At 34.2% G+C, this 288,358-nt stretch overlaps 1 non-coding gene across 1 annotated transcript; it reads right to left on the reverse strand.

Annotated features, from left to right (window-relative positions):
* Positions 1-227,068: 227,068 nt before the first annotated feature.
* On the reverse strand, positions 227,069-227,175 carry LOC132354560 (U6 spliceosomal RNA). The gene has a single exon (XR_009499337.1). It is a non-coding gene; the product is annotated as a U6 spliceosomal RNA (small nuclear RNA).
* Positions 227,176-288,358: the final 61,183 nt, after the last annotated feature.

A 288,358-nucleotide genomic window follows, 5' to 3' on the forward strand; every position in this document is an offset into this window, starting at 1 on the left:
TCATTATGTAGTGGCCTTCTTTGTCTCTTGTAATAGTCTTTATTTTAAAGTCTATTTTGTCTGATATGAGAATTGCTACTCCAGCTTTCTTTTGATTTCCATTTGCATGGAGTATCTTTTTCCATCCCCTCACTTTCAGTCTGTATGTGTCCCTAGGTCTAAAGTGGGTCTTTTGTAGACAGCATATATATGCATCTTGTTTTTGTATTCATTCAGCCAGTCTATGTCTTTTGGTTGGAGCATTTAATCTGTTTACATTTAAGGTAATTATTGATATGTATGTTCCTATTACCATTTTCTTAATTGTTTTGCATTTGTTTTTGTAGGTCTTTTCCTTCTCTTTTGTTTCCTGCCTAGAGAAGTTCCTTTAGCATTTTTTTTAAAGTTGGTTTGGTGGTGCTGAATTCTCTTCATTTTTGCTTGTCTGTAAAAGTTTTAATTTCTCTGTCAAAACTGAATGAGATCCTTGCTGGGTAGACTAATATTGGTTGCAGGTATTTCCTTTTCATCACTTTAAATATGTCCTGCCACTCCCTTCCGGCTTGCAGAGTTTCTGCTGAAAGATCAGCTGTTAACCTTACTAGTATTCCCTTGTATATTATTTGTTACATTTCCCTTGCTGCTTTTAATATTTCTTCCTTGTACTTAATTTTTGATAGTTTGATTAATATGTGTCTTGGCATATTTCTTCTTGGATTTAATGTGTATGGGAGTCTCTGCACTTCCTGGAGTTGATTGACTATTGCCTTTCCCATGTTAGGGAAGTTTATGACTATAATCTCTTCAAATATTTTCTCTGAGCCTTTCGTTTTCTCTACTTCTTCTGGGACCCCTATAATTTGAATGTTGGTGCATTTAATGTTGTCCCAGAAGTCTCTGAGACTGTCCTCAATTCTTTTCATTCTTTTTTCTTTCTTCCGCTCTGCAGCAGTTATTTCCACTATTCTATCTTCCAGGTCACATATCTGTTCTTCTGCCTCAGTTATTCTGCTATTGATTCCTTCTAGAGTATTTTTAGTTTCATTTATTGCATTGTTCATTATTGTTTATTTGCACTTTAGTCCCTCTAGGTCCTTGTTAAATGTTTCTTTATTTTCTCCATTCTATTTCCAAGATTTTGGATCATCTTTACTCTGAATTCTTTTTCAGGTAGACTGCCTATTTCCTCTTCATTTGTTTGGTCTGGTGAGTTTTTAACTTGCTCCTTCATCTCCTGCGTATTTCTCTGTCTTCTCATTTTGTTTAACTTACTGTGTTTGGGGTCTCCTTTTCTCAGGCTGCAGGTTCATAGTTCCTCTTATTTTTGGTGTCTGCCCCCAGTGGGTGATGTTGGTTTAGTGGCTTGTGTAGGTTTCCTGGTGGAGGGGACTGGTACCTGTCTTCTGGTGGGTGGGGTTGGATCTTGTCCTTCTGGTGGGCAGGGCCTTATCCAGTGGTGTGTTTTGGGTGTCTGTGAACTTATTATGACTTTAGGCAGCCTCTCCGCTAATGGTTGGAATCGTGTTCTTGTCTTGCTAGTTGTTTGGCATGGGTGTGCAGCACTGAAGTTTGCAGGTTGTTGGGTGGACCTGTGTTTTAGTGTTGAGATAGAGGTCTTTGGGACAGCTTTCGCCAATTAATATTGCATGGGACCGGGAGGCCTGTGGTTGTCCAATGTTCTCTACTCAGCTCTCCCACCCCGGAAGCTCAGGTCCGACAACCGGCTGGAGCACCAGGACCCTGTCAGCCAAATGGCACTGAAGAAAAAAAAAGAAAACAAAGAGACAGAACCCCAATACAAATGGTAAAAGCAAAACTAAACAGACAAAATCACACAAAGAAAAACACACACAAACACACACACTCATAAAAAGAGAAAAACAGAACAAAACAAAACAATACAGAAAAAACAAAAAAACAGACAGAACCCTGAGGCAAATGTTAAAGGCAAAACTAAACAAACAAAATCACACAAAGAAACCTACACGCACACACACACACAAAAAGAGAAAAAAAGACTCCCTCTTGTGAGAATACCAGAATCACAACTAACAGCTGAACAGTCATCAACAGGAAGACACTGCAACTCACCAAAAAAATACGCTACATCCAAAGACAAAGGAGAAGCTGCAATGAGACTGTAGAAGGAGTGCAATCACAAAATCATATCCCATAACCTCTGGGTGGGTAAATCACATACTGGAGAACAATTATACCACCCTAGTCCACCCACTGGAGTGAAGGTTCTAAGCCTCACATCAGGCTTCCTAACCTGGGGGTCTGGCAACAGGAGGAGGAATTCCCAGGGGGTCAGACTTTGAAGGCTAGTGAGATTTGATTGCAGGACTTCAACAAGACTGGGGGAAAGAGAGACTCTACTCTTGGAGGGTACACACAAAGTAGTGTGCATATCAGAACCCAGAAGAAAGGAGCAGTGACCACATAGGATACTGAACCAGACCTACCTGCTAGTGTTGGAGGGTCTCTTGCAGAGGCAGGGGGTGGCTGTGGCTCACTGTGAGGACAAGGACGCTGTCAGTAGAAGTTGTGGGAAGTACTCCTTGGCATGAGTCCTCCTGGAGTTCACCATTAGCCCCACCAAAGGGCCTGTAGCCTCCAGTGCTGGGTCACTTCAGGCCAAACAACAAACAGGGAGTGAAATCAGCCCCACCCTTCAGCATACAAGCAGATTAAAGTTTTACTGAGCTCTGCCCACCAGAGCAACACCCAGCTCTACCCACCAGCAGTCCCTCCCATCAGGAGGCTAACACAAGCCTCTTAGATAGCCTCATCCACCAAAGAGCAGACAGCAGAAGGAAGAAGAGCTACAGTCCTGCAGCCTGTGGAACGAAAACCACATTCATAGAAAGATAGACAAAAGGAAATAGTAGAGGAATATATATCAGATGAAGGAACAAGATATAAACCCAGCAAGTCAATTAAATGAAGTGGAGATAGGCAACCTTCCAAAAAAATAATTCAGAATAATGATAGTGAAGATGATCCAGGACCTAGGAAAAGGAATGGAGGCAAAGATCGAGAAGATGCAAGAAATGTTTAACAAAGATCTAGAAGAATTAAAGAATAAACAAATGGAGATGAACAATACAATAACTGAAATGAAAAATACACTAGAAGGAATCAATAGCAGAATAACTGAGGCAGAAGAACAGATAAGTGACCTGGAAGACAGAATGGTGGAATTCACTGCCACGGAACAGAGTAAAGAAAAAAGAATGAAAAGAAATGAACCCAGCCTAAGAGACCTCTGGGACAACATTAAACACACCAACATTTGAACTATAGGGGTCCCAGAAGAAGAAGAGAAAAAGAAAGGGACTGAGAAAATATTTGAAGAGATTATAGTTGAAAACTTCCCTAATATGGGAAAGCAAATAGTCAGTCAACTCCAGGAAGTGCAGAGAGTCCCGTACAGGATAAATCCAAGTAGAAACATGCCAAGACACATATTAATCAAACTATCAAAAATCACATACAAAGAAAAAATATTAAAAGCAGCAAGGGAAAAGCAACAAATAACGTATAAGGGAATCCCCATAAGGTTAACAGCTGATCTTTCAGCAGAAACTCTGAAAGCCAGAAGGGTGTGGCTGGACATATTTAAAGTGATGAAAGGGAAAAAGCTACAACCAAGATTAACCAGCAAAGATCTCATTCAGATTTGACAGAGAAAATAAAACCTTTACAGACAAGCAAAAGCTAAGAGAATTCAGCACTACCAAGCCAGCTTTACAACAAATGTTAAAGGAACTTCTCTAGGCAGAAAACACAAGAGAAGGAAAAGACCTAGAATAACAAATCCAAAAAATTAAGAAAATGGTAATAGGTACATACATATCAAAAATTACCTTAAATGTGAATGGATTAAATGCTCCAACCAAAAGAAACAGGCTCACTGCATGGATACAAACACAAGACCCATATACATGTTGTTTACAAGAGGGCCACTTCAGGCCTAAGGACACATACAGACTTAAAGTTAGGGGATGGAAAAAGATATTTCATGCTAATTTAAATCAAAAGAAAGCTGGAGTAACAATACTCATATCTGATAAAATAGATGTAAAATAAAGAATGTTACAAGAAAGAAGGAAGGACACTACATAATGATTAAGTGATCAATCCAAGAAGAAGATATAACAATTAAAATTATATATGCACCCAACATAGGAGCACCACAATATATAAGACAAATGTTAACAGCTATAAAAGAGGAAATCAACAATAACACAATAATAGTAGGGGAATTTAACACCTCACTTACACCAATGGACAGATCATCCAGACAGAAAATTGATAAGGAAATACAAGCTTAATATGACACAATAGACCAGATAGATTTAATTGATGTTTATAGGATATTCCATCCAAGAACAGCAGATTACACTTTCTTCTCAAGTGCACACAGAACATTCTCCAGGATAGATCGTATGTTGGGTCACAAATCAAGCCTCAGAAAATTTAAGAAAATTGAAATCATATCAAGCATCTTTTCCGACCACAACACTATGAGATTAGAAATCAATTACAGGGAATAAAGCATAAAAAACAAAAACACATGGATGCTAAACAATATGGTACTAAATAACCAAGAGATCACTAAAGATATAAAAGAGGAAATCAAAAACTGACCAGAGACAAATAACAAGGAAATACAACCATCCAAAACCTATAGGATGCAGCAAAACAGTTCTAAAAGGGAAGTTTATAGCAATAAAATCCTAACTCAAGAAACAAGAAAAATCTCAAATAAACAATCTAATCTTATACCTAAAGGAACTAGAGAAAGAAAAACAAACAAAATCCAAAGTTAGTAGAAGGAAAGGAATCATAAAGATCAGAGCAGAAATAAATGAAATAGAAACAAAGAAAACAATAGCAAAAATCAATAAAACTAAAAACTGTTTCTTTGAAAAGATAAACAAAATTAATAACCTTTTAGCCAGACTCATCAAGAAAAAGAGGGAGAGGCTCAAATCAATAAAATTAGAAATGAAAAAGGAGAAGTTACAGCAGACGCTGCAGAAATACAAAGCATCACAAGAGACTACTACAAGCAACTCTATACCAATAAAATGGACAACCTGGAAGAAATGGACAAATTCTTAGAAAGGTATAACCTTCCAAGACTGAACCAGGAAGAAATAGAAAATATGAACAGACCAAATACAAGCACTGAGATTGAAACTGTGATTAAAAATCTTCCAACAAAAAAAAGTCCAGGGCCAGACGGCTTCACAGGCGAATTCTATCAAACATTTAGAAGAGCACTAACACCCATCTTTCTCAAACTCTTCCAAAAAATTGCAGAGGAACTAACACTCCTAAACTCATTCTATGAGGCCACCATTACCCTGAAACCAAAACCAGACAGAGATGCTACAAAAAAAGAATATTACAGACCAATATCACTGATGAATATAGATGCAAAAATCCTCAAAAAAGTACTAGCAAACAGAATCCAACAACATATTAAAAGGAACATACACCATTATCAAGTGGATTTATCCCAGTGATGCAAGGATTCTTCAATATACGCAAATCAATCAATGTGATACACCATGCTGACAAATTGAGGAATAAAAACCATGTGATCATCTCAATAGATGCAGAAAAAGTTTTGACAAAATTCAACACCCATTTATGATAAAAACTCTCCAGAAAGTGGGCATAGGGGGAACCTACTTCAACATAATAAAGAACATGTATGACAAACCCACAGCCAACATCATTCTCAATGAGGAAACCTGAAAGCATTCCCTCTAAGATCAGGATCAAGACAAGGATGTCCAGTCTCGCCACTATTATTCAGTATAGTTTTGGAAGTCCTAGCCATGGCAATCAGAGAAGGAAAAGAAATAAAAGGAATAGAAATTGGAAAAGAAGAAGTAAAACTGTCACTGTTTGCAGATGACATGATAATATACATAGAGAATCCTAAAGATGCCCCCAGAAAACTCCTAGAGCTAATCAATGAATTTGGTAAAGTTGAAGGATACAAAATTAATGCACAGAAATGTTTTGCATTCCTATACACTAACAATGAAAGATCAGAAAGAGAAATTAAGGAAACCATCCCATTCACCATTGCAACAAAAAGAATAAAATACCTAGGAATAAACCTACCTAAAGAGGTAAAAGACCTGTACTCAGAAAACTATAAAACACTGATGAAAGACATCAAAGATGACACAAACTGATGGAGATGTATACCATCTTCTTGTATTGGAAGAATTGACATTGTGAAAATGACTATACTACCCAAAGCAATCAACTCATTCAATGCAATCCCTATCAAATTACCAATGGAAGTTTTACAGAACTAGAACAAAAAGTCTTAAAATTTGTATGGATGCACAAAAGACTCTGAATAGCCAAATCAATCTTGAGGGAAATAAAACGGAGATGGGGGAATCAGACTATACTACAAAACTACTGTAATCAAAACAATATGGTACTGGCACAGAAACAGAAATATAGCTCAATAGAACAGGATAGAAAACCCAGAGATAAACCCATGCACCTATGGTCACCTAATCTAAGACAAAGGAAGCAAGGATATAAAATGGAAAAAAGACAGTCTCTTCAATAAGTGGTGCTGAGATAATTGGACAGCTACATGTAAAAGAATGAAATTAGAACACTCCCTAACAGCATACAAAGAAATAAACTCAAAATGGATCAAAGACCTAAATGTAAGACTGGACACTATAAAACTCTTAGAGGAAAACATAGGAAGAACACTCTTTGACATAAATCACAGCAAGATCTTTTTTGACCTACCTTCTAGACTAATGGAAATAAATACAAAAATAAACAAAAGGGACCTAATGAAACTTAAAAGCTTTTGCACAGCAAAGAAAACTATAAACAAGGTGAAAAGAGAACCATCAGAATGGGAGAAAATATTTGCAAATGAATCAATGGACAAAGGATTTTTCTCCAAAATATATAAACCACTCATGCAGCTCAATATTAAAAAATCAAACAACCCAATCAAAAAATGGGTTGAAGACCTAAATAGACATTTCTCCAAAGAAGACATAAAGATGGCCAAGGGGCACATGAAAAGCTGCTCAACATCACTAATTATTAGAGAAGTGCAAATCAAAACTACAATGAGGTATCACCTCACACTGGTTAGAATGGGCATCATTAGAAAATCTACAAACAAATGTTGCAGAGGTTGTGGAGAAAAGGGAACCCTCTTGCACTGTTGGTGGGAATGTAAATTGATACTGCCACTATGGAGAATGCTATGGAGATTCTTTAAAAAACTAAAAATAGAACTACCATATGACCCAGCACTCCTACTACTGGGCATATACCCAGAGAAAACCGTAATTCAAAAAGACACATGCATCCCAATATTCATTTGTTGTCTATTCAGGTACTTCACAGATGCAGGGTTTATCAAAATGTTTCAAATTTTTAAAAGGCTAAGATTCTCAATTTAAAATCGTACCTTAAAAGCAAACTAGATTTGGACAATTGCTGTTAATATATTTTATTTTCCTAGAGAACTACCCAAGAACAATTTAAGAGCACTTTGGGAAAGATGGTGATATGATCTGAAACAGATGACCCTTCTCCACCTCCAGATTTCCTAATGAAAGTGTCAAGAGAATATGCACAATTAATAATAATAATAATAATGTGAAATTTTTCTATAACTTGATGGAATAGAAATGTAGAAAGCCCTTGAGGCCTGCAAACACAGTATTCTTTCCATGAAAAAGCAATATATTCAGGCACGAGCAGATAAAGTTTCTTGCTTATTCACTTATAGAGACAACGCAAAGGGATGAGGATTGGAAGTTGGAGTTGGTAGGGCATCTGTCAGGAGATATGTCTTTTGGTCACCTCACTGCTGAAGTGTTGAAATTCATGAAAAACAATGGTGAGACCAAACCCTGTGTGTCTGTGTGCACATGTTCCCATACACATCTGTGTTGAGGGTTTGTCAGAGTGTGTTATGGGACAGAATAGGTGCATAACCTAAATCTGGACATGGGTGTAGAGATGTTTCCCTTATCAATAGGACAGGGAATTGGATTTACATCTGATTTCAGACTCTACCATCACCAAAACATGCCACCAGTTGGCCAAGTCTCAGGTTGGTAATCTATCACAGAGCCTTACAATTTGTCGTTTAAATGAAAATACCTACATATCCACTGACATACAAATATACACACGTGAACACTGACCCACAAATACACACACTCACACAGACACATATACATAAGTACAGAGGATAGTATATCTAGCATTAATGAATATAAACAATTTAATATCTGCCTCAGTCATGTTTTACGTATAAACATAATACAGATATGGTAAATACTCCTTGCATTCTCATTCTTGCATTCTGAATCTTGTCAGAGGCAACCAAACTGCTAATATGAATTTGACATGCCTGTCTCCTGCTCATGTTCTAATAGTAACCTTTAATGATTTTGTTTTAGAATTTCACTCAAATACTAGCACAGAGAGTGCATCATTTTTCAATTGCTTTAAATTTTTTGCAATGTATTTAGCTATATAACTAGGTCAATATTTAATCACCTCTGAGATTATAACCTAGAATGTTCCATGTTTTATTTATCTTTTTCACTATACATGGGTAATTTGGGATTTTTTTTTTAATATTAAAAGGCCCTACATGGTCTAACCCACTAGTACTTCTTGAATCACATTGGCTACAATTCTCCCTCTTCCTTATTTGGCTCTAGCATTATTGACCTCCCTGAAGTTCCTCAAAAACATGATGAGAGATGATTGTTTTAAGCCACTAAATTTTAGGATAGCTCATTATTTGGTAATAAATTCTTTGGTTAAAGAATTAGCTCCTTAAAAATATTTACCATCTTTGTTTACATCAGAACTTTAGATTTCGTTGCTATTGTGGATGGACTCATCACTAATCTGTTCTTGCACATGTACAGATTTTTTATGTTAGTCTTGTATCAGGTAATCTTACTAAATTCTCTAGTCCCAGGACTGTCTGAATAGTTTCATGTGGAACAATGAACAGCAGACAAGGGTGTTTCTAATGCAGATTTCATAGACAGGACAGGAGTTTTTATGGCTCCTGATTTTATGCAGAGAACTTGGTTCCATATCTGCGTTTAATCTTAGATGACTTCAATACCTCCTAACTGGTCTCCCTGTTTCTACTGGTACCCTTACCTTTTCTCTGCGGGGCAGAAAATTTAGTTTCTAAAACAATAAATCAGATAATACCACACCTTTATTAAATCCTCTAATGGAATCTTACCTCACTTAAAGTAAAATTCAAACCTCTTAACAGGAGCCACAGTGCATCCTACATTCTCTGATGCCCACAAAGCACTCCAAGGTCAAATTTGTTTGCTGTGCTCTGGGCTCTTAACTTTTCTTTGCCTAAAAAACATAAAATTAGTTATATCTAGGGGCATTTGAACTTGTCCTTTTCTCTCCTTGGAATGTTTCACCCCGACTTTTTGTATGGGGGGCTACTTTTCTACATTTTGATCTCAGATTTCTATCAAGTCATTTTGTTTAATTTCTTTCATTCCACTCATGGACATTACCTTGTTTATTTACTATCTCTCTGAAATAGAACATAAATTTCTGAAGAGGAAAGACTTCTTCTGTATACTTCTGTATCCCCACAACTAGAGTAGTGCCTTAAATATAGTGAACACATAACTACTCATTAAACAAATTCTATTAAAATTGGAAGTAACCTCAATGCTGAGTAAAGAGTAAAATTATTTAAGAGTGCTAAATAGATGAATTATTTTCATCAATTTAAATGTCTTAATAATGTGAAAAAATGTACTAGTTATGATTTTTATTGAACATCATAGAATACCAAATTAAAAATTATGAAATATGGTGCAATCACATTTATGAAAATCATCCATTTTTAAAATGAAGTACATGAGAATGACGACAGTAGTTTATTATGTGTGAGAAGATTCAAGTTATAGATAATTTTATTTATTGTCTTTTTAATTCTCATGTTTTTTCCAACTTTTAATAAAAATATGTATTTGGTAATAAAATTAAACAATAAATGCATTGAACAAAAAGTTGTTTTTTTAATTAACTCTCATTGATTTCTCTTCTGCCATTGATTCCATATGTAGGAAAACAGCAGAAGACCTTCACAATTGTTTATAAGAGTTGATAGAATAACTGTTGACCAAATATTCATAAATCAGATAAAACTATACATTTATTATTTATGATAATTTGTTGTATAGCTTTTATACATCAAACATAATGTAAATACAGAACTGAGAGCTTTGCTTAAAACACATACGGTCCAGACTTCCATGGAAATTACGATATGAGTAGTAGACAAGTATTAAACAAGTAATTGTTAGGTGAGTGTTATGGTAAGGAAAATAGGCTGAAAGTAAGGGAATAAATATAGGCTGAGAATTAGACTATAGCTAATTAAATGTTAGCCAAATTAGAAATTAATTTAGCATAGATATTCAGTGAGTTGGATAAAGCTTGTCCAGTTATAGCCAATAGGGGGAAATGCATATATTTCTATGTCTATTATCTAATTTTTAATAGCTAAAATTAGGTTGAGTCATCTCAATCTTTGAAAAGAATAAGAGAACACACGGTTTGGGAAAATTTGAAGATACTGCAATTTTTTATGTGACCTATGATTCTCTTTTTATAACAACTCAAAATTTCAATTGTTTAGCACCATTTGGAAGTTCTTCACTCAAGTAGAGGTTGCTATCATTTAAATAGGCACATTTCATTTTTAAGCACCTATAACAATTAAATTCTTTCTCATATTGAGGTGAAATATTCTTTACCTACCTTCAATTTAACTCAATCTTCTGAAGTTACATAGGATAAACCTAATCTCTCGACTAAATGCTAGTTTAGCAAGTATCAGAGACAGCTATCAAAAATAGCCATCAAAAGCTCTTAAATAGTGTCTTTTCTAGTCTAAATGCGTTATTTTTAAATATATCGCTGTTTCCAGATATAACTACGCTAGTCACTCTCCTAGACTCCCTAAAATTGTGTTGTCAGAATGAAATTCAGTGATGTATGCATACTTTGACCAGTAAAGAGTAGCAAAGGATTATATCGATCTTTAATAATATAACTGTAATAATGTATCTTAAGTTGCATTATTTATTTTGGTAATCATATAACATTATTGATTCTTATATAACATAACATCTATTAATTGCTTTTGCTAAGGTCACCAATAATTTTTATATTAGTAAACCCAGGGAAACAAATTAGACCTTTTCTTTGTTGACCCCTGGTATGGGTTGAATTGTGTCACTCAAAAATATATGTTGAAGTCCTAATCCTAGTAACTGTGAATGTGACCTTATTTGGAAATAGTTACTGCAGATGTAATCAAGTTAAAGACATAATGAATTAGGGTGGGCCTTAATCCAATATGACAGGTGTTCTTATCAGAAGAGTAGAAGAGACACAGACACATGCAGACAGAGAACATCACTTGATGATGGAGCCAGAGGCTGGAGTGGTGCAGCCCCAAGCTGAGGCACACTGAGTATTGAGAGCAACACTGGAAGCTAAAAGAATGGCGTGTAACAGAGCTTCCCCTTGAGCCTTTAGAGAGACTAGAGCTCTGCCTACACCTTGACTTTAGGCTTGGGACTCTAGAAATTTTAAATTAAACATTTCTGTTGTTTTAAGCCACGTGCCTTGTGTTAATTTGCTATGCAAGCCATAGGAAACTAACATAGATTTGGATACCAGGAACTGGGGTACTGCTGTAACAAATATCTACAAATGTGCAAGTGGCTTTGGAATGGGGTAATGGATAGAGGCTGGCAAATCTTTGAGGTACATGATAGAAAAAGTCTAGATTGCCTTGAAAAGATTGTTGGTAGAAATATGAAAGCTGAAGATTCTTCTGCTGAGGATCTCAGATGGAATGAGGAATGTGATTTTGGAAATAACTTTGGAAAAGTGATCCTCATTATAAATTGGCAGAAAACTTAGCTGAGTTTTGTTCTATTGTTAGATGGAAAGTAGAACTTGTAGGTGATGAATGTGTATATTTAGCTTAATGGATTTCCAAGCAAAGTGTGGAAGGCAAAGCATAGTTAACATTGTGCTGCTTATAGTAAAATACAAAGGGAAAAAAGAAATTAAGGAAGAAACTATAAAACAAATAGGGACTAAAATTTGAGGATCTGAAAAATTTTCAGCCTATATATATATATATATATATATATATATATATATATATATATATATATATATATATATATATCGGAAAAAATGATAAAGCATGCTCTGGAGAGAACACCACCAGTGTGACTGGACCAATTTTGCTGGAGAGATTAGACATGTGATTCATAGATCCAATCAACCAAATCAGCAGAAATGTTGTCAGTTTGAACTGAAGGGGACAGAGATGAGAAGAAATGACAAAAGGTTGTTGAATATCTGGGATCTGTAAGCAGAAAATGGCTGACAGGGCTATTTGGCCACAAACCTGTGTTAGCCTTCAAGAAAATAGAAAAATGATTCTGAAAGGATCTCAGAGGCCAGAGGGGCTGTAGAGGGTGTGCTTATACTTTGATTTTGGACTTCTAGTCTCTAGAAATGTGACTTTAAAATTTCTGTTCTTTCAAGCCATTTCATTTGTGATAATTTGTTACAGCATTCCTAGGAAACTAGTACAATCTTTCAGCAGCTTTTGAGAGTGCTTAATGCCATCTCTAAAATTTCCCTCTCCATAACTTCTATTTCACCAAGGCTTTTAGCTGATCTCACTACATCTGTTATTGCCCACTTCCAAGGCATTTTCCATCTTGCAGCTGGAGTGTTCCTTGAATTAATTGTTCATTAGTCTGGTCCTGGTGATTCCTGTCACATGAAATTCTTGTGTGGCTGTCTTTAAAGTGACAATTCAAAGAACCCTATTGAGAAATGCATGGAGAGAGAATAATGAGTGAGAAAGGGGGATCATGTATTGGAGACCTTTATGACTTGACCTAGAAGTGGTGCACATGTGTCCCCTCACATTCCATTGATTAGCATCCAGTGACATCACCACACCTAGCTACAGTAAAGCCTGGAAAATCAAATCTAATGGTATGGGCTGGAAGAAGGTAAGAATCTTGTGACACTTATATGCTGCAGTCCACCTTATTTTTCATTAAATAAGCATTTTACCCATTCTCACTCACTTAAAATACTTATTGCTTCCCTAAGGGAGACAATATAAAGTATTTCCAGTTACAATATCCAATTCAAGGTTCAGATGATCAGTCATCCAGATGATGAGCTATCCTCTCCATCAGAATCAGTAATGGATTCTCCAGGTACAGGAACCTGTGTGCAAAAAGGGCAAGTTATTCCCATATCCAACATACACACTCATTACTATACACTGAAGCTGGGACACAATAACACCAGTAACCACTTCTGTGTGAAATGGAAGAATGGGAGATATTCTGATAGACTTCATTAAGACCTCTTATGCTAAGTGTAAAGAAATATTTTAATTAGATAACTATTCTCTTATTTGCGAAGAACTTTTCCCATTGTTGTTGTGGATCTATTTTCTGGAAGGTTCTTTCCTGTCCATTACTCTTCATATCTATATCACCAGTATGTGTTAGGAAAACATCTTCCCTGAGTCTGAAGAGATTTTGTATAGTGTCTCCAATGGTAAAAAATTTGGCGGTTTAAAGTGATAGGTTAAGGCTAGAACAAAATTTTTAAGTACAAGCTTATAATTTCTTTGGCAATATAATTCTCTTAAAAATTTAGTTGCCCTCTAATGTATTTATTTCTACTCAGATCCACATACCAGTAACTATGTCCCAGATTTTCCTAAACATAGTTCCCAACCCTGATTCACTTCTTTGTTTCTATTATCACTTTACATCTTCTCTCAAATTAATGCTGGCTATGTTGATAATGCATGAGATAATTGATTTTGTTGTGAAGATAAAAGCCTCACTATGACATTTGCTATTAGGTTTGGCTAATTTGTCTAATGAAGTCTTGCTGGACCTTTGTTCGTGATGACTTTTCTAGTCTTTTCCTTCACTACCCGAGTTTTGAAACAATTAGCTTTCCCAACACTTCAAGGCCCATCATTTCTGAATTTTCTGCATTCTCTTTAATTTATGCCTGAAACCAATCTATTCTTGACTGAATTCATCTCTTCTTTGTAACACTTTGTCAATGAAGCAAGTAGTATTTGTTACCAAGTCTAAGCTCATACTGCTTGTTGCACAACAGACCAATAAATTGAGAGATGGGTTGTTGGGGCCAGGAATAGTGACTTTATTCATAAAGCCAGCAGACCAAGAAGATGGTGGACTAGTGTACCAAAGAACCATCTTACCTGAGTTAGAATTCAGGCTTCTTTTATACTAAAAGGGGAGGGGGTGTGATTGGTTGTTGCAAACTTCTTGGTATCAGAATCCTTTGTTTTTGCAGCTGTCCATGTAGGTCAGGTAGCTACGTTTCTGTAAACCTCAAACAAGACATATGTTATCCTCTGTTCTGCAACTTTTTTCCTCTATATGAATGGAAAAGTGTTTGTACCTTTAAAGGTCAGAGACTTGAGAATGACCTATCCTGTATATTTCAGGCAATAAGCAACATTCTTAACTTGTAGTGAAAACATTAGAATACAAAGGTTAAAGTAAGAGAAACAGATCTAATAGGGAGTCAGATTTATTTTTTCCTATTACATATTCAGTACACACTATAATTCTAACTCCTTCAAACTACTTTCCATAGAGCTACAGACTTAGTAAGCATGTGATTCTGCCATCACCGTTATTGAAGGTGACTCTTTCACCACACGTTTTTCCACAGAATAGCAGAATTCTCCATTCCTTCAGCCTACTATGTTTAATTTCTCATTGTGTTACTCTATACACCTAAGCCAATGCTATGTGTATTAAATTTTATTTTATTTTTACAGCTTGCACTCTCCCCCTCCATTTCTTATACCAAATACTATATCAATCAGAATTTAGTTAGGAGAACACAAATGGATTTTATTTAAGGATTTGTGTAATTAAACAGCTCTCTATGAAATTAAAGTCAGCGAAGACTCTACATAAATCAAAAGTCTACTAGATTTTAGGGAATCAGGAAGTTGCAGGAAGCACAGGAAACTGCCAGCACTAATCATAGTTATTCCCACTGTCAAAATGGGTGGGTGGGAGGGAAATCCACAAGCCACTATGAATTCTCACCTCTGACAAAATCCACAAGTCTGCCAGAAGGAAAAATAATAATGGCTTCTGTTTCTCTTCCATCTTTCAAAACTTATATAATTGTTACTCAATGGTGAATCTGATCCAGATCCTTGCTGTAAGGATCCTGAGAAATATAATGCTCAGATCTCCAGTCCCTGAAATAAAGGAATAAAGTAGTAGGGGGAAATGGTGCTAAGTTGCCAACATTCTGCATTTTAGGTGCCAATGTGTTCTGAAATCTTAAACCTGTGCTCAAGATTCTCTGAGATCTGGCTCTGCCAACTTCTCACACTTCCACCATTTTAGATTTCTCACCTGAAACATGCCATGTTCTACTTCAAATATAGACTTTGCACATGTTATTTTCTTCCTGAAACATTCTCTCTTATTCACTCTTTTATTTCCCTGCTAACTCCTACTCATTCTTCAAATCTCACATTAAACATTACTTCTTCAGTCTTCTTTTTGGTGCTTTGGAACCACTTAGAGGGGTGGGATAAGGAGGGAGGGAGGGAGACACAAGAGGGAGGAGATATGGGGATATATGTATATGTATACCTGATTCACTTTGTTATAAAGCAGAAATTGACACACCATTGTAAAGCAATTATACTCCAATAAAGATGTTTAAAAAAAACTCCTGCAATATCTGTTAAGGACAATAAAGCAAAATACAATAAATGAAAAAAATAAAAAAATAAATCCATAATATAGCTTAAATAATATCATTATATGTTTTTACTGCACTATGTATTTTGTATTTTTGTAGAAGTTCTCCAGCAAAGAAATGGACAACTGAGTCAGATTAAATAGCATTTATTGAATGTATACCACTGTAAGTTATCTTTATTGTTGTAGAAAAGGCAAAGAAAACAAAAAAACAAAATCTCTTTTTTCAAAGACTTGAAATTTAGTTCATAAATGCATGGAAGTAGTCTCCAAAGTAAGAAAATACACAAATAACTGTAATATTGAACAACCTCATGTATTGTCATTTAATCCAGGTACCATTTAGAATTGATTTTGTAAGAGATTTACTTTGTCTAATGCATCATATTAAAATTTATATGTTTTGCATAAACCTTCTTTTTTGTGGACAAGACAGTATTTTTGGGGGGTTGGAGGCATAAGTCAGCTAATCAAAGATTAGGGTCCCACCTTCAATTAACAAAACAAATATTAGGACTTCAGATCCTCTAAATTGACAGCAGTGCAGTTTTTGCCAAAGGTTCATTTGAAACATCCAATACTTGAAAGAAGTTATCTTTGGGACAGGTTAATTATCTCTTCCTCCAGATTCACTAGGCTCTATCTGTTTCAACTTAGGTTTTCAGGACACAGAATATGTGGACCTCATTATCTCAGTGCCCCATAGAAAGGTCTTCATTCAGTTACTTCTAATGTTAAACCTGTGGCTTTTATAGCGAACAATGTCTATGTTTTTCATAAAAATGTGTGAAGACATCATCCGTTATGTTTTTCAATGTCCCTAAACATAAAATACCACATGGTAAAGACTCCCATCAATTTTGAGCCAAGAAAATGTTTGTGTCTGAAGACAACCTTGGGAGAACCACATTTTTCCTTTTTGCCTTGGCTGCCAAGATGAACAGACATAAATTCAGTGTTTATCTGCAGTGATTGACTCATCACAGGTGCCTGATAATAGCAATTCTTCTGTTCCATTAAAGTGTTTTTTTTTTTTTTGGCAGGCTCTGGAAGGAATGTTTAGCAGAACTGCTTTATACTGTATTGAAGCTGATACAAATTCTTTAAAAAAACAACAAAACAGAAACACTAGGTATAAATACTAAATAATCAAATAAACATGGTAATTACATAATCATGCTATCCAATGCATAATGCACTAATTATCAGTAAAAGATTGCCTTACTTTTAATAATACAAAGGCAGTTACTTCATTTCATATGTTCCTCTCATTATGACAAGAAAAAAATACTCATGTGAAATGATGTTCTATACAACCTTCTCTTTTTTCCTTCAAGAAACACATTGATTGATCCTTTCAAATGTCTTTACATATCTATTCATCTATTCAAACACTTAGTATTTTGAACAGTTATGCACTAGTTAGTACATTAGATATTACTTATAATATGAATTTCAGCATTAATTCTAGAGATAAAATATCAGAAATGTTTATGCAAATAGGAATTAATACACTTACTCTTATATCCACCAGAGACAAATTTTTTCAGAAAATTATGAATTAAATGGTAATTGAACAACAACATATTATTATATTAATAGTTATGGAATAAACATAAAATTTGAGAGATTAACATGTAAGACTACATTCTAAAAAAAAAAGAAAGACTACATTCCTATAAAACAGTAAATTTACTGTGTCCGGCATGGACAAATCTGCAGAGCTGTGTATGGCACTTTGACCACACATAATAAGCCCATAATGATTCATTTAGATGCACATAAAAATTTTCTTTTTACTTTGTGAAAAACATTAGAATTTTGATCATTTTAAAATAATTTTTAGGTAATATGAGAATCTATGGAAAATTTTTGAAATTAGCAAATCTAAAAACAATAAAAATGATTATTAGAGGTTAGAGTATTGTATTGATGCAAAATATCAGACCACATTATTTTAATTACTGGTCATTTTGAAAAAAAATTGCTTTCTATAGAATAGGAAGTGACATTTATGAAGCTTTTCATTTGGTGTTTTGTTTGCTTGTTTTGGTATAATAGCACAGCGTGTAACAAACTGTCCTAATAAATCATTTTCTGGTCTTCCTTAAAGTAATAGAAGAATAAACAAGAGAGAGTTTTTGTTAACATTTTCCATTCATTTAAATTCCTACGCAGTTTGAACCATCTTGCTAATTCCCATATAAGTAAGACTGGCTGTTTTGCTTATCGAAGAAAAGGAAAAGATGCATCAAGTATAGCCCCGATCATTTCAAAAATGATAGTTTCTCTTTTACTAATTCCAGATATCTAACATTCCTCTCACTGTTGAGTTAGACTTTATTAATGTAAATCTCTTTATATACAATTTAACACCGGAGAGCCTAGGTGTTACCAGGTGAAATGCAGAATGACCAAGCAAACAGTGGTCATTCAAAATTTTTATACAACTTAGTTTCCAGTATATGTCCACTTTATATATACATATATAAATATTTTTTTTCCCAGCTAGGGATGTAACATTGGTAAAAATATATATCATACAAACATAAATTTTAAAATGCATTAACAGATATAGCAATACTAGATAAAGCAAACTTTATTGCAAATAGAATCACCAGAACAGAAAGATATTACATATGATGAAAGGGTCAATACACTAAGAAAACATAACAATCCTAAATGTTTATAGACCCAACAACAAAAATACATAAAATATTTAAAACTGTAAAATATGTGAAATAAAACTGATAAAACTAAAGTGAGAAATACACAAATCCACAATTAGAGTTGAGTACACCAACACCCCTTTCTCAATTGGTAGAATACTTTGACAGAAAATTGTCAAGAGTATAAAGGAACCCAATAACACCTTCAACCAACAGGATCTAATTACATTTATAGAACCTTCCATCCAGCAGTAGAGGAAATATGCATCCTTTTCAAAAGCACATGAAATGTATACTAAGATAGCCATATCCTGGGCCATAAAACAAACCTTGAAAAATTGAATTAATTAAGTCGTATAGAATGTTCTCTGACCAAAATAAAATCAAACAAGAAATTAGTGCTAGAAAGATAACAGAAAAATCCCCAAACATTTGGAAACTAACAACATACTTCTAAATAACCTATGTGTGAAACTGGTATTCTCAAGAGAAATTAAAAAATACTTGAACTGAATGAAAATGAAAATACTATACTTCAAAATCTATGGACACAGTAACTATTGAAAGAGAAGTGCATAGCACTATATGCATACATAGGAAAGAGAAAGGTTTCATATGACTAATTTGAATTCCCTACCTCAAGAACCTAGAAAAAGAAGAATAAAATAAACACAGCAAGCAGAAAAAAGGAAATAATAAAGATAACAGCAGAACATTAATGAGACTGAATAAAGGAAACAATAGAGAAAATTCAATAAAACAAAGAGCTGTTTTTTTAGAAAGATCAATAAAATTGACAAACCTCTTTATAGACTGACAAAGAGAAAAAGAAGACACATTATAAATATCAGATATGAAACAGAGGATATCATTACAGATTCACCAGATTTCAAAAGGATAAAAAGAAATACTATGAATAACTCTAAATACAAAATTTTAACAACTTAGATAAATGGATAAATTCCTTGAAGTGTACAACTACCACAACTCACCAGAAATGAAATAGATAATTTGAATAGTCCTCTAACTATTAAGGGAATTGAATTTGCAATTTAAAAACTCCTCAAAAAGGAAATCTCCAGGCCAAGACAGTTTCACTAGAGAATTCTACCAAATTTTTAAAGAAAAATTAACACTAATTCTACACAATTTCTTCTAAAAATAGAAGAGGGAATGATTCCCAATTAATTTATAAATCTAGTATTACCCTAATACCAAAACCAGACACTGAGACCATAAGAAGATTATAGAGCAATGGCTGCCATGAATATAGACACAAATATCCTTACAAATATATTTTCAAAGAGAATGCAGCATCTATAAAAAGAATTATACTCCATGACCAAGGAAAATTTATTTCAGAGATGTAAAGATGGTTTAAGATTCCAAATTAAATCAATTTAATACACCATATCAATGCGTTAAAGAAGAAAAATCACATGATCATATTAATCATACATAGAATACATTTGATAAAAACTTCCAGAACAAAAGGATTGAGAGGAACTTCTTCAAGAACATCTCCAAAAATCTTAAAGCTGATATTTTACTCATTTGTGAAGTACTGAATGCCTTCTTCTTATGATTAGGACCACGGCAAGGATATACTCTCTCACAATTCTTGCTCAATAGACCAGAGTTCTGGAGGTTCTAGCCAATGCAATAGGCAAGAAAAGAAAAGAAAAGCATACAGATTGGAAAGAAAGGAATTAAAACAATATTTCTATTTGTAGAGGAAATGTTTGTCAACATAGCAAAACATAAGGAATCTACAAAAACCTTCCTAGAACTACCAGTAACTTCAGCAAGATTCCAGCAATGAATGTGCAGACATCAAATTAAAATCCTTTAAAATAATTCAAAATAAGAAATAAATACTTAGGTGTAAATCTGACAAAACTTGTACAGTATGTGTAAGTTGAAAATTACAAAACTATGATGAAAAAAGCCAAAGACGCTCTAAATAGAGAGACACATTATGCTCATGGATTGGAAGACTCAATAAATGTCAATTGTTCTGAAATCGATATACTGCTTTAATACCATTGTTATTAAAATCCTAGCAAGATTTTTGTTCATATATATATGCATATGCACACACATGCACACACACACACACAAAGTACTCTATATGGAGAGGCAAAGGAACCAAAATAGCTGGAAAATAATTGAAAATAAAGAATAAAGTGGAATGAACCAGTCCACCTGAAATCAAATCTTATTATGTCACTACAGAGCTATAATAATCAGAAAGTAAACACAAAGAGCAATGGAAAAGAATAGAAACCTAGAATTAGACCCACAAAATCATGCTCAACTGATTCTTGAGAAAGTTGTAATAGCAATTTATTAGAGAAAAGTTAATAATTTCAGGGCTTCCCTGGTGGCGCAGTGGTTGAGAATCTGCTTGCTAATGCAGGGGACACGGGTTCGAACCCTGGTCTGGGAAGATCCCACATGCCGCGGAGCAACTAGGCCCATGAGCCACAATTACTGAGCCTGCACATCTGGAGCCTGTGCTCCACAACAAGAGAGGCCGCGATAGTGAGAGGCCCGCGCACCACTATGAAGAGTGGCCCCCACTTCCCACAACTAGAGAAAGCCCTCACACAGAAACGAAGACCAAACACAGCCAAATAAATAAATAAATAAAATATTAAAAAATACATTCACTTCCGTTAAAAAAAAAAGGCAATTCAATAAACCCAGTAATAAATATAAATGTAAGGAAAAGAAGGATTTCCTTACCAAAGATTAAAAAAAAAAAAAAAAAAAGATAATAATTTCAATAAATGCTGCTATAGTCATTGGTCATCCATAAGCAAAAAGTAAATAAATACATTAAATAAATAAATAAACAAACTAACTTTGACCTAAGTCTCTTGCTTTATATAAAAAGTAATCCACACAGATTAGAGATGGCCAAAAAAAAAAAAAGTAATCCAAATTACCATGAAATTAAAAGTAAAACATAAAAATAAAACTTTTAGTAAAATGCATAAACAAAATCATTGGTATCTAGGACTAGACAAAGAGTTCTTATAATTGACACCAAAAGCAAAATCAATAAAAAGAAAAAATTGACAAACTTCTCAAAATTAATCAAAATTAGAACCATTTTCTCTACGTGATACATAGCTAAAATAATATAAATACAATCTACAGATTGAGAGAAAATATTTTCTAATCACATATCTGACAAAGGACTAGTACTAGAACATATAAAAAACTTTCAAATGCAACAGAAAATAAATTTCCATTAGAATAATGGGAAAATACATGAAGGAACTTTCCATTGAAAAGGATATCAGATGGCAAATAAGCACATGAAAAGATCTTCAACATTATTAGTTACTAAAGAAAAGTAAATTAAAACAGCAGTGATATATTACTATATACCTATCAGAAAGGTTAAAATAAAATACTGTGACAACACCAATTGCTACTGAGTATGTGGAGAAGGCTTTCACTCATATATTAATGCTGGTTTTGTTAAATGGTATAACCACTCTGGAAAACGTTGTTTAAAATTTAAACATGCAGCTACTGTTCAAGACAGCAATTGTGTTCCAAGTGAAATAAGAACTATGTTCAAAAATATACCTGAAAGTTTATAGCAGCATAATTTGTGACAGTCCAAAACTGGAAACAACCCTGATGTCCTTCAATGAGTGAAAGGTTAAACAAACTGTGATATATGTCTACCATGGATTAGTACTCAATAACAGAAAGCAAAAAACTACTGATACTTGTAAAAACTGCATGAATCTCAAGATAATTATGCTGAATGAAAACCAATGCCAAAAGATTACATACTGTACTATTCCACTTATATAACATTCTTGAAATGATAAAACTATAGAAATGGAGAACAGATTAGTGGTTGCCATGGGTTCAGGTGGGAGTGAGAGTGGGAGGCAAGTGAACAGGTATGGCTATAAAAGGGTTACATGAGGGATTCTCATTGTGTGGAAATATTCTGCATCTTAACAGGATCAATATGAATATCCTGGCTAGGATATTGTATTATAGTTTTATAAGATCTTACCAGTGTAGGAAAATGGGAAAAGGGTATATTGGACCTTTTCATATAATTTCTTGTAAATGCATGTGAAAGCACAATTATCTAAAAAATGTTATATTAAAAAAAGCTGATGTTAAAAAAAAAAATTAAACATACTTGAAAACATCTTTAGTGAACAGAATATAAATTATAAGAAAATATTCAAATGTAACATATATAGACAAACAATGAAAAATATATAAAACACAAGAGATACTAGGTATAAAGTGGAAAATTGCAAACACAGGAGAGAATGCATTGAGCAGAAGCAATATTTGAAGCAATATTAAAATAAATTTTCCAAAATTAATGAAAAACTCCAAGCCACAAATTCAAGAAACACCAAAACTTTTCTATGTAGAACAAATACAAAGAAATTACACTTATATCCTTTACAGTAAAATTGTTAAAAATTACATTTAAAAAGTCTTAGTAGCTTGCAGGGGTTGGGGGAAACCCCAACACATTACCTTAAAAGAAGTAACAATAAATCTGACTTCTCAGCACAAAGGAAGCTATAAGATATATTCAAATGATATATTCAAAGTGCTGAATAAAAGTAACACGCAAAATATTTTATCCTGCAAAAAGTATCATTCAAAAATTGAGAGGAATTTTACTTATGAGTAGAATTGAATTTGTGGCAGGTTAAAGCTCTAGTGATGAATATCTAGGGGGGAAACAACATAGGAAAAGAGCAGAAATGATCTGGAGTAGTGAAATTAAGATTCCACAGAGTGAAGACATGTGGAAAGGTGAACTGATTTTCTATAGCTATTTTGGGAAATATTGTTGTTGAATTTGGATGCAGGCAAGAGGCTGAGGATTCGCTATTGTCCTGATCAGGAGCCATAGTGGGGGACCACGAAAACAGTAGGGCATTTGCAGTCATCACAAAGCTAGAGTGACCTTATTGGAGATGTGAGGAGCCTCAATCAGAGGGCTATTTCCCACTTAAGCATTTTTTTTTTTCATGTCATTCTTTTATTTAATTTTTGGTTAGAATTAGTTGAAAATTTACAGCATATTGCAAAAATAAAAATAATACAAAAACATACATACATCTCCTGTGATTCTTTTCTCAATACTCTCCTTCCTCTGAAAACTCACAGCACTGATTTGTACCTTTACCCACTTAACTAGAGGAAATAATATTACCATTACTTTTCAACTACCAGACATTGCGCTAGGAATGCAAATATGAATTAGAAAAGGACCCAGCCGTTGAAAACTGTGTAATGGTCAATTGATAAATGTTAAATAACAAATGACTAATCTGTTTTGAAGCCTCATATTAAGCTTTGATTACATATGTTCTTCATAATCATACACATTACAAAGGATGAAATGTGGCCTGTGTACATCTAATTCAACAGGATTTCTTTACTACCTCCTATGTGTTTGGTACTGTGTTTCACACATGAGCCTTCCATCCTACATTCACACGTTTATTTTTAATTTTTAATTTTTTTAAACATCGTTATTGGAGTATAATTGCTTTACAATGGTGTGTTAGTTTCTGCTGAATAACAAAGTGAATCAGCTATACATAAATATATACTCCATATCCCCTACCTCTTGCGCTGCCCTCACACCCTCCCCATCCCACCTCTCTGGGTAGACACAAACCAGTGAGCTGATCTGCCTGTGCTATGTGGCTACTTCCCACTAGCTATTTTAAATTTGGTAGTGTATATATATCCATGCCACTCTCTCACTTTGTCCCAGCTTATCATTTCCCCTGTCCGTGTCCTCAAGTCCATTCTGTATGTCTGTGTCTTTATTCCTGTCCTGCCCCTAGGCTCTTCAGAACCGTTTTTTTTTTTGTTGTTGTTGTTGTTGTTTTTATATTTAATATATATGTGTTAGCATATGGTATTTGTTTTTCTCTTTCTGATTTACTGCACTCTGTATGACAGACTCTAGGTCCAACCACCTCACTACAAATAACTCAGTTTCGTTCCTTTTTGTGGCTGAGTAATATTCCATTGTATATATGGGCCACATCTTCTTTATCCATTCATCTGTTGATGGACACTTAGGTTGCTTCCATGTCCTGGCTATTGTAAACAAAGCAGCAATGAACATTGTGGTACATGACTCTTTTTGAATTATGGTTTTCTCAGGGTATATGCCCAGTAGTGGGATTGCTGAGTCGTATGGTAGTTCTATTTTTAGTTTTTTGAGGAACCTCATACTGTTCTCCATAGTGGCTGTATCAATTTACATTCCCACCAACAGTGCAAGAGGGTTCCTGTTTCTCCACACCCTCTCCAGCATTTATTGTTTGTAGATTTTTTGATGATGGCCATTCTGACCGGTGAGAGATGATATCTCATTGTAGTTTTGATTTGCATTTCTCTAATGATTAGTGATGTTGAGCATCCTATCATGTGTTTGTTGGCAATCTGTATATCTTTTTTGGAGAAATGTCTATTTAGGTCTTCCACCCATTTTTGGATTGGGTTGTTTGTTTTTTTGATATTGAGCTGCATGAGCTGCTTGTAAATTTTGGAGAAGATTGATCCTTTGTCATGTGCTTCGTTTGCAAATATTTTCTCCCATTCTGAGGGTTGTCTTTTCATCTTGTATATGGTTTTCTTTGCTGTGCAAAAGCTTTTAAGTTTCATTAGGTCCCATTTGTTTATTTTTGCTTTTATTTCCATTTCCCTAGGAGGTGGGTAAAAAATGGTCTTGCTGTGATGTATGTGATAGAGTGTTCTGCCTATGTTTTCCTCTAAGAGCTTTATAGTGTCTGGCCTTACATTTAGGCCTTTAATCCATTTTGAGTCTATTTTTGTATATGGTGTTAGGGAGTGTTCTAATTTCATTCTTTTACATGTAGCTGTCCAGTTTCCCCAGCACCACTTATTAAAGAGGCTGTCTTTTCTCCATTGTATATTCTTGCCTCCTTTATCAAAGATAAGGTGACCATATGTGTGTGGGTTTATCTCTGGGCTTTCTATCCTGTTCCATTGATCTATATTTCTGCTTTTCTGTTTTTGTGCCAGTACTGTACTGTATTGATTACTGTAGCTTTGTAGTATAGTCTGAAGTCAGGGAGCCTGATTCCTCCAGCTCCGTTTATCTTTCTCAAGATTGCTTTTGTCATTCGGGGTCTTTTGTGTTTCCATACAAATTGTGAAATATCTTGTTCTGAAATGTGAAAAATGCCATTAGTAGTTTGATAGTGATTGCACTGAATCTGTAGATTGCTTTGGATAGTATAGTCATTTTCACAGTGTTGATTCTTCTAATCCAATATCATGGTATATCTTTCCATCTCGTTGTATCATCTTTAGTTTCTTTCTTCAGTGTCTTATGGTTTTCTGCATACAGGTCTTTTGTCTCCTTAGGTAGGTTTATTCCTAGGTATTTTATTCTTTTCATTGCAATGGTAAATGGGAATGTTTCCTCAATTTCTCTTTCATATTTTTCATCATTAGTGTATAGGAATGTAAGAGATTTCTGTGCATTAATTCTGTATCCTGCTACTTAACCACATTCATTGATTACCTCTAGTAGTTTTCTGGTAACATCTTTAGGATTCTCTATTTATAGTATCATGCCATCTGCAAACAATGACAGTTTTACTTCTTCTTTTCTGATTTGGATTCCTTTTATTTCCTTTTCTTCTCTGATTTCTGTGGCTAAAACTTCCAAAACTATCTTGAATAATAGTGATGAGAGTGAGTAACCTTGTCTTTTTCCTGATTTTAGTGGAAATGGTTTCAGTTTTTCACCATTGAGAACAATGTTGGCTGTTTGTTTGTCATATATGGCCTTTATTATGTTGAGGTCAGTTCCCTCTATGCGTACTTTCTAGAGAGTTTTTATCATAAATGGGTGTTGAATTTTGTCAAAAGCTTTTTCTGCATCCATTGAGATGGTCATATGGTTTTTCTCCTTCAATTTGTTAATATGGTGTATCATATTGATTGATTTGCATATATTGAAGAATCCTTGCATTCCTGGGATAAACCCCACTTGATCATGGTGTATGATCCTTCTAATGTGCTGTTGGATTCTGTTTGCTAGTATTTTGTTGAGGATTTTTGCATCTATGTTCATCAGTGATATTGGCCGGTAGTTTTCTTTTTTTGTGACATCTTTGTCTGGTTTTCGTATCAAGGTGATGGTGGCCTCATAGAATGAGTTGGGGAGTGTTCCTCTCTCTGCTAGATTTTGGAAGAGTTTGAGAAGGATAGGTGTTAGCTCTTCTCTAAATGTTTGATTGAATTCGCCTGTGAAGCCATCTGGTCCTGGGCTTTTGTCTTTTGGAAGACTTTTAATCACAGTTTCAATTTCAGTGCTTGTGATTGATCTGTTTATATTTTCTATTTCTTTCTGGTTCAGTCTCAGGAGGTTGTGCTTTTCTAAGAATTTGGCCATTTCTTCCAGGTTGTCCATTTTATTGGCATATAGTTGCTTGTAGTAATCTCTCATTATCCTTTGTATTTCTGCAGTGTCAGTTGTTACTTCTCCTTTTTCATTTCTAATTCTATTGATTTGACTCTTCTCCCTTTTTTCTTGATGAGTCTGGCTAGTGTTTTATCAATTTTGTTTATCTTCTCAAAGAACCAGCTTTTAGTTTTATTGATCTTAGCTATTGTTTTCTTCATTTCTTTTTTCATTTATTTCTGATCTGATCTTTATGATTTCTTTCCTTCTGTTAACTTTGGGGTTTTTTTGTTCTTGTTTCTCTAATTGCTTTAGGTGTAATGTTACGTTTCTTATTTGAGATGTTTCTTGTTTCTTGAGGTAAGATTTTACTGCTATCAACTTCCCTCTTAGAACTGCTTTTGCTGTATCCCATAGGTTTTGGGTGTCGTGTTTTCATTGTCATTTGTATCTAGGTATTTTTTGTTTTCCTCATTGATTTCTTCAGTGATCTCTTGGTTATTAAGTAGTGTATTGTTTAGCCTTCATGTGTTTGTATTTTTTACAGATTTTTTCCTGTAATTGATATCTAATCTCATAGCATTGTTGTCGGAAAAGATACTTGATACGATTTCAGTTTTCTTAAATTTACCAAGGCTTGATTTGTGACCCAAGATATGATCTATCCTGGAGAATGTTCCATGAGTACTTGAGAAGAAAGTGTGCTCTGTTGTTTTTGGATAGAATGTCCTATAAGTATCAATTAAGTCCATCTTGTTTAATGTATCATTTAAAGACAGGTTCTCATTTAAAAATCCTGGACGGATTTACTCTAGGGACAGGTGTAAATCAGATATACACTGAGTATCACCTAAGCAGTAAACTTTTCTCTATTTAGCTCACCACTGTATGAAACTTAAGACATATCTGAAGAAAGAAAACAGCATTTGAATTCTTAACCAGTTTATTACAATGTCCAGAACTTTCAATCATTCAGTCATTGGGCATGACAGTGAGAAGAAACATTTGGACCAAAAAAAAAAAAAAAGAGAGAGAGAAATAGAGAGAATTTGAAATTAGAAAGACACTGATAAGTTACACAGAATGGGAGTTTTCAGATTAATAGTTTAATAATTGTTGTTAATATGTTCCATAAAATAGAGGGAATCATGGAAAATTATAGATGAAATGGAGACATTCATAAGAAAAATAAAATCTATGGAAAAGATCAAGTAGAAACCTACAATGGTAAAATTCAGAGCCTGAAATTATGAACTCACTAAATGATTTTAAGAGGTGATTAGACATTACAGAAAAATTACCGTAATGAATTGAAAGACAGGACAACAGAAATATACCTAAAGTGAAGTAGAAAGAGCAAAAGTATCTGAAAATAAAGCAAAGAGCATATGGACTGTACAGTGTGAAAAGTTATAATATATGTCTAACTGGAGTACCAGATGGAAAGAGGGAGAAAGAATAGGAAAGAAGAGAAAATTGAAGAGATATGGCTAAGAATTTTACAAACTGATAAATGACATCTCCTCACAGTTCCAAGAAACTCAGAAAACCTGTAAGTACATAGCTTACATTCCATAAAATACAAAGAAAGAAAGCAAAGTTTATTAGGCACACCGTAGTCAAACTCTGAAAAGAGAAATAGCTTGAAAACAGCTCCTTCAGAAGAACAGTAAGACTTAGAGCTGACTTACCAAAAAACACAGAAGCCAGAAGAAAATGGAGTGTCATATTTAGAGTGGTGAGAATTTGACTTCTACGTCTATTGAAAATATCCTTCAAAAATGAAAGAACAGAAATGTCGTTTCCAGATAAGTAGGAAACTTGCAAAAATGAAATTCTAAATGAAAAAAAATGTATAAATAATTATCGATGGTATGAACTATTAAAATGTAATTTATAATCACTACAAATTTTGAACGTAAGACATATCTAACTCTGCAGGTTACAGAGTCTGTGTTAATGGCTGTTTAATGTGGTGTAGGGTGCTTGTTTGTTTAGATGGAAACAAATGAAGAAAGTAAACATCATTTATTAATATAAATATAAAATTAAGACCATATATAAAGTCACATAAAAAAATAAAGTCACATGAATTATAAATAATGAGAAGCAAGGAGTTTATTTACTGAAATCTGCTATTCTTTTATCTCACATAGCATTCTGTCGTTTTATTAATAAAAATCCACTACCAAATTATAGAAGGTTTGAAAATTTAAAACCAAAACAAAGTAAGCAGTAAATATTCTCTGAAGGTATTCTTTAGAGATGTAAATATGATGATTCCGTCAGTGCAATTCTAATTAATGCCATATTATCAGTTCATCAAACTGAAAAAAATGAAAATGCACAAATATCAAAAGGCATATAGAGGTATCTGAAGGTTTGACTTGGAAAGTGAGTTGAAAGTCAACCAGGGCTCAGTCTAGTGACATTTAGCATTCCCATCACCCATAAATTATATGCGCTATAATTATTATCAGCATTTACCCTGGAAACAGTTAATCCATTACTTAATATGTATTTGGAATTGAGTCAAGGAAAATATCATAGAAAGAAGTTCTTTGGTGATTTGCAGTCTTTGTAAGTAACTCATGCTTGTAAACCCAGCTGTATGATTGCCTCCATTTAGTCTGTCTTTTTCATTTTTAAAAAGCTACCAGTTATCTTGGAAAAAAAAAAATAAACCTCTTTTTCAAAGATGGAAAATTGTATCTTAGTGTAGAGGTACATAATGCACTGATGCTGATAACAAAATGGAATAAAGTAAAATTAGAGACATTTAGAGCCTGGCTCTTACAAGATGCATTCATGTTCCTTTAACTGACGTTATATAAATGAACACAAAAGAAATACCCTCCAAAAGGCAAGGAAAGAATACAGCAGGAGGGCTGAGCTTGGAAGAAATGTGGAAGAGGGTAAGTAGTGCTGGACCAAAGACAGGAATGCCATAAGCTGGCAAGAGAGATCAGAACAAAGTGAACATATACAGAAGGAGCTGTGGGACTCTGGCATAGTACACAATCTCAGATGCTGTATTTTATACTTAGGTTACGTTCAGTTAGCTGTTTGTGGATTTTCAAAATTAGGAGAACATGCAAAGTTCCCACCAGGATGAATACGTGAGAGGTGAGAAACAGATTTTTAGGCTCCTAGCCCACATTTTTCCTTAAAATTCACTACGCACAAATTACAAGAAAGAGGGAGAAACATGTGGCATGGTCATGTTTGCCAGGGCCCCCAGAATTGTGTTCCTTTACAAATTCTCCCTTCAGTGATACAATAAGATTCAGACATGTGTCATTTTCCAAAAGTTTGTCTTATGGTGAAATCAAGGCTTTTTTCTTACATTATGATAATCTACATGGAAAATCAGGATCATTTTTAAAAGTTGTGTTAAAAGTACATTTTCCCTCAAGATCATTATGTTTCTTTACTCGCTTTTATACAAATGTACACAAAAGAAATAAAACATTCCAAAAGGCAAGAAATACTAGAGCAGGAGATCTGATATGGTGCTAGACACGGAGTCATGCCTTACAAAGAGGATCATGTTACTTTCCTGCTAAAAACCAGAGGAGCATAAATAATAATATAATAAAAACAACTAACTTTTATTGAGTGCTACCTATATGACTATATGCCAAGAACTCCTCTAGTATTGTACATATTAACTCATTTAATTCTCAAACCACACTTTGAGATAGGTATCATTATTATTCCTACTTTATAGGAGCGTAAATTGACACACAGAGTTGTTAAGTAATTTATCCAGATTTTATATTCCTCATAAAGAGCAGAGCTAGAACCTAATCCCAAGCTCTCTACAATTCCCAAGTGTGGATGTTTTCTCTAACCTCTGAGGCTTGAAAATGGAACACCCATCTAGATGTTCCTATCTTCAGCTTACTCCCATTATATAAGTTAATTGCATCTTTTTATTTTTTCCTGCTATTAGTCTTTCCACTAGAATGTAACTTTTTATAGAATATGACTCTTGCCATGTATCTTGTTTATCACTGTATTCCCAGCATCAAAATAGTGCTTGGTCCATGTTTGAAGCTTAATAATTGTCAAATGAATAAAGGGTACTCATACTGATTATCTAATTCATGCTACATATAATGAAAGATGTGTCCTGATTGTCTCAGTGAGTGATGCTGAAGAAATTAATAAATGCGTGAGAACTCAACTGAATGGTCAGGTCACTTGTGAATGTGGTATGACTGTAAATGAGCTAACGCCACAAATTCCTGCTGCTTTTTGATAATGCTTAAATTTTCCACCATGAGATTAATTTCTTTATGTTGGAGAGAGTTTCCACGGATAACTCACTTGGGGTACCGGATCAACTTTTTAACATTCCTTGTTTCATTATTTGGCTTCTTTCTCTCTCCCTCATCTCTCCGCCCCAGCAGCCACGGTGCACAGCCACATGGCCTCTGCTGCCAGAGCTGGAGACATCCTTCCATATTAAGTCAAAGTGTATTACCTGAACACAGAGTTACAGCCCTGTTTACTGCTTTTACAGATTACTTAAACATAAGGTCTGTATTCAGTGCTTTCTGATAGTTCACCTATCAGGAGGTAAGTGTGTTTTTGAAATGAAATTCAGATTATAGGCTGTTTTCAAGGCTGGTAAATCCAGGATGATGCATGTCTGGAAACACTGGATCGACAGAGGAAAAGATGAAGCTACTTAAGACATTGAAGTGAAAGAGAGAATACCTCTACTGGAGGGGGACCAAAAGGTCCCAATTAAAACTCTTTGCCATGTGTGATAGAATCAGATTTGGGAGAAATTCCTCAGTATATCAGAGTTGCCATTTTTCAACCCACAATCACTTTGTAATTGCTTTAAGTAGAGTTCATGAGATCTGGGCGAACACAGTTTATAAATACTGATGATTATATATTAATTCAGGGTTATTATAAATCAGTAGGAGGAGAAAAAGAGACTTATCTAAAAATGCAAAGCATGATGGGGAGCAGAAGCAGTGTCGGGGCAACATGTGAAACACGAATGGAAAATCACCCGAAAGGCAGGGCTTCTGGAGTGCAGAGATGAGGGTGGGGGACCTACCCAGAACGATCAGGAGAAGCTTCACCACCACACTGCTCCCCAGAAGGCTCTGGGCAGGAGGTTCCTGACAATCTTTTGATTTGCCAAACTGCATCTAAGTGAGGGGATCAAATGTCGAATGTCTCTCTAACAGGAAGAGCTTCACTCCCAGCTCCTGGGAATTTTCTAATGAGCCCACCTATTATCTGCTTTTCTGCCTGTGAAGACTGAGAACTGAATTAACTGGTGAACATCTCCATCCTTCCAGCCAAGAACTGGCAAACCAAGGGTCCTCTGCTTTTCTGTCCATCCTGATCTGGAGCCTATTTACTGATTCAGTCTCTCTGGTCATATGTATTGACTTGTACTTTTAAACAGGTCATGCACTTTCATCTTTCTCTACCTTTTTTAAATTTCACCCTCTCCTTAAAAATGCCCTTCTCCCCTGGTCAATTTGCTCAATACTTGACCACTTATCAAGTTTTAGCTTTAACGTTATTTTCTCTTTGAGGTCCATTTATATCACTTTCATAAAGTAGAAGTGCTTACTCCCTCTTTTATGCCCCCATCAAAATTAAATATCTTGTTCCTTAATTTAAGCATATATAATATCTCATTGTGTTTTTGTGTTTACTTGTCAAACTCCCCTTCCTACCATATACTATAAACACCTTGAGGAGTTTAGCAAGTTAGCAAATAGTAGGAGCTTAAAGATATATTTGTCTTATTAATGTGTTAATTAATCATATAAAAATAATATTTTCTGGCTTTGCAATTTTCCCTTAGGTCAGCTCATAATCAGCACATCTGGTGCACACAAAGGACTCGATATTCCATAATGTGTTGAAGTAGTCTTCTACTGAAAAATAAGGGAGAAACCTTGGATATATCGCTGCAGTGATCACTCCAAGACTAATTATTTCTGTTACTTGGGACAAATTATTTCAATTTTTGAAGCAGCAAAAACCTCATAAATGAAATGAGTATAAATAATAGCATCTTATCTCTTAATGGAAATGATGCGAATTAAGGAATATTTATTTCTTATTATTTACTCTGTGAATTTCTTTTTCCAATATGACAAGTTTTCTTTGTGTGGTATTCTTATTATTGAGATTAACACTGGCTAATATTTAGAGGAAAAAATAAACTCCACAGACTCAGATTGTAAAAACATGATAAGAAGTGCATTGCCAAGAGAAAAGAGGAAACCATAGTTTATTAACATATCAAAATTTCAGGCCCTCTTTTATACTTGTGTTAACCCAAGATCCCTTCTGAGATTTACCTTGTTATCAGAAAAGGAAGAGCAGTCTCCGGACAGGGAGGTGGGAAGGTTAGATCTGATACTCAGCAGGAAAGAGGAAAGTGAAGCTTGTATTCTTAAGTTATTTCAAGAGTACTGATAACATATATTTGAAAGAGGACAAATCACCTACCTAGACAAATAATTAAGATCATAGAAAGGTTACAAGATTTGTCCACGATAATAAATCTTTAAGATCTACAAACAGATCATGGTGTTTGACAGGGGTGGGAGGTGTGTACTGGGCTGGGGGGCATGAGGAGGGAAGGGTTCTTTAAAACATTAACTGCTCTTTGTGTTAGTTGAGATGTTTAACTTATACTCTTTGACATAAAATTCTGTTGATTGTCCCTAGGTTAACATCATTGTCATTGAATAACAACAAACAACAACAACAAAATAACAGTGTCTTAGTCGAGACAAAATGTTTATTTCCCTCTCTTGTATAAGAAATCTAGATTGAGACCCCAGTGAGCCACACAGAGGATGCTCAGATTAGATGGGAGCAAAGTCTTATCACAGGGAGATTCCATAAATAAATTCTTTAAGACTATTTTTTTCTACATGTAAATTGATTTCCAGAGGGTCATATTTATTTTCTCTTTTATAAATTGTCTACACATAGTAACTGTTAAGTTCTTCATGGCAGTTTTAGTGTGAATTTATTTTCATACGCTTTATAATAAAGAACACCAAAATTTGGTGGATTCTATTTGGGAATAATATTTTCCCAGTTTAGTTCTTATTTTATTTGGTATATTTATTTTGGAGGGGTGTACTGAATGTTTTCATAATATAGAAAAATACATATGGTTATATTTGAAATTTTAATAATGTTTTAAATTTCATTTTTAGCTTCTAATCCAAGATTATGATAAGGTTACCTGTGCTTCTGATTTTTTCTTCTTTTCCCTTATAGGTGACTTTTCTTTCCTGAGTTTAGTTTTTCCTAAACAATTATCTTCATGCAATTTAAAAATAATTATTTCTCCACTTACTTAAAAAAAATTTGGATAGACAGGAATAAATTAATTATCATTTTCTTTCATTATAATAATTATTTGCATAAAGTAGATGTTTTATCTTGCATAGTTACCACCTCATTTGGGGGATTCACTTTTTCCACCAGCCTCTGAGAATATGAACATGTAGGAGGGAGCCACCTCTCACTTTATCTAGAATGTGCTTCACCAACTTTCATCATACCAAATAGACAATGAAACCAAATGGATTTTCAGCCAGTTCTTTACTGAATGTAAGCAATCATTTCAAGTTTTTCAAGTTGATAAATAGTGTGCATTGGTGTGTAGGTGGCTGTGATACTTGGGTCTTGGCCTATTTAAATATTTTCCCTGTTCAGACGGGAGTGGTACCTCACTCCCTAGAATTTTTGAGGTGTTCCATATGATGACCTCTGTGCTCTCCAGGAATCTCAAATATACCATCTCCCATCTAGAATGATCTCTTCCCTTGCCCAATTCCCAGAACCCAGTGCCCCTTTGTTCCTGTTCTCCCTTTTTTCCTGGGAAAAGCTTATTACATTTTTTAATTATACCTACCCAATTCCTTCTTCCACATCACTCACTCATATCTCAGGATATTCTGTTACAAAGACTTTTAGTGTTGGTTTCACAATATCAGCTTGGCTATTTTTTTTTTTTTTGGATATTATTTACAACGTGCCTTAACCAACTCAGACTAACTGACTAGTTTCATTAAAAATGGATTAGCATTCACTAATGTCAGGAAAGAGCTTAAAGTAAGATAAATATACTCTAAAGCACAAAACAGTTAATTCTGCAACATGGGAAAATGTTTGACAAAGCACAGCATACTATTTGAGCATTTTCAATAGTGTAAAAATACAAATTAAGAAATTGCTTTTGAACTGTCTTATAATGGTCGAATTAGCTCAGGAAGAGCACTTTGCTATTAGCTGCAGTGGTTTTTGACCTCAATACCCTGCTCTTTTAATAAAGGACCATGTACGCCAATGTTACAAGTGAATTTAAGACTTAGGGTTTCACAGATGTATAAACTTATGCAAGTGTTTTTTTGTTTTTTGTTTTATGCCAGTGGTTTTAAACCCTGATGCATGCTTGACTCTCCTGGGCTGAAGCCCAACACAGGGAGATTCTATTCAATTGGTTTGGGGCATCTAAACTACTCTGGTAATTCTAATATGCAGATGGGATTAGGTACACTGGTTTTGGTGAACATACGTAGGGAATCCACGTTTACTAGTGACAGTAATATCATCTTTAGACTAGAGAGAGTAGAACCTCTGAGTCAATAAACGATGGGCTTATCAGGTATGTGCAACCTTATTTTATATTTCTTCCATTAAGGCATACAAGAAGGTTTTGTGGTGATACATTGCTGAATAGTGTATCATTATCCTTCAGGATTAAATTATTTTTAGTTGGAAACATATCACTTTCTTGCCAAAAGAGGGGGGACCTGAATTCAAAGAGTATGTAGTTTTCAATAAATCAGTTCCTTCTATAAATAATATTTGCTTAGCATTGGGTAGGCATGGTTGTAGACACTAATCTAAAAAAGGAATGTAGTGGTGAGCATCTCCAATAAAAACCCTATTATTGTGAACCTGGAATCATAATTAATAGTATATATAGCATTATCCTCCAAAAAATTAAACATTTTTTCTTTGTGCTTTTCTTAGAGCACAAACAAATGTTTACTGTGTTTGAATCTAAAATGTATTGCTTTGTTTTTGGGGTCACTGAGCAAAACATTCCAATACATTCAGTACTTTGAAAAGACAAAAAAGAAATAATAGGTGAGATTAATAAAATAAACATAAAGAAGAACACAAAGATTATTTGAAATGAAAAAGGAGACCTAACCCTATAGATGCTAAATATAATAGATAATAATAAAAGAAGACTGTGAGCAATGTTTCTAATAAATTTGACAATGTAATAAATTGAAGGGATTCTTAGTAAAATGGAAATCACCAGACTTATTAAAAATAAATTATAAATTTGAATAGTCTGAAGCCACTGAAGAAATTAAATTCTTAATCAGAAATATCTTCCAAACAAACACTAAATACCAATCAAACAAAAGCAAAAAACCACCATTCCCATTTCATTCTAAAAGTAAATTAAGACAAGGTGTTCATGAGAATGGCAAAATTACAGGGTAATCTCACTTATTAACATGGACATAAAAATGTTAAATATTAGGACATGTAATCCACCAATGTATAAAAGTGGCTATATATAATGATGAAGGTAGGCTTACATCAAGAATGTTAGTATAATCTAAGATTTGGTAATTTACCTACGTTATTCTTTACATTAAGAGACTAAAAGTGAATACAATTACAGTAATAAGTGCAACAAAAAAGCATCTAATAAGTCCAAATATTCATATATGCTAAAAATCTCTTATGACACTATGAATATAAGTGAATATACAAAAACTGGAAAAATCACTCAAAATAATGTACATGGAAAACATATAACTATTATCACTTCTCGTCAATATTGTACTGGAGTTTCTAGTCAGAACGTAAGACAAATGATAGAAACAAAAACCATCAAGATTAAAATAAAAAGAAAACTGGCATGTGATATAATTGTCTACATTAAAATCTCAAAAATAATCTATATAAATTACTAGATTTATCAGAGAATATATCAAAATTGCTGAGTAAAATGCCCAAACTTAAAGACAACTGTACTTATGTACATCAAAAAAAAAAATTTAATTCAAAAAAGATGATAGCTATCAGAGAATAAAAACAACAATGGTAGATCTAATAGTGTGCTTGACACTTATGGAGAAAATTATAAAACTCTACAGTAAGACATTGAGAAAGACTTACATTAATAAAAAAGATATGCCACACTTATGTATAAAATATCAGTATCATATATATGTCAGTTCTTCCCAACATTATCTGTATGCTCCATGTTCTACTAAATAAAATCTCTTATGTTTGTGTGTGTGCGTGCACGTATGTGTGTATGCATGTGCGTGCATATGTGTGTATGCATGTACGTGGTCATGAGTCATCAAGAAGCTCCTAATGAAAAGAAGATGATGGAGTAATATGAGTTACAGTATTATGACTTATTATAAAGTTTAAATCAGCAGGAGACTGTAGTAGAGATTGAAGTATTAAGTATTAATACTAGTATTACCTGGTAAGTTTGAAGGTATAGGAACTATGGCTCAGCAATGATTTTTTCCAGATACATCCTGTATAGCAGTGGTTTTTGCAGTTGAGTGCACATCAGATTCATCTGGACAGATTGTTTAAAGACTACTGGACTTCACTGCCCCCAGAGTATCTGAGTCAGCAGGTCTGGGGTATGGCTGGAGAATTTGCATTTCTACCAAGTTCCCAGGAGACTCTGATGGTCAGGAGAACACACTTTGAGAACCATTACAATAAAAACTACACTTGTATTTGTACAACTAGAGTCATACTCAAAACTGGAAACAAATATTTTCAACAGGAGAAGAATGGTTAAATAAAATACAATGGAATGTAATACTATAGTGACTATGTAACAGCTACAGCTATGAAACAACATGGATGAATCTCTGAGCTAAAAAAGCAAGTTGAAGAAGAATATATACAAAAATCCATTTGTATAGATGTAAAAGCATGCAAAACACAGCACACACAAACACCAAGAGAGCTACAGAGAGGATTTTTTTTTTTTTTTTGGTAAAGCTCTACATAAAACGAAGGCAAAGGTACGTATATAATTAAGAATACTCATTAACTCTGCTGGGGAATAAAGGTTGTAATTAGAGCAGGGCAGGCAGGGATTTAAATGTATGTCTTAAGATGGATAGTAGGAAAGTGGTTATTCCTGGGTTTTGTTTTCTTTCTTTTCTTTCTTTCTTTTCTTCTTTCTTTCTTTCTTTCTTTCTTTCTTTCTTTCTTTCTTTCTTTCTTTCTTTCTTTCTTTCTTCTTTCTTTCTTTCTTCTTTCTTTCTTTCTTTCTTTCTTTCTTTCATTCTTTCTTTCTTTTCTTTCTTTCTTCTTTCTTTCTTTCTTTCTTTCTTTCTTTCTTTCTTTCTTTCTTTCTTTCTTTCTTTCTTTCTTCTTTTCTTTCGTTTGGTAAGTCTTTTTAACTCTCCTACATATTATAAACTCTTGAATATATTAAGTAGTCTATAATGAGAAAAACAATCCCTAACTATTACTAACCTTAATTCAAGCTGCTAATCTCTACCTTCATTGTCCTTCATAGATGTTTTTTTTAAAAGTGGTATTTCCTGAAGAAATTTCTTGAAAGAGAGGTTTCTTTCTTAGCTCATAAACCTTTGAAAAGCCTGAGTTTCTCAGTCTTTAGGTCTACATTTCATTATGTGAATGATCACAAGTTCTTACTGCCAGCTAGACAGGACATTCCTCTGTGATCTTGTGATCTTGGTTTTCTTGTGATCTGCCTTAAAACTACCCTTCCAAATAGATACAGGTATCTCTCACTTTTCAAAAGTTCTCTTTTGCAGCTCCATTTTTACCAAAGATGACTACCTTAGTAACTGTTTTCGATAACCTAACGAAATCCAAAGAGGATTTTTGCTTTTACCAAAAAAAAAAAAAAAAAAAAAAAAGTGAAGAGTAAAAATCGTGTCAGAGTTTGTTTTGCTTCGAGTACTGTAGAGGCAGCAGGCATCCGGAGAAGCCAGAGTGGTACCGCCAATTTCCTTCCCCTGGAACTACACTCAGCATCAAGCTTCTACAGCTTTGAACTGTGTCTGTGAGTGTATATGCTTTAAACCTGATGTATTTTGTATCTGTTAGCAACATGTGTCCTGAGGCAATTGATTCTTCTCTTTACACCATTTCGGCCTATGAAAAGCTTCATAGGAATGCTCTACTTTTGGATAGTGGGGAAAACCTGTACTTCTAATAACCTGCTTTCTTATTAATCAATATTTTTTTAGAAATCCAAAGCAGTAATATTTTGAACTGGGATTCAAAATTCTCTAGTCTAACCATATACTTGTTGATATGGTTTTCTCTTGTAATGACTCTAAAAGATGTCATTATTGAACCATATTGAATCTCACATTGAATCATATCACCGTATAAAATTCAACAATTAATGAAACCATTAAAATATACATAATTTGAAAACCAAAATTAAAAGTACACTATACAGGAGAGAAGTTTCTGACAGTAAATCACTGCCTTCTAAACCCCAAATACAAGTTCTGGATTTAACTTTTGGAAGTGCATAAAATAAGTCTAAACTCAAAATTTTGTGAAAGTCTTTCAAGTATTTAAGGTAGTTTTCATTTTTCTGAAAGGTATTTAATCCAAATTTTATCATGTTATCTGCTAGTTTATTATGAAAACTTTTAGGTGCAGTATATCTATAAAATCTTCTTTATTTACCAATCTGGGGATCCTATTAAAAATGTAAATGAAGATAGTTTGATATGTCTCATTTTCATTTCAGTGAACATCCAATGACTTCTGTTAATTATTTGTAAAATTTTTTCTAATGCCCACAAAACACATGTATGCTAATATGTATAAAAATCTTGTATGATATCAGAACAACCTTATATGTTTTTAGTGTACAGAATCCTTCTTTTTCTATAGATGACTGATTTCTGTTGTCTTTGACCCAGTACTTCTTTCATAATTTTTCTGGTAATAGAGTCTAATTTTTTTTCATGATGGAATTCATATCATGTGCTTTGGATAAAATTTTCTCAAGAATGCTTGGTGGGCTCTAAAATGGGTACACCACCAAAGCTGAGTGGTACCTAGGGCTTTTTAAAGTGAAACTATTATTTCTTTATTTTGAGGTTACTGAGGTGAAGGAAAACATGTTTCTTAATTGCTTGGGATCACAAATTTGAGAGTGATAGTGGTTGTCTTTTTCATGAGGTGGAGATTGGCTATAGTCAGAGGATAATACCCAGAGATAAGCAGAACTGAGAGATGGAGAATCAGATCTCTGACGACACTGTTTTTGTTCAGAGAGTTCTCAAGTCAGCTGCATACTTATGTTTCCTAGTGATAGGAGGCCGGGAATTCTGAGAGTCTGATCCTATGTTCTTGAATCTATCCAAAATCTTTGGGTACCTATGATGACTGGTGGAGTCCTTCCTTACAGATAAATACATCATTGTTTTGGAAAATCAAAGCATTTATTTACTTACCTCCTGAATGTATAGGCAACTTTTCTGATTTCTAATAGCTCTTCTGTTTTTCATGCTGGCTCAAAGGAGAAAGTCGCCATTTGACAAATTTAATTTTGTAAGTGGATATTTCACTCCTTTCATACTTATTAGTGTGCTACAACTGTCTTTGTCTTCTTCGTTGTTCTGCTTTTTCTTTTCTTTGCATTCACAACAATTTACTTATGAATTTTAGGGTATATTTGGTGATAATTTACTTTGAATTCCCTGGGTTTTTTTTGATAACCTTATCAAAAGCACTATTTAAAATACTATTTGCATTTTTAAAATAAACTATCTATAATCAAAACCACAGTGAGATACCACCTCACACCTATCAGAATGGCTATTATCAAAAAGACAACAAGTAACAAGTGTTGGTGAGGATGCACAGATTAGGGAACCCCTGTGCACTATTGGTGGAAATGTAACTTGGTACAGCCACTATGGAAAGCAGTATGGAGGTTCCTCACAAAACTAAAAATAGAACTACCATATGATCCAGCAATTCCACTTCTGGATATTTTTTCCAAAGAAAACAAGAACACAAATTTGAAAAGATAGTGCACGCCAATGTTTATTGCAGCATTATTCACAATAGCCAGGATATGGAAGCAACCTAAGTGCCCATCAATAAATGGATAAAGAAGATGAACTATTACTCAGCCATAAAAAGTTAATGAAATTTTGTCATTTCTGACAACACGGATTGACCTAGAGTGTATTATGTTAAGCAAAACATGACAGACAGAGAAAGACAAATATCACACGATCTCTAAAATATGTGGAATCTAAAAAACACAACAAATGGACAAACATAACAAAAAAGAAACAGAGTCACAGGCAGAGAACAGACAGGTTGTTGCCAGAGGGGAGGCTGAGAGGAAGGGATGACTGAAATGCCTGAGAGAAATTAAGAGGTACAAACTTCCAGTTACAAAATAAATAAGTCACAGGGATGAAGTGTACTGTGTGGGGAATATTCTCAAATAATATAATATCTTTGGATGATGATGAAGGTGGTCAAAGGGTACAAACTTCCAGTCGTAAGATACTAGGGATGTAATGTACAACATGATTAATATAATTAACATTGTTGTAAGTTATATATGAAAGTTGTTAAGAAAGTAAATCCTAAAAGTTCTCATAACAAGAAAAAAATTTTCTTGTTCTTTTATTTTGTATCTGTCTGAGATGACAGCTGTTCAATAAACTTATTATGTTAATCATTGCATGATGTATGTTAGTCAAGTCATTATGTGGTACACCTTAAGCTCATACAGTGCTGTATGTCAATTATGTCTTAATAAACTGGAAAAGAAAAAAAAATATACTAATACTCATAAAAACAGTTATATACCAGTCTATTTTTTCTACTACTGTACAAAGGTATTAAAATAAAATTGGCTTGTTAGTTTTTGCATATGTAACCTCATACCATATTTCATGCCCTTTTATTATTATAAGTTTTTTTTCATAAAGCATGTCAAGCCTTTGGATTAAACTGTTTGAATAGAGCAGTACTTGCTTTCTTTTTATTATTTTATGTTTTTTAACTTGTATTCATGAAAATTAATCTCTGAACTTTCACATTCACTCTGCTAAATATTTAATGTTATCAATTACAAGGATTTGTTTGTGTTATATGGTCATTTGATGTGTCTTTTTCATGCAAACACTGAGAAAACACACTACAATTTGAAGGTGTAAGGTCTTCCTTTAAACTTTGTTCAATTGAGCCTGCTTTCTATAGTACCCAAGATCTTTTTTTTTTTTTTCCTTTCAATGAGCTTCTAGGCATTCTAAGTGAGAAAACTTTTTGAAAAATAAACCAATGAACTGCTGCAATTTAGAGGGTATCATAAGTCTGTGACAATGACACTAGGAGAGGTACAAAGTTCCCACATTAATCTCAGTGGACTAATTATGGTCACTTAAGTGTCAGTGTTGTTAACTTTTTTCACTGCAATGGAAAGAGCTAATTACTGTGCTTTTCTAGGCCAGCTGAACACCCACCATGGCAGGAGGTAGCATTCATTTGAAATAATGTGCTATATGGGGAGTCTTTATGAACTAATGTGCAGAAACTATATTATTTTGATTCATTGGTTAATTGAAGTGCTGTTACTACTGCCTTTAAAATTAGAATGAAAGTAATGGTTATGGTGTTGTCAGCTAAAACGTGGTTGGACTCCAGCCATGAAGTTTATAGGATTCTGTATTTTTTCTATAAAGTAACATCCACCGGCAGGAAAGACAGTTTACCTTAATAAGGTAATAAATATTTTTGAAAAAAACATCCCTTTATCTTATAATACTAATCCCAAAGAAGGCTCAAATAAAGCATCGAACAGGGATAAATCCCCACTCCCTTTCAAAGGATATTTGCAAATCACATGTTTTAAATAGTGTACATCACCATCTTCTCTGTCGGCTGATGCTAGCCTATGGAGTACAATAATAAAAAAAACTAAAGTGCCACCAATAATTAGGACAAAAACGCGTTCTGAAACTAACAAAAAACACTGTACTGCCCTTATTCTGTTGAACATTTCTTTCTTCATGCAAATACAATAAGGATCATTATCAGTTGGGTTATACGTTGTAATATGTTATATGTTGTAGTTAAAACATGTTTTGTTTATAAAGCATATGTGTTGTATACGTTATATATGTATGTGTATCTATATTATATATTATAATTACATGTATATTATATATTGTAATTAAGAGATAACGGAATATTGACAAAATTAATTTGGTGACACGATGCAATCTTTTTAGAGTTAAAAATAAAAAGAAAGAAAACTTTATCTCAAAAAACAAATTTCCTTTTGACTTCAAGTTTACAAGCGTCACCTACCAAAAACCTGTAATCAAACTACATATTTACACTGATATATAGCAAAGAAAGACACTGTATAAATCATATTTGGTAATGTACATCCTGCATGCAAATTTGTTCTTATACTTTTGTGTAAAATAACATTACTTTTTTCAAAAGCATACTCAATAAAGTATTTATGCTTTAGTATTCTGTTAAACAGAACACTTTATTCCCAATTATTATTTTTAAAAACAATTTTAATTAAATAAAGGAGGAATATGGGACCACAGAACAATCTTTGCTTTGTTACTTTAAATTACTGCCTCAGAGTTTTCTAATTTAAAAATAGATTAGAAAAATCTGAATTCAATAGATTGTCTTTTGAATCATTCATCATTCATGAGTATAATGGAACAAATGTCTGTAATTATAATCAGTTAAGCCATTAAAATCCTAAATTCTGATATCAAAAAAACAACACTTTAAGGGGAGTTTTTAATTTATACAAAAACTGAAAGAGTCCTTTTGACGACCAGGCATGATGAAGCTAATGAGTTAGTTTTTTCTCCAAATTTCAATACAGAGAATAGAGAGGAGGTTGATAGGTTTTAGAGCTACAGTCAGCAACTAATACAACTACTGTCAAATCAATCAATCATAACTCTGTGAATGAAATCTAATAAATGTATTCAGTAATAATACAGTAAATCTAAAAATTGTATGGAGACATATGCATATATAATATATATATATATATTCTGGATATTAACACCTTATCATATATATGGTTTATGAATATTTTTTCCCATTCTTAGGTGGCCATTTTACTCTTTTCATTGTTTCCTTTACTATGCAGAGGTATTTGAGCTTGATATAGTCCCACAGGTCTATTTTTGCTTTTGTCATCTGTGCTTCTGATATCATATCCAAGAAATCATTGACAAATCCAATGTCATGAAATGTTTCCCCTATGTTTTCTTCTAGGAGTTTTATGATTTCTGGTCTTACATTTAAGTATTTAATTCATTTATAATTAATTTTTATATGGTGTTAAAGTAGGGACCCAATTTTATACTTTAGCGTGTTAGATATTGTTTTCCCAATACCATCTGTTGAAGAGACTCAGATTTTTATAGTCTTCAGATTCTTGTCAAAGACCAGTTGAGAACAAATGCAAGAGTTTATTTCTGAGCTCTCTATTCTCTTCCATTGTTCTATACATCTGTCTTTGTACCAATACTATACTATTTTGATTACTATAGCTTTGTAATATGTATTGAAATCAGTAAGTTTGAGGCCTCTAGCTTTTTTTTTTTTTTTTCTCAAGATTGTTTTGGCCACTTGGGGTTCTTGGAGACTCCACAAATTTTAGGAGTTTTTTCCCTGTTTCTGCAAAAATCACCCCTGGGATTTTGATAAATATTGCATTAAATCTATAGATAGCTTTGGGTAGTATAGACATTTTAACAATATTAAGTTTGCAATCCTTGAATATTGGATGTGTTTCTGTTTATGTGACCCTTTTACTTCCTTTCAGTAATGTTTTATAGTTTTCAATGTACAGGTCTTTCATCTCTTTGGTTCAGTTTACTTGCAAGTATTTTATTCTTTTTGATGCTATTGCAAATGGAGTTGTTTTCTTAATTTCCTTTTCAGTTTGTTCTTTGTTAGCCTGTAGAAACACAACTGATTTGGGGGTGTAGATTTTGTGTCCTGCAACACTGCTGAATTTATTACTTTGAACAGTGTGTGTGTGTGTGTGTGTGTGTGTGTGTGTGTGTGTTTAATCTTTAGGGTTTTCTACTTGTAAAATCATGTTGTCTGCAAACAGACATAAGTTTATTTCTTCCTTTCCAATTTGGATGCTTTTTATTTCTTTTTCTTCTCCAATTGCTCTGACTGGGAATTCCAGTACAATGTTCCATAGAAGTGATGAGAGTAGACATCCTTGCCTTCTTCCTGATCGTGTAGGAAAAAATTTCAGTTATTCAACCTGAATATGATGTTAGCTGTGGGTTTTTCATATATGGCTTTTATTATTTTGAAGTAATTTTCTTCAATTCCTTGTTTGTTGAGTGTTTTTATCATGAAAAACTTGAATTTCCTCAGTGCTTTTTCTGCATCTGTTGAGATCATCATATATTTTTGCTATTCTTTCTGTTAATTTGTCATATTGATTGATTTTTCTATGTTAAAACATCCATGCATTCCAGGACTAAATCCCACTTGGTCATGGTGTGTAATCTAATTTCATGTGCTTTTGAATTGAATTTGCTAGTATTTTTTTTCTGAGGATTTCTACATCAGGGATTATCAGGGATACTGGGTTGTCGTTTTCTTTTCTTGCAGTATCTTTGTTTGATTTTTATGTCAGGGAAATGTTGCCCTCATAAAATGAGTTTGGAAGTGCTCCTTTCTCTTCAGTTTTCTAGAACAGTTTGAGGATTCGTATTAATTCTTCTTTAAACATTTGGTAGAATTCTCCAGTGAAGTCATCTTGTCCTGGGCCTTTCTTTGTTGGGAGGTTTTTGATTACTTATTTAATCTCTTTACAGGTTATAGGTTTGTTCAGATTTCTTTATTTCTTTATGATTCAATCTTTGTAAGTTGTATGTTTCTAGAAATTTACCCATTTCTTCTAGGTTATCCAATTTGTTGGATATAGGAGCTCTCTTGTACATAGTGAGTAACTTTTCTCTTGAATTTTTCAAGCATTTCTCTTTAACTTTTGACAGTTTTATTATAATGCATACTGGTGTAGAACTCTTCAGAGTCATCTTAGTTGGAGTATTTTGAGTTTCTTGAATTTGGATGCCCATTTTCTTCCTTAGATTCAGAAAGTTTTCAGTCATTATTTTTCCAAATAAGCTTCCTGCCCTTTTCTTTCTTTTACTTCTGGGATTCCTATCATGTGTATATTCATCTCCTGGTTTCTTTTTTTTTTCACCACAAGTCCCTTAGGCTTTCTTTATTTTTTTGGCCTTTTTGATCCTCTTACTTACTAGCTTCAAATTACTTATCTTCAAGTTTGTTGATTCTTTCTTCTGTTTTATCAAGTCTGATATCAAATCCCTCTAGTGAATTATTAAATTCAGTTATAGTATTATTTAGCTCCAGAATTTCTGTTTTTATTTCTTTTTCATAGTTTCTATTTCTTTATTGATATCCTCATTTTGTTCATACATTGTTTTCCAGATTGTGTTTAGTTGTCTATCTGTGTTTTCTTTTATTTATTTAGCTCCTTTAAGATAATCATTTTGAAATTTTTGTCAGGTAATTCATAGATTTCCTTTTATTTAGGGTCAGTTTCTGGAGATTTATTTTTTTCCTTTGATTGGGCCATGTTTTCATGTTTCTTCGTATGCCTTGTTACTTTTTGCTGAGATTTGGACATTTGAAAAAACAGCCACCTACCCCAACTTTAGGTACTAGCTTTGCATAGGGAAAGAAGTTCACAAATCAGCCTGGCTAGAGATACTTGGGGTATTTCCAAACATTTCTGGGATGTGTCTTCTCTGGGTTTGTGCATGTAAATTTCCAGTTAAAGAGGTTTGCCAGTTTCTTTATTAGGAGCTTATAATCTCTTGCTCCAGTTGGTGTCTGTCTGTGGTACTGCATGTTCTCTGGTGCTGAAACAAGCTGCTTAGATTTGTTCCTAATAGTTTCCAGGGATTCAGAGTATACAATTCCCTGTCAGCTCTCCAAGTCAGGTGAGACAGAAACCAGTCTTTTGGGCAACCCCCAACTAAAAGCTGGAACATTGGATGCATGTTCCATGCTTTCCCCCCAAGTCAGAAGTAATGAGTAGAGTGCTTTCTCTTGATTACACTGAGTTGGGAAGGCTTAGGGGAAAAAAGGCTGTTACACATTAAATGCAATGTTTTTTCCTACTCCTTTTGAGGCAGCTGTTCTTAGCTTTGCACTTGCCTGGGGTATTGTGACTTCTTAACTGGCTTCTGAAGGTTTCATAAAGGCTTTTTGGACCATACATTACTATTAAGTCAGTGTCTCTGTGGGGAAATGAAGTCTGGGGCTTCCTATTCTGTAATCCTGCTGACATCACTCCAGAATATGCATTGTTTTAAATAATATATAGATTACTAACAGAAAACTTATTATGCATCATCACAAAATAAAGTTTCTATAGATTTCAAAAAATCTGCAAATGGACTGAGTTCTCAGATATTAATATGAATATATGCATATATAATAAATAAAATATATACAATGTATATTATATATTATATTATATATAATATAATATGCATTATATATAATATGTTGTATTATAATTATATGTGTAGTATAATAATAATGATATTAAAATAAATAAATAAATAAAACAGAATGATAGAGTAAAAAATAACTTACAAAATCTCAGTTTTCAAGAAATTAAAAAACATTCTACCAAATAACCTTTGGTTTGCAGAGAAAAATTTTAAGGAAATTTGAAAATACTCAGAGCTAAATGAAAATGAAAGTGCTTCTTATCAAAATTTGTGGGACCATCTAAGGTAGTCATTAGGAAATACTTTTAGTACAAAAAAACACAATAATGTCTAAATGTAGGCCTGGTATGTGTCAACTCAAGTAGTTAGAAAATAACAACCTGATTAAAACCAAATACAGACCTAAGAAAGAACTAGTAAAGAGAAGGGCAGAACTTAATGAAATATAAAACAATTTTAAAATGTGGAAGAGAATCAATGTAATAAATCAGAGTCAATATAACAGGAAGGGAGACTCGATATAATTATAAAAACAGAGACAATTAGCTTAACATAAGCAATTTTGAAACTCTTGCTGTTGTCACCAGAACACTAGGAATAATGTGGTGAACCTGGGATAGGATTCAGGCATTCTTTCTCCACAGCTTGCACTTGAAACACTATGCTGTATACTTTGATTTTAGTTTTGCCATTTACTAGCTTGTTAGCTACACAAGTTAATTTATCTGTGGCTCCATTTCCTCATCTGTAAAATGCTGTGTATATATGTGTGTGTGTGTGTGTGTGTGTGTGTGTGTGAGAGAGAGAGAGAGAGACAGAGGGAACGAGTTTTGATTTAATATCCAAAAGTGTTTATGACTAATCATCAAATACAGGTGCACAATACATGTTGAGTCTTATTTTCTTGGTCTGGTGAAAGAAATGATATTTTTCTAGTCAGATGAATGTGTTTGGACCTCAGATTAGCTACCTTTAAATTGTGCAATTTAGGCAAGTCTGGGAGACTTCCTTTTAAAATCCATAAAATGGCAATAATATTACCTACATCATAAAGTTGAGATATTGTATGAAGAAATGCTTAATAAGAAATTACAATTTCATAATCAAATTTAGTGACTTATCTGCTTTAATTTTCCTTTAAGAAACATTCCTCACACTCATTGTATGTAAATATAATAAAATGTTTTTTCTAATAAGTCTTTGCTTTTCGGAGAGTGTGTAAATATTAACATTATAAAAACTAATGCTAGACAAGAAAAATAACTTAGCCAGGAAGATAAATTCTTTAGCATGATTTGTTTCATTATGATTTGTGATGTTATTTCCTTCTACTTAGAAACATTACTCAAAAATAAAAATATAATATTATAACTAAAGCTGGATTATTAAAAAGAATGAAACAAGCCTAATTCAGAGTAGTGTTTGTGACATAATTTTCTGAAATGTTAACTATAATAATATCAAATATATTGAGTTGTTGTCCCTAATCCAGTTATACAGGTAACAATCTGTATCTTTGGAAACTGAGTTTTGCTTGCAAATAAAATAAGAGTAAGGGAATAAAAATTTGATGTTGCTGTATAGATTAGATTGAACTTTTCATATACTTTAAAAATACAAAAGGATTAGAAATACAATTTGTTTATATGGCACAACTTCAGAATACAAAACATATATTGCTCTGGAGATTAGAGATTTCATTGATTCAATATTAAAAATGTCACTAAAGAAATCCTAACCCAGAGATTTCAGTTTTTTAAGAATCAAAACAATAAGAGTAAAATGTTTGAGCTTGTTGTATAGGAACATATTTTAATTTTACCTGGGAGTTGAGTATATAAGTTGAGAAGTGGTGAATATTTTAGGGAAGAAGAAATTTACACCAGTAAGTCTCCGTTTCTCTCTGGTGAACTCCATTTACCTGAATCAAACTGTCTTAAGGCATTCAGCTGTGGGTGCCTTTAATCATCTGAAATTCTCTGGGTGTATTATGTGGAAACCAGAGTAAAGACTATTTTTCTTTTATGGCACTGTATATTTTAATGATTTGAATGTGTAATTGGAGTTTCCATTTGTATTACTAGATAAGAGAAAGTCAGTAAACAATATACCTTAAAACTGTTAAGTATTTTATATTTCAAGTTCTGTACATTTAGTAAAACTAATTACACTAACCATATTGACTCAGTTTGAGTAATGAAATCTGTAGTAGAATGCACACTTCTTGTTTATATCTAGGTTAGAGTTTAGTACCTTGTAACCTGAAATTTATTTTAACCCAGAAAGCAATAGCAGAAATGTCTTGATCAATTTATCTTACTCCCAATGAATGATGGCTATGTTGCTCCTGAATTATAGAAGCAAGTTAACTGATTGTTCAAAAGTACAAAAAAACAATTTTTAGAGATGCTTTAGTGCATAGTACTATTAGAAATCTATTACACAATTGTGGTAATTTTTTATAATCTCTCAAATTTTATTTCAAAAAGACTTTCAAAATAAAATATCCATATTTCTGAATAAAAATTGAAGCATAACTTCACCAAAAAACACATAGCCCAGTAAAACAAGCCAGGGTTTCAGCTTCAAGGTCAGTGATTTTTCTACCTCATTATGATTTTGTTTGGGTCAAGCAATGTAGGTCTCCTTTAAAAGTCATCCTTCTCATTCATCATGAAAAAAAAAAAAAAATCCAAAACAACCAACCAAACCAAAACCCCTGCTAATCTTATTTGATTAAAGTGCTTACTCTTCATTTACACAGTTTCCAGTGGTTGTTGCACTTGTGAATATGCCACTTTTTAAAATCCCTACTCATAAATAAAGCAACAGATTTTCAGATCATACAATTTAAATACTCTTCTTTATTCAGCATTGTACTATAAGTCATGGTCATGTTTTCTACTTAGGCAATTGGTTTTCCTTAAGAAAAAGTATAACTTGTGAGAGTCATTACTGAAGTTATCGTTAGTTCTTTTGCAGGAATTAACTTCTCAGATTACCCAACGAGGCAGCATTGAATCCTGGATAGTCTTCAGAGGCAAGAAGAGCTGACTTCATAGCTTAAGTATGGCAAACACCAGCTCTGTGGCTTTGGCTGTTCACTTGACCAAGGAGTTTTAATCTCAGCATCTATAATATAATAAGGGAGGAAATTGTACCTACCCTCCAGGATTGTTTTAAGGATTGGGTAAGCTATGTAAACTGCCATGTTTGATGCTCAATAAATGGCAGCTCTAATTAAATATTCACTTAAATTTTGTCTGTTTGCTAGAATTCAGGAGAGGTCCTGGACGTATAAGGTTTTGCACAAAAGTAATAACATGGGTCTGGGTGGAATAAAGTAGATGACTTCTAAATGTACTCTTTCCAAGGAGGAGAAGACTGACTGAGGCAGACAGGAAACATGAAAAAAAAAACCAGTGTAGATTTAAGTTTTATCATAATCAGACTTGACACAGAGATAACCTTTGTCAATTGTGCTAAATTTCTATAGCATATGCCTATCTTGGTTCCTGCTGAAATTCACAAAATCAAAGATTTTGCTAATCTCAACTCTAGATCCCAAAGTCTGCCTGACCAGGAAGCAAAAAACAAAAAAGCAAACACAAACCGGAAGCAATATCAAGTTGATGGAAATGAGTGAAAATATTTTTAGCAAGTGACCTTGTTGCTGTATGAGTTATACTTCAGAACATTGAGCTTCAAGAAGATTTACACAAAGCGTCTCTTTTTCAGAATGTTTATTCTTGTAGGCGCACATTTTCATATTGCAGAACATTAACATTCAATTTCATTAGTTTATTACAAACTTGTTCATATAAACTTTTATAGACCTGCATAGTTTAGCAAAGTAATAAAGTGTGACTGCTCATTCAAATAGGGACAGTTAGGCAGCCTATATAAGACCTTTATTTATTTGGGAATCCATAATTAAACTTTTTTCCCACTAATTAGAGTTATTAAGGGAAATTATATACCTCATCTCACCCTAAAAATGTAGAAAATAGATTACTAGACTGTAATATATCTACAGATTACTAGCTATAATGTATCTCAATAATTCTGTTTAAAATGTTTTTCTACTATAATTTAAAGTAGTCAATTTAGTAATCATTTTTAGATGTTTCATAGTTAATGCACACATAGCTATAATGGAATTCTTAATTTTCTTCAGAAATGTGGTTTAAAAAATACCCTCTTTCTCTGTATGTATGTGTATATACATATGTGTATATATATACATATACTTGTAAATATATGTATTCATAAAGTTAATAACCTAAGAATTTTTGGTTATCCAGACATATTTGAACAAGGTAGTATGCTCCAGATGATTATATCATCTTCCTATTTGTTCTGTCAACATTTATTAGACATTAACTGTACGCCAAACAATGAATTAAGCAGTACATTATCATTTAACTCTCAAAAATCTATGATCTACGGTATAGATTCCATTATAACTTTCACTTTATAGGTATGGAAAGTGAAGCTGAGAGAGATCAAATGACTCACTGATGATTTTATAGCTAGTTATCATTGGTGCCCATGTAGCTTTCTTCTAGAGCTCATATTCCTAAACATTATCCTATGTACCCTCTCTGGCACTACGTCTACAGTATCCATCATACACACCTAGAGAACAGGGGGATCATGTGTGGTCCGCCCAATATCCACAATTGTATTGAGAATATATTTTCTCATGGAAATTAATACTGTTACAGGCAATTAGTTGCTAGGCGAACCACACAAACACGAACTATATAGCTTGATGAACAGAAGGATTCCGAGCAAACATAGGTCAATAATAAGAGATTTTCTTGAATTTGTTTTGTAAAGAATGTTTAATGATGTATTATATACTGAGAGTACACAAATATGCACTCATAAAATACCTAGTTTGAGAAGATGTATAAGATAGGAAAAATAAACATGGATTAAATTGTCAAAATATGATTTTGATCTTTTACATTTTTATAACAATGAAAAATAGTACTTTAAATAAATTAAAAGTTATTTTATTAAGAACAAAACAAAATGTCAAAATATAACCAAACAAAAACAGATTATTGTCAAATAATCAATGTACTTTTAAATGATGATTATTAGATAAAATATGAATGTTAATTTATACCCAGATTTTGAATCTTATATAGTCATGAATTAAGAATTACGCATTATGCCATACCTGGTTTTCACAGTTATGATGATTTTTTTCATAAACAACTGTATTTTTCTTACCTACATTTAAAGAAAAAATTATACAATATAGAACACTAACTTTTTATTAACACCTATTAAAATTTCCAGAAATATTTGACTGTCCAGCAGTAAGGATTGGAAAATAAACAGATTAGATAAGTTAACATAAAGAAGCATAAATTACTAACTCAAGAGCTACATAGAGTTTTGAGCTGTCTAAGACTGAACCAACACATACACAATTGTCACTCTAAGGAAATATACTCTACTTCATTTCAAGCTCATTATCTGTAAAATAAGTTATCTTATTATACTTATTTTGCAGGTTTTTAGTATTATAGGAAGTCATATATACCATTTAGCAAAGTTTCAAGTAATATTAATTTCCCTAGGAATACTTATTTTTATTATTTATTTATAAAAGCCTGTCTATAAGTTGGAAACACCTTATTACCTGTGCATTGGGCATAAATCATAGAGATATTCAGCTAATTGCACATATGTAAAATCAGCATACTTATTAAATATAATTCTTACCACAGTAAGAAAGAAATAGAAGCATTTCCTTTTGAGGTCACTTTATATTTTAAATTGCGTATTTGTAACAACTATGTAAGATATTGAATGGGTGCAGATATAAGGAGTTGTGTAGAAGCATTGTGAGTTAATGCTTATAGATCAAAGTTTGATATTTCTTGAATATATGAGAATATGTTTTACATTTATCTATATATCTGTAATCTACATAAGGATTTTAAAGCAACCTCTATTCTGTGAACACAAAAAGTTCTAAAATGATTTCAGCAAAACACCATTTATAGGACTATGAGAACTGTTGCAACCATATTTTTATGTTCAGACATTAGAAAAGATATACTTCAAGTATTTCATGCTGCCTCAGATTTTTACCTTCTATGATATTGTTCCCATTAGCATCAAAATTTCCTAATTTTGACCATCTTAAATAAACAAAATCCCATAAGCAAACCCCCTCTTGACCTCTTAATCCCCTCCAGTCATCTGCTTATATTTATTTTCCCCTTATAGCTAAGCTCCAAGATAATTACATTTATTGTATTTGAGTCACATTGATTATAACATGCAGTTAGTATAAGTACAACTAAGAAAGGAAAAACTCTAATTAAGCTATGATCAAAGTTTTCATATCACTTTGAATGTTTATTTTATACATATTGAAAGAGCTTTTGAGTTTTATTTGTATGTAGCAGAAAATTTAAACAGCTATGACAAAGTTCATGAATAAGCAAGCAATGACAGCTGCATCAGAACAGCTGCCTAGGTAGTAACAAGCACAAAATGATATTAATTTCAATATATATCCCAATTTCAGAGATTTAAAATATGAAAGAGCATGTCTTAGAACTGATGAAATTTGGTAGGTGTTTATACTCTCTGTTTCTGTGCCCTGTCTTTCTATTCTCTCTTGAACCTTTTCTAGTTAGGCTTTCATCTATGCAACTCCATTTGAAAATCCTTTCATCAGCTTCACCAGTTATCATGTGATGACAAATCCAATGAGAAATTTTTGGTTCTCATGTCACTTGTTCTATCAGCAATATTTGACACATGAGATTACTCCCTTCTTGAAATGTATTCTCTTGGCTTCTAGAATGCAGATTCCCTCCATTTCTCCAAACTCTCTTATTGTCCTTAGTTTTCTTTGGTAATTCCTTTCTCTTCATCTCTAAATATCTCAGCACCAGGGTTCAGTTCTTGGACCTCTTATCTGCACTCACATTTTTGGTGATCTAAAAGTGTTCTGGCTTAAAAAATATTAATTCTAACCAGCAATTTCCACATTTTTATTTTTCATTCAGGTCTCTTCTCCAGATTCCAGAATATCCAATTATATGTTATTTCCACGTCATAATAACATTTCAAAGTCAAAATAACCATCATTCCTCTAAACCCAGCTTCTCCATATTTGTTCCCATGTCAGGAAAGATCTGTTTTATGCTTACAGTAGCACAGGTCAACAAAGCCTTCATTTCACACTTGACTTCTTTCTTCTGTACTCACCATCTAATGTGTAAGAAATTCTTATTCAATCTACTTAAAAATGTATTCAGTGTCTGATTACTTTTCAACACCTTCACCACTACCACACTGGCTCAAGCTGCAGTCTTGAGCCTAGGTTTATCACATTAGCCACTAGCTGGTGTTTTTGTTGCCACTCTTGTTCCTGTGTAGTCTTCTATTAACACAAAAGCCAGAGTCATCTTTTGGACAGGAAGTCATATAGTTCTGTTCTTCTTAAAACCCTCAAATGGCTTTCTATAGCATTCTGAATAAAACACTAGAGTTGTCTCCAAGGTCCGTTACAATTGATGCACCAACACCACCATGATGTATCTCCTGCCCAATTCACGCCATTACCCTTATCTTTATATGCTTGTGTATATCCTCTTGAATCTCATCAAACACATCAAATAAGTTCTGGCTTCTGGTCCATTAAAGCTAAGTTTCTTTCTGCTTGCAACACTCCTGCCCCAGGTATCCATATGGCTACACTTTCTCATCTCCTTTAAGTCTTTATTCAAGACCCAGCTTCTCAGTGAAGAGCTCTCTGACCACCCTATTTTAAAATGCAAACTGCCACCGAGATGGACTTTTCAAGTGTTCTTAACTTGCATTATTTTCCTCCATTGAATTTATCACTGTCTCAGGAACAAAGTATGCTATTTATTTCACAGGTATTTCTTCCTATTGGATTGAGAAGGTCCTTTGAATGAATGAATTAATTAATTAATTAATTTTGGTCTCTTCTTTATTATAGTCTCCTAGTGCCAAGAAGAGTAATTGACATATGGTAGAAGCTCAATAAATATTCTTTAAAAATGAATGAAATATTTTAGTATAAGCTTAGAAATTTTAGAAAAAGGTAGTCTTACTATTTAAAAACAATGTAGTTCAATGATCCCAGTAAAGAGAATAGATAGTAAGTAGAAACAATTTTATTACTCTGGAAGCATATATTTAACCTAAAGTTTATATCCAGACTAATTGGAGCTGGCATTTGGAATCATAGCCAACACTTTTGAGGTTCATCAATCAAAAGCAATGATAACTTGCATCTCATTTTCTTTACTTGAGTGCACCAAGATGACAGCAATTACTAGCAAACCAGTAGATTAGGATAAAAATATTTCCCTAATTTATTACTCGTACATAATTACCTGACACTGCAGAGTGCTAAATCATCCTAACTAATCAACACTCGGTCTCATTGTTTCTGATAAGCTATGATTCTGATTATATTGAAAATATATTTATTTGCTATTTATTGAAGCACAGTTTTAATACAGTTTGGGGGGTACAAAATGAAGTTAAATTTTAAAGGAGAACAATCCATTTAAAGTACACATTTAGAAGATACAAACACTCAGAATATCTCTGCTTCATACGTTAAAAAACCAAAGTGGTATGAGAAGAAAGGGAAAATAAGTCTTATTTAATCAGTACCATCACAGAGTATACTTTGGTAGAATAATGACATTGTTCATATTAATGAAATGTATCTTGATTTAGTAATTCAGAGTACAATTTTCTTAAGTAAATTCTACAAATGAAAATTCTCTATGCGTTGAGATTTAAAGTTAAATTCCTCTTTTCGTCTTGTTTATGGTTTCCTTTGCTGTGCAAAAGCTTTTAAGTTTCATTAGGTCCCATTTGTTTATTTTTATGTCCATTTCTCTAGGAGGTGGGTCAAAAGGATTTTGCTGTGATTTATGTCATAGAGTGTTCTGCCTATGTTTTCCTCTAAGAGTTTGATGGTGTCTGGCCTTACAATTAGCTCTTTAATACATTTTGAGTTTATTTTTGTGTATGGTGTTAGGGAGTGTTCTAATTTCATTCTTTTACATGTAGCTGTCCAGTTTTCCCAGCACCAATTATTGAAGAGGCTGTCTTTTCTCCATTGTATATTCTTGTCTCCTTTATCAAAGATAAGGTGACCATATGTGTGTGGGTTTATCTCTAGGCTCTCTATCCTGTTCCATTGATCTATATTTCTGTTTTTGTGCCAGTACCATACTGTCTTGATTACTGTAGCTTTGTAGTATAGTCTGAAGTCAGGGGGCCTGATTGTTCCAGCTCCATTTTTCTTTCTCAAGAATGCTTTGACTATTCGGGGTCTTTTGTGTTTCCATACAGATTGTGAAATTTTTTGTCCTAGTTCTGTGAAAAATTCCATTGGGTGTTTGATACAGAATGCATTGAATCTGTAGATTGCTTTGGGTAGTATAGTTATTTTCACAGTGTTGATTCTTCCAATCCAAGAACATGGTATATCTCTCCAACTATTTGTATCATCTTTAATTTCTTTCATCAGTGTCCTATAATTTTCTGCATACAGTTCTTTTGTCTCCTTAGGTAGGTTTATTCCTAGATATTTTATTCTTTTTGTTGCAATGGTAAATGGGAGTGTTTTCTTAATTTCACTTTCAGATTTTTCATCATTAGTGTATAGGAATGCAAGAGATTTTGACACATTAATTTTGTATCCTGCTACTTTACCAAATTCATTGATTAGCTCTAGGAGTTTTCTGGTAGCATCTTTAGGATTTTCTATGTATAGTATCATGTCATCTGCAAACAGTGACAGCTTTACTTCTTCTTTCCTGATTTGGATTCCTTTTATTTCTTTTTTTTCTCTGATTGCTGTGGCTAAAACTTCCAAAACTATCTTGAATAATAGTGGTGAGAGTGGGCAACCTTGTCTTGTTCCTGATGTTAGTGGGAATGGTTTCAGTTTTTCACCATTGAGGATGATGTTGGCTGTGTGTTTGTCATATATGGCCTTTATTATGTTGAGGAAAGTTCCCTCTATGCCTACCTTTTGGAGGGTTTTTATCATAAATGGGTGTTGAATTTTGTCAAAAGTTTTTTCTGCATCTATTGAGATGATCATATGGTTTTTCTCCTTCAATTTGTTATTATGGTGTATCACATTGCTTGATTTGTGTATATTGAAGAATCCTTGCATTCCTGGGATAAACTGTACTTGATCATAGTGTATGATCCTCTTAATGTGCTGTTGGATTCTGTTTGCTAGTATTTTGTTGAGGATTTTTGCATCTGTGTTTTTCAGTGATATTGACCTGTAGTTTTCTTTCTTTGTGACATCTTTGCCTGGTTTTGGTATCAGAGTGATGGTGGCCTCACAGAATGAGTTTGGGAGTGTTCCTCCCTCTGCGATATTTTGGAAGAGTTTGAGAAGGATAGGTGTTAGCTCTTCTCTAAATGTCTGACAGAATTCACCTGTGAAGCCATCTGGTCCTGGGCTTTTGTTTGTTGGAAGATTTTTAATCACAGTTTCAATTTCAGTGCTTGTGATTGGTCTGTTCATATTTTCTATTTCTCTCTGGTTCAGTCTCAGAAGGTTGTGCATTTCTAAGACAACCTTCAGAATGGAGAAAATATTTGCAAATGAAGCAACTGACAAAGGATTAACCTCCAAAATTTACAAGCAGTTCATGCAGCTCAACATTGAAAAAACAAACAACCCAATCCAAAAATAGGCAGAAGAGCTAAGTAGACATTTCTCCAAAGAAGATATACAGATTGCCAACAGACACATGAAAGAATGCTCAACATCATTAATCATTAGAGAAATGCAAACCAAAACTACAATGAGATATCATCTCTCACCGGTCAGAATGGCCATCATCAAAAAATCTACAAACAATAAATGCTGGAGAGGGTGTGGAGAAACGGGAACCCTCTTGCACTGTTGGTGGGAATGTAAATTGATACAGCCACTATGGAGAGCAGTATGAACGTTCCTTAAAAAACTAAAAATAGAGCTACCATACGATCCAGCAATCCCACTACTGGGCATATACCCTGAGAAAACCATAATTCAAAAAGAGTCATGTACCAAAATGTTCATTGCAGCTCTATTTACAATAGCCAGGACATGGAAGCAACTGAAGTGTTCATCAACTGATGAATGGATAAAGAAGATGTGGCACATATATACAATGGAATATCACTCAGCCATAAAAAGGAACGAAACTGAGTTATTTGTAGTGAGGTGGATGGACCTAGAGACTGTCATACAGAGTGAAGTAAGTCAGAAAGAGAAAAACAAATACCGTATGCTAACACATATATATGGAATCTAAAAAAAAAGAAAATGGTGAGAAAAACCTAGGTGCAAGACGGGAATAAAGATGCAGACCTACTAGAGAATGGACTTGAGGATACGGGGGAAGGGTAAGCTGGGACAAAGTGAGAGAGTGGCATGGACATATATACACTACCAAACGTAAAGTAGATAGCTGGTGGGAAGCAGCCGCATAGCACAAGGAGATCAGCTTGGTGCTTTGTGACCACCTGGAGTGGTGGGATAGGGAGGGTGGGAGGGAGGGAGATGCAGGGGGGAAGATATATGGGGACATATGTATATGTATAACTGATTCACTTTATTATAAAGCAGAAACTGACACACCATTGTAAAGCAGTTATACTCTAATAAAGATGTTAAAAAAATAATAATATAAAATAAATTAAAATGAAAATAAAAAATAAAAAAATAAATAATAATAAAGTTAAATTCCTCAAACTTCATCATTCTGAGTGAAACTATCTTGACTTTTGCTGTTACTCTGAACTTTTGGTGTTTCTGTAATTACATTTTAGGTATAGTTTTACCTGTTTTAGCTAAGATAAATCAAGAGATAAACAAATGTCCTAAAAATACATTTAATTTCATGTTCCATACAATTTTAATCACACAAATAAATACCAGATAATGCATGGGTAATACATCATTTTTCTTGTTTTAAATGTAAAATGTTTGATTTTGGAACTCCTTTGGTGAATAGAACTGAACTATGAGCACCATTTTTTTCCTGAAGAACACAGAAATGCATAAAAAGACACTTGAAAGTAATTGTTGATAGTAATTATTTTCCCTAAATGACCCTTATCATTACATCTTAATCTTTTAATAACAATAATAAAACTAGAGAAATAGCTGGGAGTCCAACATCAACTATTCAGTGGATGCTGTATGGACGTTATCTCAAACACTCCAACGAATAGTAGCTAAGTAGCCCTCAAGGGGCTACATGCTATATTATACTAATATATTATATTATATTATATTATATTATATTATATTATATTATTATATTTTAATAATATTATATATACAACAAATAGACTTTAAGGATCTACTATTGTGTTCATTTTATAAGTGAAGAAACTGAGTCTCACACCAAATAGTAGATTGCATTTTGTACAATACTTTAGTCCTACCTGCATCTATGAACTTTGCCTTGTGGCAGTTTCTTTAAACAAATTGGTGGAGTGTATTTCTTCATTCTTTGACTGTGAATGACTTGCTTTGAAAAATAGAATGTGCAAATTTTGAGTCTAGGTTTTACAAAGACTGAGGTATTCCCACTTACTTTTTGCACCATTGCCATTGCAATATGAAGTACACCCCTAACTTGCCTGCTAATTCAAAATAATAAGATAAAATTGGGGCAAAGCTGCCCCATCTGATACACAAACCTGAAGTGAGAAGAGCCGCTCAGCTATTGCAGGCTGAAAGAGGACTTTCCAGCTAAACCCAGTCTAAATCAGCTGAACTCTAGCTAAACACCAGCTAGCCTGAAGATGCGTAAGTAACAATAAATGATTATAGTTTTAAGACACTAAGTTTTGTGCAAATCTGTTAAGCAAGAATAGCAAACCAATACAAGGAGTTTAATAGTTTGCTCAAAGTTTCACAGCTAGTATGTGGTGAAACTAGAGTCTCAACTTTAAGCATTATGATTCTTCTCTTACTCCCAACCCTTCAAACCATTAAGAGTTGATAATGACAAATATGAATCCACTTCAGGATCATAATCCAAGCCACAATCAATGATTAACAGTGATCATATACTCAGGTCTACCTGATACAGATCCATTTTTCTTGTTTTCCTAGAATAACATTAACAGTGCTTCCTTTTACTCTGAAAAGTTCCAGTTATTATATGGTTACCCTAGTGAACACTAACAAATCTAGTGACAAATCACTGTTTATTGTCTTCATCTTGACAAAGAACTAAAGATTAAGAAGCTAGTTGGAAAAAAAATATGATTTCATGTCAGTGATGAACAAAGTGGAGACTAGAGGCAATATGACCTTCGAAGTCATCTTTCCACTAACTGTGATAGAAAATTGAATTGAGGAAAGATGATCACTTTTATACCTGCTAATTTTGTGGTCCCCGAGGGGGTTGGGTCATTCACATAAAGATGTTTTAATTTTGAATAGATATTCAATTTTGAAAAAAATATATTAATCTCCAGTAGGTTTTAGTAGGAAGAGAACACATTTGAGAATCTGGAGACTGAAGTGGGATTGAATCTCAGCCTTGGATTAATAAACTGTATCATTTTGGACACTTCATCCAGTCTCTGTAAGCCTCCATTAACCTTCCATAAAACCAGGAAGTCATTATCTTAAGAGTAAACTTCTTCTTTCTTTTACATTATTTGTACAATCAGTTTCTTGGAGGTAAAGTAGAGAAGTGATGACACTTAATATCAATTAAGTTTGGGCAAAGATATGCAAACATTAATTTGTTTGGGCAGTAAAAGTATTCTTTAAAATGCTTGATTTCTAAACAAACTGTTATTTTTTATTGCTTGCAACAGAAAATAATATAACAATCCTGGTAGATTTTAAAGACAGTTAAAATAATGATAATTCTTACAAATGGGCATTTTTAGTTTTAACCATGAGACTATACATGATGGAGAAAAGTAATTCAGATAATTTAAAAAGATATGACAAACAACATGTTACTGTTCAGATTAGAGAGGATCTAAATTCAGTTTGCATTAAAACTGTCTAGCTTCTAAGAGAAAATAAAGATTTATTTTTGCTCAGTCCAAGGGGAAAACTTAAATGATATTAGTAGCGCAGTGGTTGGCAGTCTGGGACTAGCCAGGGAAATGGAATTGTGTGACAGTGATACCATGTCATGAACCTCATGGCCATCTATTGCTTCCTGTCTAGCTTACTTTCTAGAAATGAACATGACTTAAAAGTAAAATATAAAGTCTTTGTAACATATATTCTTCTGTTTGTAACACCTGCAAAAACAAAAGAGATCAAAATATATTTAGACATTAAGACAATATCTTAATCATGGATTACATCACCTTTGTTGCAGCCATTTATTATTTATATAAAATGTTATATTTCATTAAAAACATGCTCTCGATTAAAAAAAAAACAACTCTACCAATTTTCTTTCTTTAGTCATTTTCCCCCCTTACCCTCCCTCTTTTGAGACAATTTCTAACTCCAGCTACAGCCCACTTTTCTATCACCATTTAGAGCAAAATTCCACACAGACCTATTCATTTTCTCTAGCACATCACCGAATATGCTCTTGTTAAACACAGAATGACCTTGATTTTGACAGAGCCAATGACCAATTCCCAATCCTCCTCTTATTTGATCAATTAATACTATTTAACTTATTAGATCATTTCCTCCTTTTTGAACACTTTTTTCCACTAGGGTTCCAGGACACTAAATTCTTCTGATATTTTAAAAAATTTTTCTCATGGATTGTCGTCTTTTGATCTGGTACCTCTTCTTTCTACATCAGAATCACATGCTGAAGATTTCTGGGATAAATCATTTGACCTGTTTTCTTTTCTACCTATACTCATAACTTAGAGAAGTTACCCTATAACTTAGATAACTTAGAGATGTTATCCTATTTAGCCTCAAGGCTTAAAACAACTTCTCTATCTCAGTCATGACAGCCCCAGCTTTTTATCCTTGCTTTCTCTTTTTTCTCTTAGCTACTACATTTAATCAATCAGTAAATCCTGAGTACGCCACATTCAATATGTATCTATAATCTGACCACTTTTCCCATTTCCACTGCCACCAAACTAGTATTAGTCCATGAGACATCTTGATTACAATAGTTTTTGTAATTCTTTGCTCTTCTTTCACAATTCAGTTCTATTCATAACACAATAGCTGCAGTCATCGGATGTGTCTGACTTCTCTGCTCAATTTCCTCTGTAGGCTTTCCATCTGAATAAGTGCAAAAGCCAAAATCCTTGCATTGGCTTATAATCTGGTCTTCCATTATCTTTCTTAACTCTCTCTAATTTCTCTACTTCACTTGCTGTACACTCTGCCTCAATCTTTTTTTTTTTCCAGATATCCCTGTGACTAACTTCCTCACCATCTTAAGGTTTTCTATCAAATTTCGTATTTAGAGTGAGGACTTCCCCCTGACTAACCTACCTGAAAGTAAACCTCTAAGCACTACTCCAGCACCTACTCCCTATTCCCCTAACCCCTTCCTTGCTTCATTTTTATCCATAATATTTTTTATTACATCAACATGCCTTGTGCTTTTTCTTTTGGTTTTCTTTTTTTTTTTTTCAGCTGTGCCATGCAACTTGTGGGATTTTAGTTCCTGGACCAGGGATTGAACCTGAGACCACAGCAGTGAAAGCGCTGAGTCCTAACCACTGGACTGCCAGGGAATTCTCACTTTTGGTTTACCTTATTGTATGTTTTCCATTCTAGAATGTACACTTAATGATGATGGGTATTTTTTGGTACATTTTGTCCTCTGTGGTTAAACCATGACTCACACATGGCTGGAATTTAATAAGTATTTGTTTAAGAATAGAAGTGGGGTAATATGATATAATTTATGCATTTTCATAGAAAAGATACATTTGCATGTGTATAAAGAAAAATTAAAAATAAAAATCAATGCCTAAACAGAATCTTCTATAATTTCAATATACTTAAAAATTAAATCTATTGATCTAAGGAAACTATGTTATAATAGTTTAATATATATAAATTATATAATAATAACTATACATAAGAAAATAGATTAATTTGAAAAATTTTGAGAGGTTTTGCATATATGAAGAAATTATTGTTATCTAACATTTTAAAAGATTATGGAGTTTTAAAGTTTTAAAAAGGCTATATATAAAATAATTTTAGTATACTTTTGATATTTTAAGATTTGCTTTTAAATATCCATCAGCATATTCTCCATGTTCTATACTCCTGGTAGAAGTAAGTAAAAGTTTTTTCATCTATTATAAAAGTTTGAAGTAATCATCATAAATTAAACTAATAATAGAAACTCCATTTTTATGGATATTAAAATATAGTATAAAACATCCTCAAAACACACTTTTTTTATTATGTATTGGAAGCTTTTCTATGTGAAACATAATTTTTTGGTTTACTTTTCAAATAGAGAGCACTAAAATTTTTAATTTAAAATGATCAATAAGTAATAGGACTATTACCCAGGGCTTTCATTTCTTAAACTGACACTCAGAATTTTTTATGATTTGTAATAAGTATGAGAACAAAAAAGAGGATTAAACATTGATTCCCAATAAATTGAAAGGATTAGTATTTTCTCTGGCATAGAAACTTGCTGAGAAACTCTAAAGCTAGACTGGTACATTTTAAAATGGTAATTGATGTCTTAAAAACACACAATGTTATAGGTTTAGAAATGAAAGCTTGTAGATGAAAAAAAATGACAAAATAGCTCCTCTCTAATACTATCTTTCAAATAGCTGAATAAGTAATACACATTTTTTCAATGAAAATTGCTGATGTAGTGACAGTATAGTTTCTACTAAAATGAACTATTTACTTACTCTATTTAAGATAACTTGATTCATTGCAAAGCATTTGAAGCTTCTTCAGAATGAAAGACTGTGGCAGCTGTAAGATTTTTATCCACATACAAATGCATAATTTAGGAAGAAATCACCTGCCTTCACAAGGGCTTTACTTTCATTTTTTGGTATTGTTAAGTCTTGGTAAATATTATTTTGACTTATTCTATTTGGATGATCAAATCATAGTCAGTTCTACAGGTGACTTAATAAATTAATGGATTCTTATAGTGAGGTCTATTTAATAGGTGGGTATTATGACATGGCTTTATTAACTTTCTCTTAGGGAAAAGGACAAGAATCCATTATAGAGTTCCTGGTTATCAAGGATGAGAATTTTGGGGAAAAAAATGTGACTTGATAGATTTTCAGAAGACTAAGGAGATATACATACTTTATAGAAGATGAAGGCCTTGATTTGAATCACAGCTTCGCCAATCCACATATGTGTGATCTTGGACAAATCATTTATCATGTCTCAGTGTCAGGTTTCTAATATGAATAACAAAGATAACAATGCCTAATTCAAAGAATCTTGAGAAAATGCAAGTGAAAACTCAATGGAAAAAGCAAAGTGTTTATAGTAATATGCATTATTATCATAAAGAAAGGTACTTAGACATATTTAAGACCATTCAATAAAATATTCACAAAGTAAAGATATGAGTAAGGAGTTCAGAGTAATGGTCCATGTGCCCTTATTTTACATGTGATAGGTATCACTGAGAATTTAAAGGATCTTTTTAGAGATTAGAAGAGGTACAATTGGTTTTTTGGGTTTAGAGTTCCAAGGCTATTTTCTAGACTATGTCAAGCACTCAGATGAAAAAAGATAGTTTTTTTTTTTCTTCGTGGTTTGGGGCATTTAAAGGATTCTACAAACTTCAGTCACTTCTTCAACTAGTGCCAGTCAACCATTTCAAGTGAATTTTTCACTCAGACTGGTTGATTTTCTGGCCCATTAAGACAGCTGATTCAATTCAACTGAGTCTATATAGCTTAATCCCCCCATGCATGTTGATTGTCCTACCAAGTGGCAGCAGGCCTCAGTTACAGGTAATCTTTCATGTAACTCTCTTACCTCCATTTGATATTTCTTTGACTTTTAATATGGGGTTGGGACTGAGATTGTTTTGGGGCCTGAAGTCCTTGGAATTGCATCATTGATTCAGATGCTGAAAAAGATAGCTAGAAAGCTAACAAACTTAATTCTTTCCTTTTCATGAAGGCATGTCTCTGTTAACGGAGAGCTGGTTTGAGTTCCACTGTTAGGCTCTGTTTCAAGGAAGTTAAGATATAAGCCTGCACCACTTGCCTTTAAAGTGCTTTGGATTTTGAAAAAAGTTATCTTTTTTAAGTTTATTGAATTTAAGAAGACGATAAAGGACTTTAGGTCAATTGACTCACATTGAATGGGTAAATATGTTTAGTGATTTATTTATACTTTATTAAGTATGCCCAGAAAAATCTGACAAGGACAAAACTATCTACAGGATTATCAACTATCTTTGTATGGCTTTATAGATCGTAATAAGGACTTTGGATTTTACGCTAAGTACAATAGGAAATCATAAGCAAGAAGATTTCTCTGGCTACTTTGTGGAGGATGGGCTGTAAAGAGATATGAATGGAAATAGGAGATTATTAAAGAGGCTATTGCACTAATATAAATGAGAGATTAGGGTGGCTTTGGTTGAGGTTGAGAGCAATGGAGAAGGTGAAAATGTTTATATTTTATATATACTTTGGAAGTGGAGCTGAAATGTGATGTGAACAGATTGGTTGTAGAGGGTCAAGAGCAAAGAATTAGGGTTGAGTTGTAGGCTTTTTGAGATGAAGAGAATAAGAGATGGAAAAAACTGTACAACCAAAGTAGGTTTGAGGATAAATAAATAAATTGTTCTCTTCAGAACAAGCTAATTTTAGAACTAATTATATTTGTGACGACTAAGTGGAGATGTTGGGTGGCTGGTTGAAAATATGAGTTTGGATTTCAAGGAAGAGTCTAGGCTTCAGATAAGAATTTGCAAACTGGATATTTTAAGCCATGAGGTTGATTAAAATTACAGAGAGAGAGAAAGAACAGATATACAAGGAAAGAAGGCCATGGATCTGGCCCAGAAATTGTCCAGCATTTAAGGTTTGGGCAGAGGAAGAGTTAACAAAGGAGATTAAGAAGGTACCAAAGAGATAGTTAAGTTTGTTGTTATGGAGGTCAAGAAGAGAAAATGCTAATATAAAGGGATAAATGGAGGGGTCCAGTAACTCAAACATGGTTAAGAAGTTCTTAAGGGATGGAAAGAGAAATGATTCTGGATTTGTTACTATAAATTCCTTGTGAATTCACAAACATCAATGGAGTGGTAATAACAAAATCTTATTGGAATGTGATGAAGATAGAATATGAAGTAAAGAAGTAGAGACTAAAAGAATAAACCTTTCTTATGAATTCTGATGGACTTCCTGTCAAATATAGGGACACAAAAAAATAAGAAAAATTAAAATTCTTTAGAATATTATGAAATAAAATATCATTAAGATAATATTTAATTGAGTTATTTTATGAGGGGAATTATAATTTGTTTTTAATTATTTACTCCATTCCTAGTAATTGGTAGACACTTTGCTATGCTTGTGGTTATTAGAGTCTGAACTCCACAAGGGGTAAGGGAGAAAAAGGAAAAATTCTGGGTAGGGATATGTGTGGGACAAGAAACATGTTAAAGGGGGTCAGTGATGTTTGAAACTATGATGGGGATGGTATAAAATCTTTGTCTCTCACAACAAAAATGAGTAAAATTGACTTTTCTCAATAATGTGGTAATGAGCGAATTTTCTTTTGGTGATATAACAGCCTTTGGGCTTATTTGCCTTCAGGTCTATTTTTTGCCTTTCTTTATCTCCACCTGGCATCAGAGCTGATCTCTGCAGGTTACCTTTCACAGGCTTCTATATTAACTAGATTCTGCTGCCTTTTGTAAATGGGAAGTACTGACAGAGATGGGGAAAAAGGGTAAGGATATGCTGTATATCACTGTCTCACCAACCTCTTTTTGGGGTGTGTCCAGCAGTGGCTGAATCTCCTCCATGGGTTTGGCTTTGACCACGTAGACTCCACTTGTTTCTGAATTGGGTCCTCTTCTCTTTGTCCTTCTAGCCTAAGAGTGGTAGCACCTACTCTCTTCTTTGAGTTCACAGCTTTGTAAATTAATTGGATTAAATTCCATCTGTTTGAAGTAGTTAGAATAGTTTATTTTTGTCTGCTTGGACCCTCATTGAAAGGGAATATATATCATATATATATGATGTAATATATCTATACTTACAACTGACAATTTTGTTAATGCAGGACATTTAATTATCATTCTTAATGAAGAACTGTTTTACTATAATTTCTGTACAACTATGAGCTATCAAATATACTGGAATCAGAACTCATAATCTTTTTGTCTTCTCACTGATCTTTTTAATGTAATTCTTTCTTTCATAGATGCAAGTTTCATGTTACTTATGATGATTTAATGGTAATACAAAAGTTCGGCACTATTGTTCTACACTTATTAGATATTTCCCCTAGAATTCTTAATAATACTCTGTTACCCTTTTCTGAGCTCCTCTCCTTCAGAAAACATCTGTAGAGTTTCCTTTCACCATCTAGGCTAGAACTTAGTTGCTTTTTTTTTTCTCCCCATAGATCTTTCTCTCTGAACTTACAAAACTTTACTACCTTGATAATCTTCCTTTTCCAGGAACTTTTTCTCTTTTCTAGTTCACATTTATCTGGGCACTATAGCAACTAATGTTTATTCCATATTTGTGGTTAACTCAACCTTGCTCCTCTCTTCAGATTAACACCGAAATATATTTTCAAATTTCTACACCTCAAACATTTGCTCCTAGCTTGAGAAGTTTTGCTGAGAGAACTTTAAACAGGAATATAGCCTTTTATTGTTTGTAAACTTTAAGAACTTTTTTTTAAACTGTGGTTCTTGAACAAATGTTATAGTGTTTATTTAATATGAATGGTGTAGTGAATAATCTCTTCCAGTGTAGAACTAGAACTTATTATTAGAAACAACAGAAAATAAATTCCAGCTTAAGAATAAAACTGTCCAAAGATAAAACGAACTGTCTGTAGATAGAGGTAGTGAGTTCTGCAAATCTGCAGGATGGGACAAAATCAGTAGGATAACTGCTTGGCCCACATACTGTAGATGAGAATTAACTCTCAGGGGAAGGGCAGTAGAAAATTACGATTAAGACCATAGGTTTGGCAGAGAGGAGGGTGGGAGAGAGAGACCTATAATTAAATTCAAGGTAAGATATTTAACAGCTATGTGACTCTGTGCAAGATACTTGACATCTTTAAGCCTCAAATTCTTCAACTGAAAAATGAGATTAATGACATTGATGGGTGTTGAAAGGATTAAATGAAATTCAGTGAGAGACTGTAAAATAATTATCACAGTGACTAACTGATAGAGAGCTCTAAAAAAACAGATGCTGTCATTACTACTAGTGGGCCAAATTGGTTGATTTTATAGACCTTACTACTATAAGGGTCTGTAATTATATAATTTTACTAAAACAGAAACTTTCTTGAGGCTCAAAATTATATTTTAGGACGCAGCAAAAATAAATGCAAATCATTATTTAACCAGCAGAAGTAGAGTTATGAGAGACATTAATGTCTCTCTCTGTGATTTACATAAAGATGCAACTCTAATTCTGTATGCATATCCAGATTTAGGTCTACTTAAGTGGAACATAAATACCCCTTAACAGTTTACATATCAATATGTAAAACTAAGGAGGAAGAAAAAATCTTTTTTTCATGATGTTAAACCTTAGATTTATTAAATAAACATTAGAAATTTGAATGTATAGGTTAAATTCACTTTTCTATAGAATAATATCAAAAGGCAGACCATAAACATTAGTGAAGTTAACACTATTTAATTTACTTGTCTTAAGTATAAGGTAACTAAGAACTTAAACTCTGTATGGTTGATCCTCTTAACCATATTAGAAATGCATATCATCCTCATTTTTACAGATGAAGAAACAGGTTTAAGACAGCTTGTCAAGTTCCCAATGTCAAAAGCTTTAATAAATGAATGTGTTCAAATGAATTCAGATCTCAGCTTTTAATGTCTAGGCTTGTTCTTAATCCCTTCATAGTTGTACACAAAAGAGGTGTTCCAAATTTGTAGAGTCTATATTTTTATAGATAAAACGTCAATTCAAGAAGATGAAAAGTCAAATTATGTTTTGTTTTGTTTTGTTTTGTTTTTACTGTGTTTTACAATTTAGAAGTTGATGCTATTCCTGGCTTTCAGATCACATCTTGTAGTTTACCCTCGCAAAGGTTTAAAGTGAACAAAAGGTGAAGCAGGTGACCTAGTGTTGATTTCTTGCAATGAGCCTTTCCCCGACATTGCATTCTACCCCTGTCAACTACCCTTCACTACACACACAGCCCTGTTCACTTTCTCTTGTACATGTTTTGGGCTGGCTACAGGATGAAGATGCTTGAAAAGCACAGGGATTCCAAACTTACTGCAAGCATCTCTGTAAATTGTCTTATTTTTTTTAATAAACATTTTATTTCAGAATAGTGTTAGAGTTACAGAAAGGTGGCCAAGATAATGCAGAGAATTCCCATGTATCTCTCACCCAGTTTCGCTCATTATTAATATCTTACATTAATATGGTGCAGTAGTCATAACTAACAGGTCAAGAGTAATAAATTATTATTAACTGAATTCTATACCTTATTCAGATTTATTCAGTTTTTGCATAATGTCCTTTCTCTGTTCCAGAATCCCATCCAGGGTACCGTGTTACATTTAGTTGTCATATTGCCTTAGGCTCTTCTGGATTGTAACAGTTTGTTATACTTTCCTTGTTTGTGATGACCTGGACTGTTGTGAGGAATACTGGCCAAATGTATTGTAGAATGTTCCTCAACTGGGGTTTGTCTAATGCTTTTATTCATGGTCACACTGTGTTATCGGTCTTGAGGAGAAAGCCCACAGAGGTATAGTACAAGTTTCATCACATTAAATTGAGTTCAGGCTGTCAACATTACTTCTCATTGTGATATTAACCACGATCACCTGGTTGAGGTGGTGTTTGCAAAGTTTCTCCATTAAAAAATTATTCTTTTTCACTCTTTCTATAATTTGCTCTTTAGAAGGAAGTCACTGTGAGCAGCCCACACTTAAAGGGTTCTTCTAAATAGAAGATTTCTCTATTGTCTCTAACTACTTTTGAGTTTTAACAGCAACATTTCAGAGCAGATACATATCTTTCAATACCATATTTTTGACCCATGAGTGTACAGAGATATTTACAACCAAAACTCTCACATTTTAAACAAAAGGATGTGCAGGATAAGTCTCAAATTACATTACAAATGCGATTGTAGAATGTCATGATTGTATGGCCATGTTATGAGAAGTGCTAAGTGCTAAGACTCCACAGTGTCATGCTTTGTTTGACAGAGCTGTTCTCTGTCAGTGTGTACTTTTCTGGAACACATTTTCTTAGTGTATTTAATGTTTAGCTCTTGACTCTTCCTGGTTTTGTACAAATAGTTCAAAATATTTGGAAAGCAATTGCAGAAAGTAGTGGGGAATGAAACAAACTGAATAAGAAAAGTCATTGTAATGGAAAAAAATATATCGGGGCATAAAAGTCAATAATTTGTTAACAACCATATTATTTGTTTGGTAATCAGTGATTGTTCTAAGTACTTTATACTATGATGATGTATTTATACATATAGGTATCCATGACAGATTACTTTCATATTTAAGAACTTCAATGGAGATTTGTGATTGACATAAACATTAGAGTAATAAGACACTTTTTAAAAAAAGGAAACTGACTTCCTGGTAGCATATTTTCACAGAACATTTGATTTTCAGGATTGGATTACCAAAGTAAGTGGTATATGTTTTGAGTATAATGTCGATCTCTACTGGTCTTCTAGAAGAGAATATATAGCCATGCAAAAATAGTACTCTGGAAAATACTAAAGGAGTTATTGGCAAAGTTGTTCAATGAGAGGAATTCCCTGACACCTGTTATACGTACTGGTCTCCCACTCTGGACATGCTGATTCTGAAAGTCAATCTGTGGTACAGGGTTCCCCAGATGAATATTATTCAAGTTTAGAAAACTTCAGTAATTATTTCCCAACTGACCCCCAGGCTAACACCAGACTAAGGGCCTAAGAAAAATACATACTCAACAAAATTTTTTTGGCATTTTTTTTGGAGGGTAGAACAACAAACTTTTAAAACATGGGCATTAACATTGTTTTAATTAATGTGTTTGGTTTTTAATGATTTCATATGACTCCAGTCCTTCCAAATTAGTTGTTTTATAAGAAAATAAACATAGTTTTAAAGTCTTGTATTGTAAGAACCTGTATACTGATGTATGCAGTTCTCCAAAACCTGCCACACGTGATTTCTGTGTTTTTTCTCAGACTGTTTTCCCTGACCTGAATACCCTTTTCTCTCTTGACAAAAAGATCTCCTGTCTTTCAGCTTTCATTTCACAAATTACTTTTTCTCTGAAATCTTCTAATGCCCTCTTTGAAAGTAAGTTTGGCTAGCCCACTTGCTATGTTCAAACTCTGTATATATTGTATCGCTGTACCTATAACATAAGCATGTACCTATTTTAAATATCCTGCTTATACTCCACTTTATGATTTGCAGGGTCTGGGGTCTTATTTATCCTGTGTACTTAGTAACTTCTGTACTTCCTGGAACAAAGTAAATGCTTAATACATATTTATTAAATGAATGAACCATAACAATAATACAAACACAATTTTAACATTTATATTTATTTTTCTTTTAAGATTTATTTTGATGTGGACCGTTTTTAAAGTCTTTGTCGAGTTTGTTAAAATATTGCTTCTGTTTTATGGTTTGGTTTTTTGGCCGTGAGGCTTGTGGGATCTTAGCTCCCCGACCAGGGATTGAACCTGCACCCCCTGCACTGGAGGGGAAGTCCCAACCACTGAACCACCAGGGAAGTCTCAGTTTAGTTATTTTTTGATTAAATTTTTCTATGATCCCTATAACTGAGTAGTACCTGCATCAACAATGTTATGCCTTATATACATCACTGCATACTTTTAAAAATATAAATTCATATAGAATGACACTAAAATAGTTTTCTTTAAAATAAATAATATAATGACCAATTGTTATATTCTTTTTCCGGTCACTTATGAAGTGTATTATCAAACTAGGAAAAACAAATCTTCCCTGAGCCTCTTATATTACTTCTCTGCACACTGGAGCAAAAGGATTGATAAAAGCTGTGGCATCTGAATCTGGTGTAGATAATATAGCTGCAAATGTTATTCATAGTCAGATAAATATCTAATCCCTGTGATTCTTGCTGAACTACTTGACTCGATGATTTACTTCACCAGTGAATTACAGATTGATTTTGAGTCATATTAAAGGTATTTCTGTTAAAATGTAGATTTTACTTCCTCCAATGTCATCTTATCCTCATATTTTAGTACTTATTGAAAAAGAATGTCCAAAGAAGATTTTGCTGAACCACTCATTATTTTTGAACCTACTAAATCTGTCTTGCCGCAATTGTATTCCTAAACAAATACACAATCTATTTGTCCATTTTTAATTTAACAATTGAACACACTGCCAATTATCCCTTAGTGTTTTCTGATAAAGTACCTAAAATAAGTATAGCCAAGTATGAGAATTCCATTGATTTATGTAATTTCATGTTAATAGTTTTCATATTATTCCACACGCTCAAATTAATACCTACAAGTGTTCTATTGGCTTCTTTAAAGGCTCTTGCACACTGAGCAGCTTTCTCATTGAACTATCCATAATGACTTCTAAATGCTTTCCCTAAGAGGTTCAGACTAATTCAGAACCCATCAGTGTGCATGGAAAGTTTAAATTATGTTTCCCAATATGCTTTACCTTGCACTTATCTGCACTAAATTTAATCTGTCATCACATTGCCCAATCACCCAGTTTAATTGGATCCTTCTGGATTTCCTCATAATCCTGCCTGTTTTTTCACTAACCTAAATAATTTTTGGTAATCAGCAGAAATTTAACACCTCACTATCTGCTGCATCCTCCAGATCACTCATATTATTTAATAGCCCTCCTCCTGCTATCAGAATCTTGAGCACCGTGCTCTGAAGTTGCTGCCTGTGGAGAAATATGCACTCTTCATTTCAAATAGCTTAATCCATACTTACCCATAAAAAAGCATACACTTCTAATTTTACCAGTTTTATGTAAGCTGTCAATACATTTTTAGGGAATTTCAAATTTAAAACATTTCCACAAGTATATATTGAAATTTCTACCCTTCAGAATACTGTATAAATGCTACATTGGGAGAAGATGCAGAATTAATAGAGTGAGTTTTAGGATTTCATCCAAGTGTAAGAATATCATGTGTTTATAGTACTGTGGGCGAAGGGAGGAGGAAACGAAGATTTACTGAGTACCCAGGAGTAGTTGCTGCCATATATGTTTGGTATTGCCCTGTGCACTTCATGAGGATGAACTCAGACACTGAGAGCTTAATCACATGATGTCAAATAGGGAAACAGAATTTCAGAGATGTTGATTCAAGTGCAACAAGAGCTGTAAGCCTTCCCACTAGACCATATAGGTTCCCAAGTGGTTTATAATACAGTTACTAAATTTATCCCTTGTCTTCTTTTATTTTCTTTAACTAATTTTGAGAAATTCTGTAGATTTTGTAAGTATAAACAAAAGTAGTATATTCAGTCATTTTATGATCTGTCATGTGGCATTATAGTGGATTTTTCTGGATATTTATTTCTAGAAAGTGTTTACTGATGGATTTATATTTCGATGTCCCACAAATTGTATTTCAAATGATTCACTATATTAACAGATATTATATTTTTGAAATGGATGTCTGTTTAAACTTATGTGGAATGAAAGCACCATATTACTTATAACTGATACTTATATATTGTATAATATATCAGTTAGGACTCTTTTGGTTGGGTGAAGAAAACAAACTCAAATTGACTAACAATAGAAACATTCTTATTAACTTACTCAAATAATGTGGGTTTAATGAACCGGAAGGTTTAATTCAAATGAAGCATGAGAGCTCATCTCCCTCCAACTTTGGCTCAGTTCTCCACTATATTGGTTTTATGTCCAGGTGCCATATGATAGCAAAGTGGCAGCAGGCGCTTTGAAGTATGTGCTTCAAGGTTAAAGCCTGGTGGTAGAAAATCTACTTCTTTCTACAGCCTGAACAAAAGAATAATTGTAATCTATTTTTCTGAGGGTGAGTCATGTGTCCAATGTTTCCCTTTTTTTCCCAGCTTTACTGAGATATAATTGACATATAACATTGTGTATGTTTAAGGTGTACACTGTGATGATTTGATATACATATATATTGTAAAATTATTGTAAAATTATTACCACAGTAAGGTTAGTTAACATATCTAACACCTCATGTAGTTATCATTTGTGTGTGTGTGTGTCATGATAACATTAAAATCACATCTCCATTCCGAGTGTTGTGACTGGAATCAACTATACCAGAAGAACACAGATCAAGAGTGAAGGAACTGGGCATTAGTTTGCTCTGAACAAATATATACTGTATTCGGGGACAGGTTTCCTTCTACCATCAGTGGCCATGATAAGTGTGGGAATATTGTAATAAAAGGAATCGCTATGCTTTTTCATGCTTTTCCAATATCACTTTCAGAGCTCTTGTATGCTACAAATTCTCCCAACCTAGAGTTTTTCCTCTGGGCTCTAAATCTTCATCATGATTATCACATAACTAACACATTTATATAACATTGTAGTTGAAGTGAACTTTCATATATATTATAGAAGCTCAGATGTTCACAGACACATAAAAACACAAAATACTTCAGGTAGGTTAGTATATATTCCCATTTTTCAGGTAGAAAATTGGATCTCAGAGTTGATAAATAAGTAGATTTATTCCCCTAGTTTGTATATCCTCGAGCCTAGACTATAATGTAATTCTTCTTGACCTAAACCCTATGTTCTTTCCACTACAATATTCTGCCTTATCCATTTTATATCCATGCAAGCTTTTATTCTCCCATTTTGAGCAGACACTGGTCCAGCATTTCATTTGCTGATTACCATGTCTGTCATAGATCATATTAAATCAATTTACATAATTGGTCATTCCCCTATCACATATCTACCATAACATTTAACCCCTTCTCTATTATTGAATATAAAATGACATACCAATTTTTGTTCCTGCAAATAGCATAGCCATGAAGGTCTTGGTACGTAAATCTTTGCTCACATCACCTTAGGAAAAATTACTTGAGAGGGAATTGCTGTTTTAAAGAGTATGAACATTTTAAAAGTTTTTGAAACATAATGCCAAATTGCTTTCCAGAAAGGTTGTACCAATTTATGTTCCCGCCAGAAGTGGATGAACATTGCAGTTTTAATTTCCTTTGGGGTGGGGTTGGGACTGGGAATTAATAGTATCACATTTTTACAGTAAAATTCTGGGGGAATTTTACTTCCTCACCTCTGTGTTACTCTCGTGACTACATTGTTTATTTATGATAAGAAAAGTACCAAATCAGGTGCTTCTAATTCAAAACAGCAAAAGCCTTTTCTGAGTCTCTCATAGATTGGCTGGAGAAGAGACGGATGAAAGGCAAAATATCAGATTAGATACAGAGGTGAACCTAAAAATGGAATTGTTATTTCACTGAGTGTTATTTCAAATTTCTCCTATTTTGCTCACAAGTCTTCCTTTTCATTGAACAAAATGCACAGAGAGTCCCTCAAAGTAGGTTGTGCATTTGCTGAGACTAGCGCTGAGCCCATACGCATTTTCTGAGCTGGCTCTCAGTACGGGAAGTGCAGTACATCAGAAAAGCAGTCTCAGCTAAAACCATTTCCCCAGCTCTGGGAGTACCGTGCATGCCATCCTCCAAGATGCATTAGTTTAGTTTAAAAATCTCAGTTCCTAGAATCCCCTTCATATTTATTTAAATACACCTAGGATGACCCTCACGATAAGCTCATGTTTTTAAAAATGTTTCTCAGACCTCCCAGTGTCCTTGTCAACTAAGGTGATTGTTCAGTTGCAAACTCCTGGACACTTACTGGGGACTTGTTGAAGCACAATCTCTGGGTAGCCACTCAAGAATCTGAATTTTTAGTAAGTGGTGCTTCTCAGACATTAATGTACCTACACATATCCTGGACATCTTGTTCCACATAGACTGTGATTCAATTTTTCTGGGATGGGACCAAGGATTTAGCATTTCTAATAGGCTTTCAGATGGGACCATGGGCCATACTTTCAGTAGTGAATCACAGAAGTTTGAGAACCAAAGCTGAAATCTGTTATCTATTTTTGACTTTAATTACTTTGTGTGTAGCCAATCAGGAGGAACTGGTCTAAAAACAAGTAATTTAAAAAATGTTAATACTGGGAATTAAACCTGAGCAGAGATGTCACCACCAAAACACCAATAGAACATGGGGCTCATTTGTTTATTTTTGTTTTTATTTCCATTTCTTTAGGAGGTGGGTCAAAAGGATCTTGCTGTGATTTATGTCATAGACTGTTCTGCCTATGTTTTCCTCTAAGAGTTTGATAGTGTCTGCCCTTACATTTAGGTCTTTAATCCATTTTCAGTTTATTTTTGTGTATGGTGTTAGGGAGTGTTCTAATTTCATTCTTTTCCATGTAGCTGTCCAGTTTCCCCAGCACCACTTATTGAAGAGGCTGTCTTTTCTCCACTGTGTATTCTTGCCTCCTTTATCAAAGATAAGGTGACCATATGTGCGTGGGTTTATCTCTAGGCTTTCTATCCTGTTCCATTGATCTATATTTCTGTTTTTGTGCCAGTACCATACTGTCTTGATTACTGTAGCTTTGTAGTATAGTCTGAAGTCAGGGGGCCTGATTCCTCCAGCTCCACTTTTCTTTCTCAAGATTGCTTTGGCTATTTGGAGAAATGGAAATAAAAACAAAACAAAACAAATGGGACCTAATGAAACTTAAAAGCTTTTGCACAGCAAAGGAAGCCATAAACAAGGCGAAAAGACAACCCTTGACATGGGAGAAAATATTTGCAAATGAAGCAACTGACAAAGGATTAATCTCCAAAATTTATAAGCAGCTCATGCAGCTCAATATCAAAAAAACAAACAACACAACCCAAAAGTGGTCAGAAGACCTAAATAGACATTTCTCCAAAGAAGATATACAGATTGGCAACAATCACATGAAAGAATGCTCAACATCATTAATCATTAGAGAAATGCAAATCAAAACTACAATGAGATATCATCTCACATCGGTCAGAATGGACATTATCAAAAAATCTACAAGGAGATTTTTGAGAATTTTGGAGAGGGTGTGGAGAAAAGGGAACCCTCTTGCACTGTTGGTGGGAATGTAAATTGATACAGCCACTATGGAGAACAGTATGAACATTCCTTAAAAAACTAAAAATAGAGCTACCATACGACCCAGCAATCCCACTACTGGGCATATACCCTGAGAAAACCATAATTCAAAAAGAGTCATGTACCACAATGTTCATTGCAGCTCTATTTACAATAGCCAGGACATGGAAGCAACTGAAGTGTCCATCAACTGATGAATGGATAAAGAAGATGTGGCACATATATACAATGGAATATCACTCAGCCACAAAGAGGAACAAAACTGAGTTATTTGTAGTGAGGTGGATGGACCTAGAGACTGTCATACAGAGTGAAGTAAGTCAGAAAGAGAAAAACAAATACCGTATGCTAACACATATATATGGAATTAAAAAAAAAAAAAAAGAGAGAGAGAAAATGGTCAGAAGAACCTAGGGGCAAGACGGGAATAAAGACGAAGACCTACTAGAGAATGGACTTGAGGATACGGGGAGGGGGAAGGGTAAGCTGGGACGAAGTGAGAGAGTGGCATGTAGTTATATACACTACCAAACGTAAAATAGATAGCTAGTGGGAAGCAGCCACATAGCACAGGGAGATCAGCTCTATGCTTTGTGACGACCTAGAGGGGTGGAAGAGGGAGGGTGATGCAAGAGGGAAGAGATATAGGGACATATGTATATGTATACACTTTATTTTGTTATAAAGCAGAAACTAACACACCATTGTAAAGCAATTACACTCCAAGATGTTTTAAAAAAAAAAAAAAAAAACGAACATGGGACTCGGGCAATGAAGGCATCCCAAATTTATAAAAAACTAGGGAAGAAGAAAAATTATTAAGACATTTTTGTCAGTTTTATAATCCAAGTCGTGCAGGAGCCATAAAACTTGCTCAAGGTGATTTTTCTCCTGATTCTTCACCCTCCACAGTTAATGTCACCTGAAATCTCAGTCTTATGTCTTCCCTAATGTTCTCCTTCTCCTTGATGAAGACCTTTGTCATTTATGCTTTTTTTTCTGTTAGGTAAAATCTAAATTATATTATGAGGCAAAGTCTAGCCTTATTTATGGATACTACCTTGGTTCTCTTTTTAGCAGATGTGAGGTAGCTTACTAGACCCCTCATTTTTCACAGAACAATGGTAATCCTACCTCAAACTGTCAGATGCCATATGGACTATATGACTCCCAGATACTTAAATGAAGTATGCTTTTGAATTCACTGAAATTCAATTTTTAAAAACTGGCTGAGAGAAATAAGATCTCTGATAGATTTTATGAAGAATTTGGTATCTATTCATTTTTCTAATGAGAATATCCTAAATGTATTCTAAGGAACTCTGGCTTTTAGACACTCTGAATAAAAGTACTTACTAGTCTTTTGAACAGATACATGTAGGAAATCTGCATATATATATATATATGTATCACAGTTTCTCTGGAATATCTATAAGCACATTAGCACACTAAAGGCACTGAGGTTTTAGCAACCAGCAAAATAAAGAAATTATTTCTAGATATTATAAATATTGTTCCAGGCATTTAAAAAATCTACTTCGGTATTAAGTCAAATCATCAGAAATCTTGCTCTCTGTTCTCAGTTATACTAAGTACTTATACTAAGTACTAAGTACTCAGTTATACTAAGTACTTAGCTAACATATGTTGAACATTATGTACTAGGCCCTACTCTAAGCAATTTTTTGTGTTATTTATTTTTCCCAGTAAAACTAGAGGAAAAGTACAACTGTTTTTCCCATTTTAGAGGTAAACAATGGAATTTTTAAAAAATCCCATGAATTCTGAAAATGCATTTGTGAAACCAAATACAATACTATAATTTGTTTGTACTCTGTTGTTTAGTTGGGAGCCATCAGACTATTTTGTGTTGCTATATATTTTAAAAGGTCTATGAACACTAAAAGGGAACATTCATTAAATGTCCCCATGTCTACCTGCTCACCTTCAGAAAGAGGCATTGAATAAAATTAATGATTTCAATAAGAATTTCAGTAAGAATTACGCGTTTCCTGAATAACCATTTTTATTTTTATCTTATGAAAACTATGAGGCAGGCCATTGATTGTGTTTCCATTGTGCATGTTGGCTCTGGAAGGATTAGAGCTAACAATGAATAGTGATTCATATTCTGTTCTAAGAATACTCCTGAAATCCCCATTCTTTTTTGCATTGTCAGTACAATGGCAAACAGAGGGAAATCGAATATTATGGCTTGGGTTAAACTATAGTCGCCAAATTGCAGGTAAAGGAACAGAAGCAGTCTGAAAGTCTTTTAGATTCATAGATTGTAGAGTTGTAAGAGTCATAAATTTTTTTAGCCTGAATGCTATATTTCATAAAAGAAGAAAATGAATTATTTTATTTTACAAAAATAAAGGACAGCAATGTCACAGCAAAACCATTCTGTTTGAATAGCTCTTGACTCTACAGATACTGTTTATTTGTCTGCTCTCAGACAAATAATACATAACATCACAATTATTGCTTATTTATCAGGCAGTATGTCCAGCTCTGGATTTACAGTAAAACTCAGATATGACAGGGTCTCTGCTCTAAAGGAGTTTACAGCTTTTTTTTTTTCTTTTTGCTTTTTTCTCTCCCAGTTTTATTGAGATATAACTGACATAGAGCACGGTATAAGCTTAAGGCATAAAGCATAATGATTTGACTAACGTCCATCATGAAATGATGACCACAGTAAGTTTAGTGAGCACCCATCATTTCATATAGATGCAAAATAAAAGAAGCAGAAAAAAATTGTTTTCCTTGTGATGAGAATTCTTAGGATTTACTCTCTTAACACCTTTCATACATAATATCCAGCAGTGTTAATTGTATTAGTCAAGCTGTGCATTACATCCCTAGTATTTATTTATCTTATTGCTAGAAGTTTGTACCTTTTGACTGCCTTCATCCAATTCCCCCTCCCTTTACATCCCACTTCTGGTAACCACAAATCACATATCTTTTTTATGAATTTGTTTGTTGGTTGTTGACCTACATCATTATGTTAGTTTCTGGTGCACAACGTAGTGATTCAATATTTCTATACATTTTTAAATCACCACCACAATAATTCTAGTTACCATCTGACACCATACAAAGAGATTACATAATTATTGACTATATTCCCCACATTGTACATTTCATGCCTTTGACTCCTTTATTTTGTAACTGGAAGTCTGTATCTCTTAATATTCCTCACCTATTTCTCTCATCTGTCCACCCCCCTCCCCTCAGGCAACCATCTGTTCTCTGTATTTATGAGAGTTTCTGTTAGTTATGTTTGTTCATTTGTTTTGTTTTTAAGATTCTACATATAAATGAAATCATATAGTATTTGTCTTTCTCTGCCTGACTTATTTCACTTAGCATAATACCCTCTAGATCCATCCATGTTGTCACAAATAGCAAGATTTCATTCTTTTTTATGGCTGAATAATACTTTACTGTTTATATATACATCTTCTTTATCCATTCATATATTGATGGACACTTAGATTGCTGCCAGAGCTTGGCTATTGAAAATAATGTTGGTCAATATAACCAAGCAAATAAGCAACTACACATAGTATGAAACAAGATGAAAATGGACTATCTTAACTGTTGTCACCAGAATTATTTTCAGGTAACTGCTTTCATTCAGCAAAGTAACTAATAAGATCCTTGAGGTGGACGATGAGATAAAAGCAGAGCAAAAGTCATGATCAACTTCATAGAATAAATACGAATGTGGAAAGTAGGAAGAAGGGAGAAGTGAAGTGACAGACAAGAGATGAGAGGTAAGAAACATGGCTTGACTTTATTAAATATGGGAATGATGAGAGACATTTGGGGAAGCCAGCATCAAACAATGAATTGAACTTCTGTCTCTTGCTCATCTGTATCAGTTAAGAGTCTTTTGTGGGCATATGCCAAAGCTAACTTTTGTGAAAGAAAAATGATAAGCCCAGGTATAGGTTTCAAATGTGGTGTGACATCAGGGCATAAACAATATAACTAATATTATTTTCTTCTTTCTGAATCGGTGGGCTTCTTCCTTTTGCCTGTGTTTATTTCTATCCTGCTAGGGTAGCAAGATTTAGCAATATTGGCCACAATGTCTCAGATTCAAACCTAGTGGAAAAAAAGAATCCATTCCTTGTAACTCCAGTATAAATCCCAGCACCAACTCTGAAATCACAACTCTGACTGAGGGATTTTAATGTAAAGACGTATCAAAGAAACCAAACAAAACGGTTGCTTTTTATTTATATTTTAAATGGACAACATTGCTTGAAAATGTACAAAGACTAAAACCTGAGGACTTCTGGCCTAACTGTAATTCTCAAATATTTTCAGTGGTGATTCAGACACATTATTGTATTGAACTTTAAAGAGGAAACCTACAAAAAATAATGTTTGTATAGAATCTTATTAAAATAACTTTAAAAAAATTTAGACTGGGTTTAGATTTACAGAAAAAAATATGAAATCAGTATAGAGAGTGCTCACACACCTCAACAGTGGGTTTCCCATATTATTAACATCTTACGTTAGTATATTTGTCACAATTAATGAAACAATCTTATTATTAACTAAATTCCACACTTTAGTTTTTACCTAATGTCCTTTTTCTCTTCCAGGAGCCCATCCAGAACACATAACTTTTAGTCATTATGCTCCTAAGGGTCCTCTTGGCTGTGACACCTTCTTAGACTTCTTGTTTTCTATGACCTTGACAGTTTCAAAGAATACTAGTCAGTTCTTCTTTGTGTGTGTGTATGAAATGTCCCTCAATTGGGATTTGTCTTGTTTTTCTCATGATTAAACTGGGATTATATGTTTTTGGCAATAAGATCCCAAAGGTAAAGTGCCATTTTTATCATGTGATATCAAGGATACCTACTATCAATATGACTTTTGCTGTTAATGTTAACCTTTATTTCCCAGCTTAGTGTTTATCATACTTCTCTGTTGTAAAGTTCCTCTTTTTTCCCCTGTACTTTTTGGAAGGAAAGCACTATGTGCAGCCCACGTTTCAGGAGTGCAGAATTATGCTTCACCTCACAGAGGGGGCTGTATCTATATAAATTATATAGAATTTTTCTACATAGGTTATTTGTTCTCCCCCTTTTATTTATTTATTCAATTATTTATTCACATCAATAGGAACTCATGCATATTTATTTTATACTTTGGATTATAATCTACTGCTACTTTATTTACTTCGTTGTTCGAATTGTTCTCGCATTGGCCATCGGGAGATTTTTCAGTTGGTACCTATGACCCTTTGACATACCTTCACCATTTTGTGTGTGTGTGTGTGTTACTTCTTTCTGACAACATAAGATTCCAGACTCATCTTGCATATTTCTTGCCCACCGTAGACAGTAAACCATCTCTCCCATAAATTTAGTTCCCTTTATCGAAGAATAGTATTAGAAACCAAGATCTGGGCACTGGGTGTGCTGATTGCTGCTGAGATGTCCTTGCTTCTAGGTCTTCTCAGCTGATAGAACAAGGAAATATATGTGTGTATACTGATTAATGCATATACACATATCTATAAGTATTTCTATCTGATACCATCTGTATCTATATTAAACTAAACAAGCTATATTGATTTCTCCCACCTGTATTCATAACCAAACGGATCTCTCCATCCTCCTCTCCTTGCTTATCTCTAGCCTCCCAATCTAACAGTAAGAAACCTGGATTCTACTATCTACCATACATTCACCTGTTTGCTTCTGAGAATAATATTTGTTTTTAATATGAGAGAGACTGGACATATTTATATGCTGAATCACTGAAGAAGATATCATTTTCTAATCATAGAAAATGTTATGATTAATACAGCAACATCCTTGAAGTGGTGAGAAGAATTGCATCCAGACCAAAAAAATTTTTTAATTAATCTTAAATAGAAGGAGAGCTCTTTCTTCCCCCAGACAGAAAAGGTGAATAAAAAAGTTACATACAGGAGAATTATCAGGGACGAAAGGAAGAAGTTGAGATACTTATTTCCCACTCGAATTTTCTCAGTGATTTAGGAAGCATAAGGTCAACTAGTGAGAAGAAGATGGGTGGAAAGATGTTCTCTTTATAGAAAGTTATAGGGGAAAAAAGTGAATATTTGGGACAACAATTGAAAGAAATATGGCTTGGACGGGGTTTCAGGTCCAATGGCAAGAATAATTCAGGGCTTAATATTTAAAGGTCAACATTTTAAGATATATTTTAAAAATATGTTGCATAAGTAAATGCAAATTTTAAAAAATAGTTTTCTTCCAAGAGAAGTTATATAATGTAAATGATGAAAACTTAATAGTCATAATCTGGATATCAATTCCATATTATATTTTAAAAAAGGAATATGAATTGTATAAGTTGAAAAAAAGAAGTGAATTAAATTCCTTACTTTATAAAATGGAAACCAATTATAATATTTAACATTAATTTAGATAAATGCATAATTATGAAGACAGAATGGTTTGGGGAAAATTGAAACTAAAAGATTGGTGTTACAGAGGGGAGGAGAAGAAGATGGCAGAAGAGTAAGATGCAGAGATCACCTTCCTTCCCACAGATACATTAGAAATACATCTACACGTGGAACTGCTCCTACAGAACACCCACTGAACGCTGGCAGAAGACGTCAGACCTCCCAAAAGGCAAGAAACTCCCCACGTACTTGGGTAGGGCAAAAGAAAAAATAAATAACAGAGACAAAAGAATAGGGATGGGACCTGCACCACTGGGAGGGAGCCGTGAAGGAGGAAAGGTTTCCACGCACTAGGAAGCCCCTTCGCGGGCAGAGACTGCGGGTGGCAGAGGGGGGAAGCTTCGGAGCCACGGAGGAAAGCACAGCCACAGGGGTGTGGAGGGCAGAGCGGAGAGATTCCCGCACGGAGGATCGGTGCCGAGCAGCACTCAGCAGCCCGAGAGGCTTGTCTGCTCACCCGCTGGGGGGGGCAGGGGCTGGGAGCTGAGGCTTGGGGTTCGGTCGGATCGCAGGGAGAGGACTGGGGTTGGCGGCGTGAACACAGCCTGAAGGGGTTAGTGCACCACAGCTAGCCGGGAGGGAGTCCAGGAAAAAGTCTGCAGCTGCCGAAGAGGCAAGAGACTTTTTCTTGCCACTTTGTTTCGCGGTGTGCAAGGAGAGGGGATTCAGAGCGCTGCCTAACGAGCTCCAGAGACGGGCGCGAGTCGCGACGATCAGCGTGGGCCCCAGAGACGGGCATGAGACGCTAAGGCTGCTGCTGCCGCCACCAAAAAGCATGTGTGCGAGCACAGGTCACTCTCCACACCGCCCCTCCCAGGAACCTGTGCAGCCCGCCACTGCCAGGGTCCCGTGATCCGGGGACTACTTCCCCGGGAGAACGCACGGTGCACCTCGGGCTGGTGCAACGTCACGCTGGCCTCTGCCGCGCAGGCTCGCCCCACATCCGGACCCCTCCCTCGCCCCGGCCTGAGTGAGCCAGAGCCCCCGAAGCAGCTGCTCCTTTAACCCCGTCCTGTCTGGGCGGGGAACAGACGCCCTCAGGCGACCTACACGCAGAAGCGGGTCCAAATCCAAATCTGAACCCCGGGAGCTGTGCAAACAAAGAAGAGAAAGGGAAATCTCTCCCAGGAGCCTCAGAAGCAGCGGATTAAAACTCCACAAACAACTTGATGTGCCTGCATCTGTTGAATACCTGAATAGACAACGAATCATCCCAAATTCAGGAGGTGGACTTTGGGAGCAGGATATATTAATTTTTCCCCTTTTTCTTTTTTTGTGAGTGTATATGTATATGATTCTGGGTGAGATTTTGTCTGTATAGCTTTGCTTTATAATAGCTTTATTTTACTTCACTATATTTTATCCTCTTTCTTTCTTTCTTTCTTTCTTTCTATTTTTTCTCCCTTTTACTCTGAGCCATGTGGATGAAAGGCTTTTGGTGCTCCAGCCAGGCATCAGGGCCGTGCCTCTGAGGTGGGAGAGCCAACTTCAGGACACTGGTCCACAAGAGACCTCCCAGCTCCACGTAATACCAAACGGCGAAAATCTCTCAGAGATCTCCATCTCAACATCAAGACCCAGCTTCACTCAACGACCAGCAAGCTACAGTGCTGGACACCCTTTGCCAAACAACTAGCAAGACAGGAACACAGCCCCATCCATTAGCAGAGAGGCTGCCTAAAGTCATAATAAGGCCACAGACACCCCAAAATACACCACCAAACGTGGACATGTCCACCAGAAAGACAAGATCCAGCCTCATCCACCAGAACACAGGCACTAGTTCCCTCCACCAGGAAGCCTACACCACCCACTGAACCAACCTTAGCCACTGGGGACAGATACCAAAAACAATGGGAACTATGAACCTGCAGCCTGTGAAAAGGAGACCCCAAACACAGTAAGATAAGCAAAATGAGATGACAGAAAAACACACAGCAGATGAAGGACCAGGGTCAAAACACACTAGACCTAACAAATGAAGAGGAAATAGGTAGTCTACCTGAAAAAGAATTCGGAATAATGATAGTAAGCATGATCCAAAATCTTGGAAATAGAATAGACAAAATGCAAGAAACATTTAACAAGAACGTAGAAGAACTAAAGAGGAATCAAGCAATGATGAAAAACACAATAAATGAAATTAAAAATACTCTAGATGGGATCAATAACAGAATAACTGAGGCAGAAGAAAGTATAAGTGACCTGGAAGATAAAATGGTGGAAATAACTACTGCAGAACAGAATAAAGAAAGAAGAATGAAAAGAACTGAGGACAGTCTCAGAGACCTCTAGGGCAAGATTAAACACACCAACATTCGAATGATAGGGGTCCCAGAAGAAGAAGAGAAAAAGAAAGGGACGGAGAAAATATTTGAAGAGATTATAGTTGAAAACTTCCCTAATATGGGAAAGGAAATAGTTAATCAAGTCCTGGAAGCACAGAGAGTCCCATACAGGATAAATCCAAGGAGAAACATGCCAAGACACATATTAATCAAACTATCCAAAATTAAATATAAAGAAAACATATTAAAAGCAGCAAGGGAAAAACAACAAATAACACACAAGGGAATCCCCATAAGGTTAACATCTGATCTTTCAGCAGAAACTCTGCAAGCCAGAAGGGAGTGGCAGGATATACTTAAAGTGATGAAGGAGAAAAACCTACAACCAAGATTACTCTACCCAGCAAGGATCTCATTCAGATTTGATGGAGAAATTAAAACCTTTACAGACAAGCAAAAGCTGAGAGAGTTCAGCACCACCAAACCAGCTTTACAACAAATGCTAAAGGAACTTCCCTGGGCAGGAAACACAAGAGAAGGAAAACACCTACAATAACAAACCCAAAACATTTAAGAAAATGAGAATAGGAACATACATATCAATAATTACCTTAAATGTAAATGGATTAAATGCTCCCACCAAAAGACACAGGCTGGCTGAATGGATACAAAAACAAGACCCATATATATGCTGTCTACAAGAGACCCACTTCAGACCTAGAGACACATACAGACTGAAAGTGAGGGGATGGAAAAAGATATTCCATGCAAATGGAAATCAAAAGAAAGTTGGAGTAACAATTCTCATATCAGACAAAATAGACTTTAAAATAAAGACTATTACAAGAGACAAAGAAGGACACTATATAATGATCAAGGGATCGATCCAAGAGGAAGGTATAACAATTGTAAATCTTTATGCACCCAACATAGGAGCACCTCAATACATAAGGCAAATACTAACAGCCATAAAAGGGGAAATCGACAGCAACACAATTATAGTAGGGGACTTTAACACCCCACTTTCACCAATGGACAGATCATCCAAAATGAAAATAAATAGGGAAACACAAACTTTAAATGATACATTAAACAAGATGGACTTAATTGATATTTATAAGACATTCCACCCAAAAACAACAGAATACACATTTTTCTCAAGTGCTCATGGAACATTCTCCAGGATAGATCATATCTTGGGTCACAAATCAAGCCTTGGTAAATTTAAGAAAATTGAAAACGTATCAAGTATCTTTTCCGACCACAACGCTATGAGACTAGATATCAATTACAGGAAAAGATCTGTAAAAAATACAAACACATGGAGGCTACACAATACACTACTTAATAACGAAATGATCACTGAAGAAATCAAAGGGGAAATCAAAAAATACCTAGAAATAAATGACAATGGAGACACGACGACCCAAAACCTATGGGACGCAGCAAAAGCAGTGCTAAGAGGGAAGTTTATAGCAATACAAGCCTACCTCAAGAAACAGGAAACATCTCGAATAAACAACCTAACCTTGCACCTGAAGCAATTAGAGAAAGAAGAACAAAAAAACCCCAAAGGTAGCAGAAGAAAAGAAATCATAAAGATCAGATCAGAAATAAATGAAAAAGAAATGAAGGAAACAATAGCAAAAATCAATGAAATTAAAAGCTGGCTCTTGAGAAGATAAACAAAATTGATAAACCATTAGCCAGACTCATCAAGAGAAAAAGGGAGAAAACTCAAATCAATAGAATTAGAAATGAAAAAGGAGAAGTAACCACTGACACTGCAGAAATACAAACGATCATGAGAGATTACTACAAGCAACTCTATGCCAATAAAATGGACAACCCGGAAGAAATAGACAGATTCTTAGAAATGCACAACCTGCCGAGACTAAACCAGGAAGAAATAGAAAATATGAACAGACCAATCACAAGCACTGAAATTGAAACTGTGATTAAAAATCTTCCAACAAACAAAAGCCCAGGACCAGATGGCTTCACAGGCGAATTCTATCAAACATTTAGAGAAGAGCTAACACCTATCCTTCTCAAACTCTTCCAAAATATTGCAGAGGGAGGAACACTCCCAAACTCATTCTACGAGGCCACCATCACCCTGATACCAAAACCAGACAAAGATGTCACAAAGAAAGAAAACTACAGGCCAATATCACTGATGAACATAGATGCAAAAATCCTCAACAAAATACTAGCAAACAGAATCCAAGAGCACATTAAAAGGATCATACACCATGGTCAAGTGGGGTTTATCCCAGGAATGCAAGGATTCTTCAATATATGCAAATCAATCAATGTGATACACCATATTAACAAATTGAAGGAGAAAAACCATATGATCATCTCAATAGATGCAGAGAAAGCTTTCGACAAACTTCAACACCCATTTATGATAAAAGCCCTGCAGAAAGTAGGCATAGAGGGAACTTTCCTCAACATAATAAAGGCCATATATGACAAACCCACAGCCAACATTGTCCTCAATGGTGAAAAACTGAAACCATTTCCACTAAGATCAGGAACAAGACAAGGTTGCCCACTCTCACCACTATTATTCAACATAGTTTTGGAAGTGTTAGCCACAGCAATCAGAGAAGAAAAAGAAATAAAAGGAATCCAAATTGGAAAAGAAGAAGTAAAGCTGTCACTGTTTGCAGATGACATGATACTATACATAGAGAATCCTAAATATGCTACCAGAAAACTACTAGAGCTAATCAATGAATGTGGTAAAGTAGCAGGATACAAAATTAATGCACAGAAATCTCTTGCATTTCTATACACTAATGACGAAAAATCTGAAAGTGAAATTAAGAAAACACTCCCATTTACCACTGCAACAAAAAGAATAAAATATCTAGGAATAAACCTACCTAAGGAGACAAAAGACCTGTATGCAGAAAATTATAAGACACTGATGAAAGAAATTAAAGATGATACAAAGAGATGGAGAGATATACCATGTTTTTGGATTGGAAGAATCAACATTGCGAAAATGACTCTACTACCCAAAGCAATCTACAGATTCAATGCAATCCCTATCAAACTACCACTGGCATTTTTCACAGAACTAGAACAAAAAATTTCACAATTTGTATGGAAACACAAAAGACCCCGAATAGCCAAAGCAATCTTGAGAACGAAAAATGGAGCTGGAGGAATCAGGCTCCCTGACTTCAGACTATATTACAAAGCTACAGTAATCAAGACAGTTTGGTACTGGCACAAAAACAGAAATATAGATCAATGGAACAGGATAGAAAGCCCAGAGATAAACCCACGCACATATGGTCACCTTATCTTTGAGAAAGGAGGCAAGCATATACAGTGGAGAAAAGACAGCCTCTTCAATAAGTGGTGCTGCGAAAATTGGACAGATACATGTAAAAGTATGAAATTAGAACACTCCCTGACACCATACACAAAAATAAACTCAAAATGGATTAAAGACCTAAGTGTAAGGGCAGACACTATCAAACTCTTAGAGGAAAACATAGGCAGAACACTCTATGACATAAATCGCAGCAAGATTCTTTTGACCCAGCTCCTAGAGAAATGGAAATAAAAACACAAATAAACAAATGGGACCTAATGAAACTTAAAAGCTTTGGCACAGCAAAGGAAACCATAAACAAGACCAAAAGACAACCCTCAGAATGGGAGAAAATATTTGCAAATGAAGCAACTGACAAAGGATTAATCTCCAAGATTTACAAGCATCTCATACAGCTCAATAACAGAAAAACGAACAACCCAATCCAAAAATGGGCAGAAGACCTAAATAGACATTTCTCCAAAGAAGATATACAGATTGCCAACAGACACATGAAAGAATGCTCAACATCATTAATCATTAGAAAAATGCAAATCAAAACTACAATGAGATATCATCTCACACTAGTCAGAATGGCCATCATCAAAAAATCTAGAAACAATAAATGCTGGAGAGGGTGTGGAGGAAAGGGAACACTCTTGCACTGTTGGTGGGAATGTGAATTGATGCAGCCACTATGGAGAACAGTATGGAGGTTCCTTAAAAAACTACAAATAGAACTACCATACGACCCAGCAATCCCACTACTGGGCATATACCCTAAGAAAACCATAGTTCAAAAAGAGTCATGTACCAAAATGTTCATTGCAGCTCTATTTACAATAGCCAGGACATGGAAGCAACCTCAGTGTCCATCATCGGATGAATGGATAAAGTAGATGTGGCCCATATATACGATGGAATATTACTCAGCCATAAAAAGAAATGAAATGGAGGTATTTGTAATGAGGTGGATGGAGTTAGAGTCTGTCATACAGAGTGAAGTAAGTCAGAAAGAGAAAAACAAATACAGTATGCTAACACATATATATGGAATCTAAGGAAAAAAAAAAAAAAGGCCATGAAGAACCTAGTGGCAAGATGGGAGTAAAGACACAGACCTACTAGAGAATGGACTTGAGGATATGGGTAGGGGGAGGGGTGAGATGTGACAGGGTGAGAAAGTGTCATGGACATATATACACTACCAAATGTAAAATAGATAGCTAGTGGGAAGCAGCCGCATAGCACAGGGAGATCAGCTTGGTGCTTTGTGACCACCTAGAAGGGTGGGATAGGGAGGGTGGGAGGGAGGGAGATGCAAGAGGGAAGAGATATGGGAACATATGTATATGTATAACTGATTCACTTTGTTATAAAGCAGAAACTAACACACCATTGTAAAACAATTATACTTCAATAAAGATGTTTTAAAAAAAAAAATTGGTGTTACAATAAAAACATGATATAAGCACCGGTGAAGATTTTTTTTAAAAACATAAGCTAATTGTATTATTGATAATCATTATCACAGTATCATTTCTTGTAGTGGTACTATGTGCTAGGCCATTGTAAGAGCTATCTATCTATCTATCTATCTAACTATCTATCTATCTATCTCTCTCTATATATATTAGTTACTAATATATAGAGCTAATATATATATTAGCTACTTCTCAAAACCACCAAGTAAGATAGAGTCTATGATTATTTTCACTTTACGGATGAAGTAACTAAGAGTGAAAGTCATGTAGCTAGGTAGACGGAATTATAGTTTCTCTCTGACAACTCTTCTACCCTCCTCCATTATGTGAAAGCCATAACTTTGGGCTGCAACTAATCCCACCTCTCTTCCAGGCTGGTCTCTGATTCATTTAAAACTAATTAATATAACTTGATCCACTTTACAACAGTGATTGATTCAGGAAGCCCTCCTTTCCTCTGTCAATCAGTTAATGGTTTTATCTTGGCCACAGAAAGTGATGCCCTGATTAGTATAAAATTTATGAGTTTTGTTCTATTGTTACTGAAAGAGACATGTTCCATCACTCTCTTTGTGAGAGGAAAGATGAAGATATGATTGCTCTTGGAAGCCTTTCTGTGGTCTTGAGAGGAGCCAGTATGAAGATAGAACTAAAACATGGAGAAAGACAGACCTGAGAGAATTTTGGAAAACAGAAGCCAGGACCATGATAGAACATTCCTGAAATTTGACCTATTATTGTCCTTTTCAGTTACATCAGCTGATGAATCCCCTTTATTATAAAAGCCAATTTGATTTGGATTCTCTCTTCCTTGCAACAGGAAAATTTTAGAATGATTCAGTTACTAACTGGTGCAGCCAAGATTCTGTCTGAAACTAAAGATTCCTGCAAAAACCACACAATAAAATTCCCAAAATAGAGTAAAACAAAAGGAGACATAAAATCATAAAACATTAACAAGATGACAAAAAAGAAAAATTTGAGTTATAACTGTATTTTATTTTTCTATAATTGATATATTTATTTGTGCTTGTGATGTATATTATTTGTGTGTTGTCTGTAATACACATTACTGATGACTTTTGGAGTCAAAATGACAGGATGGAGGATTACACAGCTCTGAGTCAGACTGAGCGGCTTTGGGTCCTGGCTCTATCTCTCTCTAGCTATTGACCTTGAGAATGTTACTTAATATATCTCAGTTTCTGTGTCTCATATTTTATATGAGAAATATAATGTTACCATCAAAGGGTTATGGCAAAGATCACATGAACTAATACATGTAAAGTACTTAAAACCGTGCCTGGAATATAGTCAGACTTCAATAAATATTAGTTTTCCATATTAATAATTTGAATTAGTAAGTTACTCTGTTGAAAGATGAATAATCTCAGATTGAATTCAAGAACAATGATAAAGTCCCTTGTTGCTTACAAGAGACAAATAGGAAAACAAGCAAGTAAACCTGAAGCTAAAAAGGAAAACAATATATAAAATCTTGTTGAGGAAACCTCAGGACTCTTATAGATAATTGTGAGTTTGTTGTTTTTTTTCTTTAGAAGAAGCTCTCTGGGCAATGAGGTAACTGGGGATTAAACTCTAGCTATCCTTTTGTTTCTACTATCATTTACAGAAAGGCACTATAAATAATAGCCAGAGACTCTCTAAAATCACAAGACACTACCATTGCCTATTTGTATTGAGTGCCAATATAAAACCTACAGTTAAAACAATATAACAAAATGACTCTAAAAAGTTCCACGTTCTATGATTAGAGACCTCCCAGCCTTTGTGGCTTGCTAAGGTTAAAGATAGGACTCATTTCAGCAGAATTATTTACTTGACTACATAAAGAGAAGACTGGGAAAGAGAAGATGGTGACCTTTGAGGAGAGTGCCTGAAGAGACCATTTTGCTTCTTTACCTTCTGTGATGAAGGGGATAAAGGGATGCTTCTCCTCTCCGAATCCAAGTTGGCAAGGGTGGGTGAGAGTGTGGGAAAGGAGGAATACAAGAGACTATGTTCATAAAAGTTTGGGTATCTAAATTTGCCCCTGAAAAAATAGAGAAATAGAACCAGTAGTATGTATGTATGTATCTAATGTATCTATGTATCTATTTATCAAGAGATATCTCAAGGAATTGGCTCATACAATTTTGAGGCTGGCAAGTACAAAATCTGTAGAGTAGGCTGGTAGGCTGAAAGCTTGTGAGCAGGAGTCTTGGGGAAGAATTTCTTTTACTCTAGAAAATCTCAGGTTATTTTATTGAGGTCTTTCAACTAATTGGATGAGGCCCACCCACATTATTTAGAGCAATCTCCTTTACATATAGTCAACTGACTATAGATGTTAACCACATCTACAAAATACCTTCATAGTACCATAGATTAGTGTTTAATTGAACAACTGCATGCCATAGTTTAGCCAAACTGACACATAAAACTAACCATTACAGGAAGTGACATCAGTAAAATGCTGTACTAGGAAGCTCCAGGCCCTTGAATCCCCATAGAAACACCAAAAAACAGCTACAGACTAACTAAAATAACTTTATAGGAACACTGGAAACCGCTCAAAAATCTTTAACAATCAAGCAAACACGCAACCAAAAAAAAAAAAAAGCCACATTCAAAACAACAGAAAATTTTATTGCATTTTCAATTGTCCTTTTCTACCTGCTCCCTGGCATGGTGCAGTACAGTCAGGAGACACTGGTCCAATTCCTGGTTATTTCCTCTGTGCATAGTGAAAGTTGTTTGAAACATTCTGGCCTTTATGTGGGCTGCCCAAGGGATGGTTTCTATTCCTCCTGACTAGGACCCAAGCAAGAAAAAGGAAAAGAGATTACTTAAAGAAATCATGGCCAAAAACTTCCCAAATTTGAGGAAATACATGGATATACAAACTCACACTGAGATACATTATAATCAAACTGTGGAAGGTCAAAGACAAAGATAGAATCTTGGGAGCTGCAAGAGAAAAGTAACTCACCAGATTCAAGGTATCCTCAATAAGGCCATCAGCGGATTTTTAAGCAGAAATCTTGCAGGCTAGAAGACAAAGAGATGTAGTTAAAGTATTGAAGAGAGAAAGAAACGACAACTATTAACCAATTTTATATTTATCAAAACTGTTCTTCAGATATGAGGAAGAAATTAAGAATGTCCCAGACAAATGAAAGCTGAGGGAGTTCACGAGACCTATATGAAATTCTGAAGAGTGTCCTTCAAGTTAAAATGAAAGAATACAAGACAGTAACTTGAAGTTATATGAAAATATAAAGTTCTTCAGTAAAGGTGGACAAGTGCAAAAAAGTAGTATTATTGTATTTAGGTTTGTAAATCCATTTTTTAATTTTCTACGATATTTTAAAGACAAATGCAAAAAAACCCTATAATTCTACATTAATGGGTCCACAATATATAAAGATGTAATTTGTGACATCAATAACATAAAGTGGTGGTGAGGGATGTGGAGCTGCAAAGGAGTAGAGATTTTATATGTGATTGAAATTAAGTTGGTCTCAATTTAAAAGATAATCATAACTTTTGGATATACGTAATTCTCATGGCAATCACAATGAGAATATCTCTAGAATATACACCAAAGGAAATAAAAAGGGAATCAATATGTGTCACTACATAAAAGAATGAAGGTAATGGAGGAAAGATTGTCCAAAAAACTATAACACATACAGAAAACAAAAAGGCAAAAGTAAGTGCTTTCCTATCAGTAATTACTTTAAATGTAAATGGATTAAATGTCTCAATCACAAGGCATAAGTTGGAAGAAAAGATTAAAAATCAGGGATCCTTTTGCAATGTTGGTGGGGATGTAAAATGCAGCTGCTATGGAAATGGCAGTTCTTTAAAAAACTAAAAATAGAATTACCATCATTACCATATGATACAGAAATTCCACATCTGGGTATATAACCAAAAGAAATGAAAGCAGGTACTTGAACAAATATTTGTACGGTCATATTCATAGCAGCATTATTTACATTAGCCAAAAGATGGAAGCAACACAAGTGTCCATTAGCAGATGAATAGATAAACAAAATGTATACTCATATAATGGAATACTATTAAGCTTTTCCTTAAAAGGAAAGAAATTTTGACACATACTACAATGTGGATGAACTTTGAACATCTTATGCTAAATAAATAAACCAGTCACAAAAGAACAAATATATGATTTATCTTATATGAGGTTCCTAAGTAGTCAAATTCATAGAGACAGAAAATAGAAAGGGTGTCCATGGGTTGTGGGGAGAAGGGAATGGGGAGTTAGCATTTAATGGGTAAAGAGCTTCAGTTGAGGAAGATGGAAAGAGCTTTGGAGATGGATGGTGGTAAAGATAGAACAGCAATATGAATGTATCAATACTTAATGTCATAAAACTGTACACTTAAAAATGGATGCATGGTATATTTTAGGTTATATATATTTTACCACAATTTAAAAAACAAACTGAAAAAGAAACTATAACACCCTTCCTCCATGATTTCAGAGACTGATAATCATCACTCATCTATTGAGCCATTTATTAGCCTAGTAAAACATCTGCTTCTCCTGGTCTTTGGGTAACAGCAAGGGAAAGATTTGGCAGAGCTGATGGAGAGTTTGGTAAGTGGAAACTTGCATTCACCCCAAGTGGTACAACAGATACAGATGAAATTTTGCTGGATAAAATGACCACCATTGAAAGTAGCCTGTATTGAAGCATCTTGCTACTGCCTCTGAGAGAACCACTCTGGGATGGGGAAGGGGATTCCCTGTTGATAGCAGTGAACCATTTACATCAACGCTGGAGTGGAGAGGGAGAAGTTGAACCTATTCTGGGAGTACCATGCCCAGGGTCTACACAGAAGTACACCTTCTTGGGACCCCCTAAATGTACCTGACACAGAGCTTTGTTTTGGACTGCCAGCCCCAGAAGAGAGCAAAGCCAGCAGAAATCCTTGTGATATTTTCAACATACTTTAAGTGAGACATCAATAAAGAATTTACTGCTCTCCCAATAATTTTACAAATGATAATGATTCATTTTTCCATGACATAACTTCATAAAAGTTCACTTATAAAGAGAATTATGTAAAAGCATGCTTAGTTGATAAGAATATGCAAAAAAAGATACTATTTTAATTATATCATAAATTCTTCTCTCATTTAGGAATGTTATTCTTTTTTAATTTGTTGTATTTTATTTATTTATTTATTTTATTTATTTTTGGCTGTGTTGGGTCTTCGTTTCTGTGCGAGGGCTTTCTCTAGTTGCACCGAGTGGGGGCCACTCTTCATCGTGGTGCGCAGGCCTCTCACAGTCGCGGCCTCTCTTGTTGCGGAGCACAGGCTCCAGACGCGCAGGCTCAGTAGTTGTGACTCACGGGCCCAGTTGCTCCGGGGCATGTGGAATCTTCCCAGACCAGGGCTCGAACCCGTGTTCCCTGCATTGGCAGGCAGATTCTCAACCACTGTGCCACCAGGGAAGCCCAGGAATGTTATTCTTAATTAGCAATTTCTAGACATGACTCTATGGTGAAACCCAAGATCATAATGCCATTTAGATTTGCATAGAATGAAATGTGATTTCCAACACTGGTGATTCTAGTTTGAGCCTTAATCTTTATTGCCTTTTTTGCTATTGGATGGTAAAGACATCATAATGTGGATATAATGGAAAGAAATATTTAACCACCAACACCACTCAAGGGTTTGCCAAGCTTAGCTAATGGGTTAGTGTTTTTTGTTTTTGTTTTTGGTTTGGGTTTTTTTTTTTTTTTTCTTTTTCCTTTCTGGCCTTAGGTTTAATGGCTTCTGATTACCCATGGTAGGAGAAATTCCAGTCTCTTTCCTTCCAAAGTCTTTACGTATTTCTCTATTTGGATTGCTTCTCTTAGCCCCTAAAATCTTTTTATCTTATGAACTCCTTAAAATAACAACAAAATAAAGCAATCATAGCATATTTAAAGAAATCTTCCCTAGTCTCCTTAAGTACATTAGATGTTTTTAAAAATTTACACTCTCATAGTATAATATAATTCCCTCTCTCATCTCTTTTTCACAATATAAATTTACTTTTGTGTGATTTGTTAAGTATATGTCACTGCACTAGATTGTGAATTCAGGGCTTGTGGAAAGTGTCTTTTTTTGATCATTGTTGTATCCACATTAACAGCACAGCACCTGACAATAAATATTTGTTGAATAAACGAACTCTTAGATGAATTGTTAAAATGGGACTCTTATGTGTATCAATGTAGTTATTAGACACACAACAGTCACATGCATTGTAACTAGCATGTGTAACTTGAAAAATGTGTACTGTTTCATAGATTTGACTGCCTACCAATCTCTGCTCTGATCTCCTTCAGGAATTTGATTGCCTTTTTAATTGTATGGTATTTTTTCTTTACATTTTTTGTTTCATGACTATAAGCATCACCTTCTCAACAAGTCTGAGTTTGAGAAAGATTCCCTGGTACTCGAAAGTAAATGCATAATTGAGATTTATTAACTTAAATTGAAGGATCATGTTTCTTGTTTTGTTTTCATCTTTTTTTTAAGCAGAAATACTTCTGCATTTGACTCTTCTGAGGAAGGTCTAGGCTTTATGAAACTTTTAAGAGTAATGCCATGGTTCTTTCGTTCTGGTTTTCATTCTCATTCTCTTCCTACCCACTATAAAGCAAGTAGTTCAATTAGGGAAAGTATGTTAAATCTCGACTCTGATGGCTTTTAGAACTGTTCAGGTTAAAATAAACGAATCGATACAAAATAAATGTTGTACTTCAAAATCCATGTTTTGATCTGAACTCAACATTCTGCACTTTTACAGGGAGTTTACTATAAGGACTAGAGTTTTTCTGGATCTGATTCTTTTATGCATAAAAATTTGGGTTTAATATTCATTCATCTTAGCACTAAAATATAATCAAATAAACATTATTCATTTCTACTATAAACTTTAAATAGTACAAAGGATATTCATCAGATATATTTCATAACTGTAGTGAAAGTATCTGACAGTTTTGCAAGTAAAATATAATGTTACATATAAATTATATTACTGCTTATGTTTTATTTGAAATATTCATAATATTCATTTTGTAAATACAATATGCAGTACAAGAACATGACAATATTGTAATTGAATGTCTGTGAAAAATCTTGCCTCTGAAAATTTTAGATGAAATCAATCTTTCTTGAATTTTACTGGGGGTTATGAAGACTAATTTGCTCATCTTTCTTATTTTGGAAAGTGTATTATGTAAGACATTACTGTCACTTCTTGATTTAACTTTAATCAATAACCTGAGTAAAAGTATAGCACAATTATAAACAAATATCCTTACATTTTACATATCTCATCATCCTATTAGCAAACCCACACAAATATACACATGCCAACATTCTCTATTAGATTGTTACAAAATTGCATTAAATAAAAGAGGAGGTAGTAACATGAATATTATATAAAATATTGTAATATGTATCCAATACTGATATAAGTTTTAATTTTGAGGAATATGTCATTAATAGACAATATGTTTTCATCATTAATTATACCATAAAACAATGAAAATAAGGTTGCCTTTGTGTTAATTATAGACTGAAACGAATTGGGGAAAAGAAATGATTTAGGGGTAATATGATTAGAGTGTGCTAGGTCATTGAAAGAGAGCCAACTTAAATAGTATTTTCACTATTTTCTTCTTTTGACATTAATAACTCTTTCTGGTAAAGAAGCAAAGTTTCCATGTGGTAAGTCTGTAAAAACCTATATCCATATCTTGGCCGTTAATTTTTCTTGATTCAGTTAAGTCAGGCAATACTAGCAATACAAATGCTTTGGAATTTATTTGCAGTTTTTCAAAAGAATATCTCTTGAAAAACACCAAACAAGGCAGATTTTTAAAAATTAAAGCCAAATATATTGTTAGATTTTCTTTCTTAGAAAGTTTTCAAAGTAATCAGAATTGGTGATATTCTACCATTTTAAGTTTTTTCCAAGGTTTTACAACTGAAATGTCAAGGTGATCAAAATTGCTCCTCTCCTAAACAATTAAATCATCTTCCCAAAATACACGGAAATTTTTAGAACATCTATTTAGTTAGGAATAATATATTATGTGGGAAATGAAAAAGACAGAGAAATAATATATATTTCCTAGACTTTTAAAGGAGACCTGCATGATTTCACAACATATGTAAGAAAGAATTATTGGAGTGCCAAACCACAAAGAATTTGAAGCCAGAAGTTATGAAATAGTAAGACAATAATTTGCAACATGACTTGATATTATCTATACTTCTTGGGGTCAGTGAATTACCTTCACTGAGTGAAGTTTATTACCTGACCCAATCAACTTATTTTCGTAAATGAAAGTAAACTAGAAGACATTTGGAGTATAATAGCAAATAAGTTCACAGATCTAGATTTCTAAAACCAGCCCTTATTTGTTTATTAACATCTTCAGCTCAAGAAAGAAGGAAGGGAGTATTCACAAACGATAGTGGGTGATGCTCACATTCCAGATACTTAATACAGTGAAACTACAGGCTTTCTCATACTTCACTATAAATCAGGTCCCTCTCTAAGAATTGCCTTGTGGCCATTAGGGGAAGAAGGGCCTTACAATACTCAGGTATGGAAGAGAAGACCTTGTGATACTCAGTGAGGAGGGATGATGGATACTGTAATCATAAGTTAACAAACTTTATAAAAGCCATTCAAAAGAAGTGCAGAGAACCTATATTTGAAAGGGGCCAAGTTTTCCAGTAAAATGCTAATATTTTATTTTTTTGAGAAAGGTTTTCTTTCTCTACTTACTAACACATAAAATGTATATAAAAGTTGATTTCTTCATCAAGTGTCTTCACTTCAACAGAAAACTTTAAATAGCTACAGAATACAATTATCTAGAGTGTTATTTTTCTGATACGATCTTTTTAGCATGTAAGTGAAACATAAAATTTGCTTACTATAATTTGTAGTACCATGGAATGGGAAACCAGGCAAGAAACTACAGCTCATTAATTGAAGCACCTCTTTTTATAGATGAGAAAATATGATCTCTAACTAAAATGAATAATACTAACAGTGCTTATGAGAGTAAATTGGTTTACCTATAATTAATTTATTTGTGTTTAGCCATCAAAGGAAGTCCTAATCAGTTGCTAATAAAATGGAGTTTTTAATGTGAAACTAAAAATAGCCATATATCTTTCTATTAATATATTAATACGTTAAAAATTGAACTGAACAATTTTTCATTCAAAATAGAAATTAGCGTAATTGGAAGAAGCTCCTTTTCTTTGCATGTATTATATATCGATAGCTAATCAAATCAAATTTGTGTTTTTCAATACCCCTAAAACAACTTCATCCTAAACTTTTATTCCATCTAAACAAATAGCACTAAGATACTTGCCAAATTTGTAAATCTAAGTGCAGAAAAATATTAGAAACAGTGTATTTATTTATCGATTTATGGAACTCTTTTTTAAAAAGTTTGGAAGGAAGTAGAATTATTCTATTAGAGGTTAGGAAAAATAACTACTTTTTGGCAACAATCAATAGATGAAAAGTCTGGCTATTGTTGGATGTAAAGCTGGCCAACTTCTAAGTTTCATTCTATGTAATGAAACTAATCCTAGTAGCTTTAGAACTTCTTTCAGCCTCTCAAAATCTATTTGCCAAATGTTCTCCTGAGCTTGGGACCACAAAAATAAACAAAAAGTTTAGGAGCTCAAACTAAAAGAGTTGATAATATAAAGAAGCAGAAAAACATTAATTAATAATTTAATAATGAATGTAACCAATTGTACATACATAAAGATATAAATATATTTTTAAAAACCATGATAAGAAACAATATCTGCAGCTATGAAACTATATAATTGGTAGAGATTGGGCTTAATTTATGAGGGGCAGGGAGGGCTAAGATGTAAATAAGCTGTATCAGCAAAGAACTGGGGAGGAGTAGAGTTTCTAAACAGAGAATTATAGGTGCAAAGTCCAGAAGTTGGGAGAGATTTTTCCACAGTGAAGAGTGTATTAAAATGTCATGGGAAATTGAACTGTAGAACATCTAGTATGTGTTCCGATAATAGGAAAATAACATATATATTTAGCTTTTCCAAACAAACAAGGTATCATTCATCAAGTAAATTTGTATTGATTTTGTTACCCAATTTTTGCCACATTTTTTCTCCACCTTGGTTGAGTTACCTTCTATTGCTACATGCCAGAGTTGGATTCTAGAAAATTCAGTGGATCTATATGGAAGTGGACTTTGATTCCTTATATAAACATGCTCAAATTGTTTGATTAGTCAAAAGTCCTTATTTACAGTGAGATTTTAACAGGAGTTTTCTTTCCTGGGAACAGAATATAGAAAAACCCAGGAGGTCTAGGGAATTCTCTGGCAGTCCTGTGGGTCAGATTCTGTGCTTTCACTGCCAAGGGTGTGGGTTCGATCCCTGGTCTGGGAGCCAAGATTCTGCAAGATTCTTTTTCACATCTTAGTCCTCCCTGCCCCTCATAAATTAAGTCCAATCTCTACCAATTATATAGTTTCATAGCTGCAGACATTGTTTCTTATCATGATTTTAAAAATATATATATATTTATACCTTTATGTATGTACAATTGTTTACATTCATTTATTATTAAATTATTAATTAATGTTTTTCCACTTCATTATATTATTGACTCTTAGTTCAGAGCTTCTAAACTTTTTGCTTACTTTTGTGGTCCCAAAGCTCAGGAGAACATTTGGCAAACAAACAAACAAACAAAGAAAACAAACAAAAAAAAAAACAGAAGGTCTGAAAAGAATGGATATGTATAATTTCTTTCCATCTAAATTCACAAAACAAGAATATTTTGTCAGACATGGTGCTCAGAAGAGAAAAAAATGAGGACTAGATTATTTTTATTGCACACATTGTGTCATGTGTTTTACCTTTCCTCTGTCTCTAAACCATGAACATACAGAGAGGAAAAATACCTTTATTAATTTCTGTATTCCCCAAGACCTAGGACAGTAGTTTTCAAAAGTATGTGTTAGTGAATGCCTGTAGTTTATTACATGTCTGTGTCAAAGATACATTCATAAGCATTATCATGAGGTGGTTGGAAGATGGGCAAGTGATGCAGTAACTATTATACCTATGAGAAATGGGTATGGGAATCAACAAATTCTCCAATTCCAGGAAGGAGTGTTCTTGAGAATAACCCTTTAAGCAAGCAATACAGTCTCCATTTTACCCCCACCAGTAACAGGAATCACACCTTTAAAAGCAACTATTCCATATTTGAGCAACTAAGTGTTACACTGATCTAACCTCTATGTCCTTGTGTCTTTTGCTGATAGGTCCAGACTCTATGATGCTCCATAATGCAGGCTTTCAAGGACTTGAAGACCACTCTCAGGTCAGCCACTGCACTGACGTAGACTCATTTATATACTGTTTTCTCATAAGAAGTTTTTATATCCATTCTTATTCTTTCACCCCTGCTGTATACATTCTATATTTGTTCACTGTTCTCTTATAAAATGATATCCATAGCTAAAATCCTCAGAAGTATAAATCTGAATAAGAATAGTGAATTATAGGAGAAAGAGCCTATTAAAAAAAAAAAAAGAAAAAAGTGAAAGGCAGCATGGAAAACACAGCTAGATTAGTTTATTACACAAACATTTTTGCCAAGCATTTTTGTATCAGGTTGGGGATTTTAAAAAATGAATAAGGCACATTATTTTCCATGAAGATCTAAGAATCTTTTGAGAAAGACAGAAATATAAGTAAATAACTGCAATGCAATGTGATATTTGTTATAAAAGAATAATTTATTCTGAAATTGTTACTTTACTTTTAATTAATTAACGTACCCAAACTCGGTTCCTTTCAGAGTCCAAAAAAAAAAAAAGATAAAAAAGACCATTCTCTTGAATCTTTCTCTTTTTCTTAGTAATTGCCTTGCCAAAACTTTGCTGCCTAAAAATTGACCACGAGTCCCTCTACCACTTCCTAACATAAATCTCTACAGCAACAAAAGACGTTAGAAAATGGAGCAGGTAGTTCTATATCAAGGTAAATACACCTCAAAGACCACAGAGCACACTTCTAACAAAAGTATCTGTGTTGTTTCCTTTCACCTTCTCTTGCTATTTCAAAAGAGCCAAGATTCCAGTCTCTTCCATGCATAACTGTCTTCTTCTTCTACATCAGTTCCACCAAATTCATTATAAATGAGCCTTCAGTGGGTATATTATGTATTGTGCTGATTACATCTTTTTATATGAACCCTAAGAAAGCCAGATATTTACTCCCATCTCCTTTAGTGAATGGATTCTTTTTGATTAGATTTGCTGGGATTTGGGACAGAAATATAAAGAGTGATTTTAATTTAACTAAATTCAAAAGAAAAACATACTAAGGGAATCAAGGTTTTTGTTTTTGTTTTTGTTTTTTGTTTTTTTTTTTTTGGAGATTCATTGAATGTAAGTGGCAGTGAGTAAATGAAAAGAAAACCCATAAAAACAAACCATATTGTTTAGAGTTTTGTAACTATAGTTGCATTCCCCTTTGTCTTTCTCTTTCATCCCTTTCACATAAGTACTCTGTTCCTACGTTGAATTTTTTATTTTATTTTGTTTTTAATGATAAACTTGAATCAGAGAAATAAGGCATTCTGGTGATAACTTGGTATCTAAGGGGAGGAGGTGATTTATTCACTTAGGTACCTTTCAAAACTGAACAGGTCTTTCTCAGGTGCCTTTTGACCAATTATAAAATGAAATATCTTTTTATTTAAACAATATATTCACCTTATTTGGAATAGATTATATAAAGAACTTACTTCTAGTAATACCTGCAGAGGAATAGTACACATTACAATAAATCAGATTCCTATTTTGTATAAAATTAGGGAGTGATCAGAAAACATAAAAATTGGGAAAATGTTCTTTAATAACTGTATCTTTAACCTCATTTAAAAATTAATCCAATAGGCATACAGTCAACTATCTTTTTAGAATATTTCTCACCCTACTTCCAAACATATTTTGTGTTGTTATTTCTGGGATAGATACACAGTCAGACAAACCAATTACCTTCTTCCTTGTCTGCTAAGGATAAAACATAAATTATGAGGTTTATCCTATAGGTGACTTACACAGCAGTTTATGGGAAAAGAATAACTTTTAATAAAGTTTTGAGTCCATGTTTGTTTTCCCAAGGCACAATATAGCTGTTATTTATAGTTTTACTGGAAAAGCTGGTGGTGAATTTTCAGCACTTCATGTAACTTGCTTTCTGCTTGGGAAGCTAACATTACATTCCAAAACCAGCTAAGAATTTGTCTCTGACAGCAAGATTTTCAAGAAAGGATTTTTTTCCCAGAAATCCATAATTAAACAATAACAGTGCCTGTATAAAGCCAGTTACAGTTTTGTAAAATATATACCTTTACTATGGCTACTAAGAGAGCTTATTTATTTAAGTTGTGCAATATCCAGGTAATCTAAGCCAGGTAAAAACTTCAGTCAAGTTTCTTAATGGACATGTGAGTTTCCTTCAGAATGTATGAAGAAATTCTTACCTTGCAGAGACAGGGATATTCAGAAACATGCTCCATATTTTATTTTATTTAGAGAGTTCTTAACTCAGTTCTTGTATCTGTATTTCAAACATTATTCATTAACCACCCTGGACTATTTTATTTCCCTTTAACCCTCATTTATAATGCATGACTAGTGCTGCTGTTAAACTGAGATGGTCCTGGCTATCTGATAGAACCTACCAAACTATAACTCTCCTCCTTTTGATGGTTAGTCTGTACATATGTTCTTTGAAACTTACCTGTAGGAGGTATTTCTTAGACCTTCTCCCCTCAGGTTCCAAATAGTACCTTGATAGCTCCAACCACTCTTCCTTCACAGATGCAATGTTCTCTCCCCTTCCCTTAACCTTGAGACCTTCTCTAGAAGCCTTACTATTTCTTGCTTTCTTTCATAAGCAAACGTCTTCCTTGATGGAAAATGTGATACATCATTTTCCCAACAATTCTCTACTATCTCCACAATTTTGTTTTTATCATTCTACTAAAAATATACTCTCAAAGACATCAAAAGATATCTTACAAAACTCAATGTCTCTTTCCTACTAAACCTGCAAGGTATTCCTCAATAAATGTTCCCTCTTTCTATAGTAAGAAAATTCCTGATTATTAGTTAGGCACTTGACAACTTGGAATAAAGACATGCCTCAATATCCCTTTAGTTAGGAGTAGATATAGCACTTATTGTCCCATTGGACATTGTCATTGATCAGAAATGTCTTGACATATTTCTAAAATATTTCTTTCAAAGGAGAGATGATACTCTGCTTCATCCCCTCCTCCTTGCTGTTGGCTGTAATATACACATGATGTTTGGAGTTCTGGCAGCCATACTAGATTATGATTTGGAACCTAATGTACAGCAGCCTAAATGAAGGAGACTAAATTATTACAATTTCATGGGTAATCACCCTATCCTGGAAGCCTTATCTCCAAACTTCTTTTATATGAAATAGAAAATAAATTATTTTATGTATAAGCTAAATCTTCTAAAGGTTAGCAAGCATTTGATCTTATCCAAAATGGTCATAAGACATTTGGTCCACATAAAATGGTCCTTGATATTTGGTCCTGTCCAAAACCATTTGGCTGGACCAAATAAGCCCATAGATATTTTGGATAGTACAGTATTTCAAAGACCTTTTTCTGTAGATCAAGTGTTTTATGGACGTTTTGGACACTGCCAAGTGTCCTGCAAGTCTTCTTAAAAGACCACATCATGGCATCAACCCTTTCAAAACCGACCTTTCTGGTCCGGCATTGTTACATCTTTTCTTTCTCCTATACAGATTCTTTGTTCCAGAAGACAATTAAATTCAACACAATGATGTAAGAAATCTGACACACTACCCAGCAAATATTTGAAAACTGCCCATTTCTTCCCCTCCATTCAAACAGAATCAATGTTCTCATCATTGCACAAACTTGCCTTCTGCTTTTCTTCTTTAAAGTTTTATATATGTGGTTTTAAAATGATTGGAATATGCTCTTTCCAACTTTCCAACAATTAGAATTCATCATAGTGTTGAAGAATGATGTGAGAAGATACTTTTTATATGACAATATTATCTTGAAGCAATCTTGCTTTTCTTTTAGGAATCATGTCTCTTACTGAGTAGATCTTAACTTGATAATTCATACTTTATACTTCACCTTACTAATTGCTTAATTCAAGTACAAAAATAAATATTTTGATCCCGATGCTCTAGAAAAGAAAATGAAATCTAGTATAGGTGATAAAATAGTTTCACAAAAAGAAAAATATGGCTACAAGAAAAGTGAAAAGTGGTATTAGAGGGCAGATTAAAGAAATTACTATTTCAAGAACTTACTTAAAATTATTTATTTTAAGAAAGTAGAATGAGACTTCAAAAAAACATGGTAGACTCTCTGCCTTACTGACAACCAGATCTCAGTCCACCTGTCTCACAGAGAATCCAGCTGTCTCAACTTGGGCAGCTGGCCGGAAGTGAGGAGTTGCTGAATCCCGGACTGAGATTCCAATGTTTGGTGCAGGCACTTGCCCTCAGCAGAGTCCGCAAAGTGTATCAGGGGTGGCGGCAGCACTGGAGAAAAGTGGCTTCTTCCCAGAGCCACACTGAGGGGAGCTTGTGGTCGTAACTTGCCGCCGTAAGCACTCTCCCATGTACAGCCCACTTGGTGAGGACTTCCGTCTCCTAGCGGAACCTTGTCAATCAGCTGGGATCTATGAGTGGAAAGGTGACCAAGCCCAAAGAGGAGAAAGATGCTTCTAAGGCTGTGTGGCTGACAGGGTCTTGGTGCTCCGGCCAGGTGTCAGGCCTGTGCCTCTGAGGTGAGAGAGCCGAGTTCAGAACACTGGTCCACCAGAGGCCTCCCACCTCCATGTAATATCAAACAGTAAAAGCTCTCCCATAGATCTCCATCTCAATGCTAAGACCCAGCTCCACTTAACGGCCAGCAAGCTACAGTGCTGGGCACCCCAGGCCAAATGACTAGCAAGACAGGAACACAACCACACCCATTAGCAGAGAGCCTGCCTAAAATCATAATAAGGTCACAGACACTCCAAAACACACCATCAGACATGGTCCTGCCCACCAGAAAGACAAGATCCAGCCTCATCCACCAGAACACAGGCACAGTCCCCTCCAACAGGAAGCCTACACAACCCACTAAACAAACCTTAGCCACTGGGGCAGACACAAAAAAAACAGGAATTACAAACATGCAGCCTGCAAAAAGAAGACCCCAAACACAGTAGGGTAAGCAAAAAGAGAAGACAGAAATACATAACACATGAAGGAGCAAGGCAAAAACCCACCAGACCAAACAAATGAAGAGGAAATAAGCAATCTACCCAAAAAAGAATTCAGAGTAATGAGAGTAAAGATGATCCAAAATCTTGGAAATAGAATGGAGAAAATAAAAGAAATGTTTAACAAGGACCTAGAAGAACTAAAGAGCAAACAAACAATAATGAACAACACAATAAATGAAATTAAAAATTCTCTAGAAGGAATCAATAGCAGAATAACTGAGGCAGAAGAATGGATAGGTGACCTGGAAGTTAAAACAGTGGAAGTAACTACTGTAGAGCAGAATAAAGAAAAAAGAATGAAAAGAATTGAGGACAGTCTCAGAGACTTCTGGGACAACACTAAGTGCACCAACATTCGAATTATAGGGGTTCCAGAAGAAAAAGAGAAAAAGAAAGGGATTGAGAAAATATTTGAAGACATTATAGTTGAAAACGTCCCTAATAAGGGAGAGGAAATAGTCAGTCAAGTCCAGGAAGCACAGAGAGACCCATACAGGATAAATCCAAGGAGAAACACGCCAAGACACATATTAATCAAACTAACAAAAATTAAATACAAAGAAAAAATAATACAAGCAGCAAGGGAAAAAACAACAAATAACATACAAGGGAAACCCCATAAGGATAAGAGCTGATCTTCCAGCAGAAACTCTGCAAGCCAGAAGGGAGTGGCAGGACATATTTAAAGTGATGAAAGGGAAAAACCTACAACCAAGATTCCTATACCCAGCAAGGATCTCATTCAGATTTGACAGAGAAATTAAAAGCTTTACAGACAAGCAAAAGCTAAGAGAATTCAGCAATACCAAACCAGCTTTACAACAAATGCTAAAGGAACTTCTCTAGGCAAGAAACACAAGAGAAGGAAAAGACCTACGATAACAAACCCAAAACAATTAAGAAAATGGTAATAGGAACATACATATCAATAATTACCTTAAATGTAAATGAATTAAATGCTCCAACCAAAAGACATAGACTGGCTGAATGGACACAAAAACAAGACCCGTACTTATGCTGTCTACAAGAGACCCACTTCAGACCTAGGGACACATACAGACTGAAAGTGTGGGGATGGAAAAAGATATTCTATGCAAATGGAAATCAAAAGAAAGCTGGAGTAGCAAATCTCGTATCAGTAAAAATGGACTTTAAAATAAAGACCATTACAAGAGACAAAGTAGGACACTACATAATCATCAAGGGATCAATCCAAGAAGAAGATATAACAATTGTAAATATTTATGCACCAAACATAGGAGCACCTCAATGCATAAGGCAAATGCTAACAGCCATAAAGGAGGAAATCGACAGTAACACAAACTTAGTAGGGGACTTTAACACCCCACTTTCACCAATGGACAGATCATCCAAAATGAAAATAAATAAGGAAACACAAGCTTTAAATGATACATTAAACAAGATGGACTTACTTGATATTTATAAGACATTCCATCCAAAAACAACAGAATACACTTTCTTCTCAACTGCTCATGGAACATTCTCCAGGATATATCATATCTTGGGTCACAAATCAAGCCTTGGTAAATTTAAGAAAATTGAAATAGTACAAGTATCTTTTCCGACCACAACACTATGATACTAGACATCAACTACAGGAAAAAATTTCTAAAAAATACAAACACATGGAGGCTAAACAATACACTACTTAATAACCAAGAGATCACTGAAGAAATCAAAGAGGAAATTTTAAAAAAACCTAGAAACAAATGACAATGAAAACACGATGACCCAAAACCTATGGGATGCAGCAAAAGCAGTTTTAAGAGGGAAGTTTAGAGCAATACAATCCTACCTCAAGAAACAAGAAACATCTCCAATAAACCACGTAACCTTACACCTCAAGCAATTAGAGAAAGAAGAACAAAAAACCCCAAAGTTAGCAGAAGGAAAGAAGTCATAAAGATCAGATCAGAAATAAATGAAAAAGAAATGAAGGAAACAATAGCAAAGATCAGTAAAACTGAAAGCTGGTTCTTTGAGAAGATAAACAAAATTGATAAACCATTAGCCAGACTCATCAAGAAAAAAAGGGAGAAGTCTCAAATCAGAAGAATTAGAAATGAAAAAGGAGAAGTAACAACTGACACTGCAGAAATACAAAGGATCATGAGAGATTACTACAAGAAACTATATGCCAATAAATTGGACACCCTGGAGAAAATGGAAAAAATTCTTAGAAAAGCACAACTTTCTGAGACTGAACCAGGAAGCAATGGAAAAAATAACAGACCAATCACAAGCACTGAAATTGAGACTGTGATTAAAACTCTTCCAACAAACAAAAGCCCAGGACCAGATGGCTTCACAGGGGAATTCTATCAAACATTTAGAGAAAAGCTAACACCTATCCTTCTCAAACTCTTCCAAAATATAGCAGAGGGAAGAATGCTCCCAAACTCATTCTACAAGGCCACCATCACACTGATACCAAAAGTAATACTGTCACTGTTTGCAGATGACATGATACTATACATAGAGAATCCTAAAGATGGTACCAGAAAACTTCTAGAGCTAATCAATGAATTTGGCATAGCAAGATACAAAATTAATGCACAGAAATCTCTTGCATTTCTATACACTTATGATGAAAAATATGAAAGAGAAATTAAGGAAACACTCCCATTTACCACTGCAACAAAAAGAATAAAATACCTAGGAATAAACCTACGTAAGGAGACAAAAGACTTGTATGCAGAAAATATAAGACACTGATGAAAGAAATTAAAGATGATAGAAACAGATGGAGAGATATACCATGTTCTTGGAGTAGAAGAATCAACGTTGTGAAAATGACTATACTACCCAAAGCAATCTACAGATTCAATGCAATCACTATCAAGCTACCAATGGCATTTTTCACAGAACTAGAACAAAAAATTTCACAATTTGTATGGAAACACAAAAGACCCCGAATAGTCAAAGCAATCTTGAGATGAAAGACGAAGCTGGATGAATCAGTCTTCTTGACTTCTGACTATCGTACAAAGCTACAGTAATCAAGACAGTATGGTAGTGGCACAGAAACAGAAATATAGATCAGTGGAACAGGATAGAAAGCCCAGAGATAAACCCAAAACATACGGTCACCTTATTTTTGGTAAAGGAGGCAAGAATACACAATGGAGAAAAGACAGCCTCTTCAATAAGTAGTGCTGGGTTAACTGTACAGCTACATGTAAAAGAATGAGATTAGAACACTCCCTAACACCATATACAAAAATGAACTTAAAATGGATTAAAGACCTAAATGTAAGGCCAGACACTATAAAGCTCTTAAAGGAAAACATAGGCAGAACACTCTATGACATAAATCACAGCAAGATCCTTTTTGACCCACCTCCTAGAGAAATGGAAATAAAAACAAAAGTAAACAAATGGAACCTAATGAAACTTAAAAGCTTTTGCACAGAAAAGAAAACAATAAACTAGATGAAAAGACAACCCTCAGAATGGGAGAAAATATTTGCAAATGAAGCAACTGACAAAGGATTAATCTCCAGAGTATACAAGCAGCTCATGCAGCTCAATATCAAAAAAACAAACAACCCAATTCAAAAATGGGCAGAAGACCTAAATAGACATTTCTCCAAAGAAGATATACAGATTGTCAACAAACACATGAAAGGAGGTTGTACATCATTAATCATTAGAGAAATGTAAATCAAAACTACAGTACAATGAGGTATCCCCTCATACCAGTCACACTGGCCATCATCAAAATATCTACAAACAATAAAACCTGGGTGTGGAGAAAAGGGAACCCTTTTGTACTGTTGTGGGAATGTAAATTGATACAGCCACTATGGAGAACAGTATGAACATTCCTTAAAAAACTAAAAATAGAGCTACCATACGACCCAGCAATCCCACTACTGGGCATATACCCTGAGAAAACCATAATTCAAAAAGAGTCATGTACCACAATGTTCATTGCAGCTCTATTTACAATAGCCAGGACATGGAAGCAACTGAAGTGTCCATCAACTGATGAATGGATAAAGAAGATGTGGCACATATATACAATGGAATATTACTCAGCCATAAAAAGAAATGAAATTGAGTTATTTGTAGTGAGGTGGATGGATCTAGAGTCTGTCATACACAGTGAAGTAAGTCAGAAAGGGAAAAACAGATACCGTATGCTAACACATATATATGGAATCTAAAAAAAAAAAAAAAAAAAAAAAATGGTGCTGAAGAACCTAAGGGCAGGACAGGAATAAAGGTGTAGATATAGAGAATGGACTTGAGGACATGGGGAGGGGGAATGATAAGCTGGGAGGAAGTGAGAGAGTGTCATGGACATATATACACTACTAAATGTAAAATAGATAGCTAGTGGGAAGCAGCCACATAGCACAGGGAGATCAGCTCGGTGCTTTGTGACCACCTAGAGGGGTGGGATGGGGAGGGAGGGAGGGAGGGAGATGCAAGAGGGAAGAGATATGGGGATATATGTATGTGTATATCTGACTCACTTTGTTATAAAGCAGAAGCTAACACACCACTGTAAATCAATTATACTCCAATAAATATGTTAAAAAAAGTCCTATGATAAACCATAATGGAAAAACATATGAAAAAGAATATATATATAACTGAATCACTTTGCTGTACAGCAGAAATTAACACAACATTGTAAATCAACTATACTTCAATAAAAAAATGCAAAAAAAAAAGAAAAAGCATGGTATTTGAAGAGCTTTGAAAGACTGGCTAGGGCTTTTACAATAAGTGATAGAGATACAAGACATATAGGAAAGCAAGGAACCAAGCAGAGAGGGGAAATTTTACTGAGAATTTTGGAAAAATAAGAAATTCCTAATTTACCTGTATCATAGCTATATATGGGAAAGAAGATAAGTTACATCGAAAATATGCTGGATCATATTGTTGAAGGATTTAATTCTCACTGGAAATACTTACACTTAATTGGATTTACATTCAACATAAACCTTGAAGATCTTTGAGCTGAGAGTTGTTGTGACTGGAACTTTGTTTTAAGAAATATCATTTGTCATCAATGAGTAAAATACATCAGGGGGACTGAGGTCAGAGGTAAGGAAACCTCCGAGGAAGTTATATTCTTTCTTAGGTAGTCTCCTTTTTCTGTGTAGTTAGATTGTAATATATCTTGGTGATGTACCTTCATGTCTTTGTGTGTACTACAAGACATAGAGTAGTATTTAAATAAATTCTTATTAGATTAAATCAGAGCTCAAGGAGAAAAGCTATTAGGAAAAAAATGGTGGGATGTTACATCCAAAATTGATTAATTTCTTGTGTTTGACAGCAGGGCTTGAACCATTAAGAGTTTATTTTCCTCTTCTTTCTAAAACCCAGCTTGTGGTATTTATAATAAAAAAATATATATATGTGCACTCATTTAAGCATATACTTCATGCATATGGGAAATGCAACATAAGAAATAGAAAAATCCATATACTTAGGCATTTACTGTGGTTCAAGGGAAAGCAACACAAAGGACATATTTACTGAACTGCAAATTGGAATAATTTATAGTGCAATTGCATAGTTTAGTTAAGTAAATGAAGAAATAAGAGAAATATGATTCAATATAAGGAATAATATTGCAAAGAGAAAATAAGAGATTTTAAATTATAAACAGGTGAGTCTATTTGTATATTTATGTATCATCACCATTCAGCCAATAGCATTGATTTGGTTTCTTCATTTACCAGCCATTTGATTCATACACAATCTCTGTCCTCAAGAATCTCACTTGATTCAACTTTAACAGATCTCGTGGCTCAGAAATGTTTCACTTTCCACCCTGACCCAAACACTGCTAAGTCTTGCTGATAAACCATTACATTAAATGGAAAAATAAAACCATATTCTACAGTTTACTAGGCTATCCCTCCCAAAACATAGTCAGAAAGAGTACCTTACTTAGAAAAGAAGTTGCTATTTAAATAAAAGTTACAGTGCTAAAACTTTTAAACACAACCTTAGAATTTGTTTAAAGGAGACTGGATATTACTCATTAAATTGATATTTCGTATGTAAAACTGGATTACATCTAATCTCAATAATATTTGCTAAAAACAAAACAAGACAATATACGATTTAACAATATTTTAAAAGAAAAAACACCTGAGAAAGGTAACTCTTTGCCTTTAAAAATACAGTCGACCCTTGAACAACTTGGGAGTTAGGGGCACTGACGCCTTGTGCAGAAAATCCAAGTGTAATTTATAGTTGGCCCTCTGCATCCATAGTTCCACATCCGCAGATTCAACAATCAAGGACTGTATAGTATTGTAGTATTTACTATTTACTATTGAGAAAAATTCAGGTATATGTGGACCCATGCAGTTCAAACTCATGTTGTTCAAGGGTCAACTGTATACAATTAAATGTAACACTATCACCAATGGTAGTGTGTCTCAGTACACATGGATATTTATAGTAGAAGACTCACACTAGATGTGCAGGTTATTGGAATTTCATTGGAAAACTATACATAACCACTACTTCCTCTACCTTAACTTGAAATTGACAACTCTCCTCTTCTTTTCTCCAGACTAAATCAAGCCCCTTTCCTTTTACATCTTATATGCCTCACTCCTGTTTACCTATTGTTCTCTATTTCCTTATCATACAATTACCAAGTTGTTTTTTTTTTTTTTTTCTGTACTTCCTCAAGACAATTGATTGGCAAGACATAAATAAATCCATCTTCAAATGAAAACATGTCTTTGGTGCACCTGAAAATTAGCATATAAAGTTTCATGAAAATAAAAACCTGTTTTACCATTTTACAACTTTTATCCTGAATTTACACTATCCCACAGAGTTTGTGTATGAATCAAAATATTCAGGAAGCTAGATGTTCAGATTTTACCCAATGGCTGTCTTTCATCTGGTTTTCTATTTCTAAAGATGAAAAGGAATCTCATGGGGGAGTAAAGCAAATTTAAAAAATAATAAATAAATAATCATCCTGTTTCTCTCTTTAGACATGGAGACTTCAATTTGAACAATGGGTATACAAAAATTTGAATTATATATAAGACCCATAGGTTACTAATTGACTATCAATTCCTAGTATTTTGGGAAGTTATATACTCTCTCAAATGATATCATTTTTATCATTCAGGCTCATCTCTTTAACAGGTATACTAAAAACTTGTAGCTTACTGAATATCTTTTGTGCTAATAGTGTAAAATTACTAAGATAGCAGTTCTCTTCAAAAATCACTAATTAGAAAGGTAGCAAATATTATGCACACATACACACATGAAAGAAATTACAGAGTACTGGTATTCTTTCGGAGTTTTATTTTCCTTTGGGGGGCTCATATAAGACACAGATTCATGTCTATTAGAGATTTAAGAGGAAAAAGGAAGAAAGTTCTGCATTGTTTCAAGAACAGGCCATAACATACACTTCTAAACATATAGATAACCATAATCAACAAAGGTGTTAATTTCAAAATTGGAAAATTATATGAATATTTAGAGATATTAAATTCAATCGGGGAGAATTAATATATGTCAGTAAACTGATGATACTTTACGATGATTCTCCAGGCAAATGCTAAAGATCTCATAGTACATAGAGAAATACTGTAATACCAGTGTCATGCCACACACTTAAAGTAGCTCCTGATAGCATTATTAATGATTTCCACATTCTTAGAGTGCTTCATCTCTTCACACATATTTTTTATAATGCCAAATGCTCCAAATGCTGTTTCTGTCTTGTGACTAAGCAGATGATCATGGCTATTTTTATTCAGTAAGTCACTTCGTGAATTGTTCGGTGTTGCCATGGATATAAAAAACATCATGTAAAACACAATTCTATTCGATAAACATTTACTCTTTTTTTTCCCTTAAGAAAAACTGATTTGTAGAAAAGGACAGTAAACTAAGGACTCCACTCTTTAAGTGGAGTTATAGTTCCTAAATCACTACTTAGCTCTTGCACATATACCTCTCATATTCTGGTACAAAGCAGTAGTTCAATTAGTGAATTTATTATTGTTCTTGATTAGACTTCTCCTAAAAATGACATAATCACTTCAAGGTACTTTAACTGGTAGTCTCCCCAATTGAATTTATTATCTCTAAATATTCATATAATTTTCCAATTTTGAAATCAACACCTTTGTTGATTATGGTTATCTATATGTTTAGAAGTGTATGTTATGGCCAAAAGGAAAAGAGGGTGTGCTCCATGAACAATACTCTGTACACTGACTATACAACCAAGTATACTTAGATTAGCATTTAAAGTCACACACCTGGCTTAGAAATGCAGCTTAAGCAAGACCTGGCTTTTTCAGTTACTAGCTGTGTAAACCATCAAACTTAAGAGATTAGGTCATTATTACTTTTAAAATCTGGAAATATATTCTCATATCAACTTAGAAGTTAATATTTAGATTCAATTCATTCTGTGTTAACAAATAATTGTTGTGTGCCTATGACATGTCTGAGAATGTGTTAGGCTAAATTAAAAAAGAAAAATAGACCCATCCTCTTCCTTTGTAAAACCTATACACAAGTCTATGGATGTATAATTATAGATTGCGCTAGTTCCTATGATTAAAAAATATGCAGTATCAACTGGATATATTGCTGGTAGGAATGTAAAATAGTGCAACAACTTTGCAAAAGAGTTTGGCTGTTTCTTAGAATATGAAAGTTACTTACATGACCCATCAGTCCTAACTTTCCCAAGAGAAATGAAAGCCTATGTCCACACAAAGATTTATGCATGAATATTCCTAACACCTTTATTAGTAGTACACAAAAATTAGAAACAACATAAATGTTCCTCTATTGGTGCATGAACCCATGAATTGTGGTATATCAATGAAAGGAATGCTTCTCAGCATTATTAAGGAACAGATGGCTGATGCACACAGCAACATAGAGAAATTGCAAAAAATATTAAAGAAGCCAGACACAAAATACGAAATACTTTTATGAACTTCTAGAAGAGAAAATTCTAATCTATAGTAAATTCTAAGAATTCTCATCTACCATAAAGCAAGCATAATTTCAGTGGCATTCACTGAAAAAAAAAGACACAAGGAAACTTTCTGGGGTGATGAAATGTTCTATATGTTGATTAATTGGTGATTATACAGATGTATAAATCTGTCAGAATTCATAGAATTGTAGCCTTAAAATGGGTAAACTTTATTGATTTTAAGTTATATCTCAATGTCTGTTTTTAAATGTGCATGGTAGCATGAAAGGGAATAATAGCAGATATAGCTTGCCTTGGGAAGTCAGGGATGTCTTTCTGATGAGGCAGTATTAATGGAAATTGAATCTGGTGAATTAGGTAGTCAAACAGTATTGAGGGGAGGGGAGGAAGGGAGAAGGGCCTGCTATGGGAGAGGAACATGTCGTATGCAATTAGTGGGTAGTATACACTGAAGGAACTGAAAGAAAATTGCAGTTGGAATTCAATGACTGATGGAGAGAGATAGGTGAGAAAATTCTGGAGAAGCAAGGGTGTGCATATAGGGTGCATGTGCCATATTCAGGATTGGGCTACATCTGTAAGAAAGCTTGATTAGAAAACATAGAATAAACTCAGAACCACTCCCTATTGTTGGTTAGCTACCTTATGATAAGTAGTTATCTTCTGTATATTTTTTGCAAAGACCTGATTATCTAAAATTCTTGATTACCTTTGGAACTTTGGTGGTTTGCAGATTTCTGTCCTGTATTTGGTGTATTTTTGTTTTATTTTAAGATGTGTAAGTATAAGCTCCTTGATATTCATCTTGGCAATGACTTTTTGGACTTGGCAACAAAAGTAAGGGCAACAAAAAAATAAGTGGGACTACCTCAAACTAAAAAGCTTCTGCACAACAAAGGAAACCTTCAACAATATGAAAAGGCAATCTACAGAATGGGAGAAAATATTTGCAAATCATATATGTAATAAGGGGTTAATACCCAAAGTATATAAAGAACTCATACAACTCAATGGGATAAAAACAAATAACCCAATTAAAAATGGGCTGAGGAGCTGAATAGATATTTTTCCAGAGAAGACATGGACAGACAAATGGCCAAAAGGTACATGAAAAGGTGCTCAACATCATTAATCATCAGGAAAATGCAAGTCAAAATCACAATGAGATATCACTTCACACCTGTTATAATGGCTATCTCAAAAAAAGACAAGAGATGACAAGTCCTAATGAGGATTTGGAGAAAAGGGAATCCTCATACACTGTTGGTGGAAATGTAAATTTGTATAGCCACTATAGAAAATAGTATTGGAGGTTCCTCAAAAAGTTAAAAATAGAACTACCATATGATACAGCAATCCCACTTCTGGTTGTATATTCAAAGGAAATGAAAACAGAATATTTAAGAGATATCTAAACTCTTATGTTCATTGCAGCATTATTCACTATAGCCAAGATAAGGAAATACCCTGTGACCATGTTAGCCAATGGAAGAAAAGATATAGGGTATATAGGGTGTGTACATGTGTATATAATATTACTCAGCCATGAGAAAGAAGGAAATCTAACCATTTGCAGCAACATGGATGAAATGTGAGGGCATTATGTTAAGTGATATAAGTTAGATAGGGAAAGACATACTGTATGGTGTCACCTCTATATGGAATTTAAAAAATCAAATTCATAGGAACAGAGAGTAGTAAAGAGGTTGACAGGGGCTGGGGGTGGGAGAAATAGGGAGAGGTTGGTGAAAGGGTATAAACTTTCAGCTGCAAGATGAGCTACAAGATGACTAAGATCTGAGGATCCTTATACATGAAGATCGATGTACACTTTAAATAACTTACAATTTTATTCTCAATTATACCTCAAGAAAACTGAAGAAAAATCAATGGCAAGCTGATCTCATAACTATAAGAAGATTTATAAATATAAAGCAGCAATTTGAAAACTACCTTCTACATTTTTACAGAAATTGCTATGTAACAAAAAAGCCTATGCTATGTGCCATATAGATTCCATGTCCGCTTTATGCTTCTGGGGGTTCTCAACTGATATTATTAATTTGAATATAATTTTTTTAACATCTTTATTGGAGTATAATTGCTTTACAATGGTGTGTTAGTTTCTGCTTTATAACAAAGTCAATCAGCTATACATATACATATGTTCCCATATCTCCTCCCTCTTGCGTCTCCCTCCCTCCCATCCTCCCTATCCCACCCCTCTAGGTGGTCACAAAGCACCGAGCTGATCTCCCTGTGCTATGCGGCTGCTTCCCACTAGCTATCTATGTTATATTTGGTAGTGTATATATGTCCATGCCACTCTCTCACTTCGTCCCAGTTTACCCTTCCCCCTCCCCATGTCCTCAAGTCCATTCTCTACCTCTGCATCTTTATTCCCGTCCTGCCCCTAGGTTCTTCAGAACCATTTTTTTTTTAGATTCCATATATATGTGTTAGCATACGGTATTTGTTTTTCTCTTTCTGACTTACTTCACTCTGTATGACAGACACCAGGTCCATCCACCTCACTACAAATATTGTTTTAAATAAAAAAAATTAAATAAATGAGAAAAAAAGAGAATCTTCTTGCTGTGTTCATTCTGCAACAAACCTTTAATGAGCACATATAGTATGCTGAACACTGTATTAAGAATAGTAACACAATAAGTAATCTTGTAATTAAGATTACTTAATAATAATTAAGTTTAGAACACTGAAATTTTATAACATTGCTTAGACTTTCAATATTAAAGGAAATACAAGACCTATGAATAAGTGGCATCTATGATAACCCTCACCCGAATCCCAACTGTTCTGTAATTGAGCATCTTGGCAATAAGTTATGTATTTTAGCATTCCCTAAAATTGTAATGAAAGTAATGTCCACATGAACTAAATCAAAATCTAAATTGCTTACCAGATCCAGAAAACTTGTGAAGTTATTGAAATATGTCAGGGTGAGATACTATGGTAGGCAGAATAATGACTCCTGGAAAGATCCCTGGAATCTGTGACTATATTACCATACATGGTGAAAGGGACTCTGCAGATGTGATTAAGGTTAAGAACATTGATATGAGGAGAGTATCCTGGATTGTTTGAGTGCATCCAATGTAATCACATGATTCCCTAAAAGTAGAAAGAGAGTAAATCAGAGAGATTCAAAATATGAGAGGGACTCGACCTGGACCATGAGCCAAGGAATGTGAGTGGCCTCTATAAGCTGGAAATAAACCTCAGCCAACAAAAAAGAATTTCAGTCCTGCAACTGATAGAGATAGAGTAGGATAATTAATAGTCAGTTTAGATATCCCTTTAGGGGATTAAGGAGAGAAAGGGAATTTTAAAGGAGTTTGGGAGACTGTTGTAAACTAATGACCACTCAAGAAAAGAATCCAGTAACCTAACAACAATCAGCACTACCTTGAAGGAAGACCAGGTGCATCCAAGCACCAGACACATGCAAGCCACAAACTCTGATAGCTAAAACACAAGACAATAGATATGGGGTCAGAATCTTACATGAAATCAGAGAGTTAATAGTCCTTGAAGAGTAACATTTCTGCATGTAGTCAAGACAGAAATATAAGAGAAAGGGGAAAAAAACTAGGTGAAAGGTGACTTTATACCAAAACCTGAGATGAATTACCACTTTTTAGTATATGTTACCACCCTTTTGCTAATATATGTATGATTTAAATAGTGCCATGACAGTCCAGTTAAACCATAAAGGGCCAAAGGAGGAACTAATGATGTAAGCCTTGACATCTACCCAAGAATGAGGAAGAAGGTTGTCTTCTCCCCTCCCCACTTTTTCTTTGATTATAAAAATATAGCCCTTTTTTCTCAGGGCTGCTGCGCTCCCTTGCCAACCCGCTTGTATCCCTCACAAGCGTCCTATGCTAATAAACTCACTCTTTGCCTGCTGCTTTCCCTCACGCTGAATTCTTTCTGTGATGAGACAAAAGAACCTGAGCTTCAGTAAATCCTGACACCAGGTGAGCAGTTTTAATCAAAAGACAGTGGGCTCGTTCGAGTCCCCTCCTCATCAGGGATTGTGGGTTCAAGTCCCAATCTGAGTTTTGGCTGGGTTTGAGTCCCACCCAAGGAGTGCAGTTTCACAACCACACAGAAGTGAGTTCTGTCAACAACCTAAATGAGCAGGGAAACAGAGTCTCCCTAAGAGTCTCCAGAAAGGAATTCAGCTCTACTGATACTAATTTTATCCTGGTGAGACCCATACTAGACTTCAGACCTATAAAACTGTAAACTAATACATTTGTAGATTTTTAAACCCATATTTCTTAACTTTGTCACATTATAATATTTCCTAGATTTGATTCTCACAGAAAATAACTAACTTATGAAGACTGTTTTATTCTCCTAGTGTTTTTTTTTCTGCTGTTTTGAGAGTAGAACTATCTGTATATATTAAAGTTAGTATTGGGTTAGCCAAAACATTCATTTGGGTTTTTCTGTAACATCTTATGGAATATGTTTTAATCTCAATTCAACTGCATGTCATGTATCCCAAAAGTTTTGATAACCTCTTCTTACCAAACAGACTGAGATTTACAGCCTGGAATTCAGAGATGACGGTGTTAGGGCATCAGTCTACTTTTTCATATCATTTCTCATTATTCTATACAGAAAAACTGTGTCTTCCATTTATATCTTAACATATTCCATAATTTCTTTCATATCTATTTCTAGGAACTGTATACTAGTCCTTGCCTTTCCTAACTTATCTTCTTTCCTATCCCTTCCTACTTTAATTTGTACCTTGAACTATCAGTCAGTTTTAAAGAACCATCCTAAATCATCCTTTCCTGGAATGATTCTGCAATGTATATCAAAGCCCTATTTCATTTTTTAAACATTTCCAGTCATGTTAGAAATTACTTATGGCAACATAATAAAGGTAGCAACACTTGACAGTCAGTATACACACACAATATTTACATTCATTTGGAAACATACAAATGCAGTCATATTCTAGTGCAACTTCAGTTATAAAATTTCACATAAAATATTAACAAATTTAATTCAGTAGTATATTATAAAAATAATATACTACCAGTTAGTGGGATTCAGCCTGGGAGTTCAAGTGTGGTCTAATATTAGGAAATCTATGTACATGATACCCCGTATTAAATGTTAAAGGAGAAAAATGCATGTATTTAGTTCAATTGATTAATGACATTGAAAAACCAAAACATCAATTATTGATTAAAAAGCATAGTGAGCTTTTAATACATGGAATATATTTATGTGTGCACATATGTACACATACATATACATACACCTATACACAATCAATATATGTATAAAAATAATATGTATATACACACACAGACATACACATAAATAAACTATTATATGTATGTACATTTGAATAGGCCATTATATACTAATGTACTTATATATACATATATACTTAAACATATATATAGACACACATATATACATATTTAGACACAGAAAATTATATATACATAGTGTATTGGTACATAATGTTCTATACGCGTGCATGTAGGTATATAAAATATAAATAATATGTTTATATACACACTACATTTACACACATAAAATATATGAATATATTTATGCGCATTCACCAATACATATCTCAGTTAAACAAGAAACCAGTAACAAACTTAATGGTAAAATTTTAAAAAAATAAAACTTCAATTAAAACTTTATGAAACATATATTTATTGAGTGCCTGCTATATTCTAGGCATTCTTCCTGGCATTTGGGTTACATCACTGAACAAAACAGAGATGTCCATCCTTGTGGAAAATTATTCAACCTCTGGATTATATCTTGATATGAGACGTGACAGAAAATTCAGCTTTATTTTTCCCCTGAATGTCCCCCCAAAATGCACATAAATCTTCAACTAAGTAAGAACTAGACCAGATGTTTACTATACCTTCCTACATTTTACAATGTTCTAGAAGTTCTATCCTATACAAATAATGGAAATAAATATTAGAAATCAGTAAGTGAAATTACTTTTTTTTTTTTTTTTTTGCTTATATGATTGTATGTCCAGAAAACCCAAGAGGAAAAGCTGAAAAACTATAAGAAACAAAGAGACACTTCAACAAAAATCCTGGGGATTAGGTTGAAAATGTCTCCTCCAAAATTCACCTCTACCTGGAACCTCAGAATGTGACCATACTTGGAAATAGGGTCTTTGCAGATGTAATTATTTAAGATGAATCATACTGGATTAGGATGGGCCATAAATCTCATAACTGCTATTTATATAAGACAATCATGTTAAGACCCAGAGAGATGGCCATGTGATAAGGGAGCCAGAGATTGGAGTGATGCAGCTGCAAGCCAAAGAATGCCAAGGATTGCCAGTAAACACCAGAAGCTAGGAAAGAGGCAAGGAATAGATCTCCCTTAGAGCTTTCAGAAGGAAGCAACCAGGCTGGCACCGTGATTTTGAACTTCTGGCCTCCTGAATTGAGAAAGAATACATTTCTATTGTTTTAAGCCACCAGTTTTGGTAATTTGTTACAAATTAATAGGAAAGTAACACATTTCTTTTAATGTGAAATACAAAAATTAATAGTTTTCCTATGTAGATACATAACTACCAAGGAGAAATATAGGTGGGAAAAGATATCATTTATAATAAAATACAAAAGGTAATATTTAACTTAATGTAATGAATTAAGAATTAATTAAGAATTAACCCTGCTTTGATATGTCCAATACATATTTGAATAAAATTTTTAAACTCTAATGAGGAAAATATACAACATTTGAATAATCAGAAAATTATAATCTGCTTTTGGTTAGAAGGCCATAATTAGACAATAATTCACTGTAAATTAATTTATCCATCTACTGTGATAGTAATAAAAATAGCAAATTAATTTTTCAAATGTTTTAGAGAAATGAAAAAATAATACCGAAGCTTATGCAGATAACAAATATAAATGTACACAAGAAAATCTTGGAAAATAAGTTTTATAAATAAGAAAGAATAGCTCTTCTACATATTAAAATGTATTTTGAATCTACTAGATTTCATATCACTAAAAATTAAATTGAGACAGATTAGGGAGTTATAAATAGATCAAAATACATTTAATTTCTGACAAAAAGCATAATTTTAATTAATGGGAAAAATTCAGTAGATTGTTTTTGAAAGACAGACTACCCAACTGGAGAAAAAAAATTAAGCTGAATTTCCTATGTTATGCTTGATATCAACACACTTATTTGTTGATATATTGAATATTTTTCCACAAGAACAATCACCTTTGTTTTGTTCAGTGATGTATCCCAAGCACCTAGAAGAGTACCTGCCATGTAAGTCAATAATTTTATGTTTCATAAAAATAAAATCTGTAGGAGAAAAAAATAAAATTTATATAACAAAATGTTTGTAGAGGATAACACTTACAAATATTGAAATGAAAAGCACAGGAAAAGCACAACTCACCAAGAATAAAATTGACAGCTAATTTCTTTAATTTACAATGGATTCATAAAAAGTAATGGGAAAAGTAGACTGTCAGAGCAACAGACAGGATGAATAAAAAATAATTACAAATACTCAGTAAGCATTAGAAAATATTTCCATCTCACTCATAATTTAAGGAACGCAAATAAAAATATTTTCTTTATTTTATTTTTTACCAGTTAAATACAGAAAATGCAAATGTTTGATAATATTCAGAGCTTGTGAAGAAGTGGAGAAATATATGGTTTCAAATACTGTAGGTGCCAACTATTTGGAGGAAAATTTGGCAAAATCTATTAAAATTAAAAATGCATATGGCAACTGACATAGATCACATTGCTAGAAATTTACTCTGCTAGAATTTACACAAATTATATAAATGTATTTACTAACAACAAGTAATATTTATTAAACTCCTCTCTGAAACAGGAATATTCTTGAGACTGGTGCAAAAGAGGTCAATAAGGAAGATAAGGTCCTTTGACACAATATATGTAACTAGCTGAGGGGTTCACATCTTAGTTAGAAGGTAATATGGTATCTGTACAGGATGGTCAACAAATAACTGTTTATAATAACAAAAGAAGCATAAACCACATAAATTATACATCTATTTAGTACTTATGAATTTTGACATATCCATCCAACAGAATATTATGTAGCCATTATAAAGCATCTTGTAGACATATATATGCTGGTAGAGAAAGACAGAAATAATATGCACTTAAATGAAAAAAAAAAAAACCAAGATGTGGAATAGTGCATCTAATATTATTCCTTTTATGTATATACAAAAATTCCAAAAAAATGAACATAGCTGTGTTGGTAACAGTATTACCTTTTTGAACGATATGGGGTAAGGAAGATAGTTTTCTTTTAAAATTTATTTTATTGAAGTATAGCTGATTTACAATGGTAATTTCTGCTGTACAGCGAAGTGTTTTACACACATGTACATATATTCCTTTTCATATTTTATTCTTTTTATATCTGTCTGTAATGTCTGGATTTTTAAACCATGTCTAAGCAATGTCAAGAGAGATTTTTGGACAGCAGCTCTGTGTGCCATTTTGATTTCTGCTTTACACACATATAATTGTTTCTAAACATTAATAAATTTTGCAAAATAATTTAAAAACTATAGAGAAAAAATAAATTTGTCTTTTTGAGGCCACAATTAGGAGGAGGGAGAAAAACCCTTTCTTTTTTGGTCTGAGGAATCATGCTTTCTCAAATTTATTATAAGTAGAGATTGCTTCATGTTTTCAATTTCCAAAAAAAGCTGACCATAAAAAGCATACTTTATTTGTTTCAGTCTGAGTTGTAATCTGAAATGAATCTTTATAATTCCATTCGTGTAATCAACAGAAGCAGGAGTTGTGGAAGTGCTGACACCATGCAATCTCCAGTCTTGTGCTAAGAAAGGTGCTATAATGAGTTGGGCTCATTGTATCTTTTCCAGGCATAAGCTTTTTGTTTATTTATTTTAAAAGTCTTATCATGTTGATGGCCTACATCATTTGCACTATATAAAACTTCATGATAAGATATTTTATCAGTTATCTGAGAAGAGGAAAAAGAGGATCGTTTTGTTCAATTAGCTTTTAGTTTGCCAAAGGCTTTAAAAAATGTGCAAATTTGTTTCTTACAAATAATTGAGGAAGAAAAAAAATCTTTCAGCACTCTCCATCAAGGTGCTGGATGTTCATTTCATTTTTTTCCTAATGAGATGTTTTAGATAGATGCTTTCTCTGCTCTGAGGTTCACAGAGTGTAGATGTTATCTGCATTATTCATTATTGAAATGGTGGTATACCTTGGTTAGATTCTAAACTCAAAACAGTTCTTATGACTCACCCTATGTCTCCCATAAAAATCATGAATTATGTAATGTGCAAATCTTTTCACTATAACGTCATTGTTTCTGGCAAGCTAGTCAGTTATTTTTATTAAATGTTGCTCATCTGCCATATGGACTCCCATTTTCAAGGTAATTATGAAACAGAGATGAGGAGATATGAAATGTGTAAAGTATCTTTCCAATTAAAAATATTTTAGGAAACCACACATATAAAATGGTTTCTACACAACTCCACACATCAAGATCAAGCGTTCCTTTCCCTAATTATACTTAAAATGACACAAAATACTAAAATGTTTTATTCAGGTGGAAGTCACAAACTATGGACAATATACCATCACTTCAAACTAAAAAGAAAAAAAGTTGCTGCATTCTGCATTGTACAGATATACAGAGTCCACAGCACTTTTAATTGGCTGTCATCTTTATAATGATCATTTAAATTGTCGTTAAATATTTATAAGCTTGAAAATCTGTCATATTGTTGATTAAGACAGAATTGATGTGAACTACAGTCATTTTAATGAGTGTTAATAACTCATGATTAGTTCTCCTTGAAATCCCAGACATTGTATTTCTTTCTTCATCTCAAAGCTATCTCCTTTAACTGCATACATCCTCTGAACTAAGTGTCTTTATTTTAAATAACCTTTTTTCCAGTTTGTATCTAGAGTGCATTTCCTGAATTAGAACTCTTTTCTGCCTCACGGATTTTGTTTGACAGGAGAATGTTGATCTCTCTAGCCATGTAACCTCATGACAATCACCTTCCCTAAAGTGCCTGACTTTTCTGTTTATGCATAATTACTCAATTACTTATTAGATTGGTGGAGAAGAATACCCTGCTATTTTTGGTAAGATAAGGGTAAAATCCTGGATCTTTTTCTTTCTTCCTCAGTTTACAGAAGTGTTAAACAGGGAACAACTTTTATATTTATTCATTTATTCTCCAATCGCTACCCATAAAAAAGGATGAATTAAGCCAAAAAAAAGGAAAAACTGAAGCAAGGCTTTCTCAGATCAGTTATGAGTTCTCAAGCTGATAGTTAACTAGAATGGCTACTATTATGATCATGGGTGCTGATTACTTTTCTTTCCAGGAACTGACATATTTATATTTAAGAAGAAGTAAATGGGTATATGTTGAGCACTAATAGGTTCTAATTATGACAAATTATATATTATAATCTTACTAATTCACACAAAAAGCCCAGATAACTTCCCCATGTCACACGACAATGACTGATCAATCAAATACATCTGATCCCAAAATCCATGCTGTGTGACCCTTCTAAAATACTTTGTTTCAAAAGCTAGAGCCATAATTATCAATATGATTGCTATTTTATTCTTCTTTCTAGCTTAAAAATCATCTTAAGAACTAGTATGTAATCTGTTATTTATAGGAACTCAGTGAGGCATAAGGGTCAGGGACTATTATCTCCATTTTACAGGCAAGGAAGTTAAAGAGTTAAGAGTTTAAGGAACATGCTGGATTATCACATTATATACGTCAATATAATTCTATTTGCTATAACATAGACCCTCAGATATTTGTTGTTTAACCCACAAAAAATGTATTGCTTAGTCAAGCCAGTCCAACCTTCATTTGTGCTGGTAGTTGAGACTCTGTTCAATGTAGTCCTTCAAGGCCCCAGGCTGACTTAAACTTGGAATTCTTCACCATGTGGTTTCCAGGGTCATCCTGGACACCAACTCCTGGGAAACAAAAGAGAAAAGGTGTTGGATTACACGGAAATTTTTTTTTCTGGGTCAAGTCAGAGAATAGTTTTTAACATCTTCAATACACATTCCATTGGCCAGAACACAGTCATATAGCTAGAGTTATAACTGAATTATAAAGGAGTTGGGAGTGTAGTTGTTTTGGTTATCTATTCTTGCATAACAAACCACTCCAAATCTTAATGTCTTCAAAGGATTAACTGTTATCTCTCATGGTTCTGACATTTGACCAGGCTCAGATGGTTTTCATGTAGGGTCTCTTGTGATTGCATTTTAATGTTGGCTGGATCAGTAACCATAAGAAGGTGGCTTACTGTCAAGATAGCTCACTCATATGATTGACAATTGATATTGCCTATGGACTGGTAACTCAACTGAGGCTGTAAACCAGAATATCCTCAGGTATCCTTTTCATGTGATGTGGGATTCTTACAGCATGATATCTGAGTTCCTAGAGGAAGCATCGTAAGAGAAAGCATTCCAGAGAGCAGCAAAAGGAAAAGCTGTTCAATTCATAATTACGCTGGAATTGGCACAGTGCTGCCTCTGTCATATTCCTTTGGTCAGATGCCCCACCCTGTTTCAAAAGAGTAGGAAAATAGACATCACTCCTTAAGCGAAAACGTGGCACAATCACATTGAATGAGAGCATGGGGGGGTGGGAGATATTGTTGCCAACAACCTTACAAAGTACAATCTGCCACAGTAATCTAGCTATGTGCCCAGCAGAAAACAAATTTGGTTAGAAATAGCCAGCCTATTTCTGCCACATTCAGTTAATAAGATGTACACCAAGGACATAAAACCAATTATCTTGAATACCCAAGATAAATACTATATAATCAAGGTGGAATAAACTTGTATGATTATTTTGTTAGCTATTAATCTGTACTAAGGACTGATGAGTAATGAGTAATAATATTGGGCTAATCATCACTTGCAACGGATCAGCTGCTACCTTCTTACTAAATACTGGAACTCGACAGACAAATGGTAGGCAGGTTAATTTAATTTGACCCCTTCCATCATAGAGGGAATTTTTATTCCTCACTAAAAAACGAAACTTATTCTGGATGTGTATTTGCCTTTTCTTCCTGCAAAGCTTCCGTAAGCACTAACATCTATAGACTTACTTCATCATACAATTTTACAAGAAAAATTCTGCTTCTGCTCAAGGAACTCATTTTAGAGCAAAATAAATAAACCAATCATCTCACCCCATACAATGTACGGTTCTTAATGTTTACTCCATTACCCAGATGTCACTGGCTCTAGAGCAGGGGTCCCCAACCCCCGGGCAGTGGATCTGTTAGGAACTGGACCACACAGCAGGAGATGAGTGGCAGGCAAGAGAGCGAAGCTTCATCTACCACTCCCCATCACTCACATTACCGCCTGAACCATCCCTCCCCTCCCCCCGTCCGTGGAAAAATTGTCTTCCACAAAACCGATCCCTGGTGCCAAAAAGTTGGGGACCGCTGCTCTGGAGAATATTGAAATAAGCTTATTGAAGACTCAGTTACTGTCCTAATTGGGAGAAAAACTGAAAGTTCATAACCACCATCTACCATTATAAACATCTTTGAATGTGTAACCACCATATGGTGATCTTTCTCTTACAGCTAGACTGTATTTGGGAGTCAAAGAATGAAAGTCAGTATAGCTACAGACCATAACTCAGTAATATTTTGCTTACTGTCCCCAAAACTTTGGACTTCTCTGGATTTGAGTTTGTCATAATCATTGTACTTAATTTTAGTCATACAGCAAATGATCTCCAATATGTCAGTGGCTTAACTCTACAAAGGTTTATTTCTTGTTCATGTAAAGTTTAGTGGGGTCTCTCTTCTATCTTATGATGTGGGGAGATGGGTTCCAACCATTTTGTAGTTCTTCATTCTCAATACACAGCTTCCAAAATCTGACTGATAAGGGAAAAGAGTGATGAAGAAAACATGCCATTTCTAAAGTGCCACAGACCAGCTGTGATACAACTCCACTCACATTTCCATTGGCAGAACTCAACCACATGACCTTAAGTCAACTTCGAGGAAGATAGGGAGTGTGTTAATATTTTTTGGCCCTAAGTTTTTCTGCCACAAAGATCACCGTCACCAAGAGATGAATGATTCCACTAGAAGACACAGCAATGCTTCTACTGAAGTAGAAATTGAAACTGTCACCTTTTAGGCTCCTTATGCCACTGAACCAACAGGCAAAGAAAAAAAAGATTACTGATTGAAGGGATTAATTCTTATTATCAAGGGAAAAAAAGATTGCTATTATACAATGGTAGCAGGAAGAACTCAGACAGGTATCAAAAGACTTCTCTAAGGATACCTCTGTTACCGTTCCCAAAGGAAGAACATAAGTAAAGAGAGTTGAAGACTACAGTAGCCAGTGCAATCAAGAAAAACTGTATTAGCTTTTGCGATGTAACAATAAAACCATATCAACAACAACAAAACCTCAGAATTTCAGTGGCTAACAAAACAAACATTGTCACATTTAAATGTTTACTGGCATGTAAATCAGCTAAAGTTAGGCTTATCTAGACTAAACTCAACTGAACAAGCCTGGATCTTGTTTCTGGATTGGTTCAGGTCTTCTCCATGACTTTTCCAAAACTAGGCTGAAGAGATAACATGATCTTTCCCTGGAACATGCTCTTCTTCTGTCAGAACACAGAGAGCAAATCATATCTAAGACTCATGATCATATCACATCTGCTAACATGTTACAGGTCAAAACGAGTCATATGGCCAAGTCCAATATCTAAAGAGCAAGAAAATATACCTTGACTAGTGGGAATTAAAAAGTTATACGGCAAAGGGGGTAAATGCATAGTTCTATAGCAGGATGGGAGTGAAGATTTGGAAGTAATATATTTAAATAATTTACTTGCATAATAATGCTACCTTCAATAATGAAAATTTCAATCTGTTACTGCACCAATAATTAGATTTTGGCTAAGGGTAAAAGGGATGCAGAATTGGAAGTAGAAGAGAACAGTAAAGGTTCACTTGTCCAAAACATGAAAAGGGTTGATGTCATGGAAACTAGTTACCCTCCAATAATTAAAGCACTCAGTCTTGTTCAACTGAAGTACTTGAACTTCAGCGCCTCCCTTAGTTATATCAGGAAGGGGGCTAGTACTCACCCAATTATGATAAGATATGAGTAATGCCATTCATTCAACAAGTTTCATAACTGCAATCACAATTTCACATCTTCCTGAACCACAGAGGAAGGGTTGGTGTTTCCAATTCTATGTATACTGAGTTAAAAGGATGTGACTACAGCCAAGATTGTGACACATCATACTGCTGTTGTATCCCTGTCCCTGATTCTGCCACTGCTTTCCTAATCAGAAGTCTCTAATAAATTCCCCATAACTCAAGTTTCGGAGCTTGGTGTTTAAAATCTGATGTTTGTCCCTGCTTGATTTCTGTATACTATACTTAGAATGTCGTAGCAAGAGGGGCCTTGCCTATCTGCTATTGTTTTATCTCTGTGCGTTTTTACCAACAGGCCACTTGTATATGCTGTCTACCACTGGCCTTTGTTTGCTTAACTGCCCTCTACCTCCAATTTTCTGCAGGATTGCTGATATGGTTTAGGTTCTGCTAATATGAAATGTACTTATGAAGACAGAAAGATGGGGTAAAAACATTCTTTTTTTTCTAAAAGAGGTGGAAGTTATCTGGACAGATGAGAGTTTTTAGTTTCTGACTAAATTTCTTTCCCTGAAGGTGATGCATGATTGAGCTGTTATGATGTCAGCACAATTTTCTGTAGGTTTCTAACAGTTAGGTGACAACTGCAACCTTCTATTTCCTTGGACCACAGCTGGACCTCCACTCAGAGCCCATCCAGATTTTTAGTTCCCCGGTCCTTCCCAAAATGTTTAAGCACATTATTTCCTATATTAAGTCCCCTTTCTACTTGTAATAGATAGATTTCTTTTCTCCTGATTAACTCTTGAATGATGCTACATCCCTCCCTTAATGTTTTGCACTTAACACCAACTTTTCCCTAAATAGGTGTTCCTGTTTTCATGGGTCAGAGTTAAAGGCTCATCTTCTGTTTTGTTTTGTTTTTTTCTTTTTGTATTTTAGACATATTGATCTCTCCCATGTCTTTTCTTTTAAAATTACTTGGGATGCCTAACATAATCCTCTCATAACTCAACTTCTATTATTTAGGGTTGGATGTCAGGTGAGTTCACCCTGGTGTGCACACAATTGTCTGTTAGAGTTTAAGGGTGTGACTTGGCTTGGCTCCCAAAGTGAATCAACCATGTCAATCAACTTAACCAAAATAGTCACAGATTCTACCGGAAAATACAGGTCACTAAAAACAAACATATAAAGCAAATTCAGAACATATTTGATTACTTAAACCATTCTGTCATCTCTTAGTTTGTGTCAAAATGTTGTGTAATTGGAAGATCAAATTTTTTTGTAAATAAGCTCATTGTATGTGGGCATTTTCATAGTTACAAATCTATTTATTCCATTTTTGAGCTCAATGTAACTAGATAATACTTGTATAATCAGTTATTGCTTGAAACCAAGGAAATAGATGTCAGATATCCATTAGAGGCAGATAGAAAAGACAGGAAAAGGAGGTACCATGTACACAGGAGAGTAGCAGTAAGAGGAGAATCAGATGTTGTTGAAAAAAAAGAACTAAATTTTGTGAGTGTACAGGTGAATCACGTAGAAGTAGGACTAAGGAAGCATTAGAAAGTTTTGAATTATTATGATGAAGAGCTTAAAAGTGTGTTTACATATGAAATTTTTAAAAATATTTCACAAACAAAACACTTTATAGGTGCTTGAAATGGAGAAAGATGGAAATGACATAGAATTCAAATCCTAATTCTGATGTTTTACTCTTACCTATCATATCTTTCTGAAATATCTTAATGACTATTCATGGTTTGCTTTTTTCTTCCTCCTAAATTGAATTCAATAAACATTTGTTAAGTTCTTACATGGAGATCACCATGTTAGTACTATAAGGAATACAAAATTGAGTTACACAATGTGTATTTAGTCCTAAAGAGCTTACAATCTAATGAAGAAGACAAGTACACCTGTTACTTTATTAAAAGCTAGATCTTTAAGTGCTAAGTGGAAGAGAAAAGTCCGTTGTACTACTTGTGAATTTTAGTGAGGCAAGGATTCCGATTGTGGATATAGAGAATGGTACATATATGATATGAAATCTTAATTAGGTAGAATTGGGAAGGTAAAAATAATAAAATAATAAATTACTTTGAATAACATTTTAATATCAGGTAATTTATTCCTCATAATTTCATAATAAATTGAAAGTGATTTAAAAGTCATTTAGTAGGGGAAAACATATTCGGTTCACGTAAATGTGAATACATTATTTTTCTCAAACTACTGTGGCGATCTATTAATGGACTGTGAAATCATTTAGTAGATCTCTATCAACATTAAAAAAATTAAAGAGAAGAGCAGAGAAAAGATCAGAGTGCATTGCCCGTATTTAGCATAAAAACAAGCATGAGCTATTTTTTTCAGTAGTGTGTATGTGTGCACATTTATGTGTCTATATAATGAGTTACTCTGTAAATTCCCCTTACTATTAGTTATGCTCAAAATGTTTAATCTATATGTATACCATGTGTACCTACATGTATACTACTATCTGTATACCTACATTATAATCTCTCTATATACTGTAATCAATACATAAATCATAAGTTTTGGATAATACAGAATACTTCCATTAAGATATCTCAATAATGAAGCTCATTATCTTTGTAGCTTTCTTTTGCTATGCTCCAACACTAGGGGGTAACATTATCTATTATTTTGGAACTTTGCTGTTATTTCAAGGGCTTAATTTGAGCATATGATGAGGTTGCTGAGTGAGTCATTCTATCTTAAGAGCTGTATTTAGCTATTTTTCCTTCCTCTTGTTCTGTCTTCTCTAAGTTTTTTCTGCTGTTTCTGTTGATGTTATTTATTCATCAGTAAGAAGGATGAAACAGAAAACATGAGAAGGAGCAAAGACTGAATACTCCCCAAACTCAGTAAGTGAGGACTGGCATTGATTTTGAAATTTTTGGGCCCTAGGCTGATTTATTTTTCTCTCCTGTTGTCACAATGTACTTGATTCACTTATTATAACTTCTGTAGTCATCAGAAAACATAAGGCCTCATTAAGAAGACACTATTTTTATTTTTATTGAAGGTCTGAAAAGAAGAGAGAGGTTTCCACTTGCCAAATGTGCCTGGTATCTTCAAAACCTGTACTTTGCATTTGACCTAGCAGTTTTCAAAAGGTCATAACAATTTTGCAATATTTGATTGTGATAACAAAAACCTAAGAATCCAAGTTCTTCTCCCAGAGAATACACACATTTTCATCGGGTTGTCCTTCTTCAGAGTGTTCCCCTATGAATTTTCTAAAGAATCGAGATAAAAGCAGAGAAAGCCTTGGAGAGTTCTGAATTGAACCTGGATCCTCTATCTCCTAATTCAAATGCACAGACCTCATTATAGGGGTAGATCTTAGGCCGGAGACGACTACAGCCTAATAGGACAGATTCGAGGCTTGAAGACTGAGCCCATGGCTTGGCCTCCTTCCATAAGCAATTCCATTATATATTCACATGACAGTGTATATTTTAGTTACACTTATTTGTTCTCTAGATAAATCTCTAATTAGCTTTCTTCATACAGATTTTAAATGATGAACAAAAACAACAAAAAATCCATTGAAAAAAGTAGAATAACAAAATGTATAATCTGTAAGATATACTTTTTTGTGAGATGATAATATTCAAATATTTGAATTTACTTAAGAGGAAAACCATACATAATTTCATGTGAAAATGATTTAAATACTATCTATTACTTAGAACTCTGACAGTGACAAGGATTATATTTCAGATCTATTTTTAAATTATTATTATTAATTTTGTTATTATTATTATAGATAGGCAATTACATGAATATTATTTTCAACTTCAATGACTCCATGATGGGACCATCAATATATCTGGCAGTAGTTTAGAGTTTGTCTTAAATTCCAGTAAACTAACATTCTTGTTATAGACTGAAAAATAAAAATTTTATAGTGATTGTAGAAATATTACTAAGAAAACTATAAATCTCAAATACAGATTAAATTAATAGGTATGAACTCCTAATTCTTGCTTTATTAGTTAATGATAAAATAGTAGAGAGATTTGTGAATTTGTAGAACTAGCTATTAAAATCTGTCTCAAATAACTTTACCAGACCTGGCCTTACTTTACTCACCCACCCATGTAATTTTTAAAAAATCAAACTTAGTAGTCTTTTATTAAATATGGTTATTTTAATAATACATAAAATGTGTTTGTTACTGAATCATTCAACTTCATTCTTCCCTTTGTATTGAAATCATATCCACTAAAGATGATATGAAAACTCTTGATATTCTTGGGTCTTAATGTAGACACTATAATGAGGTAAAGTATTATATTTATATAATATTTATTTCCACACTTTTTTTAAAAGCAAATATCAAAGGGAAATCCAGATTTTAAGAACTATGTAGATTCAGTTTTGGATAGCACATGTGTTTTAAAAATTGTGATAAAATACATATGACATAAAATCACCATCTTAACCATTTACTGTACAATCCAGTAGTATTAAGTATACATATTCACATAATTGTGCAATCAATATCCAGAACTTTTTCATCTTATAAAACTGAACTTTATACCCATTAAACAACAGTTACCCATTTCTCCCTCCTTTCAACACCAGGCAACCTCCATTCTACTTTCCAGTTCTTTGAATTTGACTATTTTTAAATATCTCACATAAGTGCAATCATATGGTATTTATCTTTTTGTGACTGGCTTATTTCACTTAGAATAATGTCCTCAAGTTTCATCCATACCATAGCATGTGTCAGAATCTCCTTCCCTTTTTAAGGCTGAAAAATATCCCATTGTATGTATATATCATTTTTTTCTAACATTTTTTAAAATTTATTTATTTTTATTTATTTATTTATTTATTTTGGCTGTGTTGGGTCTTCGTTTCTGTGCAAGGGCCTTCTCCAGTTGTGGCAAGCGGGGGCCACTCCTCATCACGGTGCGCAGGCCTCTCACAGTCGCGGCCTCTCTTGTTGCGGAGCACAGGCTCCAGACGCACAGGCTCAGTATTTGTGGCTCACGGGCCCAGTTGCTCCGCAGCATGCGGGATCCTCCCAGACCAGGGCTCGAACCCGTGTCCCCCGCATTAGCGGGCAGATTCCCAACCACTGCGTCACCAGGGAAGCCCTATATCATTTTGTTTATTCATTCATCTGTCAATGGACACTTATGTAACATCTACCTTTCGGCTCTTGTCAATAATGCTGCTATGAACATGTGTGTACAAATAGCTCTTTGAGTTCCTGCCTTCTTTTGAGAATAAACCCAGAAGTGGAATTGTTGGATCATACGTTATATTTTTAATATTTTAGGAATTGCCATACTATTTTCCACAGTGGCTGTGGACAGCACACTTTTTGAAAATTGAGTTATCCTCTATTTATTCATCCTTTCATCTTCCCAGTTAGACTGTGATATCCATGGTTCAGGTAGGGCTTAGTTATGTAACTCTGTAACAATCACAAATATGTTGACTTAAATAAGCTTAGGGAACAATTAATAAATACTGATTTGATCACTAATCTATCAGTAAATATTTAGTGAACATTTCCTATGTGTTAGAAATATTTTTAGAGGTTAAGTTTATTTTGAAGTAAGCCAGTCACAAAATCTGCACCTTCCTTTACTGTGGGAGACAAATATTAAAAAAATATAAAATATATTGTCAGATAAATTATACAGAAATAAATAAACACAATATGGCAATAGAGAGTGAATGAAGATGGAGTTTTGATGGGATGGACAGGCAAAGTCTCTATGGATAGGTGACATTTGAGTAGACAGCCTATAAAGTTGATTAAGTGGAAGGGTCACAAGTCTCTAGAGATGGGATAAGAAATGGATATATGAGTAGCTTATTCTTTCTCAATGATGTGTTTGTTTTTATAAGACTACTTTCAGCTATATATGTGAAGTTCATTCTAAATACTGTGCAAGACTTAGAATTGGATTAGCAACATAAACCCTACAAAATTTGGATTTTATGTTTTTTTTTCATCTTCTGTTATGTTGAACATGTAGCTACTCAGTAACAGTTTGCTCTGAAAAATATTGTGAATTCCATAGTTTTATAAGTCTATGATAATGTTAGACATCTCATTAAATTTCCTCATTTCTCCTTTGATATGTAACTAAACAACTTTTTACTAACTTTAGTCATTAGGTAATAAACTGTAATATAATTTTCAAACATTTAATATTCAAAATGTATTGCAAAAATGAATTGGCCTTCAGCTACTAAATTTTTTTTTATATTTAACACTGCTTTCTTTCTTATACATAGACTCTCTGTCTCTATCTATAGTGTGTGTGTGTCTGTGTATAATGTATTAGCATATATTATTGCTAGTAGTTTGCTAGAGCAGCCATAACAAAATACTACAAACAGGGTGGCTTAACTGAAATTTTTTGCTCACAGATCTGGTGGCTGGAAGTCCAAGATTAAGGTGTTGGCAGGTTTAGTTTCTTCTGAGGCCTTTCTTCTTCATTTGTAGATGTGGATTTCTTGCTATGTCCTCATCTTCTGTGTGTGTTCATCTCGGTGTTTCTTTGTATGTCCAAGTTTCCTCTTCTCATAGGACACTAGTCATATTGGATTAGGGTCCACCTTAACAGCTTCACTGTAACTTAATCACCCCTTTGAAGGCCCAATCTCCCAAAGCAGTCACATTTTGAGGTAATAGGGGTTAGAACTCAACATATGAATTTTGGGGGTAGACAATTCATATATATGTAAATATGTGTGTATATATATATATATATATATTATATATAAACCTACAAAGTGTTTGACTTCCTTGTCTTAATGATAATAGGTGAAATAACAAAGTCCTCGGACAGAAAACAAGAAAGTGAATTTTTGTGTTAATACATTCTTCTCTGAAATAGCTCCTAAAATGTTTAGATGTGAATTAAATATTTTAATACTAACACAGACTCCCAATATATAATATGATCTAAAAATAAAACAATTTTTGCAAAAAGAAGTTGAAAGTTAAAGAGAAAATAACGATTTTAGTAAAACTATGCATTTTTTTAATATGAAAGTAAAACCCAGTGCACTTCTGTAGGACAATTCTGAAATGTTAAAAGGGACTTTGTAGTTCTAAAATGTAACCTCTAATATTGTAGGTTAAAATTGTATAAGTTCCATCAATTTATGCTTTGTGGTTTTACTTATGGCTGGTTATGATTACTTATTTGTGGGTCATAAAAACCCAGTGTGTTTTCCAAGCAGTCAAATTGCCTGTCAGCTGCTAAAAGGGCAGAATTAATGAGAAACTTACTTTATAGTCTAAAGAGTAGCAGCTGGGGTCTGTTTTAACAAGTCCCAGGAAACATACATGGAGGGGAATTCTTTGCGGCTAGACTTATATCCTGCCTCATCTCTAAAAAATTCTGCTCATTGAGTTAAACAGTCAGACAGACAAAAACCAAGGACATAGCAATAGCTTTGCAAATCACTGATTACTAGTAAGAGAGTAGAGGACCATTTTCTACTTATTTTCCACTGTGGCAGAGAGTGTGATGTGTTCACCAAAGTCCATTTCCTTTTCCTCCTGGTATATAGCTGGACCACATTTCTCAGCCTCCCTTGCATTTAGATGTATCCATGTAAATTAATTCTTGTCAGTGGAATATGGAAACAAAGCAAATGTGCTCCTTCCAGACCTGAATCATCTCCATTATGAGTATCTTTTTTTTTTTTTTTTCCCCTTAATTCATCCACTGGAGAGTACTCAGAGTAGTTCAGAAGACCTGGAAGGAGACAGAACAATAAAACAAAAGTAGCCTGGATCTTGTACTTATTATATAGACCACCAGCCAGTCACTAGTATTACTATGTAAATTAGAAAAATTGTATTGTGTTAAGTATCAGATATTTTTAGATTCACTGTTAATCATAGGTAGCTTATCCAGAATAATACATCCACTGAAGATGAGAATTAGCTTCTTAGGAAAGCTACCTGATACTCTAACATGGTGGTCTCCCTAGGGATGAACAGAGGAATCAATTGCGGCGGTATGAAAATTTTCAAAATTTTCTAAACATTTTATTAATTTGAAAGGAAGAAAACTTTCCTGCCATTTTACATATTCCTTACTGGTAGTATATGTTTCTTAAATAAATTTATGTATTTTGTTTGTGATAAAAGTCAAAAAGGATTTGATAGTGGGGCATGATTAAGATGATTTAGATATCTCTGATCAAAGACCCAGCTCTAGGCGTAAAGTTTAGAAAAGAAATTTGAATAATGTAGCATTTCAACATTATGCCAGCTCAAGAAGCCTGGGGCTTCCCTGGTGGCGCAGTGGTTGAGAATCTGCCTGCCAATGCAGGGGACACGGGTTCGAGCCCTGGTCTAGGAAGATCCCACATGCCGCGGAGCAACTGGACCCGTGAGTCACAACTACTGAGCCTGCGTGTCTGGAGCCTGTGCTCCGCAACAAAAGAGGCTGCCACAGTGAGAGGCCCGCACACTGCGATGAAGAGTAGCCCCCACTCGCCGCAACTAGAGAAAGCCCTTGCACAGAAACGAAGACCCAACACAGCCAAAAATAATAAATAAATAAATTAAAAAAAAAAAAAGCCTGAAAAATTATAAAACATAAAGACATTTGATAGACTTAGTTTATCAAAATCAGCTAGTTTATATCAGTACATTAATACAAGAGAACATCACTGTTCATTCTCCACCTCTTGCATCTAGAATGGCCTTATAACTTGCTTTGACCAATAAAATGTACTGGAAGTATCACTGTGTGAATTCTGATCTGAGGTCTCAGAGTGTCTTGAATTTTCTGCACTTGTCTTTTTGGAACACGGCTGCCTGGAGCACAAGTCTAGCCTAGACTCCTTGAGGAGGAGAGACTATAACAGAGAAGAACAAACCTGACTCCATATTGGATCTATTCCTTTAGCTCTAACCTTTGTGCTCTATTGCCTGTGCTTAGCCATGCTGGCTCTGCACATTTGTAAAGGAATGTTGCCTGTATCCTGAAATATACATAATAGTTCTTTCTCAAGGCTCTGCCTCGAAAGCTTGACCTTTCACTTATACAGAGATAAAAAGTTGCAGAAGAGAAAATAACGTTTGTCTTGTTGAAGGTTCATAGAACATCATGACCAGACCTATCTGGTGTGTAAGAACAAAGGATCATCACATCCCCTCTGGGGTCTGGAGGGCACCAAGAAGTTTGCAACAACCAGTCACATGCCTTTCCTTTTTGAATTCTAACCCAGGTAAGATGGTTCTCTGGGACACTAGTATGCCATTTTCTCGATCTGCTGGCTTCCTGAATAAGGTCACTATTCCTTGCCCCATCACCTTGTCTCTCGATTTATTGGCCTGTCGTGCTGCAAGCAGTATGAACTTAGAACTTAGACTCGGTAACAAGACCATATGGAGAAAATGATCCAGACTTCCTAAACTCCTCAGCTATCCCAATGGTCCTACAGGGGCAAGATATTCTAGCTGAGCACAGCCCAAATGGTTGACCTGCCAAATAGTAAGCAAATAAAAAATTGTTGGTTTAAGCCATTAATTTTGGGATGATTTGTTACATTGCAAAAAATAACTGATACAAATATTATTATAGAAGGCAAATATTCCATAGATAAAAGACACAGTGTAGTAAGAAGCACAAAGTTGATTTTAGTTAAAATTAAGGTTTTTAAAGAACTACTGTAATTATAAAAATTATATGTAATGTTAATATAGAATTGAAATAAATATGGTATCTCTTATAATTCCCAAATAAACTACCTCTAAAAGGTAATATTGTTCACCAAGAATCTGATCATTGGAGTTAATGATTCCACTCAATTTTATGCTTCCTGGGAGAGTGGTATATACATCCTCACCTATGCCATAGCAACATTGTAGTTGAAGTGAATGTCCCCACTCCATGACTTTGGGTTTGGCCATGTTACTCACAATGGACAATGGGATGTTAGCAGAATTGAAGGGAACAGATGCTTAAAAAGTGTTTGTGTGGTTGGTTTATCCTCTTATACTTTTATGCTTTATCCTTCTTATGCTTCATGAGAGCAACATACCCTGTGTTTTCAGACTGAATCCTAAAATGAGACATGTGAAGATTTATCCTAGTCTATCCACTTATCAGCATCCTGAAGCAGATCTGGCCAGGTTGAGACCATCCTAAATCACTTGCAACCCATAAACATTAGAATAAATGTAAGCCACTTTATTTGGAGATGTTTATTATTCAGTATTATAATGATAGTTTGCTGCTAATAGAAAGTCCAATAGACGTATCTATATTCAAAAGTAAACTTAAGTGCATAAAAACATATAAAATTCTGAAAAATAGAAAAAAAAATCGACTTCCCTTGTCTATTAGTGTACTGTGCTTATTTTGTATATATAACAAGTCTACTGATTACTTAAGAATCTGATCTAGAAAATAGTCATAAGAAATAAATTAACCCTATCAACCACTATAATATTCATATTTTTCAGAATCAGTACCTGATTATTTATCAAACAATCATATTTTCATGACACCACTCTTTAAAACTGCATGCTCTCCTGGACAGAGAAAACCATTTTAAATTCATAAAAACAAAAATGTTCCTAATATGAATATGTAGTCTTTCATTTTGTTCTCATGCAGTAAGTAGAAATGATATTCTATTTATTCACTAATATAACATGTGGTTAAATTCTCAATTCTTTCAATTAAATTTTCAGTTTTAAGTTGATACTAAAGTCATTGATGGTAGTAATCATCAATATATTTCTATATACTTAAAGAACACATAACTTATTGTCCTGCAATGAATTATCTGTAAATCAGTGATTTTTAAATTATTGTCTGTGAACTGATGCAATCAAGATCACCTGGGATGATGCCAGACCCCCTTCCAGATCTACTGAATCAGGACCTCTGGGTTGTATCCTGGCATCTGAGTATTTAACAAGTTCTCCAAGTAAATTGTAAGCACAGTAAAGTTTCAGAGTCATTGTCCTAAATATTTCTCAGTGATTCACTTGACATACTTTGCCTCTTTATCCTAAACACTCTCTTCCTACTCTTCCGGAACACATGTATTTTTCATATCAATACTTCCAAATCCATCGTCCACTTTGATACCAGCTCTAGCCTTATAAAATGGATATATGAATGTGGTTCTCTATTGTCAAGTATCAATATTCTTGTAGGGAGAATGTCTCACAAAATTATAATTATTTGATGGTTTCATTTATTCAATATTATATAAAGTAAAAGACCCTTATTTTACCATTTTTAATTGAAATTTTTATTGAGATCTCTGTGGATTCACATGCAGCTGTAAAAATAATACATAGAATACAGGTCCTATTAACGTTTTGCTCAGTTTCCCCCAACGTTAACATTTAAAACTATGGTGCTATGTCACAACCAAGATATTGGCATTGATATAATCCACCAATTTTATTTACATTTTCTCAGTTTTACACATACTCATGTATGTTTCTGTGGGGCAATGTGAGTGTGTAAATGTAATTCTACCCAACTTTATCATATGTGTAGGTCTATGTTTCCACCATCACAGTCAAGATACTGACCAGTTCAATCACTACAAGGATCTCTCATGTTGCTCTTTTATTAATGCAGCTTCCTCCTTCCACTCTATCCACCTCCTTAAGCCCTGGCAAAGACCAATTTCTCAATATTTTGTAACGTTGTCAATTGAAAATGTTATATAAATAGAATTAACGGTATTATTGATTTATGGGATTGGCTATTTTCACTCAGCATAATTCTCTGTTGTGCATATCAGTACTCATTTCTTTTTATTGCTAAGTAGTATTCCATGTGTTTAGGTACCAGATTTTTTTCACTATTCATCAGTTGAAGGATGTCTGGACTGTTTGCAATTCTTGTCTACCATGGAAAAAAAAGCTACTATGAGCATTTGCATACAGGTTTTTGTGTGAACATAAGTTTCCATTTCTCTGGGATAAATGCACAAGAGTGCAACTGCAGGGTCATTACATGTTTAACTTTTAAAAAAACCTGCCAAACTATTTTCTAGAATGGCTGTACCATTTTCATTACCAACAGTGATGTGTGAATTATCCAGTTTCTCTACATCTTCACAGGCATTTGGTATTGTCTCTATTTTGGCCATTCTAGTGGGTATGATATTTCATTGTGGTTTTAATTTTTATTTCCGTGATGAATAAAGATGTTCAATGCGTTTTCATGTGCTAATTTAACATCTATAGGAAGGAGGAGCTTCAAGATGGTGGAAGAGTGAGTCGTAGAGATCACCTTCCTCCCCACAAATACATCAGAAATACATCTACATGTGGAGCAGCTCCTACAGAACACCTACAGAACGCTGGCAAAAGACCTCAGACTTCCCAAAACGCAAGAAACTCCCCAGGTACCTGGGTAGGGCAAAAGAAAAAAGAAAAAACAGAGACAAAAGAATAGGGATGGGACCTGCACCACTGGTAGGGAGCTGTGAAGGAGGAAAGGTTTCCATACACTAGAAGCCCCTTTGCAGGCAGAGACTGCGGGTGGCAGAGGGGGGAGCTTTGGAGCCACGAAGGAGAGCGCAGCAACAGGGGTGCGGAGGGCACAGTGGAGAGATTCCTGCACAGAGGATCAGTGCCGACCAGCACTCACCAGCCCTAGAGGCTTGTCTGCTCACCCGCTGGGGTGGGCGGGGGCTGGGAGCTGAGGCTCGAGCTTCGGAGAGGTCAGATCCCAGGGAGAGGACTGGGGTCGTCTGCGTGAACACAGCCTGAAGGGGGCTAGTGAGCCACAGCTAGCTGGGAGGGAGTCCAGGAAAAAGTCTGCAGCTGCCAAAGAGGAAAGAGACCATTGTTTCGGGGTGCACGAGGAGACAGGATTCAGAGCACTGCCTAAACGAGCTCCAGAGACAGGCGCAAGCTGCAGCTATCAGCGCAGACCCCAGAGACGGGCATGAGACGCTAAGGCTGCTGCTACAGCCACCAAGAAACCTGTGTGCAAGCACAGGTCACTATCCACACCTCCCCTCTCTGGAGCCTGTGTAGCCCGCCACTGCCAGGGTCCCGTGATCCAGGGACAACTTCCCTGGGAGAACGCATGGCGCACCTCAGGCTGCTGCAATGTCAGGCCGGCCTCTGCCGCTGCAGGCTCACCCCACATCCGTACCTCTCCCTTCCCCAGGCCTGAGTGAGCCAGAGCCCCCGAATCAGCTGCTCCTTTAACCCCGTCCTGTCTGAGCAAGAAACAGATGCCCTCAGGCAACCTACATGCAGAGGCGGGTCCAAATCCAAAGCTGAACCCCGGGAGCTGTGCAAACAAAGAAGAGAAAGGGAAGTCTCTCCCAGCAGCCTCAGGAGCAATGGATTAAATCTCCACAGTTAACTTGATGTACCCTGCATCTGTGGAATACCTGAATAGACAACGAATCATCCCAAATTATGAGGTGGACTTTGGGAGCAATGACATATATATATATATATTTCCTTTTTCTCTTTTTGTGACTGTGTATGTGTATGCTTCTGTGTTTGGTATTGTCTCTATAGCTTTGCTTTTACCATTTGTCCTAAGGTTCTGTCTTTCTATATATATATATATTTTTTTTTTTTTTTTGTATAGTTTTTAGCGCTTGTTATTGTTGGTGGATTTGTTTTTTGGTTTGGTTGTTCTCTTCTTTCTTTCTTTCATTCTTTTTTTCTTTTTTATTACTTAAAAACTTTTTTAATCATTATTTTTTATTTTAATAACTTTATTTTATTTTATTTATATATTTTTTTCTTTCTTTCGTTCTTTCTCACTTTTATTTTGAGCCGTGTGGATGACAGGGTCTTGGTGCTCTGACCAGGTGTCAGGCCTGTGCCTCTGAGGTGGGAGAGCCGAGTTCAGGACATTGGTCCAACAGAGAACTCCCAGCTCCACGTAATATCAAATGGCAAAAATCTCCCAGAGATCTCCATCTCAATGCCAAGACCCAGCTCCACTCAATGACCAGCAAGCTACAGTGCTGGACACCCTGTGCCAAACAACTAGCAAGACAGGAACACAACCCAACCCATTAGCAGAGAGGCTGCCTAAATTAAAAATAAGGTCACAGACACCCCATAACACACCACTGGATGCGGTCTGCCCACCAGAAAGACAAGATCCAGCCTCATCCTCCAGAACACAGGCACAAGTCCCCTCCACCAGGAAGCCTACACAACCCATTGAACCAACCTTAGCCACTGGGGGCAGACACCAAAAACAATGGGAACTATGAACCTGCAGCCTGTGAAAAGGAGACCCCAAACACAGTAAGTTAAGCAAAATGAGAAGACAGAAAAACACACAACAGATGAAGGAGCAAGGTAAAAACCCACCACCAAACAAATGAAGAGGAAATAGGCAGTCTACCTGAAAAAGAATTCAGAATAATGATAGTAAAGATGATCCAAAACCCTGGAAATAGAATGGAGAAAATACAAGAAACGTTTAACAAGGACCTAGAAGAACTAAAGAGCAAACAAAAAATGATGAACAAAACAATAAATGGAATTAAAAATTCTCTAGAAGAAGTCAATAGCAGAATAACTGAGGCAGAAGAATGGATAAGGGACCTGGAAGATAAAATAATGGAAATAACTATTGCAGAGCAGAATAAAGAAAAAAGAATCAAAAGAATTGAGGACAGTCTCAGAGACTTCTGGAACAACATTAAACACACCAACATTCGAATTATAGGGGTTCCAGAAGAAGAAGAGAAAAAGAAAGGGACTGAGAAGATATTTGAAGAGATTATAGTTGAGCACTTCCCTAATATGAGAAAGGAAAAAGTTAATCAAGTCCAGGAAACGCAGAGAGTCCCATACAGGATAAATCCAAGAAGAAACACGCTAAGAAACATGTTAAACAAACTATCAAAAATTAAAAACAATGAAAAAATATTAGAAGCAGCAAGGGAAATACAACAAATAACATACAAGGGAATCCCCATAAGATTAACAGCTGATTTTTTAGCAGAAACTCTGCAAGCCAGAAGGGAGTGACAGGACATAGTTAAAGGGATGAAAGGGAAAAACCTACAACCAAGAGTACTCTACCCAGCAAGGATCTCATTCAGATTCAATGGAGAAATTAAAACCTTTAGAGACAAGCAAAAGCTAAGAGAATTCAGCCTGCCAAACCAGCTTTACAACAAATGCTAAAGGAGCTTCTCTAGGCAGGAAACACAAGAGAAGGAAAAGACCTACAATAACCAAAACAATTAAGAAAATGGTAATAGGAACATACATATGTTAGCTTAAATTATGTTACGATAATTACCTTAAATGTAAATGGATTCAATGCCCCCACCAAAAGACGTAGACTGGTTAAATGGATACAAAAACAAGCCCCGTATATATGCTGTCTACAAGAGACCCACTTCAGAACTAGGGACACATACAGACTGAAAGTGAGGGGATGGAAAAAGATATTCCATGCAAATGGAAATCAAAAGAAAGCTGGAGTAGTAATTCTCATATAAGACAAAATAGACTTTAAAACAAAGACTATTACAAGAGACAAAGAAGGACACGACATAATGATCAAGGGATCAATCCAAGAAGAAGATATAACAATTGTAAACATTTATGCACCCAACATAGGAGCACCTCAATACATAAGTCAAACACTAACAGCCATAAAAGGGGAAATCGACAGTAACACAATCATCATAGGGGACTTTAACACCCACTTTCACCAATGGACAGATCATCCAAAATGAAAATAAATAAGGAAACACAAGCTTTAAATGATACATTAAACAAGATGGACTTACTTGATATTTATAAGACATTCCATCCAAAAACAACAGAATACACTTTCTTCTCAAGTGCTCATGGAACATTCTGCAGGATAGATCATATCTTGGGTCACAAATCAAGCCTTGGTAAATTTAAGAAAATTGAAATCGTATCAAGTATCTTTTCCGACCACAACACTATGAGACTAGATATCAATTACAGGAAAAAATCTGTAAAACATACAAACACATGGAGACTAAACAATACACTACTTAATAACCAAGAGATCACTGAAGAAAACAAAGAGGAAATCAAAAAATACCTAGAAACAAATGACAATGAAAACAAAACCCAAAACCTATGGGATGCAGCAAAAGCAGTTCTAAGATGGAGGTGTATGGCAATACAATCCTACGTCAAGAAACAAGAAATATCTCAAATAAACCACCTAAACTTACACCTGAAGCAATTAGCGAAACAAGAACAAAAAAACCCCAAAGTTAGCAGAAGGAAAGAAATTATAAAGATCAAATCAGAAACAAATGAAAAAGAAATGAAATTTACAGGCAGCTCATGCAGCTCCATATCAAAAAAACAAACAACCCAATCCAAAACTGGGCAGAAGACCTAAATAGACATTTCTCCAAAGAAGATATACAGATTACCAACAAACACATGAAAGAATGCTCAACATCATTAATCATTAGAGAAATGCAAATCAAAACTACAATGAAATATCACCTCACACCGGTCAGAATGGCCATCATCAAAAAATCTACAAACAATGAATGCTGGAGAGGATGTGGAGAAAAGGGGACCCTCTTGCACTGTTGATGGGAATATAAACTGATACAGCTACTATGGAGAACATTGTAGAGGTTCCTTTAAAAACTAAAAATAGGACTACCATACAACCCAGCAATCCCACTACTGGGCATATACCCTGAGAAAACCATAATTCAAAAAGAGTCATGTAACAAAATGTTCATTGCAGCTCTATTTACAATAGCCAGGACATGGAAGCGACCTAAGTGTCCATCGACAGATGAATGGATAAAGAAGATGTGGCACATATATACAATGGAATATTACTCAGCCATAAAAGGAAACAAAATTGATTTATTTGTGGTGAGGTGGATGGACCTAGAGTCTGTCATACAGAGTGAAGTAAGTCAGAAAGTGAAAAACAAATACCATATGCTAACACATATATGTGGAATCTAAAAAAAAAAAAAAAAAAAAATGGTCATGAAGAACCTAGGCGCAGGACGGGAATAAAGACGCAGACCTAGTAGAGAATGGACTTGAGGACATGGGGAGGGGGAAGGGTAAGCTGGGACAAAGTGAGAGAGTGGCATGGACATATATACACTACCAAATGTAAAACCGATAGCTAGTGGGAAGTAGCCGCATAGCACAGGGAGATCAGCTTGGTGCTCTGTGACCAACTAGAGGGGTGGGATAGGGAGGGTGGGAGGGAGGGAGATGCAAGAGGGAAGAGATATGGGGATATATATATATATATAGCTTATTCACTTTGTTGTAAAGCAGAAAGTAACACACCATTGTAAAGCAATTATACTCCAATAAAGATGTTAAAAAAAAAATCTATATATCTTCTTCAGCGAAGTGTCTGTTTATTTCCTTTGTCTGTGTTACAATTGGTTTGTTTGCTTTTCACTGACTGTTGAGAGTCTTTTCATGTTCTAGATAATATTCCTTTGTCATATGTGCAGTTTGCAAATATTTTCTAATTTATTATTTTTTAGAAAATGGATATAAAGTATTTATCTGGCTCTCTAAAATTATAGTTGAGACAAAATAATTTTTTTTTAATTTTAGTTTAAAAATAAAATTAATTACATAATAGAGAAAAAAGAGAAGATAAAGAAACAAAAGAATAAAAAAGACAAAAAATGCCAGAAATATAAAGATAACCTGCAATAAGGAAGAAAAATAAAAATTTCTTTTGCAATTTAATGGCCTCGTAGAATATTACCTCTAGAGCAGCGGTCCCCAACATTTTTTGCACCAGGGACAGGTTTCATGGAAGACAATTTTTCCATGGCGGGGGTGGGGTGTCATTTTGGGATGATTCAAGTGCATTAAATTTATTGTGCACTTTATTTCTATTATTATTACATAATATATAATGAAATAATTATACAACTCACCATAAAGCAGAATCAGTGGGAGCCCTGAACAACTTCCTGCAACTAGATGATCCCATCTGGGGGTGATGTGAGACAGTGGCACCCGAAGTGTGTTGCTATATCCAGTCTATTCCGTAATCTCGCTTTGGTTGCTGTCACTGCAGAAAACCCTGCTTCACAAAGATAGGATGCTGCAAATGGAAACAGGCTTTTTAGTGCTTTTGTGGCAATCTCAGGATATTCTGTCTTGACTTTGATCTAGAATGTATGGAGATTTGAAGTTGTCTCAAACATACTTTTAAGGCCACCGTCATTTGCAACCTCAAGCAGTTGATCCTCTTCTAGCAGGGACAAATTCGATTCACCTGGCTTATTCACAAATGGGTCGCAGATCCATTCCTTCCCAGTTCGGGGGTCTTTTGTGGTTGGGAAGTAATGCTCAAACTCTTCTGAAAGCTGAGATCGGTGATCGTGCACCAGCTGGGAGAAAGAGGGTCCTGGCTCAGTCTCTTTCAAAAATCTCTGCTAATGTTTGAAACGTCAAAAATCCGAATGTTCATTCACGGCCCCCATAATTCCAGTTTGGCTTTGAATGCATCCACTTTATATGCCGACTTGAACACACTTGTTGTTCTCCCCTGAAGTGACAGATTGAGTTCATTGAGCAGGTTGAATTTGTCACACAAGTAAGCAAGTTTTGAGACCCATTCTGTGTCACTGAAATGTGCTGCCAGTAGTGACTGTTTTTCTGAAAGAAATCTCTGGAGCGGCTCTCATAACTCAGAAACTCTGGCCAGTGATCTGCCTTTAGAAAGCCACCTCACTTCTGTGTGTAAGAGAAGACGTGTGTGCTCTGCGTTCATCTCCCACAGAGCTGCATGACAGATGTGCGTTAAGGGCATGTACTTTAATGTGGTTGGTAATTTTAATCACGTCCCGTAAAACGTTGTTAAGTTCAGGTGACATTTCTCGGCTAGCCAGCATTTCTCTATGGGTGACACAGCGCATAGACTCACATTCAGAAGGGACCTCTTTGACCCGAGTAGTGAAACCAGAAAGCCGTCCAGTCGTGGCAGCCGCTCCGTCCGTGCATATACTGACACAAAATGACCAATTCAGTTTTCCTGATATGTAATCATTCAAACACTTGAATAGTTCTGCAGCTGTGGTGTTGGTTGGTAACAAAAGTGCACATAACAAATCCTCATGCACATCCTCCCGAAAAATATATCTCACAAAAACAAGCATTATTGCCTTGTTGTCGACATTGGTAGATTCGTCAACCTGGATTGCGTACAACAGCAACTCATTAATCCTCTCTAACAACTGTGCCTCAATATCCTCTGCTATTTCATCAATTCATCTAGTTATGGTGCTAGACAATAGAGAAACACGTGCCACCTTTTGAACTGCAACCTCTCCTAAAAGTTCATGACAAATGTCCTTAGCAGCAGGCAGGATCAACTCTTCAATAGTAAAGGGCTTCTTAGCTTTAGTAATGTGGTTAACCACTAGGAATGATGCTCTCAGTGCAGACACATTTGATGAAGTGGTGGCCTTCAATAATTGCTTCTGTTCTTCGTGTTCACATTTTTCTCTTTTGAAAAACTCCAAAGGCTTATTGTTTAATGCAGGGTGCTTGGTCTCCATGTGGGGAAGCAGTTTTGAAGGTTTCATGGCTTCATTGGATAATCAATCACCGCATATTATACAAAGCGGGCTTGGAGAATGTGAATCACCTGTTGCAATGAACCTGTAATTTAAGTAGGACTCTTGGTATTTTCTTTTAAATTCAGCTTTCTTTTTATTGGCAATCTTAGAGCGTTCTGCTGTCTCGTCATTGGGTCTTTCCCCCTTTTCAAAGAAGCTCTCCAACGACATTTGTTTTTTATTCATTTGGCTAGCATTAGCTTGTGAACTTACCAAAACTGTGACTGAGACAAGTACGCAGTGCGGGAAAGGGGCGCGGACGGACATGGTAAATAAAATAATGCACGGACTAAAATAAATGTCGGATTCTGACCTAAAGCCTGCTACCAGATGCAGCTTAATTTTCACTTGCCACTCACTGATAGGGTTTTGATATGAGTATGCAAGCAATTGATTTATTATGGTCTCTGTGCAGTCAAACCGCTCTGCTAATGATAATCTGTATTTGCAGCCACTCCCCAGAGCTAGCATCACTGCCTCAGATCATCAGGCATTAGATTCTCATAAGGAGCACGCAACCTAGATCCTTCTCATGCGCAGTTCACAGTAGGGGTTTGAACTCCTATGAGAATCAAATGCCGCCACTGATCTGACAGGGGGTGGAGCTCAGGCAGTAATGAGAGCTATGCGAAGCGGCTGTAGATACAGATGAAGCTTCACTTGCTCCCCCACTGCTCACCTCCCGCTGTGCGGCCCGGTTCCTAACAGGCGGTTCCTGCCCACAGACTGGTACAGGTTTGTGGTCTGGGGGTTGGGGACCCCTACTCTAGAGTACGGAAGTTAACATTTTTATAAGTGTCAAAGGGAAATCAAGTAAATATTTTTAAATAAAATTGAAAAGAGAATTAGAGAAGTTTGATAATCTCCTTCATGTGGTTCTTTCACAATGTTCTATTCCAACATTTAATGACCGTTATGGACACATTAAATGTCCAGAGTCAGGAAAAGGAAGAGTAATTGAATTTGATATATAATTCATGAATAATACACAGAATTTGGGAAGAAAAATTTTTGTTTAATTTTTATTTTAGAGATTCCTATGAATTTCAATAGAGCTCACAGAAAATTAGAAAATTTCATCCTAATTACTGCCTTTCTGTTTTTCTAAAATATTATTTAATTGACAAATACTCTTAAAATTGAAAACATTCATTTTATTATCACAGTGTTCTTATAATGCTCCAGGATTTTTTTTTTTCTGAAAATATTATTAAATTTATGATTAACTTTATAATCAGTGGTATCTAAGAAACAAAAAAAAATTAGTAAGTTTGTGGTAGTTTATAAGATGTCCCAAACACTCTTATTTATTTTTTATATTGTATTTATCACTAGTTTGAAATTACTTTAATCCAGCTAAGGAAAGAAATGCATTTACATCGTATTCCGTCACTCTGTGCTTAAGTTTCAGGAAACAAAAAGAAGCACAAAATATATGAAGCATTTCAGAAATGCATCAGTGTTACTAAACAAAATAAGTGATTTTTTAGATGATAAAAACAGCATGCTAGTGAAAGTGAAATGAATGAATACCATTTAGGAAGTCAGCAGATTTATTGTAATTATGAGCAAGGGCTTTATTGAGAGAAAAAAAGAAAAAAAAACAAAACAGATATGAATCCTAGCTATGTTACTTTGGGCAATCTTTTTAATCTCCCCATGTTTCAGTTTCTCATCTATAAAATGGTATAACACATTTTTAAATAAATGGGAGATTTTATTATTATAGGTAATAATATGGGTTATAGAGGATGGTTAAGGAGGGGTACTCTGAGACGTTTTCAATTAAATAGGGAGAAGGTGAGCTAAGCTTTGAGAGATGGAATTAAGATGAAGATACAATAGTCATGGAATTCTTTTATAGAAAAAGTGGGGAATGAGCTGTATCCTAAAAAATCAGGTAAGAATTTTAGAAAAGAGGAGAATCAATGAAGGCGTTTTAGAGAGCAGATGCCCTAAAGTCAAGCCACAAAGAAATATTGACAGTTAAGGGCAGACGATGGAGGCCCTCTAGTGCCAGGCAGTGGACTTGGATGCACTGGGTAGAGATGGCATTCAGGACATGACACCCCAAAATAGGTACCATGGCATATTGACTATTTTAAACTGAAGTAGTTTGAAAAAATGGCAGAAACAGGAAGGTCAGTCTAACCTTCCCTCTCCACACCCTTTTTCTCTGAAAGAGGTCATAAAACCCTCATGTGAGAGTTGCCCTCCCTTCATCCAGAGGAAAGGAACATCTTTATCTCCAGAGACAGAAGGATGCCAGAAAAAATCTGAAGGAACAAAGAGGCCTTGCTAATTTTCCCCCAGTTCACTACACTTACTTCATATCCTTTGACCTCACACTCTTTTTTGACTTCATGCTCTTCATATTATATCATATTTCTCCATGGCTGTGTACTCTTCATCAAAACTAGCATTAAAAATATTCTAATTTAACCATTTTATCTGAAGAAGAATATATGTATAACTGAATCACTGTGCTGTTCACCTGAACCTAACATGATATTATAAATCAACTATACTTTAATAAAAAAACAAACAAAAGCGAAACAAAACAATACTGTTTCCAGTTTAACAATTTCTTCAGGTCTTGATTTCTTTATGAGGGCTCCCATGTCATGAAAAACTTATATTAAATAAATTCATATGTTTTTATCTTGTTAATTTTTCTCTATCAGCTTAGTTTTCAGGCAGCCAGGGACCCTAAGAGGTTTGAGGAAAACTTCCCCCACCCCTCCACAGTAGCAAATCCCCTCTGAAAGTTTTTGTATGGGTTGGCACGGAGATAAATGCAATGGTTTGGCAGTGGTGCCAATAATGGACTAAGAAAGGATCCATTTTAAGAAATCATCAGAAAATCCAAACACATATGCTTAAATTCCAGGTCAAGAAAAAGAAGTATCCTCTAGCAAAGGGAAAGTTCCTGCCAAGTACCTTAATGATCTTAAATATTCAACAACTGAGCATCCATGAGCACAAAAAATTGACTGCTGGATGATATGTACTTTTTATGTCAATATTTAGTGCTCAGTTTAGTTGACAGGGTCCAGCTCTTTAATAAATAGCAAAACTAGTTCTACAGGATGAGGTGTATTTCCAGAAAATAGACTTATCTTGAAAAATGAAAAGTTGGCAGTCAGAGTAGCCTCTGCAAGGACATACCATTACACTATGAGAATTTCAATGGAAAATGGAAAGGAAAATCCTCTGAAAGATGTTTATCAGCAAATGACCTGATCAGCTATGATTCATCACAGGCAGATCATGGCTCTGTAAATCAGAACATCCCAGGAAGCAAGTTTAAATGGATTTGAGATTACTGACACTTTTTATTAAAGGTCTCTCATAACTCAGGAAAGGAAAGTATAATGCCCAAATGTTGCACCTTCTAAAACTTCCTAGGTTATCTTATTTAAAACAGAAAACTTTCTTATTTTAGTCTCTTTTATAAACATCTTAAGCCACTAAGGTTTAAAAGTAGAGCTGACAATTTTTAAAGACTTTTAGAGGTTGTATACCATTTTTAGAGCACTGAATGCTTCCTATCGCGGACTTGATCAGTCCAAGGCAGCTCACTTGATAGCCTCCTCAGCTACAAGACAGAATGATACAAAACACCATCTCAAGACAAGAAGCCATCAATGAGAACAGCAGCCCCAAGTGCACTAAAAATACTTAGGGGCCTCTTACTTTAACACTGGGGAAAACAGACATTTGTTTTTACAGAGTCATCGGCTTGGAAGCCTTTGTCTTTAGGCAAAGCACTTTGAAAATGATCACTGATTTGGGAGAAATACCCTGGTGGAGTCAGATTTCCTAAATTGCAAACCTTGGTTGACCCCAGTTCTTTGAATGACCTTAAATGTGAATCTTGAACACATCGTTTTCATTTGTACTAATTAGTTTTACATACTTAAGCAGTATATGCAAATTTACGTAAATCAGTATTCTCTTTTTTTAATGTAAAGTCAAATAAATATGCGTGCCCTAGATTCTTTGAAAGGAGCGCAGTTTCAAGTTTCTTTATTTTAGAGGACCTTTCACTTTGGTCTTCCAATAATAGTGGGAAATAATCACTTCTGATATTTTTATGTAACCCTATAACAATAAATTCTAAGCCCTCCAATTAACTTTCATTGAAGGCATGTTTCAGTCTTTGTTTCCTCAATTTTCAGATAGAATCTGATGCTCTGTTTTCATTAACTGGCTTTGATAGCCTTCCTTGCTAGATTTCCAACAGACAGGATAAAGATATCAGAAAGTTCAACTAAGATCATGAAATGTTAAGACACTAATATTTCCTTATTATCAGGGACGTCCAGGGTTCTTTCTATCTTTTTCCATAGAGTCAATCAACCTTTATTTCTATTATAGTCTATTAAGCAAAATCTCTTCAAGTAATTAAGACAAAATGAGTTCAGTAAAAATGTACAAGGAAGTACTCACTAGGCTAATTCTGATTGAAGCCTAATATTTGAAAATAGTGGTTTGTGAAAAGTACGGGAAATTTTTTAACAAATGTTTTACATTTATATAACATATGGCACACCAAGAATATTATGTTTTTTAATTCATTATTTTGCTTATTCGGAACTCACAGTGGTCACCTAAATCTTGATTGTAATTGGGAATTAGAGTTTATCCAGCCTTATCTATAACTGAAGAGACATAATGTTCTGATTACAGCAGAAAAAAAAATGTATAAAGTGTGCATGCACACACACACAAACACAAAGCATGGAATACCTTGCAGGAATTTCCTACACAATCAGTTCCAACATGAAAATATATAAACTAAAAATAATATATAGAATAGATTCAATAACACAACAATCCTTATTCATCAGGAATAATCAGCCACATGTAGCTAAAGGCAATCTCTCTCCTGGTCTTACCTGAAAAATTTATCTTTTCCTGTTACATCCCTGTCAGCATTTGTATGAATATTTTCTAGTATCAGGGCTTATATTCCAACTGCAAAGAATTTTGATTCTCTTTTTCTGCAATTAATAATATTTTTCATAATGTTATCTCTTCACCATCTGTATTTGGATAGTTCTATTACAGTTATTCCAGAAATTACTCACATTTCCCCAATATGTGATTAAAAAAATATCTGTTTCTACCACTGTTCTTAACAGTGGGGTGTCTTTTCTTACTGTTTTTCTTTACTTCATAAAGAAAAAGTCATACAATGCTGGAAAATAAGCACAAAAAGGGCATGGTGTGTACTTTTAATATTACGCTAATTTATTGTTTTGCAATCATACCCAAGGACTGTTTAATTCTCCTGGAGAATATACCTGGGCTTGGTTTTGCTATTTAACTAGAGTTACATGTTAATCTGTAGATTTCTAATCAGTAGAAAACATAATTCCAAAGTTATGGTTTTAATGCCTTGTGGAATATTAATCAGTTTTGTATGTAATTTAAAAACCTTATTTTAATATCCATATTTAAAAGTATATCCTTTCTGATGGCTATATAATCTTCAATCCTCAAAGTCTTTTGAAATCAGCTTTATTGCTGTATTGGTTTTTCCATTAATTAATGAGTTCGGTAAAATATCTGACTTGTGTCCATTCTATATCTGTATGAGTCATGTTTTTAACCCTTGAAATACAATTTGACAATTCAGTGTTCTATTCTCTTCCAAACTATGAATGCCTCATTCACATACAAAAGAATTCTCCATTTAAAGAAATTGAAATATTCTAGATAAGCCTAAATCTAAAGCCTAAATCCTCTCTCCCCTCTTCTCTAAACCTGCCTTATTCTACTAAATCAGATGACTCCCCAGATGTAACTGCTGTTACTAGTTTGGTGTTTATCCACTGTGACATTTTCCATGCATTTACACATATCCATATGTGCTTATGTTAATTTAAATAGTAGTAAACTTGTAATAGACTTAGCCAATAGACTGGTTAGACAGTTAACCTCATCAGTAAATACTGAAAATAAATAGACTATTTTGCCAAACTATTCAATGGGATAGTTCAAAGGAGAAACATTGTTTTCAGGAGTTAAATTCTAAAGTCATCAAAGAAGAGGAAAATAGTGTATATAAAAAAAAAATTACCTCTGAAAATATGTTCGGTTTACACATGCAACGCTGTACAAATTTCTATCAGTTTCTCTAAGTTATACTTAATCTGTTTTAAATATTGTTTAACTCTCTCATTTAATTCTTAATGGGAAATCAAGGACAGCACATTTTTTCAGTTTCATTTTTCTTTCTTACTTTAAACTTTGTCAGCAGTATTGTAGCTCTTGCCCGAGACGTAAGCTAATTGAGCTAAGTGATAGATGTTAAATCTTCTAGTCTTCTATTTTATATAAACAATTCTGAGAAAAGTGTGGGGAGTTTTTATAAGTTAAAATTGTGTTTTATGAGATTCTCCACTGCAGCAGATTGATCTTTTTGAAATGTAAATCAGATCACATTTCTCCAATCTTTTACCATGACATTTTTCATCTCTCTGTACAATTTAGGATCCCCAAGGAGAGAACAGTGTCTGGCACATAGGACACACTTGGTAAATATCTCTCAAGTGAATGGATTGTTGTTCATTGAAAATAATCAACATATGGTTAGTTTATCAATGTTCTATTGATGCATTTCAGAAATTGTGAAATCTTTATTTGTTTTGAAATAATACATATCCACTTATTAGTATAGACTACTCAAATGTTGTATTGAAATATTTGGTATGCTTAATTATTTTTTAATCTATTTGATGCTTTCTGAAAAAGATAATAAAATAACTCACTGAAGTTTTGGATTTGTCATTTTAGCAGTTGTCACTTCTTGAAATTTAAAGTAATTTTAAAAAAAAATTTAGGTGTGTGAAGATTTGTGACTGTTACATTGCTTTGGTATACTGCTATTTATATTGATATGAATTATGTCTCTTTATAACATTTAGGGCATTTTGCCTTGAATTTGATTTTGGATTTTTTGTTTTGTTCTGTTTTTATTTAATCTGAGCAGTTTTGGTTTTAAACCATTAGAAATGTTAATGAGAACTGATTTGTATCTTTATCTCAACTGATACCGACTTTGTGTTTTATATTTGCCATACCTTATTGTTATTGTCTTAGTTTCCTTCCTATCTTTTGTTGAGTGTTGAGTGCTCTTTGTATTGATTTTCCATTCTATTCATTTGAGTGGTATGATCTCTTACTATATATCCCTAAATACATGACATGCTTACATACATTTGTATTTTTCAAATATTAAATGTTAATGAGTGTCCATAGCTGTCTCCTACCAAGATAAGATTTGTGGAATGCTTTTACTTCCTCTGTTTCCCCTACCCAACCCGCAATCCATTGTGGATATTATCGAGGAATTTCATTTTATATTGTTAGAATTTTTGGTTTACAATCAACAATGATTTACCTCACATCTGTGGGCCTTAATTTTCCATGACACTTTTCCAGGCCTATTGTGTTCACAGCTTATGGTGTTAATTCACTGAGCTAAATTATAGGCATTTATGTCATCTTCTTTACTGCTTTTTTATAAATATATTTCTGCGGACTTTTTTAAAGTTAACTTTGGACTTGATGAGTTCTCACCTTTTCAAACCTAGAGAAAATAAGACTTAAATGATTATGTAAAAACTTATCAAAAAAGGAACAGCTAGATATATAGGACAGAAAACTACTGAACTGCAACTCAACAGTTGAGCATCACAATCTCTATTTAAGACAGTTCTAAATTGGATTTTTAGTTCAATTGCTAGGAAAACTAGAATTTTTTCCCCCAACACATGTCCCAACTTTTCTACATGCATGTCTTTGTTTGTTTTTCTCTTTATCATTAAGGGTTCTAAATACCAAAACAGAAATCTGCTTAGGTATTTCAAGAAGAAAGAGAACTGGGGTTTTTACAAAATTGTTGGAAGGAACAAAAAGGTGGAGAGGCAGTATCTGTAGGAAGCCGGGAGTGCTGCTGCCTACTTTGCATTCCTCTGGGGCTGCCATTCCAGGAGCCTGATTTTGGCAGTTATAAGAACCTACATTGGTCTGCTGTTATGGCTTTAAGAATCTAAACTGGGTTTGCCTACTGCAGCCACTGTTATGAAAGCAAAAAAAAAATATATATATATATATATATATATATATATATATATATATATATATATATATACCTTCTGCCTGCTAATTGCATGTGGAGGTCTCCCACTGATAGAGGCTAAACCAGAACTTTGGTGGTAAAAAGGTCTGAGAAATTCATTTTCTCAGAATCTGAACTACAGAAGTGTAGAAAATGTCAGAAATGATGCTAAGACAACAAAAGAAAATTAGGCTTACCCGAACGATAAGAAATAGCTTTTTTTCTTATCTCCTCTAGCCCATACTTTATTTCTGGGTTTTATCCATATTGAAAGCCACTCCTTCCGTGAAGTTGAATCTCATATCTCTCATACAATGCAAACTCAATGTTTTTTAAACTCCCTATACCCACGTACATCTCTTCCTATACTTAAGATCTTCTTTGTATGTAGTAGATTTTGTAGCACCTTATCTCTTCTCACTAGTCCGTAGCTTTCTGGAAGGGAGAGAAACCTTATAAGCCATTAACATTGGGGATTAAATATATGTTTTCAATATTAGATGGGAATCAGCATTCCTATGCAGACCTTGTTTTTGTCCTGTATTATGATATTGACTTAGTTTATAGTAGAGCTCCCTCTCAGTAATCCAGGGCCAGGGTGACTTGGTATGAAAAATCCTACACTAGACCTAGTGTATGGTCTCAAATGAAGACAAAAATATGGATTCAAACTCTGTTTTCTACTGATTTGAAATCCGTTTACATGAACTCATTGATGAATGCTCAGCTGGAGGAAAATGACTGTGTTATTTTCTGATTTCCAAACACAATCGAGCTGTTCTACTGACAGATACATCAAATGAAATAGATCTACCAGGCTTCAGTGTCTCAAATCATGACATTTTGCCATGGTGTATATTATTGATAAAGTCTGTAAATAAGAAATAAACCAGAAGACTTCCTTCAAATGAAAATAATTTAGTAGGACACACACTTTTTGGAGTAGTTCATGAAGGGAAGTATTACATTGGATGGGTATAATGATATGTTTTGAACTCAGAGAAACAAATTACCTACCATCAAACTCAGTAGTTCATCATAGATCTCTGAGATCTTTTTTCCATCTAAAATAAGAAAAACAATTAATTGAGAATTAAATGAAATAATATTCATGATGGCATTTTGCAAATTGTCTCACAACTGTTTGATGCTGTAATTTACTATTATAGCGATTATTCATTTCTTCTTAAGTGCCAGTCACAGACAGAAGCATTTTACCATCAACTCATTTAGTTCTTATAACAAAGCCCTATAATCTAAGTTTTATTAAGATTCCTATTTTTTTTAGATAAAGAAACAAAAGTTTCACAAAGTTCCACAGGACCTTGGTGATAGAGCAATGGTATAGTCACAACTCTCCTTGGAGCAGACATGCTTAATCATTATCCCATACATCGGAGTAAAACTGCTTTATCTTATAGTAGCAGGGAGAGTAAATATTAAATTAACTGAAACATGGGTTAAAATGGAAAATCATAATATATTTAGCATTCTTAAGCAAAAAAATACAATGTTCATTTAGTCAATCTTTTCATTAGAATTATGAATCATTTTCTTATCTAAAACACTAAGATATTATTCATCTACAATTTTCAGTTTTTATCTCTTTAATTGGAGTAAGGAATTAACAAGTACAGATTTATCCCGGGCTAGAATTTCTCTTTGGTGCTGTCCAATAGAACTTGGGGGATGATGGAAATATTCTATATTTGTGCTGTTCAATTTGGTAAACACAAGCTGCATGTGGCTATTGAACACAGAGCAACTGAAGAACTGAATTTTTAATTTTATTCCATTCTAATGAATTTGGATTTTAATATGAAGAGCTGTATATGGCTAGTGGCTATTGTATTGTTTTATATGTTCCTGACTCACACCCCCTACCACTCACCACCAGAGTTTACAATTTCTTGGTTCACATCTAAATTCAAGAGCATTTGGGAGAGTTGCATGAATTACCAGGCTATTTTAAAGCCCTGAAGTTTTTTATGGGCAAAAATACCAAGTATTTTTACACTCTTTTTTTTTCTTTTTTAGTTTATGCAGTAATTAATATGTTTGCCTAATTACAATAGAAATTTCCAATCATATAAAACGTTGTGGAACAGTGCTTCTGACTCTTGGAAAGCATACAACTCAACTGGTAGAAGCACAAGTGTACAGACATACTAGACTCAGAGCAATGGCTACAGATATTTAGTGTGTTGTGAGCATCTGTAAGTACGTATGCTTTTCAGGAGGAAAGAAGTCTGCCTGACACTGGGTGAACAGATTAAGAGGAGGTGAGGTAAAACCAACCTTATTGCCCATGAGTGATTTTGTTGATTGCACATCCTCAGCAAAAATCAAATAAATAAATAGATAGATGAAATAATATAAAAAAAACATGGTAATAGAAAAGTTATTTACACACAGAAAAAACCAACATGCAAATTCACATATGACGAAGTTAATTAAAAAGGGTAAAACAAAGTCAAGATAATGCAAACAAATAATTTCAAGTATTCTTTTAAAATATCTGTTCTCCTAGTTATAGATATCTCATTTGAAAACATGTTATGTGAGGCATTCTCATTCTAAGTGAAGCCACACTGATAAGAAAGAGAAAAATCCTACTGATTTGCTTCATGAGAAATTCCTCAAAACTGCCTGCTAGGATGCTGTGAGCAAATGACTGGCTCACAATGAATCCCAGGTAGCCCTTCTCCTCCATCCTGAAAGTGCTCTCTTTCAGTTACTACACCTGCAGAAATAGGTGTGGCCAGGTTATAAAAGGCAGCTTGATTGGTTATGTGCCACATCAAAGTACAATGTATATTTGAAAATAGAAAAATGTCTGGAAAACAGGAGACTTAAATGAATGTGGCCCTCGGGGCAGTAACAACAGATGTGCTGACAATTTATGACTATTTTACTGTAAATGCTGTCTTGTTCTCCTATTAAATAAGGAATTGTGTAGTGCCAGACACCATGCCACGATGACTGATGCTTCCTTAGAATAACTTGAAAAAACTGGAATTCTCTGAAAAATAAGACTCAGGAATGTGTGCAGTTGACTTCAGTTCATTTCAATAAGTAACGCTGATGTGTCACAGGCAGGGATGTGCACATCCACAACACAGATATATTTAAACAGGAAATACTTAATACAACTCATTCACAGTGAATGCATACCCACACCCAGTTACAGAGTGGGGAGATTGTTTTTGGTGGTCATTGCCTCTATATTTTACTATTTGATACATTTGATTTAAGAGTGAGTTTCACAACTCTTGAGAGAGGTTGCTAACATTTGCTTGGGGCAGAGCACAGGGGGTTCATCTTTAAGTTTCTCCAAACAGCTGAGCTAATTAGGGTGAGCTTTACATTTAGAACTGCATACAAACAGGCCATAATGAGAGGGAGTCCTACAGTGCTTCCATATCTAATAGTGGGGTCGATTTATTCTTCCCTTCTCCAATGATACAAATCAAACCCAAAAATGAAATTTGTATTACTCAGGAGTGTTATTTTATGAAAATAAAGCTATAGAATATAGTGTTCAGATTTGTCTAACATAGGTGTTTGCTGGGCTGATTCCAAAGAATGGAAGATCAAAAAGTAGTCTTTCCAAAACACTGGTGCAATAGGTCATAAGGGATTTGGAGAAACTATCATGGACCACCACATTCTCAAAATTAACAGCCTCACCAAAGCATTCTAGATGACTATGAGGGGACCTTTGGATAATACATGAGCTTTAATAATTAGAACGTGATTCAAGCAGAAGAATAATATATTTAGTAAAAAGCCTCCAAACCCACAAAATATTTTCATGAAATGCTAGTCCATTTGTGCTTTTCTTGAAAGAGAGAAAAGATTGAATTGTTGAGAAGTGAGGAGCCAATTCCCCAAAGCTGATAATATCCAATCAACACTTCATCAAGAATAATAGCTTTCTATTTTGATTATTATTTGGAGAAATGAGGAAATTCATGAAGAAAGAGCAATATTTTTATATTAAAGCTAGGGCTAGAATTAAAAAACAAACAAACCAAGTTTGAAACTCCATGCTCACACTGCAGTGACATGATCCAACTTTAAATAGTCTACCATTGTTGGTTTAAATCATTTTATTGGAGATTTTTAAAGAATTGTGATTATCTAGCCAAAAGACAGACTATGCAGCAGAGAGGGAAAAACACCATCAAGGAAATACTTGGTGTGGCAAACATTAATATATGCTGCAGAAAAATAATCCTTTCAAAATTGTTAGCTAAATTTCCTTCTACTTCAAATCTTATGCCAATCCAGTCTCAGCACTCTGGAGGATTAATTTTAGAGGTTTATGAGAAATATTAGTACATTTAAAGGATTTACCAAAATAAATACATGGTCAAAGCTGATTTTCTCTACACTTAATGAAAATATTGCAAATATATATTTCCATTTACTGCTTTTCAATTATTGAAAAAAAAACTACTATGTACATGTCAGCTTTATAATTTGTAACAACGACAATGACAAAAACACCTCAATTCATATTTTGTTCAGAGGAACTTCTCCAAGACTGTAGTCATATTATTCATTTATTTTTGTTTTTTTTTTCTATATTTTTGTCTTTTTTATAATAGTAGAAGTCTCACAGCTTGATAAATTACATGTCAAAATAAGTTCCTGCTTATTGTTCAGGGGCTTAAGAGTTTATTTTTAAAATGTTTTCTTTTAGATTATTTTTATGGTCACTTGGATATGCTGACAGAAAAGCAAACACATAGAAGAATTTTGGTCAATTTATGATATCTGTATTATGTCGTTATTTAAAAATCTAATAGTGCTTCCTAGATTAGTAGATATTACTATACAATGGTACCAAAGAAGCATCTGTTAATCTTGCCTTTAAAGGATAAAACTGATTTTCCATTAGAAATAATTTTCTCTGTACTACAAATCACAAATATGCATAGTCCAGAAGGTAAATATTATTTAGGTAAACAAACAAGCTTAAAGTCAAGCAAAGAATGTCACTCAAAAGTCAACACTAAAAAAAAAAAAGTCAACACTAAGCTTTACTCTTGGTTTTTATCTTTTAAATCAATTAAGCATGCTATATTGCTAACATTTTTAACTTTTTCTTTCAGTATTGGCTTTTACAATATAATCAGTAAATGTATCAAAGTGTATCATAACTATGTGTTTGAGGGCGAGGGGGGCACATTATGTAGGAACTTTGTGCTGACATTTCTCCAGGAATAATGAACCCATAAATAAAGGAGTTACTAATCTTGGAGGTAAACAAAACAAAACAATGCAAAACAACATTTTTTAAAAAGGAAGCTTGTTTGAAAAGAAACATTTGTCTTATGTAAAATATATTAATTATTTATAGGAATGTCTTGAACTTGTATAATTTTTGTAGAGAAAGACCATCATCATTATGATAACAACTACCACTAAAATAGTGGAAAATATGGATATGAGTGATTTAGCAGGAAACAAACTCATTTATAGCCAAACTGAAATGAAACTAATAAAGTTTTGATGGTTATTATTGAAGCCCAGTCCATTTATGAAATTACAGAAATGTGTTTCAGAATCTACACAGCATAATTCTTCTTCTAGCCACATATATAATGATCCCACTTTTTCCTCTATAGCTTTCATTTTGAAGCCCTAGGGGAAAGTGACAGAGTAGGAGTCAGATGCTTCATTGATATTATAGAGTAGGCAAATGGCAGCTTGCAGCAATAGTTATGGTTGGGCTTATGCAATTGTCATTTTAATTCAACAAAGAGTAGTTTGTGTTTTTTAAGTGCCCAGAACTGTGCAGGACACATTCAATTAGAATGGAAAGGGAAACTCCATAAATAACATGTATACACACAAACGCTGGACTGTTGTTTGGGCACAAAGTTTAATTTTTAGTTAGGATTTTTTTCTTCATAAAAGAGGTCGTTTTGGCTTCTATTACTGTTTGTTCACAGTGGTTAGGTTTGAAATAACTAGAAATACTGACAGTTTATTTCGAGGTGCTTCATAGACACAGTCTGCCTTTCAAGGTTTTGACTAATAGTAGATTTACATTTTTATTTTTATAACTATATCTGCTATTATTAGTTCAAACATCCATTCAACAAATATTTATCTTGACTGTGTGAAAGGGACCACACTGGGCACTGAGGTTGAGTTTTGAATGAGATGGACAGGTATATCTGAGAACTATATATTTGTGATTTGATGGTATCCACTATTAAAAAAAAAAAAAAAAAACTCCTTAGTAATTAAATTTGTATCACTTTAAAATTCCATGTTCATTTTAAAATATAAGCTATAGGTAAGAAAGTTTGAGTCAGAAGACTTCCAATTCTAAGATAATTAAGGTCCAAATTTTATATTATTCAACCCAACTCATTTGAGCACATTAATATATGGAACGCATGTATTAGATGTTGTGGAAAACACAATAATAAAATAATTCTTCTCAGTTTACAAAGCTTCATTTAATCCTAGTAACAATTTGAGGTTTGTAGATGTAAATATTGAGTCTAATAACAATTTGAATTAAACCTCTAATTGTCATGTATAGAGGAACTTGGGAAAGTTTGTTTACCTTTCTTTTCTTTTCTGTGTCTTTCTTTTTTAATGTTAGCCTCCAATCAACTTTAGATGCCTCTTTCAGCAGCTGCTTTCTTTCAACCAATCCCCAATATTGAAGCCCAATATGCTTGGCCTTGCTGGAATGGAGGAGAGTGTGCTTGCTTTGAGGCTTTGTTTGTCCATTAGTCAGTGGTAGTCTTCAAGCACCTCTTGGCTTATTGCTCTATGTGCTCCTCTTTAACTGAACTTAAATGTTACAATACTAATGTGAAGTCCTGGAATAACAACTTATTCCTGTCCTATGAAGGGAAATTGAACATAGGAAAGAAACAGATTTACCCATCCCCCTTTTAGTTCTTCTCTGGGTTTTCATATTTCAGTAATGTTCAGGTCTGCGCTAGTGACCCACCCCAGGATGAGAATTGGTCTCCAGTCTCCCCAGTAGACATAGTACCTATGTTTGCTAGAGATATAAAGGATTCCTTGTGTGTTCCTTGTATACTTGAATATTTTTTACATTAAAAAATATACATTATACCATACTTTGTACTCCCTTTCAAATGGATTACAGTATCTATTGTTCAATGACTTGGCCAAATAGCTATCCAGCCTTCATGTTCACTCTACTTTCTGCTATGCAAACAAAAAATGTCTGAAATAGGATTTTTTTCCAGATGAAATCTTTACTGCCAGTGACATATGTTTAAAAGAAATAACCACTCCAGTTTTCTAACTCAAGTACATGAAATTTAGATTGTTTACCAAGATTTAGAGAAATAAGAAGAGCTGCAACACAGAAATGTTACATGTGGGAAAACATCTGCTTAGAAAAGATAAACATTGGATGGTAATATTGTGACAATGTTAACTAGGTCTTACTGAAATGCTTGAGAAAAATTTCAGTAAGTAGCAAAATATTCATTTATGCCCTCAAAACGTATTTATGCCTTCTATTTGTCAAGAACTAAGTATACTTAGAGTTGGGGATACCGAGATGAACATATTCGAGCTCCTGCCCTCTGAGAGCTCACAGTCTAGTGTGAGAATATGTTATATATTTAGTGTTTTATGTATACTTGCTTATAAAGGGGCTCTGAGAACACTGATTTGGGTCTGCTCTCTTAGCCTGGAACCTTTAGTTAGTGAGTCATCATCTATTGTCTGTACTTGCATAGCATCCCTTTTCTCTTCTTTTAAGAACACTGTATCAACTTTCTATTGAGTAATTCCCTTCACCCACTGTGTGTGGTCTATGGGAATATCTATCAAATTTATATGCTTGTTTGGTCAAATGTATATATTAGGCAAACATCTGGCAGAAAAAAAACCATAGAAATGATACATTATGCAAGTGTTTTTATAAATAAATAAAGCATCTTTGGAAAGTATTCTAAGTATCTTCTATCAGTGATTGCTTCAAGAGGAAGCTTCACAGCTGCATAGCACAGGGAGATCAGCTCTGTGCTATGTGACCACCTGGAGGGATGGGTTAAGGAGGATTGGAGAGAGACTAAGAGGGAGGAGATAAGGGGATATATGTATACATATAGCTGATTCCCTTTGTTACAAAGCAGAAACTAACACACCATTGTAAAGCAATTATATTCCAATAAAGATGTTAAAAAAAAGAGAGGAAGTTTCAAGAGGAGGAAACTAAGTGACTAGAGAACAGTGATAAATGAGGGACTTAATTTTTTCTTGTATAGTGTTTTGAATCTTTTAAAATTTTTCTAAAATATGTTTGCATAACCTACTCAAAAAGAAAACATTTCAAATACATATCAAAGCCAAAACAAAAGGCAAAATCAAAGCATCATGAAGGCTTGATATTTCAGGACGCTGTAAGAAGAGATAGGACCATATGGAATTGCTGATACTTGACAATTTCCTCTTCAAGACTCTGCAGTTTCATGTGGCTCAACCAAAAACTACTTTTACTTGAACAGCAGATGCAAGTGGATAGGCAAGGAGAGAGAATATAAGCAAACCAATAATCACTACTTATTCTTACCAATTACTTATAGCCTGTCATTATTTTGTTTTGTTTTTTGTTATTGTGTTTTGTATTTTATTGAACTCCATCTCTGTTTAACTATCTGGGTCTCCTGCTTTCAGTCTGAAAGTAAATGAAGATGGTTGGTCACCCTGAGTAATACAACTAGTAAGTGGCAGAACCAGATTTGAGACCAGAATATTTCTGATTTTTAAAGCCCATACTTGTTCAATTAGGCCACCCTGTCTTAGTACCAAGAGTGGAATGACAGATGATTGGATTTCAGACCTTATAACCTGATTCGCCCTTACTGATCTTTGACAAGTCACTTAATCTGATGTGTGTTTCAGTTTCCTTAGCCTTAAAATGTAAATAGTATTCCTTACTCTGCCCACCTCATGGTGGTTATAACACTCATATAAGAACATGTATGTGGAAAGACTGTATAAACTGTAAAGCTTACCTAAATGCATGCAATTATTACAGGTTGTCAGCACTGTGATACAGACTGTGCAAACAGCAGCAACCTATGAGCAGGAACAACAGGTGAAGATAACGGAAGAATAAGAAACTAAGTTAGAATGTGAATGATGCATATTATTTTTTACAGACTATAATAAATACCTGGGAAGAAATACATCAAAGATGTACCATTTATTCCCAAATAAACTAGCCAATAATTATTCTGAGGTATTTAAAGAAATTCAGGAATAATATTTTGTCAGTCCAAAACAACTCGCCTTTATTTTATGAAAAGCATTGAATAAAAATGAACATTCTGAGTGTAATCAAAGGCTTCACGAGTTTTGCAAAGTTAATTTGGTAGAAACAGATTTCAATGAAAGAACGTTAACAAACAGGCTTTTCGATTTTTCCCTACTCCTCATTTGGAATGATGAAAACGTTAAAATATAAGCATAACTGTTTTAAGATGAAATAAGACTTCTGTCAGCAAAAGAAATGTCTAGTCATTATACTTCCTCCCAGACTCAAGTACAGTGCCAAAAGGACCAGCGAGCACTAGGCCTGAAGGCCAGGAGTCTGGGTGCTGACCTGGAACAGGAGCAGGACCAGCTGCAGCCATCCCTTCAGGTTGGAAGGCCCAGGAGTTAGCTGTAATGTTTGCAGCTGCAATACTTGAGGCTATAGACTCAGCTACAAAACCCTTGGGAGAAACTTGCCTCTGTCTGGCCTTGGGCTCAAAAGTAGCTTTTTCCGTGTTAATCACCCAGGAAGACAAGGCAACAGCAGCGGTAGAAGATAAGGTGGCAGCAGCAAGGAAGAGCTACCAGCCCTAAACTATGACTCAAACGGGTATTTTTACCAATGACAACCTCTGTGACAACCTCTGTCTACTGTACCCATCATTATTGAAATGACATCAGCTGCTAATTAGAATTCCTTCTCTGGAATATAGTGGAAGTTTCTCCTAAATTCGGGTGATAATTCCAGTTATCCAGTGCTCCATTTGAATTCACTAAATCATTAGTACCCATGTAATGCAGACAAACTTCCTGATTTTACAGAATAAGTGTTTGGGTGTTGTAATGATAATAGCAAGCATTCTTTGAGCACTTTCTATATGCCAGCCCCTGTTCTAAACCCTCTGCAAGCATGATTCATTTAACCATAGGACACTTCCATAAAGTAGTATATCACTATTCCCATTTTTCATATGAGGAAACTGAATGAGGCACAGGGAGATTCAATCAATTTACCCAAGGTCATAGAGCTAGTAAATTGAGGAACAAAGTTTTAAATCTTTTTCATCTTCCTATAGAGCTTGCAGCCTTAACCACTATACCCTAGTGCCACTCTTTATAATTAATAACTGGCTAATAGTAAGAAAATCACACCTGCAATATTGACAGTGGAGGAATGGCTTCTTAAAGGGAAAAATATTACATGGATGTCTCTTCATGTTGTTCACTCTATACTATTCCTTATTGAAGGCTTACTGAGCAGGTTGGCTAAGTACTTGCTAAGGGCATGTGCCAAAAATAGGTAACAAAGCATACATTTTTGAAAGAATGTGTTATTTGATATACGTGTGTGTATAAATATATAGAGAGATATAGATATAGATTTAGATATATGTATCAAGTTGTCACCTTGGAAAACCTCAGAACTTTGTTGGACATTTTCACGTATATCTTAATGTATGACAATCTTTCTATTTTGAATTATATAGGATGGGTACCATAATTTGTTCAGTATATATAGAGCCTAAATGTCTTAAATAAGATATAATCAAGCTGAAGTTTCTGGTGATTTTTAAGAAGCTGCAGGCATAATTGTCTTTTTTCTTCTTTAAATGCTATCATGTCAGTTTCAAAAGGCTACTAGTTTCCTTTCCTATGTTTTGTAATTATTAGGAAAGAAATTTCTATTGTGTATCATTTGTTAATTTCAAGGACAAAATAACATGAAGTGAAAAATTAACTCTGTATTATTACATCCTTACTGTTTGTGATTTTTTCCCAAATATGGAAACTTTATTAAGTAAAAATAATGAACATGGAGGGCAATTTCAGGGTTATAATGAATGCTTGGAAAAATTTGAGGGTTTTACAAAATCTGAGTCCAGTAAAGCTGTAGCAGTCAATAATCCCCAGGAAATGTCCTTCACTGAAGTCATTGCTGCTATTCAGAAAAAAAAAAAATGCGTGCTTTTGGATTTTAATTCAAAATTATAGATTTGTTTTTATTGCTGATGCCATTTTAATTTCTACTGCAGAATATTTGTAGAGAATGAATGTCAAATACATTGGCCAATCACATTGATCAAATTGTCTTCCAAATTCCTTTTTCACTTATAATCATTTACTAGAATTCTTCATTAAAATTCCAAAGAAGGCAAAGGGTAATTTGATACGCTATTTGTTAACATTCAACCCTCAAAGAATCTATAATTTTCTGTTGGAAGAACAGAGTCCATTTATTTGAATACTACATTCCATTGACTTAAAACTACTGGAAAGAATTTTAAGGTTTTTTTTTCCAATTTGCCCTATTTTTAAAAACCTAATATAGACAGTTGAAAATTTGTTGTAAGAACTTGGAAATCTCTTTCAAGTATCTGCCATGTTAAAAATTTTAAACGGTCCTTTAATTTTTATGAATCTTTTTAATACTATTTTCTGTCAATTACTGATCTATTTGCTAAAACATGTATTAAAAGTATACTGGATGGTAACAATCATTAGGTAACAGAACAATGCATACTCCCATTAAGAATCCAAGTTATTCTTTAAGAATCATTTGGAATAGAACACCAGTACCCTGCTCACACTTTCTCTGAATGCCCCAATCTATGACACTCACTGCCTTATTATTCACATGACAATTTTCACATATGCCTAGATTTTTTAAGCTTTTGGGTTGGTACGTCTGTTTGTGAAATGAAAGATAAAGGTTGTTTATCATTTGTTTATTTTTTAATGTGGACTTAGTACCCAATACAATTTCTTGTATATAGTATACCTTCAAAATATATATATATATATATATATATATATATATATATATTTTAAAGTGAAGAAAACTTTCTTACTTTTACCATATCTATGGCAAGAAAATGTTATTTTCTTTTCAGAGTGCTCTTTAGATTTGGGATAGACTCTTAAAATAAGTTGGCAAGGCCTTGAAAAATTTTGTTGTATTTTGTCAGAGCTTCCTCTACCTCTCAGGTTAAAATAGTATTTCTGTGTTTGATGCAGCCCCTCAGCCCCTACTAGACCATGCAGGAAAGACCAATAAGAGATGTTTTTGTCTAAGTCTGGATCAGTCACTGTGAGCATTAATGTATAGACATTGGTGATCCTCTACACCTGGCATCTGTGGAACTAAAATTTTCTACTCAGCAGGACCCTAAAATTTTTATGCCCTTGTTGAATTTACATTCATCCCTAGAGGAAATGTCATGCACATTAGGAAAAAGAAGGAGGAATTTGCCAAAAATAGAATGTGCCTCCTTAAAATTTCAGAAACCCATTCAAGAAAATCTTAAAAGGAAAAAGTCAAATTATACTATGTTTGAGTGTCTTAAAGAGAGAATGGATTACGTGATGAAATGCTTTAAGTGTTTTTAAGAAGCCTGATTTGAGAGGCATTTTATAGTTTCCTAATACATGCATTGGGTTTTTCCCACATTAATAATTTTTATGTATACAGAAAAGAGGATTTAGGGTCAGCTGGGATAAAAAGGGCAACCAGGGAATGAATGAAGAAGAAAACTGAAGTGTGAGAAACAGCTGGAATGTTCATTATGCTGGACTAGCTCTTTGATGGAATCATTTGGCAAGAACTACAAACCTCCCAAGAGGGAGAAAACAGTTTGAATGTATGTAGAAAATATATAGCTCATTTGTCTCCAATCTAGCTATGCCTTTGGCCATGTATATCCATATATGTGACATAAAATTAGGTGTATCCCAATGGTTAAGAAGAGATTTAATTATAGTTTTGTCTACAAATTAACTTATTTAAATTTTTTTTTACATAAAGGAAGAATATCTCTATGAATGTATGTAAATTGCATTATAACTCTCTTTCTAGAATATTTTGATATATTTATATTGAATGTATAGATATTCAATCTATTATTTTTAATTTATTTCTAGAAACCAATAAAAAACAATTATGAAATAATATATGATATGTGAATAAAACCAAGTCTCATGCAAAATTTATTGAATGCAATCTTACTAATCTTACCAAAAGTAGGAGATAGAGGAAAAAAGAAAGAGGGAGTGAGGCGGGCAAAGGAGGAAGCTTTTTATGATAGCACTCCACCCTGGTTTTTAAACATTGATCTTAATTATTATATCTTAATCATAAGCAAATTTTAAGTACTCTGTTACTATTCTTTTATTAATTATTACTTGGATATTTGACATAGTCAGTATTTGCTCTTAAGACTTTGTAATTCATAATGCTATACCTTCTATTTTTTTCTCAATTAAATGACTTTATGTAGAGTTATAGGGAAGCCTAGACATATACTGTCTATAGGAGCAACAATAATATAGTCAGTCATCACTAATGTATTAACTATCCATGTGATTCTTTTGAAGATGAATACATGGATATAATCTATTATTTAGCCATAGTAATATACCATGCCCAATATCTAATACAATTTCTGGCGTCTTGAATACACCCAAATATGTTTTTTTCACACGGAATGAAAAAATGAGTTCAAATGTATTGGATTTATTAACCAACTCTATTGACTTTATGACATTACTGCTTCAGCTCTGGGGCTCACATCTCTTCCTATGCTTTGAAATACAAAGTTAAAAAATCACCTGGAAGATATTTTGGAGTCATGAAATGAATTCATAAATGTCAGCATAATAATAGGAAAAGATTTTACTAATGAGAGCTGCTGTCAAAAATTTTTGAGTGATTATCCTTATGTGACCTATCAACCCTCCAAGCTAATTTTCAAAGGAATGGGTATCAACCCTCAGTAGCTTTTGCTTTAGCAGTACTGAGAGTTGCTTTCATGAATGAAAAGAGACCACGTTCTTAAAATGACCTTTTTTGTCCAGAGTCTTTGTTTATCTAGCTCTGTCTTAAAGTTGCATCTTTGTTGGGTTCCTGCTGGTTGTGGTCTTAGAATTTTCTACTTTAGTCAAAGGAGATCCCACAATAAAAAATGCTATTTCTTTAAGACTACACAATCAGAACTCTTCAGCTGGTTGGTGTCAGTAAGCCAAGCCCCTCTGACAGCTGCCATTCAGGAATCCATTTTCTACAAATGGGAAATGTGGAACTTAAGAGATAATACAGCCTTTATTATTTTCATTTAATCATGCTCTGGTGGGAATTAATGGCTGTAGATCCCTTTCCTTTAACGGCCAATTTTAAGCATTTTGTAGTATACAACCTCCTCAAATTGGCTTCCTGACAAAGTCCAATTTTGCTGCCTCAGAGTAAATGTTCAATTTTCCTAATATTAATTTAGACAGTTGCAGTCTCCCATTTAAATAATTAGTCTCTATATGAAACTTGAGTAATAAAGTTTAAAATAAATAATGAATGAATCTCTTAAGTCAATAATATTGATCTAGCACTCTCCTAAAATCAAATTGTGAAACAGCAATTTCTTTTGATTGGAATTATAGCATACTGCTAGAAAACATGATTGACATTTTATTTTCTGGCCAGTTATTGAATATAAAACTAATTTTAAGTCTCTGAGTATTTCCTATATTTGCTTTAAATATATTTAAAGACTATATAAAATGTGTACCCATTTACACATTCCAGCAAATGCACAAGGTGAATGTGCAAAACTCTACATAAATGTATATCCTTAAAATGCTATAACCGCATTTTATGAGGATAGAAACTCTAAAGTATCCTTTTGAAAAATAACACTTTTCAACTTTCCAAAGACTGAACAGTTCCTTAGATTGGAGAGAGGACATATTTTCTATGGCTAGCATCTATAGTCAAAATGTCTTAAGATTCTAATTCAAATAACAGAACAATGGTCATTCTTTCCCTTTTTGGTGCCACTTGAAGGGAATGTTTTGACTTTTCTACCTTGTAGAGCTATTTTCTGTGCAAAATGATATTAAAATTGGGTCTAGGTTTATCTACATAGGTCTGATACAGTTCATCCTTTCAGGACCCTGAATCTTTCTTTTTATGACTTTTCTGAGGTTTGTGACAGAGGAATGTGTTTATTAGCATTAAAATGGAGCTTTATGTCTCTACTACAAAGGCAGCTTGTGAAATTTGGAATTGTGAAGCCATCTTACCTGATATCAGTCCTGATTAATAGACCTCCAAGAATAACCAACCTCTAGAGCAGCTTGACCTCAATAAGATTGGTGGCAGACGATGAGTAAAAAACAGTTTGCTGAAGGACACTCTGAAAACCTTGTACTATATAAGAAAGCTTAAGGACGAACATAGGTCACTGTGAGTGTCTGGGAATCCAATCCATCTCTTTTCACAGTTCCTATGAATATGTAAATGGGTGCAGTCTTTCCAGCCCTCTGGAACTTCTATGAGCCTTATGACTATCCACCATACCAGCCTCCTGGAAGCCACTGTCCAAGGTCTCCTATTAACCTTTTTGTCTTTTATTTTTCCCCTCTTTCCCTTTCAGACTCCTCCACTCCTAAATGTAAGTAAAGACTTTAATCTTTTTTTCCCTCTACTTTAAAAATCTTCTGTTTCCCAATCTGTGAAATCAGGATAAGCTGTTCAAAGTACTTATTAAGTCCTGTTGGCTTTTTTTTTTTTTTTTTTGTCCTGAAAACATCTTCTGGCTGTTATCATCTCACAGCACCACCTTGTTCTTTTTATGACTCACCTTCTGGTTCTTATTTTCTTTTAAGGTCTCACTTAACCTCTAAGCTCCAATTTACATGCCCATTACTACCCTAGTCACATGTGCTCTGTCTTTCTCTAAACTCCTAAAGCCTTTATTATTCATAGTAATAAATGGTTCTTATTATTTACTATATTAAATTATTCATGAACACATCTTTCTTACTAAATTGAAACATGTCTGAGGGAAGGAAATATGCCAGATGAATTATCCCTCCTTGTACAGCACAGGACACAGTGATTCTCACAGAGTCAGTGCAACTACTTTTGAAAGGTTGGCTGTTGAAATTCATCTTTGCAGTATATTTGATTGTTTTATTTGTTAAGGTTTTGGTTCTCTATCTCAGTTACAAGTTCTTGTAGGTCAGAAACCAGGCTTGTCTCTGGCAAAAGTAAAAAGTGAGCTTACTTGGCATTCACTATCTCTTCCTCATTTGCATTCTTCCTGTGCTCAGTGTCTTACTGCTCTTTCATGCCAATAAGATCTGTTCCCACAGAAGATTTTTTGGCAGTACTATACATTTCCACTAGTATGTTATTTTGATCTGTTGTCTTGACTTTTTCATCATTTTAGATTCAGAGGCTTATCATTTTCTTCTTTCTTTTTGAAAAATATTTTACACTTGCTAAGAATGTGAGCTATGAAATCAGATATTTTCTATGTTAGAATTCAGCCGTAGATAACAGTATCTGTAATTGGCAAGTTTATTTTCGATATGTTTGTATAATTATCATTAAAATATAGTTAATGAAAATATTGACTTCATAGGCTGTTATGAGTGCTGAAAGACAAAAGGCAAGTACAGTGTCTAGCCCAGTGACTGACATATAGTAAGTGCTCAATAAAGTTTAGTTAATGACTATTGATGAAGTTACTAGGTACAAATTCTGGGAAGATTATGGTGATAGCATGAGTTCTCAATTTCTCTGAACCCTGCATGAAAGTAGCTATATATTAAAACGAACACCCATAGGCAAAATTTACAACAAAACTAGGTAACAAGGTTTCCCAATGGATTCTAAAATACAAGAGTATGGACAAATCACCAATAGCTGTATGACCTACATTCATGTTTGCTATGAGGAAAAAGAAAATAATTACCACCAGGTGACAACTGACTGTCCTGACAACAGGAGAATCCCAAGATAGCTAATATGTATTTACTAGAGATCACAGCAGACCTATATGAGAAGAACAGTCAAAATTAGGAGGAGTTTTGCCCATGTTAAGTAACAGGTGCACACAAGAGGCACAGAGTAAAATATCTGAAGGAGCTGGAGCAGTTTCACCCATGAACTCTCAAAAATGATGAGTCAGGACTTACTTATATGTCAGGGCCCATACTAAGGAGAAACCCTGAGAGTGGAATCAAAATGGAGGAATATAAAGGATAATAAAGATGAAGAAAGGAAAGGCCCAGACCAAAATGGGAAAGGAGAACTCAGCAAAACCAGAGAAAAAGTTCAAAACCATATATTTGAACTCTACTCAAAAACAACAGAAGAGTATTTGTGAAATTGAAAAAAAAAGAAAAGAAAATATGTTCCTGAATACAAACTCACTCCAAAAGTTCAAGTGAATAAAAATAAAGCAAAGAAGAATAATATCACTGTAACAATGAAAGTACACTCAAAAGACATTTATAAAATAGATCAAAACTGTAACCTAGTAGGGCTACCATAACTGAGTACCACGAACAAGTGTCTTAAAACAACACAAATTTGTTCTCACAGTTTTGAAAACCAGAAGTCAAAAATCAAGGTTACCAGCAGGTTCCTGATCCCTCTGAAGGATTTAGGGAAGAATTCTTCCTTGCCTTTTCTAGGTTCTTGTGACTGCCAGCTATTCTTAGCTTATAAACCTGCTACTACAATCTCTGCCTCAATCTTCACACTGTCTTTAATGGCGTCTTCACATGGCATTTTCCTTTTTGTGTTTCTGTGTCCAAATTTGCCTCCTCTTCTATGGACACCCATCACTGGATTAAGGTCCACCCCAATCCAGTGTGACCTTATCTTAACTTGAGATCTGCAAAGATACTACTCCCAATTAGGGGCATATTCATGAGTATCAGGGGTTAGACTTTCAAAATATCTTTAAGGAAGACACCATTCAAAGAGGTATGTAAGACATGAGTATGTGAAGATTATATTAATCGCAATTATGAAAACCAGAAACAAGGTGACAATTCATGAAAGAACTATAAATTAAAGAAAATTATTTTGGAAGACTACATTAGAAGAAAATGAGATTATGCCTTATGAGCTATATCAGGGAAATCTTAAAAATAAAAACAATTAAAAGGAAAAGGAATGAAGGAAGAATTTCACAGGTTTGAAAGTAAGGGGCAAATAGTAAAGATAGGCAAAGAAGATTAAAAAAATACTAATAAAAGGAGTCCCTGAAAAAGAAAATGAAATCAAGGGCGTAAAAGAAATTCTAAAAACTATACTCAAAGGAAACTTTCATGGAAAAAACAAACAAACAAACAAAAAACTCCTACAAATGGAAAGAACATACCATAAATCTGAGAATGTTGACCCAGAATGAACAAAACCAAGATACAGTCTGGTAAAGTTAGTGTACCTTAAAGAAAAAAAAAATCCTTTGGGCAGCAAAACCAAAACTAAAACAAACAGACAAAAACCAAGCCTATGACTGTAAATCAAAGAAGAGATTAAATAAAAACTATTGGAAATGGAAGTGTCAATATGAGCTCATGAGGTATTTCATCTTGAATATATATCAGTCCTAACTCTGCTCACTTAAAAGATCTAAACACAATGACTAACCCAGAAAAGGTGAAAACACTTAGTGCACAGATTTTGATCTTAAATACCATTTTTAACTAAAAGTAACTGTAGCTTCTTGTAGAAAATGTGCAAAATAATCCTGGACAATTTTGCGATGGTAGATAATAAGGAAGCTTTCAAATGATTTCAAATGTCAAAAGGACTCAAGACAACTTGAGGTTCCACTGGCCAATGATAGAATGATTTGAACTTTAATGATAATAACAATTTCAATGTATGGAAACCCATCAAATATATTTAACTTCATGAGTTCCTAAAAATTGGTCAAAATGAGAGGGTGATAGGGAAACCAGTTCATTACCTTGAAAATTGCTAATTGCAGCAAAGAATCAGACTTTATCCCACTTTTCTTATATCAGCTATATCCCTGGGTATCCAGATAGTAAATGAGGGAAGTATCTGTTTATAAAAGATTCCAGCCAATAAACGAAAAAGAAACTATAGAATTAGAATATCTCCATTTTGCAATACCCAGTAAAATAATGGGTTTAAGTATTAACCATCTCCAGCTCTAAACATTACGAAAAGACAAATAATCATTATATACTTCCTGTTGAAAAAACACAAAGTTACCTAGAATCTTACCAAAAGATTAGAACATGAATTTTAGCAAGCCTCTGGATTCAACTGCTAATTTGCAGGAAATGATGAGGGCGGAGGAACAGGGTAAGAGTACAAAGAATATATAACCAGTAAAATCCGGAAGGTCAAATGGCCTGGGTCCCTCAGTGGATAAATAGATAAATGGTTAGCTTGCTATTGTATACATAAGAAAGGGAGGGAGAAGGAACTTGGAAATTGAATCAGACTTAAAGCACATTATTATTATTTTTTTAATGAACAAGATGAAGCTTTGTGTCAAAAGTAAGAAACTTTGTGTAATAAAGCTATAAAATAATGCAAGAATTCACCAGTCTAAGTGTTGGCATGGTAGTTACTGAGGGAGAGGGGAGATTAACTCAGGCTGTGATTGGAACCAGGCACTTGTAAGGGGCTTCTGGATTTATTGGCAAAGTTTTAGTTCTTGGTCTGGGTAACAGATGAAAGGTATAATAATAATTCATTAAGCTGTATATTTAATTTTGTTTATTTCTTTGTCTATTTCTGCATTTTATTTTGCAACTTTAAAAAGAAGTAGAGGTATCAACAAGTAAAAGGGGATGGTCTAATTGTCATTTCCCAAATAATCCTGCATAAATGATTACATGTGTTTCTTAAGCATCAGGTCAGATGGTATAATTCATTAATGGTACTATGCCCACTTTAAACAGCAAATCAGCCAGAACCAGTAGTATCCTGAGACTTCTGAAATACTCTACTCTTATCCTTTTATGAAATGACTTATATTCCAATATTCAAGATTTTCTCATCCAGCTAATGGGAATAGAGTAGTGCAATTTTAGATTATCTAAAACTTTTTCATGAAGATAGCCAATTAAAAAAAATCTCATCAGTATCAAAGGACTTTTAATCAGTACATTTTACATGAACATCTATTTCTTTATAGAATAATGATATGTTTAGATCCTGTGAGATAGCCCTTTAGGCTCACATGATGCATTAAATTAACTTAAAAATGAGGAAACACAAGTTTATATGCTCATCAAGGCTAATTTCTTGAAACTTTTTTTTAGCCTCCCAGAAAGCTCACTAGAATTTAGATAGTCAAAAATGTTTAAGATACATCTTAAGATGTCTAAGATGTTAGGATGGGATCTAGGAATTTGTATTTGCACACACACATTTTGTCCCTTTAACAATTACACAAAGTGAATTCTCTCCTCATTATCTTTTTTTTTTTAAATAAATGTATTTATTTAATTTTATTTTTGGCTGCTTTGGGTCTTCATTGATGTGCACAGGCTTCCTCTAGTTGCAGTGAACGGGGGCTACTCTTCATTGTGGTGCATGGGCTTCTCATTGCAGTGGCTTCTCTTGTTGCGGAGCATGGGCTGTAGCTGCACAGGCTTCAGTAGTTGTGGCTCGTGGGCTCTAGAGTGTAGCCTCAGTAGTTGTGGTGCACGGGCTTAGCTGCTCCGAGGCATGTGGGATCTTCCCGGACCAGGGCTCGAACCCATGTCCTCTGCGTTGGCAGGTGGATTCTTAACCACTGTGCCACCAGGGAAGCCCTCTCCTCATTATTTCTTAACTAATTATCTCTGCATGTATATTTTGGATATTTCAAATTATAAACACCTATTCTTTATTTGGGAAACTCTGAAAAAACTTTGAGAAACTAAGTACAGGTATAAACCTAGGGGATAATTATACCTAAGAATACACAATGAGATATGAAATTGAGAGATGATTTCTGTTTCTTCCCTTCCTAAAGCCATATTGTAAACTGGTTTCCTTGAGACACACTGAATTTTAAAAATCTATTCTCTTTTTAGTTTAGCCAGGCTTTTTATAGGACATCTCCTTATTTACTAAAACCTTTTTTGCTCCTGTGTAAAGATTTGTGGTTTCCATTATACTTGTCAAACACATTTTTATTAATTTTATTCTAATATGTTTTATATAAATTGAACTATCAGAAATTGGATTTTTTGGATTTTGCTATATTTATTAACTCATTATTTTTGATGTAGATGAATACTATTGAATTCAATTTGTTTTGTAATTAGTTATCTTACTAAATAATTATATATTCTATATTTAAGACATTATATATTTTAAAATACATTATTGATTTGATAACTATTTTTCATGACAAACATTTAAAAATGAAAAAAGAAAAAGAAAGATATCGTATTGCATCAAAATTACGCATAAATTTTAAGGTACATTCCAGCTTTGGAATAATTTGGAATGTTTCCAATTTTAGAAATATTAATATATGGAAAACTTTGCATCTTGGAATTATGGTCACTTCTGTGTAATATACTATATATATATATATATAGTATATAGTAATATACTATAATTGTTTCAAGGTGAGTTTCATGGTTATTTTCAATAAAAAAGCCATATCATCAACAAATATTTATATTCTTTAGTTGTCTTTTCAATTTCCTTTGAGAAGCGCATCAAGAACTTTCAGAAATATGTTAAGTGATCAAACTGGTAGGGGGTGGTCTTGTCCTGTTTCTGAATTTTGTGAAAATATTTTTAAAGTTTTCCTTTTAGAGTTAGTGAAGTTTCTTAGTATGTGTGTATAAATGTTCATGTATATTAAATATGCATATATAGTATAAATCTTATATAGTACAATATATTGTATACACACACTATATGTGCATTTATTTGTATGTGTATATATGTAACATGCATATACATGTATAGATAGGTATGTGCATATATATATATATACACATAAAGGTAATATAAGTATGTTCTCAGATTACGTATGTTTGTTTATTTTTTCCATTTTGACTCTTTTCATGCTATTAATCTCATGAGTATTTCCTTGAATTCATTCATTCAACAAATCTTTATTGAATTGCTCAAAAATCACAGTCCTTTTTAGAGGATATGTGTGATTCTTTCTCATAGAACTTACATATTTATATAGAGAGGAAGATGATAAAGTAACCACAATAATGAATGTGAAAGCAAACAAGTACTAATATAAATATATCAAACTTATTGTGTGTCAGGCACGTTTGTAAGTTTTAAAAATATATTATCTTATTTAATCCCCTAAAATGGAAAATAATTATTATCATTATCTGTATTTTAGAACAGAGGAAATGGGGAGAAAGAAGTTATGTAACTTGTTCATTATCATAGAGCAAATCAGGGGCAGAACCAGGACCCAAACACAATCAGGCAAACTGAAATAATGGCCTTAGGAAAAGGAACAGGACCCTCTGAAAATATTTAGCAAAGAAACTTACTCTAGAACATGACATAAGGAAGAGACATCTAAGGCTAGGTAAAATTTTACCAGGGAAAGAAAATAATGGAGAGCATTTAAAACCTAGTGAGTGGTATGTACAAAAGCCCTGCAATGAGAAGAAACATGACCTGTTTAGGGGACTGACAGATGCTCAGTGAGGTTGCAAACTGTGAAGGAAAGTGTGTTTTGAGATGACATTAAAGATGGAAATAGGGGCCAAACCATAAAGGTTTTGTGGGTTGGTTTAAAGATTTTGGTCTTTATCTAAAGAGCACCAGAGAGTAACTAGAAAGTCTCAATTTCCCATAGAGAGTGAAGGATGGTGTGACAGATGTTCAGAATGCTTTTTGGAAAGATTACTTTGTCTAAAATGGGAGAGGGCTGGGCAGACTGGATATGGGGAGATCACATGGTAGAGTATTCTAGTAGTCCAGATGAGAGATAATGGTAGTGTTTATTAAGATGGTAATGCTGAAGATGGGGGAAAAGTGGTCAACTTAGAGACAATCAGGATTTGGGGATGAATTGGAAATGAGGATAAGGGACAGCTAGGTGAAGCAACTGGATGGAGATGATGCCATTTGCTAAGGTGGAAAATATAAAAGGATGACCAATTTGGGGTGGTGGTGATCGTGGGGATAATACTCAGTACTTTATTGATCTACTGTTTGATTTGCCTTTGAGTCTTGGAAATGGAGGCGACAATGAGGTAGATGGAAAACTAAAAGGACCTAGGACAAAGCCTTGAGAAACCCAGGTCTTTTAGCTGTTGGTAGCAAAGAATAAAAATACAAAAGAAACAGTTTTTACATCCAAAGAAATAGAAGGAAAACCAGGATGAGGTCATGTTATGAAAACCAGGGGAATGTAATGTTTCGGAAGGAAGGACTTGTATCAAAAGCTGCTGATAGGCTAAGGAAGATGAGAGATGGTAAATGTCTATTGGGTTTAGTAACCTAGAAGTTGCTGGGAGCTTATGTTGAAGTTGTTTTGATGAAATGCTAAGTGGAATTCAGATAATAGTATGCTGCCTTGTAAATGGGAGGTGAGGCAATAAAAATAATGAGTAATGAGAACTCATTTAAAAGTTTGACTACAAAGATGAGAAAAAATCGAATGGTAACTGGAGTGGCACACTCCCCTAGACCTCGCCAAGTTATAATGAGATATCTTTAAATAATAGAGTGTTTATAGATGTTCTAACTTAACATGTGTTATAGTGTTATAATGATATAAATCACAATAATAGGTAATTTTAAAGATATTTAAATGTAAACAGCTGGAGAATGGTGAATGTCTTTTTTTCACTTTTGTATTCCCATTTTTTTTTTTTGCCAGCACAGTTACCTCCAGCAAAGTAGGCACACAGTAAATACTCATGTGAATGAATGAAGTTCAGCATTCTGCTTATGATTCAAAGAGTAGACAGACCATCTTAAAAGTTCCTGCGTTCCAGGAACTTTCTGAATAATTTCTAATTAGAAATTATTTTATCACTATCCTATGTGCTTTTTTAGAAAGTTCCCAAATGATTTCTACAATCAAAATATAAATTATCATCTAGCAATCCATATTATTGTTATTTGAAAAGAGAAGATGTACATAGTTGAACTTTGCAGGGTTTATCATAAATTAAATGTACAATCATTGTTGGCAAAGTAATTTCCAAGAGTTTGGGGCTATGTAACTGAGTATTCATATAATCTATAACAAGATTTTAAAATTCATAAATATATATTTCCCAATAAACTTGAACTGTACAAGTAAACAAAATGATTCTTTTAAAAACTTATAAATATGCATAGCCACATAAAAATGTACAAATCTATGTAATATATAAAAACTGCTTAAATAATCCACGGTATTTACTGGAGAGCTCAGAACAGCACCACAGTGGAATACCTCACTAACATTACCATACAACATTGTGACAGTTTATAGGGCCAGTGCTGAACAAATCAAATATTCTGAGACTCGATTAAGCAAATAAAATGGTCCCCAAAACTTGTTAAAGGCATAGTAAAGGGAATTAGTGGATCCATAGGTTGACATACAAACATAGTAATTAACATCTTTATGTCATCTTACAAAGATAAAAAACAAAAGATCCTATGCAGCCCTCCAAAGTGTAGCTCCCTTCTTCAATTTTAGAATGATTTATTAATAACTGCTTGGATGGAAATGCATGGTATTACCTTGTTCATGTTTGGCAAAATAATAATGGTAGTTTTAATAACAATAATTCCCTGAGTTCTTCAAATCAAACACTGATACAGAGTTCCATGTTTAGGGCAATGTAAGTATTTAAAATACTTTTAAAAATTAACTGAAGCTACATTTTAAAAGATATCAAAAATGACTTTTCTAAGAAATACAACTCTAGTGGAAAAAAGTTGTATTTTTGCTTGCAAATATTAGTCACAAATAAAGCTATACTTTTGGATTATAGTTAAGAATATCGCATACCATTTTACCCCCATTCATCTTGAGGTTCTTAAATGATGTCTAATTGATCAATTCATTAATATTGGGCCAGAAGATTTCTTCCTGGTTTGTGATGGCTAAAGATGCTGAAACTCTAGGCATTTGAAATGTGTTTGATGAGTCCTTTATTTGATTCAAGTATTATTTATTAAAAACTTAACCTGTCCATGACTACCTTTCTGAAGCTTTGAAAGATTCTTTTGAATAATACAAGTGGCACTTGCCTCAAGGATAATCCAAACTTTTAGAATAGTGAAGAACTGTATAAAATTGACTAATATAAGGAAACTATATTATATACTCTGAGGTAATAAAAGAAAGATTGATTCTTACCAGTAAATGTCCTATATAAAAAAAATATGATTATTGAACATCTACTCTATGCCAGAAACTAGGCAGTAGGTGTTCAATATCATCCCATTAATTTCATCTGCTAAAAATGGCGCATTAGTTACACAGTTGGAGATACAGCCACACAGTACATTAAACACTTTGTGAAGTCTTTGGAATAAAATGTCTCAATAAATATTTTTAATGCATAAATATGCCAGACAGTAATCAAGACAGTATGGTAACGGCACAAAAACAGAAATATAGATCAATGGAGAAGACAGTAAGCCCAGAGATAAACCCACTAACATATGGTCACCTTATCTTTGATAAAGGAGGCAAGAATACACAGTGGAGAAAAGACAGCCTCTTCAATAAGTGGTGCTGGGAAAACTGGACAGCTACATGGAAAATAATGAAATTAGAACACTCCCTAACACTATACACAAAAATAAACTCAAAATGGATTAAAGACCTAAATGTAAGGCCAGACACTATAAAACTCTTAGAGGAAAACATAGGCAGAACACTCTATGACATAAATCACAGCAAGATCCTTTTTGACACACCTCCTAGAGAAATGGAAATAAAAAAAAAAATAAACAAATGAGACCTAATGTAACTTAAAATCTTTTGCACAGCAAAGGAAACCATAAACAAGACGAACAGACAACCCTCAGAATGGGAGAAAATATTTGCAAATGAAGCAACTGACAAAGGATTAATCTCCAAAACATACAAGCAACTCATGCAGCTCAATATCAAAAAAACAATCAACCCAATCCAAAAATGGGCAGAAGACCTAAATAAACATTTCTCCAGAGAAGATATACAGATTGCCAACAAACACATGAAAGAATGTTCAACATCACTAATCATTAGAGAAATGCAAATCAAAACTACAATGAGATATCATCTCACACCGGTCAGAATGACCATCATCAAAAAATCTACAAACAATAAATGTTTGTAGAAAGGGTGTGGAGAAAAGGGAACCCTCTTGCACTGTTGGTGGGGATGTAAATTGATACAGCCACTATGGAGAACAGTATGGAGGTTCCTTAAAAATCTTAAAATAGAACTACCATATGACCCAACAATCCCACTACTGGGCATATACCCTGAGAAAACCATAATTCAAAAAGAGCCATGTACCAAAATGTTCATTGCAGCTCTATTTACAATAGCCAGGACATGGAAGCAACCTAAATGTCCATCGACAGATGAATGGATAAAGAAGATGTGGCACATATATACAATGGAATATTACTCAGCCATAAAAAAGAACAAAACGGAGTTATTTGTAGTGAGGTGGATGGACCTAGAGACTGTCAGACAGAGTGAAGTAAGTCAGAAAGAGAAAAACAAATACCATATGCTAACACATATATATGGAATCTTAAAAAAAAAAAAAAAAAAAGAGAGAGAAAATGGTGGTTAGAACAACCTAGGGGCAAGACGGGAATAAAGGTTCAGACCTACTAGAGAATGGACTTGAGGATACGGGGAGGGGGAAGGGTAAGCTGGGACAAAGTGAGAGAGTGGCATGGACATATATACACTACCAAACGTAAAATAGATAGCTAGTGGGAAGCAGCCGCATAGCACAGGGAGATCAGCTCGGTGCTTTGTGACCACCTAGAGGGGTGGGATAGGGAAGGTGGGAGGGAGGGAGATGCAAGAGGGAAGAGATATGGGGACATATGTATATGTATAACTGATTCACTTTGTTATAAAGCAGAAACTGTCACACCATTTTAAAGCAATTATACTGTAATAAAGATGTTAAAAAATATATTTTTTTATTGCATAAATATGCCATACTAATGATATTAAATGGTGAGTATTGTTAATAAAAATATATTTAATCACAATGTGTGTTTCCTAGTTTGAGATACAGATGAAAACACAAAATCCTAACTTAACTAAATACAATAATGATTACTCTCTTTTGTGAGGTTTACATATTATTTAAAATTTACCTAGCTTAATTAGGATGAACTATGAATATAATAAGAAAAAATGTTATAAAATAGTTTTCTATCACTATTTTATAGATCCTTTTTGGTGAGGGCTTAGTTTATCTTTTATTTTATTTTATATTAAAAAGATGGGTTTATAGAAAGGACTTGATATAATCAAAGTATAATTGGATGTCATCACAGTTAATCATTTCAGGTATATAAGGAGGAAGACCATCAAAGGGGAAGAATCACTGTCTAGGTTGTGTCCACAGAGTTGACTATCAACAATCTCTCTTTCTTTATCCCTCCTAAGGCAGGAGTAATCTTCCGGTTTCCTCTGACCTCTAAAACATTTCAATAGTGAAAAAGCCACCCCAGAAGAGATCAAAGGAATGAGTGTGTATAAATTCTGATGGTACCATGGTGGAAATGTACTTGTAGATTTTGTTATAGTTCTTTTCACTATCTCATTTTATTTTCAACAATTACTTTCACACTTGTTTTATGTTTCCAGGTCCCTTTGTGTGGTTATATGCATGTCCATTCTTGTTTTAATAAGTACATCTCATGAGGTGGTATTCATCACTGAAATTTTTTGGTTAATCACCCCCTTTCTCTATTAACTGCTATACTTCATATTTCCCTTAATAACTCATCTTACATCCTGCTGCCTAGAAGGTGTAGAAATGCTTGCCTTTTAGAGGGATCTTAACTCTTTCTGGTCACTAGAAAGAAGCAATATATTAAATGGATTCAGGGTACTTGACAGGAGTTAATGCAGTTTGAAAGAAGAGATTTGTTTCTATCTCACTCAAAGGATCGGGTCAAAAAGCCTTTCTTCCTTCCATTTCCTACTATTGCTAAAGATATAATTTGGACTCCATTTTAAACTAAATCCTTGGATGGCGAGGGATGTGAGTCTGTCCAAACCCAGCTCACACTACATTTGGTGCTTATGTTTTATGAGGAACAGGTTATAAGATCCTACGCCTAGGGTTAAGCTCTCAAGATGCAAGAAAGCTTCCTCTATGAGAGACCTGAGACTTTACACACTTTCTCCACTCAGAGACACCTCATTCTCAACATGGAAGCGTTTAGAAGGAGATACAGAAGTTATTTTCACACCTAAGAACTCCTCATTCAGACAGAGGGTAGCCAAAGGTCATTCTTTTTGCTTCACTCTTCTTAGAATTTCACATAGTTTAAATAAGAAATTTATCTCCTTCCCCTCATGTTTTCTTACTCTAATAGATTTCTGTTTTTTGTTTTGTTTTTTGCTTGATTTTTTTTAGTGACATTGCTAAGAACCAATATCTCCACCAAGAAAAAATTGAGTTCCTATGTAATTATACTGCTATGCAATTATAAATATCATAGTAACCACAATACAAGGTTTTTTTAAATCTCATAAATGTCTAAATCATTTATACTGGCTACACTTACTTTCTTTTTCGAGATCCTTTTGTGTGATTAACACCTTTTCTTGGTTTGTCCATTAATTAAATTATTCATCTTCAATATTTTGTATGATATTGCAGGCACTGCTACAAGAGAAAAATGTAAATTTTTGTCTGAGTACCATGTGGTAAAGCAGGTGAGTTATTCCAGTTCAGTATCACAAGAGTGAACAAATGCAGGATCTTGGGTCCAACAGGGAAGTGAAGCAGAAGTGTAATAATGACAAGAGAAAGAACTGCTAGCAGTTTCAGGAGATGGACGCTTATGCCAAAATCCAGTAGGGACCTCTGAGCCATAGTAGAAAGATACACAGTATTTGTGTCTCAGTTGTCAGCCCTGCAGCAATGAATTTTGCCAGGTGAGAATTCTCCTCCTCTTGTACCAGATTTACACAGTTGAAACCAAAAATTCAGAGGAATATAGCAGTTGGAGTACAGGGCAACAAGAAGTGGGAAGGAAGATTGGGCATATTACAGGAACGGCTTTAGGAATAGTTCAACAATGCCCACCTTCATGTTACCAACATCACGGGCTGCCTGCTGGAATCAGCTGTTTTCATCTGCACATAGGTCGGCCCTCCACCTGAGCCAGGTGTTCTTAAATACCAGTTCTGCCTGGAGGGGCATGCTGGGATTGCTTCTTGTATTCACAGATACTATGTTAAACCTCTAAGCTTGTGACCAAAAAGAAAAAGTCAAGCAAACAGACGAAATCCTGTCTCAGTGGTAAAGGTACCTCCTTATTACAAGAACTAGATCTCTGTCCTCCCTACTCAACAGCTTCCCCTCAGTTTCTGTGGGTTTTCTACTCCCTGTCTTGCACGATAGATCAATGAGAGCGAGAACTAGGACTTCAGCAAGATGGTGTTGCTGGGTTTAAGTACCCATTTGCTTGGCTAACTGTAAGGATAATAATTATGTTGGCAAACCTTCCATGCTGCTTATCCTGTGCTAAGCACTTTGTTTATTGTGTCTCAATTAATCTTCACAATGACCTTGGGTAGACTAAATTATATTCCCTTTTACATGGAGGAGAAAAAATAAGGCACAGCTAGTTAAAGAGTGCAAAAAGCATTTCCTGAATATATGAGTGAATACATTCAGTCAATGGGAATATTTATTGAGCACCTCGAAGTAATCCCTGTCTATGGAAATCAAGTCTTATTTTATGAAAAGGAAGGATGGGAAGGAGGAAAGAAATGAACATCAAATTTTAAAGGTCAGTGCACGACTCAAAGGCTAGCAGGCACCATTGCCCTAGGCATACTGAATCATGAAATCAGTTGAGGGTTGAAGAAGTGACACTTAAAGTTGGGGAAGTCAGAGGCGGGGAAAAAGGCATTTTTAAGCATGAGCTAGATGAGCTCTGATTCTCTAGTGCACATGTTTGAACCCTGCCCTGTTTTATAATACTTATTGCCGTTGAGTGGCCCCAGGTTTAAGTGTGTCCACAAGGGGTCCTGAAGTCTTTGGGTAAATCCTTTCTGGAAGAGAGGCTGGGGCCAAATATGCTGAAAATAATTCACATTTCTGAGTTCTTTTTGTGGGGGTGAATATGGAACATCTATCTTGTTTTCTATACTCTGAAATTCATGTCTTTCTAGTTCTTTCCTGTCTTTTGCTTCTGGTCAATGTTTTTTTTTTTGTTTGTTTGTCTCCTTTCTCTCTTTTCATGTGCCAAGAAATGACTTGTAAATTAGAACTTACCTAGTTATTTTACTAGATGCTAATTATTCCAGTTACCTAACTAGTGATTTATCCTGGATTTTTATTAAAAAGCAAAAAGTCATTCCAGCTCTGCCTTGATGACCAGCCTCTGGGCCCCATTAATATTTACCAACACTTTCTTTCAAAACCTTTGGACTGAACAATATCTGTTATTTTCTCTATTTTTAGTGCTGACAATTATATTCTGTTATAGAATGATTTCTAGAATAACTTCTGTGACTTATATTCCATGTCTGCCTAATCCATTCACATAGTTTGAGTATTCAGTGCTTTTTAACACCTGGCATGTGTGAAATAAGAAAAGACCCATCCCTTGGTAACCTGGGCAAAATGAAAGATAGAAATGGTTTCAATGACCCAGCCCTGGCCATGTCTCCTTCTTTGATATTAAGGTCAAGATCCTTATGATCATAGAACCATTCTTCTCAATGCCGTGTGGATCTGGAGTCATTGTCCCTGAGACTACTCAAATCTGTACTCTTCTTGATTCAGGCAGAGACAGACTTGTAGTTCTGCATGGAAGGACATGAATCTAACAAGACAAATGGAACTAAAACCACAAAAAAGGAGCCCAGATATTTTCCATTTTTCTCCTCCTCTCCTCCCACTTCCATGTTCTATCCACCAAAGAAGGCCTATTCACTCTTCTAGGTCCCCTCCAGCTATCACATCAGACCTGGAGTGGAGATTTTCCCCTATTTTTCATTGCCTTAATTTCTTCCCAAATTCCAGTAGAGAAAGGGAATTTCATTGTTGGCTTTAAATGATACTTTATCTTACTCAGGAAGACATATTTAATAGATAACAGTTATTCTACTGGCAATGTAGTTATCTTTTGTTTCATGATATATTTCAGCCAAATCACACTCTAACATAGAACCTTGATCATATCAATGCAGTTTTGCTTCTATTTTTGAGTGTTGACAATTTTCCTTTTTTTCAGTTTTCTCTCTTTAAAATGTGGGTCATAATGGAACCTACTTCAAAAAGTTTTGGGGAGAATTAAATAAGTTTATGTATGTATTCAATAAATTACTTAGAAAAGTCTGGTGCATAGTAGATTTTAGGTATTATTTTTCCCAAAGTTATATATGAACGAAAAGATCTTTAAGAACTATTCTGAACAGTTCCTGACATTTTCTCTAAATATTTTTGTATAGCATTTTACTTAATTGCACAAAGTTTGAAGTCAGAGAATGTAGGTTAGTGTTCCATCTCTCTTACTGGATAAGTGATTTTGGGTAGGTAATTATCCTCACTAAACTTCAGGTCCTTCGTCTATATAATGAACACATTATAATATTATATTATATTATATTATATTATATTATATTATATTATATTATAATAAAGAGTGCTTTTAGCACTGAGTACATGTGATAAGCTCTGAATATATGGTAGCTATTATTATCACACGAAGAGTCTTCAGATAAAATTGAACTACTCTCTGAATAGTTTGACGATTCGAGTTTAGAAAGGTCTAGTTAAATGTGCAAATCCTTAGGACTACAATGGAGCAGGCTGTGGTCACAAGTTCAGGCTTGAAATGATTTCTTTACTCATTCAAATGGTAGTTGTGGTTTCCATGATACGTCCCCAGTGCTCATCACAATCTCTGGATAATTCATTAATCCCCAGAGAATCTGACCATCATAGATACTGGATGTAAGTATTGAGTGACAACAAGAAAGGTCAACTTACTTTAATGTGGCATTTAAAAAAAATCTACCAGATAGTGAAGTAAATGGGGTTCCCCCCTCTTTCTCTGTCTCTCTGTCTCTGTCTCTGTCTCTCTCTCTATCTCTCCCAGACACACACACACACACACACACCCTTAGGTATGCTGTGCTTTTTTCACTGTGGTTTTATAGAAATAAGAGATTGCTTTGATTTTCTCTGCAAAATATATTAAATTAATATATAAAGAGGAGATTCATTCAAAAACAGTGAAATATCAGTGATCTGCTGAGAATGACCTCTTTTGGAATAGATGTGGGAATTATCAGTACTACTAGGAAATATCTCCTTTCTGATTATGATATGTAAATGTGAATGTATGAAAATTTATGTAAATCTTCAGACATTTTAATTAGAAATGATAATGTTTTGTAAATATTAGGAATAATAGTGCAATTTTGCTTTCGATCATATTTAGAATAAGGTTAATTCCAATAAATATGCTTCAGAGTTAGTCCATATTACAACTCTAAAAGGGCTTTTTGCTTCATTTGCTAATAGACCCAGGAGTTGTAGTAAGGTGACTATTTGTGCTTATATTATAGTGTATGGTACATATTTATTTAAAATCATTGCTTTGAATATTTGGACAGAAATAATACAAATACTAATTTCATTTAATATTTTTCCTCTCTCTGTTTGCTTTAAGAAGACTCAGTGTTTCTCCATAAGTGTTTTCTTAATGTCATTTTCTTTAATTAGGTGTTACAAATGAAAATCCACCCTCCCAGGTAAAAAGTGCCAAGATGAAAAACAGAGAAAGCATAGAAGAGGCTACAAAAACTTCGGTCCTCAAAGCCACTTGCAAATCTTTAATTAAACTCATTGTTCTCCCAGAGAAATCAGAGCAAGAGATGAATCTACCAAGACATGGAGTAGCAAAAAAGTTTAACATAGCGGAGAGGCGAAGGGAAGATGGGAGGTGTGTGTTATATGTTTACTATCTTTGGTACCCATATTCTGGAGGAATTCACTTCAGAAGCAATAGTAAACTAAGATTTGTTTTGAATTTAAAGTAATTTAGGCATAGAAAATGTCATTCACCATGCCACTTTGTCCCAAGTATAAATGTTTTTCCACAAAGAATATGGAAAATACCATTACAACCATATAGAAAGGTGGACTCATCATATATGTAGTGATTCTGTTGATAGCTTTAGAAATGTCTCTGTATGTAGTCTTCTACTCCCACCAGAACCCAATGAAACAAATATTTCTGAATAAGAATTATATGTCAGAGTAACTTTTTAGTACCATGGGTTATCATAAAATTTCTACATTAGCTTACTCATTATACCCACTGCATTAGCTTACTCAAAATTTTTCTGTTTCTCTGTTCCTTAAGTCCATGAATTTTCAGTGTTATACAGGAAACAGTTGGAATAAGAAAGCCATGCAAACCACAGAATGTGTAGGGAAATTCTTGACTGTGTTAAAAAAATAAATTTTCTTTTGTTTCCTCTGTGCGTTTTGTAGCGAATATTTATCATGGGGTAAGGAAGTTTAATTCCGTAAATTTTTGTCATTGAATCAAAGTGAATCAAAGTAAAAAAAAAAGATAAAATTTCATTGTTGAAATTTGAAATCCAGTGGTTTTCAACCTTGGCGATTTTGCCCCCTAGGGGATATTTGGTGATTCTGAAGACATTTTTGTTTATCACAACTGGCAGAAGATGAAAGGACAGTGCTACTGGCATCTAGTGGATAGAGGTCAGGGATGTAGCCACACATCCAAAGAACGAACTGGTCTAAAATGTCAATAGTACCAAGATTGAGAAACCCTGATCTAGTTAAACAAATTTAATCTGAGTGAGGGACGAAGGAGAAAATTAAGTTGGACCTGGGAAAAAAATGGCTAAAATTGGGTTTAACATCACATCTGGGACTTTTTTGGACATAATTTAAAACTGAATCAACATATTGATTCATTTCCCATAGCATATATTCTGCTCCTTATTAACTGCAATGCAGATTTTAATTATCATATTTCATTGAATTTCTTTGCATTCTTTAGCTGACATATCTGTCTCCACATTAATCTCTTTCCTTTTTTTGAATCCCTCTTCACCTAAAAAATGGATTATCTGTTTCATACTTTAAAAAACATCAGGAGGATGTTTCTGGCTTTTTAAAAATTAAAGTATAGTTGTTTCAGGTGTACAGCAAAGTGATTCAGTTATATGTATATATATTCTTTTTCAGATTCTTTTCCATTATAGGTTATTACAAGATATCAAATACAGTTCCCTGTGCTGTACAGCAGGTCCTTATTGTTTATCTATTTTATATATAGTAGTGTGAATCTGTTAATCCCAAATTCTTAATATATCCTAATATATCCTAATATATCCCTCCCCCTCCCCCTCCCCTTTCCCCATGGGTAACCATAAGTTTCCCCGTGGGTAAACATAAGTTTGCTTTCTATGTCTGTGAGTCTATTTCTGTTTTGTAGATAAGTTTATTTGTATCATTTTTTAGATTCCATATATAAGTGATATCATATGATATTTGTCTTTTTCTGCCTGACTTACTTCACAGCAGCATCCATATTGCTGCAAATGACATTATTTCATTCTTTTTTATGGCTGAGTAATATTCCATTGTATCGATCTATATATATATGCCACATTTTCTTTATCCATTTATCTGTGGATGGCTATTTAGGTTGCTTCCATGTCTTGGTTATTGTAAATAATGCTGCTATAAAAATTGAGATACATATATCTTTTTCAATTAGAGTTTTTGTCTTTTCCAGATATATGCCTAGGAGTGGGATTGCTGGATCATATGGTAACTCTATTTTTAGTTTTTTAAGGAACCTCCATACTGTTTTCTATAGTGTCTGCACCAATTTACTTTCCTACTAACAGCATACAACGGTTCCCTTTTCTCCACATCCTCTTCAGCATTTATTATTGTAGACTTTTTGATGATGGCCATTCTGACCAGTGTGAGGTGATACCTCATTGTAGTTTTATTTGCATTTCTGGGAAGGTGTTTCTGAATTAGTATTACTTTTTTTTTTTTTTTTTTTTTGCAGAAAAATGATCATAGAGATACTCTCAGATTCTTCAGTGCATTAAAGCAGTGATTAAGAACATATGCTTTAGAGCCAGACACACCTCAAACGAATGTTGTCTTTGCCACTTATCAGCTTTTGCCTTTGGGAAACCAATTTAACCTTCCTGAATTTTAGTTTTCTTATCTGGAAAATGGGACTAATGATATTTACTTCATAGGCTCACATAAGTTAAGGAATATAAAATCTATTACATGTTGTTTAGAACATCAGTACCTAACAGGTGACTTGCAAATTTTAGTGTAGTTACATGGGTACTCATTTACCACCACCCACCGACATTCCATGTATGTATTTACTTCATCATTGAATAAATATGGTTACAACCAAGCTTGGCAGTTGCCAGTGGATACTATGGATGAAGTGTCCTTCTACGTCTTCACTAGCCACTTGGATTTGGACTACTTCTTCCTCCTCAGTTCTAAGTCTAAGACTAAAGAGTAGCTCCCTAGCTGCTCTAGTGGCATGGATTTCTACTTCAAAACATCACTGAATTGTATTTTTTTCTTTCTAAACCACTTATCTGGCATAAATCAGTAAAATTTTCTGGTATGTCTCAGAAGCATTTTAGCTTACAGCTGTACATAAACCTAGATTGAGAATGAATTATCAACAAATAGTAAAAGAATAATATTTCCATTGGGAAATGAGAGACAACTTCTTTTCTCAAATACATTTTTCTAAAAAAAAGATGTTTGCGTTTTAGAGTTAATAGATCAAATTAGTACCTTCTTACTATGTTTTCTTAATTTTAATCAATGAGATTTCTTGAATGTATTTTAGTGGACATACATAATAAAAATCAGAGAAAAAATGTATGAGAAAGAAAAGTTACTAGTTATTAAAAGGATTAACCCAGAAAGATGGAACTATTTAAGTTTGTACTACAGTTGCATGTATTCTTACAACATAAATTGGTTAGTTAAACAATCAAGTTAAAATAACTTCATTAGTAAACCACATTATGCAGATATTTTAGGTGAAAATTTATTTGATTTAAAATGTTTAGATGATTAATTAAATTGTATTCATAGAAAAAATCCAAACCAATAATTAATCAATAACATCTAAAAATTCTCATTTTAATGAGTTTATCATATCATTTCGTATAAATGATTTTCTTCCTTATGAGAAGAGCTTTTGATCCTCATATTTTAAACAATTCCCAAACCCTCAATCTTGGGTATAAATACCAGCAAAAGAGAGACTTTATTATTTTACTTATGAACCAGGGTGATATTTGGAGTTTTACCAGCTGGTACCCTGTAGACACCAATCAATGAGACAATAGTATTGACCAATTAGAACGGATACTGGTGCGGAACATCCAGTAAAGACGCATTAGTGAATATTGCCTGCACATTAGCCTTGTGTGTGGATTTAAAACATAGAGCTATTATTATATGTATTCACATTTTGCATAGACTATTCATTCCCCCAAATTGGCAGGAATACAATAAAGTTCATGAGTTTCTGCTGATACATATTTTGTAGAGCCAGAAGAAAAAATTAGCTAAATGTCAAAGTAGTGAAGTTTATTGTATGTAAGGAATGTAGTAAAATTTCAGAGCCTAACAGATTCTTTCTTATCTAATTATCATTATTTTCTTTTAATTGGAAGATACACAAATGTCAGACATTAAATCTAAGACAAATGTCAAGTGTAATCCCACACCTGTACAGTAACATCCCTAGCATCCACATAGAATTCAGCTGATCATTAGCAATTAGTAGCATTTCTCTGCCCATCTAATTGTTCTACTGATCTTTCCCAGGTGATTTTTCAGTTCTCTCAATGCACTGGCTTGGAGTTAAAATGTTATTGGCTTTTCATCTTGCAACCATTTCATTAGGGTTTTAGCCTGACTGAGCCCATTAAAATCGCTGCTGCAAACTTGGGCTGTGTTTACCCATGTGAGGTAAAGTGGAGCACAGGGCAACAACCATTCATAATTCAAATCCAAGAAACTCTTTTGCCTGAAATATTTAAATAGTTGAGACTAAGTGTTTTCTCTGCTTGAATGACAAGAATTACTTCAGTTCTCCACTTCAGTTTAAGTGAATCAGTCCGAGCCCATTTGAACACGGTGAATTATCTATCTTAGCCAGAACCATTTCTTAGGACTGCTGTGAAAAAAGGAAATCAGGTAGTTCTTTCTCAGGTCTTAGCACATCTCTGTATTGAATCCCCCTTGACCACTCAGTCAGATAAGGAAAAGGAGTCTTACATAGTTTCAGTACCTCACTCTTTCAGAATGATAGAGTGGAATATCTACCCAGCTGGGATTCTAACCAAGGGCTGCCTAATGCCAGAGCTCATGTGTCTATGACTATCCCACACTGCCTATAAGACCAATGTTAAAGGAACAAGAAAGATGAGATAGCTTTGGGTCACTGATAGCTTACTACCATTGGTCCAACACTGCAACAAAAGAACCTTTTCTATGTACGATGTCATCTAAGCCCGCAGCACAGGACAAAGCTTTTTCTACCATTGCTAGGAACAGAATTGGCCCGAAAATGTCATAATCAGTTACCAGTGACTAGTGCAAAGAGTCACAGCAACATAATAAAGTGCCAAGCAGGGACAAATATCTAGAACAAGGTGCAAACCCTTACAATAAATAGTACCCATAATTAAATTATCAGATAAAAAGCAATGATATGAAAATGTCTTTAAAAACAGAATTGCATTACCTTCTCTTTGTATTCTACAGGGACTGTCCAGCCATATTCATTCATGCCCATTTCACCATAGTTCTTACTTGCCAACACCTCTCAAATAGATGTTTTGGAATGTGACAATTCCAGCACAGATATAATAGCACTGCATATACTTACATGGTAAAATATTAAATTCAGGTTCCTTTTCCTTTTTGCAAGATTTTTGTAAAAAACTAGGAATAGTTTATAGATTGAGGAGTGAATATGTATGGTTTATTTAAGCATGCTGAATATTAAGTGATTTTTCACCTCATTACCATGTGTCTACCCATGCACCTGTGTTATTCTCCTAGCAGAGATTTTAACAATAATATCTAACTTTAATAAAGCCCCTATTATGTACCAGGCACTGAGTCTGAACCCTTTATATATGTAACCATTTAACCCTTATACAACTATATGAGGTATTAGAATCTACATTTTAGGGCTAAGGAAACTAAAGCTTGGAGAGGACAGTTAAAGCATCTGAGATCCCTCAACCAAGAAATGGCAGAGCGGGGATTGGAACTCAAATAGTCTGGTGACATACTGATTAAGAGTTTTATGTGGTACTGTTAAAATGTAGTTAGCGAAACTTAAATTTATCCTTTGAACTTAATCTCCATTGCCTCTTTCTAGTGAAATTTTAATCTACAAGTGAACTTTTATGAGAATGAAAAAACAAAAAAGGAATTTTGCCTAATTTCACTCATAGGTGATTTTTTAACTTCTGGAATACTTGAGATTTTATAATTTATTAAAATAAAGTGACTTTTAATATTTGACTATATTTATACATTTTAATATGTTTAAAGATGTTTTCATGTAGTATATACATTTCAGTTCATAAAACACTGCACAAAAACAGTAAATGACTGTTTTAGATGGTGTTAGCCATACATGATATATGACTGGTGCTCTGCTTCCAGATCTTTCAAGAAGATATTTGTTTGGAAGCAGTGAGACAGTTTCAGTAAGAAACTTAATAAATCTGTGAGAAGTTTTAAAATAATTTCTAGGATGTTATATAACGGTGGTTCTTAAAATTTCAAATACCCATATATTGCTTACCAAAAAATAAGTTGTGTTTTTTCAAAACTGTGGACTCCAGCAACCTTAACTGCCTAAGCCATTAATTTGAAAATGCTGTGTTTGTAATTACCTGTTCCACATCTGAATGTGCTCTCTATTTCAAGAGGCTTGGGATAGTGTTATTTCATCATGCAATTAGGCCAAGACCGGAGCTGTGTATTGTGTGCTGCTGTTCCCCTTTCTTGGGCACTTCTGATGGAGCCAGCATTCCTTCCTGATGGACTTCAGCATAATATTATACAGCTCTTCAGGCAACTACTACTAGCCAGTTAGAATTGACATGTGACTTGGACCCTACTTGTCACCCCTATATAAAAATTTAAAATAATAATCATAATCATAATAATGATGATAATAAATTTAAAATCCCAAACAACAGCCCCAACAAAAGCAAAAAAAAAAAAAAAAACAAAAAAAAACCTTTCAGGAAATAGACCGTGGCCAAGGAAAAGGTCTAAGCTATAACAGCACAAGCCAATGAGTAACCACTTGAAGCTGCAAGTCTTTTCCTGTTTCATTTGTAAGTCCAGGTTTCTGATGGGAGCTCAACCATAAATTTGTCTCTAGACAGGATAGCTATGAAATTAAATTTGATGATATATGAATACTTGCAAATGTCTGCCTTGTATTAGAAGTTTTTGTTTGCTCATCTTAGATTGCTAATTGCAAGTCTCTTGAAGGCAGAGACCACGTTCTTCGTAAGTGTTCTCCTTTACATGTTTTAATTTTCAACGAATAGTTATCTAATAAAAATTATTGAATAAGTGATTCTCTAATCATTAACATATTCCTGGATCAGTTTTAAAGTGCTTTATTTTCTATAAAGATCTCTGCTGATATCTAAACAAATAAGTGTGCACATCTGGTTTATAAACAAACTAATATCAATAAGATCTAAAATTCCCTGAGCCTGACCTTCCCCACCACTAATGACACCTACAGCAGATGCCAAATTTTGCATATTAATTGAATCTGTTACAGACACTCCTATTTTCAGTCTTTAGATCGTCCAATCTAGTTTAATGTCAAAATTTCATTGTCTTATCTTTTTTTCTGTGACTTGATGGTGATTTCTATTTTTGATAGTTGAGACAGTCAAGAAATCTGTTACAAAAGGGGTTTAAAAAACACTTTATGACTGACATGTAACAGGTTAGTGATTGATCAAATCAGTTAAAATATACTGAAGCATGAGGAATATAATCTCAGATTTTATACTATATTTTCAAAATGTGCTCTCACTTTTCTTAGCTCCTCTTGGTTTAATTCTTTCAAAAAATATATTATACAGACGGAGGCTCTTTTACTAGCTCTAGCAATTCAGCATCTACCTGCCACATTTCCATAATCACAAGAACACCAGAGTCACTCCTCAAAATTATTACTCTTATCCTTATTTTATCTCTAAGGAATTTCTGAGGATCAGTTATCCAGAGCAGATGGGTATGAAGGAGATCTAATTGGTGGTTGAGTTTGTTTTGTAAGCTTGAGATTTTCTTTTTCTTTATTTTACTTTAATATAATTTGTTGGGGGAGTGTATTCTTACTGGTCATTTAAACAATTATGAGAAGACATGAGGAAACAACTCATTATGGTCACAATAAACATCCGAACTGGGTCTCCCTTCTATTGCCATGCATCGTTCTTCCAAATACCCTTTTTCTTGACATGATTATTTATTCCTTCACAGGTCTCAAAAGATCACCAATTCATTCTGGAAGAAAACTTCCTTGTAGGAGAAAAAGAAAAAGAAAGTAATTTTTTTTTCTATTTTTAGACTCAAGGGGATGACTACCCTTACAGTGCTGTCAATTGATATTATGCTATAAGCACAGCCCTGCATTACAGAATTGTCTGGAATCTCCAGACTCACTTCAAGTTTAAATTCTCCCTTCCTTCTCCACTCAACCATTACCCAGGCCATTTATCCCTACAGTTCAGGCTTCAGCTAGGTTATGGAAAACAACAGTAGAGAAGAAAGTTGCTTTCTTTCCTCTTCCTACCCTACCTCCTCTCCTGATGGGGCATGCCCTGGGTGAAATGGGTAAATCTGTTGCAGTAGGTGCTGTTGTAACCTGATAATGGGACTCTTGGAATGGCAGATCCCCAAATGTTGGTGTTTTCCTTTAGTAAAACTTTTATTAGTTTTTTCAAGGATCAGCCCTACTTTTCCCCTCTTGAGGACTTCTCAAAGTCTGAGTAGCTGAGTGACATAGTCACTTGTTATATATCACTTTCCTATCAAACCTTTCACCACACCAATTACTTATGCTGAGGACATTCTTCTTGGTTGGGTCTTCTCAAGATTCATCCCATGTGCCCATCTTCCTCGGTTTCTATGGTATCCTAGAGAAAACATGCATCCTTTCTGTGCCTATGTACCTGGTTTTCCCTGCCATCTGTCTATCATCACAGCCAAATATTACAACCTCCTCTCCCTTACATATTTTTCCAGTCATGTGTCAGCCACCCATTCTCTTTGATGCAAAAACTCTTGAAGTTCTCTTTCCATGACTCAGAGTGAGAAGTGGAGTTCCTCTCTTCTCTACCATAAGAAGAGTATGGAGAAGCACACAGCTCTCTGGTGACTCTCTGCATGTCCAGTCTTCTCTGCCCTGATAAATCTGGCCTCCTTCATACAAGGTAAAGGGGGATGAGACACTATGGTGACAAATTAGTTTGAGGCCATATCTTAAGGTCCCAGGGCACAGGAATCCTAGTTTTCTCTTTTGAATATGTGGGCAATTGAAATTGATTGTTTTCAGTGTTGAAACCTTAGCTAAAACACCAAATCAAGAAAAAGACCAACTGGTGTCCTGTTTTATAAGCAATGAGAGGAAGTCTAAAGAAGTGTAAAAATGTTAATATTAATGAGACTGCTCTAGATCAGCACTACCTTTTTAGTTCCAGAAAGGAATTGGTAAACCATAGTCCACTCCTCATTCAAGTGTATAAAAGATTAGATAGTAAATGTGGATGGAAAATCAGAGACAACATATATTTGACCCATATTCATTTGACAGAACAAACTTTTACCATACGGGTATACATACTCTGATACACAAAGTAAAAACATGAAATCTAAGAAGGTTAAGTAAGTTGCCGAAATCTAAAGAAATTTATTTTGTAAGTAACCTAAAATCTCAATCTGAAAGTTACCTTTCAATTTTTCTATTCCTCTAATACAGGTAGAATTCTAATCAGAATGAGCCTTGCCTGACAATTCTGTGTAACTTGTTAATAATATTAATGTGTTCCTTGTGGGAGTTGTAGTTAAGTGTATAAAGCATAATCATCTTTAATAATAAGACATCGACGATAGAGCAGCACAGTGCTTGCTGCATGACTGCTGACTACGGCTTACTGAGAATGCAGGTGAAAAATGGGCATCGTGATAAGAGGGGATGGAGGAAGTTAGGCTAAAAGGAGAGAACAGCAGATTTAGCTTTAGGCAAAATACTATAAAGAGTGTTCAAAATTAGTTCATTAGGATTTGGGGAATTTAAAGGCAAAGTGTTTCTCTAAGCAATAAACCCAGCAACTTAGATACTTAAATGTTAAAGAATACTTTTGTCATTACTGCAAATCGCTATAACATGCTTATATGTAATGTTGGTTCAGTTTTATTATGGGAAAAGTTTATATATATATATATATATATATATATATATATATATATATATATATATATATATATAAGCTTTCCATCATGGAAATGTCAAGCATATACACATTAAACATAATTTTATAATGAATCTCTGTACCCATTACCCTACCCTATTTATGGATAATAAATTATCAATATTCTGCCAATTTTGTTTTATCTATACCTTCCCATACTCCCTAACTTCTCACTTGATTACTTTTTAGGTAATGTACCTAGTTTGAAATACAATGTACCTGAGAAACTGATACATCAATGTAATTCATAACCTGGATTATGAATGTTTTTAAGAAGGTATTTTGGGTGCAAATAGTAGTTAATAAGCTCTAGTCTCACTTGAAATTCCATTTCAACTTCTGTTGATAAATTATGAAACTTATTTGATGCCTGGATAATAAATTTAATAAAATTTATTGTTTGCAGGCAATTCTGAACATTGACTGAGACTGTCAGAAGTAACAAAAAATCTTCTTTATATAGCTCAGTGCTGAGTAGGCTTAAACAACCTCTGCCTCTAGAATGCAATGTAATTATAAGACATGATTACAACTGATTATAATCAATCTGCATAGTCTTAAGTGTAATTTATATTGCTGCAGCTGTGGTTAGATTAAATCATCACATAAGATACAATTTCTACTAGATATGTGAAATGATTTGAACAAACCCAAATACAGTAAACTCATAATACCATAAATGCATAGTAAATTTTGTCAATTGCATAATACTTTAAGACTCTGTTTATCACAAAATAAGTTTTCCCTCTACAGAGTTTAGTCTTGATTTGAAAGACAAAAGTGTTGTTTCACCATTTACCAGATGTGACTTCTGGCTGTTGGTTCTGTCTGTGCTAGTAATTTATGTGTACTGTGTAGTGTGATTGCTATTATATTTGAAAAGAATACTCTGCGAAACATATGCTGTTAGTGTGTTTTTTTCCCAGCTGAAGACAAAACAGGAGACAATTTCTTTCATTTTCAATTTTTATAATAAGGTCATTTTAATCTTAAAACCTTAAAGTTGAAATTCACATTCACCAAACATGCATTGTTGGAAACTAGAACTGATAAATTAAGTATAGTCCTTGTTCTCAATATACTACAGGTGGAAATTTTAGACAACAAAGAATATAAATTTAGACACATTAAACCCACAATAATTAGAAAAATGAAAGTAGCTCTAGAACACTAGGCAGAGAACAGAGTATAAAGTTGAGGTTTAATCACCTCAGAGATGAAAGAGGGGAAATTCTTGCTCTTTTTCTAGTATAGGGCTGCTAGGAGGATCAAATGTTATGATTCATTAAAAAGTCCTTTGAAATCCATTAAAAATTAGTAATATTATTCTTAAGTAATCTACGGTTCTAATTGATTTCATTTTGTTTCTTGAGTCAAATGTTGCCACAAAAATAACATAGTATATCAAAATCTCAACAAAAATTTTTTTATGTAATTCTTGTTCTGAGAATAATATAATGAGCATTATTCTGTCTACTTTTTAATCACTCTGTGGAAATAATTTTTAGGTATATAGTAATTTAATCAAATAACCTGAAAGCGTGCAAAGAGTAACTCTGGCAGCCCACAGATGCAGCTCTTTAGCTAGAATAGAAGCTCACTACCAAATAAGAAAACACATTTTAATTACTTAAAATCTGAAAAATAATTCAGCTTTCAACATTAAAATTCTTTCATATTTTGTGTAGACTCACAACGCATTACTAAATTTCAAATATGTACTTACTGTGGCAAATGGAGAGACCATTCTTGGCAGGCTACCACCCACAGGGCATGCAAAGACAGGGGGGGCACTCCCCAGTCTTTATGTGAAGGAATCCTTTTTGTTTGTGCTGGAGCTTTGACCTGAGAGGCAGGCTTCAGGTTAGGCACACATCTAGTCCTCTACTGATCTGAAGCTGCTCTCAAGGAACATCAGCTTTGGATACCATCTTGGTACTCTCCCTCTGCCATGCTCCAGCTCATGGGTATCACCCAGAAAAAAGCTTATCATCTGGATCCCTCATTTCTGTGACTGCTGCTCAGGGGACACCTCCAGATTGTCTTATGTATTTGGTCTGCATATATTTGCATACTTTAAGAGATGCTGCCTGAGGGTCTGACTTCTAATCAGCCTGAATCTAGGTGCTGAGATTCTCCCTTTTGAGAAACTGATAGGTCTTGGCACATCCCCAACTACTAGGAGCTATTAGCATATAATAGACTATTAGGACAATCACAGAGGTATAAGAGGCAACCAGGAGCTGAGGACAGGTTGAATGACAAATTTATCTCCTATACAAGGCCACTCCTTCAAGACTGGGAGAGGTGATTGTTTCATGTACTGTATAAAAACTGACACAGAGAGTTACATAAAACAAAGAAACAAAAGAATATGTTCCCAATAAAAGAACAAGATAAAACCTCAGAAAAAAAATCTTAATGAAATGATTTACCTGAAAAAGAGTTTAAAGTAATGATAATTAAGATACTCACTAAACTGTGGAGAAGAATGGATGAACAGAGTGAGAACTTCAACAAAGAGATGGAAAACATAAGAAAGCATCAAATAGGATTCACAGAATCATGCAGTATTACAATACAGAATAATATAATATTCTTCACAGAATTTGCTGAAGAATACAATAATTGAACTGAAGAATACACTAGAGTTATTCAATAGCAGACAAGGTGAAACAGGAGCAAGAATCAGTCAACTCAAAGACAAGGCAGTGGAACTCCACCAAGAAGAGCAGCAAAAAGAAAAAGACTGAAAAAAAATTAAAGCTAGCTTAAGGAACTTATGGGACAACATCAAATGAACTAACATTAGCATCATAGAGTGCCCAGAAGAAGAGAGAGTAAGTGAAACCTAGCAGCACATTTTTCAGCAGAAACTTTGCAGGACAGAAGGGAATGGCACAATATGTCTGAAACTATATTATATATAGAAAACCCTAAAGACTGCATCAAAAGTCTATTAGAATTAATAAACAAATTCAGTAAAGTTTCAGGATTCAAAATCAATATACAAAAATCTGCTGCATTTCTATGCAGTAATTGTCAAAAAGAGATATTTTTTAAAATCCCATTTACAATTGCATCAAAAAGAATACAATAGGAATAAATTTAACCAAGGTGGTGAAAGACTTGTATATTTAAAATTAAGACATTAAGAGAATAAACTGAAGAAGACACAGATAATTGAAAAGATATTTCATGCTCATGGCTTGGAAGAATTAATGTTTTTAAATGCTAATACTACACAAAGCAATATATAGAATCAATGCAATCCCTATCAAAATTCCAATATTTTTCACAGATATTGAACTATCCTAAAATTTAAACAGAACCACAAAAGACCCCAAATAGTCAAAGCAATCTTGAGAAAGAAAAACAATGCTGGAGGCATTATGTTCCTTAATTTCAAACTATATTACAAAACTATTAAAACAGTATGGTTGGCATAAATACAGACATGTATATCAATGGAACCAAATGGAGACCCCAGAATCAAATCTACACATAAATTGTAAATAAAATTATGCAAAGGAGCCAAGAGTATACAATGGGGAAAGAACAGTCTCTTCAATAAATTTTGTTGGAAATATTGAACTGCCACTAACAAAAGAATGAAACTAGCCCACTGTCTTACAACATAACACAAAAATTAACTCAAAATGAATTAAATACTTGAACTTAAAACCAGAAATAATAGAACTCCTAGAAGAAATAATAGGTGGTAAGCTCCTTGACATAGGTCTTGGCAATAATTTTTTTTTTTAATCTGGCACCAAAAGCAAAAGCAACAAAAGCAAAAATAAACAAGTGGGACTATATCAAACTAAAAAGCCTCTGCAAAGCAAAGGAAACCATCAATGAAATGAAAAGGCAACCTGCTAAATCTAATAAGAGGCTAATATCCAAAATATGTAAAGAATTCATAAAACTCAATAGCAAAATAAATACATAAATAAATAAACAACCCAATTAAAAAATGGGCAGAAGATCTGAGTAGACATTTTTTTAAAGAAGACATATAGATGGCCAACAGTTACAAAAAAGATGCTCTACATCATTAATCATCAGGGAAATACAAATCAAACCACAATGAGTTATCACCTCACACCTGTTAGAACGGTTATTATCAAAAAGACTGGAAATACGAAGTATTGGCAAGGATGTAGAGAAAAAGGAGTCCTTGTGCACTGTTCATGGGAATGTAAATTAGTGCAGTCACTATGAAAAACAGTATGGAGATTCCTCAAATAGTTAAAAATAGAACTATCATATGATTCAGCAATTCCATTTCTAGGTATTTATCCAAAGAAAATGAAAACAGTGTCTAAAAGATATGTGCACCCCTATTCTCATTGCAACATTATTTACAATAGCTGAGATATGGAAGCAACCTAAGTATCTATCTAAAAATGAATGAATAAATGTGAGATACATATGTCATATCATATATATACATAATGGACTATTATTCAGCCATAAAAGAGAATGAAATCTTGCCATTTGGAACAACATGGATGGACTTTGAGGGCATTATTCCAAGTGAATATGTCAGACAGAAAAAGACAAATACCATATGATCTCTCTTATATGTGGAATCTAAAGCAAACGAATAAACAAAAAACAAGCTCATAGATGCAGAGAACAGATTATTGGTTGCCAGAGGTGTGTGTGGGGAATAAGGCTATATTATATAAAATTTATAGCTGCCAGATCTCCCTTCAGCATTGATAGTTTCTAATGCATATTTAAGGTATTTGTGGGGTTTTTTTTAATGTTTCAAAAGGAACAGCTCTTTTTCTAAACCAGTAAAGCATCAACTTTCTCTGAACATAAAAACTTAGCCTTTAAAGAGAATAGTGAAATACTGTATGCTAACACATATATATGGAATCTAAAAAAAGAAAAAAAAAAATGGTTCTGAAGAACCTAGGGGCAAGACGGGAATAAAGACACAGATGTAGAGAATGGACTTGAGGACACGGGGAGGGGGAAGGGTAAGCTGGGAAGAAGTGAGAGAGTGGCATGAACATATATACACTACCAAATGTAAAATAGATAGCTAGTGGGAAGCAGCTGCATAGCACAGGGAGATCAGCTCCGTGCTTTGTGACCATCTAGAGGGGTGGGATAGGGAGGGTGGGAGGCAGACGCAAGAGGGAGGAGATATGGGGATATATGTATATGTATAGCTGATTCACTTTGTTATACAGCAGAAAGTAACACACCATTGTAAAGCAATTATACTCCAATAAAGATGTTAAAAAAAAAAGCTCCAAAAAAAAAATAAAAGAGAATAGTGATATCGATTTTGGATAATGATTACATTTTAAAAGAAGAAAAATGTCTCACTATGCTACAACACAGGGATTCTTATTTAAAATCAAACTCATGAACTGTTGATATACACCCAGGTAAACACTAAGTTTATGTGGAATGAAGAAGGTTGGTGAGAATAAAGCACAAGAGTAAATACAGAATCTACAGAGGCCATCTGTCAGTAGATACTAAAAAATTACCTGTATTTTCATAAATATTTGATCTTTGCCAACTTCATAGAAGTATTATGTTCTTCAAATAAGGAACACAAAATAATTCCACTCAAAGTCTTGACTATTTTTCAAAAGTGAACCTACATATAAATTATTTTTCACAAGCTTTTTGATGAATCTTTTTCTTTGAAATGTGAGAGTATAAAAATTTTGGTTTTAGCACCTTTCATACAGGAGATAGGTGTCTAAGAGAAGCTCTCAGTGTGACTGGGTAAGCAGGAGGTGGTAGCCAGTAGTAGCAGGGTCAGCCCTCAGCTGCAGTGGGTGCCATGTTCTTCTCCATGTAAGGCTCCTTACATCACCTGCACATTTGGTCACATTAGGGAACAACGTGAAAATGCAGACCCAAGTGGAAATAGGCGTTTCAGCTCAAGGCCAGTGTGCTCCCCTCCCCCATCACTATCAGCTCCTCATATCCCCTCCAAGCACTATCCCAAGGAGGGCGAAGGGGAAGAGGGAGAATCTGAAAGATTAAACATTTTCTCAGAATAAACTGAGTCATTGAAAAAGAAATGTTAAGCTAGGGGGAAGAAATGAGATAGCATGAACTGTCAAGCCTTCACTCCCCATCAGCTGGGGAACACAAGAAGTTGAGGTTGTTATAGAAAATAATGGAGTGATATTTTTATACATCCCTGACCAGACATTTTACACTTACCTAGAATATTATTATGCTTTGTTAACATGCTTATTTTCCCACTTCTAAAACAATGATTCTATACTATCTTCCTCTCTTCTCAAACTCCTTTACTCTAATCGTTTCCCACCTTTCTGATTCCTCCTCTACCATCTATATCACCCTTCCTACAGTCCCATTCTTCCTTCTGCCAACCAACCTTGACTTTACTACTATTGTAAGGTTGCCAGATTTAGCAAATAAAAATACTAGATGATAGTTAAATTTGAATTTTATATAAAACATGGAACACATTTTTAGTATAAGGATATTCCAAATATTGTACAGGACATACTTATAGTAAGAAAATTGCTCATTATTTATCTGAAAGTTAAATTTAACTGGGTGCCTTATATTTTATCTGGCAAACCTATACTATTTCCTTTTTATACAGTCTGAGACTTTTTTCCCCCTCAATTTTCCAAGCAATTAAAAGAAACATTCTCTTTGCGGAATACACATTGTTGTACTTTCTTTTTAAATTATCCTAATAAGACAATATGAAAAGTCTTTAAATATGTTAACCTGTGGATTCAAACACATAAACCAGGAACTTCTTCAATGCCTATGAAATTAAGATTCACAGTTTGATTTCCTATACAAAAGCTAGGTCAGTAGACCTCCCGTCGCTATTTCGCAAACATAATACTAACTCAACTTCAATTAAGATAAAGAGAATTCTTTTGATAGAAATTCAGGCTAGATTTTACAAGACTCAAAATCCATTATATGCTTCGTCACTCTTACTTGAGGTGAACAAAAAAGTCACTCTGGTGGCAACCCCAATGCCCATTCCATTTCAGTCCTGCTAATTATCATACTTAATATCAAACCCCAAGCTAAATTAATGATATATTGTTTTGGTTATCTATTCCTGAATAACAAACCACCCTAAAACTTAGTGGTTTAAAAACCAATCATTTTATTTGCTCATAAATTTACAATCTGAGCTAGATTCATCTGAGTGGTTGTTTTGCTGACCAGCTTGCTGGTGGCCTATTGAACGGATGGATTCAAGTAGTGGATTGGCTAGAGACTGGGCTTAGCTAGGACCCTGGAACAGCTGGACTGCTCTCTCTCTAGGTGGTTATGACCTCTCTCCTTTCACATGGTCACTCTCTGTGTGTGCTCCGTGTGGTCTCCCCAACAGAACAGCTGGCCTTCTTGGTTCATCAGAGTTCTCAAGTGTGCAGAATTAGAAGTTACTAGGCTTTCATTAGGCATAGGCCAGAAAGTCCCACTTAGGCCAGTGTCATTTCTACCACATTCTGTTGGTTAAAGCAAGTTGCAGTTTCAGTCCAAATGAAAAGGAATTTCTAGAGGTATCATTCATTTGGGGCTACCAGTATAATAGACAACATATATAATTAAATGATGCTCAAGAGATGGTGCCTTAATAAAGTGTATATATATATATGTATCATATAAAGTATAAATACATATAAATTTAAATTTTCATTATTATCTATCTAAGAATGGGAAGAGATGGAGAAACTTCAGGGTCTGGTGCATAAAAGTTCTTTTAGTGCGGCTAGAAGTCTAGATTCTTGCTGAATTTTCTATTACATATTAGTTTTTTTTTTAATTTTTTTATTATGGTATAATGTACATACAGACAATCACACAAATTTTAGTTGCACAAATTCATGAATTTATACATTTGTGTACTATTGTATAAATACTATCCATAAGAAAACAGAATATTTACAGCATTCTAGAGGCTCCTCTGTGTCCCTTCCCTCTCAACTTTCTTCAAGGTTAAACACTATTATGATTTTTGTCACTATAGATTAATAATTAATTGAACTTTTCTTGCCTAAAATATGGCCTATTTCAGTAAATGTCCACAAGTACATAAAAAGAAAGTGCATTATAAAGTTATTGGTTTTAGACTTCCAAATAGGTCAATAAGTTAAAGTTAGTGGATTGTGTTTTTTAAGTCATCAATATTCTTACTAATTTACTAATTTTTTTCTGCTTGCTGTATATGGTATTTAAGGAGGTATATTAAAATGTCCAACTAATTTTCTATATTTATCTATATTCTCTTTTAGTTCCATCAATTTTTACTTTATAAATTTTGAAGCTATGTTTTCAGATAAATGCACATGGTTTTGGGGGGGCTTTACCTGCTTCATCACTAAAGAAGGCTTTACCTCCTTATTCTCACTTCCTCTAGTAGATAATTACAACATAAGGTAAAGTGATATGGAGGAAATGATTCTGTGTTGGCATAATACACATATTAATCACCTGGGGTATTCCGTGCTATAAGATTGTAATTGTGGACCTTTCTCTATTCAGTTAGAGTAGAAGATGACAAATACTGAATATAGTTTTTGAAATCCCCAAACTAAATATTATATTACACTTTTTTCATTTGGGATGATTTTCATTTGTACACCTGTGAATAAACTTCTGCACCAATCACAGGTGTTCTTTGCCATCCTTTCTCCAAATGAGTACATAGTAGCCATTTCCAGTTAAAGGCCATTTTAAGCATCCGTCAGTTTCCCTACTTGAGCGGATGCCTCAATTCCTCTACAGCAGTCAGTTCAAGTGGAAGGTGTATATTCTTTCCAAGTAGAAAAATTATATCTAATAGTGTGGTTTGCTTGTAGACTTTTCGTTACAATTTTCTGACCACAGTGCTGATGAATCACCCTACCTGATTATCCTCTTTGAAATAATAACACACACTCTACTAGAGGGATTTGAGCTTTTTAGCTTTTACTGCCATTTAACTCAGCAAATATCCTTGCATGTTAATCCATTTAGAAATATACCAACTATTGCCTTCAATAAAAAGTTATAGTTGACAATTGCTAATTCTTCTTCCTCATATTCATTTCTGTTCTCCTAAGATTTTTCTATGAAGTCTTTCACAAGAGTGCTTGAATAAGACTATTTATAAAATGCCAAAATTTTTTGAGGAGTTAATCCAATCAAGGTCAAGGAGAGGATTGGATATATTTTAACAGGACCACTCAAAATAATTTTGTCAATTTTTACCTGCTTAACTTTGGAGAATACACATACATACACACACACACACACACACATACACACACACCCTGTGTAATGTTGTTAGTCATCATAGGGTATATGTTTTTAGAAGTGTTCAGTAAAATCACATCAAATGATTTAGAATTAATTATGGAGAACATATTTCACTTTTATGTGTCTTGATAATTACAACTTGTTATTTTTAAGAGGATTAAAAATATAAAAATCTCAAAATGAAATATGATGTACACAAAGTAAATTTTACTAGAAATTATATATTCATATTTTAAATGGATATATTTCATGATTTAAAGTATAATAATTTAGTGATCATTTTGATACATTTCAATCATAAATTTTATTTTAAAAAAAGAGGCTATATGAAGTCTGATCACAGCACCGCCATATTCACCTTACATATTTAGCCAACTAACTTGGTGGACCTCAGATTATCACTTAAACTCCATGGACATAAATATCTTCATCTGTCAAATGGGGGTGGGGGACTAGGACTAGTTGATCTTTTTGGTAATCATAATAATAAAAAAATTTCAGAACAACCACTGAGAAAAAAATACTAATAAGCAAGATCTAATGGAATGAAAATGTATTTGACCAAAAGAAAATGTTGCTTTTTTTGTGCAAAAATATAAAAAAAAAGAATGTTAGAAGGAACAAAATGTTAAAGGGAAATTAAACATATTTAAAAATGTAAATTCGAATATATTTATATATAGTTTAATTTCTTAGTTGTGGGGCAAGAACAACAAATTGATCTTCTAGTGAGAGAATCATGGATTAAAATGTACTTAACATGGAGGCTCAGCATGACCCGTTCAATCACAAATTGGGTTAATTAACTGGTTCTATGGAACATCGTAAAGGTTAAATGAAAGGAAAAGGTACCTAGTAATTTAAAATTCATTTGCTCATTTCTTTTCTTGTTCTATGAAGTGAAATGATATATGGATGGAGAAAAAATAGGCTGCTGAAAAGGAAGGAAAATCCTTTTTCCTATCTCCTCCCTGACGGACTATGTACATCTGTTTTTTCCCTGGCATTTGGAGAAAGAAATTTCTTTTTTAAAAAAAAAATGTTATTGGAGTATAGTTGCTTTACAATGCTGTGTTAGTTTCTACTGTACAGCAAAGTGAATCAGCTGTACGTATACATATATCCCCTCTATTTTGGCTTTCCTTCCCATTTAGGTCACCAGAGAGCATCGAGTAGAGTTCCCTGTGCTATACGGTCTGTTCACATTAGTTACCTATTTTATGCATAGTATCAGTAGTGTGTATATGTCAATCCCCATCTCCCAGTTCATCCCACTCCTCTTTCCCCCTTGGTATCCATACTTTTGTTCTCTACATCTGTGTCTCTATTTCTGCTTTGCAAATAAGATCATCTATACCAGTTTTTTTTAGATTCCACAGAAAGAAATTTCTTAAGGAGTGCTATTATGTAAGAGTGAGTTGATTCTGACAATGCAGTGACCACACTAGCATCGTGTGATGATGGATAACAGAGAGTCCAAAACTCGTCCTCTGTCCATTTGCTCCAGTGACCCTTCTGCTTTTAGATTCTGCCTGTGTCCAGAATCCAGATTCTGTGAGGACTGGGGGATGTTTTCTGATGACTGTAAGGAGAGAGAAACCTCCTTAAGTATGTTTAAGCAATTTAAGTATGTTTAAGTCTGTTTGACCAACAACCTGTTCTAATGTGTACCAAATAGATGTAGCATTTTTCTTTGCTTGTTTAAATAACTAGATTTTACATATAACAAAACACATGTGTGTTAGTGAGATTTCAGTTTAGTTCAGTAATCATTCACTGAACATTTCTTGATGTGCTAGATAGGTTCTGTGCGATAGTATAAAATGATAAGTTATGGCTTCAACATCCAATTCTTTATAATGTAACGCAGCTTCTAATTGCTTATATTCCTTTTGTGAATGACCTCTCCCACCTCAATATCTTCTCTTCTAAACAGTCTAGGAGGGCCATCCAAATAGATTAATTTCCTTTGTACAAACGTGTCTATTATTGATTAACATAAATGATCATTATTAAGTAGCTACTAACTGCTTGACACTGTGCTGGGCTCATTCACATAAAAGAAAATCTCATTCATTCATCAAAATTATCTCCATGTTATATATGGGAAGGTGACTAATCTAAGATGATTCTATTAGGATCTGATTGAGCCAGAGGCTTACTAACCCCTGTGGTTGCAGTTCTATGCTCTTTCGCTATATTGTAGCTGGGCTGTGGATTATGGCAGACTATGGAATTCTAGGGTACTTTACTAATATAATATTCCTCAGTAACTGTAACATTAATATTTGAAGCTTAAGTTCAAATTGGACTTGCCATTTTCTTGCTAAATGAACTTGGACAAATTATTTAAACTTTCTGTGCCTCAGATTTCTCAGTTATGTATAAGTGTAGTATTTACTACCATGATTAAATTAGTTAATATATGTACAGTTAATATAGTAAGAGAACTTACTGATTTGTTTATTAAGAATTAGCTATTTTAGCACTAAATAAATACAATGTTTGACAGATTCAAAATATGATTGTGAAGTGATTTCATGGAGTTCTAGTGAAGATTAAAAAATACCGTCTACATAAAATGCTTAGACCAGTGCCTGACAATAAATATTAGTTATTATTGTAGTAACTGAATGTGATTAACATCATGGTATTAATCACATAATGTTTCAAACATGTAAACCAAATCTAATATTATGGTATTTGCTTTAGACCTATTTCAGAGCCTTGTATCAATCTGTCCACATGCCAAGATGGAGAAATATAAACTTAGTGTTTTGTTTTTGTTTTGTTACAAAGCTGATCAAGCTAGATTTATTAAAAGGAATTAATCAAGTAAAATTCTAACTTGCAACCACAGAGAGCATTGCGTCATCTTGGTGAAATATACAAGGAGATAGGTGAAATTCAAGAGGCAAGTTTCCTCATCAGCAAATAGGGCAAGCTGAATGGGATTATTTCTAGGTGTACCCAGATTCAACACCCACTTTCCTGCTGAGTCACGTTTGATCAGCTTGTTTTCTTTTAAGAAACAACAATTACATGTCCAGGCTTTGCATGCAGGAAATGCAGTTACAATGGGTGTGTGGTAGGGCTGAGGGAACACTAGGTGACTTGTCTTGAACTGTGTTTTCACAGCAAACACCACCTAGGTTTCATACAGACTGAGTAGGACTGATGCTGATGGCTGATGGAAAGCTAAAGCCCCTCAAAATCATCTCTTGGCACTGAGGGTGTATAAGTAAGTAACTGTTTACATTACATTGTTCATGTTTATGCTTCTGAATAAAAAACAAAGGTATATAGTTTTATTTTATAATAATCTATAAATACTAATTTGTTACTAAAATGAAAAAAATGGCAATAAAGGGTGGAAAGAAATGATTTTCAGCCCCAAATTTAGCAATGATTTGTCAGGTGATACTGATAAATCATTTAATCCCACTCTCCACAATTTTGGGTAAAATGATAGGAATATACAAACAAATCTCTAAGGCCCATTTTACTCTACCCTTTGAGCTTAAATATACATATATTTAAATTATACATAAATTGCACATATATGCATATATATAACATATATAGTCATATATGTATATAACATCTATATGTATATATACTCACTGTTTTTAGGAATGTGTGGATAATTTTACATTTAGCAAAGAAGTTAATTAAATATCACAGATTTTCTTACTATTTCTAAATGAAGATGCAATACAAGATGCATTATTATGTAGGTTATAAAATAATTGATCATTCCTTTAAAGTGATTCTTTAGTACACACTGTATAATATGGTGGCCATAAATGGGCTATTTTCCATTAACTATAATTTTACAGAAATGTTTCTATAAACCATAATCTTATAGATATTTTTCTATAGACAGAAGCTAAATCTTGACTTTTTCCTTTATTGGAACTATGTGGCTATCTGCCGTCTGTACCTTAGCAGACCAGTGAGTATTTATTTATAAGAATATAGCTTTAGATATCTGGACCATATGATTGAATAAAATGTGGTTCTGGCTGAAGAGTTACTGCATAATCTAAAGAAATAACCCTCTTTGCCCATAGAGCTTAAACAAGGAATGAAACACGCTATTTCCAATTGCACATTTACTTTATTGAACCCGAAAAGCATGTAGTACCTTGAAAACAACAAGGGTAAGATAATATCCTGTTTAATTAGAACCAGAGAAAAAGCTTTCCCCTTCACTGTTGTGTTCTTACAACTCACATGAGTGTGGAAGTAATATTTAACTTGTCAGTCAAGATGTTTGACAAAATAATCATAATAATGAGTCTTAGGCAGTAATGAAAAGATGTGCCTGGCATATTGGTTTGTAAAATTTGCCAGACATTAAAATTCAAAGTTACTTTATATTAACAATAATCTATGTGTTGTTATAAACACAACAGCTTGGCCATTTCTAGTTGTAATTACCAGTGATAAACTTGTCCAAATACAAAGCTATGCAAGCTAAGCCATACAATAAAAAATGTTTAGGAATATTTTTAGAAAGCATTAAAGAAAAACTTTATGTTCAAAAATCTCCTTAAAAAAAAAAAAAAAAAATCTCCTTAAAAACGGATAAAATTTTCTGCCTATCAGAACATTTTATATATATGTATAAAATACTTATATGTATATACACATAAAATACATACAATAAATATATATCATGTATATGTACATATATATCCATACAATACTTTTCTTGCCCATAATTTAAAAAACATGCAAAAATGACAGTTTGATGAAAGAATAAATGAGTTTTAGACTCTATTAATATAAAGGTATTGTTTAGGTCATTTTCTAGGCTGGGTATTTCAAAAATATTTGTGTATTTCTCATGACACTTTAAATATGCCTCATCAGCTGTATGTGAACTGTAAACCTCAGAATCATTTCTTCATAGTTAGTTAGAGCTATAGCTAGTTCAGTTCTTATGTACTGCTATATGAAAACCCTTCCGTGAATTATGGGCATCTGAATTAAAGACTCATTGATTTGGCACAAGCTGTGGGCCAGGCACTGCAACTATATTAGTGAACAAGATAGGCACATTATTGGATGTGACACTTGGAGCTCAGAGATGAGACCTAACGTGTTCTACTCACCTTTAGCAATTCTGTCCAAACATCTCCTTAAGGAAGCCCTATAGGCCACACAAGACGAGGTCAGTGCCTCTGTTATACATATTAGCAGTTTATACTCTCTCCTCTCAAACACACACATATATATTTTCATATATATGTATATATAACTGTATATATAATTGTAATTAAATCATTGGGTTATTAGTTGTTTAATGTCTGTTTTCCAGCTAGAGTATAAGATCTTTAAGGACAGAAATTTTATCTTCCTATATGTGCTATATTCTCAGTGCCTAGGAATTGATTTGCATAAAAGTTAATAACCAAGATTCCACTTGATTCTACCAACAATATCATAATATTAGGTGTGTTAAACTGGCTAATATAACCATACCGGCTTTCTTGGTTGATAGTTTTTTTTTTTTTTTTTTAGCCCCTTAAATACATCATCTCACTTCCTTCTGGCTTCCATGGTTTCCCCATGAAAAAGCAGCCGTTAATCTTTCTCCTTTGAATATTAATTGAGGTATTAACTAAGCTGTTAATTGAGGATAGTTTTTATGTAATGAGTCACTTCTCTCTTGAAGCTTTCTGTATAGTCCTTTAGTCTTCCCACAGTTTGATTGTGATGTATATAGGTGTGGATCTCTGCCCTAATCAGCCCAGGGCCAGCCACTGGAAAACTAGACACAATCCCTAGCCAATCCTGAGGCTGCTCACCCTGCCTTGCCCATTCTTTCCCACAGAAACCACAAGAAAGGTTCTTGCCCACTTTTCCGCTCATTCTCTTTGCCTCTGGATTTACCCTGATGCTTCCCCCTGTGGTCCTGCATGGCATAGCGTTCCTCCTCCTCTTGGAATTGATAGTAATAAACTATCTTTTCAATTGGCAATCATCTCCTAATTTGTTGGCTTTACCCTACGTGGATAATAATAAAACCTATATTTTAATACAAAGGCTACTATAGAAATGGGGAAAAGGAAGGGACTAGAGCAAGTTAGAATGCTACAACGTTCAGTATTCTTTCCAAGATTCACCTGTTTTTCTTAAACATATGCTTTTCAGACTTTTTTCAAACCCTTGATTAATTTTCAGAATCCTGAAAAAACTGGTTTCTTTTTCTTAATGAGGAAGTGAATATTTGGAGGTTCTTACTCCACTCTTCCTGCCGATGTCACTTCCTGCCTTGTTTTTGACTAAATGAATATTTTTAAAATTTTCTTTTATAACTGTATTTGATTATTTAGATCCATCATCTACTTTTTGGGCAATTTTGAAATATTTTACGTCTGTGTTATAAACACCACAATGCATTGTTATTTTTGCTTTAAAATTAGTTATTATCTTTAAAAAAAGAGTAAAAATTATTTTTATATTTATATACATATTTACCATTTCTTCACTCATATCTGTAAATTCAAATGTTCCATGCTCTATCATTTCCTTTCAGCCTAAAGAACTTCCTTCGACTGACATCTTCTGTAGCGTAGGTCTTGCAATGTAGTGTGATGACAAAGTCTCTCAAAATTTATGAAAATGTCTATTTTACCCTGATTTTTCAAGGATAATTTTGCTGTGCATAGAATTCCTTTGCTTTTTGGACCATATTGCATCTGGTAAGATGCAGCATTTCATTTCTTTTTCTGGCTGCTTTTAAGATTTTCCACTTTGTTGTTTTAGCAGTTTGTGAATGCTGAAGAATGGTTTTCTTCTTGCATCTTATATTGATGTTTTTCACTAAAATAAGGAAATTGTTATTTATTATTTCTTTAATTTTTTTTTGAATCATATTATTTTCTTTCCGAGACTAAAATTATACATATATTACATTGGTTGATATTATTTTTCATGATGCAACTCTCAGCACATTTTTTCAGTTTTCTTCTTCTGCTCTTTAGGTGGGATAATTCCTAATTTTTATTGATCACCTTTCTCCTGATCTACTGATCCTCTCTGCTAGACTGTCCAATCTGCTTTAATTCCATCTAGTTCAGTCTTCAATTTATATATTGAATTTTTCCAATTTTATAATTTCCAATCAGATTTTTTTATGGTTATCATTTCTCCACTAAGATTCTCGATCGTTTCACTCACTCTGTTAATCTTTTCTCTTAAGTTTTTGGCCATAATTATGATTGTTTCAAAGTTCTTTATTACTAATTCCAACATTTGAGTTATCTAAGGTCCTGAATTGACTGTTTTTTTTTTCCTGATTATAGATGACATTTTTCTAGTTGTTCATATATCTAGTAATCTTGATTGCATGTAGAATATTTTGAATGATACATTTTAACTGGTTTAGATTCTGTTGTGTTCTCTTAAATGGTATTGGATTGTGTTTTAGCAGGCCATTAAATTGTTGGCAGATTCTCTTAATTCTTTCAGGCTTGATTTTATTTTTGCTAAAGCAGATCTATTCTGTTTTTGTTATTTGTCCCAAGGCACGCTCTTTACACTAGAAGGTGGTTCTTACTCTAAAGTTTGGTCTTTCTGGGCATCTCAGTTGAATTCCCAAGGTGCTTAGCAAGGTTTCTTTACTCTGGCTGACTAGGAACTTCCATATCACCCAGCCATGTAATCTCCAGTTGGTCTCAGCCAGTCTCAGTAAATATGTTTCTCAGAATCGTTTACTGTGCATATGCTGTCTTGTCCTCAGCTGACAACTCATAGGGAGGCCCAACATAGATGTTTCACCTCTCCCATCCCCACAGCTCCCTGCTCTCTGGTACTGTACCTGCAAATACAGATGCTTCTGAAGTCCTCAACTTTTCTCTCAGCTCAGCAAGACTGCCATGGTTGCCTTAGGTTCCATACTCTGCATGGGGTTAGAAGACTGGCCCTGTCAAAGAACCAGAGAGAACTGAGTCTGACTTCATATGTTTCCTTTCTCTCCAGGATCACAGTGCTCTGGTACCACCATCTGATAATAGTTGCCTCATATATTTTGGCCAGTTGTACAGTTGTTTAGGGTAAGAGTGAAAGTACAGTACCAGTTATTCATGATGGCCTTTTTGTTTATTTACTTATTCAGAAGTTTAAAAAATAAGAGGAAGCCATTGAAATGAATCTCTCTCTCTCTCTCTCTCTCTCTCTATATATATATATATACACACACACACTAGATACCAATACCATATATAATTTTATATTATTCCATGAATATAATAGTATTAGATATATACTGTATATTAGATTATATAATTTGATTTTTATAAATTTAATAACAGTATTATATGTGTGTGTTATACATACATACATACCAGAACTAATATATAGGCATGATTACTGTGCAATTCTAGTGTTACCTATAAATGCCTTATCATTTTGGCACTGTGCTTATTACATAAAGCAAAATGGGACAGGGGAGATATCTCCTTGCTGACATTATATGGTTATCTTCTTTTCTCATCTGATTCATTTTCAATGATCAAATTCTGTATTTCATTCCCATACATGATGTATATGGACTCACTTCAGTTTGAGCCCTAATTAATTAATTAATTAATTTGCTGCTATAAATTTATGTCTCTGTAACTATCCAAATGTGTCTTTAAAATACAACCAGCATTAATTATATTTTTATAGCTCTGTAATATTGTTTTCTGTTTGCTATGTCACATAGTCTTACACATGCTAAAGGGGTATCTCGCTCCTAATTCGATATATCTGCAGCAATTGAACCATGGCAATATTTTATACATCTCTCTGGATTTGAGAAAGAAGGGAATGACTTAAATAGTATTGCTACTTAGAAAAATGTCACTGACCCCTTACCTCCAGTACTCGGAATACATTTAATCTAAACCGCAAAATGTTCACCATCCTTATGTTCCATTCCCAGCTGCTCCTGACACATTTTCCTTATAAACTGACTGTTTGGTAGACTCCCTGAAGTCTATTTTGATCCCCATTATATAAGCAGTGAGAGTAACATAAGAACATCCTCAGGCTTAGACATAGTCAATAGTTTACAAATTATTTTTCAACAAACTTTTATGGCCTATTATGGAGCAGTCATGGTTCTAGGTGCTGGAGATACAATGAGGAATAAAGTCAGGAGTCGATCTTTTGCATCTGTAAGTTCTTCGCTGTTATCAAGGGTCTGGCATATAGTAAGCACTAGATCAATAATTATTGAATAATGAATGTTTAATTTTATATCAAGCCCTAAAGAATACAGTGGGATGAGAAAAAGAAACATATTTTTAAGCATCTTCACAATCGACAGTTGTCAGAATAGTATGATAAAATGTGAAATGTCAAGGTTCATAATATGCTTTGTATTCATCATTATTGATTAATTTGCAGATTTGTATTACAAACTATCAATGCCATTTGAAGAATATTATTTCATTTTGTGATGCCAATTTTCTTTTGTGAATTGATTTTGCTTTTGACATAATTCTCTGGTTATACTGGCATTATGTAAGCATAAGCCCTTTTTTTGCCAGTCAAGCTCCCTTTCTTTGCCAGGAAAGGCATGGGACCCCTCCAGGGGAAGAAATGGGACCAGCTGTCCTATCCAGTGCTAGTGTCAACTTGAGTCTTTTTAGGACAATGATACTCTGGGCAACTCATGCACCAAACCGGAAGACTTTATTGATCTCCATATTAACAATTCTTAAGAAAAATTAATTACATACATAATGTCTTCACTTTATTTTTTCATGGTAAGCTTCATAGAAGCCAAGTGAAAATTTACAATGAAGGGGAGATTACTGTCAGAAAAATGTGTTTTATTTTCTATGCCAGACTACTAGAGCTAGTTCTCCATAGCAGTTTTCTCTTCTGAAGCTGAACAGCAACAAGGTGAGTCATTATTAGAAGCACAGCAAGTTCCTGGATGCAGCCCGTTTGGTGAAAAGCTTATTCTAAGGCATTCGATTGCATGTAGAGAGGAAAAAGGATTTCCAAAGCAGAAAGATATCTTTGAAGAGTTTACACCCCTAAAGTGATTTCAAAGCAACAAATTTTAGCTGCTTATAATTCTCTTTAGAAAGTACAATATGGCCTGCTCCAGATATACGATATTATAGTAGCCATTTATTCAAAAAGATGGCTACCTATAGAGACTTGAACTCCAGAGAAAATTAAAACACTTTCCTAGCTATGCACAGAAATGCTTTAAAAAGCATTTACCAATTCATTAAGTTCTCTCTTTTTCTTCCTTTCCTGGCCCCAAGTGGCCAGCTCTCAGCTATACACTGATGGAAAGGCCACTTTAAAAGAAGAGGGTTATTAGGAGAACGATTTGTTCCAGTGTACAATATTGTACAAGATGACTGGAAAATTAGGGTTGCATAAGGACAAACATTATTTGCCCCCAAACATTTAGATTATAGGACTATTTATTGTAACTACCAACAAGAAACTGATTAAAAAGGGCACGGTGCTTTCTGAAACATAGCTACCTGTGGACAGGGTGATTTATTTACTTTCACTTTATATTTACCTTTCAGATGCTTTAATCACAGGGGTGTTTACACTTTTTCCAGGTCATGAGTTTTAATTGCCATATACACCTTAGCATTAGCACATCATTTTGCACTGTTAGTTTCCTACATCACACATGACCTTCAGGCCATAGATGAATACCTTTTGAAGCTATTGAATGCCTAAGTAAAATGGACTTTTTTCTGTATATATAACTCAAGGAAATAGTTTGATTGAAGAATATTATTATCAAGACTAAAAAGAGATACAAAGACAAATATGGTGTTAATTTCCCTTATGTCATTAGTCTTTATTTCACAATTTCACTTTCTAATCTGTTGCTTCACTGCCCTCTCCTGGGAGTAGGGCTGAAAAATTAAAAGAGTGACTTGTTTGCACTCTAATGTTGAACTTTGGAGGCAAAACTTTAGGGAATCGACTTGGCAGTGAACCAATGATGAGTTATTCACTGGAATATAAAATATCATATGGAGTGGTAGAACAATACAAGCAATGACATTAACTTTTGCCTGAAACTCTATTCTAAAATTATCCAGACCAGGACAAGAAAAATGCAGAAGTATTTTGGAAGCACTGTTTATTGAAATTGATGTGGAATGTGAGTTTGTGTGTGTGTGTGTGTGTGCGTGTGTGTGTGTGTGTCTTGGGTGTTTATTTCCAACACTAAAAATGTTGCTGAGATTCACTTAACTAACTACTGGATGTCAGTGTTGCTCCACTATTAAGAATTTGAAACAAAATATTAGGAGTACAAAATTACTTACAAAAAATAATACATTAGAAATTTACATTTATAGAAAGGATTAAATAAAGGCCCATTAAAAGAACTTTTATCCACCCTGCTTATTTTATTTAGTTTCTTTTTTTTTTCAGTAATTAAATTAGTTTAGATTAATCCATCCTAGGCTCAAAGTATTAACAAGAATTTTAAATATTTTCTCTTTGGATATTTCAATTCGTGTATTGAAAAACACTGAAACCAGCTGAGGAGAAATAAAATAATGCTTTAAATAATTACCTATCTGCTATCTATCTATCTATCTATCTATCTATCTATCATCTGGATACAACATTTCATGGCACTGTTTTCTAATTTTTTTTTTTTTTTTTTTTTTTTTGCAGAGAGCAGATTAAAATTAGTTTATTTAAAGAAAATGTCTCAGATATGTCATGGCAACTAGCCCAAAGCAGATCTTAATACATATGTGTTTTATTTCTCACAGAAAAATACTTTGCTTTTAAATATTATTCTTTATAGAGTTAGAAATTATTGGCATACTACACAGCAGTGTTTCTAGATCTTTTTTCATTACCTATTATCCATAAGACAAAAATGTTTACAACACTAACAAAAGATTTTAAATACTAAGCAATAAGAGCTTATCTGTAGATTTGAGCTCTGGTAAAACAAAACCCATTGTATTATCTAAGTTTTTTCACCCTTCCCAAGCCAGTTTTCTCCCCCTTGGGGTCAATATCACCAACGTTGAAAATCCATGTTCTACTATTATCATAAAATTTCTATTGCGTCATAACAATCATTTATTCATTTCTCAAGTTTTACAATTACTTTTGGATTAAAAAATGACTATAGTTAATTAAACACACCATTACTTTTGTTACTCCTATTTTCAAAGGCTAATCTGGTACAATAATTAAAAAACTAAAATGAGTTATTGATTATTACTTAATGGTTATTTTTCTGACTTCAATGGGCTATTTTCATATAAGTTTTGGTTTAGCCACCTCAATTCACCAATGAATAAAAACAGACATATATACAAATATAAACACATTACAAATTTTGAAAATAAAGCTTTTTCTTTGCTGAATTGTCTCCTCCACTTCCAAAACCCTTGTTTCCTTAAATTGTGTGAGTATATGGTCTAAAAGTTATACATAATATATTCTTGTCAATGAATATATTCAGAGTTGCTTTCCCTAGTACTGTAGCCTACATCTTTATTCCTATTAGCATTTATTTCTTTTTCTAACACAAATCATTTCAAAAAAGGGAAATCCAGAAATCTGTTATGTTTTCAAACAAGTTACACTTATACGATAAATAAAGTAAAAATCCTTAGGGAGATTTGATTTCTAAAGGCCAAACGTGGTTATTTGATTACTACTTATAGCTAAAATGAATAAATAAATGACTGCTATGTATACATATGGTTTAAAAGCAAATATAATTTTAAAAGATACAACTTATTGAATCTGGCATTATAGCAAATCATTTTCTATAACTGTCTTCAAGTAAAAAATATGGGAGAATTAATAGTTCTTAACACTTTTCAAATTACTAGCCAACAAAAAGTCAATTCTTATCTCGTATCATTAAAGAATTGCCAACAGTTAAAATATTGTGAACGTTTTTAAAGGGAGAAAGTATTTAAAAATAAAAGAAGCTCTTAATATTTGGGACATACCACATAAAATATATCCCCAATGAATGATTCAATAATATTCTTCATTTACGAATGACAGCTGACTTCTGAATTTATTTTATTTAGTTGCTTTTCATAAGAAATACTAGTATGATTATATAAAAATATATGCAGCTCTGAAACCCCATGAGTGGCTTAAATTGTTTATAATTTTATCCATTTGGGCATGAGAATTGAAACAGTTAACCCTTAATTATATGTAATAATCAGGTGGTGAAAACATGGGTAATTTACATGAAGACTTGATTAAAAAGCAAATAAATATTTTATGAAGTCTTCATTTTTAGTTTTGTAACAAATGTGATCTTATGAAGACATTGTTAGGAGACAATTTTCATAGATGTCTCATATTTCTGCACATCTTTTGAGAAAGGGCCTGAACCACCTTTTTCTGGACTATCTTATCAAAGACGTTTGTAGAGCAAACAGCCTTGAAAGATATAGTCCCTCTTTTCCCCTCCTTCCCCCACCCCCCACATTCTAAGCAAATGGGAGGGATTAGTGTACCATCCAATATAACAAAGGAAATGTCTGCTTCTGGAGCAAAGGTCAGGCAGGTTTACTGCCTATTATAAAAGACTGGATTCCTAAACTAAAAACACACCTCTATGAGAATAGATGTCACTCCCTCTTTACCTCACCCTAGATTTCAGAGATCTGGAACACGTGGTGAAACACTGCTACTGCTATTGCTGTGAGTAATAAAGGAGTTTTGATGTTGTCAGCATTCAAAGAATAATCTCTCCTTTTCCCCTCCCCTTCTTTATCTCCTTCTTTCACATACATATAACATGAATATTAAGTTGACTCATAACCAAGTCTCTTAGAGGAAAAATACAGTTTTACTCTCTCTGCCTTGTTCTTGCCTGGGCCATCTGTATAGTTCAAGTCAACATCACAGGTTAGAGGAGACCCTTAGGGAGAAATGATTTTCAGATTTCAGAATCGTTGATATTTTAGAAGGGGCATTCACTGCATATAATAAGGCGTTTGGGCCATTACCCCTCACAAGGTAGTATAGTGCAAATAATGTGAGGGTTTGGCCAGGGACCCTTAATTTAACACACTACCATTTCTTCACAAAGCATGACTATTCAAACTGTTAAAAAAAATTCAACTGAGTCATTTTTAAAGGTCTACTGGCTTTACTCAATGATTCATGAATCGGGCAGCATTTAACCCAGCAGATAGAAAGGAGCTCTGAGGCACTGTTCAAAATGAAAGGCTTTTATAGGCAGAAGAAAGCAGGAACAAGGAAGTTATACTAGGCCAAAAAACAGGTTGGTTATTGCAAAGTTACTTTTCTTTACAGGATGTCAGAGGTCTATCAGGCACATTACCTAACTCGTGTTGATCAGGCAATTCCTGATTGACTAGTTTAAGGTTCTATTTCTGGGAGAGCTGCAATTGTAATTAAGTCTCAGTTTGGTGACATAGAGCTTACAAAACTGGCTACTTTTTGGGTCCTTGGCTTTGTTTTTAACAATACTAAGAAACACTTGCAAAACAGTTCCAGTCGTGTTTTAACACCAATGAGTTTTCCACAAATTTTGGAAAATGTTTGTGGTACTAAGAGCTTTTTGGTTTAGGAACTGTTGAGGACTGTGGTTCTAGAGCTGTGGGTTAAAGGGAAGAGAGGTTGAAATAGACATAAGTCTGCTTATATCTGAAGTTTAACCTGGTGGTCAAATCAACTGCCTGGAGTCACCAGTCCACTTTAGCAATACATTGTTATTTAATGTTCTTCCCTTTAAATCTTTCATATAGAGATGGATGGCAAGGATCTAAAAGGGATTTCTGTTTTTCTACTTTCACTGAACAAAATATCAGTACACAGTTTCTCTCAAAATTAGTCTTTTTTTCCTATTTAGTGAGAGAAATAGGAAGAGAATCTAAATTTCCTAACTTCTAGTATGAATTTTCTTCTATTCCTTCAAGGAATAGACAAGGCCCTTGCCCTTCCAAGGGAGAGAAATAAGAAAGGACATTAATATTAGGTGTTTTTTTGAATCCTGTCCTTGATCATGACCATTCAGATGACAATCCTTCCTGTTTTTGCAGGAGCAAAGAGACAAGAGTAAGGAAAAGTCTCAAGATCTTTCTTCCTTTGGATGCCAACATTAACTTAATATGTAGTTAAGTAACTGAGGCCCAGGGAGGCTAGATTTCCCAATCTGTGAAGTGGGAGAATTCTCCAAAAAGGATTCTTGTGAAAATGTGATGATACATGCAAAAACAATTTGGAAAGCATAAAGAATTATGTAAAGGAAAATGATTATTTTGATGAAAAAAAATGGTTGTTTAAGCAAATATGTGCTTTTTAAGCTAGCTGATACTATTAAGAGAACTGGGTTTGGGAGACATCTTTCCGTTCCTTGAATTACAAGTCCCGCAAGGCAATGGGTCAAGCCATGCTCATTTATGACTTTACTAGAGCTCCTAAAATAATGATTTTTTTTTATAAATCACTCAACAAATTGATGTAGACAGAATTATCATTTTGAATATTAGGAAAGTAATGTGCTTTAAAAGAAATGTAGCATAGCAAAATGTTAGAAGAGCACTCTGTTTGTTAAATTATGTAGAAGAGATAGTTTAAAGAAGTTGAAGTTATTTTAATTCAGAGGAGATAAGGGTAAAAACTAAGTAGATGGATGTATATAAGTAGAACAAAGTAAATGCAATTAAATACACTAAACTAAATAAAAGATTTTTCCTTTTGAAATTATTACTTTCTACAGATTGTTATGATTTTTATTTAATTTGATATCCTGGTTAGAATTAGAGCAGTGAGAATTATGCTTTACAATTATCATGTAAAAATATAGAACGCTTCATAAATTTGCACATTATTTTTGTGCAGGGACCATGCTAATCTTCTCTGTATTGTTCCAATTCTAGCTTATGTGCTGCTGAAGTGAGCACTAAAGTATATCATAATGACTAAATCTAAACAACTATATCAATGGCTTAAACAATTAGAGAAAACTGGTCTAAAATGGACCTGAAGTGTTGATGTAATAAGACATTAGGTACAGTGGTCATATGTGGGCATTAAATCTCTAGCAGGACACTAGACGGGAGTTAATATTTTTTGTCTTCATAGTAAGAAAGAACTATGGAAAAATTCACCTAATCTTAGAAGGAAATTTTAACAGACCTATATTTAATAAGTCAATATAAGAATAGATATTCAACAGTGAATCCATTGAAAACTAAAGAAATATATTTACCCTGGAGATTACCAAAGAAGAATAATAGTTTTAAATGTTGACTAAGTGTTAGGCAAAGTACTAAATGCGTGTATGTATTATCATCATAACAAAACTATAGTTGGGGCTTTTAAAATATTAATTTTATTGATAAATAATAAAACTCAGAGAAGTTCAGAAATTTATCCAGAGTCATACAATTAATAACTGATGATGTGGGGATTCAAAAATATGCCTTGCTAGTTTTTAAGCCTATACAATTATCACATAATATAATTCTGGGGTTGATTCTACTTACTGTGATCAATCTTTAATGAGGTAGTCTTTAACTGTGATCCAGGCTTGTGATCTCAAGTCAACCTGTCTAGTTTGAATCCTTGGTCTGCAGCTACTTAATGTGTGATCTTGAGCTAATTGCTAACATTCTTAAGGTTCACACTTCTCATCCATAAAACCGAAAAACTAATAATACTTTCTTATTGGGTCATTTGTGTACTACACTGTAAACCAAGGAAGAAAGAGGCAGCAGATAGAAAGAGGGTTGTTTTAAGCATTAATTGCAATGATAGATTTGGTTAAAAATTTAAAAACCAAAAAACACAATAAAACACACCACTTACCATAGTATCTGATAATAAATAAAGTTTACTTTTATTAGAAATGCTATCAACTGCTAAAGTGTTCCAAATTCTTATGACATTATTAAGGAAGAGAATATGGAGAAGAAAGTCAAGTGAGCCAGGGTAAAAATCCAGAGACACCTATATTGAGCAAATCAGAGGAGAAAAAGAGCCAGAGAATCAACAGTTAGATAGGGATCAGGAGGGTTTGGATAAAACCGTGTCAAGGAAGTTGAAGGAAGCCAAGCAGGTGTCAGCAGTGATACATACTTCAGTGGGCTTGAGGAAGAGACAGTGTGAAAAGTGACATTGGGGCAAGTGGGGTGTAAATGTGTTTGTGTGAGGTTGACTTGTCGAATATGTGAAAATTTACAGAGCGTATCCGAAGAGTTCTTAACCATTTTGTGTGTTAAGTCTGTTCTCCTGTGATTTAATCTAAATATTTTCATAAGAATGGCAGAATGCTAATAGATAGTATGCAAGAATATCTGACAGCACTGGCTCATAATCATGTTGGCAACTTGATTAAAATAAAATTATGGCTCATTTAAGTGAGAGTTAAAAAAAACAAAATCTTTGTTGGCATTTGTTAATGTCTATGACATTACCACCACCTTCCTCTTGAAGTTCTCCAACTCCTTTGAATTTTTTTAGATCCTGATATTTCTCATCTTCTTTACTCTTCAGGAGTTTTGCATTGACCATTCCTTCTGTTTGGAATTTTTTTTTTCCTACAAACTACTCATTCTTTCAATCTTTAAAACAACTGAAAAGTCACTTTCTTTTAAAAAAAATACAAGAAACAAAAGAACAACAACAACAAAACCACACTTTATAATACAACCTTCCAGACTAGGTCTTACTCCCCTGATACACATTCATCGCTCCCTACATATTGGTTTTTTGCATGGTCAAATCGTAATTAAAAGTAAAACTCTATTTTTTTCTAGAGAAAAAAGATTTTTTTTTTTTCAGTCTTCATCCTGACTAGAAATAAAGGTCCACAAGTAGAGGAACAATGCCTATCTATTCTTCGATGACCCTCCAGTTCTTTACATATGTTACTATCTGTGGAGAAACAAAAAAAGACATTCCCCTGGACTGAGGGTCTTTTCATCATATTTGCATCTCGAAGATATAACATAGGGTCTAGCACATAAATTGTTGAATATATCCATAAATGATGTCTCACTTTCCACATCTTTAACATTCCACGTTTGCATAGAGTAGCACTGGATAGGTAGCTGGTACTCTGCTAGATACTGTACATCATATGCTCCAGGTGTGCATCATCCAACTGAGCAAAACATAAAACCACACGTGGAACAAAACAAATGTTCAAAATAAAAATAAATGTAAAGAAAATAAATTATATTTCAGCGCTTGTGAAGTTAAAACCTGCTACTTATTTTGTCTTTGAGCATGATACATTTTTCCAAAGAAGGTATTAAAATCTCTCTATAGGTGAATATGCTAAGGTATAGAAACTCGTTGCTTGTGAATCTCTTAGCCTGGAGTCAGGTCAGGAATACCACCTGTGAAATATTGTAAAGTATCTACAATTTGACAAGCCAGGCAAGGATTTACTTGTTGCAGTGTTCTAAATCTTTTGTTCTTAGTTTCATCCCTCAAAATGTTCAAAGGTAGCTAAACAGCATGCCAGATCAGGCATAGGGAGTGTCGTAATTGCAGAGTAGATATATTTGTTCACTTTGTGGGTGCATTATTTACAGCATTGTTGTTCTGGTCGTCAATTTGAATTGCATTGTTCTTGCTCTTATTTATGAATGTCATTTGCTCCCCTTGTAGTCATACCTACCTCCTCCTCTATCACTTCCAACATCCGTAGGTGAACACAATACACAGAGAAGGAAACACACTGGCTGTGTCTACACAGAGACAGTGAATCAATGGAGTCAGCTCTAGGACTATAATAAGCAATGGATCTTAGATGCCGAGGGAACGCCAGGAGCAAGAGTATGTGCTAGAAGGGCAGAGTAAGGAAAAGATTTGAGGACAGGGTCTATCGAGGGACAAATAGAAAAGTCAATGATCTTAAAAAATCTACCATTCTGCAAATTAATTCTAACAATCTGAATTCTTCTTATCTTTTCTAGAAGCGTTACATTAATATGTGAATAAAAGGATAAGAATTCACCATCATCTACACTAAAATTCTTTTTGATGTTATAAGGAAAGTAAGTCATGGTATTTCTATTACTCTAATTTCAGATTAACATTTTCTAAATAAAGCAGCAAAATCACTAGTACTTCATCTGAGTCCACTAACACTTCTCTCTCCCAATGTTCAAAATGTTTCCAGGCATTTGGTGAACCTGTAGTTCCTATAAGGAAAGAATTCTTATCTCATTAATAAAATTTAGCTTTATTGAAAGCTGTTTATTGCCTTGCTAAATTGCCACCAGCTACTGCCCTTTTGACCTCATAGTGTCAGCTTTTCTTTTTCATACATGTGCATTTGATTGTTTTCATTGAAAGAGGTCTTCAGCAGTATTCAATATCTTTACCTGTTAGCAACACTAGTCTTTACTCTGGCCTGGTGCTTACAATGGAAAGAACTTAACAGCACTCTAAGCGTCAGGCCCTGTGCCCAAACTAGACTGCATTTATATTGTAAAGAGTAAAATAATGGGGGTTTTTCAAAGGGGAAATGAAATGTGTGGTTACATAATGGGGTTTGAAAGACTAAAGATTAGGGGCAGTAAGATATAAGAAAAAGAAATGTGAGGTTATATAATAATCAAAAGGTGAAAAATGATTAAGCTGCCAATGCCAGCTTGCCTTTTTTTGAAAACCTACTTTGTTTTCCACGATTTTATGTCATCTGAGTCAGCTCCAAAGGAGTTTTCTAAGTTTAGACCTAAACTCAACATACCTATCCTCTAGCAACACCAACATAACTAGATAAGCAAGTGACAAATAGTTATCAAACTCAATGTGAACAGCACTTGGCGTTTAGAAAATAAAAGCTCTAAATGTTACCTTCTAGGAGCTTAAAATCTATCTGCAAGAAAAAATAAAGGAGAAGGAGAAAATGAGGAAGAGGAAAAAAAATGCATGAACTGTTCAATGATTAACAAGAAAAGGAAATGTAAGTGCAAAATCCAATTCATTGACTTAAATGTTGGTGTTATCTCAGGTTTAGTTTTGCCTCCTTGGCTTCTAATTACAAAGCGTTGTTAAGTGGCAACACACAAAATCACATACAGTTTCAACAACTACCTATACCCCTTTAGCTTGATGATAACCAAATCTATATACGTAGCCTGACTCTCACTCCTAAACTCTCCACGTGTACATCTTACTTCCTATGTAAGCTCTCCATTTGGATGGATTCTAACCACATGAAAATCAGCATATTCAAAACCAAATTTGTCATTCCTCACAAACATTCTTAATATTCTTTTTTCTCTTACTACATTCTCTCTCTCTCTCTCTTTTTTTTTTTTTTAAGTGAATAACAAGAGTCATTCAAACTGGGAATTATTCCATACTGTCCCACTCCATTCCATACAGTTGTTTTCCTTTTTATTCCATATTTTTCAATTTATTTTAGTTCAATTCAATGAATATTTATTTTATGGCCACACTATGCCAGACAAAGCTGGAAAGGATATGTAGAACTTATGGTCAAGACATATGGTTTACAAGAAATTAAAAATATAAGGAGAGTTAGGAAACAGGAAGTAAAGAGTTGTAAAAGTATATGTAGCAAAGATATTTGGTGTAGACTTGGTGGTCTCTATAATTGTTTCTACATACTAACTCTCACTTAATGGCATGCATCTCATTCTCCCAAAAAATAGAAGCAAAACCAGGGCTTCTATAATCACATCCACTCCTTACCATCACCTGTGCATATAACCCCCACCTTCATCTTGCTGCTTTGTATGAACCACTCATTCCTGTATCTAAGGCCAGATCATATACCTGTATAGGAAGCTCCATTTCTGAAACCTATCCAAAGAATCTCTCTGGCAATTCTTCCATGTCTTTTGCATCATCATCATCTTTCTTACTACTGGATCATTTTCATCAAGCGATTTTCACAAGCAGCCACAAAAGTGTGACTCAGAGATTATTTGCAGGGCAGTGGTCATAGACGTGCTTGGAAAGAGGTGCTAGACATTTGTCTGCAAAAGTGCCAGTGTTGTCTCTAGGGATTACTGTTTCTCTATTGGATTCTGTGCAGGCTTCTGGATGCTAAGAAGTAGAGGGAGATTAATCAACAGAAACTTCGGTGGGCTGGAAAATAGGATGACCCTCTCAATGGTGCTTAAGTGTAGTCTACCAGGGTCACAGGGCCATGCATGTCAGAAGGGTAGGAGCTTCAGAATCCCTGGGGGATCAATTGATAGTGCTTGGGAATTGGTACCTTTGGAGGATTGAAAGGCTCTAGCGTCAACTAAGCAAAATAAATGCAGGAGGCAGAGGAGGAGAACACCTGCTGTGCCAAACATAGATGGTCTGGGAGTCTTGGAGTGAAGAACTGGGTTAATCAGTTCACAGGGGGATATTTGGAAGCTCAGGGCAGTGGATAAAATATGTATCTCAATATTTTGGCAAACAGAACCACTTTTCCAGTGCATAATGAGTGTGTATCAGTACTGCCTATTTATCTATTATTCCGTGGATTTACTTATTCATATTTGCTTACATCTGCCCTCTCCCACAATAGAAGGCAGCTTCCATAAGCTTTGGTAAATGCTATACCCTCCAATACCTTAAAGTGTGTCTGATACATAGTTTGTTCTTAATATATATATTTATTGAAGGAATGAACTGGTGAATGCCTTCTTGAGGAATGTCACTTACGACTTGAAAATGAAGAAACGTTAGCCAGGAAAAATAAACAGGGGGTGAGTGACTATTGCTGGAAGTGAGAATACTGTATGTGAAATTTCAGAAGCAGAAAAAGCATGATGCATTCAGAACTCGAAAGAAACTCATATGTCTGGAGTTAAATAACAAAGGTGAGAGGCTGGTGGTTAACATATCATGGGAACGTTGTAAAGCATGTAAAAGATATTGGATTTTATTATATAGTTAAGTGGAAAACATAAAAGGATTGTTATCAGGAAATGGCATTATCAAATCTCTGCCTCAAACATTCTTTTTTTTTTCTCTTTTTTTACTTATTCAGTTTTATTGTTTTTTTTTAACATCTTTATTGAGGTATAATTGCTTTACAATGGTGTGTTAGTTTCTGCTTTATAACAAAGTGAATCAGTTATACATATACATATGTTCCCATATCTCTTCCCTCTTGCATCTCCCTCCCTCCCACCCTCCCTATCCCACCCCTCTAGGTACCTCAAACATTCTTTGTGTGAGAAGCAGTATGAAGAATGGACTGAAGTGGTGCAAAAATGAGTGAAGGATGAGAAAAAAACCAGATCATGATTTCTTGTCTATTGTGGTAGCAATGAAGGTGGAGAGAATCAAATAGTTTTGACAGTTATTTAGGAAATAAACAAGAGGACATAATTAATGATTGGGTGTGAATGTGGATGTGAAGAAGTGATGAAGTAAATATTTGAGCAACTGCATGGAAGGTGTTGTTATTAACTGACATAAAAGACTGGATATTGGACATCCATGAGCAGGAAATTTGATGAAGTTATGGACATTTTGAGGCTGAGATTCCTTTTGGACAGTAAATCAGTGAAGTATGCAATTTGATAGTCAGATGCAAAACTCAAGAGAGAACAGGGCTGGAAGTTTATATTTGAGAGTCACCAGCATATAGGAGATAAAGTTCTAAGAATGATTAAAATTCCTTAAGGATAGTCTAGAGAATGAGAAGATAAGGAAGCTTAGACAGAGCTCTAAAGGATTTTTAATTTTTTTTTTAAATTTAAGACTTATTTTGATTATTTTATAATGATGACAATTTAGTATTGACATAATGATGGACAAATAGATCAATGGAACAGAAGATAAAGTCTAAACATGAGATATATAGTCAATTGATTTTTTTACAATTTAAATATTATATGTCTAATAGTGTGTGTGTATCTGTGTGTGAGGGGGAGGCATGTGTATACATGTGTTTGTATTTATTCTGCTTAGTGAGTTTGAATCTGTGGTTTGGTGTTTGTCATTAATTTGGGAAAACTTTTAGCTGTTGTTTGTTTTTTCCAGCTTTATTGAGGTATGATTGACAAATAAAAATTGTATATATTTAGGTTTTACAATGTGATATTTTTCTTTAAGATGAAAGTGTCATGATTTAACATACATATACACTGAAATGATTGCTATGTCAAGTTAATTAGTACATCCATCACTTCACATAGTTACCTTTTGTGTGTGTCTGTGTGTGTGTGGTGAGAACACTTAAGATCTACTCTTTCAGGAAATTTCAAGTATACAATACAGTATTATTAACTATAAACACCATGCTATACTTAGATCTCTAGGATTTATTCATCTTATAACTGAAAGTTTATATCCTTTGACTAACATCTCCCCATTTCCCCCCACCACTGGCACCCACCATTCCACTCTCTGCTTCTATGAGTTTGACTTTTTTAGATTCTATATATAAGTAAGATCATACAGTATTTATCCTTCTGTGTGGCTTATTTTACTTAGCATTATGTACTCCAGGTTCATCCATGTTGTTTCAGATGATAAGATTTCCTTCTTGTTTACAGTTGAGTAATATTCCTATCTATCTATCTATATATATCACATTTTCTTTATCCATTTATCCAGCGATGGATATTTAGTTTGTTTCCATGTCTTGACTATTGTGAAAAATGCTGCAATGTATGGAGGTTAAAATAGAACTGCTATATGATCCAGCAGTTCCACTGTGGGGTATTTATCAGAAGAAAATAAAAACATTAACTTGAAAAGATATATGCACCCCATGTTCATTAAAACATTATTTACAATAACGAAGATATGGAAACGATCTAACTGTCCATCAATAGAAAAATGGAAAAAGAAACTTGTGCATATACATACATACATATATATATATATACACACATATATATGTATATAACGGGATATTAATCAGCTGTAAAAAAGAATGAAATCTTGCCAATTGCAACAACATGAATGGGCCTTGAGGACATTATGCTAACTGAAATAAGAACAAGCTCTTAGATATAGAGAATAGATTGGTGGTTGGCAGATGTGAGTGAGAGAAATGGGTGAACTTTTTTTTTAGTTTAAATAAATTGAAAAAAAATTTTAAATGGACAAGGGACCTGAATAAATACTTCTTTGAAGAAGACATACCAATGGCCAACAAGTACATGAAAAGGGGCTCAATATCACTAATCATCAGAAAAATGCAATCAAAACCATGGTGAGATATCATATCACATCTCTTAGGCTGGCTATGATCAAAAAGATAAGAAATAACAAGTGTGGAGAAAAGGGAACCCTTGTACACTATTGGTGGGAATATAGATTGGGCCAGTCATGAGAGGAAACAGTATGGAGCTTCCTGGAAAATTAAAAATAGAATTACTCTATGATCCAGTAATTCCACTCTGGATATATATCAAAGGAAATGTAATTACTATCTCAAAGAGATATCTGTACCTCCAAAAAAGGATAATATTTAAGAGTTGGATGGACACAAGTGCATAGGTGAATACAGTTTATGAAATAACATCTTAAAGAAGTTGAGTAAAGATAGAGTCTATTGATAAATGGAGTTGGGACAACTGGGTAGCCATATGGCAGAAGAAAAAATCTGGTACTACAGATCACACCAAACACCAGGTAGAACTCAAATACATCAAAGATCTAAACGTGAAAAAAAAAAAAAAAAGAAAAGAATTCATACAAGTACAAACAACACTGTTTATCTGAATCTAACACATGCTAGTCAACATGCTGATGGCAAATTTTCAGATAGAGGGAGCCTATATTCCATTATATTAAATGGAAATAATAATAATACAATTGGCCCATCCAAAACCTCCAGCTAATTTTCCGAGATGTCAATAAACACTCTAAAACAGCAATAGAACAATCTTCCATGGGCTTTTGCATAACATAAAGCATTTAAAACATCAATTACCTAATAATTTAACACTTAATGAACTTATTATTTGGTATGTTTGTGTTCTGCATGCAGTGATTCCTGTGGTATTCAATACAAATTTTGCTTTATTTCTATACTGCAATGAACATAATCTGTTATATAAATAATCTCCATTAAATACTTTGTTTCAAACATAAAAAAACTAAAAAACACTTGGCAAAATAAACAAAAATGACAATTTCAAAAACATGGCATTTACCACTTGAAGAAATGTTCCAGGGAGATTTCATGGAAGAAAGACATAGAATCTACAGGCACCGTTACAGTGGTGGTGGGTAAAGGTTAGTGAGAGTTAGAACACATAAACATTTTTGGCAGAAGGTGTGATCCTACAGGCACTGCAGCTAAGACATGACGACAGTACACTCCGCATTCTCTAACCAATTCTCATGAGTTTAATGTTTTTGCGATGACACATATGTAAGTTCATCACAGCAAATTTTCAGTTCAGATGGTTTGGGGTAAAAAATAAAACTACCAAATTCGATACATTAACAATAAAAACAATATTAAAAAAAAAACTGCATGACAAAGAGAAATAAAGATGGGTGAGATAAGTCAGATGGAAAGATAAATACTGTGTGATATCATTTATACATGAAATTCAAAAAATACAACAAACTAGTGAATATAACAAAAAAGACGTAGACTCACAGATATAGAGAACAAACTAGTGGTTACCAGTAGGGAGAAGGGGAGGGACAATAAGGGGAGGAAGATTGGGAGGTACAAACTATTGGGTGTAAGATAGGCTCAAGGATGTGTTATGCAATAAATGGAATATAGCCAATGTTTTGTAGTAACTGTAAGTGGAAAGTAACCTTTAAAAATTGTAAAAAAATAAGAAAAATTAAAGAAACATCATGAAGAAAATAAAACATAAAAATGAAAAGAGCCAACTGAGAAAAGATATTTGCCACCCATGTCACAAAGCTTTAATTTCCTTAACAGAGAAGGAACCTTTGAGTAATTGTTAAGAACAAGACCAAAAAAATAGAAAAATGGCAAAAAATACAAATTGTTCATAAGCAAAGATAAATATATATATCCTTTCAACAAATAAAAAGATGTTCCATGTTGCTTTTGTTGTGGTCATCCATGTACAATGCTTGGTGTCAGTCGATTTATCTCTTGTAAAAATAAAATACAGTGTGTGTGTGTGAAGAAAAAAAAAAAAAAAAAGATGTTCCACCTCCCTCACATAAAAGAAATACAAATTAAAACTATACTGAGATATAACATTCTTCATATATCAAATTGGCTAAAATCCAAATATTTTTGGGCAAAGATGTGCAAATACACTTCTGTATATTATTGCTGTTGTTTTAAAACTATGCAGAAGAGTATTGGTTATATCAATCAAAATGACTAACACACATACTCTTTGGCACAGCAAACACAATTTGAGGAATCTAATTGGGATATATATATATACATTGAAGAAATATGAAATAGTATATGTATAAGGTTATTTATTGTGGCATTGTTTATACCAGCAAACATTGAAAGCAACTTACATATCCAGCTGAAGAAACTGGTTTTTTTACTTGGCAGATCTATGCAACCTTAAAAAATGATGTACTAATATAAAGAGAACTCCAGGATATATTGCAAACTTAAGAAAACAAAGTACAGCATTTTGTGTATCATATACTAATTTCTAGATAAGTAAGAGGAAAAATAATACGCATGCTATCATGTTTAAATTAGCAAAACACACACATTCATAAGGATCATCAATAGTCTAATAAAAATAAGAAAAGGGAAAAATTGTGATAGAGGGACATCAATGAAAACAGGATTTCTCTACGTATATCTTTTGTATAGAATTTTAACTTTTTAATCATGTGTTGTACTAATTAGTTTTAAATCCTGTAGATGAAAAACAAAAGAAACAGATGAACCTGACCTTATAATAAATCAGTGATAAAAACACAGAAAAAAAATCTACTTAAGGGATGTTAGGGCACAATATATTGAATAAACTTAATAGTAGAATACATATTAATTAAATTAATTCACTAAATAAGTAAATCCAAGCTTACTTTATTTTATAAATAAAGCAAATAAAAAGAGATAAAATGATAAATCAAAGACATTAAATAAAAACTCTAAAATGTTGAAATAGTAAACAAAGTGTCTGACATCTTGAGTAGAAGCAGACTTTTTCAATTAATTGACAATGATAGAACTATGGCCATCTTCATTTGAAAACATCCTTAAATTCATGTAGTCCATTCTCATCTAAAAGGAAGAGAAAAAGTTACATTGATTTGAGGTTAAGTGACATTGAGACTGTCCCTATCTTGGTTAAAATGTCTTATTTGGTGATTCTTTGATACTTTGGCAAACAGAATCCCTAATACTGGAGGTAATGTGCTGCTTTATATGAATAAGATCATGAATAAGAAAGTGACTCTGAAATAACATGTATGTCCATCGATAGAGGGATGGATAAAGAAGATGTAGTGCATATATACAATGGAATATTACTTAGCCATGAAAAAGAATGAAATAATGGCATTTGCAGCAACATAGATGGACTTAGACATTGTCATACTGAGTGAAGTAAGTCAGACAGTGAGAGACAAATATATGATATCACTTATATGTGGAATCTAAAAAAAAATGGTACAAATGAACTTATTTACAAAACAGAAATAGAGTCACAGAGGTAGAAAACAAACTTATGGTTACCAGGGGGGAAAGTGGTGGGGGAGGGGAGGGATAAATTGGGAGATTGGGATTGACATATACATACTACTATATACAAAATGAATAATTAATAAGGGCCTACTGTATAGAACGGAGAACTCTTCTTAATACTCTGTAATGAACTATATGGGAAAATAATCTAAAAAAGAGTGGATATATATATATATATATATATATATATATATATATATATATATATAATTGATTCACTTTGCTGTACATCTGAAAATAACACAAAATTGTAAATCAACTATGATTCAATAAAAATTTTAAAAAATATATCTTTACCAAAGTATGTCCTCTCATTCTGCCATAATTTCAAACTATTAAAATATTAAGAAAAAGCTTAGTTTACTATTTTATATAATCTGTGAAAATGTCAATTTCACAACAAAAGAAACTCAACTTCAGTTATTTAATCTGTTAAGACATTAAATATTTTGTTAATTTTGAAAATAAATTACAGAAAGTGGTCTTATAAGCTCTACCAAAGTCTAATGTATCATTCTTTTATGAATTTATTAAACAAATATTTGTGAACTACTCATTTTGCACAGAGGACTGAACCATGAAAACAAAATACCTGAAGTTCCTGTACTTGTGGAACTTATACTCTTTGGGAGGAGACAATTAATGAACAGATAAGCAAATAATTTATAACATATCTGGTGATGGTAAAAATTAGAAAAATAATGAATCAGGCTAAAAGAATATTTAATGACTGTGTGGTGAGACACTGATATATTTAACAGGGCATTTAGAGTGGACTTCTCTGCTTGGATGACACTTAAATGAAGAGGGGGAGCCCAGGTGTGCAGATACCTAAGGAATTGCTGTTTCAGTTCTAAGAAAGAGTGTGGGTAAAGGCCCTGAGGCCAGGGTATTCTTAGTATATTTGAAGACCCTCAAGAAGTCAGAGTGGTTAGACCACTATGAACTGGGGAGAGTGGTGAGAGTTGAGATCAGAACTATCCCTTGGGACCACATTGACCAGTGCCTACAAGGACATGGTACAAAGTTTGGATTTTTCATTTCCAATTTGACAAGTTAAAGATTTCCTATTTTGAAACAAATACAACATTACAAAATGACAAAACACAATTTTTTTTTTTTTTAATTTCTGCTAGGAGCAGATGAAATTACAGAATAGAAAAAGCAGAAGATTCTAGAGTCAATTTCTTCTTTTTAAACTCACTACTTATCTGAGGACTAACTCTATGGTAAATTCTGACCTAGGCAATTTTACTACAATAATGTTAGTTAATGAAGAAAATTACATCCCAATACACAATTTATTTATTGTTTATATAACCATTAGCTCATGTAAATCTGCAAGGGAAGAACATATCTGTATAATCCACTCCTACCCAGGGAAACTCCTTAGCTATACTAGAAAATTGCTTCTAGGATTAGGCTCATTTTACTAATCTAGGCAATAGATTTTGAACTCACCAAGGAATCTACAAGTAAAACCTCACAGCAGGTGCAGCTGCAGGTGGCAGCGAAGCTTTCCAAATAGCCACTGAATCTGTCAGTGTAGAAGATCTTATGTCATCTGGCAAGTATCTCTAATGGACAGGAGTCGCTTTAGGGCAAAAAAAATTCTCTTTTATGTACAGAGTCAGAAAAAATGCTATTAAGTTTTTGTTTGTTTGTTTAGTTCCAAAAAATGGCAGATAGATTTTTTTTTTCCTTTTGAAAGAAGTCTAAGGATGTTTCTTTAAAATAAATTCAAATTGTTATCTGATGACTTACGCTGAAATGGATCTGCATTACATTTGTAATTACTGGATAATTTATATAATGATTCAAATAATAGTTATAACTCTAATAGCATATGTCTGGAATGTGTATCATCCAGCCTGAGACATTATGTACAATTACAGTTCTCCTAAAATGTGAAACATCGTCTTCTGACAGGTAGAAAGATCAGGCAAAGTCAAACAAACGGAGGAAAGCCCTTCAAAGGTTTACATTTGTAAAAAGAGGAATGTTGTGAAGTGGTGCTACTTGAGAAGAAAAAGTTTCTTCCTGACCACTCATTGACTTTAACCAGTGGGTGGTGGTGTGGGTGTGAGACAAGGTAGTAGGATAAAGGTCATGCATGCCCCTAGGATTTCTGCAAATTAAAAAAAATCAAACTCCCAAGGAAGTGCTGTGAACTTTTACTTCTGCTTTTTTTTTTGGAATCACACATTTGAATTACCATGGGCTATTACAGTTTGGGTACTGCTGGCTTTGCTCCATCTTTTTGCTCTTGAACGGCAAAGAAGGCATTATTAATGCAAAGATTTGAGAGGAACTGGTTCCCGGCTACTGCCCTTCTCCTTCGTTATTCCCTCTGGTTCCTCGGGTCTATGTTAATACAGAAGTCCCCACGGCATCAGCAAGGGGTATTGTTGCTGTTAATTTATACAAGCTATAGAAGAAATTATGTCTATTAAGTATATCATCGTGAAATTATTTTTAATGATTATAGAAATGCGAATCCTTAATGTGCTTATTAAATCTAAGATGTTGGGACACATTTTAAGGAGTTGGCAGTAGTAACAGTGGTAAACCGCAAGGCAAAATAGTTAGGCAAATATGAATTAGAGTTATGAGAAAAATCTGCCTAAACATAAAATCATTATGTTTATCTCTTTAAACAGAGAAAGAAAAAAGGGGAAAAAAGCACTATAGGTTTAGAAACATAATAAAGACAATTTTAAATAGAAGTGATGAATTCTGAGAATCTCAAGAATCAGAATCTTAGGTTGAGTTCTCATCTCTTCTGGGCCCTAAGAATCCACCAACTTATTTCACCTTTCTGGGAATAAATTGTGAGGGAAAAACAACTCATTGTGTTAATTGTTTGTTCACAGAATTTATGAAGAGAACCCAGAGTATTTCCATCTCCTGAAAGTGTTTTAAAATTTGAAAACTTGGTAGATTCTAGAAGACATTTGTCATTCAGATTATAAAATTTTAAAAGGAGTTCAAATTTGGTCCACTAATTTTTATATCTAACAGTGCAGTATCATTCAGCATCATATAAAAATAATGTTAGGAGAGGCTTCAGGTATATAGCATGAAGCTTAGTAAATAAATTAAAATAGAAAATGGAAAAAATCGGTCACTGGAGCTTAGTGTAGAATTTAGAGCATAATCGATTTTATTATAATTAAAGAAGCATAAGATAGGGATGAGAAAGGTGATAAAGGAGATAAGATGGTCTGGATAAAGAAAAAAACTAACTTATAAACCTATATTCTCTATGAGCAAAAATACTGCCAGCTGGAAACATACAAAAGACATTTTGAATGTTACTGAAATCCAGGTGCTAGTGATTTTCTTTCTAAAAATTCACTCCATATGTGCAATGGCTTATGGTACTCACTACCCAAGGACACTTCTCAGAAAAGGAAGAAATAACACTTATTACCTAAGTTGAATATACTCATTTTAAATAAACCATTCTTATTTAACATAAAGCATGTTTTAAATGCTTTAATTTTGCTTTCTGGAGAAGACATGAATTTTATGATTATTTACTTATAATTATTCCAACATTCTAATCACATGAAACATTCACAATGAATATAGACTTAAATTCTTTGCAGAGCTTAGAGAAAAAGACAACACCTGGCTATTATATGTGCAATGAAGATTCAAGTTAGTAACAGTTTGTGAAAGTCTTCTAACTCTAGTGTCTGTAAATATTAGGATAATTTATTTTATCTTCTTTATTATGGTATATAATAATCTATATACAGACAATTATAGCTTATATCATAAATACACACATATTTGTTATAAAATATAATATAATGAAGCCACCACTCAGGTCAATAACTAGAAAATTGCCAAATTTTAGCGACTACCTATGTTCCCCTATCCCATAATGACCCTCCACCCTGAATTTTGTGTTTGCAATTCCCCATTGCTTTTGAAAACAATGAAAACTAAACAAGAAACTTAGTTTAATCAAATGACTCACCTTGTCCTTATTTCCTATCGATTCCAAATGCCTGACATAACTGGCAATATTTCATAGAACTAAGAGCCTGCAGATATGACTAGGGATTGTTCAGAGATGGGGACATATTATAACACGACTTTAAGTCAGTTGATGACACTTAAACCCAATCTTCTCTTACCTTATTCATGACACTGAAGTTTCATACAAACCTCATACCAGAACACGCAAAAATAATTTGTCAGCAAAACTGTTTTTCGACATGAGACCTACAGGGTGACATATTCTCCTCCTCCCTGTAGATGATGCAGCCATCCCTTTAGAAGAATCTCAGAAACTGTGTACTGTGTAAGAACAATAGACCCCTTCTATCAACTCCATCTGTTTCACACGAGAACAAGGCATTACTGAGTGTTGCTGGGGAGCTTTAGGCCCCGGATAATTTTTCTGAGTCCTCCTTCATAGAAAATGAAAGAATGCACAACTGCTTGTTTGTTATGTCTTTGACAACCCCCCCGCCCCCCACCAAAAAAAAAGTAAGAAAGATTTTGAATAGAATTATACAGAGAAACAAGTGAGTGAACATTTAGGCAGAGGCTTTATATATCAAAGTAAAAAAATTTTTTTTTGCTCTGTGGGCTGCTTGAACATACCAAGAGTCTACATGATTTTTCCCAGAGAGTAATATGTGAGAGTTATTTTGATAATTTTCTGGCAAATTGCAGTTGTATTTTATTGTCATAAAAATCAGTATATTATGATAATATTATGACAAATAGTGTTTTAAGTGTACTGGGATTTTTTTAAATTTTCAAAAATGTGCCATATGGGGTAATAGTAGTCCTGTGTATAGGGCAGTCTTTGGTGAATGTTCATATATATTATCTCATTTAATCAATACAAGTACCAGATAAGGGTGGTATTGATGTATTTAATTTTCAGACCAAGTTAAGAGAGGAGTTAAATGATTTACCCAAGATTCCAGAAAAGATAAAGAATAGTGTAATATTTATTTTCAGGCAATGGTGTACTGGTTTATATTTAACAAGCTCTGGCTGTTGGGGGTGGGAGGGATGGGGGATGAGAGCTGTCAAATGATGGCATTTGACAATTTTCATGTTGTAAATACTGCCAAAAGGGCAGATTTCACACTACCTGCATGATGTCACTGAATGAAGAATTTGGAAGTGTGGTTTAGTAGCAAAGCATTAGACAATATTTATACCATAATGAGGCAATAGACACAAATAGCATCAAGAATATAGAAAATGGTAAAATGTAGTAAAAAAAAGAGATGATTTTTTAGTGTTCATTAATTTTTTAATACAATCATTTAATTGTAAGTTTATATAGTTTAATTTTTAATTATGCATGAGTTTAATAATCAGGTACCAAAGCTTCAGAAAATTTAATAAATCAGCTTTCATAAGCTAGTACGAGCTGGCTTTAGACCACCACTATGCTCAGGTCTCTTTACAGATCCCAACTCCTTTCATGATGTGATAGTTGGCTTTGATATAAACGTATTGTGTTAGAGCAGAACATAGAGAAATGACCTTGGCATTAACAGACCTCGCTTGAACTTGGCTCCACCACCAGCCAACTTGTGATCAAGGGCAAATTATTTCACCTCTCTGGCTCCTAACAGTTTCTATTTGTTGAAAAAGAAGTTTCAGGTTTCTGCTTTCAAAATTTGAAGCTATTTAAAACTTCTTTATTTACTATCCTCAGAACATTTTCTTTGTCCTGTTAGAGGAGAAACACTCTAGTTAAAGTGGAAAGTGGGGCTGGCGAATTTTTTATATGTCTGGTACCACATGTGCTCCTTAGAACACTCCAAGGAACCCCTAATTTCTAAAGATTTCCTGCTATCATGCTCTATGATAGAATATGTTTGGTCAAAACAATTACACTGTGATGGATGTTATACTACGAAACCTATTTCAAATCACCTTCTAGGTAAGGTACTTATGATTTACTGTTGTGCCTTAGTTGCCCTTAATAGTCTAAACTAAACTCAAACAATGAAAGCTAACATTTCCAACCAGAACGCCTGATTTTTCTTCCACTCTCCTTCTCTCCCCTGACTTCCATCTCAGTGAATGGAGCTACCATTCACCCTGTTTCTATGGATAAATCTCTGCTGTCATCCTGACTCCTCTGTTATTCTCACACTTAACCTCCAATTTGGCAGCAAGTTGACTTGCTGCTATCCTCAGTTTCTCATTCATTTATTTAAAAAAAAAAATTTGCTGGCCGCCTACGAGGTGTCAGGTAGAGTTCTAGGTTTTACCAATAAACAATGAATAAAACAAAAGACTTTCTCCCAGGAAACTTTTATTCTGGTGCAGGAAGACAGAAAATGGAAAAGTAAATGAAAAGTAAAATGGACGAAGTGGCTGGAAACCGACAGGAAGGGATGGTAGTTTGGTGGACGTTCTCTCTGCTGAGGTAAAATGAGAGCAGTGACCTGAGTGGAAAAGAAGATATGCTCTTTGGGATATCTGAGGAAAGTTTGCTCCAAGGCTCAGGGCTAAGGATTTGAGGTGGGGTCATGCTTGGTATTTTTGAGGAGCAGAAAGAAGCTGGTGCATTTGGACAAGAACTCAATAGGAGATAAGGAAAGAGGGGTGACAGTCACAGCCATGCAGACTATCGTAAGAATATAGAGGATAAGAACTTTGATTTTAATGGAGGTCTTTTTTTTTTTAATAAATTTATATTATTTTTGGCTGTGTTGGGTCTTCGTTGCTGCATGCGGGCTTTTCTCTAGTTGCAACAAGCGAGGGCTACTCTTCATTGTAGTGCGCGGGCTTCTCATTGCGGTGGCTTCTCTTGTGGAGCATGGGCTCTAGATGCGCGGGCTTCAGCAGTTGTGGCTCGCGGGCTCTAGAGCGCAGGCTCAGTAGTTGTGGTGCACGGGCTTAGTTGCTCGGCGGCATGTGGGATCTTCCTGGACCAGGGGTCGAACCCGTGTCCCCTGCATTGGCAGGCGTATTCTTAACCACTGTGCCACCAAAGAAACCCTTTTAATGGAGGTCTTAAACAGTGTTGTTGTCTTGAGTTATTTTTGTAAAGGATCACCATGGTTGATGCGTAAATACAGATTGACAGGAGGGGGACAGAAGGCTTTATTTTACAGCAGTAAGTTAGAAGCAGTTAGGTGTTTGGTGAAATAATTCAGCCAAGCAAGCAAGGGTGGTGTCTTTAACCAGGGTGGAAACAGTGATGATACTAAGAAATGATCAGTTTCCGATTATATATTTTTTAAAAAAACCCTACATCAGTAGGCCTTTGAATGGGACCCTAACTTCATTTTGTCATACACTTTTCCTTGCTTCATTTGATTCGTCCACATGGGACTCCTATTTTACAAACTCTCCAAAGCACTTAGCTGCTTCAAGCCCTTTGAACTTGATATTTTCTCATTCTGGAAAGCTGGTTTTCCCAGAAGTCTACTGGTTTGCTCTCCTTTGCTCCATTTAAGCACTTTCTCAAGTGCCCCCCTGATAACCACCTTCACTTTCTATCTCATCTAAAATACCAGCCACCATCATTCATTATCCCTCATTTTACTTTAACTTTTCAGCATAGCACTTAATACTACTTCAAATATATTATGCATTTATATTACGTTGTGGGTGTCCCTCATTCCATGGCAATTTGTTTTGTTCTCCACTGTTAAAACCAAATCCAACTTTCTAAAACATTGTGTCATTTCCACCTTTGCAGACTTGAATCATTCCATATTTCCTAAAATTCTGATCGTCATATGGCACTGATAAATACAATGACCACATCCTGGTATCCCTATCCAATCACTCAATTTCTTCTATCACTCAGTTTTCAAATTTCACTAAGGGAGAAAAGAATCCTGCATAAACCTACTTTTTTGGCAGTTAGACCCTGAGATAATATCCTTCAAGTATCTGTATTTCAACGTGCATTTGCACAGAGCCAGGTCCCTGTTCCCAGCCCAATTTGCCTAGATCTCACCTTGCTATTCAAGCCATAACGATGCAAAGAGCGAAGCAGATTGACAAGAGCTAAATTGTTACAATTGTGCTTGGCTTCGGCATGAAGGGAAGTATTGTATACACTGGAAATGTCAGTATTAAAAAATGTTTGCTTTTTGAGCTTTTATGTTGGGGGGATTTGAGATGCGCTTAGCTCAGTAGATTTTGTCCACATAAAGCACTTTTGTTGAAAATCTGCTTTTCTCCTGGTTGTTATTATTAACCAAACAGCCTGCTTTTGTCAAAATTGTAAAGCAGTGGCTGTTTCTCTTTCCTCTCTCAACTCCCATTATATTTCCTGGCTTCTTTTACCTTCCTTCTCTTTTCATAATGAACTCACCTTGCTTCTTGACCACCAGCAATATCAACTCCCATTTCATTATTATATGCATTTAGTTTCTGGTGAATTAGGCAAAAAATGACATAAATAAATGACTTATTCTAAGCAGTGATAACCTGATAGCACAGTCTAATTCAAGGCCTTCATAGCCTGCACATTCATTTTTGCCTCTCCAAGGTCATTTTTTGATCCAGCTTTGATTTCAGACAATGTGAAGAATTTAGGTTTTGTTTTGTGTGGCTTTAATCTAGGCTACACTCTTTAAGGGAGAGGAGAGACAGATGTAGGAGGATTGAGCCACATTCATGGAGCCATGTTTTACTTTCTAGAGGGAAAAATGAAAGAAGCTGATCTCAGGCCCCTTAAAGACTCTCAGTGCCATCCAAAGGAATATTTAACATGTGGGCACTGGAAATGCGGCTACTGCAAATGAGGATATTAATGTTTAACTGTATTTCAGTTTAATTTGTTTACATTTAAATGAGCACACGTGGCTAGTGGAGACTGCATGGGACACTACCACGACAAGGGATAGAGGGATTGACCTAATAGAGTCAAGGAACAGGAATACATGATTTCCAGTCCCTTTATTTCTAGGAGATACAATTGGAAGGAATGGACACTGTCTTGTTACTTTTTGCTCACTTCTTACTTTGAGTTCCCACTAAATATTACTAAATGTAGGGAAGGGTAGGCTAGTATTAGCCATGTATGCCTGAGAGCTTCTAGATATATCCTACCATAAGGAAACATGCTGTTACTTGGAAAATTCTGATGGTATTTCCTTTGGATATGACAACATCCTTTTTTATGCTGTTTCCATTTCTCTTTACTTGGCTGTCCTGAGAAATGATTTATTTGAAATGAATAAACAAACAACCCATTAATGAATCAATTACTTTGTAATTCAGTAGCAATTTTCATTCATGGCTATAATCTACCTTTGCTGAAATTATTTTTTTCTTGTTTATAACACTAATCCTTCGTCATGTATATTCAGTCTAGAGACTTGACTTGTTTAACATGATAATAAAAGTCAGCATGCACTAACACTGTGCATACTTCTTCTAAGTGCTTTGGATATAAATTTCTTTTATACTGCAAAGTAGATACTATTATTATCTCATCCTATGGGTTGGAAAATAATATGCTGTTTTACCCACAGCCTTACGATTTGAGGACAAATATTTCAACTATATAAGAAATGTTGTAAGCGCTTTACTTTTACATATATTGTATATCTCAGCTGTTACAAACTTAATTGTTATTTGAGAAAAGTTGATAATATTAATCCAATATTGAAATATAAATTAATGACTCTAACTGAAAAATCCATTTTTTCTTTATTTAATTCATTGAGTATATTTAGTCATGTGTATTATGCATTTTTGTCAGGGATGTGATAGGACAAAAAGATTATCAACGACTTTAGAAATTTTGGGGAAAATTGTGCCTAATAGTTTTCAAGGCAAATAGAAAAGAGACACCTCAGTAATTTCAGCCGAGCTAGTCACACAATTTTTATGAACTACCTATGTTTTACTCTAGTTGCTGAATCCTGACTTTACCTTATTCTTTCCTTAATGATTTTATTCATTAATTTCTATTTTCCTCGATTTACTATTTTTGCTCTTTATACATTGTGTAAGGCCCTGATAACCTATAGATAAAATATCTACAAACCGTGATTTAAGATAGTCATAATCTAGTAGGAACAATGGGCACAATAGAAGCATTTACTTAGGAAATATTTTAGACTGAGCCAAAATAAGATGCTTAAAATACATTCTTTTTAGAAATTAATAAATAATCACATCACTTTGTGATATTGCTATAGTCAAATATTCTACTGGATAATCTCATAGATTTAATCTTCTGAGCTAAGTCATCTCCTATACTCACTATACTAAACTCAAGGAAGATGGATATCACACATAAGGCTTGATATTCTGTGGTATTGTTTCTCAAAACTGCTGACTATAAATATGTGTCTTCTGAGTTTACACTAGGCAATTATCCATGGAAGTCAAATATCCTCAAGTAACTGGATAAAACTGCCTTGTGATTAAGAATTTTCTAAATGGCAGAACAGCAGCAGTCTATTTAATTTTTAAATTATAATTAGATTTTGTTCTTTGATTCTTTCACTGAATTACCATAAAATGTCTCTCTTTCCTGATTCCAGTTTAAAGCATTTGTATTTTGAGCATTGTCCTTGGAGCAAGAAGATATTAATTGAACTCTCAGATTTCCCATAACAATAGTGTAAAATCATTGACAGGATATATATATATATATATATATATATATATATATATATCTCGTATACCTGCTATGTGCCACTCTACTCAGTAATGGTCTTATTTTATTTAAATTAGACAAGTTTACATGGGTAGGTACCTGGCAGGACTGGCATTCAACTTCATAGATTTCTCTGAAGTATAAGCTCTTAATCATCAAAAATGTTTATCATTCATCTCCCTATGTCCTTCCCTCTTTTCTTTGCCCCTCATTTGCACTAAGCACATATTTTGGCCATTTCTTCAGCGCCCCTACTGGAAGTCCAGTTGAAAAACACATTTCTTCAAAAATAAATAAGCTCATGCACCAGGGAAAGGTTTGGACGTGAACTTCACTATCAGTGTTTTAACAGAGCAAAATGTGTTGTTAGGTTTACCCATGCTGGACTCTATGCAAGTGAATTTGTATATTTAATAACACTAGAGACTCATGAAGAGATCTCCCTCACTCATAAAACTGTCCCTAAAATTTGCTGCCTGATTTAACAAATAAAATATGACACCTAGTTAAATTTGAATACCTACACTAACAAAAAAATAGTGGCTGTTTATCTGAAATTTAAATTGAACTGAGCATCCTGTATTTTACCTGGCAACCTGAAGGAAAACAATCTTTCTCTCACAGGACTCAAGCAGTCATGACTACATATTTTAAAAAAGAAAAAAAGATAGTCAAAATGACCTTTTATTATCAACCAGTGGCAAAACACTGTACTGCTTTTCACACATCAGAAGCTGTGTATGAACTGATGGAGTTTAAGACCTGATGACAGTTTTCATGCCAGGGAGGCATGTGGACACTTAGGCCCCATAAGGATACTGCACTGAAAGCTCCACGCTGGGTGCTCCATCTCAGATTTCATGCTAATAAGGCAAACATAGCAGGTCCTCCCCGAAAAGATTTCAGACAGTAGGTAAGAGAGGAACCCAGGCCTGCAAATTTAGGTCAGCATTTTATGAACTCATGATTAGTGTGGTGCCAGGTTTCTGTATCGTAAAATCTGTTTTACTTAATGCAAACCACTTTTAATATTTTAGATAAAGGTTTTCTTGAATTAAGTGTACATTTTCCCATTTCTGACTCACATATGATCTTTATTATTTGGTTCCCTCATCCAGAGCAGTGACTGAGCAGCCTGGCCAGCTAACTTTTTTCTGGATCCTTTGAAGAACTTCCCTTTTTTTTTTTTCTTGCAATAGGGTCATTTTTACTGATTGCAAATTTCTAGGGTCTCTTGCCAGTCTGAAAACTTTCTGCCTCTGTATAATTGGCCTCCTACTTCTTTTCCTATCCCCCAGCAGTTTTATCCTGAGGCAGACACAATTTATTCTTCAATGCTTATACAAGAAGACTGTACACATCCTTGCCAAAAAGCAAGCCTTTGCCAAATGGAATTCCTTCGTGGAGTTCTTTCAAAATCATGTCTTCTAACCAGAGGTGCAGCCAAAGAACTATCCAGGCAGCAACGTTAGCTGTCATACTTTTCAAAGTTGCTGGCAGGCAGCCGAAAACACGGTCTGCCAAAGTCTCCGCTTCCATTTTAACCAGGGCACAAGTCTTCAAGGACGTTCTCTCAACTCTCACAGCCACTTAGAAATGGTTTCAGAGGCTCTGCCAGTTTCCTGACTGAATGCAAGTTCCTGCTACTTTGAAAGTTTTTTAAAGGGAAACATCTGCTTCTCTATGGGTTTGGTTCAGTTTCCATTAAGGCAGTGAGCTTTCTTCATCTTTTATGAAATGTTAACAATTTCAGCATCCATGTTTTAGCAGCTTGCCATATTTCAGCTTTTAAATATCAATATGTTTGTATTTTATGGAATTTTTAGGGAGCATTGGAGATTGATCTTTTGAGGCTTGCCTCATCAGTGTGATATTAATTAGAATCTAATCTATAGTCTACCTTCTTTATTGTTTAGCTTCTCCTTTCTCCCCTGATCCCTTTTAGCCTTACACCATAGATATGGTTCTATGTGAAAAACTTGATGAACCCATACATATACTTATCATTATTTATCTTAACTAAATATTTACTCTCATTATAATTTATTTTGGAATGATTCGCCCATTGGCATAACTATCTGGCCTTTTACTTTCTCATCTAAAACATGAGACCTCTGACACCACTACATGACCTTGAATGTACATTCTAATTCTAAAACTCAAAGTCTTATTGTAATATTTGGATACCTGGAATTCTCTTTCCCGATAATTTTGCAAGAATATTTTCTCTACAACTTGTTTAAAAAGGTTTTACTCCATAAAGCATTAAATTGGCAAACAACAGTAAAGGAGTATCCATAGAAATTAATTAGAATTGAAGGATGGGTTTAGAAACTAGCTATCTTTTACTCTTGACATTAAATATCTTTTTTTAAGCAAAATTCTTAAACTTGTTATTGGTTGAGTGTACTGAAAAACATGTAAGCATTAAGTCAGTCATACGTATGTTTAATTTTCTGCTAAGTCACCTAATTTCCTCATTCATTCCACTTCTGTAATAATTATTAATATTCCAATACTTACCCAAACTACATCTATATTGCTGTTCTCTCCTGTGGGCCGAGACGACTTATACACCTCTCTATTGGACATTTCTACTAAAATGTTCCACAGGCAACTTGAACTTAGTGTCTTATAATATGTACAAAACCTCACTCATCATTTTCTTCCTCATTTCTCTCTAGTCTGTTTCTCATCACTGGAAATGGTACTGCCATTTTCTAAGGAAAACGTGCCAGAAATCTCCACATCATCTTTGATTTCTCTTTTCCCCTTACCTTCAGCATCTGAATAATCACCAAGTCCTATCAAATTCTACCTTTTAAATCTCTCGTCAGTCTGTCTTTTTATTTCTATCCCATCACACTGCTGATTATACCTGGCAATTTCACTGCCAGTTTTTTAACTGGCCCTTCAGCTTCAAGTCCCGCTCTCTTTGTAATCCAGACTCCAGTCAGAAGCCAGAATGTTGCTTCTATAACATAAATATTAGCATGACACTCCTCTGCTTTAAAATTCTATATCAAAAGTCCTTAAAGTAGTTTAAAAGACTTTTTATAATCTGGTTGCAGTTTATCTCTTCCACCTCATAAATGGTCACTCTGACTTTTTTATTCCAGATATATTGAACTACTTACTGGTCTGAAGACTTTCTTCTTGTGGCTTTTCCATGTGCTGTTCCTTAGAATACCCTCACTCCACATATATAGAACTAGTTCACTCTCACACTTACACTCCTACCTCCTGCTTTCTGTCCCAGGGAGGCCAATTTTGCAAGTTACCTCTATACTTCTCTTACTTTCCAGCTTCTAATAGAGTTCAGCTAACAGGCAGCACCAATGACAAAAGGTTGGAAGGAAGGAAATGAAGTCGAAGTCTGTACTCCCTGAGCTCCCTTGCTGCAGGGTTCCCATGGGTTGGTTGCCTCCCATGACCTTCCGTGAACTAAGGTCCTGGTTCCTATAAAGCAGCCTTCTCTACCCTGGCTTTCTGTCTCTGAGTTCTAGTAACCTGTGCTTCCCTTTTCCACTCCAAGCCTAGCACAGTGCCCTACCCTCTCCCTTGTGGTGTCCTTATACCTTACTCAGGCGTTTAAAATTGCCCCTTGATTAAACTTCTCTCAAAGTGTCTGTGTGTTCAATCCGTCTCCTGCAGGAAACTGACTGATACAAGGATCCTGATGTCAGTACTTGGACACACTTGTCTGGAGTTCAGAGGAAAGGTTAGCACTACAGTTATACATTTTTGAATCGTTGACAGTATGAAAAGTGCGAGTAGATTTAATGTCACAGTATTGAATGATTTTCGTAGGGAGAAAAGTGTAGATAAAAAAGAATAGCTGCTTAGGACTGAGCCCTGTCATTCCAATGTGAGGATATTTAACAAATGGTGGTTTGGAGGAGATGAAGATAAGTGAGGTAAGTGAAAACCAGACAACTCCTCAAGGGAAGCCTCTCTGACAACACTCCCTCCCCCCGCAATATGTTCAATGCCTTCTTGATATCTCCCAAAGTAGCTTATGTTGGTCTACATCTGCCCTAAGACTGCAAATTCCTTAATGATAGGACCACATGAATGTCCAACAGTCTGTGTAAGCCAAGACACATAAGCATTCATCAGCAACACTGTGGGTAACTGCTTGGAGGAAAACACATCTTGCAAATACACACACTCATACATGCCCACACACATCTTGACCAAAGGGAAAAACCAATAATGTGGTTAAATGTTCAAACATTTCTTAAAGAATGCATACATTGTACATACACCTTACCCACCGTGCAGAGCAGCTTAGCTCACTCACTTGGTCCACATTGCCTAAACTCTGTCTTTTACCATAAGATCTTTGCTGTTCTTTTGCATAATTAAAATATTTCATCCATTAAACTTCAAATATTCCTGTAATCATTTTCAGTAAGGTGACTTGCTCTGCAACAAAATATCAAAAGACAAAACCCAACAAAGCCCAAAAAAGCATTGAAATTATTGTTTTCCCAAGGTGTCAAATCCATGACCATTTTTTCAGGCCAGGTTATCCATTATGTTATCTGGGCTTCTATCTTGCTAAAAATCGGTGCTGGATAGACACTGCCAAGCATTTGGAATAGACTGCAGGCATGATTGTTGGAATGAGGGACATAGAAAAACTACATTTCCTTTCTATAGCCAACAGTAGGGCTAATGAACTATTCTTTATTATAACTATCACTGCAACTGCCACAGAAGAAGGATTCAATAAATTCTTCATTTTTGATTTGTCAGGAAGGATACACTAATGAAAAACTAGTAGGCTGATTAGAAAATAAACTAGATAATTAACTGAAAGATATTTGGAAAATTATGATTAAGACAGTGAGGGATGAAACAAATAGTTTGACACTTGACATGAAAAACAACATAATATTTATACCTCAACTGCATTCTCAGGAAAGGGACCTGATTTTGACAATCCATTTGTTTGTTTTTTTGTACTGAGCTATTTGATGGATTTGGGAAGCTGGGTTTTGAGGGAATGGATGAGATGCAGACACGAAAAGAGGAGGAAGAGAAAGTAGGGCCCACAAGATATCAGAGGCTTTGTTCCACTTGGAGTACCCTTTCTTTAATGCAAGAATTTTTAATAAATGATGCAGATTTTATAAAATTCATGATATGAGTGGATAGGTGCCTTGGTATGTGTACATAATCCTATGAAAGAGAGGAGTTTTATATTCAGAGTAAAATAAAGACTTTTAATGACAATTTAGTTGTTGGAAACAAAAGAAATCATAAAGGCCTAAGCCCCAAGAATTCTTAAAGTTCATGTGATATAATTTTAAATTTCACAAGCAGTGGTCTTGGCAAGTTAGGATCCAGTGTTTCAGACAAGTTTGTCTGGATTTCCTAGTGACAAGTAAATCTGAGCAGATAACAAGTTTATATGAAAAAGAAATGAAAGTTCTTGGGCTATTGAAAATGTTGAGAAAAGATAACACTCTCTATAAATCTTAAAATGATTGGTATGTACAATTTGGTTAACTCAACAGATCTGCATTAAGCATACTGACAGGTAGGGTATAGCAGCTGAGAACATAAATGCTTGGGTCGAATCCCCTCTTTTAGGACTCTCTGGTCATGCAATTTGAGGCATGTTTTAAAATCTGCTCTATTTCAATTTGCTCATATTTAAAATGGAGAGAGTAATAATATCTACCTTCTAGGACTGATAAAAAGATTAAAATTATTGTAACGAAACACCTAAGTTAGTGTCAGCTTCATAGAAAATCCATATTACATATTAGCTATTATTGATGGTGATAAAAACAAATGCAAATAACCCTTCTGCTATATAATGTATACTTTATTAGGAAATAAAATAAGTAAAAATGAGGAAGCACTTTTCAAAAAATAAAACATGTTGATGTGATTTCAATGGATGAAAGTTATAAGAACCCAAATCACATCTTAATATAAAGATGTTTACCAAAATCAAAATTATCCCCAAATTGGAAAATAATGCGCTTCATCTTGATTAATATTTTGTGGGAAAGCAGTGGTTCTCAACCATGACTGCACATTAAAATGATCTAGGGATATTTTATAAATAGACCTACTAAATGAGATAATCTAGCAGTGATGCTGTGCACGTCTATTGTAATATACAACCAGGGCTGAGAAACAGAGTTGCTGAACTAATTCCTGCACCGAGTGTGGGTTTGGACTAGCTTGTAATTAGTCTGCTCTTTATAGGATAATATGATTCTGGTTTTATTAAACATTATGACATATGATTTTTTCAACCTTTTAACCTTGCTTTTTGACCTCTTTTTTGTATGGATTTTAGAGTAATTCTAGAACTATCTTTTGCTTGAAGATATGCACAATTATGGCAAAAGATGTGTTGCTTTAACCTTAAGTTTTAAACTACACCCACTTAAAACCAAGAACTTAAAAGGTTGATTTGTTTTACTAGTGTCTTGACTATGAATGAGTTTTGTAGGACATGATGTTTTTCTGAAATAACTACTTCTAGAATAAGTTCCTCCAATTTATTTTTAAATTAAGAAGCTTAGAATCATGGCATTCAGAATATACAACCCGATTGATTACTGAAATGTGGTATATGCATTGCCTAAGATATAATCAGCATATTGTTGAGAAAGATTTCATACATATTTTAAATTTTTCATATTTTTGCTGCATTTCAGTACCACAAGTTGTATTTTTCATTCAGTGACTGTCCTATCAAACCTAATACATATTTGTAAATCTTAATTCAAACTCAATGGGTATGGATCCATACAAGCTTAAATTGCAATTTCGCACAACTGTAGTTTTAAATTACAAATCATGAATGCATTTAATGTGCTCTGCTCTCTGGAAAGTGGCTTTAGAGAGCTATGTGCATAAAAGGTGGCACAAAACATTATAGGGCAAAGAGAAAACATTTACTATCCTTTTGCTACTCACTAATAGTTACCCTTAATTCCAATTTTCTATATTCCACACCATGACATCATTCTCTCCTAAAGATGTAATTTTTCATTTTCTGTTATTTATGCTCCAAATCAAGGAATTTTATGAATATTCTAAATGTGTGCTGCCCTTAGGGAGACTGACCTCTGACAAATGCAGTTATAAGATTATATCATTAAAATTTAGCATCATCTTGGTAATAGGATTGCTCAGAACTTATCAGCCCATCAGTATAGATGATTGCCCATGTGTTTTGCTGAGCAGACATCATTTATTCCAGAAAAGTCATTCAGTATGTAAAATCATTTCCTCTAGTGACCAGTTTATCCACATTCTACTCTATATTATCCCCAGTACCAATCCAATCCTCTAAAATCATCTGGCTCTCTTTATTTCATCCTTCATAGCAGTTACCTTTCCAAAACATAGATTGTATCATACCATCCCATCCTCAAAAACCTACAAAAACTTCCCATTGCTTAAAGAGGACAAACTGACTCCTTAAAATGACCTTTAAGTGTTGCACGCTCTCCCTTTGAATTGCAGTTCCTCCTGCCCACGCCATTCCTCTTCACACTCTCCCGTATTTTTCTGCCAGGCATGTCCCCAGTTCTCTGACTTTGCTCCTGATTTTCAACCATTCTCAAGTGTACTTTGTTTCTTTCTCTACTGGTTTATTGAAATCTCTAGCAGAGAAGCCTGTTTAGAAATTACAACTTCCTTGATCCCTTTTCTCTGAGGTTTACTTCTTTTTCTTCACCTCCACACTTGTCACTTATGTGGCACATGAATATTCCACTAGACTTTTATTTCCTTGAACTCAATACATTTTAAAGTTCTTGAGAATAGAGATTATGGCCTGTTCATCTTTGTATTGCTAAGACCTAGGACAATGTCTTATCCAAAAATAATGCTCAAAATATGTGAACTGAAAAAATACAGATTAAGAAATCATTTCCCATTATGCCCTTTTGGAATGCTATGGTTTGTTTGAAACTGACATGCAAGTGAAAGCATACTAGTACATCATTGATAAGTGTTTGTGTACAAGTGAAGATGTTATTCTGAGACCACTGTATATGATTCTGCATATCACTGCATGATCTGTGGTTCTTCAAATACTCAATTGCCTTATATTTCTAAGATCTTTCCAGGAAATATTAGAAAAAGAATCGATTTTTATTTAATACAACACTTTTCTTAAATGATGCTTGAAATATTTCTAACCTTAAATGTCTTATTTTCATATTATTATTTTGATCAAATAAGTATGTAATTTAATCATTATAAGCATGGACAATTTTGTCAAATTTAGCAGAAAACCATCATTAACTAATAGAAGAAGGGGACCTTCAAGATGGCAGAAGAGGAAGACATGGAGATCACCTCCCTCCCCACAAATACATCAGAAATACATCTACATGTGGAACAACTCCTAAAAAACACCTACTGAATGCTGGGAGAAGACTTCAGACTTCCCAAAAGACTCCCTCAGGTGACTTACATGCAGAGGCGGGGCCAAATCCAAAGCTGAACCCCAGAAGCTGTGTGAACAAAGAAGAGAAAGGGAAATCTCTCCCAGCAGTCTCAGCAGCAGTGGATTAAATCTCCACAATCAATTTGATGTATGCTGCATCTGTGGAATACCTGAATAGACAACGAATCATCCCAAAATTTAGGCAGTGGACTTTGGGAATGCTTGTAGACTCAGGGTTGGCTTTTTGCATCTAATTTGTTTCTGGTTTTATGTTTATTTTAGTTTAGTATTTAGAGCTTATTATAATTGGTAGATTTCTTTATTGATTTGGTTGCTCTCTTCCTTTTATATATATATATAAATATATATATAAATATATATATATAAATATATATATATAAATATATATATATAAAATATATATATATATATAATTTTCCTTTTTCTCTTTTTGTGAGTGTATGTGTATGCTTCTTTGCGTGATTTTGTCTGTATGACTTTGCTTTTACCATTTGTCCTAGCGTGCTGTGTGTCCTTTTTTTTTTTTTTACTATAGTTTTTAGTGCTTGTTATCATTGGTGCATTTGTTTTTTGGTTTGATTGCTCTCTTCTTTTTTTCTTTCTTTTGCTTTTTCTCCCTTTTCTTCTGAGCCGTGTGACTGACAGGGTCTTGGTGCTCCGCCCAGGTGTCAGGCCTGAGCCTCTGAGGTGGGAGAGCCAAGTTCAGGAGGTTGGTGCACCAGAGACTTCCTGCCCCCACATAGTATAAAACAGTGAAACCTCTCCCAGAGATCTGCATCTCAATGATAATACCCAGCTCCACTCAACGACTAGCAAGCTCCAGTGCTGGACACCCTATGCCAAACAACTAGCAAGACAGAAACACAACTCCACCCATTAGCAGAGAGACTACCTAAAATCATAATAAGTTCACAGACACCTCAAAACACACCACCAGACATGGTCTTGCCCACCAGAAAGACAAGATCAAGACTCATCCACCAGAACACAGGCACCAGTCCCCTCCACCAGGAAGCCTACATTATCCAATGAACCAAACTTACCCACTGGGGGCAGACACCAAAAACAATGGAAACTACGAACCTGCAGCCTGTGAAAAGGAGACCCCAAACACAGTAAGTTAAACAAAATGAGAAAACAGAGAAATACACAGCAGATGAAGGAGCAAGGTAAAAACCCACCAGACCAAACAAATGAAGAGGAAATAGGCAGCCTACCTGAAAAAGAATTCAGAGTAATGATAGTAAAGATGATCCAAAATCTTGGAAAAAGAATGGAGAAAATAAAGGAAACGTTTAACAAGGACCTAGAAAAACTAAAGAGCAAACAAACAGTGATGAACAACACAATAAATGAAATTAAAAATTCTCTAGAAGAAATCAATAGCAGAATAACTGAGGCAGAAGAACGGATAAGGGACCTGGAACATAAAATAGTGTAAATAATTACTGCAGAGCAGAATAAAGAAAAAAGAATCAAAATAATTGAGGACAGTCTCAGAGACCTCTGGGACAATATTAAACACATCAATATTCGTATTATAGGGGTCCCAAAAGAAGAAGAGAAAAAGAAAGGGACTGAGAAAATATTTGAAGAGATTATAGTTGAAAACTTCCCTAACTTGGGAAAGGAAATAATCAAGTCCAGTAAGCACAGAGAGTCCCATACAGGATAAATTCAAGGAGAAACATGCCAAGACACATATTAATCAAACTATCAAAAGTTAAATAAAAAGAAAAAATATTAAAAGCAGCAAGGGAGAAACAACAAATAGCATACAAGGGAATCCCCATAAAGTTAAGAGCTGATCTTTCAGCAGAACCTCTGCAAGCCAGAAGGGAGTGGCAAGACATATTTAAAGTGATGAAAGGGAAAAACCTACAACCAAGATTCCTATACCCAGCAAGGACCTCATTCAGATTTGACAGAGAAATTAAAAGCTTTACAGACAAGCAAAAGCTAAGAGAATTCAGCACCACCAAACCAGCTTTACAACACATGCTAAAGGAACTTCTCTAGGCAGGAAACACAAGAGAAGGAAAATACCTACAATAACAAACCTAAAACAATGAAGAAAATGGTAATAGGAACATACATATAGATAATTACCTTAAATGTAAATGAATTGAATGCTCCAACCAAAAGACATAGACTGGCTAAATGGATACAAAAACAAGACCCGTACATATGCTGTCTACAAGAGACCCACTTCAGACCTAAGGACACATACAGACTGAAAGTGAGGGGATGGAAAAAGATATTCCATGCAAATGGAAATCAAAAGAAAGCTGGAGTAGCAATTCTTGTATCAGACAAAATAGATGTTAAAATAAAGACTATTACAAGAGACAAATAAAGACACTACATAATGATCAAGGGATCAATCCAAAAAGAAGATATAACAATTGTAAATATTTATGCACCCAATATAGGAGCACCTCAATACTTAAGGCAAATGTTTACAGCCATAAAACGGGAAATCAATAGTAACACAATAATAGTACGGGACTTTAACACGCCACTTTCACCAATGGACAGATCATCCAAAATGAAAATAAATAAGGAAACACAAGCTTTAAACAATACCTTAAACAAGATGGACTTAATTGATATTTATAGGACATTCATCCAAAAACAACAGAATACACTTTCTTCTCAAGTGTGCATGGAACATTCTCCAGGATAGATCATATCTTGGGTCACAAATCAAGCCTTGGTAAATTTAAGAAAATTGAAATCGTATCAAATATCTTTTCTGACCACAACGCTATGAGACTAGATATCAATTACAGGGAAAAATCTGTAAAAAGTACAAATACATGGAGGCTAAACAATATGCTACTAAATAACCAAGAGTTCACTGAAGAAATCAAAGAGGAAATCAAAAAATACCTAGAAACAAATGACAATGAAAACATGACAGCCCAAAACCTATGGGATGCAGCAAAAGATATTCTAAGAGGGACGTTTATAACAATACAATCCTACCTCAAGAAACCGGAAATATCTCAAATAAACAACGTAACCTTGCACCTAAAGCAATTAGAGAAAGAAGAACAACAAAAAACAAAGTTAGCAGAAGGAAAGAAATCATAAACATCAGATCAGAAATTATTGAAAAAGAAATGAAGGAAACGAAAGCAAAGACCAATAAAACTAAAAGCTGGTTCTTTGAGAAGATAAACAATATTGATAAACCATTAGCCAGACTCATCAAGAAAAAAAAGGGAGAAGACTCAAATCAGTAGAATTAGGAATGAAAAAGGAGAAGTAACAACTGAAACTACAGAAATACAGAGGACCATGAGAGATTACTGCAAGCAACAGTATGCCAATAAAGTAGGCAACGTGGAAGAAATGGATGAATTCTTAGAAAAGCAGAACCTTCCAAGACTGAACCAGGAAGAAACAGAAAATATAAACAGACCAATCACAAGCACTGAAATTGAGTCTGTGATTAAAAATCTTCCAACAAACAAAAGCCCAGGACCAGATGGCTTCACAGGCGAATTCTATCAAACATTTAGAGAAGAGCTAACATCTATCCTTCTCAAACTCTTCCAAAATATAGGAGAGGAAGGAACACTCCCAAACTCATTCTATGAGGCCACCATCACCCTAATACCAAAACCATATGATGTCACAAGAAAAGAAAATTACAGGCCAATATCACTGATGAACATAGATGCAAAAATCCTCAACAAAATACTAGCAAACAGAATTCAACAGCATATTAAAAGTATCAGACACCATAATCAGGTGGGGTTTATCCCAGGAATGCAAGTATTCTTCGGTATTCACAAATCAATGTGATACACCGTATTAGAAATTGAAGAAGAAAAACCATATGATCATCTCAATAGATGCAGAAAAATCTTTCGACAAAATTCAACACCCATTTATGATAAAAACCCTCTAGAAAGTACGCATAGAGGGAACTTACCTCAACATAATAAAGGCCATATATGACAAACCCACAGCCAATATCTTTCTTAATGGTGAAAAACTGAAACCATTTCCACTAAGATCAGGAACAAGACAAGGTTGTCCACACTTGCCACTATTATTCAACATAGTTTTGGAAGTGTTAGTCACAGCAATCAGAGAAGAAAAAGAAATAGAAGGAATCCAAATCAGAAAAGAAGAAGTAAAGCTGTCACTGTTTGCAGATGACATGATACCATACATAGAGAATCCTTAACATGCTACCAGAAAACTACAAGAGCTAATCAATGAATTGGTAAAGTAGCAGGATAAAAATTTAATGCACAGAAATCTCTTGCATTCCTATACACTAATGATGAAAAATCTGAAAGAGAAATTAAGGAAACACTCCCATTTACTACTACAACAAAAAGAATAAAATACCTAGGAATAAACCTACCTAAGGAGACAAAAGACCTGTATGCAGAAACAGGAAATTGAAGTAGCAAGAAGAATGAAGAGAAGCACACAAACTTTGCTTTATGTGCTCCCTTATAATATAAAATAAGGGAGCTGCTTTTTACCATATATATGTGGATATTTGATTAGTAACCCAGATATTTGAAATTTAATTCTATTACTTGTGAACAGTTTCAAATCACAAAGATATTTCATCATTTTTTCTTAATATTAACTAGTGAAAAGAGATTACCCTTTCATGAGTAACTACTATGTACCAGGTTCTCTTCCAGAAAAACTATAAGTACTATTCTTTCAAAGTTTATATTGTCTTAGATTTGCAGATGGGAAAATAACAACTATAATTTTCTCTTTTCATCTTGTGAAATATTTTTAGTCCCCATAGTGTACTCTATTCCCTAAAACCAACCCAAATACTCAGTAGAAATAAGAAAGCTCTACAGCTGATGTGTGAAAGCAAAAGGTAAAGATTCAACAGGAAAAAAAATATAAAACAAGACGAAAAATTATTAAGCCTGTGGAAAATATGAATAGAAGACAAGATATATATTTTTTCCTCCTTATTCTATGTGTAGTGTGATTACCTTCTATAAGAAGATAAAAGGATTTATAAATGTCAAATATATATTGACTGACTATTTGGGGCTTGTATGTAAGAGCTGAAATCAACTCTATGAAGTTGTATTTCACAAAAATCTATGCATGGTTCTCAGGGTACAGCAATATGAGGAACCCCAATAGTAAGAAAATGACTGCATTGGCCTAGCTGTAGGAAATGAGCTATATCACTAAATGGACTCCTTAGTATTGAGTAACTTATGGAATTTTCTAAGGATTGTAGATAATTATTTTATTGGATCCTGAACCTGCCTTGTCAAATGCAATTTTTTTTATGGGAAAATTGGACTCTGAAAATAGCCCAGACATAGCATTAGCTTTTAAATAGAAGAATTGGTATAAGGGCACACTAAAACACAACTTAAAGCAATGGGAAATGCAAATCCTGACTGCAGCAAATAGACCATACTGCTATATGGGAATCGAAATAAAATACCACTAAGACTAAAGATGATACAAGTTATTTAAACATATATATTATTTGGCATAGGCAAATGCTGAGTTTGCATATGTCCTACCTTACCAATATGTCTACTTACAGTTTATCTATTCATAGCATATTTGATGTAATAATATACATTTATTTTAAAACTTTAACATAGTGCAGTAAAAAATGTCCACATTTGTTTCACTATAAACTCATTGCTAAATTGCCATAAAATTATGTATTTTACCAAGAAATACTCAACACTGGGGAAAAATATCAAGAAGATTTGCTTCTTATTCTCACTAACTAGAAGTCAACTTAGAGTTCTTAATTGCAGTAATAGAATCTAACTTTAGCTGTTCTAAGCTAAAATTAATTTTTGAAGCTGAGCTCACAAAATTGAAAGAAGCAGGAATACAAGACAATCCACCAGAAGTTCCTGTTTGGCAGGTAATCTGGTCAGGATGTTCCTTTGGGGCAACACGATCCTTCCACTCCTTTTATCTTTGCTTCACTCACTGAAGATTCAGTGTTTAAGGTGGAACAGCTTGTGACTAAGCTGAGGTCACAAGCCTGTCCCTTAGTTGTCAAAGGATGGGAACAGGGAGGATTTGTTTTTTCTGCTTCTACCATGGGAGGCAGACGACTGCCTTCCATAAAACCAGGCACTGTGCAGGTTCATCAATGCAGGAATTAGGGTTATGAATGTCAGCCATGAGAACCTTTGGGAACATTTAGATATTATTGAGATGATGTAAAGACAACTACAATACTGGAGAGAGAAGGGATCCTTGGGGAAGAAGCAGCAGTGACAGGAAAGATAGTTCACATTAGCTTGATTTTAAAGAGAAATTTCCAGTAGGTGGGCCAAGAAGGCAGACATTTCTGCTGAGAGGTTAATCAAATGGAGGCTGGGTAAAGGATAGATGACTGAATCCATACTTAAATAAAAGTAAAAATCATGAATTCTTACAGAAAAATTAAGGACGTTAAAATCAAAGGCACAATTTACAAGTGCATGTGAATGAGAAAGTAAATGAGAAAGACACAGTGGCACAGGATGATGTTCTTATTGCTTTCATTTTTAATGACAAACAGTGTTATTAGTTCACTGACGACTTCTAACGTCATCAAATGCTTTGAAGAATTGGCATAGAGAATGATTTGCATTAGTATCAAAAATATTACAGGATGCCGATTCTTGGGTTTTAATATTGAGGGAAACTTTAATGACATCATTCAGCCTTCATTTCTCAATGCTTCTAAAATGCTTTGCTCATTCTCTGTTATAAACCATTATGTTATTTGAGGGCTATTAATATACCTCTCACTTAATTTGTAAATTCCTTGAGGGTGAAGAATTAACCTCATGCAATTTAACATCACAGTATATAGCACAGAGCTAGCATTTAGACAGGTGTACAATAGATGTCAGATGAACTCATAAGATGCATATGAAAAGTGTGTGTGTGGTGGGGAGAATGCTCCCTGAGTCCACGTTTTCACCAGTTCCTAGCCTCAAAAGTTTGACACATTCTAGCTGGGATAATAAAGTTTTCCAGCAGGGAATATTAACAAAAAATCTGAAGCTAATTTTTTCTGATTAATCCTCTTAGTTCAGTTCAACAAGCAATTATTGCATTGCTTGATTGTCACGCATGGTGCCAAGTACCAGGAATACATATATTAATAAAACCTCCTCCTTCCCTTAAGAAACCTACAGTCTAATCTGAGTTCATCTTTATCAGATTTCTGAGCTCCAGCCAAGATGTGCTGATGCTGAATTTCTAAGGATATAGCGTGGGACTCTGATTTAAATAAGCCTATGTGCATTTCTTCGTGGTTGTCCATTTTATTGGCATATAGTTGTTTGTAGTAGTCTCTTATAATCCTTCGTATTTCTGCAGTGTCAGTTGTGATTTCTCCTTTTTCATTTCTAATTTTATTGATTTGCGTCCTCTCCCTTTTTTTCTTGATGAGTCTGGCTAAGGGTTTATCAATTTTGTTTACCTTCTCAAAGAACCAGCTTTTAGTTTTATTGATCTTTGCTATTGTTTTCTTCATTTCTATTTAATTTATTTCTTCTCTGATCTTTATGATTTCTTTCCTTCTACTGACTTTGGGTTTTCTTTGTACTTCTTTCTCTAGTCGTTTTAAGTGTAGGGTTAGATTGTTTATTTGAGATTTTTCTTGTTTCTTGAGATGACCAGGACATGGAGCCAACCTAAATGGCCATAGATAGATGAATGGATAAAGAAGATGTGGCACATATATACAGTGGAATATTACTCAGCCATAAAAGGAAATGAAATTGAGTTATTTGTAGCGAGGTGGATGGACCTAGAGCCTGTCATACAGAGTGAAGTAAGTCAGAAAGAGAAAAACAAATAACGTATGCTAATGCATATATATGGAATCAAAAAAAAAAAAAAAATGGCACTGATGAACCTAGTTGCAGGTCAGGAAAAAAGAGGTAGACATAGAAAATGGACTGGGGGACATGGGGTGGGAGGGCAAAGCTGGGGCGAAGTGAGTGTAGCACTGACATATATACACTACAGAATGTAAAATAGTTAGCTGGTGGGAAGCAGCAGCATAGCACAGGGAAATCGGCTCAGTGCTTTGCAATGACCTAGAGGGGTGGGATAGGGAGGATGGGAGGGAGGCTCAAGAGGGAGGGGATGTGGGGACATGTGTATGAATATGTCTGATTCGCTTTGTTGTGCAACATAAACTAACACAGTATTGTGAAGCAATTATACTCCAATAAAGATCTACTAAAAATAAATAAATAAATAAATAAATAAGCCTATGTGATTCTCAGATATATTAAATCTTGAAAATCAGAGTCTCAGTAGAAGATAGACTATAACTTTGATGAAAATAGTCATCAATCTTCAAAGACAAACGAGGTGAAAAAGAGAAAGGTCACTAAAGAAGAGATCTTACAAAGTGCATCCAAAGGTTTTGTGGGTCTTTGGAGATTCTGAAATGGGTGTGAACAGAAATATTTAAAATGGTATATAATTTCCATGGGCAGGTGACCAAAGTCAAGCTGGTTTCTGCAGAATTTTACAATACATATAAATACATATGCATATATATATGTATATATGTCAACTGAATTAACAGTGTGAAAGAAAACAAGAAAAAGGGAAGCTTATCATAACTTTCTCCATGTCATATCAAATTTGGATAATTCATCACAACTGCCATAATTTGCAATATGTATTCAGAAAAGCTCCTGTATTAAACTAAGAAAGGTGACCCAGGTCTCTGTCACGAGGAATTGTTAGCAGGGGAGTTATACGCAGCAAAATCTGTCTTTTGTTTCTACGTCAGAGAGAAAAGCAGATTGATACTAAATCAATTGTATTATTTCAAACAAAGAGGAAAAGCAACGTCTTCACAATGGAAGAAGAGTCTATGACAAAAACACACTTATCTGAACCAGCAGGTTGATGTCCAGAATATTACTGGATATTGCAATTTCTATAAAACAGGACCAATTGTACAGCTTTGAAAGAATTTATCAATTAATGTCTGGTTGTGAATGTAAAACAGATGTGAATCTTATTTCAATTCTCTATGTGTTAAGTATCGTTTATAATAAGAAAGCAATCACTTTTATGATTATAATCTACTGTTATTTTCAGAATAATTGCATGCTTTGATCAGAATCTGCATCACTGAGTGTATATAAATTTAATATATATGTGTTTTTTATGGAGTATGACCAAGATATTACAATGCAGTAGAAAAAGCAGATAAAAAAAGACATGAGATTATGTATGAACCTTGAAATTTTGTTTTCAAATAGACTAGATCTCTGCTACTGCAAAAGGTATTTCTAATAAAAAGAATAGTAAGATGAGTAAGGATTGGACACAGGTTAGGATAAGCAGGATAGGCAGCAAAGGAATATCAAGAAATAAATCTGGGACCAAGATTGAGAGATTTCATATGGATAAAGGTTTTATTAGTTCTCTTACAAGGAGGATTTGGAACCTAATACAAATTTCAGTGTATATTATTTGTGTGTTATCTATAATGGTGCATGAGGTAACTTTTAGTAATTATTACACATTTTTAATTTATTATATTAGAGATATAATGTAGAGACAATTGAGAATTCTTAATATATAAGAAGATCTCATTTAATTGAGAATTCTTAATATAAAATAAAATGTTTTCTTTATAAAATTCAAGTTAAAAAAATACTCTAGGCACATTCTTAAAAAGATATCTAGACCAAGTGGACTTCAAGTTAGTATTTTGGTGAATATATTTGTGTTTAGATTGAGGAATCCAATATAAAATTTTGTCTTCACAAAATTTATTCCTTTCTGACAAAGACCTTGCCAACTGGAAACAGTGCCAATAAATGTAAAGGATTTTTATAAAACAAGCATGGAACAAGATTCTCTTTATACAAAACTACTCTTTCATGTCATATTTAATTTGTTTACATCTTGCCAGTGAAAGCTGGTTTAAGAATCAAAAAATGTACTTAAAGGGATAATCTCTGAAGAGATCAGAGCTTGTAAACTAAGGTAACCATACTCTGGTGACTGCTGGGCTTTCAGGTGTGTCAATTTCTAGACATTTCACAGAAAACTGAGAAATCATCTCTTCTCTTGACTCCTTCTCTAATACTTAACAACTGATAGCTTATTATAAAGTTAATGTCAGTGTGGTGATGATTTATTCAAATATGTAAGATGGGACGAAGTGAGAGAGTGGCATGGACATATATACACTACCAAATGTAAAATGGATAGATAGTGGGAAGCAGACACATAGCACAAGGAGATCAGCTCGGTGCTTTGTGACCATCTAGAGGGGTGGGATAGGGAGGGTGGGAGGGAGACGCAGAGGAAGGAGATATGGGGATATATGTATCTGTATAGTTGGTTCACTTTGTTATAAAGCAGAAACTAACACACCATTGAAAAGCAATTATACTCCAATGAAAGTGTTTAAAAAAAGAAAAAGGAATACATGTTGAGGCATCCATATGCCATGTTAAACTTTTATTGTATTATTTATAAGATTTGATAAGGAAACTCTTGGGACACCATCAGTAATTTTAAAAAACAATGGAAGAACTGTTAAGTCATCTGCCAAAATGTTTTCCAATATAAAAAAGGTACTTTTAACATGATATTTTTATAATCTATTCCCTAAGAGTTAGAGGCTTACTGAAAAATATGTCTTTTAAATTCAAAGATAAGGAAGATATGTCTTTAATCATCCAGGATTTATACAGAGCATCAAATGGAGCAGGAGGAAGAGAAGGAAAAACAGAAGTTTAACCTCCAGGCTTAGCAAGTCCACACAGTGGACAGAGCTTTCATTTTTCTCTTGACTGTTCTGAGCACAGGTTCTGTCAGCACAGGTGTGACGCTAGAGCTCATCTAAATGTGTCTGCATTTCCCTGCACCTGTGGATCACCATCAGGCCAATGAAAAAAAGAAAAAAATGCCTTCCCTACAGTTTTACTTGAATACGTTGCAATTTATTCAGGCTTAATGAGGTAAAAGAGAAAAGCCTCCGGGACAGTCTGCTACTAAAAATCGGGCTTTTTCTTGTTACCTCAACAATGAACTTCTTCTGTTATCAATATGAAAGAAAAGATGACATTTTAGGACTCACGGGTACCTTTATGTTAGCCATAATAATATGTTAGTTCCATGGGTGGGGTAAATAACAGCTAAATTGAGTGAAGATATGTTATTTTTTAATCACAGTGCTGTCACTCCATTTCTGTGATACTCAGATGCAATAACAAAAATATTTTCAGCAGATGCTATATAGAATGCTTCAGTTATGAAGTGGTTGAATAAATCTCATCATTATGCAAGAGAATGGAATTAGAGTAAAAGAACTTTGAGATTATGGTTGAGACACTATGATACTCGAATAGTGAAAAAGGTCATGAGAGACTCACTGACAATTTAAGTCTAAGAAAATATGCCTTATTAATAAGCTATGACTCTAAATAATCATTATAAATAACATACTGTGATATTTTTTTCTCTAGGAGAGGATTAAAAGTTTAGATCCAAAGAAGATTGGCAAACATGAAAGAGGGTGGCAAAATAATATTTACTGGATCACACAATGATTTATTTTAGAAAAATGTTCTCAGTTGTGGAATTCGTTGTAGCACATTTTTGCCTGTAGTAAGTAAAAGCCATGGTTATAATATGGTTAAGTCAGGGGTAAAATCAAAATAGTACATGGGCCAGGTCTCATACCATAGTATTGAAAGCATATTTTGAAGATGTCATAATTGATCTATGACGTCATTATGTGTGTGTAGCAGGAGGTTTACAATAAGTCTGCTGGGCCAGTCATATTAAAATTACATGTTACATATGTGTATTTTAAAAATACATATGGATACCCATTTACTATATATGTTATACATACATACATAAAACATAAAATATATAAGCACTTTAACATTTATATATTGTGAATATATGCATATATATTCTGAGTATGTGTGTGTGTGTGTGTGTGTGTGTGTGTATATCCCCAGAAAAGCATACTTATTTCCAGGATATATGGGAAATTGTTCTTCATGTTTCAATTCAATAATATTTTTCTATGATACCTTTTTTGTCAACCTCTTTCATTCCCCCTACCCAGAAGACTGAACACTATCTTCTTGGCAGTCTTACCCTTGCCAGTTCATGTTTTTAAGTGATAGCAAAGATAGAACTCAGGTGTACTTATTTATTTTCTTGCATGTGTGCCTTTCCATATTAGACCATAAACATCTCCAGAGCACAAATCATATTAATTCATCCTTGTGACTGAATGTTTAATGATTACAGAGTGCTCAGTAGTTATTTGTGGCTAATCACAGTATTAACTATTTAATAAGTGTCTATTAAGTGCCAGGCTCTGGAAATACAATAGTGAATGAAATAGACATGGCTCAAATGCCACTAAGAACCTATGAAAGCAAAATACCTGACTCTGGAGGTCACTCAGGGAAAGTTTCCCTAAGGAAATGAATTTTCAGTTACAAAATCGATTTTATGTAAAACTTAATTGAGTAATAGGTTTGGGAGCATGTCCAAAGGCCTTGAGTAGAAAGAGACATGGCTTCATTAGGAAACTTTGACTTTAACAGATTTAAAAGACTTCTTAAAAAAAATTCAGCCTACAAAATAAGGATTACAGTAGATTAACTCTGCTGAAAGCCTCTGTCCTACTATTTTGCAATACCGAAAATTTGTATTAGTATGTGCAATACATATACAAGGAGTTTCTCTTTGGCTTCTTAGTGTTATTTGGTTTCCAAGAGATACATGTTGGCAGAATGTGAGTATGGTCATTCCCATCTGAGAGGCCAAATTTCTGCTGTTGTCTCTGTCCAATAGTCAGGATCTAACTTGAAGTTTCTCTCTTCTGTCTGCTAACAGCATCCCTTCTGCTCAATTTGCATGGGGTCCTTCCTTCTCAGGTCACCACAGAGCAGCTGCTTTGGGGTCCTGCTGTTATCCTTCTTCCCAACATGTCCAGCTCAGCACTCTGAGAGGCAGTGGGCAATGTTTAATATTGGTGGACTGGCTGAATTCCAGGAACATATCTTGCCATTGGATCAAAAGAATGGTAAAAGATGAGAATCAGATGATATAATTAAAGTGCTAAGATAATCAGAATGAAGAAGTAATACAACTGGCAGAGAGTAGACATTAAAATAAAGCCATTGATTTAGTTATTAATAAAACAGTAAAATGTCTTATAATACAACTGCTCTGTAACTTTCTCGTAATTCCAAAATATACTGATAATACACCGAGTGTATTGCTCCTTGAATAACCCAAATATATACTGTAACTCTCAATAATTGAGAATCACATGAATGTATGCACAGTCATGAAATGAGTTCACTCAAAAGTGATATGACTATGCCATCACTGTCTAATTTTCTTATGTAACACTTCCAAAAACTATAATTATCTGTGTCATTTTTTCTAACCTCTAAGTGTCATGAAGGCAGAGAACTTATCCCAGTCCTTAGCTCAGTGCTGGACAATAGTTACAATTATGATAGTAACCGACTTTTACTGAGTCCTAACTAGGTTTCAGGCACTATTCTAAGGAACGTTTATGTATTAACACATTATCCCCTAATGCACTATAAATTTCGTTCCCAGTAAGAAGGAGTAAACACACTTCTCCTTGTCTCTTCAATAAATGCAGCTATGAAACCTGAGTAGGATTGATGGAGGAGGTCTCTGAGGACTCTGAGAAGTAAATAGTAGTAGGCATAGTAAGAAAGAAGAACAAAATTTGAGTTACAACTGAACTTTTGGTGTTTTTTACCATACTATTTCTCTTCTGTATCCCCTGGCTTAGATTCAATGCAGCTCCAAACCCAGATATGGGCATTGGTGTGGACAGAGAGTACATTGGGAAAATCTATAGGATTCTCACTATTAAAAGACTTGAATCCATACTTAAAAGCTTTCTAAAAAAGAAATCTATGGGCCAAATATTCACTTTGAATTCTATCAAACATGTTAAAACATGTAGTACCAATTCTATACAATCTCTTCCAGAAAACAGGAGGAGACAACACTGCGCAGTTTATTTTATGAGGTCAGCATAACCCTGCTATCAAAACTAGACAAAGATAGTACAAGGAAAAACAACTACAGACCAATAAAAATATAGACATAAAAAGTTTAAGAAAATATTAGAAAACTGAATGCAGCAATATGTAAAATGAATAACACACCATGGCCAAGTGAGATTTAGTCTAGGATTGCCAAGCTGGTTCAATATTCTAAAACTCAATCAATGTAATCCATCATAATAGAGCAAACATACCAAAATACTAAAGAAGAAAAATCACATGACCATATAAATTGATTGAGAAAAAGGATTTAACAAAATTCAACATCTATTTATGATAAAAATTAGTAGACTCAGTAAACTTGGAATAGAAGGGAAATTCTTCAATTTAATAAAGGACATCTACAAACAACATAAAACAAAACAAAAAACCCTGAAACTTACATCATACTTAACAGTAAAATTTTCCCTAGAAAATTGGGAACAATGCAAGGATATTTGATTTCAACACTCTCATTCAATGTCATACTACCAGTTCCCAGTCAATGCAACAAGGCAAGAAAAATAAATAAAAGGCATAAAATTTAGAATATATTCCTATGCACAGACAGGATGACTGTCTACATAGAAAACTCAAGTAACAATATTTTTTTTAACATGTAGAAATAATAAATTTGGCAAGTTTTCAGGATACAAGTTCAACATACAATAGTCAATTGTACTTCTATATACTAGCAATGAACAACTGAAAACTGAAATTAATAAGTAATACCATTTAGAGTAGCTTCAGAAATAAAATGCTTAGATAAAAGTCTAACAAAGCATGTGTAGAATCTGTACTCTGAAAAATACTAAAAAAAATACGGATAAAAGAAAATCTTTAAAAGACTGAAATAAATTGAGATGTGCATTAATTGGAAGACTCAACGTAGTAAAGATTGTCAGTTAAACCTATATTAATGTGTAAATTTAATGCAATTTAAATTTAAAAACCCTACAGGATTTTTGTAGATTTGGGTAAGCTTATATTAAAATTTATATGGAAAAGCAAAGAATCTAGCATACCTACAATTTTTGGAAAAAAAAAAAAAAGAATAAAGTGGGAATATTACCACCACATGATTTTAGATTGTATTACACAGCCACAGTTATCAAGACAGTGTGGAATTGGTAAAAATATATATATATATAGATCAATGGAACAGAAAGAGATTCCATAAATAGATATATACAAATATGCCCAAATGATTTTTGATAAAAGTGCAGGGAAAATTCAATAAGTAAAGAATAGCCTTTTCCATAAATGATGTGGGAACAACTGAAATTGATATACAAAATAATGAACCTCAACCTAATTCTCAAAACCTTAAAAAAATTAAATCTAATGAATTATAGATCTAAATGTAAAATGTACAATTATAAATGTTAGTAGAAAACAAGGAGAAAAATCTACACATGATACCATAAGCATGATTCATAAAAGAAAATATTGATAAATTGGACCTCATTAAAATTAAAAATTTTACTCTGAGAATAGTACTCTTAAAAGAATGAAAAGGCAAGATTTAGACTGGGAGGAAACATTTACAAATTACGTAATCAACAATGGGCCTATATCTGCATGTATAAAGAAATCTCAAAATTCAACAGTAATTGACAAACTGATTTTAAAGTTACATGGAGAGACAAAAGACCCAGAATAGCTAATTCAATGTTGAAGGAGAACAAAGGTGGATTGACACCATGTGACTTTAAGACAAACTGTAAAGCAACAGTAATCAAAAGAATGTGGTACTGGAGAAAGAACAGACAAGTAAATCAATGAAACAGAAAATATATAGCCTACATAAATACAGTTAACTGATACTTGACAAAAGAGCAAAGACAATACAATGGAGAAAAGACAGTCTTTTTAACACATGTTGCTGGAACAACTAGACATCTGTATGTAAAGTAAAATGATTCTAGATAAGACCTTACACCCTTCACAAGATTAACACAAAATGGATGATAGACCTAAATGTAAAATACAAAATAATAAAATTCCAAGAAAATAACATTAAAGAAAACCTAGATGACCTTGGGAATGCCAATGACATTTTAAATACATTTCCAAGGGCACAATCAATCCATGAAAAAAATAATTGATAAGCTATACTTCATTAAAATTAAAAACTTCTTCTCTGTGAAAGACAAGGTCAAGAGAATGAGAAGACAACCATAAACTGGGAGAAAATATTTGCAAAAGACACATCTGATAAAAGGCTGCTGTCCAAAATATACAAAGTACTCTAAAACTCAACAATAAGAAAACAAATAACCCTATTAAAAAATGGGGCAAAGACTTTAATAGATACCACACCAAAGAAGATACACAGATGATAAGTAAGCATACAAAAAGATGTTCAGCATCATATGTTATTAAGAAATTGCAAACTAAAACAACAATAAGAAGCCACTACACACCTATTAGAATGGACAAATCCAAATAATAACAACCTCAAATTCTTGTGAGGATGCAGAGCAACAGGAACTTTTATCTATTACTAGTGGGAATGTAAAATGGTACAGCCACTCTGGAAGAAAGTTTGGTGGTTTTCAACAAATTTAATTATACTCTTACCACATGATCTTTCTGGTATTTACTCAAAAGAACTGAAAACTTATGGCCATACAAAAGCCTTCACATGGATGCTTATTGTAACCTTATTTCTAACTGCCAAGACTTGGAAGCAACCATGATGTCCTTCAGTAGGTGAGTGGATAAGTAAACTGTGGTTCATCTAGTAAATGGAATATTATTTAGTGCTAAAAAAGAAATGAGCTATCAAGCCATGAAAACACATGGAGAAAACTTAAATGAAAATTACTAAGTAAATGAAGCTAATCTGAAAAGGGCACATACTGTATGATTCCAACTATATGACATTTTGAAAAGGCAAAACTGTGGAGACAGTAAAAAGATTAGTGTTTGTCGGGGCTTAGTAGGGAGGGAGGCACAAATAGGCAGAGCAGAGAGGATTTTTAGGACACTAAAAATATTCTTTATGATATCACAATTATGGATACATGTCATTATACATTCGTCAAAACCTATGGAATGTACAACACCTATAATGAAACCTAAGGTAAATTATAGACTATGGGTGATATTGTCTATGTAAGTTCATCAAATGTAATAAATGTACCACTGTCATAGGGAATAATGATATTGGAAAATGTTGTTAATGTGTAGGGACATGTGGTATGTGGGAACTTTCTGCATTTTCCACTCAATTTTTCTGTGAATCTAAAACTCTCAAAAATAAAGCTTATTAAAAAAAAAAAAAAATCCACAGTAAAATATTGAACAACCCAACTAAAAATAAGCAAGATACTTGAACAGACACTTCACAAAAGGGAATATATGAATAATGAACAAATACTAACACATGTAAAGATGTTCAACATCATTAGCCACTGGATCAATGCAAATTAAATCATGATGAGATATCACTATTTTTATTAGAATGCCTACAAAAAAAAGATGACGTCACCACCAAGTGCCAAGGAGAATAGAAAGCAACTCTCATGCATTCCTGGTGGGAACATAAAATGGTACATCCTCTCTGGAAAGCAGCTTGGCCCATCAATATGACCCATCAATCTCTCTCTTAGATATAATTTCTCTGGAGAAATGAAAACTTATGTTCACACAAAAACCTGCGCATGAACATTTATAGGAGCTATATTGAAAAAATCACCTAAAGATGGAAAAAACAAAAATGTCCTTGAATGAGTTAATGGATTTTTAAAAAAATTGTGGTACACCCAAACAATGGAAGAGCACTCATCTATAGAAAAGAAGGAACTATTGATGCACAGGACAAATTGTATGAAACTCAAAGGTTATGCTAAGTAAAAAAGCCAGGCTCAAAATTTATATGTTGTATTATTTCATTTGGACATTTGTATAATGTCCTCAAAAATATAGGGTTATAAAAAAGATCAGTGGTTGTCAGGAGCTCATTGTGGGGGTAAGGTATAAATACAAAGGGATAACAGAGAAAGTGGGAGCTATGGGGTTGATCTGTATTCTGGTTTTCATAGTAGTTATACATGTATTAAGTTTTCTAGAACTACATGCCAAAATAAGAGTAATTTATGATATGTTAGTTTAAAAAATAAAACTCTATGAGTTTGATGAAATTATTATCCTCATTTTGTGATGTAGAAACTGAGACCCATTGAAGTTAAGTAATTTTCCCAAAGGCGCAGAACTAGTAAGCATTTGGGTCAGGAATCAATCTGAGACAGTCAGACTCCACGGCTGTACTCATGCAGTAGAAAGAAGTTTCATAAATTATTGCTGAATTAGTGCATCAGTCAATGAAGTAAGCAATTAATCAAATGTCTAATTACTTTGGAATCAGTTGCCAGCATGCTCATCTAGCTGGCAGTAATCCTCTCAAGGACCTAAGTTAAGTAAGTCAATAGATCCAGGTCAAGCAAGACATATGGCCATTTCTGAAAACTCCAATCCTTACACAATAGAAATAATAGTACTACTAAAAGTAGAGAGAGTTTGAGGTCCCCAAACTTATTCTGTGACTCCTACAGGCACCTGAAGCTCCCTTAAGCTCTGCCTGGGGGGATGTAGGTAGGTGCCACTAGAGCTCATATCTGTCAGTCATTCCCAGTCAGTAGTCAATGAGACATATGAATTAAAATATGGAAGCAGCACACAGATAGTTTTATGAGAAATAGTTTTCAAATTAAATATGTATATACATACATATATATATATATATAATCTCGCATACTATACAATTTGTCCCAGATTACAAAAAAGAAAATATTTTCAAAATATTTTATAAATCTAGGCTAATTCAAATTATTCTTAAAAAATGATACAGCATTAACATCAAGTTCAGTCTTTCTTTTGATTATAGATTTTAATCTATGACAAAATAATAGGGAATCAAATTAAAAAGTGTTTTAAAACAAAGGATTTAATGTAAAAAATTTAATGGAGATCTCCATGTTTATTGGACAAAAGGTGAAAACAAATAGATGATTGCAATTGATTCAAAATAAAAAGTTTTTAACATAATTCTTTAAGGATTTGTATAATTCTTATTTAAAATGCTCTTTCAGTGTTAGATATGGAAGGATTTCCTATTATATGATTAAGAATATCTCAAAAATTGCATATGTTATATGTTGTTCTAAAAACTCTGGTCTCCATTTTTGTTTTTGAATGCTTCAATCTCATTCCTGCCTTTATATTTGGCATTCCTTCCACTTATTTCTAATCTCTGCAAGGCAGTCTTTTTCCTACATCTAAGTTATAACTCAAGTGTCAACAAATAATGAGCACTTTTTTTTTTTTTTTTTGGTTGCCAATATCTGAACTCTCAACTTGGTAAACTCTCATAGTGTGTAAATCTTGATTGGTGACTGGATTCCAATGTACAGAATAGAGGGGAAGTGAAAACAGCAAATATTCCTTCTCCTTGCCTTCTGGTAGACAGAGTATGGGCACTAAACTTTGATTGCAACCATCAGATGTTTTCACCTAAGACTCTAATTCTGAAGAAGTTCTGCAAAGATGTGGGAATAAATAGGGATGATTTGTTGCAGTGGCAGTGGTGTAAAGACAGAATCAAGCATCCAGCAGCCATGTTGCCAGTCATGCCTCCTGGCCACAGTCAATCCTGAGGTGTGACTTAAGCAATGTCCCCTTAAGCTTTCTAGTCTTTTATTAATTTTATCATTCTCCTAGAATGGTTCTTCAGAATTCTCATTAATTCTGTTAGCTATTCAAATACATTCTTTTTTCTGATAAAATTCTCCAAAGCTGCTTGCTGTTGCTGAGCTCCTAGGATCCTCAAAGATGCACCCGTGATTATTCTATTGAAAGGAGAATTCACCTCTCTATAACAATACCTAGAAGATGCTTTCTCCTCCTCCTTCTTCTTTTTCTTCCAGATATGTCTGTCTTTAGAATTATCTTATTTATATAATTGTTTACGTTAGTCTCTCCTCAGCTATCAGCAACATAGTCTCTCCAATTAAACATCAATTTCACAAGAGTATTGCTGAAAGAAGCGATAATATTTGTAAACTATTTTGTACAAAACTTGTACATTTAAATGGTCAATAAATTATAATAAAATTATTATTATTAAAGAAGACAGGAATAAATGAAGAAAATATGAGCTTCCTTAATGGAAATATTTAACATTTTCCAATTACCCTCATATGAATTTATAGATTTGATTCCTTTATAATTAAAAAACAGAAAATTTGGAAAATAGTAATTAAATTAATGAAAAATGCAAGGACTTTTCCTTTGGCTTATCAGATCATGCTATGAATAATCAAAACATTATATAATAATATATCAATTAATTATAAATATTAATTGATATATTATTATATAATAATCAAAACAATGTACTCCTTGAACAATAATAGATGGATAAAGAGCAGAAAAGAAAGCTAAAGGAACCACAAACATAACAATTTTAGTTTTTAATAAGAGAAAAATTCCAAATACTGGTGGTATACTAAACTAAAATTTTGGAAAAATGAAACATATTAGATAGAAACATATGTAAAAATAATATTGTAAACAGTAAGAAACAGCAATCAATGTTCACCTGATCTCAGGGAAAATAAGTGCTTTCTAAATAAAAAAGAAAAAGAAAAATATGAAGTAGGTGATTGGCAGATTTGACTAGCAAAAAAGAAAATGTAGTGTATGTTAAAAAAGACAATAAAAATTAAGGATAAATCTTATCAATTAAGAAAAAATTGGTTACATAGTTGCAGACTATTTGATAGTAAAATATAAGTAGAATAGTTACCTAGGACCTGCAAATAAATTCATAAGAAATAGTTTAATGAAATTGTTTAGCAAGAGTCAACGCATCAAGACATAAAATGAATTGATTCCAGATAAATAGAACATACTCAGCTTTTCATTATTGAAGAAGTAGATGAGGTATTGTATATGGTACATTTAGTAAAATTAGAAAATCATATGATGACATTAGATTTAACCATACCAACAGCTTTTTGTGTGAGTCAAAATTTTTTTGAAAAATAATATCTTCATATGTTCCAAACGTTCCTACCATGTATTGTCTATACCTTTTTCTGAATGAAAATTTGGAAAAAAAAATGTAAAATCAATATTGTTGAACAACTTTTAACTATTAATTATATAATAGTTATTATAATAACTATTAACTCTAAGGAAGTAATCAGAAATATATGTAAGATTTTTGTACAGTTATACATTTTATACAGTTATAAAAGTACTTATATTAGTAAAAATTAAAACATGCAAATATAAAAAAGTTAACTAAATTAACTAAGATATTTTCATAGAAAGAAATGTGAAGTCACTAAAATATCACACATTTTGAAACATTATTCCATTTTGAAGGGAAATATTAATTGATATATTATTAACTACAAAAATATAATTTAAAGAAAAGAACACATATTAATATTAAAAATGGGGGAGGGAATAATTGGGAGATTGGGATTGACATATACACACTGCTATATATAAAGTAGATAATCCATAAGAACCTGCTGTATAGCATAGGGAACTCTACTCAATACTCTGTAATGGTCTATATGGGAAAAGAATCTTAAAAAAAAAAAAAAAAGAGTAGATATATGTATATGTATAACTGATTCACTTTGCTGTACACCTGAAACTAACAAAACATTGTAAATCAACTGTATTCCGATAAAAATTAAAAATAAATAGATAAATAAATAACTAAATAAATAGCTATACGAGGTAGGTCGGTAGGTAGGAATAGATAAATATCAATAGATGATAGATTGATAGATAGAAGAAATAAAATTATAAAGGAATGATGGAAAACAAGAAAGAATATTCATGAAAGAAATGAAACTGAGAAAACATGCTAAAGCTCGTATGGTACATTGAACTGTCTTTAATGTGGGTACAGATGTTATAGGTATTTTACATTTTCTACTTGTGTATTTTCTACTTTCTCCTCAATGAATAAATATTCCTCTTCTAATAAGAAATAAATAAATTAATAGCATAAGAAACAATAACTATACAAGTTTGGACACAAATATATAATAATTGCTTATATATGAATAAACACTTTTCTTAGAAGTATGTTTAAGGAATAAATGTGATTATCTTAGTAAGGCAGACTGGAGGGTGTCGAGTGGAAGTTGTAAAGGAGAATTTTCCAGTCTCTTTCGTACTATACTCTTTGAAATTAAAAAAAATATATATGTCTTCCTTTTGTTCATTCAATGCTATGCAAATTCTTGTTTTCTAGATTTTAAACATTACAAGTGGTGCTAATTTTAAAAGAAAGTAGATAAACAGATGACCTACTTTCATGCTCCTTAGGTGGTTTGAATTGTGTGAAAATATTCCTTGATTTATCCCACTTTGAAAAGTCATGTCAATTGGGTGCAGATTAAAATGACCCCAAATTTACTAAAGCTCACAATTTTCACTTACCTTTCCATCATATACTAAAATGTTGACTAACTCTTAATCTGATTATTTAATTAGTATGATCTTAATTTTTATATTCTTAAAAAAATTGTCAATCAGTGCACAAATACCATGCAGGAATAGTTTTTAACTTGGCAACAAATGGAATTAAACCATGCCTACAATTTCTTCAACCCTCTGTTGTCTCCAGAGACTTAGCCTGGTTCAAATTGTGGGGAGGCTGGAGACAATCTTCTCAAAAGTGAAAGATTGAAAGCAGGAGAAATGATTTTCTTTTTATAAATATCCCAAGAAAAATATTAATAATTACCACTAAATGGACAAAATATTGTACCAATATTACTCAGCAATAGTTTTAATCTTAGCTACTAATTAAATAGTATTCTATAAAACAAAAACAGTAATTCAAAAAGATATATGCATCCTTATGTTCTTTGCAGCATTAATTACAATAGTCAAGATATGGACGCAACCTAAGTGTCCATTGATAGATGAATGGATAAAGAAGATGTGGTATATATATATATATAATGGACTATTCCAGCCATAAAAGAAAGAATGAAATCTTGACACTTGCAAAAACATGGATGGACCTAGAGGGTATTATGCTAAGTGAAATAAATCAGACAGAGAGAGACAAATACTGTATGATTTCAATTATAGGTGGAATCTAAAACAAAGGAATAAATATAACAAAACAGAAACAAACGCATAGATACAGGGTACAAAGCTGGCAGTTGCCAGAGGGAAGGGGGGATGAGTGAAATAGGTGAGAGAGATTAAGAGGTATAAAATTCCAGTTATAAAATAAGTGATGAAGATGTAATGTACAGTCAATAACATAATAAATTTGTATGGTGACAGATGTTAACCAAACATACTGTGGTGATCATTTTGCAATACATAAAAACATCAAATCAAAAAAAAAAAAAGCAAAAACAAACAAAAAACAGATGTGATCTACACATCTAAACATCTTTGTAAGTTTTCCATTTGCTTTGGCAGAAAGCAAAACCTCCTTAGCTTGGTATTCAAGACCTTTTATCATCTGGCAGCATCCTACTTTGATAGCTGCGATCCCTGCTGCTACTCCTAACACATCTTTTATTCCAGCCACCATTCACTACTTGCCTCTGTCCTTCTGTCCTCACTGGTTCTTCTGCCTGGAGTGCACTCTTCTCCATTCTTCTCCTGTTTGAGAATTCTTCTTATTAAAGAACAATAGAAAAAATGATGACTCTGGAAAAAAATAATCATCTTTTCACCATGTTTTATCTGGCTTTCTTGCTTCTTTTTTCCTCCCCTCTCCTTTTTTTATCTCCTGTTTTCTTCTCCATTGCTCCCTCCTTTAACCCTGCTTTCCCTCCATCTTGTGATCATTGTATTGTGGTATGTAAAATTTACAGCAGTTCTTTTTACTGTTCTTACAACTTCTGTGTAAGTTTGATATTGGAATTAAATGAAAAATATATCCAAAAAATAACATTTTTAGTCTTGTTTTTCTAGGGAAAATGGCAGCTACACCTTAAGATCACTGCTTTCCAGTACCAGAAAATATTTTCTTTTAAATTGGGGATATCTTATATTAGATAGATAATTCTCTTTAAAACAACAGCCACCAAAAAAAAAACAAAAAAAAAACTAAATTTTCTTCTGTTAATCTGAAAAATTTAGTTGAGGTCATTAATAAACCACGTCATGGTAAATAATGCAATTTAATGATTATGATGTGACCTCTTCAAAAATGAATTTCCTAACAAAAAGGATGTCATTTTAGTAAATGAAAAACTTTCAATTCAGGCAGAAGGGTCTAACACTTTAATTCTAATTAAAGAATTCTAATTGTATTCAAAAAATAAATATATTCATAAAAGCAAATGCATAGCATTTCTTGTAGTTTGTAAGAATTTAATATAAAACTTGTATTATTTATTTAATTACAAATCTCACTTGTATTGGATTTTTTTTTTTTTTTCTTTAAGGAAGTAGGTTGGATTTCAGGAGATATACATTTTAAAAAGCACTTATTTCAATTAAAAGAGAATTCTTTTTATCCTTTACCTAGAATAGTAAGAAAGTATGTTTATACTTTTTGATTCCAAAGTTTGAAGCTAAAAAAAATTAAATTTTTGTGGGTGATCTTGAGATATAAAAAGCATAGCTTTCTAATTTAAGCGCTATGAGGAGTCTCATTTCCCTGGAGGTAGCCAAAATTATTTAAGGCTTTTTATGCTCATCACTGAAGCCAAAGGAGTTCCTCCATGTGAAGGAAAATAGATAAGAAAGGGTATCTGTTCCATGAAAGAAAAGGCAAAAATAGATTTAGTCCATAGAGAAAGCTTGTGGGCAAAGACCCAACGTTAAATAGAATAAAATAGATTTCCTTGAGAGGTTTTGGAAAAGAAAAATCAAACTTACAAATTCTTTTTTCATGTCATTAGCTACCAGAATTAAGGCCTACATATTAACTACTACATTAACACTTTTTTACATAAAGTTTTTTTCTAACTAATCAAAAGAGAAAAGTATGAAGTTATAAGGTAAAGATTTTTATCAGGGCCAGCTTCTTAGGCATGCAATTTCTGTAGTCACATAGGGCACTGCACTTAGATGGGCCCCTTGCTTGATTTAATACTCTGATTTTACTGTTTAGAACTTCTTAATATTTTATGAAAAGGGGGCTCTGACCTTTCATTTTGCACTGTGATGTATGTAGCTGTACCTAATTTCTATCTTTTTGTCAATTATATCATCAAATGTGCCTCATATTTTTAGCCTTACTCCTGTGAACAGATATTTAATTTATTATAAAATAGTTGTCTACATTAAACTGTGTTGAGATAGTTTTTCACCTTCAACTTTATGAATTTGACACTAAACATTCTAAAACTGATTTTTTTCTTAGATTTTTGTGTTGGCTTGTTTGTTCCTTCTTTGTATCTTCTCAGGGCAGGGAAGCAGCTTCCTGGAAGAATACATAAAAGAGAGAAAACAAATCTGAGAGCAAAGAAACCAAATACGATCCTGAAAATGGGGCATTTGTTTTAAAGACAGTGGAGGTGTGTCTGAGAGAGAAAACCAAGAATCAAGAAAAAAACTACACCCAGACTGTGATCCAATAAAATATCATTGAACCAACCTGACCTTTTGAGCACTTCAGATGCTCAGGGATGAATTGGGTTGTGGGGATGCAGGGCGATATCAGAGAACTAAAAATCATCCCCTAACCCAGGAGTAAATACTTTTTAATTCTTGGAAAATGGTGCAGATTCTCAGGTGGAGATATTCATAAGGGTTTGATTCAGTCACTGAGTTAGTTTGAGGTACTGGTAACATTGTCAATCTTCGTCTAATTCCCAGTAACAGACACAGACCTAAAAGTGCGCACCGCCCCGGTGTCTTTCTCATCATTGTCCATTTTTAGTACAGGCTTCTCACATCATTAGAGACCACACTTGTCAAAGAGGATATTACATTTCTATGTAACTTAAAAATCATTACCTGTAAGGCAAAATTATCAGGGAAGTGTGGTTCTGTTGATAGTATTCAATTAAAGCAAGTTATGTTAGGTTTTGCTGTTAATACAAAGTATAGACACTGGAATAAATAGTCATAGGTAATAAAGTTTCAAGATGTACTTTTGTGTGTGTGATTGTATGTATATGGTTTGCACATTTATCTAATGGTGTGTATATATGTAATTGCTTTTTACCTTCAAAAAGTCTCCACTCATTTATCAATCACAGAGTAAAAAACGTATTCTAACAATGCAACTAATTATGGAATATGCACAAAAAATATGTGTTTCTTTGCAATACGTTGACCTTGAAATTTAAACTTTGTAAATATTTTATGAAAATATTTATTATAAGAAATCTGCTCAAAAGATTCATACAACTGTGGGCATTAAAAGATTTGTATTTCTTAAATTGAATATGAACTATATTATGTAAAAGAGTTTTAACAGAGGATTGGCTTTTACCTGTTTCCCAATCACAATTAGCTTGTCTTTGTAGAAAAGATGAGGTAGGGAAGATCACTTTCTAAAGAGACAAGCATTTAGAGTCCTCTTTAATTGATTAAAAGTGCTACTTAAGAGATTGTTAAAACAAACAAACAAACCAAGAAGGACAGGGTTATCTGTATATCTTCTTTCCTAGAAGATACAAGACCTTTGAGTGCTTAAAAATATCTCTCCATACTGCATTTTGCAATACTGAGTTAGGATTAGTGATTATTTTCATTTTCCATGTGCTATTTCAGTGTTATGTTGTACCTTCCACCCACCCAACTCAGAAGCTGATATCTTAGGTGTAAGCAGGCAGCAAGGTTAAATCTATTAAAGAAAAACACATTTAATATATAGATACATTTATCTTATTACACATGCAACCATATTTAGTTTAAAAATATAGAATATTTTAGAGATTCCAAGAGGAAAACATGATCATTTTTTCCATTTATAGGTCACTAACATGATTAAAAATAATAAAAAGTTATAAATCAGTTTCTCCAGTTTAGAAACTTGATTTGTCACATTTCACATGGAAGAGTAATACCCTACACGGCTCACTCACCTCTAGTCCCAGCGGAGATATCAGTTTTCCAGCATAGCTGTGCAATCTTCCAAAAAAATAATAAGTAAGAGCCCCCCCAAATCATATATACACTTGGTTACATGTAAGTTGTTCATTTTGTAATTTACATGATTAGACAGCTTATAAAAAAAGAGTTAACATACTTGTCATTTATAATTTGTAGGAGAGCATGAACTCAAGAAAACTTCAAACTCTCTTTACGATATCAACATTGCCAAAACAATGATGAAAAGGAAGTCTTTCACAGCCAGACATTGCCCCATCAATCAGCTTGCAGTCAGGAGAAAAATCGACTTTGTCATGATATGGTTCTTAAAAAAGTAATAAATTCTACACAAATGGGAAGCTGGCAGTGTGGCTAATTTATTCATTATCCACTCTAGAAAAATAATGTCATACTTTCTTTTCCAGTGCTTCATTACAGTTTAGCACGTCACCTCCCCCACCTTTTTTTTGGATCCTTCAGTAAGAACACTTATTAAAATAAATTAGCTGCAAAACTTTTAACTCTGTCTTAAAGAAAAACCAATCCACATTTCTAGTGGAAGCAACGTTGATTAAATAAACCCAGTTCCATGCAGAGAAGATTAATTCCTTTAGCCACAGTTTTCAGCTGTAAACGATGTTGTATCTGTATTAGTTTGAACAGTGTGTAATAAGCTGTAAATTTACAATTGGTATTAACCTCTTTTAGTGTGTCTTTCTTTGTCTCTTATGGATGACATTGCTGATTTCAAAAAAGGGGTAGATGTGAATGCTAGAAATGTACATACTTGATATTTTAGTCATGTATATGAGATATTTATTTAATGAACTCATTTTTTACACTACCTATATTGATTAACCATAAAGCTAATAGGTAAGAACCATGTTGTTCTTGCCACAAAAGAACTTCAGATATTTGTGAGACTCTATGTTGCAGATCTTATTTATTTATTTATTTTTTCTTATTGGGGTATAGTTGCTTTACAATGTTGTGTTAGTTTCTGCTGTACAACAAAGTGAATCAGCTGTATGTATACATATATCCCCTCTTTCTTGAACCTCCCTCCCATCCCCCCATCCGCCCATCCCCCATCCCCCCATCCCCCCATCCCCCCATCCCACCCATCTAGGTCACCACAGAGCACTGAGCTGAGCTCCGTGCACTATACAGCAGTTTTTTGGGGTTTTTTTTGTTGTTGTTGTTTTGGCTGCGTTGGGTCTTCGTTGCTGCGTGGGCTTTCTGTAGTTGCAGCGATCGGGGTCTACTCTTCATTGTGGTGCGTGGGTTTCTCATTGCAGTGGCTTCTCTTGTTGTGGAACACAGGCTCTAGGCGTGTGGGGTTCAGTAGTTGCGGCACGCAGGCTTAGTTGCTCCACAGCATGTGGGATCTTCCTGGACCAGGGATAGAACCCATGTCCCCTGCATTGGCAGGCAGATTCTTAAAAACTGCGCCACCAGGGTGCAGCTATCTATTTTATACAATCAGACTTTCTTAGAAAATCCAGTAAGTAACATTTGGTACAACAAAATTTGGATGAAATGATAGAGGCATTTTCCTCTTGAAACTTGAGATTCTTTAGTTGTGCGTGTTGGTTGCATCAACATCTATCAAAACTATATTTCCATTTTCTCATAATTTTAAAGGGGCAATATGATAGATTATTTGCATATATGACTGCCCTCAGTCCCTCCTGTATGTGCAGGCTGCTCTTTCCATCAAAAGATAAAATTTATTTCTCCACCCTTTGAACGTGGGCTTTCTGTGTAATTTTCTTGTACCAATGGAATGCTGTGGAAATGACACTATACAGTTTGCAGGCCAAGGAAGTTTCTGTTTTCATCCTATTGTGATCTAGCCTCCATGTGAAGAATCTCAGGGCAGATTACTGAGTTAGTCCCAGTTCCATATCCGTGGAGAGAGAAGCTTCCACATGTAAGTCTGCAGCCATTCCCTTCACTGCAGTTGAGTGTGAAGCTCACTAATGGGTGAAGCCACCTGTCTGTTTAACCTCAGCTGGGTTCCCACGTGAAGGAGGTATGTGTGATCTCGACCAGCATAATGTGGAACAGAAGAACTTAGCTGAGCGCAGTCAACCTACAAAATATCGTGTAATACATCTCTAGATACTAGGTTGGGGGATAGTTTGTTATAAAGCAATATAACTGATAATGGCAATTTCTTGTTTAAAATGTTAAAAACAAGAAAGAAACGCATTATTTTGTTATCACTAATATTCTAGAGTTAAACTACTTGTAAGATTTCTATTTTCCAGAAGTATTACTTCTCTCTCTCTCTCCCAACTACCCACTTTGGATATTAACCCCTTGGTCATCATCTTTCAATCAGCTTTGTAATTAATTTAATAGCAAGATTTCAGACATTAATAATTTCTGGTCTCAGAATATACATACATTATGGGTTGCAGTTTTAATTCTCACTGAATTAAGCCCAAAGCAATATTTTTAGGAGAAAATGTATTTTATAGTAAGGAGTATTTAGCAATGGAAAATTACATGTTCATTTGTGAAGAAGATTAAAATGGCTCAAGGTTGTATATTGAAAAGATGCACGAAGCCATCCTTTACTCTGACTCCAGAGTGATGCTCATAATTTGCAATTTTAACTATTGCACCTAAGTACTTAAAACTTTTTAATTACTCACTATATCTTTGTGATAAGGCTGCCCTCCACAGTGTGGCACATAAAGTCTTCTTAATCTGTCCCTTACATATTTCTGTAGCATAATCCCTTTCCACTCCCTGTTTTATATTCCATCAGTTCTGATCTAGGTAGCCCAGACATAGGGGTGCCGCTCCTTTGCTATTGCTTAATTTCTTCTCTCTGGAATGTACTTTCTTTTCTTCTTTATCTGCCTACCTTTTATTAATGACTTAAGACTCAGTCAGACTTGCCTCTTCCCTGAAGTTTCCCTGACACCAATGTCCCCCCAGTCTGGCCATCCTCCTCCACATAGATAGCATTCAGTGCATACCTCTACCATTGCATTTATTACAGGGTTAAAATTATATGCTCACTTGCCATTCTCTCCTACTTGTAGAAGGAAAAATAAATGGCACAACATATGGAAATTCAGGATAAGGTTGTTCTACAACCAAGTGACAGAAGTCAGGTAATATATTTCCCTAAGGAAGATGTTATCTAATAGGTAGTAATAACTTTCTCTAAATTTTCTATTAGATTTTAAGTAACACAACTACAGTGTTAACACCATAAACTTGGCAAATTTCAATTCCTTGTCAA

This window comes from Balaenoptera ricei, chromosome 1, assembly GCF_028023285.1.
Source record: "Balaenoptera ricei isolate mBalRic1 chromosome 1, mBalRic1.hap2, whole genome shotgun sequence".
In the NCBI taxonomy this organism is placed as follows: domain Eukaryota; kingdom Metazoa; phylum Chordata; class Mammalia; order Artiodactyla; family Balaenopteridae; genus Balaenoptera; species Balaenoptera ricei.